A 288,358-nucleotide genomic window follows, 5' to 3' on the forward strand; every position below is an offset into this window, starting at 1 on the left:
AATGCTTGGTGATTACAGACAGTTTTTTCAACTGCCCGTTGCCAAGGCAATCAGTGTGCAGACAGACAGGTGTTACCTGCCAGGTCTCAGAATATACAAATCACCAAAAAAAAACAACAAACAAAAAAAAAAACAGAGATAGAGAGGTAGAAACATAGAAAAGACAGCAACTGACCTGTTATATTAAAAACAGATAACATTTGTTCGCTGGTGGGGTAACGTGTAGCGTGACATGAACCCAAGATCCCGGTTGAGGCCGTCCTCATGGGTGCGGAACTTGGCTATCAATTTCTGCTCGACGATTTTGCGTTGTCGTGTGTCTCGAAGGCCGCCTTGGAGTATGCTTACCCGAAGGTCGGTGGATGAATGTCCATGACTGCTGAAGTGTTCCCCGACTGGGAGGGAACCCTCCTGTTTGGCGATTGTTGCGCGGTGTCCGTTCATCCGTTGTCGCAGCGTCTGCATGGTCTCGCCAATGTACCATGCTCTGGGGCATCCTTTCCTGCAACGTATGAGGTAGACAACGTTGGCCGAGTCACAGGAGTATGAACCATGCACCTGGTGGGTGGTGTCCTCTCGTGTGATGGTGGTATCTGTGTCGATGATCTGGCATGTCTTGCAGAGGTTACCGTGGCAGGGTTGTGTGGTGTCGTGGACGCTGTTCTCTTGAAAGCTAGGTAATTTGCTGCGAACGATGGTCTGTTTGAGGTTGGGTGGCTGTTTAAAGGCGAGTAGTGGAGGTGTGGGGATGGCCATAGCGAGGTGTTTGTCCTCATTGATGACATGTTGAAGACTGCGGAGAACATGGCGTAGTTTCTCCGCTCCGGGGAAGTACTGGACGACAAAGGGTACTCTGTTGGTTGCGTCCCGTGTTAGTCTCCTGAGGAGGTCTATGCGATTTTTTGCTGTGGCCCGTCGGAACTGTCGATCGACGAGTCGAGCGTCATATCCCGTTCTTACTAGGGCGTCTTTCAGCGTCTGTAGGTGTCCATCGCGTTCCTCCTCGTCTGAGCAGACCCTGTGTATTCGCAGGGCCTGTCCATAGGGGATGGCCCCTTTGACGTGGTTAGGGTGGAAGCTGGAAAAGTGGAGCATCGTGAGGTTGTCCGTGGGCTTGCGGTAGAGTGAGGTGCTGAGGTGCCCGTCTTTGATGGAGATTCGTGTGTCCAAGAAAGAAACTGATTCTGAGGAGTAGTCCATGGTGAGCTTGATGGTGGGATGGAACTTGTTGATGTTATCGTGTAGTCTCTTTAGTGATTCCTTGCCGTGGGTCCATAGAAAGACAATGTCGTTGATGTATCTGGTGTATAGTGTATCTGGTGTATACTTCTAAACTTAAGTTGAGCTGCATTTTTTTTTAAATGAAGCACTCCAGCATTTTACTTGTGTAACAAAGTACAATTCTCCTGACCATAATTCAGGCTCTATCAAGAATGACCTTACCTGACTGGGTGATGGGGCCCCTCCATAATGTCAGCCATGACTCAGTGGCAATGCTCTTGAGTCAGAAGGTTGTGGGTTCAAGTCCCACTCCAGTGACCTTGAGCACATAATCAGGCTGACATTCCAGGACTGAGTTCTGTACTGTTGGAGGTGCTGTTTTTCAGATGAGATGTTAAACAGAGGCCCATCTGCCCACAGGTGGACATAAGATCCCTTGGCACTATTTTTGAACAGGAGCAGCGGAGTTCTCCCTGGTGTTTTGGCCAATATTTATCTCTCAACCAACATCAGTAAAACACATGATCTGGTCATTATGATCTTGCTGTGTGCAAATTGGCTGCCATGTTTTCTACATTGCAACAGTGACTACACCTCAAAAGTACTTCATTGGCTGTAAAGTGCTTTGGGATGTCCTGAGGTCATAAAGTGCTGTATAAATGCAAGTTCTTTTTTCCTTTTGGACTGTAGCTTTGAGTGGGAGTGTTGGCTTTCTCTTAGCCAAACAGGCTGAGAACAGTCAGATTTTTCACTGTCCATGATCTTGCAATTTTTGTATCCACTTATTTGGGGGAATGAGTGGCCTTTGTTTTACATGGACCACTGGGTCCAGTTGCTGGTTTGTGATCCAGACAGGCAGAGAAGTGTTTGCTGCTAGTGTGGGAAGAATTTGAGCACCGACAACAGTAACTGGCATTTATATAGTGCCTTTTTAACATAGTAAAATGTCACAAGGCACTTCAGAGTGTTATCAACCAAAATTTGTCACTGAACCATGTATAGTGATATTAGGACAGGACAGGTGACCAGAAGCTTGGTCAAAAGTTTTAAGGATCATGTCAGAGGTGGAGGGGTTTAGGAAGGGAATACCAGAGCTTAGGGTCTAGACCACCAATGGTGGAGCAAAGAGAGGAGGGGGGTGGGGGATGAACGAACAAGAGGAGGAGTTGGAGGAGCACAGATCTGAGGGTTGGAGATAGGGAGGGGTGATGTCATGGAGGGGTTTGAAAATGAGGATTAAAATTTTAAAATGGTGTTGCGGGAATGGGAGCCAATGTAGGTCAGTGAGCACATGGATGATGGGTGAATGGGACTTGCTGCGAGTTAGGGATCCGGGTTAGTGGGCTTGGCAAAGCCTAGGAGCAAGTCACCCTGTGCATAGTGAAGGCTGAATGGAGCTCACATGTGTTGCTTTTATAGTCTTCTAGCTGCACTTAAGAAGAGTAGAACTTCATTGCCCACTAGAGGGCTAGTAATGCTACTTCAACAGTTATTGCTTTTGTGATTGTGTTATCATTGCTTTATGGACTAATTTGGTAGTCAATAGTGACTAGTTGTCATGATGGGTCTTGGACCTGTCAGAGATCAATATACAAAGGATGCCCTTAATTCCCATCGATGGTCAGTGGGACTTTGATTCTGGATCAAATCTAATGTGATGGCTTCTCAATCTGGGATAGGGTAGACAGATATTTCCAATTGTGGGGAAGGGAGAGGTGTCAAAAGCTAAAAGCCATAAATATAAGATAGTCACTAATAAATCCAATAGGGAATTCAGGAGAAACTTCTTTCCCCAAAGAGTGGTGAGAATGTGGCACTCGCTACCACAAGGAGTAGTTGAGGCGAATAGCATAAATACATTTAAGGGGAAGCTGCATAAACACATGGAGGAAGGATATGCTGACAGGGCTAGACGAAGAGGGGTGGGAGGAGGTTCTTGTAGAGTATGGGCCAGTTGGACCGAATGGCCTGTTTCTGTGCTGTACATTCTATAATTTTTTGTTTGTCCACCAAGCCAACACAATTGAGACAAACGTTCCTTTCTGCAACCATCCTAATGCACTTCATCCTTGCACCAGTATTGCATGATGCTTTCTCTGAAACCAAGTTGAGTGAGGCCCACTGCATCACAACGGGTATTGTGCATAATTGAGGCACTTCCATTTCTGACTGAGCTGAATAAACTACATGAAAGCTCTAATCTAAGATCAGTTGATCAGAGCTCTTCAAATGGGGGGGGGGGGGGAATGGAAGTGGCAAACCCTAATTGTGCTTGTTTGTAACTACTTCTGGTGTCTCCTTGCATAAGTTAATGCCACATATCTTGTTAATACTAGATTTAGTTTGCAGATGAATATTTGAGATTAAGTAAGCGAGTGTGGGTTTGATTTGCCTATTATTTCAATTCCTACCCAATTAGCAAGCTCGTATCAACATAAATCCAGAGATAACTTGTTACCCCTGCCACTTAGAAGCAATCAACTCATTAGAGGATGGGGGTATACAGTTTACTCCTAATTCAGGCAATTGGTGCTTTTTAAACGAGTTGAGTAGATGTGCAAATATAATTCCAGGTTGGGTAAGCTTTGTATTCTTGTATAACTGGGTAGCTTAGTACATTATGCAATCTTAGTTTTAAAACCAATAAGATCGTGTGCCCCTGCAACCCTTTTTAAGAACTTTTTCGTTCCCACTCTGCTGCAATTTGGTTCTTTCTTGCAAGACTTTTATAGCGCACATGTTGCTAAAACATATATAGCTGACACTTCTGCAAAGTCTTCTGCTTCTCAATACTGGGAAGCTTAATTATAAATACTCTACTTCTCTGATCAATTGGCTTTTTTTTAAAAAGACAACTTTTTAAGCAAGGATTTTATTAACTCCACTGAGTTGAATAGAACCAGCATGCAGTACAGATTTTAAAATCCAGTGAACCATGTAACCTTATATGCTCTCTGGGAGACCACGTGCTCTAGATGTTACTGAAACAGAAAAGGCACAACGGGACTGCTCTGCAAAATGGGTTTCAAATCTTCCACTGTAACAGAGAATGGAATAGGGAGCAGCTCCTGTGATTGGAAGAGGAGCTGTGTCGCACGGGGGTTTCTACAACCTGCTGCCCATTAATGAGGATCACTGTGCCAAGCAGTGCCTTTTTGGGCATTGAGTTTGACCCTAGAGAGGGATGTGGGCCTACAATAATAACTTTGCACAGTGAGGTGCCGATTTTCATTGCGTCGCACTGGGCAGATGCTAAATGTTTTCGCTTCTACATCCAGACAGATAGCCTCATAAGCGTCCCACTGTCTTACTGGAGATGTACAAGGATCATTTTGTTTGTCAATTTAAAAACCATCTTTTGTCAGGTAATATAAAATCAATCTTTTCCCCCATTAAAAACCTGGATAAATTCAGAGAAAATGAGTTGAGCTTTAACTTTGAATATTGCTAAAGCTGAAAATGAGCAAGGGACCAGGGTACAGTTAAGCTGAATAACCACTGATCTGATCTATATGTAGTTCAGAGACCATTTTTATGGTCTTTGAGGACTATGCTGGCAAGACTTTTTCCCATCCCTGAGATGGTGGCAGTAGGTCTTCCCCCTGAACTGCAATCTTTCTGCAGGTGGATGTTCTCATGATGGGTATTGGATAGAAAGTTCCAGATCCTAGTGAAGGAACAGCTCACTGTCCAAGTCAAGATGGAGTGAGTTGGGTGAATGTGTGGCGGTGGTGATGATATTGCTGCTCTTGTCCTTCTTGGTGGTAGAGGTTGCAGGGCTGGGAAGTGAGCTTGGTGAGTTGCCGCAGTGCATCCTGTAACCACAGTGCACCAGTGGTGTAACAAATGGACATTGTTCAGTGGGGGCACTGGTCAAGTGGTCACTTTGGGTGCAGCTGCAACACCGTTTGGACATTCAGGTGAGAATTCCATTACACTCCAGAGTTGAACCCTGTAGATGGCAAGAGGGGCTTTGAGAAATCGGGAGGTGAGTCATTCAGCCTGTGCTCTTCCATCTAGCTTCCTGAATCAGAACATGCATACGAATTAAGAGCAGGAGAAGGTCATGGGTTCAAATCCTACTCCAGAGACTTGAACACATAATCTAAGCTAACGCTCCAGTGCAGTACTGAGGGAGTGCCGCCTTTCAGATGAGATGTTAAACTGAGGCCCCATCTGCTCTCGGGTGCACTATTACATTCACACTGGTGTCCTGGCCAATATTTATCCCTCAACCAACACCTTTAGAGCAAATCATCTGGTCATTCACATTGCTGTTTGTGGGACCTTGCTGTGTGCAAATTGGCTGCTCCATTTCCTACATTAAAACAGTGACTACACTGCAGAAGTACTTGATTGGCTGTAAAGTGCTGTATAAATGCAAGTCTGTCTTTCTTTGTTACAGCTGGTCCAGTTAAGCTTCTGGACAATGGGGACTGTAGATGTTTTTGACTATTCGGGGGAGGTAGTTTGGCCTTGGTCATTGCCCAGTATTTAAATGCCACTTGTTATCCCAAGCCTCATCATAGTTCAGGTCCTGTTGTAGTCCACTCTTTATTTGTTCATGGGATGTGGGTGTCACTAGCGAGGCCGGCATTTATTGCCCATCCTTAGTTGCCCCTTGAGAAGGTGGTGGTGAGCCGCCTTCTTGAACTGCTGCAGTCTGTGTGGTGAAGGTTCTCCCACACTCAATTGTTGGGAGATGGGAACGGAGCTATGTAATTCAGTGAAACAGGCCCACATCCTGAACATGATGGGGAAGGTCATTAACTTAACCAGCTGAAGGTGATTGGGCAACTATCAGATTCTAAAGACATAGTAGAATCTACTCTTATTGTGGTTCCAGCCACTTACTGCCACTATGATGGTGTGAGGATAAAATCTGTTGGGAGATTTATGCATGGGGAACAGTTGTAAGCTTTCTGGTAAACACCACCACCTTGGTGTGGTATCAGTCAGTGTACTGCTGTCCTTGCTCCATACTTAACTAGGAATGAGACACTGATTTTTACAATATAAAGAATATAGTCCTTACGGCAGGGCCTGTAGGTGGATGGTGGGGAAGAGATGCAATCCAAAATGTTCAGTTTGCCTCTTTCCTGTGCATCTCATCATAATGTGAGCATGACCTGCAGTTGAAAATGTGAAGTCTTTCTCATTTTGGGAGGAAATTGGTTTGGACCAGTGATGGCCAACCTTTTGCAAAGGAATGCCATGTTGTGAGACCAGGATGTGCAGATGTGCCACTTGCAATATTGTCACAGATAATTTTTTTAAAACTTGGCAATCTTAGGTGAATAAAACAAAATAAATCAAACAATTGTTAGTCTAATTATGTAATGGTCACTAGGCCTACAAATTAAACATTGTAATCGTACAGACTTAATGTGGCTTCTGAACCTGCTTGCTCCAGATATTTTATTTGGATTGAATTTTGAACATGCCAGCTTCAGAAGATTATTGAGGTGGGTCATCAGTCAGTCTGGAGCAGTAGTTACTTTTGATGAAACTCACGGTAGAAACAGCTTGCTCACAAATGTAGGTTGAGGTGAATCTACATGTATAACGCAGAGCAAGTCTGTGCAAACTAGGAAAGTTATTCTGTGGTACTAACTTCTAAAACTACTTCAAGTCTTGGTGTATTGGTGAATCACACAATTCTTTGAATTTGGCATGCAGCCTGGAATGATTTTTCATTTCTAAAATTTCCATCTGTGGGTCTGGTGAATAACTTTCTCTCCAATCTGAGAGGGTGAATGGGCTGGTGAAGAATATCACATTTTGTTAATCATCACTGAAATCTTGAAACTGTAATTCAAATGAATCTTAGTGAAGAAAGTGTTCTTATCTCTCTATTAGTTAATGTGGAAATTGTCGTCTGTGTTCTGAGTTTAGCTCCAGCAGACATTTGTCATAATCCAGATTTTTTTCAACTGAAAGCACTTAGTTTCAGTTTTTGCCTTGAATGTTGACACAGAATTAAACAATGTTGGGAAAAGGCAGTCCTTCCCCTACAAACTTTTGTTGCGGTTAAGGTGTTTGGTATTACCAATGTGAAAAGCAAGGTCACTAAGCCAGTCTTTATCTTTAAGTAAACTGCTCTCCTCAACAAGTCAAAATTAGACAGTGTTTGCACTGATGGAGCAAATCTTTTGCCAGTCATACAGGGCGCTCCATCAGTGCAAGCACTGTCTAGTTCAACTCCTTCTCTAACACATTTCTTCAGCTCTATAAATATGTCCTCTCCTGTGGCAGAAGTGAGAGGATGTAAAAGGAGATAGTTGAGATCCTGGATGGGCTAAAAATTGAAGAGGTACTTGAAAAGCTGGCTCTACTTAAAGTATAAAAGTCACCTGGTCTGGGATGCATCCTAGGTTGCTGAGGGAAGTAAGGGTGGAAATTGCAGAGGTGCTGGCCATAATCTTCCAATCCTCCTTAGATATGGGGGTGGTGCCAGAGGACTGGAGAGTTGCTAATGTTACACTCTTGTTCAAAAAAGGATGCAAGGATAAACCTGGCAACTACAGGCCAGTCAGTTTAACCTCTGTGGTGGGGAAGCTTTTAGAAATGATAATCCAGGACAGAATTAAGTCACTTGGACAAGTGGATTAATTAAGGAAAGGCAGCATGGATTTGTCAAAGGCCAATCATGTTTAACTAACTTGAGTTTTTTGACAAGGTGACAGAGGATTGATGAGGGCAATGTGGATGATGTGTATATAGACTTCCAAAAGGCATTTGATGAAGTGCCACATAATAGGCTTGTCATCAAAATTGAAGCCCATGGAATTAAGGGGCAGTGCCAGCATGGATATGAAATTGGTTGAGACAGAAAGCCGTAGTGATGAACAGTTGTTTTCAGACTGGAGGGAGGTGTACAGTGGTGTTCCCCAGGGGTCAGTACTAGGACCATTGCTTTTCTATAAATAAAATGACTTGGGTGTACAATTTGCAGATGTCACAAAACTTGGAAGTGTAGTGAACAGTGATAGACTTCAAGAGGATATAGACAGGCTGGTGGAATGGGCAGACATGGGGCAGATGAAATTTAATGCAGAGAAGTGTGAAGTGATACATTTTGTTGGGAAGGACGAGGAGAGGCACTATAAACTAAATGGTACAATTTTTAAAGGGGTGTGGGAACAGCGATCTGGGGGTAAAGTGCACAGGTCATTGAAGGTGGCAGGGCAGGTTGAGAAAGTGGTTAAGAAAGCATACAGGATCCTGGCCTTTATAAATAGGTATAGAGTATAAAAGCAAGGAAGTTATGATAAACCTTTATAAAACACTGGTTCAGTCACAACTGGAGTATTGTCCAATTCTGGGCTCTGCACTTTAGGAAGGTTGTGAAGGCCTTAGAGGGTGCAGAAAAGATTTACTAGAATAATTCCAGAGGTGAAGGACTTCAGTTATGTGGCTAGATTAGAGAAGCTAGGATTTTTCTCCTTAAAGCAGATGGTTAGGAGGAGATTTGATAGGTATTCAAAATCATGAGGGGTCTAGACAGAGAAACATGGTTTTATGAAGGGGAAATTGTGTCTGACAAATTTTAGTTTTTTTGAGGAGGTAACAGGCAGGGTGGATAAAGGGGAACCAATGGATGCAGTATATTTGGATTTCCAAAAGGCATTTGATAAGATGCCACAAGATTACTGAACATAAGAGCTCATGGTGTTGAGGGCAATATACTGACATAGATAGAGGATTGGCTAACTAACAGAAAACAGTCGGGATAAAAGGGTCATTTTCACAATGGCAATCTGTAACTCGTGGGGGCCCGCAGGGCTCTGTGCTGGGGCCTCAACTATTTACAATATATTTCAATGACTTTGCTGAAGGAACAGAGTGTCTTGTGGCCATATTGGCTGATGATACAAAGATAGGTGGAAAAGCAAGTTGCGAGGAGGACACAAAGTGTCTGCAAAGGGATATTGACAGGTTAAGCGAATGGGCAAAAATTTGGCAGATGGAATATAATATGGGGAAAATGTGAAGTCATCCACTTTGGGAGGAAAAATAAAAAAGCAAAATATTATTTGAATGGAGAAATACTACAAAATGCTGCAGTACAGAGGGATCTGGGTGTCCTCGTACATGAAACACAAAAAGTCAACATACAGGTGCAGCAGGTAATCCGGAAGGCAAACGGAATATTGGCCTTTATTTCTAGGGGGATGGAGTATAAAAGCAGGGAAGTCATGCTACAACTGTACAGGGTGCTGGTGAGACCACACCTGGAGTACTGTGTACAGTTCTGGTGCCCTTATTTAAGGAAGGACATACTTGCATTGGAGGCAGTTCAGAGAAGGTTCACTAGGTTAATTCCAGGTATGGAAGGGTTGTCTTATGAGGAAAGATTGAACAGGTTGGGTCTATACTCATTGGCGTTTAGAAGAATGAGAGGCAATCTTATTGAAACATACAAGATTCTGAGGGGACTCTATAGGGTAGATGCTGAGAGGACGTTGCCCCTCATGGTGGAATCTAAAACTAGGGGGCATAGTCTCAGAATAAGGGGCTGCTCATTTAAGACGGAAATGAGGAATTTCTTCTCCCAGAGGGTCGTGAATCTTTGGAATTCTTTGCCCCAAAAAGCTGTGGAGGCTGAGTCAATAAATACGTTCAAGGCTGAGTTAGTCAAATTTTTGATCAGCAAGGGAGTCAAAGGATATGGGGGAAAGTGGAGTTGAGGTAAAAATCAGATCAGCTATGATCTCATTGAATGGCGGAGCAGGCTCGAGGGGCTGAATGGCCTACCCCTGCTCCTATCTCTTATGGTTATGGTTCCTATTGGCAGAAGGGTTGAGAACTGGAGGCCATGGATTTAAGGTGATTGGCAAAAGAATCAAAGGTGACATGAGGAAAAAACTGCTTTTGCAGCAAGTGTTTATGATCTGGAATGCACTGCTTGAAAGGGCGGTGGGAGCAGATTCAATCTTGGCTTTCAAAAGGGAATTGGATAAATACTTGAAGGAAAAAATCTGCAGAGCTACAGTGAAAGGGCTGGGGATTGGGACTAATTGGGTTGCTCTTGCAGAGAGGTGGCACGGGCCAAATGGCCTCCTATGATTGATTCACAAATACTAAGCTGTGCCATATCAGTAGAATCACAGCTTTCATGCATTACTAGTGAAAAATATTTACAAGCAGAAACATGAAATGTCTAGTAACATCACAAATTAAATTTCATCAGTTCTTCTCGTGATGGTGTTCTGGGAATGTGCAATTTAATTTCCCATTGATTTTTTAAAATTTCGGAATCACCAGCAGGCGCAGCGAAAATTTGCAAACCTTCTTTAACGACTTGTTCTCCTTCAATGTAAGGTCACTTCTTCCTGCATAGCAGGAGAGAAATCTCATACAATACTCACCATAGAGAGGAATTGGTGCCTAACACAGAACCTGTGTTGCACTGAGACATGCCCTTTTCTTGGAAATAAAATCTGTGTGCTGTTGAACCAACTGGATATTTTGAGTTGAATTCCCCATGTTTCTGTTTAAAATGCTTTTCCAAATTAATTTTTTTGGGACAGCCACAGTAGCATCAAGTTTTAAAAAAAAATAAAATAATTGGCTTTGCTGTATATTTACCTGGAGTAAATGAGAACAGAAGTTGTTCCCAAGCAGGATTAAACACTCCCAGCTATGTCTTCATACTTTTGTTTGGATGTTCTCGGTTTACTGACACTGTAAGGATGGAAATGAAACACAAACCATACACACCACAAACTAAAAACAGTGCAACGCTGACATCACCACTCAAATATCAACGGCAGTGTGTGTGGCAGTCCCACAGCAAATTAAACCAGGGGCACTCACCCCACGTGATGGAGCCCATGCCATGGTGCTGGGTATTGCCACCACCGCCTGCACTCGACCGACCGGCCCAATGCAGAAAGGCAGGGTACGACCGCTCCCATGGCGTGCCACTGGTGAGAGGTGTGCCTGGGGTTGGCCATCACTGGTTTAGACTCTCCTGCCCCTCCTCCCAATTATCAGTGGAAGTCAATTTTTTATTTAACAAAACTTTTTTAAAATGACTATCCAAGAACATGTAATAAAATCCCTGCTCCAATAACATTCCACTGCCAAGTAATCTAAAATGAAGAGATCAATTTGAAGGGGGAGCAAGTAAGAGGTGAAAGCAGGCTTGTGGAGGGTCACAGGTGACTGGGAGCTCAACTGTAAATGGCTTTAGTGTTACATAGAGTATTGTTCCACTGTGAAAACATTCCAATTAATCCCTTCTAAGTACTTTTGCATGTAATAATGCATGTACTACATATGGGGGTGGTGGATTGAGAAAATGTCCCTCTCTGGACACAACTCATACTAATAGGGATATGGCATTTTTTTGGTGTCAGGGTATTTTGCTATTTTAAGTGAGATCTTATTTAACCAGAGAAGCTGTTATCCTGGGCTCTGATCTTCATGTACAGGTTATCCTATTCCATCTTCTTTTTGAAAGGCCTACACTTTTTTTACACCAGATTACTGGAGAAGGTGCAAAAAAGACTTACAAGGATGATACTGGAACTGAGGGTATAACTATCAGGAAAGACAGGACAAGCTGGGGTCTTTTTCTCTAGAAAAGAGAAGGCTGAGGGGTGATCTGATAGAGGTCTTTAAGATTATGAAGGGGTTTGATAGGGGAGGTGTAAAGAAACTTTCCATTGGGGGAGGGAGGAAAGGAAGAGTCCAGAACTAGGGGGCCACAAATGTAAGGAATCTCAACACCAGGTTATAGTCCAACAATTTTATTTTAAAATCACAAGCTTTCGGAGATTATCTCCTTTGTCAGGAGACGAAGGAGATAATCTCCGAAAGCTTGTGATTTTAAAATAAAATTGTTGGACTATAACCTGGTGAGATTCCTTACATTTGTCCACCCCAGTCCATCACCGGCATCTCCACATCAAATATAAGATAGTCACCAATAGGGAATTCAGGAGAAACTTCTTTACCCAGAGAGTGGCCAGAATGTCGAACTCACTACCACAAGGAGTAGTTGAGGTGAATAGCATGATGCATTTAAGGGGATGCTGGATAAGTAGATGAGAAAGGAATAGAAGGACATGCTGATTGTTGGAGGGTGGGAGGCTCATGTGGAGCATTGACCAGTTGGGCTGGATGGCCTGATTCTTTGCTGTAAATTCTGTGTAATAAGGTTGACTATCAGCATTCTGTGCTTATTTCTCAAACACTCGTCTAATTGTTCACTTCCCTTGCAGCGTGAATGTATCTCTGTTCAGGTTGGCCAGGCTGGTGTCCAGATGGGGAATGCCTGCTGGGAGTTGTACTGTTTGGAGCATGGTATCCAGCCCGATGGATATCGGCCCGATGGCAGAAGCACTGGAGGGGCTGATGATTCCTTCAACACCTTCTTCTGTGAGACAGCAGCTGGGAAGCATGTGCCCAGGACTGTCTTTGTGGACTTGGAACCATCTGTGATTGGTAATAAAAGCACTCCAATCTAGAAATTGTATCTTAATACATTTACAGAAGCTGCTTGGATGTTACCAGGGTTCTTGATTCAAGGCATGTTACAAGACTATCCAACTTGAGTGAAATTCCCCCCCACCCCTGCTGCTCCCCAGAGTGCGGTGGAGGCAGGGTCATTGAATATTTTCAAGGCTGATTTATAGATTCCTGATTAACAAAGAAGTCAAAAGTAGACAGGAAAGTAGGGTTGAGGTCACAATCAGATCAGCCATGCTCTTATCAAATGGCAAAGCAGGCTCGAGGGGCCGAATGGCCTACACCTGCTCTAAATTCATATGTTCGTATGTTGGAACGAAAGGCGACATGAGGAAAAACTTTTTTTAAAATGCAGAATGGTTAGGATCTGGAATGCGGAGCCTGAGGCAGATTCAATCATGGCTTTCAAAAGGGAATTGGATAAGTACTTGAAGGGAAAACATTTTTTGCAGGGTTACAGGGAAAGGGCAGAGGAGTAGGAGAAGCTGGATTGCTCTGAGCCGGCACAGGCTGAATCATCTCCTTCTGTGCTGTAACCATTCTATGCTGCTGAACAGTTGATGAACACAACACTAGGAATATATATGCATTTGAAGACAATGCTCTCCTTTTAGAATTTATCTATAAGTTTCTGGTCAATGGTGACCCCCCACCATCAACATCCTGGGGGTCACCATTGACCAGAAACTTAACTGGACCAGCCATATGAATACTGTGGCTACGAGAGCAGGTCAGAGGCTGGGTATTCTGCGGCGAGTGACTCACCTCCTGACTCCCCAAAGCCTTTCCACCATCTACAAGTCACAAGTCAGGAGTGTGATGGAATACTCTCCACTTGCCTGGATGAGTGCAGCTCCAACAACACAAGAAGCTCGACACCACCCAAGATAAAGCAGCCCGCTTGATTGGCACCCCATCCACCACCCTAAACATTCACTCCCTTCACCACCGGCGCACAGTGGCTGCAGTGTGCACCATCCACAGGATGCACTGCAGCAACTCGCCAAGGCTTCTTCGACAGCACCTCCCAAACCCAAGACCTCTACCACCTAGAAGGACAAGAGCAGCAGGCACATGGGAACAACACCACCTGCATGTTCCCCTCCAAGTCACACACCATCCCGACTTGGAAATATATCGCCGTTCCTTAGTTGTCGCTGGGTCAAAATCCTGGAACTCCCTTCCTAACAGCACTGTGGGAGAACCGTCACCACACGGACTGCAGCGGTTCAAGAAGGCGGCTCACCACCATCTTCTCAAGGGCAATTAGGGATGGGCAATAAATGCCGGCCTTGCCAGCGACGCCCACATCCCATGAACGAATTTAAAAAAAGAACATGACAGTTGCTGGTGGTGAATCCCACCCATACCAGGGACTTTCCCAAATTTATAATTGACTAGTCTGTTTCTACCCCTAAACACATCAAGGTATACTGGCCTTTTTTGGAGGGGGCGCAGTGCAGATTCACCAGAATGATGCTGGGGTTAATGAGGTTACAGGTTGCATAGACTAGGCTTGTATTCCCCTTGAGTATAGAAGATTAAGGGGTGATCTAATTGAGGTGCTTAAGCTGATTAAAGGATTTAATAGGGTAGATAGAAACTATAGGGGAAAATCTAGAACAAAGGGGAATAACCTTAAAATTAGAGTGGGTTGTTCAGGGGTGATGTCAGGAAGCATTCACACAAAGGGTAGTGGAAATGTGGAGCTCCCCCCACCCAAGTTGAGGTTGGGGGGGGGGGTCATTTTAAAAACTGAGACGACTAGATTTTCATTGGGTAAGGGTACAGAGGGATATGAAACCAAGGTGGGTAAATTGATTTGAGATACAGATCAGCTGTGATCTAACTGAATGGTGGGACAGGCTCGAGCAACAGTGCCTTTTAATGTAGTAAAACGTCAAGGTGCTTCACAGGAGCACAATCAGACAAAATTTGACACTGAACCACATGAGATATTAGGACAGGTGACCAAAAACTTGGTCAGAGGTAGGTTTTAAGGAGTTTCTTAAAGGAGGAGGAGAGGGTTAGAGGTTTAGGGAGGGAATTCCACAGCTTAGGGCCTAGGCAGCTGAAGGCACGGCCGCCAATGGTGGAGTGATTAAAATCGGATGCTCGAGAGGCAAGAATTGGAGGAGGGTCGTAGGGATGGAGGTGGTTAGAGATAGGGAGGGGTGAGGCCATGGAGAGATTTGAAAACAAGGATGAGAATTTTAAAATCAAGGCATTCCTGGACCTGGAGCCAATTTTTAGTCAGTGAGCACAGGGGTAATGGGTGAACAGGAGTTGGTGCAAGTTAGGTTTTTGGCAGCAGAATTTTGCGTGAGCTCAAGTTTATGGAGAGTGCAAGGTGGGAGGCCAGCAGGGGGAGCATTGGAATAGTTGAGTCTAGAGGTAACCAAGGCATGGATGAGGGTTTCAGCAGCAGATGAGCTGGGGTGGAGACGGGCAATGCTGTAGAGGTGGAAGTGGGCGGTCTTGGTGATGGAGCGGATATGTGGTTGGAAATCCAACTCAAATAGAAGGGCTGAATGGCCTACACTCTGGTCTTTAATGTAGGAAAGTCATCAACCCTTTTGAGGGTGGTTGAACTAAGAACTCTTTAGCATACCTAGACTTCCATATTGGTGTGGACACACTTACTTTAGTCAATGCAAGATGAACAGTTTGTCCAATTTTCAATGCAACAGTACTGCTAGACTAGTGCTTTGTGTATACATCTAGGGTATGGTCTGTGTAACATGTTGTGCTATTTTTTTTTGCAGATGAGGTCCGTAACGGTACTTATCGCCAGCTGTTCCACCCGGAGCAGCTCATCACCGGGCAGGAAGATGCTGCCAACAACTATGCCCGTGGGCACTACACCATCGGCAAGGAGCTGATTGATCCTGTCTTGGACAGACTTCGCAAACTGGTACGGTTCTTGTGCTGAAAAAGCCTTGCATTGAGAAAGAGATTGATGGATGCTAGAAAGTGCTCATTGAATCTGAAAAATTATTTAGCAAGAGGCAATAACCTTGAAACAAATTGTGTCCAATGGCAGGTCTAATGCTTTGCTACAGGTGGGTTAACATGCCAGCTTGTGCATGCTCTAGGGTGGGTATAAGAAAAGTCCTTTTTTAGTTTTCAAATCCCTCCCTGGCCAGGCCTCGCCCCTCCCTATCTCTGTAACGATGTGGAGATGCCAGTGATGGACTGGGGTTGACAATTGTAAACAATTTTACAACACCAAGTTATAGTCCAGCAATTTTATTTTAAATTCACAAGCTTTCGGAGACTTCCTCCTTCCTCAGGCAAATGTTTCCTGAGGAAGGAGGAAGTCTCCGAAAGCTTGTGAATTTAAAATAAAATTGCTGGACTATAACTTGGTGTTGTAAAATTGTTTACAATTATCTCTGTAACCTCCTACAACCCTCAGATCGCCACACTCCTTCAATTCTGGCCTCTCACGCATCTGATTTTCTCTGCTCCACCATTGGCTGCCTAGGCCTCAAGCTCTGGAATTCCTTTCCTTTTTAAGACGCTCCTTAAAACCTACCTCTTTGACCAAGCTTTGTCACCTGTCCTAATATCTCCTTGTGTGGCTCAGTGTGAAATTTTGTTTGGCAACACTCCTTGGGACGTTTTACTATGTTAAAGGTGCTATATAAATGCAAGTTGTAGTTATCGATCTGACCTAACGTGGATGTGCAATTTAATCCTTGGCACATGACTGCCTTGCATCCTTTTTTATATTGATGGGATGTGGGCATTGCTGGCAAGGCCAGCATTTATTGCCTATCCATAATTGCCCTCAAAGGTGGTGATGAGCCATCTTGAACCACTGCAGTCCGTGTGGTGAAGGTTCTCCCACAGTGCTGTTAAGAAGGGAGTTCCAGGATTTTGACCCAGCGACGATGAAGGAACGGCGATATATTTCCAAGTCGGAATGGTGTGTGACTTGGAGGGGAACGTGCAGGTGTTGTTCCCATGTGCCTGCTGCCCTTGTCCTTCTAGGTGGTAGAGGTCATGGGTATGCTGATCCATAGCAGTTTATCCATGCCAGAGATCCTTTTAATCAATACCATGTCGACTAGCTACCTTATTAAATATTTAAATTTATCTTCCTTGGTCACTGGCTACAGGTCAACATATTGGATCTTGTGACAGGTGGTTTGTGTTAGTAATTAGGAATTCTGCATTAATGACCAGACAGCACCCTACAGCAGGTGGTTAAAATGCATGCAACTCCTAGATTCATGTCAGTTGAGTCACTGACATCTGCTAACAAATTCTGCTAACTTCTGCAAAAAAGTCAGTTGTGGGGGGGGGGGGGAGGATGAGAATTTTTTTACACAGTGAGTTATGATCTGGAATGCGCTGTCTGAAAGGGCAGTGGAAGTGGATTCAATAGGGAATAGGATACATTAAAAAGGGGAAAATCTGCAGGACAATGGGAATGAGCAGGGGAGTAGGTCTCGACCAAAATACTGCAGATTTTGGAAATCAAATAAAAACAGAACTGCTCAGTTCATTGACCTGAAATTTTAACTGTTTGTTTCTCCAAATGTTGCCTGACTTGCTGAGTATTTCCAGCATTTCCTCTTTCTATATTAGGGAAGAGGAACTAATTGGTAGCTCACAGGCATGATGGGCCGAATGGCCGTCTGTGCTGATACTCGAGGGGGAAGGAGAACACCCTTCTTAGTGTTAAGCTGATCAAATGCAGAATCTGTGACTCTAGTTTTGGACTTTGAAACTTTCTGTAAGCTGGAGGGAGTGAATGTGATTCCCAATATTAATTACAAGTGTCTGGGGATCTTGCCCATTCTCTCCAGTGACCCTCTGCTGGATGTGTATGTAGAAACTGCCCTGTTTAAATTTCAGAATCAATGTATGAATGATGACTCCTTGGATAAGATCATGGCACCCACACACTTGGGAGGAGGGAAAATTGACAAAAGAACTAGATGGGAGTGTTAACTTCATGATTGGAAGTAACTGATGCAGTTTGTCTTCTCAGAGTGACCAGTGCACAGGTCTGCAAGGCTTTCTGGTGTTCCATAGTTTTGGTGGAGGCACCGGTTCTGGTTTCACCTCCCTGCTGATGGAACGTCTCTCTGTTGACTACGGCAAGAAGTCCAAGCTGGAGTTCTCCATCTACCCGGCTCCAAGGATCTCCACAGCTGTGGTGGAACCCTACAATGCCATTCTGACCACTCACACCTCACTGGAACATACTGACTGTGCTTTCATGGTAGACAACGAAGCTATCTATGACATCTGCCAAAAACATCTGGACATTGAGCGTCCAGGCTACATCAACCTGAACAGACTGGTTGGCCAAATTGTGTCTTCGATCACAGCATCTCTCCGCTTCGATGGAGCACTGAATGTCGACCTGACTGAATTCCAAACCAACTTGGTGCCTTACCCTCGTATCCATTTCCCTCTGGTGACGTACGCTCCAGTGGTCTCAACTGAGAAGGCTTACCATGAGCAATTTTCTGTGGCTGAGATCACCAACTCCTGTTTTGAAGTAGGCAACCAGATGGTAAAGTGTGACCCTCGCCGTGGCAAGTACATGGCCTGTTGCTTACTGTATCGGGGTGATGTGGTGCCAAAAGACGTCAATGCTGCCATTGCATCCATCAAGACCAGGCGTTCCATCCAGTTTGTGGACTGGTGCCCAACCGGTTTCAAGGTTGGCATCAACTACCAGCCTCCCACTGCAGTGCCTGGTGGGGACCTGGCAAAGGTGCAGCGTGCTGTGTGTATGCTGAGCAACACCACGGCCATCGCTGAAGCCTGGGCTCGCCTCGATCACAAGTTTGATCTGATGTACGCCAAGCGCGCCTTTGTGCATTGGTACGTGGGTGAGGGGATGGAGGAAGGGGAGTTCTCTGAGGCCCGTGAAGACCTGGCGGCCTTGGAGCAAGATTATGAAGAGGTTGGTGCAGATAGTGTAGCAGATGACTGTGATGATGATGAGGAATTCTGAACTCTATCCAACTGTAGGACAGATCTTTTTCCACCCATTTGATGTAAATTTAAAATGATTAAAGATGATCCAATGCAGCAATGACTGTTTGAACATCAAATGTTTACTTGGAAATGCCTGTCCTCCATGTGTTTGAAGAAAATCTCAATAACATAGCACCTAAAATTTTAGTGGCGTCAATTTTTTGGGTGCAGTCTGGATAAGTTGACATGTAGAGACACTAAATGTAATTACACCCACATTACAAAATGCAGAGGCAGCAGATGTAACTTAAACTTGCTTAGATGGTGCTGACAATCGTCCCACATCCACAAGATTAGATAGGAAGATAGTAACAGGAGTAGGCCATTCAGCCCCAGGACCCCATTCTGCCCTTCAATTAGATCATGGCTGATCTGTATCTCAACTCCATTTACCTGCCTTGGTTCCATATCTTAGTAACCTTGCCTAACAAATCTCTTGTTTTGAAATTTTCAATTGTCCCCACCTCTAACAGCTTTTTGGGGGAGAGTTCCAGAATTCCACAATCCTTTGTGGAAAACTGCTTCCTGACATCACCCCTGAATGACCTAGCTCTAATTTTAAGGTCATGCCTCCTTGTTTTAGGCTTTCCCACCAGAGGAAATAGTTTCTCTCTCTCCTCCCCATCAAATCCTTTAATCATCTTAAACACCTCAATTAGATCACCCCTTAATCTTCTATACTCAAGGGAATACAAGCTGAGTCTATGCAACTGGGCCTCATAATTTAACCCTTTTAGCCCTGGTATCATTCTGGTGAATCTGCACTGCATCCCCTCCAAGGTCAATATATCCTTCCTGAGGTGCAGTGCCTAGAACTGGAGACAGCCTCCAGATGGGATCTAACCAGAGCTTTGTACAGCTGTAACATAACTTCCACCCCCTTTACTCCACACACCCCAGCCTGTTACAAAAGTAGTTTAAGCACTTCCTTGATCCTGATTAAAGTTTCTTGATCACTTAAATCCAATAGAGTTTTTGCCTGTGGGCAGTGGGTAAATAGATAATCTGACAGTCCAAGTTAGACTAGGAAAGTACCTGGTCTGGACTGATCACAGTAAAATTGGACACCAGCCCTGTAAATTGGTCAGGGTTCACACATACCCAAAAAAACCCTTCAATTTTGTCCACATAATGGAATCAGTGACTTTCCTGTTGGAGGTTTGCATGTGATGAGGGCTGGGGCATAGGTTGGGCCACACGTTTCAACCTTTCAATGCTCACGATCGAGGCTTCTGTGGCCAGTTGAGCAAAGCCTTAAGCTGCTGCTACCCATCAATCACTGTAGCTCATTGATTTTTTTGGGGGGGAATCCAAGGCTTTGGGGGGAATGGACAGACCCCTCCCACCATCACAAATCATTTAGTAGGAGTCACGTGCATAGCCTGTTTTATATTGACACCAGAAAGTTGAGAAATCTGACCAGAATCACCACCACCCTCTGGCATAGTGCTTCCAGCAGCTCTGTTTTAGAAGGTGCACTCAATTCTGAGGCAGGAAATTGGGAGGAAGAAATCTCCCAGCATAACACTACCACTGGTGTTGAAATACAAACAGAAGTTATAACCTGGAAACAGGCCATTTGGCCCAACCAGTCCATGTCTGCATTTACCCTCCACATGAGCAAATAGTTCTAATTGCATTTATCCACCCTGCTCCTGTATCCCTTTGACCCCTGTTTCCTTCATTCACTTCTCCAATCTAATGTTGACATAGCTTCTGCCTCAACCACTAACCTGGGAAGCGAATTCCACAGCCTCAGAACTCAAGTTTCTCCTGCCTGTTCTAAATCTCTTGCATTAATCTTATCAATGACCCTTCATTCTTAATCATTGGGAATGGCCTGCTTCTATCTATCCTAGCTCATCCTTTTGTAATTTTAAAAACTTCTATCCCCCAGAAATTTTTGTTCTAACAAAAAAAACCTCCAACTTTAGGTGATAGATATCTACCACAAGCCTGTCATAAGTGGACATCTTTCCAATTTTAGATGTTCCCAGTTATTTAAACGCTGCAGTGCCAATGCAGCTACCAGGAGCCTCTATACCCATTACAGGGTGTAGGGAGCGAGATCTGAATTTGGATAAACTTGCCATTTTCTCCAATGGTATCTATAGTAATTTTCATTGTCGGTAAAACATTTTCATTGTAGGCTTTAAGACATTGGTGAGATCTGGAATTACAATTTCAAAATTTGCAGATGACCCCAAATTGTGGGGTGTGGTTAATACAAAGGAAGAATATATTAATAAACTGGCAGAATGAGCAGGTAATTGGCAAATTAATTCCAAGGTGGTGCATTTTGGTAGGAAGAATGAGGCCACATATTGTTTAGATAATAGGAGCTTAAATGGGATAGAGGAGCAAAGGGATCTTTTGGGGGGGGGGGGGTACAGATACACAAATCAGTAAATGTAGTGACTCAGGTTAATAAGGTCATAAAGGCAAATCAAGCACTAGGGTTCATTTCTAGGGGATAGAATTGAAAAGCAGTTATGTTAAACTTGTATAGAACCTTGGTTAGACCACACTGGGAGTACTGTGAACAGTTCTGATCTCTCTAATTATAGAAAGGATATAGAGGCATTGGAGAAGGTGCAAAAAAAATTCACAAGGATGACACACAAACTGAGCATACTCAGAACAGGCTGGGGCTTTTTAGAGAAAACCTGATAGAGGCTGTTCAGATTATGAAAGGGTTTGATAGGGTAGATATAGAGAAAAAATTTCCACTTGTGGGGGAGTCCAAAACTAGAGCTAATAAATCCAATAGGAATTCAGGAGAAACTTCATAAGAACATAAGAAATAGGAGCAGGAGTAGGCCAATCGGCCCCTCGAGCCTGCTCCGCCATTCAATAAGATCATGGCTGATCTGATCCTAACCTCAAATCTAAATTCATGTCCAATTTCCTGCCCGCTCCCCGTAACCCCTAATTCCCTTTACTTCTAGGAAACGGTCTCTTTCTGTTTTAAATTTATTTAATGGTGTAGCTTCCCGGGGCAGCAAATTCCACAGACCTACTACCCTCTGAGTGAAGAAGTTTCTCCTCATCTCAGTTTTGAAAGAGCGGCTCCTTATTCTAAGATGATGCCCCCTCGTTCTAGTTTCACCCATCCTTGGGAACATCCTTACCGCATCCACCCAATCAAGCCCCTTCACAATCTTATATGTTTCAATAAGATCGCTTCTCATTCTTCTGAACTCCAATGAGTAGAGTCCCAATCTACTCAACCTCTCCTCATATGTCCACCCCCTCATCCCCGGGATTAGCCGAGTGAACCTTCTTTGTACTGCCTCGAGAGCAGAGAGTGGTGAGAATGTGGAACTCGCTACCACATGGAGTAGTTGAGGTGATTAAAGGTGACTAACATAGGTGCATTTAAGGGGAAGCTAGATAAGCACATAAGGGAGAAAGGAATAGAAGGATATGCTGATAGGGTGAGATGATGTGGAGCATAAATGCTGGCATAGACCAGTTGGGCTGAATGGCCTGTTTCTGTGCTGTAGTTTCGATGGAAAGCCTTATCAAGGCCACTGATTTTTTGATTTCCATGGAAAAATGGATAACATTACAGAATGTGATTTAATATGGGCAAAAATCTTCAAATCCTATGTAATAAAGAAATTTGAATCATTCAGTGTCAACCATCGGCTCTGATTGTGGGAAATATGAACAAGACCAAGGGGTTTTATCCATCCTGTTAATGAACACCCATGTTCCTTGTGTTAGCCATGGCTTAGTGGTAGCATTCTCCCCTGAGTCAGAAGGTCGTGGGTTGACGTCCCATTTCATCGATGTGAGCAGTGCAGCACTGAGGGAGTGCTATATTGTCAGGAGGTGCAGTCATCTCTGATGAGACGGTAGACTGAAGCCCCCATCTGCCCCCTTATGGTCTAAAAGATCCCATGGGTTTCGAAGAGGAGGAGGAGGAGGAGGAGGGGTGTTCTCCCCGGTCTCCTAGCCAATATTTATCCCTCAGCCGATGTCAGTTTTTAAAAAAAAAAATTATCTGGTCATTTATCATATTGCTGTTTGTGGGATCTTGCTGTGCCCAAATTGGCTGCCATGTTTCCTACATTACCACAGTGACTACACTTCAAAAGTACTTCATTGGCTGTAAAGCGCTTTGGGACATCCTGAGGTCGTGAAAGGTGCTGTAGAAATGCAAGTCTCTTTTGGTGGAGAGCTTTAGGCACCGAACTGACCTGCAGGCTTTCTTTCTCAGCCTGATGTACCTGTATTTCTGTCCCAGTTCCTGACTCTAGTTAAACGTCGTCCTCTCATCCAGTAAGAAATTATAGCAGTTTTTTTTTTGGAGGTGCAAATAATTCCCAGTGTGCCTCCTTGCATTCCTCAAGCTGATTTATCGCAACAGGTCAAGAATGAGACTAGCTGAGATAGCCTTGCACAAACCAATTCCTGAGGGAGCAGCAATATTTCCAAAAGATAAGAGTGGGTAATGAGGAAATCTCATATACAATGGTTTTTTCTTTCCTTCATTGACTGATTCAATTATTCCACCCCCCCCCCCCCCGCCCCCCCCTCAAGTACTAACTCAGGCTGGGTTATAGTTCCGTTGAACTGGTGGGAGGTGCATCAAAACAAGCCCAATTCTGTCATCATTTGATGTTCAAACATATTAATTTTCCTGCTAGTGATCAAGATTGGGAATATTGGTCCTTTCTTCCCCCACCCCCACCTCCCTAGTCAGTGGCTTTAATAGGGCGCATAATGAAAATGAATTCAATAAATGTTGTAATTTTTTGGCTGACTCCAGAACAAAGTCACCATGAAACCTGCCAGGTTGTTGTAAAAACCCAACTGGTTCACCAACATAGGAACAGGAGTAGGCCATTCAGCCCCTCGTGCCTGCTCCGTCATTTGATAAGATCATGTCTGATCTGTGATCTAGCTCCATATACCTGCCTTTGGCCCATATCCCTTAATACCTTTGGTTGCCAAAAAGCTATCTATCTCAGATTTAAATTTAGCAATTGAGCTAGTTTCAGGGGAGGGAATTAACCACTTCCTAACTGCTCTACACTCTGGCCTACGTTGGCTCGAACCCTACATTATGTGGCTGACACAATGCCCTCTGAGTGAGCCAGGAAGCCCTGTTGTATAACAATCACTATGGAGTTCAATAATAAGAGGAAAATCGATGGACCTACCAGTAGGGGTTCCCAACTCTGGTTGGACGTATTCCTGGAGGTTTCATCACATGACCTCCTGCCTCCAACTGCCCCGCCCCATACTCCTCTCCTTCCTTCCCCCCCCAGCCCCAGTTGGTTGCCCAACATGTCCATCCTCAAAGCATTCCCACAGCCAATTGGGAAACAAACTAACTCTTTGTTACCCGATTGGATGATTCTTGACTGTCAAACAGCTGTTTTTTTTAACACATCTCCAATATTTTTATAACTAGTAAGCGAAAGTGTTCAAAGGAAACGGGGGGGAAAAACTTTTAAAATTCCCTGATGATTTTTCTCCTGGGTATTTGCTCGCAGCAGTGTCTTGGAGATTAATCTTCAATTCCTGGAGACACCAGGGCAATCCTGGAGGGTTGGCAACCCCTACATACCAGATATTGTAGCAGGACAACTCTAAGGTAACCTCAGACCTGTCGACATTGCAGAGTTCTCCTTACTAATGTCTGGGGACTGATTCCCCTAGTAAAGCCTGACCTAGTCATACTCACAGAATCATGGGCCAGAAATCGCTCCAGAAATGACGGTGAGCTCAACAGCGCTCTCCGCTTTTAGTGGCGAATTGAAGGAGCAAGTTCCCGCGTTGCGCAGTGAAACGCAGAAATCGTGAACTTGCTCCTACTGGTTCACCGGCGATATGACAGCTTCGAATTAAAGGGCCATCGCACGCTGCAATCAGTTAAATCATTGAAAAAGCGTCAACTTGCTCATCCGCCCAGCTGGAAAGTAACTAATTACGTCACTAAACAGATACAGTTTAAAAATACCAAGTCTAAACTAAGTTTTAACAGTACCGTTAGTCTTAATGACTGTCAAACAACTAAAAATTAACTTTTTAAAAATATGGAGTCTCATATTAGTTTTTGGTCATTATATAAAAAATGTTAAAAATTAAAAAAATAATTTTTTTACTTTTCACTTGTCGCTTTAATTTAATTCAATTATTTCTTTGGCTTTTTATAAAAAATTAAAATTTTTTGTTTACAATGACATCCAGAACACTAACTTTAAATGAATGAAGTCTGCTTGCCTGCTTGAGCAATCTGTGGGCGGGACTTCTCTTCCTGACGTGTCTTCTCCTTAAGGACGTTTCCAGCCGCGCGGCAACTCACGCTGCTCAGAGGTTGAGGCCCTAGCGCGCATTTTGTTTCAAGTGCGAATTCAAGCCAGTGGACGCCACCGAGCCCGCAGTAAGTATTTTCGTTAATTAAATTCGCAGGCGCTGCGGTGAGCGTTGTCTCGCCGCTCGGCGCGATTTCTGGCCCAATGTCTATCAGCCACCATGCCTGGGTATGTCCTGTCACACCGGCAGGATAGATCCACTAGTGGTCACCACAGATGTCCACAATCAATTGAGACTGATCCTGGGAGTCCTCAGCATTAACGGAGATTACGATTGGGATTTTTTTTTTTTACTCAGCGAGTTGCTGTGAACTGGAAGCAAATTCAATAGTAACTTTCAAAAGGGAATTGGGTCTCTACTTAAAAAGGAAAATTTTGCAGGGCCACGGGGAAAGAGCAGGGGGAGTGAAACTAATTGGATAGCTCTTTCGGAGAGCCGGCACAGGCACAATGGGCCGAATGGCCTCCTTCTGTGCTGTATAATTCTATGATTCTATTCTAACTCTCGACTCAATGAAATCTCATGGCTTCCAGTCAAACAAGGCCAAGGAAACTTCCTAATGATCACCACCTACTGAGGGCCTTCCCCCCCCCCAACCCAAAATTGAAAAATCAGTACTCCTCCACGTTAAACACCACTTGGTGGAAGAACTGAGGAAAGCAAAGGTGCAGAATGTAATTGCAGAATGGGGACAGCGATGTCCGCCACCAAAAGTGGCCTGGTAGTACTATCATTGACTCTGGCTGAGTCCCGAAAGACATAGCTGCCAGACTGGCCCATTTCAGCTGGTGAGAGAACCAACGTGAGGGAGTAACCTACTTAATCCAGTCCTCGACAAGCTACACATTGCAGACATATCGGCCCACAGTAGGAGTGGCCACCGCACAGCCTTGTCTCCACAATGAGGAGAGCCTCCATCGTGTAGTGTGATACTGCTGCAGAGCCAAGAGGAATAGATTAAGGACATATCTAGCAACCCAAAACGGGACATCCATGAGGTGCTGTCACCAGCAGCAGCAGAATTGTATGCTGCCACAGTCTGTAACCTCATGGCTCAGTACATCCTTAACTCATCCATCACCAATAAGCCAGGATACCAACTTTGGCTCAATGGGGAGGATAGAAGGGTGTGCCGGGAGCAGTATCAGGCATTCCTTAGAATTAGATAACAAACTAGTGAAGCTGCTATAAACGTCCACCTGCATGCTAAACACCAAAGTCAGCAAGTTTATAGATCCCATAATCAGCAAATAAGTGCTGTAGCCCTACCACACCGAGTCGAGAATGGTGGTGGACAATCGGGCAGCTAACAGGAGCAGGAGGTTCCATGAACATCCCCATTCTTCACCAAAGGAGGAGCCCAGCAGGTGAGTGCAAGAGACGAGGATGAAGTCTTCACAAGTGTCTTTGGCCAAGAGAGCCGAGTGGATGATTCGATTTCACCCCTCCCAAGATCCTACCTTAATAGATGCCAGTGGCCAACCAATTATGTTCACTCCATGTAACATCATGTACAAAGTAAATGGATTAATTGTTAACGTGCGCATTGTCAATGTGATCTCTTGGACTGGTTTCGATTTCCCTGAGGGGGTCGGAGAGGAATTTTCCAGAGTATTTTTTTCCCTCGTTGGCCCTGGAGTTTTCCTCTGTTTATCTGCCTCTCCCAGGTGATCACCTGGTGTTGGGGGGGGGGGCGGTCAGTTAGGAGGGAGGGAAGAAGTGTCTAGTCACGATGCTCTGGCCATCATGGTGTGGGGTGGGCTTGATGGACTAGTCTTTTCCTGCCTCTCATATTTGTACATTCATCATTTTCGTCTGATCGTATGAGTGTGCTGGACACAGTAGTGTAGTGTGGGACTGCGGTCATATGTAAGCCAGACCAGCCAGGGATGGCAGGTTCCCTTGCCCGAAGGACATTAATCAATCAGTTGGGCTTTTATAACAATCTGGCAGCTTTCATGATCATTTTCTGATAACAGCCCTTAAATTAAAAATGAGTTATGGAATTCAATTTCACAACTTTGAACTCATGGCCTCTGGGTTGTTAATCCAGTACTATAACCACTTACACACTCAGTATATGACCTTCATAGGTCAAACCTATCCTTTCAAACAGTCCTTTGCTTTTTGATCTTTTGGCTAATGTCATTAGTTTCACAGGAACATAGGGACATGCTAGATACAAAAAGACCAAGGTCCATCTAGTTCACCTTCTACCGTCCCGGTAATCAAATGAATCGGCAATAATGGAGTTGTTGACTAATTTTGGCAATCAATCTCTATCGCTTAGTCTACAACAGACCCAGACATGAGGTGAGGAAAACGGCCATTGGTGGAGAGCTTTGGGGACCATGTTCCTCCCGAGCCTGTTACACTTACCACATGTAAAGTTTCCTGTCTTTTTGGTCTATTTTGTTCATCCCACCTGTGAGGACATGATTGGGCTTGGCTGCGATGCCCCCTCGTCTTGTTAAAATAGCCGTCTACCCAAACTCTCGCATGAAGAATAGCCACGTGGGTGAGGTACCAGGGCCTAGCAGGAGACAGGAAGGGGAAGAAAACTGAGCAAACACTCATCCTGTTTTGAAAGTCTGCCTGCTTGAGCTCATCTGCTGCCCGTATCCTAACTCGCACTAAGTCCCATTCACCCATCACCCCTGTGCTCACTGCCCTACATTGACTCCCATTCCGGCAACGCCCCGATTTTAAAATTCCCTGTTTTCAAATCCATCCATGGCCTCGTCCCTCCCTATCTCTTTAACCTCTTCCAGCCCTACAACCCTCCGAGATCTCCACGCTACTCCTATTCTGGCCTCTTGCGCATTCCCGATTTTCATCGCTCCACCATTGGCGGCCGTGCCTTCAGCTGCCTTGATCTTAAGCTCTGGAATTCCCTCCCTAAACCTCTTCGCCTCTCTACCTCTCTCTCCACCTTTAAGTCGCTCCTTAAAACCTATTACTTACCTGTCCTAATATAAAATTTTGTTTGGTAATCGCTCCTGTGAAGCACCTTGGGACGTTTCACTATGTTAAAGGTGATATTTAAATGCAAATTGTTGATTGTTGCAAAACGAAGAAAATGAAAATAAGTAAGTCAATGATTTACATCCATGAATGACTACACTCGACCCTCTTTGTTGCCCAGAGCAGTTGTGGGAAAGTTGTGTCAGTCAGTGGTCTAGGGAGTGTGGCTGTGTTGCTCTTGTCAGAGACGAGCCTGTTCTCGACCTTCTCTCCTCTGTTTACTTCCCTGAAATATCTCTAGTTCTGGGTTTTATTTGGTCATTTATCTTCAGTTTTCATTGACAGTACACTGATCCAAAGTGCCTTTTATTGTGGATCATAATTGCAAACCTTCCAACATCAGGAAGACATTAATGAGGACATTAATGAAGACTCGGCCAAGTACCAAAGGTGTGTAGCCATAAACAACAACAATTTGCATTTATATAGCACCTTTAATGCAGTAAAACGTCCCGAGGTGCTTCACAAGAGCGTTATCAGACAAAATTTAATACTGAGCCACATAAGGAGATATTAGGGCAGGTGACCAAAAGTTTGGTTGAAGAGGTAAGTTTTAAGGAGCAACTTGAAAGAGGAGAGAGAGGCAGAGAGCAGAGAGGTTTAGGGGGAGAATTCCAGAACTTAGGACCAAGGCAGCTGAAGGCAGGGCCGCCAATATTGGAGCGAAGGAAACTAGGGATGCGGAAGAGGCCGGAATTTGAGGAGCACAGAGATCTCGGAGGGCTGGAGGAGGTTACAGAGATAGGGAGGGGCGAGGCCATGGAGGGATTTGAAAACAAGGATGAGAATTTTAAAATCGAGGTGTTCCCGGACCGGGAGCCGATGTAGGTCAGCGAGCACGGGGGGCGATGGGTGAACGGGACTTGGTGCGAGTTAGGATACAGGCAGCAGAGCCATATTGGTCAGGGATTGCTAGTCCCTCCTTGAAGCTTTGGCCTATTGCTAATAACGATACAGTAGTGAAGTGGTTGTGTTACTGGACTAGTAATCCAGGGGCCTGGACTAATAATCCAGAGTTTGGGAGTTCAAATCCCACCACGGCAATTTAAGAATTTTAATTCAGTTTTTTAAAAGATTGGAAATTAAATAAAAAGCTGGAATCAGTAAAAGTGACCAAGAATCTGCCGGATTCTCGTGAAAACACAACTGGTTCACTAATGTCCTTCAGGGAAGGAAACCTGCTGTCCTTGCCTAGTCTGGCTTATATGTGACTCCTGTCCCACACTTAAGAGTTAACTGCCCTGTGAAATTGTATCAAACCACTACATCAGGACAATTAAAGATAAGCAGTAAATGTCGGCCTTGCCAGTGGCACCCACATCCTGAGAATGAATATGTGAAGAAGGCTTTATTCTGTTAGATACAAATTATATTAGTAAACAAAGTGAAGAGAAAAAAGTGCATGTACACTTAAAGAAATGGGGAAACTTTTTAGGAGTGTCTCCCTCATTTGGAAGACTTGCAGCAGTTTGTAACCTTCTTGATTGCACTCATTTCCTTTTGACCAATCCCCATCCAGTGAGGTGAACAGCTGTATAAATAGGGCCCTGCAGACAGCTGGTTGCTGTTATTTTTCCCTCCCTCTGTTTTGTTCCTAGTCTGAGGTGGTTGGTTCTGTACAATTTCTTCTCCTGCACTGGCCAGCTTAAAAAGAGAGAGAGAGAGAGAGAGAGAGAGCAAGCAAGCAAGCAAACAAAAAAAAAAAGGGACATTTAAAATGGTAAGTGGGCTGAACTCGGGGCTGTGTAGCCCAGATCTTTAATCTGTTAAAACTGGAAGAGGCCATTTCTTTGTTTTGTTTTAATCCAAAGTTGTGGATCTGAGCCTGTGGTTTGTAGAAACTCATCGCTCCGCCTGAGTGATCTGCCCTGGTCAGAGGGGAGGAATCAGCAGAATCTGGGACTGTCTGGGTAGATTGGGGATAAAGAGAGGTGGGGGGCAATGGAATCTTCAACTTCAACTCCAACTCCATTTAAAATAAGACGCCAGAGTGCATTTCCCCCACTGTGTTGTCCAATTGCTGCAAAGTGGCAATTTCTTTACCCGAAGGGATTGATTTGGGAGAGTTGCTGCTGTTCTCAGTGGGTGATCTCTGAACACAGCGTCTTCAATTCACAAACCTCCCATTTCCTCATTGTACTAAGTTCATTTCAGCCTCACTTTGCCAAAAACTAGATACAGGCAAACTCCATGTGTTCAATTTATTTAAGTGAATGGGACATTGATCATTGGATGATTGATAAGGCCTGTGTCATAGTTCAGCTGTGTCTTGGAGTAATCAATTGATTTTCAAACTTTTCTCTGTAGGATTCCCCCTGGGAATGTTGACAATCCTCCCCCCCCCCCTTCCTCCCCCCCCCCCCCCCCCCCCCACCCCACCCCCTTCCTCCCCCACCCCCCCCCACCCCACCAACCCCACCCCCCCCACCACCCCACCCCCTTCCTTCCTCCCCCCCCACCCCACCCCCTTCCTTCCTCCCCCCCCCACCCCACCCCCTTCCTTTCCTCCCCCCCCCACCCCACCCCCTTCCTTTCCTCCCCCCCCCACCCCACCCCCTTCCTTTCCTCCCCCCCCACCCCACCCCCTTCCTTTCCTCCCCCCCCCACCCCACCCCCTTCCTTTCCTCCCCCCCCCACCCCACCCCCTTCCTTTCCTCCCCCCCCCACCCCACCCCCTTCCTTTCCTCCCCCCCCCACCCCACCCCCTTCCTTTCCTCCCCCCCCCACCCCACCCCCTTCCTTTCTCCCCCCCCACCCCCTTCCTTTCTCCCCCCCCCACCCCCTTCCTTTCTCCCCCCCCCCACCCCCTTCCTTTCTCCCCCCCCCACCCCCTTCCTTTCTCCCCCCCCCACCCCCTTCCTTTCTCCCCCCCCCACCCCCTTCCTTTCTCCCCCCCCCACCCCCTTCCTTTCTCCCCCCCCCACCCCCTTCCTTTCTCCCCCCCCCACCCCCTTCCTTTCTCCCCCCCCCACCCCCTTCCTTTCTCCCCCCCCCCACCCCCTTCCTTTCTCCCCCCCCCACCCCCTTCCTTTCTCCCCCCCCCACCCCCTTCCTTTCTCCCCCCCCCACCCCCTTCCTTTCTCCCCCCCCCACCCCCTTCCTTTCTCCCCCCCCCCACCCCCTTCCTTTCTCCCCCCCCCCACCCCCTTCCTTTCTCCCCCCCCCCACCCCCTTCCTTTCTCCCCCCCCCCACCCCCTTCCTTTCTCCCCCCCCCACCCCCTTCCTTTCTCCCCCCCCCACCCCCTTCCTTTCTCCCCCCCCCACCCCCTTCCTTTCTCCCCCCCCCACCCCCTTCCTTTCTCCCCCCCCACCCCCTTCCTTTCTCCCCCCCCACCCCCTTCCTTTCTCCCCCCCCCCACCCCCTTCCTTTCTCCCCCCCCCCACCCCCTTCCTTTCTCCCCCCCCCCACCCCCTTCCTTTCTCCCCCCCCCCCACCCCCTTCCTTTCTCCCCCCCCCCCACCCCCTTCCTTTCTCCCCCCCCCCCACCCCCCTTCCTTTCTCCCCCCCCCCACCCCCTTCCTTTCTCCCCCCCCCCACCCCCTTCCTTTCTCCCCCCCCCCACCCCCTTCCTTTCTCCCCCCCCCCCACCCCCTTCCTTTCTCCCCCCCCCCCACCCCCTTCCTTTCTCCCCCCCCCACCCCCCCCCCCAGGGGTCAGTGCTGGGACCACTGCTTTTCTTGATATATATTAATGACTTGGACTTGGGTGCACAGGGCACAATTTCCAAATTTGCAGATGACGCAAAAATTGATAGTGAGTGAACAGTGAGGAGGATAGTGATCGACTCCTTGCATAGGTTCTATGCACGAGCAATCCAGCTAGTTCCCCTGCCCTGACCCCATAGCCTTGCAAATTTTTTCCTTTCAAGTGCTTATCCAGCAGATTCCGTGGATTAAGAAGGAAGAAAGGGATAGACCGAGTAATTACAGCCCAGTCAGCCTAACCTTGGTCGTGGGCAAATTATTGGAAAAAATTCTGAGGCATAGTATTAATCGTCATTTAGAAAGGCACGGGTTAATCAAGGACAGTCAGCACAAATTTATTAAGAGAAGGTCGTGTCTGACTAACTTGATTGAATTTTTTGAGGTGACATGGAGGGTCAATGAGGGCAATGCGTTTGATGTAGTCTGTGGATTTTAGCAAGGCTTTTGGCAAATCCCACATGGCAGACTGGTCAAAAAAGTAACAGCCCATGGGATCCAAGGGAAAGTGGCAAGTTGGATCCAAAATTGGCTCAGTGGCAGGAAGCAAAAGGTAATGGTCGACGGCTGTTTTTGTGACTGGAAGGCTGTTTCCAGTGGGGTTCAGCAGGGCTCAGTACTGGGTCCCTTGCTTTTTGTGGTATATATCAATGATTTAGACTTAAATGTAGGGGACATGATTAAGAAGTTTGCAGATGATACAAAAATTGGCTGTATAGTTGATAGTGAGGAGGAAAGCTGCAGACTGCAGGAAGATATCACTGGACTGGTCAGGTGGGCAAAAATTGGCAAATGGAATTCAATCCAGAGAAGTGTGAGGAATGCATTTGGGGAGGGCAAACAAGGCAAGGGAATACACAATAAATGGGAGGATACTGAGAGGTGTAGAGGAATAAGGGACCTTGGAGTGCATGTCCACAGATCCCTGAAGGTAGCAGGACAGGTAGATAAGGTGGTTAAAAAGGCATATGGAATACTTTCCTTTATTAGCCGAGGAATAGACTATAAGAGCAGGGAGGTTATGCTGGAACTGTATAAAACACTAGTTAGGCCACAGCTTGAGTACTGCGTACAGTTCTGGTCACCACATTATAGGAAAGATGTGATTGCACTAGAGAGGGTACAGAGGAGATTTGAGGACGTTGTCAGGACTGGAGAATTTTAGCTATGTGGAAAGATTGGATAGGCTGGGGTTGTTTTCTTTGGAACAGAGGAGGCTGAGGGGTGATTTAATTGAGGTGTATAAAATTATGAGGGGCCTAGATAGTGGATAGGGAGGACCTATTTCCCTTAGCAGAGAGGTCAATAACCAGGATGCATAGATTCAAAGTGATTGGTAGAAGGATTAGACAGGAGCTGAGGAGAATTTTTTTTTTCACCCAGAGGGTGGTGGGGGTCTGGAACTCACTGCCTGAAAGGGTGGTAGAGGCAGAAACCCTCAACGCATCTAAAAAGTACTTGGATGTTCACTTGAAGTGCTGTAACCTACAGGGCTACGGACCAAGAGCTGGAAAGTGGGATTAGGCCGGGTATCTCTTTTTCGGCCAGCACAGACATGATGGGCTGAATGGCCTCCTTCTGTGCTGTAAATTTCTATGATTACCATGTTTGCAAAGTTGCCCTTTTTTTCAGTTTTTATATCTATCATCTAGCAGCAACTGGACTATTAATATAAAACACACCACCTCTTTGATCAGGTAGTAATTTAACTGCTAGTTTGAACAGTTTTGTCTTTGCAGTAGGCCAAATCCACACTCGAGGGTACATCTACAGTGCTCATAGTATGATGCAGCACAGAAGGTGGCTATTCAGCCCATCGTGTCTGTCGGCCCTGCAAATTTTTTCCCTTCAAGTATTTATCCGATTCCCTTTTTGAAAGTTACCACTGAATCTACCTCCACTGCCCTTTCAGGCAGCGCATTCCTGTTCCAAAGTGGTTAAGTTAGCATTATGGAAAGTCAACCCTTCACCTACAAAAAAAAACTGCCTCCTATCTCAAATATTAAAAGGGGGGGGGGGGGAAGGTTTTCCAAGGCATGTTAGCCTAAATTTTGATCATTAGCTGGAATGTCAAGCAACATCTGTTCTTACACAAACCCTTCACCTTCATGCTGGAAGTAATTTAATACTCCTGCAATGATTAGTCTCTAGCCATCTGTTTAAGCTGACCCTTAATGCCCCAGTTAGTATGCTGTTCCATTTGAACTGTAGGCTAGATCAAGAGCGCCAAGCTTTTTGTCCCTCATCACTCAAGTCAGGTTACCCAAGCTCTGCCAAGAAGGAGGGGGTGGTATGTAGGATCTTCTTAAAAATAATTTATTGTATTTTCTTTCTAGGCCACAGGTGTGTACAACAAAACTATATGGGTCACATGTAACGGGTGGGTCCCATTAATTTGCATATACCCCCTTAGTTGCTGATACTAAGGCGTCTGCTATGGCTCAGTGGGTAGCACAATCGCCTGAGTCGGAAACTTCTGGTTTCAAGTCCCGCTCCAGAGACTCGAGCACAAAATCTGGCTGATACTCCAGTGCGGTACCGAGGGAGTTCTGCACTGTCGGAGGTGCCGCCTTTCAAATGAGACATTAAACCCACTCGTCTGCCCTCTTGGGGATGTAAAAATCCCACAGCTACTATTTTGGCGAAGAGCAAGGGGCGTTCTCCCCGATGTCCTGGCCAATATTTATCCCTCAACCAACATCATCTGTTTTGTTTTTAAATATAAAAAAAAATGATCTGGTCATTATCTCATAGCTGTTTGTGGGATCTTGCTGTGCAAATTGGATGCTGCATTTCCTACATTACAACAGTGAAGCGCTTTGGGACGTCTCGAGGTCATGAAAGGCACTCTATATAAATGCCAGTTATTTCTTTCCAACTTTAGCATTGGTCAGTTAAGGGAAGAAACCTGCTGCCCCAGAATTTGATGTCAGAATAACAGTGAGGCTAACCGTGCTGACCGTTATTTATGTGCAAATCACACAGCAACTTCAGGCAAGGGCAGTTAAACATAAAAATCCGAAAGTTGCTCCACTGTTAGCTTCGTGACAACTGCATCTTGTTGTCTGACTCACCATTGAACGGTGTGAGGTTCCTGTACTTGTGCAGTAGATACAAAACTAAACTCCATTTCAGTGCAAGAACTCTTTTTAACGGTGTGATAAGTGTTAATTACTGCCAAACAACCTCTCTGAAAATTAACCATTACAAGAGTGGAGTCTCATTCTTTTTAGGTTTTAATTTTTGGAGATTTAAAAAACAAATTATTTTTAATTTTTTTTTTCTCTCCCTCTTAATCCAATCTTTCTTTCTTTCTTTCCCTCTCTCTTTCTATTTCTGTACCTGATTTGACAGTGAATTCACTATTCCAGCTTACACTTCCAGGTTCAGACCCTGCTGTTTGTTTCACAATCCTTCAATCTGATTGGTTAAGGAGATACCCAGTTGCTTGCCCTGTTCACCCAGATCCCAGATGCCTGTAGGGGGCACCACACTGTTTCCATCTCCAACTTCCAGCACACAATTTCATGGAGATTAAACAGGCAAAGGCAAGTCTAACGGTGGGTGCTGTTTGTTGACCAGATACAGCAAATTCTGGGCCATTATCCTCTCTCTAAACCATCTCAATCACTAATACTCCAGGCTGGGCCCAAGGCAGTGTTCTGTAAAGCTCACCATTAAAGATCTCTCTGGTGACTGCCTTACAGCTGGGTAAATGGCCTGGGGCATTCAAAGAGATAGATTTTTAAAGTAGCTTTTTAAAATGCAAGAGTGGCATAGGGGACACTGCCTGAGATGGGGCTGCATCTATCGTAGTTTAGGGATAGATCACAGGATAGACAGTAGGGTTAGTATTGTCTGAAAAATTCAAATCCTTTTCCTATATGTAACACTTGGGGACATTGCAGTGTTTGTTCATAACTCATTTTGCTCAGTGAAGTTATTAACTTAAAATTTGCATGTGGCACAGCACAAATCAGCTAGGACAAATAGAACCAAGCTACCTAAAGAAGTAAAGATAGGCTTGCATTTATATAGTGCCTTCCACAACCTCGGGACATCCCAAATGCTTTACAGCCGATGAAGTATAGTCACTGTTGTAGTAATCGTAGTAGCCATTTTGTACACAGCCAGTTCCCACAAACAGCAGTGAGATATTGACCAGATAATCACTTTTTTGTGATATTAGTTGAGATAAATATTGTCCAGGGCAATAACTCCCTTACTCATCTTCAAAATCGTCCACCTGAGAGCAGATGGGGCCCTGGTTTAACGTCTCATTCGAAAGACGGCACCTCGGACAGTATGGCACTGGGAGCGTCAGCCTAGATTTTATGCTCCAGTCTCTGGAGTGGGACTTGAACCCACAACCTTCTGACTCTTAACTACTGAAGGAAAGAGAAACACCAATTCGAGGAAGTTTGAACTTTTATACAAAGTAAAGACTAAATGGTGAAAGTGTTGTCTCTTTTCCTGACAACTCCTTTTTAAAATAGAATCTGTAGGATTTGCACACTTTTTATGCAAAGATATTAAATAAATAAATGTTAAAAGAAATGTAATTTGCATAGGACCAGAAGATAAGTTAACAAGGTAGATGACAGGAAGTCAGACAACACAAATCCCATTACATCATAGGCTTTCAAATTGGGCTCTACAATGTCCCTGGGCTTCTATTTGGAACCAAAGGAACAGGAGGAGGCCATTCAGCCCCTTGACCCCGTTCTGCCATTCAATTAGATCATGGCTGATTTGTGCCTCAACTCCATCTACCTGCCTTTGCTCCATATTCCATGATGCCCTTACCCAACAAAAATCTATCCATCTCAGTTTTGAAATTTTCAATTGACCCTCAGCCTCAACAGCTTTTTTTGGGGGGGAAAGAGAGTTCCAGATTTCCACTCCCCTTTGTGTGAAGAAGTGCTTCCTGACATCACCCCTGAACGGCCTGGCTCTAATTTTAAGGTTATGCCCCCCCCCCTTGTTCTGGACTCCCTCCAACAGAGGAAATAGTTTCTCTGCATCTACCCTATCGAATACTTTTAGCATTTCAAATACCTCAATTAGATCAGCCCTCAACCTTCCAAACATGGGAACACAAGCTTAGTCTATGCAACCTGTCTGTGATTTAACCCTTTAAGCCCTGGTATCATTCTGGTGAATCTGTGCTGCACCCCCTCCAAGGCCAATATATCCTTCCTGAAGTGCGGTTTTCAGAACTGAACTCAGTCTCTCCAAATAGGGTCTGACCAAGGCTCTCTACAACTGAAGCATCACATCCTTTACTTTGTATTCCGGCCCCTTTTGAGACAAAGCTTATCCTTCTTTGATTACTTTTTGTACCCATGCACAAGAAAGACTGACTTGCATTTATAAAGTGCCTTTCACGACTTCTGGACGTCCCATAGTGCTTCACAGCCAATAAAATACTTTCTGAAATGGAGTCACTGTTGTAAAACACAGCAGCCAATTTGTGCACAGCAAGGTCCCACAAACAGCAAGGAAATAAATGATCAGGTCATCTGTCTTTAGTCTGCATTTTTTTTAACGTAGCACGTTGTAACAATCTGGAATGCACTGCCAGAAAGGGCGGTGGAAGCAGATTCAGTAGTAACTTTCAAAAGGGAATTAGATAAATACTTGAAGGGGAAAAATTTACAGGGCTCTGGGGAAAGAGCAGGTGAGTGGGACTAATTGGATAGCTCCTTCAAAGAGCAGGCATGATGGGCTGAATGGCCTCCTGGGGTGTACCTATTATTGATATTAAGACCTATTTGTCTTTGTTACATTTTTAGGACTCAATGAGGTACTTCCCTTGTGCTCAGCACCAAAGTCCTCATTAGTGAGCCAGCACTCCCTCCAAACCAGAGTCTGACTTCATACACTCAACATCTGGCAAAGAAGTATTGCTCAGGAGTCAAACTGTAACTAGCTTGACACAAGCCCTCTTGCATTATCTCCAGGTCGTGTACAAACACTCTTAGGCTCTAAACTACAAATTACATAGAATATACAACAGAAACAGGCCATTCGGCTCAACTGGTCCACGGTGTTTATGCTCCACACGAGCCTCCTCCCATCCCTTTTTCATCCCACCCTATCAGCATATCCTTCTGTTCCTTTCTCCCTCATGTTTTATCTAACTTCCCATTAAATGCATCTATGTTAGTTGCCTCAACTACTCCTTGTGGTAGCAAGTTCTGCATTCTCACCACTCTCTGGGTAAAGGCATTTCTCCTGATTTGCCTGTTAGATTTATTAGTGACTATCTTTATAGTTTTGGTCTCCCCAACAAGTAGAAATTCCTTCTCTATGTCAACCCTTTCATAATCTTAAAGACCTCTATCAGGTCACTCCTCAGCCTTTCTTTTTCTACAGAAAAGAGCCCCAGCCTGCTCAATCTTTTTCCTGATAGGGTTTATAAAATCGGGTTTATTCAGTCAAAAGTAAATGGTAGCAGAAAACCAATTCAGTAGCTTTCAAACTATTTTTAACTTGCATCAGCTTAGGTACAAAACTAAGATCTGATGCATTGATAATATATCTTCATTCATTACACAAGTTATCTGTGAGGTTTTATCTGCCAGTAGTCACAAGCCTTTATCTCTAAGCTCGTACTGGGAGAAAGCTGTCACATTTATCCTCTGAATTCACTGCTCCTGGCTACAGAGCTGTCAGTTCAGAGGACGCCGCCACCCTTATAATCTGAAGTGCACCCTTTTTCTGCCCAATAACTAAAGAAATGATAGCGCGACACAGGGATCATAAAACATTTGCTCCAAACGCTCGCTACTGGAATGTTTAATGTGCCATCTCGTGATTCAGAAGGTGGAGTGAATTTGCACTGTTACCAGACCAAGACTCTGAATTTGAACCAACAGATGGCTTATTTTAAATAAGATGGGTAAATGAACATACAATGTAAAAGTGAATCATCCAATTCACTATACTCATTGATAAAATAATAAACACCACGCAATCTCTATACTTTAAAACAAACTCCGTACTTGCGCTATGAAACTTGTTGCAATTTTGTAATTAGTGTCTGGTGCAAATTTTAAAAACAAGACCATTTATGCTGGCTGGAAAACTAACTCACTCTCTGAAACGACCTTCCCACAGAAATACAATTCAAACTCCTTTTGAAGTAATACTGAAGTAAAAGGGCTGTATTTGCCTTTATCAGTATTAAATATGTAGCCCATCTCTTGACGACAACGGCAGCATGCAATGCAAATCTGTAGCCAGATCAGCTCAATTAGCACCTTGAACTTGTCGAGCGTTCCCTAATGTTTTGTATCTAGTCTAGCCTCCCAGTCAGCTTGAGCTTAAGGCTTTTCCCTTTTTGATACGTGCCTGAGCTTCTTAAACACTTTGTGTGTTTGTTTCTAGACATAAGGAACACCATAATTCAATAGCAGCAAAAATCCATTTTTTTGTGCTATCCCTCTAATTTTATATGTATTTTTTTTTAAATTGTTCTTTTACAGCGTGAGTGTATCTCTATCCATATTGGCCAGGCTGGTGCCCAGATGGGTAACGCCTGCTGGGAGTTGTACTGTTTGGAGCATGGTATCCAGCCCGATGGGTGTAGACCTGATGGCAGAAGCACTGGAGGGGCCGATTATTGCTTCAACACCTTCTTCTGTGAGATGGAATCTGGAAAACACGTGCCCAGGGCTGTCTTTGTGGACTTGGAACCATCTGTGATTGGTAATGAAAGCACCTAAATCTACAAATGTTATGAAATGCTTTTCTGGAGCTACTAGAAACTTTGAGTGAAGCATATGCTTCATGGAATGACTGGATTCAATCTGAGCTATAATTTCCCATCCCTTCAACGGTTAACGTTGCCTGATGGACCAAGGGTAGGACTCATGAACTCGATGGTCCTGCTGCTCTTCTCCCTAATGAGATACGAACGTACAAAATTGATGGGCAGGAAAAGACCAGCTGGTCCATTGATCCTTCCCCACACCATGATGGCGGATCATCATGTCTAGACATTTCATCATCCCTTACCACCATGTAATCTCATGGGAGAGGCAAAAAAAAACCCCAGGGCAAATAAGGGGGGGGAAAAAAAAATACTCCTGTAAAATTCCTCTCTGACCCCGTAACCAAACCCCTCTCAGGTGGTCCAGGAGAACACATGGAGTAAGTGTTATCTGTATAAGGACACTTGCATCCTCCATGATCTGATCTCTGCCCCAGTCAGGAACTGGTCCAGTTCCCTCCTGAAGATGAGCAAAGGTTCAGCACCCACCACACCAGCTGGTAATGTTTTTCGACAAGGCAGTTTGTTGGGAGGTGGGTTCCAATCCATGCCAAGGACTTGCCATAAAACTCTGCTCACTTTTCAGATGGTGGCTGCATTTAGGTTAAAGACTCAACTTTGAACTATTGGGAGGGAGATGGTGAAAGGATAAGGCATTAGATAGAGCCTTGGGCCAATTGTATCTGTGTGCCTCGTGCACAATACTTTATAGTTTCTATTATGGACAAACTATACTGCCATTTAATGCACAGCAAGATCCCCCAAACAACAATTGGATGGATGACCAGTTTTATTTTGGTGATGGTTGAGGGACATTAGCTTTTTCTGAATGCCACTGGGTTGTGAACAGGCAAACAAAGTCTTGATTAAAGTCTCAACTAATGAGCAGCACTTGTGACAATGGAACACTTCCCTTGGGTAAGCACTGGCTTTAAGACCCTTTTATATCTCCCTCCCTCTTTCTCTCTTTCTCCCCCCCCCCCCCCCCCCCCACCTTTTTAAGATCTTACCTCTTTGACCAAGCTTTTGGTCTCCTGCGCTAATGTCGCTCTCTCAAAATCATCATCGACAGCACCTCCCAAACCCGCGACCTCTGACAAGGACAAGACACCACCTGCACGTTCCCCTCCAAGTCACACACCATCCCGACTTGGAAATATATCGCCGTTCCTTCATCGTCGCTGGGTCAAAATCCTCGAACTCCCTTCCTAACAGCACTGTGGGAGAACCTTCACCACACGGACTGCAGCGGTTCAAGAAGGCGGCTCACCACCACCTTCTCAAGGGCAACTAGGAATGGGCAATAAATGCTGGCCTCGCCAGCGACGCCCACATCCCATGAACGAATTTTTAAAAGAAGCAAAATACTGCGGATGCTGGAAATCTGAAATAAAAACAGAAAATGCTGGAGAAGCTCAGCAAGTCGGGCAGCCTCTGTGGAGAAAGAAACAGAGTTAATGTTTCAGGTCGAGGGCCTTTTGTTAGAACTGGAAGATGTTAAGAGTTAGTTTTTGAGCAAGTACAGAGCCAGGGAAAGGAGGAGAGGAAAGAAGAAAAGGGAAGGTCTGTGATAGGGTGGAGGGCACGAGTGATTAAATGACAAAAGGGATGATGGTGCAAGGCAAGGAAGTGTTAAGACACCTCGTCTTTTGATTAGGCACTTTACAACCTTCTGGACTTAACACTGATTTCAATAACTTCAGATCATAACCACTGCTCTCATTTTTCGGTCAGCCAGTGCTGGTAATGGTTCTGCTGCTGCCATTTACAGCTCCTCCTGATCAATCTTTTTGTTTCTTAACCTGTCCCATTACCACACTCCTTGCCTTGCACCATCATCCCTTTTGTCATTTAATCACTCATGCCCTCTAGCCTATCAGAGACCTTCCCTTTTTGTTCTTTCCTCCCCTCCTTTCCCTGGCTCTGTACTTGCTTAAAAACTTTTAACATTTTCCAGTTTTGACGCAAGATCTTCGACCTGAAATGTTTACTGTTTCTTTCTCCACTAACGTCTCTTACTTTGGCTCGGTGTCAATTTTTGTCTGATTGTGCTCCTGTGAAGCACCTTGGGATTTTTTTTAATGACGTTAAAGGTGCTGTATAAATATATATATTCAAATCCACAACCTTTTTTAACTTTGGGATGGGTGCTATTAACAGAAGGTGATGCACCTTAATGACTAATCACTAGGATTATGCTAGTGTTTAGGGATGTGTTTGTGCCCAAAATGAGCGGTTTATTAAATTTGCAATATAACGTGTTGCTTACCACCAGTCTCCACGTACATACCTAATGTGTTCTATTTAACTTGCTCTATATATAAACTGAATAATGTTATCCAAGGCCCAGAGGGCTGCACTCTTGCCTCGCAGTCAGAAAGTTGTGGGTTCAAGTCCCACTCCAGGGACTAGAGCATAAAATCTAGGCTGACTCACTTGTGCAGCACTGAGGGAGTCCTGCACTGTTAGAGGTGCCGTCTTTCGGATGAGATGTTAAACCGAGGCCCTGTCTGCTGCCTTGGGTGGATGTAAAAGATCCCATGGCACAATTTGAAGAGGAGGAGGAGGGAGGGGGGGGGGGGGGAGTTCTCCCCGGTGTCCTGGGCCAATATTTATCCCTCAACCAACATCACTAAAACAGATTATCTGGTCATTTTCTCAATGTTTTTGGGATCTTGCTGATTGGCAAATTGGCTGTCATGTTTCGTACATTACAACAGTGACCATACTTCAAAAGTACTTAATTGGCTGTAAGGCGCTTTGGAACGTCCTGTGGTTGTGAAAGGAGCTATATAAATGCAAGGTTTTTTTATGAAAAGGGGCCACTTTGTCTATATATGTATACGTAATCCATATTACTAAGATGCAAGACCAGCTTTTGAATTGAAATGTTCTGCAAGATTTGAGTTGACTTGACCTTTTTGATAACTTTTAACAGTAAAGTGGGTAGAAAAGCATTACAGCGTTGCTCCAATGTCGTCTCTGCAGATGAGATCCGTACTGGTATCTATCGCCAGCTCTTCCACCCGGAGCAGCTCATCTCTGGGAAGGAGGACGCTGCCAACAACTACGCCCGAGGCCGCTGCTCTATTGGCATTCAAGTCATTGACCAAGTCTTGGACAGAATCCGCAAACTGGTAGGCGTCCACGTTCGTGTATATAATCTACATATCTCTAATCATTCCAGGGATATGGGTGTCACCAGCAAGGCTGGCATTTAATTGCCCATCCCTAATTTCCCCTTGAGAAGGTAGTGGTGAGCTGTTGCAGTGCGTGTGGTGAAGGTGCTCCCACAGTGCTGTTGGGGAGGGAGATCCAGGAATTTGACCCAGTGACTATGAAGGAACGGGCGATATATTTCCAAGTCGGGGTGGTGTTCCCATACACCTGCCGTTGTCCTTCAAGGTGGTAGAGGTTGCGGGTTTGGGAGCTGCTGTCGAAGGAAAAAGTATAACTCACCCATTTTTTTAAAATTTAAGCAACAGTACATTAGGGCCTGAGCAAGGGATTTACAAGCTACTCAATATCAAATGTGAGGTTATGAATCATGAGTTAGTAAATTTTTAATAGGATTTCACCAGTGGTGAGGTATCTGTTTCTACAAATACTGTACAGCCAACTAAGGACACCATAAGGGATTATTCACTGAAAATACCATGGATGGGGCAGTAAGGAATTATGATAGCTCCCATTGTGCCTGGGTGAACATTTTCTGATGTGTAGGTGTTGATTGGCTCCTGGAGTACATGACTTCTGCCCCCCCAGGATCCACGTCACACTGAAGGTCCAAAAGCCTACAAAAATCTCTACATTACCAAAAGCCATGCTTATTGCAGTAGGATAACCTGCTGTGTAAGAGTGACAACATTTCTTTGAAGTGTCCATTGATATTGAAGGAGCCTAGCTTATCCAGAGGCACTTTTCAGAACCCACTGAGAATTTCTACCTGCCATTGTGTAACTCCCTTTGTCCTAAACTTCCCCTACCAGTGGAAAAAGTTTCTCTCTGTCTACCCCATCAATTGGCTCTACCAGAGGGATAGGACACCAATATCAGGAAGTGCCGAATGTCCATAGGAGGCAATGGTAGGGCCACATCTAGAGCACTGAAGTCCAGTCGCTGTACTACAAGAATATCTGGACTTTGGAGGCAGTATAGAAATGAGCAACCAAACCACTTGGCTTAAGCTATCTGATGGATGAGGGGATTCATTGCTGGGTTTGCCAACGATTCTTCCAAGAGTTAGGGTCGATGGGTGAATCATCAGAGCAAGGATATCCTGTTTCAGCTTTGCCGTCTGTAGGAATAGTGGTGAGCCCCTCACCCTGGGGGTTGTCAACTCCAGTTGGATGTATTCCTGAGGTTTATCACATGACCCACTGCTTCCAACCTGCACCACCCCCATCCCCCTCCCCCTTGTTAAAAAGCCTTTCTTCCCCCCCCCCCCCCCCCCCCAAATCTCCCAACATTTTTAGAACTAATAAACAAAAGTGTTCACTTTTTAAAAAGATGCCTTTTTAATGCCCCAATAATTTTTTCTTCTGGATTGCTCTCAGCATTGTCCAGGAGATTGATCTTTAATTCCTGGAGACTCCAGGACAATCCTGGAGGGCTGGCGATGCTACCCTCCACCAATGGGACAATGCCATTGAAAGGAGTCAATGTTTGATCTCGTTAAGCAGTGGTCTAATTTTTAGAAATTTTGACTTGTAGAGTCCAAAGCGGATGGGACTGACAGTCTTGTTTGGACCTGTGCAGTTAGTTTCTCATCACCTTGATAGGAGACAAGTTATACACTCGGCATTACTTGCAAACTCTCCAAATGAGCCTCTACTAGGTTGTACTTCTGGTATTTTCTATTAAAATCAAATCTACATCATAGTCTTGTATGGTGTGCATCAGGTGTCACCCTTGATGTGAATTAATTTTTTTAATGGGTGCTTGTGACCTTTTGAGGATTAGATGACTAGCTGAAAATCTGGAGAGATTATTAATTTGTTCTCTAATTGAACCTGTGACCTCTAGGACACAGCCCTATCTTAGCAGAAAATATTGGCCTCTATTTTGCTGGAGCAGGGCATCTCGCGGCTGGTCCCATTAGTTAGACTTATTCCTGCACCCTTCCGCTCAATCTTTTACCCTGTAGGTTGCTGGACGTGGGAGCTGTTAAGGGGGTGAGGGCAACAGGGCATCTGGGAGCTTTGTGAACGAACTATCCTTAATCAATGAGATTTAAGGATAAAGAAACAGGAGCGATGGAAAAGGAAATAAGGTGAATTAGTGTCAAAACAGGTAGAGAGAGAGATGGGGAAAGAAAGATTGGATTAAGAGACAAGAAAATTAAGAAAAAAAAACAAATTCAAATTTTAAAAATCTCCAATTTCCTACCTGTACGAATGTGAGACACCACAGTTTATTGTTCCCTTGTTTTTAGCCAGAGGGGTTGATTGGCATTGCTGGAACATAAATCTGGTCATTATAAAGGTCCTTATGCTGTTAAGTACCAGCCCTAACTTTCTATGGTGAGTTTAACTGGCAATTAATGTGCAAAATGCAGCAATTTCATGAGGTTGAGGGCACGCTGCTGTTTTCACAAGGCTAACTGCTATGAGAAATGTTCATTGCAGGCTTCGCTGACACACCATGGGAATTTACAGGAGATTACGTGGCTTTCACACGGGTTGGGTAGGTATATATTGTGATGAATTAGGGACGGGCTGGGCTGGGTGGACAGTCATTTCCTGTCTGTCATTGTTTGTATAAATCCTATCTTGTAGGGATTTCTTTCCCCCCTTTTTCTCCCCCCTCCACCCACAAACTCATCTAAAGTTTGAGAAAGTTCTCCAAGCTCCCAGTCTCACTTTTGAGACTGTGTTTGTGATAACAACTTGCATTTTTATACAGCACATTTAACATCGTAAAATGTCCCGAGGCGCTTCACAGGAGAGATTATCAAACAAAATTTGACACTGAGCCACATAAGGAGATATTGGGACAGGTGACCAAAAGCTTGGTCAATGTTAGGTTTTTTAAGGAATGTCTTAAAGGAGGGGAAACAGGTTTAAGGAGGGAATCCCAAGTACTTAATTATTACTCCTGTGTACTTGTAACTTTTTAAAACTTTTTTTAAATTCCTTGGATGAGTCTAACAGGGGACCCAATAACTACTCAGATTCTAAGACTCTAGGCTTTTCTGAAAAAGTTGCCCAATCTCAGCAAAAGTCAAGTGTGAGGTCATTGTACAGCCTCTTCTATAAGAAGCAATAATGCCAGAGATTCATGGCACTCCAATTGATATGGAAAGGAGACACAGCACCATGCAGAGAAGTGGCTTGTGGATAGTGTTTTATGGTGGGTAAATGTCCAAGTTAAAGACCATTCTTATCCCACACCTACTTCCCTGGGCTTCTTGGCCATGTATCTGTAAGGCAGCTGTATGGCATACTCCTTACACATGTACCAGACAATTGTAAACAATTTTACAACACCAAGTTATAGTCCAGCAATTTTATTTTAAATTCACAAGCTTTCGGAGATTTCCTCCTTGTGAATCTCCGAAATCTCCGAAAGCTTGTGAATTTAAAATAAAATTGCTGGACTATAACTTGGTGTTGTAAAATTGTTTACAATTGTCAACCCCAGTCCATCACCGGCATCTCCACATCATGTACCAGACAAGACTGTGCTTCGTTTTTGGTCAACCCCCATAGCCATGTTTTCAAGCCGAGCTGATGGCAGCAGGGTTTGAGGCACTGTTCTCCCTACAGCAGAGAAGATTAAGGGGAGATTTGATAGAGGCTGTCAAAATCATGAGTTTTGATAGAGTAAGTAAGGAGAAACTGTTTCCAGCAGCAGAAGGGTCTGTAATCAGAGGACACCGATTTTAAGGTAATTGGCAAAAGAACCAGAGCAGGAGATGAGGAGAAATCTTTTTATGCAGTGAGTTGTTATGATCTGGAATGCGCTGCCTGAAAGGGTGGTGGAAGCAGATTTAATAGTAACTTTCAAAAGGGAATTGGATAAATAGTTTGCAGGGCTATGGGGAAAGGGGAGGCGAGTGGGACTAATTGGGTAGCTCTTTCAAAGAGCTAGCACAGGTATGATAGGCTGAAGGGCCTCCTTCTGTGCTGTAAGAATCTGATACAGCTCAGACCTTCCTCCTAAATTAACCCACTTTGGTACAACTGCAATGTGAGGGAAGGTTGAATGACTTAAGAAAATGAAGATTATCTTCCTTGTCAGGCCTTTGGCGTTCCACACCCTCCAGAATCCCCTCGGGGCCCTATTTGATGGCTTTATAGTTCAGGGAGATTTGACGGGTGTCAGTTTTACGGTTGTGCAGATCAAAATCAGATGAGCTGTGATGTGGGTCTTGTGGGGGCCTTTATACAGGGTGCGCAGAGGGCCACATGGGGCATTGATTCATTGTTTTGGTGGCCTGGCAATCGTGTGCAAGGGATGCAATGACGAAGACCCTATCGAGGACTGCTTGGGTCTGTCTGAAATCTCCTTCCTGAAAGTAGGGAAGATTTAAAACTTGTGCATAGATACATTGCTACATCTTTCCCATTATAGCAAACCTTGTTGCTTATTAGGTAGTGTTTTTTTTTAAAAAAAGCATATGGGATCCTTGGCTTTATAAAAGGCATAGAGTAAACAAGCTAGAAAGTTATGATAAACCTTTTTATGAATCATTGGTTAGACCTCAGCTAGAGTACTGTGTCCCCCATTCTGGGCACCACACTTTAGGAAGGATGTCAAGGCTTTGGAGAGGGTGCAGAGGAGATTTACTAGAATGGTCCCAGGGATGAGGGACTCCAGTTATCTGGAGAGACTGGAGAAACCGGGGTTGTTCTCCTTGGAGCAGAGAAGGTTGAGGGGAGGTTTTGATAGAGGTGTTCAAAATCATGAAGTGTTTTGATAGGGTAGATAAGGAGAAACTTTTTCCACTGGCAGGAGGGTCGGTAACCAGAGGACACAGATTTAAAATAATTGGCAAAAAAGCCAGAGGGGTGATGAGAATTTTTTTTTTTACTGAGTTATGATCTGGAATGTGCTGCCTGAAAGGGTGGTGAAAGTAGATTCAGAAGTAACTTCTAAAAGGGAATTGGATAAATACTTGCATTTATAGGTCTATGGGGAAAGAGCAAGGGGAGTGGGACTAATTGGATAGCTCTGAGAGCCTGCACAGGCACAATGGGCTGAATGGCTGCCTTCTGTGCTGTGTGATTCTGATTCTATGATTCATAATGGGAAATGACTCTGGAAACTAGTGATGTATTGACTAAGTTGGTAATGCCTTTCTGCTTTTTTTGTTTATTTTCTTTCTTCCCTGTTGCCCCCGGCCCTCAGAGTGACCAGTGCACAGGTCTGCAAGGCTTCCTTGTGTTCCATAGTTTTGGTGGAGGCACCGGCTCTGGTTTCACCTCTCTGTTGATGGAACGTCTCTCCACTGATTATGTCAAGAAGTCTAAGCTGGAGTTCGCGGTCTACCCGGCACCAAGGATCTCCACAGCTGTGGTGGAACCCTACAATTCCATTCTAACCACCCACACCACACTAGAACATACTGACTGTACCTTCATGGTAGACAATGAAGCTATCTACGACATCTGCCAAAAACATCTGGACATTGAGCGTCCAGGCTACGTCAACCTGAACAGACTGATTGGCCAAATTGTGTCTTCGATCACAGCATCTCTCCGCTTCGATGGAGCACTGAATGTGGACTTGGCAGAATTCCAAACTAACTTGGTGCCTTACCCTCGTATCCATTTCCCTCTGGTGACGTACGCTCCAGTGATCTCGGCTGAGAAGGCTTACCATGAGCAATTGTCTGTGGCTGAGATCACCAACTCGTGTTTTGAGCCAGGCAACCAGATGGTAAAGTGTGACCCTCGCCGTGGCAAGTACATGGCCTGTTGCTTACTGTATCGGGGTGATGTGGTTTCAAAAGACGTCAATGCTGCCATTGCATCCATCAAGACCAGGCGTTCCATCCAGTTTGTGGACTGGTGCCCAACCGGTTTCAAGGTTGGCATCAACTACCAGCCTCCCACTGCAGTGCCCGGTGGGGACCTGGCCAAGGTGCAGCGTGCTGTGTGTATGCTGAGCAACACCACGGCCATCGCTGAAGCCTGGGCTCGCCTTGATCACAAGTTTGATCTGATGTACGCCAAGCGCGCCTTTGTGCATTGGTACGTGGGTGAGGGGATGGAGGAAGGGGAGTTCTCTGAGGCCCGTGAAGACCTGGCGGCCTTGGAGAAAGATTATGAAGAGGTTGGTGCAGATAGTGTAGCAGATGAGGATGAAAGTGGTGATGAGTATTAAACTGTTAAAACTATGGCATGTTTTGTTTCCACTCTTGATTTAAATGTGATACCAATTTTGTTTAGAACTAAAGCTAAAACTAATAATAAAGTTTAAATATTACACATTGACCTCTGATTTGTATTAATCCTCATCCTAAAGAGCAGCTGAACATTTAAATGGATTTGGACTTCAATTGTCTACTCGCACTAGCCTCCAATATGATCTACTTTGCGGTGTTGTAAGTGGACCCTCTTAATATTTGATCGAGGAATGCTTGTTAATGGCAAGCAGGGCGGAGTAACTCTGGGCCTGTTGATCTGTCATTTAATCTACTGCAAATATTGGAAGTTATGGCATCAGTGTAATGTCCACTGTAAGCATCTTTAGAAAGTAGAGATTAGGCACCACCTGCCATGCTTCCCCTGGGGGTGGGGAACAAAGATAAGAGTTCTTTATCACAGCTGTTCTGAGGAACCCTTCCATTTGAGTTACATCATGTCTACAGCACAGAAACAGGCCATTCGGTCCAACTGGTCTATGCCGATGTTTATGGTCCATGCGCCTCCTCTCTCCCTACTTAATCAACCCGTATCAGCATATCCTTCTATTCCTTTCTCCCTCATGTGTTTATCTAGCTTCCTCTTAAATACATCAATATTATTTGCCTCAACTACTCCTGTGGTAGTGAGTTCCACATTCTCACCACTCTTTGGGTAAAGAAGTTTCTCCTGAATTCTCTATTGGATCTGCTCCTCTATCCCGTTTAGACTCTTATTTTCCAAGCAGTATGTGGTGCCCTTATTAATCCTACCAAAATGCACCACTTCAAACTTATCTGTATTGAAATTCATTTGCCAATCACACGCCCATTCTGCAAATTTATTAGTCGTCTCGCATCTTAACGCACTCTTTGTATTAACACCACCCAATTTCGAGTCGTCTGCAATTTTTAAAAATGTACTTCCGATTCTCGAGTCCAAATAGTTTATGTAAATAGTGAAGTGTTTCCAGCACCGATCCCTGTGGAACACCACTTCCCACCTTTGCCGATCTGAGTAGCTACCCTTAACCCCCTACTCTCTGTTTTCCGTTTTGTAGCCAGCTTGCTATCTATTCCGCTACCTGACTCCGCACGCTCTGAACTTAGTCATGGGTCTACAACCTTATCGAAGGCTTTTAGAAAATCCTAGTTACATCTACTGCATTACCCATGTCTACTTTGTTACTACTTCAAAGAATTCAATAAGGTTGGTCAAGCATGGCTTTCCCTTTTGAAATCCGTGCTGGCTATTCTTTATTATATTTTCATTTTCTAGATTTTTTCATTACATCTTTGAGTAAAAATTCCAGTATCTTCCCTACCACTGATGTTAAGCTAACTGGTCTATAGTTCCCTGGACTTGTCTTATCTCCCTTTTTAAATATAATTGTAAACAATTTTACAACACCAAGTTATAGTCCAGCAATTTTATTTTAAATTCACAAGCTTTCGGAGACTTCCTCCTTCCTCAAGTAAATATATTAAATATAGGAATCATATTAGCTGTCTGTCAGTCCTCTGGCACTATTCACTTTTCTAATGAATTTTTAACAGTATGTAACAGTGCCTCTGCTATCTCATCCCTAACTTTTAACATATATGGGTTCAATCCATCTGGACAGGGGGTTTTATCGCCTCTAAGTTTGATTAGTTTATCAATTATCTCCCCCTTTTCTATCTTAAATGTCTTTTTTTGATCTCCTCTTCTAATGTAACGCCCACTTTATTAATCTCTTTGGTAAATACCAAGGCAAAGTAACTATTTAACTATGGATTAAATGAAGACAATTAAGGAATGATTTCTGCAAAAAGAAAATTGGGCAATGCCTTGTAATTATTATCGGGGGGGGGGAGTTGCCATTAAGGACCAGGAAAGGTGTAAACCATTCTGAGCTGTGACGTTCCTCCCCCTTCCCTTATCCTTTCCTGTACCCAGCACAATAAAAGGACATTCATTTTGCCTGAAGCCACCTCTCGATTGTTCCATTATAGCACAAGTCCAGCTGGTTAGAGATGTAGTGGGTTTTCTTTTCATTGGGGGGAGATTGTCTTGTCCTTCTCAATGATTTCTGCAAGCAATGCATTAGTATCGGGGAGCCCTGTATTGAGAAGAATGCAGGTGGGATTTTTTCCCCCCCCCCCCCCCCTAACTTATAGCACCTTGTACAGTTCTGGATTTTAATTTCCAATGTGGGTGGGAGATGTAAACATAGAATCATAGGTTACAGCATGGGAGGAGGCTATTCGGCCCATCGAGTCCATGCCGGCTCTACGCTAGAGCAATCCAGCTAGTCCCTTTCCCTATAGCCCTGCAATTTTTTTCCTTTTTAAATACTTATCCAGTTCCCTTTTGAAAGCCATGATTGAATCTGCCTCCACCTCCCCCTCAGGCAGTGCATTCCAGATCCTAACCACTCACTTTTTAAAAAAAAAATGTAGTTTTTCCTCTGTCACCTTTTGGGTCTTTTGCCAATCACCTTTAAATCTATGTCTTATGGTTCTTGAACCTTCTGCCAATGGGAACAGTTTCTCTCTCTCTACTGTCTAGATGCTTCATGATTTTGTGTACCTCTATGTAGGGCTATAAACCTACGTCTGGCTTTAAAAGAAAGAAAGAAATAACTTGCATTTAGAAAACGCCTTTCACAACCACAGCCAACCAATGAAGTACTTTTGAAGTGTAGTCACTTTTTTATAATGTAGGAAATGCAACAGCAATGAAATAAATGATCAAATCGTGTTTTAATGTTGGAAATAGTGCTGTGGGATCTTTGAGGCCAGATGGGGCCTCGGTTTAACATCTCATCTGAAAGACGGCACTCCCTCGTTACTGCACTGGAGTGTCAGCTGAGATTATGTGTTCCAGCCTCGAGTGGTGGTTGAACCTACGACCTTCTGACTTGGGGGGGTGGCGGAAAGAAGAGAGGGAGACAGGCTGGAAAAGGGAGACAGGCTGGAAAAGGGGCACAGGCTGAACGACTCACCTCCTGACCCCTCAAAGCCCCCCTCGCCATCTACAGGGTTCAACTCGAGTGTAATGGAATTCTCACCTGAAGGTGTTGCAACTGCAATGCCATTTGGACAAAGTGACCACTTGACCAGTGCCCCCATTGAACAATGTCCATTTGTTCTACCACTGGTGCACTGTGGTTACAGGATGCACTGCAGCAACTCGCCAAGCTCACTTCCCAGCCCTGCAACCTCTGCCACCAAGAAAGACATGAGCAGCAATATCATCATCACCACCACCACACATTCTCCCAACTCACTCCATCCTGACTTTGGACAGTGAGCTGTTCCTTCATTAGCACTACGTCCACCCGAGAGGGCCGATTGGGGCTTCTGTGTAATGTCTCATCCGAAAGGCGGCACCTCTCGATAGTGCAGAACTCACTGAGATTTGCCCTGGGAATGTCATGACTAGACTTTGTGCTCGTGTCGCTGAAATGCGACTTGAACTCAGCACCTTCTGACTCAGAGGGCAGGGCGCTACCCACTGAACCACAGCGGACACCGGACATGGGACAATGGTGCTTGAGGCCAGTTCAAATACAACTCCCCTTCATCCTCATTACTTCAGGTGCCCTCGGCCTTCATTGATATCTCCTTTTGGAGCATGATGGACTATTTTGATCAAAATGATCCAATTATGTATAGAGGTGATGGCAAACTGGACAAATTGTTTTGCCAAGTAACCTGGTATTGCAGATGCTTTAATAGAGACCCAGAGCATCCAACCAGTAGCGTCTTGTAACTGGCTGAATCAGATAGGCTTGTGAGCGTCTTGCGATTGTAATCTACGTGAGAGCATCAGTGATTTCATGCTCTTTAGCGGGGTTACTGAAAGTATTGTACTTGGGCCTTTTGTGTTTCTAGACTTTGGAGGGGGAAGTAGAGTTGGCAACTCTGGTTGGAAGTATTCCTGGAGGTCTCATCACAGAGACAGAGAAAACAGGAGCAGGAGTAGGCCCTTCGAGCCTGCTCCGCCACTCAATATGATCATGGCTGATCCTCTATCTCAATACAATATTCCAGCTCTCTCCCCACACCCCATGATGCCTTTTGTGTGTGTTTGAATAAAACCGGACGGACCACCCAGCATTGGACCACTAGGCACCGGACACAACAACGGCAAAACACCAAGCCCAGTCGACCCTGCAAGGTCCTCCTTACTAACATCTGGGGACTTGTGCCAAAATTGGGAGAGCTGTCCCACAGACTAGTCAAGCAACAGCCTGACATAGCCATACTGACAGAATCATACCTTTCAGCCAACGTCCCAGACTCTTCCATCACCATCCCTGGGTATGTCCTGTCCCACCGGCAGGACAGACCCACCAGAGGTGGCGGTACAGTGATATACAGTCAGGAGGGAGTGGCCCTGGGAATCCTCAACATTGACTCTGGACCCCATGAAATCTCATGGCATCAGGTCAAACATGGGCAAGGAAACCTCCTGCTGATTACCACCTACCGTCCTCCCTCAGCTGATGAATCAGTCCTCCTCCATGTTGAACATCACTTGGAGGAAGCACTGAGGGTAGCAAGGGCACAAAATGTACTCTGGGTGGGGGACTTCAATGTCCATCACCAAGAGTGGCTCGGTAGCACCACTACTGACCGAGCTGGCCGAGTCCTGAAGGACATAGCTGCTAGACTGGGCCTGCGGCAGGTGGTGAGCGAACCAACACGAGGGAAGAACTTAATTGACCTCGTCCTCACCAATCGACCTGTCGCAAATGCATCTGTCCGTGACAGTATTGGTAGGAGTGACCACCGCACAGTCCTCGTGGAGATGAAGTCCCGTCTTCGCACTGAGGACACCATCCAACGTGTTGTGTGGCACTACCACCGTGCTAAATGGGATAGATTCAGAACGGATCTAACAGCTCAAAATTGGGCATCCATGAGGCACTGTGGGCCATCAGCAGCAGCAGAATTGTATTCCAGCACAATCTGTAACCTCATGGCCCGGCATATTCCTCACTCTACCATTGCCAACAAGCCAGGGGATCAACCCTGGTTCAATGAGGAGTGTAGAAGAGCATGCCAGGAGCAGCACCAGGCGTACCTAAAAATGAGGTACCAACCTGGTGAAGCTACAACTCAGGACTACATGCATGCCAAACGGCGGAAGCAACATGCTATAGACAGAGCTAAGCGATTCCACAACCAACGGATCAGATCAAAGCTCTGCAGTCCTGCCACATCCAGTCGTGAATGGTGGTGGACAATTAAACAACTAACGGGAGGAGGAGGCTCTGCAAACATCCCCATTCTCAATGATGGCGGAGTCCAGCACGTGAGTGCAAAAGACAAGGCTGAAGCGTTTGCAACCATCTTCAGCCAGAAGTGCCGAGTGGATGATCCATCTCAGCCTCCTCCCGATATCCCCACCATCACGGAAGCCAGTCTTCGGCCAATTCGATTCACTCCACGTGATATCAAGAAATGGCTGAGTGCACTGGATACAGCAAAGGCTATGGGCCCCGACAACATCCCAGCTGTAGTGCTGAAGACTTGTGCTCCAGAACTAGCTGCGCCTCTCGCCAAGCTGTTCCAGTACAGCTACAACACTGGCATCTACCCGACAATGTGGAAAATTGCCCAGGTATGTCCTGTCCACAAAAAGCAGGACAAATCCAATCCGGCCAATTACCGCCCCATCAGTCTACTGTCAATCATCAGCAAAGTGATGGAAGGTGTCGATGACAGTGCTATCAAGCAGCACTTACTCACCAATAACCTGCTCACCGATGCCCAGTTTGGGTTCCGCCAGGACCACTTGGCTCCAGACCTCATTACAGCCTTGGTCCAAACATGGACAAAAGAGCTGAATTCCAGAGGTGAGGTGAGAGTGACTGCCCTTGACATCAAGGCAGTATTTGACCGAGTGTGGCACCAAGGAGCCCTAGTAAAATTGAAGTCCATGGGAATCAGGGGGAAAACTCTCGAGTGGCTGGAGTCATACCTAGCACAAAGGAAGATGGCAGTGGTTGTTGGAGGCCAATCATCTCAGCCCCAGGACATTGCTGCAGGAGTTCCTCAGTGCAGTGTCCTAGGCCCAACCATCTTCAGCTGCTTCATCAATGACCTTCCCTCCATCATAAGTTCAGAAATGGGGATGTTTGCTGATGACTGCACAGTGTTCAGTTCCATTCGCAACCCCTCAGATAATGAAGCAGTCCGAGCCCGCATGCAGCAAGACCTGGACAACATCCAGGCTTGGTCTCATAAGTGGCAAGTAACATTCGCGCCAGATAAGTGCCAGGCAATGACCATCTCCAACAAGAGAGAGTCAACCATCTCCCCTTGACATTCAACGGCATTACCATCGCCGAATCCCCCACCATCAACATCATGGGGGTCACCATTGACCAGAAACTGAACTGGACCAGCCATATAAATACTGTGGCTACGAGAGCAGGTCAGAGGCTGGGTATTCTGCGGCGAGTGACTCACCTCCTGACTCCCCAAAGCCTTTCCACCATCTACAAGGCACAAGTCAGGAGTGTGATGGAATACTCTCCACTTGCCTGGATGAGTGCAGCTCCAACAACACTCAAGAAGCTCGACACCATCCAAGATAAAGCAGCCCGCTTGATTGGCACCCCATCCACCACCCTAAACATTCACTCCCTTCACCACCGGCGCACTGTGGCTGCAGTGTGCACCATCCACAGGATGCACTGCAGCAACTCGCCAAGGCTTCTTCAACAGCACCTCCCAAACCCGCGACCTCTACCACCTAGAAGGACAAGGGCAGCAGGCGCATGGGAACAACACCACCTGCACGTTCCCCTCCAAGTCACACACCATCCCGACTTGGAAATATATCGCCGTTCCTTCATCGTCGCTGGGTCAAAATCCTGGAACTCCCTTCCTAACACCACTGTGGGAGAACCGTCACCACACGGACTGCAGCGGTTCAAGAAGGTGGCTCACCACCACCTTCTCGAGGGCAATTAGGGATGGGCAATAAATGCCGGCCTCGCCAGCGACGCCCACATCCCGTGAACGAATAAAAAAAAATCTATCCAGCTCCTTCTTAAATATATTCAGTGACTTGGCCTCCACAGCCTTCTGCGGTAGAGAATTCCACAGGTTCACCACCCTCTGAGTGAAGAAATTTCTCCTCACCTCAGTCCTCAATGTCCTACACCCGTATCCTGAGACTGTGACCCTTCGTTCTAGACCCCTCCCAGCCAGGGGAAACATCCTCCCTGCATCCAGTCTGTCTAACCCTGTCAGAATTGTATACGTTTCGATGAGATCCCCTCTCATTTTTCTAAACTCGAGTGAGTACAGGCTGAGTCGACCCAATCTCTCCTCATACGACAGTCCTGCCATCCCAGGAATCAGTCTGGTGAACCTTTGCTGCACTCCCTCTATGGCAAGTATATCCTTTCTTAGGTAAGGAGACCAAAACTGCACACAATACTCCAGGTGTAGTCTCACCAAGGCCCTGTATAACTGCAGTAAGACATCCCTGCTCCTGTACTCAAATCCTCTTGCAATGAAGGCCAACATACCATTTGCCTTCCTAACTGTTTGCTGCACCTGCATGTTTGCTTTCAGTGACTGGTGTACAAGGACACCCAGGTCCCTTTGTACATCAACATTTCCCAATCTATCACCATTTAAATAATACTCCTGACCACTTGCTTCGAACTGCCCCATCCCCCACGCTCCCGCCATTGGTCACCCAATATGTCCAACCTTGCAGAGCCCCGCCTTCCCGCGGCCAATCGGAAAGCGAATAGACTCTTCATTACCTGATTGGATGATTCTTGACTGTCAATCAAACTGTTTTCCCCATGTCCGATATTTTTACAGCTAAAAAAGAAACAACTTGCATCTATACAGTGCCTTTCACAAATTCAGGACATCCCAAAGCACCTTAGAACCAATGAAGTACTTTTGAAGTGTAGTCACCGTTGTAATGTAGGAAACCCAGCAGCCAATTTGCGCGCAGCAAGATCCCACAAACAGCAATGAGATAATAACCAGATAATCTGTTTTTGGTGATAAGAACATAAGAAATAGGAGCAGGAGCAGGAGCAGGCCATAGACCCCTTGAGCCTGCTCTGCCATTCAATAAGATCATGGCTGATCTACATCAACTCCACTTTTCCGACCGATCCCCAAATCCCTTGATTCCCTCAGAGTCCGAAAATCTATTGATCTCAGTCTTGAATATATTCAACAACTGAGCCCCTATAGCCCTCTGGGGTAGAGAATTCCAAAGATTCACAACCCTCTGAGTGAAGAAATTTCTCCTCGTCTCAGTCCTAAATGGCCAACCCCTCATCCTGATGTTTGTTGAGGGATAAATATTGGCCAGGACACCGGAGAGAACTCCCCAGCTCTTTTTCAAATGGTGCCGTGGGATCTTTTACGTGCACCCGAGAGGGCATACGGGGCCTCGGTTTATCATCTCATCTGAAAGCCAGCGCCTCCAACAGTGCAGCACTCCCTCAGTACTGCACAAATCGTTCAAAGAAAATGAAGAAAACACAACTTTTTAAAAAAATGCCACTATGATTTTTTCTCGTGGGTTTTGCTCACAGCAGTGTCCTGGAGATTAATCTTTAATTCCTGGAGACTCTAGGCCAATCCTGGAGGGTTCAGAATCCTAGGGGGAAGACATTGAGTTTGTACAGCCGGTCTTGATTGCTATCAAGTAAATTCTGCTGTGTGCGTTACAAAGCAAGGGCTGGGTTTAGCTATTGTGGGGTCACAGCTAAAGAGGTGTCCAGGCTTTTTTTTATTCGTTGATGGGATATGGGTGTCGCTGGTGAGGCCGGCATTTATTGCCCATCCCTAATTGCCCTCGAGAAGGTGGTGGTGAGCCGCCTTCTTGAACCGCTGCAGTCCGTGTGGTGAAGGTTCTCCCACAGTGCTGTTAGGAAGGGAGTTCCAGGATTTTGACCCAGCGACGATGAAGGAACGGCGATATATTTCCAAGTCGGGATGGTGTGTGACCTGGAGGGGAACGTGCAGGTGGTGTCGTTCCCGTGTACCTGCTGCCCTTGTCCTTCTAGGTGGTAGAGGTCGTGGTTTTGGGAGGTGCTGTCAAAGAAGCCTTGGCGAGTTGCTGCAGTACATCCTGTGGATGGTACACACTGCAACCACTGTGCGCCAGTGATGAAGGGAGTGAATGTTTAGGGTGGTGGATGGGGTGCCAATCAAGCGGGCTGCTTTGTCCTGGATGGTGTCGAGCTTCTTGAGTGTTGTTGGAGCTGCATTCATCCAGGCAAGTGGAGAGTATTCCATCACACTCCTGACTTGTGCCTTGTAGATGGTCGAAAGGCTTTGGGGAGTCAGGAGGTGAGTCACTCGCCGCAGAATACCCAGCCTCTGACCTGCTCTTGTATGTGAAGAATGGGGCTCCTCGGCAGAAATCACTGCCTCCCATTGACTTTTTTTCCCCTTTTCCTTCTCCTCCCCCCTGGCTAGTGTAGCATAGACCAAATCACTTTGTGCAATGTTACAACAGTTATTTTCATCAGATGAGTGTTTCCAAATAAATACTTCAAATCCAAAAGCCTGTCATGGTTAAAATGTTCAGCTTCGTACACAATGAAGATGAATTCAAGTCAAAACACATTTATGCCTCATTATTAATGCAATTTTATTCACATCTATATTTACGTCAAGTGAAAAGATTTGTCCCAGGGTTAAATGGAATTTAAGATTCATCCTCGTCCTCGTCATCTGCTATACTATCTGCACCAACTTCTTCATAATCTTTCTCCAAGGCGGCCAGGTCTTCACGGGCCTCAGAGAACTCCCCTTCCTCCATCCCCTCACCCACGTACCAATGGACAAAGGCGCGCTTGGCGTACATCAGATCAAACTTGTGATCAAGGCGAGCCCAGGCTTCAGCGATGGCCGTGGTGTTGCTCAGCATACACACAGCACGCTGCACCTTGGCCAGGTCCCCACCCACTATTACAGTCGGAGGCTGGTAGTTGATGCCAACCTTGAAACCAGTTGGGCACCAGTCCACAAACTGGATGGAACGCCTGGTCTTGATGGCTGCAATGGCGGCATTGACGTCTTTTGGCACCACGTCACCCCGATACAGTAAGCAACAGGCCATGTACTTGCCACGGCGAGGGTCACACTTTACCATCTGGTTGCCTGGCTCAAAACACGAGTTGGTGATCTCAGCCACAGACAATTGCTCATGGTAAGCCTTCTCAGCCGAGATGGCTGGGGCGTACGTCACCAGAGGGAAATGGATACGAGGGTAAGGCACCAAGTTGGTTTGGAATTCAGTCAGGTCGACATTCAGTGCTCCATCGAAGCGGAGAGATGCTGTGATCGACGACACAATTTGGCCAATCAGCCTGTTCAGGTTGACGTAGCCTGGACGCTCAATGTCCAGGTTTCGGTGGCAAATATCGTAGATGGCTTCGTTGTCTACCATGAAGGTACAATCTGTGTGCTCAAGAGTAGTGTGAGTGGTCAGAATGGCATTGTAGGGTTCAACCACAGCTGTGGAGATCCTTGGAGCCGGGTAGATGGAGAACTCCAGCTTGGACTTCTTGCCGTAGTCAACAGAGAGACGTTCCATCAGCAGGGAGGTGAAACCAGAGCCGGTGCCTCCACCAAAACTATGGAACACAAAGAAGCCTTGCAGACCTGTGCACTGGTCAGCCTGGGAGGGGAAAAGAGGAAGACAAAAAAAAAAACAAAGGTCACTTCCTAAAAAGAAGCAAAGCTACATTATCTGGTTCCCAACCTTTGGGTGTCAATAAAGCTACAAACACCACAGGAACGCTTCCTGTCAATACAAACAGACAGGAAAAGACATGCTGGTCCATCGAGCCAGCCCCACACCATGATGGCCAGAGCATCGTGATTAAACCTTCTTTCCTCCCCCTCCACCCCACTTCCCCCTCTCCCCCCGCAGCCATGTAATCTCCTGGGAGTGGCAAAAAAAACCGAGAACAAAACCCATGGTTAATAAGGGAAACATTATTCTGGAAGTCCTCTCCGACCCACGTCAGGCGATCGAAATGAGTCCAGGAGATCACACGGAAGGGTGTTAGAAACTGCGGAAAGGTTTGTAAATGAGAATGAGGTTTGAGTTCAGTGTGTTTGGGGAAGAGGGGGGAGAAAATAACACAGGGAGCCAAATGGAGGTTGGCAGGAATGGGAGTGAAGAGGAACAGGATAGGAGGTGAGTGATGGAGTTTTGGACAAAGCTGGGAGTTTATGCAGAGTGGAGCATGGGAGTTTCCCGAGAAGAGGGGGATGTTTCAGCACAGCTGACGGTCTTGGTGATAAATGGTTCAAGTCTTCAACGGGTCGGCTGGTTGAATGGGACACCAAAAAAACCAGAAGGCATCATAGAGTAAATATCAACTTGAACCACATTAGAAAGTGATGTTTGATCAATAGAGTGAAGCCATTTCAGAAAAACACTGGTCTAAGTTTGCTTGGTCTCAGGTTTAAGAACCTGATATTTTTGGAGTTGGGGTGGGGTGGGGGGTGCATGTTGGGAATGAGAGAGAAAAATTGTCCTCTTGGCAATATTACCCACCATGATTTCCTAAAAAAAGGCTTTAAAACTGAGTGATAAAGAAAGAAAGGAAGAATGAAAGCAAGACTTGTATTTATATAGCGCCTTTCACGACCTCAGGACGTCTCAAAGTGCTTTACAACCAATCACTGTTGTAATGTAGGGAAACGCGGCAGCCGATTTGCGCACAGCAAGATCCCACAAACCGCAATGTGATAAATGACCCGACAATCTGTTTTAGTGATTGAGGGATAAATATTGGCCCAGGACACCGGGGAGAACTCCCCTTCTCTTCTTCGAAAAAGTGCCCGTGGGGTCTTTTACGTCCACCTGGGAAGTGTCTGGTCAGGACGCTCCGGCCACCATGAGTGTGGGGCAGGCTTTATGGACCAGCTGGTCTTTTGCTGCAAGTCAATTTCATGTCCTCGTATGTAGTGGTGGATTCCTTGGTTGGTTGCACCAGGACACTGTTGCCCCACCAAACCAGCACTGACGTATTGGCCCGATGGGAAAACCTCATTAGGCTTGCCAGTGGATGCAAGGTCTCTTGTTTGAGGTTGCTGCTGAAACATTTCCTAGCTCCTCAAGTCAAGACCCCCAGGTGCTTCTTACAGCAGACAAGACATCCCCAATACACGTCAAACACACCCCATTCTGCAACTGAGCTTGACGTCATCAATATCCATACCAGTTTGCGAAGTCTGTCCACGACGGGGTCAATCAGCTCCTTGCCAATGGTGTAGTGCCCACGGGCGTAATTGTTGGCAGCGTCTTCCTTCCCGGTGATGAGCTGCTCCGGGTGGAACAGCTGGCGATAGGTACCAGTACGGATCTCATCTGCAAGACAAGTTACACTGACCACATTAGGCGTATACTCAGATCGATACGTGGAGAGACTGGAGAAGCTGGGATTGTTTTCTTTAAAGCAGAGAAGGTTAATGACAGGTTTAGTAGAGGTGTTCAAAACCATGAAGGGTTTTTGATAGAAGAAATGAGGAGAAACTGTTTCCACTGGCAGGAGGGTCGGTAACCAGAGGACACAGATTTAAGATAATTGGCAAAAGAACCAGAGGGGGGAGATGAGGAGCAATTTTGTTTTTACACAGCGAGTTGTTATGATCTGGAATACGCTGCCTGAAAGGGCGGTGGAAGCAGATTCAATAATAACTTTCAAAAGGGAATTGGATAAATACTTGAAGGGGGAAAATTTGCAGGGCTACAGGGAAAGAGCAGGGGAGTGGAACTAATTAGATAGATCATTCAAACAGCTAGCACAGGCACAATGGGCTGAATGGCCTCCTTCTGTGCTCTATGATTCACTACTAGCATTTTGCTGCATTTCATTTCAACATTAACCCCGAAGTAGATGTAGTTACACGGTGGGAGAATTTAAGTCGATCAAAACCATCCCCATCTCCAAACTCTTCCCCACCCTCCCTCCCTCCTCCCCCACCTCGACCAGTTTCAACATTTGTTTTTTTAATCTCAATGCAGAGGGGGCAAAACATACTGATCAGGTTTAGTACTGGGCCATGCATCGTGGCATGCCCTTGGTGATAGTTGGCATCAGTCTCCACCGCTGCCTTGCAGAGAGAGATAAGCAGTTCCCATCAGAAGTTGCTACTCTCGAGGACTGCACGTCCTGCGCCCTGTGGGAACTCCAGAACGCTTTGTGCGCCCTGGGAAACCACGTGTGCAGGAAGTGCCGCCAACTGCTCGAGCTCGGGCTCAGAGATCCTGAGCTTGAGGGGCGGCTGATGCCACTACGGTGCTATGGGCCAGCTGAGAGTTGCGTGGAAAGCACGTCTCAGGAGGTGGTCACCCCACACACAGCTACAGAGAGTTCAGGCGGGGAGGGAGTGGGTGACCACCAGGCAGACTAGGAGGAAGAGGAAGAGGCAGGCAGTGCTGGAATCCCCTGGGACTGTGGCACTCACAAACCTTGTTGAACACCAGTGAGGGTGTTGACACCTCGGGGAAGTGCAGTCAGGAGCAAATCCGCGGCACCGTGGGAGACTCGGCTGCACAGGGGGGCACAAGAAATGCAGATGTTTTAGGGATCCGATAGACAGGCGTTCCTGCAACTGCCAACATGAGTCCCACATGGTGTGTTGCCTCTCTGGTGCCAGCGTAAAGGACATCACTGAGAGGGGGCAGAACATTTTGAGGGGGGAAGGGGAACAGCCAGAAGTCGTGGTCCATGTGGGAACCAATGACAGAGGAAGGAAAAGGGATGAGGTCCTGCAGTCAGAGTGTCAGGAGATGGGGAGGGAGTTAAAAAGCAGGACCTTTTATTTTCATTCGTTCATGGGATGTGGGCGTCGCTGGCGAGGCCGGCATTTATTGCCCATCCCTAATTGCCCTTGAGAAGGTGGTGGTGAGCCGCCTTCTTGAACCGCTGCAGTCCGTGTGGTGAAGATTCTCCCACAGTGCTGTTAGGGAGGGAGTTCCAGGATTTTGACCCAGCGACGATGAAGGAACGGTGATATATTTCCAAGTCAGGATGGTGTGTGACTTGGAGGGGAACGTGCAGGTGGTGTTGTTCCCATGTGCCTGCTGCCCTTGTCCTTCTAGGTGGTAGAGGTCGCGGGTTTGGGAGGAGCTGTTGAAGAAGCCTTGGCGAGTTGCTACAGTGCATCCTGTGGATGGTGCACACTGCAGCCACAGTGCGCCGGTGGTGAAGGAAGTGAATGTTTAGGGTGGCGGATGGGGTGCCAATCAAGCGGGATGGTGTCGAGCTTCTTGAATGTTGTTGGAGCTGCACTCATCCAGGCAAGTGGAGAGTATTCCATCACACTCCTGACTTGTGCCTTGTAGATGGTGAAAAGGCTTTGGGGAGTCAGGAGGTGAGTCACTCGCCGCAGAATACCCAGCCTCTGACCTGCTCTTATAGCCACAGTATTTATATGGCTGGTCCAGTTAAGTTTCTGGTCAATGGTGACCCCCAGGATGTTGATGGTGGGGGATTTGGCAATGGTAATGCCGTTGAATGTCAAGGGGAGGTGGTTAGACTCTCTCTTGTTGGAGATGGTCATTGCCTGGCACTTATCTGGCGCGAATGTTACTTGCCACTTATGAGCCCAAGCCTGGATGTTGTCCAGGTCTTGCTGCATGCGGGCTCGGACTGCTTCATTATTTGAGGGGTTGCGAATGGAACTGAACACTGTGCAATCATCAGCGAACACCCCCATTTCTGACCTTATGATGGAGAGAAGGTTATTGATGAAGCAGCTGAAGATGGTTGGGCCTCGGACACTGCCCTGAGGAACTCCTGCAGCAATGTCCTCAAAGGTAGTAATCTCTGGATTACTCCCAGTGCCATGTGCTATTGAGTATAGGAATAGTAGGATAAGACAGGTTAATGCGTGGCTGGAGAAATGGTGCAGGAGGGAGAGCTTCAGATTCCTGGAGCATTGGGACCGGTTCTGGGGCAGGAGGGATCTGTTCAAGGTGGACGGGTTGCACCTCAATAGGGCTGGGACCAATGCCCTCGCGGGGAGGTTAATTAGTGCTGTAGGGGAGGGTTTAAACTAATTTGGCAGAGGAATGGGCATCAGGATGACGCATTAGAGAGGAGAAACACGGTGCAGGCACAAGTATGGCACAGGCATGATGGGCTGAATGGTCTCCTCCTGTGCTGTATCTACTATGATATTACGATACCTGGTGATTCAAACACAACCGACTGTTCAAGGGAGGGAGGCTCCTATTCGAGACTCAAGAGTATCTTGAACAAAGGGTTAGAATCATAGAATGATACAGCACAGAAGGAGGCCATTCGGCCCATCGTGCCTGTGCCGGCTCTTTGAAAGAGTTATCCAATTAGTCCCACTCCCCCTGCTCCTTCCCCAAGTCGCCCTGCAAATTTTTCTTCCCCTTCAAGTATTTATCCAATTCCCTTTTGAAAGTTACTACTGAATGTGTTCCCACACTCCAGATGTATGGCAGTGCATTCCAGATCACAACAACCCGCTGCGTAAAAGTTCCAGTACAGTGTTTTATCGACGATTATATCCATTACCAATCACAGATGGTTCCAGGTCCACAAAGATAGCCCTGGGCACATGTTTTCCAGTTCCCGTCTCAGAGAAGAAGGTGTCAAAGGAATCGTCTGCCCCTCCAGCGCTTCTGCCTTTGGGCCGATGTCCATCGGGCTGGATACCATGCTCCAAACAGTACAGCTCCCAGCAGGCATTGCCCATTTGGGCGCCAGCCTGGCCAACATGGATGGAGATACACTCACGCTGCAAGGGAAGTGAACAATTAGTGGGATCTTCGAGAGGAATAGGTACTGAATGTTTACAGCCAGCTCCAGGTATATTGGAACAGGCTACGTGCATGCAATGTAGGTTTTGTACAACGAGCATTTAGAATTGGACAACTAAAACAGGAGAGGCCTTAAATCAAATGCTTAATAAAGTAGTTAATAGTTTTGAGTAATTAGTGCTCACATGAACTTTGTAATAAGACGTCCAGCCACTATAGAGATTTAACTTAGATAGCAGATATTCGAGAGTCAGAAAGGGTACAAGAAACTTATGACAAACCCAATGGAATTAAGAGGAATATGGACCTGAATTCCCTTTGGATTTATTAGTGATTATCTTATATTTATGGGCCCTAGTTTTGGTCTCCCCCACAAGTGGAAACATCTTCTCTGTGTCTACCCTATCAAACCCTTTCATAATCTGAAAGACCTCTATCAGGTCACCCCTCAGCCGTCTCCTTTCTAGAGAAAAGAGACCCAGCCTGTTCAGTCTTTCCTGATAGTTATAAAGCACCTTTAACCTAGCAAAATGTTGTGAGGCGTTTCACAGGAGCGTAATCAGACATAAAATTGGTACACGCCCAAAGAAGGAGGGGTGACTAAAAGCTTGCTTAAAGATGTAGGGGGACAAATCGGATAAGGGCTGTTTTTGGGTGGGGGTAGCGTGATGCCTTATTACCCCACGCCCAATGGCCCCTGCGCAGGCAGGACGAGACTTTCGTCAGGCCTGAGGACTTAACCTGCAATCTGCGCTGGAAATCAGCGTTGAACGAGGATTCCGTGCAACTTGCTCTTTCCACCAGCAGAGGGAGCGCCAATCTTTTAAAGGCAGGCTGTCCGTTAGAAATCTCTTAAAGGTAGCTGGTACCTGTTATCTGCTGAATATAACAGTGTGCTGTCTGCACGGAGTCTGAATTGGAGATCAGACATCGCACACGTAAAACACAGATGCAGATCCCATCCCTCTGTTTACACACTGATGAGTTATGCTAAAAACATTGAATAAAGGTTGTGCACTATTAAATCCCACATCCTCCAATCTGCACGCCAGACCTCACCAGTCTGTTGATCTGAGTTTGTACCAGGCCTGCGAGAGTGCGTGCACCAAGGTTCTCTGCTGATGCACTAGAGGCCTTGGTGCAAGAGGTGGACAGAAGGAGGGACATCCTATATCTGCAGGGGCGGGGAGGTGGGGGGGGGGTGTGGGGGGTGCAAGAGGCCCTCCAGACATATACCCAAAAGGCAGTGGGAGACAGTAGGGGATGAAGTCAATGCCAGGCGCACAGCATCATGAACATGGATGCAGTGCAGGAAGAAGTTCAGTGTTTTGATATGAGTGGTCAAGGTGAGTGAGGTCAACTCTCAGGTGGCGTCTCCTACCAACTGCACCACGCACTACACCCCCCATCACCCACATACCAACAAACTCTTTCCATCAGTACTCAACTCTTCCAATCAGATGCTTCCTCTCACCCTTACACATTACCACTGTTGCAAGCCGCCCGCCCACAACTCACAGGTCACACACACTGGCAGCTATTCAACCATGACAGGCACATCACCCAGACACACGACCCGCTTTCATGCAGGAGAAGATGGCGCATATCAGGAGGCAGCAAGTGGCAGTGGCATTTAGCCCCTCCAGCCTGTTCCACCATTCAATGAGATCATGGTGGAGCTGTGACCTGGCTCCATATCCCTTAATACCCTTGATTCACAGAAATCTATCAATCTCAGATTTAGAATTCACAAGTGAGCTAGCATCAACTGCCGTCTGCAGAAGAGAGTTCCAAATGTCTCCCACCCTTTGCGTGTAGAAGCATTTCCTAACTTCACTCTTGCACTTCCTGGCTCTAAATGTTAGGCTATGTCCCTGCATCCTGGTATTTAAGTACAGGAGGCCTCCAAAAACAGTTACAAATATCTCGGCAGCCAGAAGCAATGATCCAGCCACTAACCTGTAAATCCTGCATGGTCCCTTTGAATAGCGCTGGTGGGGGGTCCTCCAGGCACTTTAAGACATGTCCAGGTGGCTGGGGTTAACACTGTGCGTTGAGTTGAGCGTTAAGTCCCAAAATGGTGTCTATCACTTTATATCAGCGCTGCACACTGATTGTTTCCATTTTCTCCTTACTTTACATACAGCCAGGGTACATATCTGCGCCTGCGCGAACTCCTATACCAAGATGGCGTTCGGCACACGTCACGCTGGAAACGTGCGTGCGCAACCAAGGCGCCATCTTGGATGTTGGAGAGGCCGCGTAGCACCGAAACAACGGGCGCTACACGGCCCAATTTAGCGCCCGTAGTTTTTAAGGAGGGTCTTAAAAGGAGGAGAGAGTGGTGAAGAGGTTTAGGGAGGGAATATCAGAACTGAGGGCCGAGACGGCTCCAATTAGCGTTTGAAATTCAGGGACTCCACAGCATGTTCCAGGCAAACATAAAAACGCATATTGATTGCATAATATCTCCTCTTCATTTTCAGTTTGAATGGAGGGAGTTATTTTCACTTCCCAAATTATGTCTTAGAAACATAGGAACAGGAGTAGGCCATTCAATTAGATCATGGCTGACCTGTATCTTAACTCCATTTACCCACCTTGGTTCCATATCCCTTATTACCCTTGCCTAACAAAAATCGATCAATCTCAGTTTTGAAATTTTCAATTGACCCCCAGCCTCAACAGCTTTTTGGGGGAGAGAGTTCCAGATTTCCACTCCCCTTTGTGTGAAGAAGTGCTTCCTGACATCACCCCTGAACGGCCTGGCTCTAATTTTAAGGTTATGCCCCCTTGTTCTGGACTCCTCCAATAATTTCTCTCTATCTACCCTATCAAATCCTTTAATCATCTTAAACGCCTCAATTAGATCACTCCTTAATCTTCTATACTCGAGGGAATACAAGCCTAGTCTATGCAACCTGCCCTCGTAATTTAACCCTTTTGGCCCCGGTATCATTCTTTCTGTCTTAATTAAGGCACAACATTGGTCAGTAGCAGAAGACAAAAGCCACTTTCCAGAAACTAAAGCTGAAAGGTCTTAAACCTTCCCCACCCTTAGCCTTACATCTATACAGAGCACAGTGTATTTGTCCATGGCTGGTTCTGCCCCTAAACCAATACCATGGAATAGGTCCCCACTTCCAAAAACATAAGAACATAAGAAATAGGAGCAGGACTAAGCCGCACGGCCCCTCGAGCCTGCTCCGCCATTCAATCAGATCATGGCTGATCTTCAACCTCAACTCCACTTTCCCGCCCGATCCCCATATCCCTCGATTCCCCGAGAGTCCAAAAATCTATCGATCTCAGCCTTGAATATATTCAACGACTCAGCATCCACAGCCCTCTGGGGTAGAGAATTCCAAAGATTCACAACCCTCTGAGTGAAGAAATTCCTCCTCATCTCAGTCTTGAATGGCTGCTACCCTATTAGTTTCCAAATAAAATATAACATTTTTAAAAATTAGAACACCACTTCCTACAATACAAACTTGAGGGCCTCGCCTGACAAGGAGTCCGAACTTGCACAAAAAAAAGTGCAAGTCAGTCTCAGCGCCAGCCGTATACAATGACACTGAAGATAGTATCAGCTTGGCTCAGTTGGTGACACTTTTGCCTCTGAGTCAGAAGGTCGTGGATTCAAGCTCCAGAGACTTGAGCACATAATCAAGGCTGATTCTCCAGTGTGTTATTGAGGGAGTGCTGCACTGTCGGAGGTACCGTCTTTCGGATGAGACGTTAAACCAAAGTCCCATCTGCCCTCTCTACCTTAATTCCCTGTAGGAAGGAGGAGCACTTTCTCCCTTTGTTGCTGCTCCGGATCGAATTTTCGGATGAATTTGGAAGCGAGAGAGTCACAAAGTGACCAGGCGTAATTAGTCACAGGGCGGCGTCTGGAACGCGACCCGTGCTGGGCTCAGACGCCTGCCTGCCCGGGTGCTCCCTTGGGGTGGGGCGGGGGTTGGGGGGGTGGTCACGGTTACTGTACGTTGCGATTAATATATTTTAATCGCAATGTGGACATAAAAAAAATCCCACAGCACTATTTTGAAGAAGAACAGGAGAGTTCTCCCCCGTGTCCTGGGCCAATATTTATCCCTCAACCAACATCACTAGCAAACAGTCTGGTCATTATCACATTGTTGTTTGTGGGATCTTGCTGTGTGTAAACTGGCTGCCCTGTTTCCTACATTACAACAGTGACTACACTTCAAAAGTACTTAATTGGCTATAAAACGCTTTGGGACATCATGAGGTCATGAAAGGTGCGATCTAAATGCAAATTTTTTCCCCCTTTCTTCTCCCCACCACCCAAAAAGTCCAAATCATCTCAAGCCATTCTTGCAGTAGAGGTCTGGATGATCAGCCTCTCTCAGGTGGGTGAGTTCAAGAGTTCAAAGAACTAACTCTGGGCACCTCACCTTAGGATGGATGTCAGGGCCTTGGAGAGGGTGCAGAGGAGATTTAATAGAACGGTACCAGGGATGAGGGACTTCAGTGCTGAGGAGAGACTGGGATTGTTCTCCTTAGAGCAGAGAAGGTTACGGGGAGATGCTCAAAATCACAAAGGGCTTTGATAGAGGAAACTGTTTCCACCACTAGGAGGGTCAGTGACCAGAGGACACACATTTAAGGCCAGGACACCAGGGAGAACTCCCCTGCTCTTCTTTGGAATAGTGGCTATGGGATCTTTTACATCCACCTGAGGCCTTAGTGTAACATCTCATCTGACTGACAGCACACCTCCAACAGTGCAGCATTCCCTTAATATTGCACTGGGAGTATCAGCCTGGATTTTATGCTTAAGTCTCTGGAGTGGGATTTGAACCCACAACCTTCGGACTTAGGAGGTGAGAGCACTACCCACTGAGCCACAGCCAACATCTATATGAGGGACACTATTGAAATCCAAGTGCTTGGAAAATATTTCTTTTCAGATGATTAGCTCAGATGGCTGTTCCAGTCTCTGGTCAGATCATATTTGCATTGAGCACAGTCCCGTTTCCCAACACGAATTCAGCTGAGACGAACGTGGAACCGAACTGCGGACAGGGAAGAGAAAGAAACTTAATTCTCTCAGAGGTGGGTGGTGGAGGCAGATTCAATCGTGGCTTTCAAAAGGGAACTGGATAAGTACTTGAAAGGAAAAAAAATTCCAGGGCTACGGGGAAAGGGCGGGGGAGTGGGACTAGCTGGATTGCTCTTGCAGAGAGCCAGCGCGAACTTGATGGGCCAAATGGCCTCCTTCCTTGCCGTAACCTTTCTTCAATTGTAAATAATTACTCCTGAGTGGCGGAGGTAAACTGCAAAGACAAAGCCATTCCAACAAGACAGGAGGGGAAAAATAACCCTTTAAAAAAGGTGGTTGTGCATATTCTCATTAAGCAAAATATACTAAACAAAGGTGTATTAACAAGGTGGTTTGTACATGCCGATGAGGTAGATCAGCCTCTTCAGTGACTCAAACGGAACAAATGGTTTACGGTGCGATTCATACTGTCGCTGTTCTATTTGCGTTTCAGACACGCAAAAGTGAAGAAAGAAAGAGAGAAGGAGAGAAGGAGAGAGAGAGAAGGAAAGAGACAGAGAAAGAGAGATGGAAAGGAAGAGAGAAAGAAAGAGAAAGAGAGAAAGAAAGAAAATGAAAATAAAGAACATTTAAAGAAAAGAAAGAAAATTTTAAAAAAAGAACATTTTAAAAAAAGAACGAAAATAAAAAAAGAGAGAAACTAGGCAGAAATGGAACATATTTGCATTGTTTTTTTTAGTTGGAGTCCCATAGGTCCTCTTGATAATACACACACATGCACACACACACATACACACACGCACATACACACACGCACATGCGTACACATGCACACACGCACACACACACGCGCGCACATGCACATGCGTGCACACACGCGCACACACACGCACACGCGCACGCACGCACACACTTGCACATGCATACACACACACGCACACACACTTGCACATGCATACACACACGCACACACACACTTGCACACGCACACACACACGCACACTCACTCACGCACACACACGCACACACACACACGCACACTCACTCACGCACACACACACGCACACTCACTCACGCACACACACACGCACACTCACTCACGCACACACACACGCACACTCACTCACGCACACACACGCACACACACACACGCACACTCACTCACGCACACACACGCGCACACACACACGCACACACACACGCACACTCACTCACGCACACACACGCGCACACACACACGCACACACACACACACACGCACACTCACTCACGCACACACACGCGCACACACACACGCGCGCGCCCAGCACACGATTCCGGCCAGAGGTGGGTCACAATACAACACAGGTGTTACCAGCTGCAAGTTAGTATAACTACAGCCCAAATTCCACAGAAACCAGAGGACTGCTGAATGGAAACAGAAGCTGACTTATTACAGCGCTGCCAGGAAATGGGACAGAGATTGGCACAATGCCAAGAAAAAGGGCAAAAAAATGCGTTTTGCAAAAAAAGCTTTAATTTCATGGCGAGCTGCCGTCACACAATCGGAATGTGGGTTTAGGATCAATGCAATGCACTGATCTAAACCAAAACCTGTTAGATTAGATTAATAGAAATCATTTGCCTCTTCCCAATAAAGCAATATTAACCTAGTCAAACAATGTACCATTTGCAGGGTTATAAATGCCACACGGGGGTCTCAGATTAACTTTCTACTCACCCAAGTTTAGGGTCCCCTCCCGCTCGCCCCTTCTTAAATCAGATTCTTCCCAGTCCAGAAAAGGCCCCTTTGCAGCAATAAAGAAATCGAGAGAAAAAAATACACATACACACACACACCGACTCATGCACTGGGGAGAATGCACCCATTAAACGTTTGCAGCCTTATTATTAATGGGATGTTGGCGGTGGGGGCGGGGGTTAGGGGTTTAATTCCCTATGCACGGCAGGGGTTTTGACAGTTGTCAGCCTGGACTCCCGGGGAGAGGGGCAGTAGGAGCGGTCAGTGAGGATACCCAGTCTCGGGGAGAGGAGGGGGCAATAGAAGCGGTCAGTGAGGATACCCAGCCCCAGGGAGAGGAGGGGTAATAGGAGCGGTCAGTGAGGATACCCAGCCTCGGGGAGAGGAGGGGTAATAGGAGCGGTCAGTGAGGATACCCAGCCCCAGGGAGAGGAGGGGTAATAGGAGCGGTCAGTGAGAACACCCAGCCTCAGGGAGAGGAGGGGGGCAATAGAAGCGGTCAGTGAGGATTCCCAGAACCAGGGAGAGGAGGGGGGCAATAGGAGCGGTCAGTGAGGATACTCAGCCTCGGGGAGAGGAGGGGGCAATAGGAGCGGTCAGTGAGGATACCCAGTCGCGGGGAGAGGAGGGGGCAATAGGAGCGGTCAGTGAGGATACTCAGCCTCGGGGAGAGGAGGGGGCAATAGGAGCGGTCAGTGAGGATACCCAGTCGCGGGGAGAGGAGGGGGCAATAGGAGCGGTCAGTGAGGATACCCAGTCGCGGGGAGAGGAGGGGGCAATAGGAGCGGTCAGTGAGGATACACAGCCTCAGGGAGAGGAGGGGGCAATAGGAGCGGTCAGTGAGGATACCCAGTCGCGGGGAGAGGAGGGGGCAATAGGAGCGGTCAGTGAGGATACCCAGCCCCAGGGAGAGGAGGGGGCAATAGGAGCGGTCAGTGAGGATACCCAGCCTCGGGGAGAGGAGGGGTAATAGGAGCGGTCAGTGAGGATACCCAGCCCCAGGGAGAGGAGGGGTAATAGGAGCGGTCAGTGAGAACACCCAGCCTCAGGGAGAGGAGGGGGGCAATAGAAGCGGTCAGTGAGGATTCCCAGAACCAGGGAGAGGAGGGGGGCAATAGGAGCGGTCAGTGAGGATACTCAGCCTCGGGGAGAGGAGGGGGCAATAGGAGCGGTCAGTGAGGATACCCAGTCGCGGGGAGAGGAGGGGGCAATAGGAGCGGTCAGTGAGGATACCCAGTCGCGGGGAGAGGAGGGGGCAATAGGAGCGGTCAGTGAGGATACACAGCCTCAGGGAGAGGAGGGGGCAATAGGAGCGGTCAGTGAGGATACCCAGTCGCGGGGAGAGGAGGGGGCAATAGGAGCGGTCAGTGAGGATTCCCAGCCCCAGGGAGAGGAGGGGGCAATAGGAGCGGTCAGTGAGGATACCCAGTCGCGGGGAGAGGAGGGGGCAATAGGAGCGGTCAGTGAGGATACACAGCCTCAGGGAGAGGAGGGGGCAATAGGAGCGGTCAGTGAGGATACCCAGCCCCAGGGAGAGGAGGGGGCAATAGGAGCGGTCAGTGAGGATACCCAGCCCCAGGGAGAGGAGGGGGCAATAGGAGCGGTCAGTGAGGATACCCAGCCCCAGGGAGAGGAGGGGGCAATAGGAGCGGTCAGTGAGGATACCCAGCCCCAGGGAGAGGAGGGGGCAATAGGAGCGGTCAGTGAGGATACCCAGCCCCAGGGAGAGGAGGGGGCAATAGGAGCGGTCAGTGAGGATACCCAGCCCCAGGGAGAGGAGGGGGCAATAGGAGCGGTCAGTGAGAACACCCAGCCCCAGGGAGAGGAGGGGGGCAATAGGAGCGGTCAGTGAGGATACCCAGTCGCGGGGAGAGGAGGGGGCAATAGGAGCGGTCAGTGAGGATACCCAGTCGCGGGGAGAGGAGGGGGCAATAGGAGCGGTCAGTGAGGATACCCAGCCTCGGGGAGAGGAGGGGTAATAGGAGCGGTCAGTGAGGATACCAAGCCCCAGGGAGAGGAGGGGTAATAGGAGCGGTCAGTGAGAACACCCAGCCTCAGGGAGAGGAGGGGGGCAATAGAAGCGGTCAGTGAGGATTCCCAGAACCAGGGAGAGGAGGGGGGCAATAGGAGCGGTCAGTGAGGATACTCAGCCTCGGGGAGAGGAGGGGGCAATAGGAGCGGTCAGTGAGGATACCCAGTCGCGGGGAGAGGAGGGGGCAATAGGAGCGGTCAGTGAGGATACCCAGTCGCGGGGAGAGGAGGGGGCAATAGGAGCGGTCAGTGAGGATACCCAGTCGCGGGGAGAGGAGGGGGCAATAGGAGCGGTCAGTGAGGATTCCCAGTCGCGGGGAGAGGAGGGGGCAATAGGAGCGGTCAGTGAGGATACACAGCCTCAGGGAGAGGAGGGGGCAATAGGAGCGGTCAGTGAGGATACCCAGTCGCGGGGAGAGGAGGGGGCAATAGGAGCGGTCAGTGAGGATACACAGCCTCAGGGAGAGGAGGGGGCAATAGGAGCGGTCAGTGAGGATACCCAGCCCCAGGGAGAGGAGGGGGCAATAGGAGCGGTCAGTGAGGATACCCAGCCCCAGGGAGAGGAGGGGGCAATAGGAGCGGTCAGTGAGGATACCCAGCCCCAGGGAGAGGAGGGGGCAATAGGAGCGGTCAGTGAGGATACCCAGCCCCAGGGAGAGGAGGGGGCAATAGGAGCGGTCAGTGAGGATACCCAGCCCCAGGGAGAGGAGGGGGCAATAGGAGCGGTCAGTGAGGATACCCAGCCCCAGGGAGAGGAGGGGGCAATAGGAGCGGTCAGTGAGAACACCCAGCCCCAGGGAGAGGAGGGGGGCAATAGGAGCGGTCAGTGAGGATACCCAGTCGCGGGGAGAGGAGGGGGCAATAGGAGCGGTCAGTGAGGATACCCAGTCGCGGGGAGAGGAGGGGGCAATAGGAGCGGTCAGTGAGGATTCCCAGCCCCAGGGAGAGGAGGGGGGCAATAGGAGTGGTCAGTGACGATACCCTGCCCCAGGGAGAGGAGGGGGCAATAGGAGCGGTCAGTGAGGATACCCTGCCCCAGGGAGAGGAGGGGGTCAGTAGGAGCGGTCAGTGAGGATATCCAACGTCGGGGAGAGGAGGGGGGCAAAGTCAGCCCCCGTCTGGACACCAAGACCCTCTCCTTTTCCTCAATGGGATTCCCCCTCCATCTGCAGGGGGGGGCTAATTTCAAACAGATTTTTTTGGGAACATTTCCCCACTAGGATCAGTTCGACTTAAAGAGATTCCATTGCCCCCTCTCCTCAGCCTCCAATTTAACCCCAATCCGCTGCTCCCCGATTTACCCGGACTCTGCGCCCTGCACCCTCCCCACTCCCCACAATCCCAATTACAAAGTGATCCATCCCCTCTGACCAGGACTGATCGCTCAGGCTGAGCTGCGAGTCCCCACAAACCACAGGCTCAGATCCACAACTTTAAATCAAAACAAAACAAAGAAATTTCCTCTCCCAGTTTCAACAGATTGAAGGTCTGGGCCACACAGCCCGAGTTCAGCCCACTTACCATTTTAAATGTCTTTATTCTCTCTCTCCGAGCTGGTCGGTGTAGGATGAGAGACTGTACAGAACCAACCACTTCAAACTAGGAACAATAGGGAACGAGGCACAGGGAGAAACAACGGAATCCAGCTGTCCCGGGACCCTATTTATACAGCTGTTCACGTCACAGGATGGGGATTGCTTTAAAAAATATTACAGCAATCAAAATGACTAAATGCTGCAAGTATATGAGCGAGGTTAGTGGGAACGTGAATAGCAAAGCCATTCCACTGTGACAAGAGGGAGGGGGGGGAAAAGCAGCCCTTGCAAAAAGGTGGTTGTGCGTATTCTCATTATGCAAAAGATACTAAACAAAGGTGTATTAACAAGGTGGTTTGCACATGCCAATGAGGTAGATTAGCCTCTCCTGTGACTCAAACGGAACAATTGGTTTACGGGTGCAATTCATACTTTGTTTTTTCAGACAGGCAAAAATGTTGAAAGATAGGAAAAGAAGAGGGAAAGAGAGTGAATGAAAGAAAGACAGAACGAGTGAGAAAGAAAAATAGAACGGAAGAGTGAGAGAATGAAAGACAGAAAGAGAGAAAGGAAACGAGAAAGATAGAAAGAGAGAAAGACAGAAAGAAAATTGAGAGAGAAAGACAGAAAGAAAGAGAGAAAGGACAAGAGAAAGCTTGAGAGAATGAAAGACAGAAAGATAGAAAGAGAGAAAGAAAGAGAGAGGAAGAAAGAAAGATTGAGAGAATGAAAGAGAGAAAGATAGAAAGAGAGAAAGAAAGAGAGAGGAAGAAAGAAAGAAAGATGGTGGAGTTATATGAGAGGAATAGGGACATCTTAGTGAAACAAGAATAAAGGAAGGACTTTAATGGAACTGTAAATATATAAATATACATACATACATTTCAGAACTGGGACCCTCTGGAGTGGTAGTGAGATTGAGAGGGAGAGGCAGGTCAAAAACAGGAACACTTACCAACTCAAACCCATCAGCACAGGCAGACCCTTCCTCCCCAGGGAGAGCAGCTCACTTCCACCTCCAAACCCAGGCACAACACAGGGCTCGTCACAGTCATCCGATTGGCAAATTATTTACTTTCCCCCGCACTTAAAATGTACTTTCCTCCCATGTTTTTTCCATTAAGTCCCCCCTTTCCCTCCTGAAGATGCCCACTCCTTTGGCATACAGTTCCACACGGACCTTCCAGTACCCCCTCTCCTGAAGGTGCTGACTCCTTTTGGGGTACAGTTCCACAGGCACTAGACATCCTCCAGTACCCCCTCTCCTACCACTGCCACTCCGGTTGAGATCAACTAATACAGCACAGACTCGGGACTGAACCTAGGAACATCCTTGTCTGTGTTACTCAGTCACTCATTGTCTCAACCAACTGAACATACAACTCCCCCCCCCACAGCTAAACTTCTGTTTGTCTCCCGTTCCCCCTCCTCTCTTTTCCGGACTGAGTGAGTTGTGCCAGGGTTCAGTTCCATAGGCACTAACAGCCTTCCTGTACCTCGCCCATATGGCCATTAATCAAATATGCATTTAGGTGTCAGCCATGACTCAATGGGTAGCACTCTCACCTACAGAGTCAAGAAGGTAGTGGGTTCAAGTCCCACTCCAGAGACCTTGAGCACATAATCTAGGCTAACACTGCAATCAGTGCAGTACTGAGGGAGTGCTGTGCTGCCGAAGGTGCTGCCTTTCAGACGAGATGTTAAACTGAGGCTCCGTCCGCCCTCTTAGGTGGACGTAAAAGATCCCATGGCACTATTTCGAAGAGGAGTGGGGGAGTTCTCCCTGGTGTCTGGTCAATTTTTATCCCTCAACCAAAATCACTAAAAAACAGATTATCTGGTCGTTATCACTTTGTTGTTTGTGGAGCTTGCTGTGCGCAAATTGGCTGCTGTGTTTCCTACATTACAAAAGTACACCATTGGCTGGAAAGCGCTTTGGGACGTCCTGAGGTCTTGAATAGGCGCTATATAAATGCAAGTTCTTTCTTTCTTTAGACGGTGTGTGTTGGCAAGCTATTACGTTGTGGAAAGCATTAATTCCCAGTCCTATACCATCCTCGCCCAACATCCACCCAGATGCATTTTTGGCCAACTTCTCCCTAGTCCAGATTTCCATTGGCATCCCAGCTGAGGTCTGCTCAGGCAGTGTAGGCCAGAGATTGAACCCAGGCCCTTCCTTTATCCATATGGTTGAAAGAAAAAGCCTTGCATTTATACAGTGCCTTTCAACAAGCTCAGGACATCCCAAAGTGCCTTACAGCCAATGAAATACTTTTGAAGTGTAATCACTGTTGTAATGTAGGAAACACAGCAGCCAATTTGCACACGGCAAGATCCCACAAACAGCAGTGATAACAACTAGATAATCTGATTTTAGTGAAGGGATAAATATTGGCCCAGGACACCTCCACTGCTCTTCTATCAAGATAGTGCCATGGGATCTTTTACATCCACCTGAAAGGGCAGATGGGGCCTTGAGTTTAACATCTCATCTGAAAGAACACACCTACTACCAGTGCAGCACTCCCTCCATACTGCACTGGGAGTGTCAGCCCAGATTTTATGCTCAAGTCTCTGGAGTGGGACTTGAACCCACAACCTTCTGATTCAAAGGTAAGAGTGTGGGCCACTGAGCCACATCTGGCACCTGATACTGGTTGAGTATCACACCAGTGAATATATTGACCCACTGAGCCATCCAGCTGCCCAGATTATCCCTGTCAGTTGACACCTACAGTTTTACCCTGTACTTTCCCGTGTTCCTCGACAGCCAACAACCGTGTGTTTGGTGAGTAACTCCATAAGGGCTGGAATCAAAAAAAGGGACAATTGTGTTTAAGATGTCTTGCAGTTGCAAAAGCAGATGACAAGCCCATCGTCCCCCAGAGCATTGACCTCACCCTCCTCTACAAATCCCGTCACGGCCTGTCTCCATCCTACCTCCACTCTTCCACCCACCCCATCTACATCCCCCACTCACTCCCATCGCTGGTCCGCTGAAGGCTTCACTCTTTCCCAGGTTGCTTAGCCGCAGTGCCCTCATTCACCTCGCCCCACACTCAGGAACTCTGCACCGCCACCTCTCTCCCCACCTTCAAAAGGCCTCCTTAAAACCTACTTCTTTGATAGGGCTTTCCAGTCAACACCCCCCTGACTGCTTACTCCTGCTTCGGTCTGACCCACACCCATGAAGTGCAGTGGGACCTGTCGCAACGTTATAGAAATGCAAGTCATTGATATTGAAAATCTGACATCTAGGAGTTGTCCAATGTTGACAGCTCTGGATTCAAAGTGCTCTCAACGCTCGCCCGGTTGAAAGAAATTAATTTTCTTTTACACCTCTTTTCCCCATTCACACCACATTGTTCAGCTCATACAAAACTCTGCTGCCCGTATCCTAACTCACGCCAAGTCCCGTTCACCCCCTGTGCTCGCTGACCTACATCGGCTCCCTGTCCGGCAACGCCTCGATTTTAAAATTCTCATCCTTGTTTCCAAATCCCTCCGTGGCCCTCGCCCCCTCCCTATCTCTGTGACCTCCTCCAGCCCTACAACCCTCAGCGATCTCTGCGCTCCTCCAGTTTTGGACTCTTGCGCATCCCTGAGTTCCATCGCTCCACCGTTGGCGGCCGTGCCTTCAGCTGTCAAGGCCCTAAGCTCTGGAAATCCCCCCATAAACCTCTCTACCTCTCCACCTCCCCCTCCTCCTTTAAGACCCTTCTTAAAACCTGTCTCTTTGACCAAGCTTTTGGTCACCTGTCCTAACATCTCCTCATGTGGCTCAGTATCAAATTTTGTCTGATAACACTCTCGTGAAGCGCTTTGGGATGTTATAGGCGCTATATAAATGCAAGTTGTTGTTGAGTCCTTTCTCCCCTCGCATCAGAGTGCACTTTCACAATGGCAGCATCGACAGACACTCTGCTTTTGGTATCATCAGCCACAGAAACCTTGAAATCTCTCTCACTGTCGGGAGCCTTCTGGCACTGCCTCTCCCTGCTCCCTCCACCCCCTCCCCCCAACCCCCTCACTCCCTCACCAGAGGGCTTAACGTTCCTGGAACGTGTCCAGCTATAAATGCCTTTCGTTTCCCCGCCCTTCCCCACGTTGTATTCCATTGGCATCAGCCCCTGCTCTCTCCCGACCCCCCCCCACCTCTCCTCCCCCCGCTCACCAGACCAGCTCTTTGCACCTCTCGGAGGCTTTGCATATATCACAATCGGATTTGCAAATGATTTTAATCTTTCGTAGAAATGGAAAATGCAAAACTATTTGGGGAAATGAAAACAATGTATCCCAGTGGCTCAACTAGCAAAGATGTGGACAAATAAATGTGTGCTGTATGCCGAATATGGCCACCAAAGCAGTCAGCCTTAGTCATAGAATACTGCACAGAATGAGGTCATTCGGCCCATCGTGTCTGTGCCGGCTCTTTGAAAGAGCTATTCAATTAGTCCCACTCCCCCTGGCCTTTTCCTCATAGCCCTGCAAATTTTTTGGAAGCTTGAAAGCTCAGACTGCAGCTATCGTGGGTCTGGGGACCACTGTGGAACGGGGCTTCCAGGGCGTCACAGCACTCCGGCAATCCGTTCTCCAGCCGATCACCAGGAGTGCTGAGGCACCGCCCCGGGAGAGCGTCAGTGGCGCCATGGCAGTCGGGCCTGCTGTCCTCTCTCAGGACGACAGCCTTCCTGCTCCCACCCCCTGCCACTCCGCCAGTGCCCCCTTGTTGTTGCCTGTCAGCCAGCCAGGCCGGGCTGCTGCAGCCCAGGCTGCGATGGTGCAGTCTGAAGCCGGGCCCTGCCGGCCCAGAGCTGCTCGAGGTCGTCCTCCAAGGCCATCTGCGCGCTCCTCCATTGAAGGCCAGGAGCCCCCCCCCACCACCCATGCTCCAGCCACTGGGGAAGCACCTCGTAGGAGCACCAGGATAGGGTAAAGACACACGGACAACAGGCACTAAGGGAATGAGCAAAGGTGAATAGTTCTGTTACGTTTGCATAATTTCCTTTATTAATCCATAAATGAGACTTTGAATTTGCAATTGGTGGTGGTTTTTATTTATGCAATGAGCTAAGGTGGACACCAATGTGTAATCAGATGGAGGACGATTTGTCTAATGGAAGCAGAAAGGTGGGGAGTGTAGGACTGTTGGTGAGTTGGGGGATGTAGTTGACATTATTGATAGCGGGCACGGATCAGGCGAGCACGCAGAGCCCTTGCAGACAAGGCGTGTGGTTCCTGTTGCACCCTCGCGTCTTCCTCCTCTTCCTCTTCCGGCTCCACCCCCTCCTCCTCCTCCTCACCCACCACCTCTTGCTCAGGTTCTTCTCCAATCATTGGTGGCAAAGGCTGGTCCCTCATGATGGCGAGGTTGTGCAGCATGCAGCAGACCACCACGAGTCTGCCCACCCGCTCAGGGGAGTACTGCAGGGCTCCTCCAGACCGGTCCAGGCAGCGGAAGCGTTGTTTGCGGAGGCCTATGGTGTGCTCCACGATGTTGCGTGTGGCAGCGTGGCTCTCACTATAGGCCTGCTGTGCACGTGAGCGTGAGTTTCTGACCGGAGTCATGAGCCACGGCATGAGGGGATAGCCCTTGTCGCCCAGTAGCCAGCCTTTGACTAGCTGAGGTGGGTGAAAGATAGCTGGCACGTTGGACTGCCACATAACGAAGGCGTCGTGACACCTCCATGATTTGATGCGTGTGATCGCACACCGGCTGCACATTGAGGGAGTGGAGGCCCTTTCAGTTGACGAAGACGGCCGAGTTGAAATGCGGAACACGCAGGGCAATGTGCACGCAGTCAATGGCACCCTGCACCATGGGGAAGCCCAGCAATGCGGGCGAACCCCCGTGCTCGCTCGTTCTGCTTGTCTCTGTGGAGAGGGAAGGTGATGAACCTGTTCCTCATGTGGTACAGTGTGTCTGTGACCCCCCTTATGCAGCAGTGCACTGCATACCGCAAGATGTTGCACATGTCGCTGGCAGAGGCCTGAAAAGACCCTGAACCGTAGAAATTCAGCACCACGGTGGCCTTCACAGCCACCGGCAATGCTGAATGAGGGAGATGAATGCGTGGCTCAAAGATTGGTGTGGGAGAAGTGGGTTTCGATTCATGGGGCACTGGTACCAGAACTGGGGAAAGAGAGAGCTGTTCCATTGGGACGGACTACACCTGGACCATGCTGGGACCAGAGTTCTAGCAAATCGAATAACTAGGGATGTAGATAGGACTTTAAACTAAATAAGGGGGGGGGAGGGTCCCGGTGGAGAGAAATCTAGAATGCTAAAGAGAAAAGACAAGGAAGCAGCGCAGGAAAGTGATTGGGGTAAGGATAACCAGATTGTGTCAGGAAGGGACAGAGCGTACAAACAAAAGAGTGCACTAACAAATAGGGTCCGGGTAAGAAAAAATAGTAAGACAAATAGGGCCAGAGTACATAAAAATGTTAAGATGTCTAAAAATATTAAAAAGGCAAATCTTTCTGGCGCAAAAACACAAAAGGAAAAACGCCCCAACCATGGCTAACAAAAGAAATTAAGGATAGAATTAGATCCAAAGAGGAGTCAAATAAAGTTGCCAGAAAAAGTAGCAAGCCTGAGGACTGGGAGCAGTTTAGAATTCAGCAAAAAAGGACCAAGAGGTTGATTAAGAGGGGAAAAATAGAGTATGAGAGTAAACTTGCACGGAATATAAAAGTGGACTGTAAAAGCTTCTACATGTATGTAAAAAGAAAAAGATTAGTGAAGACAAATGTAGGTCCCTTACAGTCATAAACGGGAGAATTTATAATGGGGAACAAGGAAATGGCAGAGCAATTAAACAAATACTTTGGTTCTGTCTTCACAGAAGAGGACACAAATAACTTCCCAGAAATACGAGGGAACCAAGGGTCTAGTGAGAAGGAGGAATTAAAGGAAATTAGTATTAGTAAAAAAATAGTGCTGGAGAAATTAATGGGACTGAAAGCCGATAAATCCCCAGGACCTGATAATCTGCATCCCAGAGTATTAAAAGAGGTAGCCATGGAAATAGTGGATGCATTGGTGATCATCTTCCAAAATTCTATAGTTTATAGAACAGTTCCTGCAGATTGGAGGGTGTCAAATGTAACCCCACTATTTAAAAAAGGAGGGAGAGAGAAAACAGGGAACCACAGACCGGTTAGCCTAACATCAGTAGTAGGGAAAATGCTAGAGTCTATTATAAAGGATGTGATAACAGGACACTTAGAAAATATCAACAGGATTAGACAAAGTCAACATCGATTTATGAAAGGGAAATCATGTTTGACAAACCTACTAGAGTTTTTTGAGGATGTAACTGGTAGGATAGATAAGGGAGAACCAGTGGATGTGGTGTATTTGGATTTTCAGAAGGCCTTTGATAAAGTCCCACATATGAGGTTAGTGTGCAAAATTAAAGCACATGGGATTGGGGGGAATATACTGGCATGGATTGAAAATTGGTTAACAGACAGGAAACAGAGAGTAGGAATAAATAGGTCTTTTTCGGGTAGCAGGCAGTGACTAGTGGGGTACCGTAGGGATCAGTGCTTGGGCCCCAGCTATTCACAATCTATATCAATGATTTGGATGAGGGAACCAAATGTAATATTTCCAAGTTTGCTGACGACACAAAACTAGGTGGGATCGTGAGTTGTGAGGAGGATGCAAAGAGGCTTCAAGGCGATTTAGACAAGTTGAGTGAGTGGGCAAATACATGGCAGATGCAGTATAACGTGGATAAATGTGAAGTTATCCACTTCGAAAGGAAAAACAAAAAGGCAGAGTATTATTTAAATGGTGATAGATTGGGAAATGTTGATGTACAAAGGGACCTGGGTGTCCTTGTGCACCAGTCACTGAAAGCAAATATGCAAATGCAGCAAGCAGTTGGGAAGGCAAATGGTATGTTGGCCTTCATTGCAAGAGGATTTGAGTACAGGAGCAAGGATGTCTTACTGCAGTTATACAGGGCCTCGGTGAGACCACACCTGGAGTGTTGCGTGCAGTTTTGGTCTCCTTAGCTAAGAAAGGATAAATTTGCCATGGAGGGAATGCAGCGAAGGTTCACCAGACTGATTCCTGGGATGGCAGGCCTGTCATATGAGGAGAGATTGGGTCGACTCGGCCTGTATTCACTAGAGAATAAGAGGGGATCGCATCGAAATGTATAAAATTCTGACAGATGTTTCCCCTGGCTGGGGGCTCTAGAACGAGGGGTCACAGTCTCAGGATATGGGGTAGGACATTTAGGACTAAGATGAGGAGAAATTTCTTCACTCAGAGGGTGGTGAACCTGTGGAATTCCCTACACAGAAGGCTGTGGAGGCCAAGTCACTGAATATATCTAAGAAGGAGCTAGATAGGTTTCTAGACACAAAAGGCATCAAGGGGTGTGGGGAGAGAGCGAGAATGTGGTATTGAGATAGAGGATCAGCCATGATCATATTGAATGGCGGAGCAGGCTCGAGGGGCCGAATGGCCTCCTCCTGCTCCTATTTTCTGTTTCCTATGTTTCCCATGTCCTTGCCCTGCTCTGAGGCTGCAGTTGTGGCCGCACCAGTTGACAGATTTTGGTCACGGCTCCCTTGGTGAACCTCAGGCGTCAGATGCAATCCTCCTCAGTCATATTGAGGTAAGAGAATTGGTCTTGGAAGGCCCTCATTGGGTAGGGCCTCCTGCTCAGTGCCCTGGGCCTCCTCGTCCTCCATCTCCTCGCAGCTTGACCTGCTGGGCGTGGCCTCTCTGCCTGCTCCCAGTCCTGCTCAATGCCCAGTGGGAGCCCGAGCAGACATAAGAACATAAGAAATAGGAGCAGGAGTAGGCCAATCGGCCCCTCGAGCCTGCTCCGCCATTCAATAAGATCATGGCTGATCTGATCCTAACCTCAAATCTAAATTCATGTCCAATTTCCTGCCCGCTCCCCGTAACCCCTAATTCCCTTTACTTCTAGGAAACTGTCTATTTCTGTTTTAAATTTATTTAATGATGTAGCTTCCACAGCTTCCTGGGGCAGCAAATTCCACAGACCTACTACCCTCTGAGTGAAGAAGTTTCTCCTCATCTCAGTTTTGAAAGAGCAGCCCCTTATTCTAAGATTATGCCCCCTAGTTCCAGTTTCACCCATCCTTGGGAACATCCTTACCGCATCCACCCGATCAAGCCCCTTCACAATCTTATATGTTTCAATAAGATCGCCTCTCATTCTTCTGAACTCCAATGAGTAGAGTCCCAATCTACTCAACCTCTCCTCATATGTCCACCCCCTCATCCCCGGGATTAACCGAGTGAACCTTCTTTGTACTGCCTCGAGAGCAAGTATGTCTTTTCTTAAGTATGGACACCAAAACTGTATGCAGTATTCCAGGTGCGGTCTCACCAATACCTTATATAACTGCAGCAATATCTCCCTGTTTTTATATTCTATCCCCCTAGCAATAAAAGCCAACATTCCGTTGGCTTTCTTGATCACCTGCTGTACCTGCATACTAACTTTTTGATTTTCTTGCACTAGGACCCCCAGATCCCTTTGTACTGCAGTACTTTCCAGTTTCTCGCCATTAAGATAATAACTTGCTCTCTGATTTTTCCTGCCAAAGTGCATAACCTCACATTTTCCAATATTGTATTGCATCTGCCAAATCTCCACCCACTCACCCAGCCTGTCTATATCCCCTTGTAGGTTTTTTATGTCCTCTTCACTCTCTACTTTCCCTCCCATGTTTGTATCATCTGCAAACTTTGATATGTTACACTCGGTCCCCTCCTCCAAATCGTTAATATAGATTGTAAAGAGTTGGGGACCCAGCACCAACCCCTGCGGAACACCACTGGCTACTGGTTGCCAGTCCGAGAATGAACCATTTACCCCAACTCTCTGCTTCCTGTTAGATAACCAATCCTCCACCCATGCCAGAATATTACCCCCAATCCAGTGATTCTTTATCTTGAGCAATAATCTTTTATGTGGCACCTTGTCAAATGCCTTCTGGAAGTCTAAATACACTATGTCCACTGGTTCCCCTTTATCCACCCTGCACGTTATGTCCTCAAAGAACTCTAGCAAATTTGTCAGACATGACTTCCCTTTCGTAAAGCCATGCTGACTTTGTCCTGTTAAATTATGTTTATCTAAATGTTCTGCTACTGTCTCCTTAATAATAGACTCCAAAATTTTACCCACCACAGATGTTAGGCTAACTGGTCTATAATTTCCAGCCTTCTGCCTACTACCCTTTTTAAATAAGGGTGTTACATTAGCAGTTTTCCAATCTGCCGGGACCTTTGCCGAGTCCAGAGAATTTTGGAAAATTATTACCAAAGCATCCACAATCCCTACTGCCACTTCCCTCAAGACCCTAGGATGTAAGCCATCAGGTCCAGGGGATTTATCTGCCTTGAGTCCCATTAATTTACTGAGTACCAATTCCTTAGTGATTTTAATCATATTTAGCTCCTCCCCCCCTAGAGCCCCCTGTTTGTCCAGTGTTGGGATATTCTTAGTATCCTCTACTGTAAAGACTGAAACAAAATATTTGATCAGCATTTTTGCCATCTCCATGTTTCCCACCATTAATTTCCCGGTCTCATCCTCTAAGGGACCTACGTTTGCCTTAGCCACCCTTTTTCTTTTTATATAACTGTAGAAACTCTTGCTATCTGTTTTTATATTTTTGGCTAATTTATTTTCATAATCTATCTTCCCTTTCTTAATCAATCCTTTAGTTACTTTTTGCTGTCTTTTGAAGGCTTCCCAATCTTCTATCCTCCCACTAAGTTTGGCTACCTTATATGTCCTTGTTTTTAGTCGGATACGATCTTAAATTTCTTTACTTAGCCACGGATGGCTGTCATTTCTTTTACACCCTTTTTTCCTCAGTGGAATATATATTTTTTGAAAGTTGTAAAATAACTCCTTAAATGAACTCCACTGCTCATGTACCGTCTTACCCGTCTTACCGCCCATGGTTGCCAGGAATGTTGTTCAACCACAGTTGTAACTTTCCGAACTGTAAAGCAGTACCTGCCAAACCACTCTCAAATGTAGTCTAGAAACTCTCAGTAAGTGTAGGGAGCTTCAAAAAACACTTCCTATTCCACCAGCAGCCAGAAGCAATAATCCAGCAACTAACCTGCAACACCTGCATGGTCCCTTTTATCTAGCGCTGGTGGGGGGTCCACCAGGCACTGTAAGACATGTTCAGATGGTTGGGATTAAGACTGTGCGTTGAGTTGAGCGTTAAGGTCCAAAATGGTGTCTATCACTTTAAATCAGCATTGCACACTGATTGCACGCATTTTCTCCCTACTTTACACGCATCCAGCGTTCGGTAGGTGTGCCTGCGCTAACTCCTATACCAAGATGGCGTCCGGCGCACGTCACGCTGGAAACGTGCGTACGCATCCAAGACGCCATCTTGGATGTCAGAGAGAACGTGTAGCGCCGAAACAACGGGCGCTACATGGGCCAATTTAGCGCCCACTGTACCATAAGGTTTAGATTAGCTATGGAAAAGGACAAGGAGCAATCCAGAGTAAAAATACTTGATTGGAGGAGAGCCAATTTCAGTGGGTTGAGAACGGATCTGGCCCGGGTAAATTGGAATCAAAGATTGGCAGGCAAAACTGTAATCGAACAATTGTAATTGAGCAATGGGCGGCCTTTAAAGAGGAGATGGTTCGGGTACAGTCTAGGTACATTCCCACGACGGGGAAAGGTAGGGCAACTAAAGCCAGAACTCCTTGGATGACAAAAGAGATAGAGAGTAAGATGAAGCAGAAAAAGGGGGCGCATAACAGATGTCAGGTTGACAATACAAGTGAGAACTAGGCTGAATATTGAAAGTGAGGTGAGAGTGACTGCCCTCGACATCAAGGCACCAAAGGCTATGGGCCCCGACAACATCCCGGCTGTAGTGCTGAAGACTTGTGCTCCAGAACTAGCTGCGCCTCTAGCCAAGCTGTTCCATTACAGCTACAATACTGGCATCTACCTGACAATGTGGAAAGTTGCCCAGGTATGTCCTGTCCACAAGAAGCAGGACACATCCAATCCGGCCAATTACCACCCCATCAGTCTACTCTCAATCATCAGCAAAGTGATGGAAGGTGTCGTCGACAGTGCTATCAAGCGGCACTTACTCACCAAAAACCTGCTCACCGATGCTCAGTTTGGGTTCCGCCAGGACCATTTGGCTCCAGACCTCATTACAGACTTGGTCCAAATATGGACAAAAGAGCTGAATTCCAGAGGTGAGGTGAGAGTGACTGCCCTTGATATCAAGGTAGCATTTGACCGAGTGCGGCACCAAGGAGTCCGAGTAAAATTGAAGTCAATGGGAATCAGGGGGAAAACTCTCCAGTGGCTGGAGTCATACCTAGCGCAAAGGAAGATGGTAGTGGTTGTTGGAGGCCCCAGGACATTGCTGCAGGAGTTCCTCAGGGCAGTGTCCTAGGCCCAACCATCTTCAGCTGCTTCATCAATGACCTTCCCTCCATCATAAGGTCAGAAATGGGGATGTTCGCTGATGATTGCACAGTGTTCAGTTCCATTCACAACCCCTCAGATAATGAAGCAGTCTGTGCAGCAAGACCTGGACAACATCCAGGCTTGGGCCGATAAGCGGCAAGTAACATTCGTGCCAGACAAGTGCCAGGCAATGACCATCTCCAACACGAGAGAGTCTAATCACCTCCCCTTGACATTCAATGGCATTACCATCGCCAAATCCCCCACCATCAACATCCTGGGGGTCGCCATTGACCAGAAACTTAACTGGACCAGCCATATAAATACTGTGGCTACGAGAGCAGGTCAGAGGCTGGGTATTTCTGTGGCGAGTGACTCACCTCCTGACTCCCCAAAGCCTTTCCACCATCTACAAGGCACAAGTCAGGAGTGTGATGGAATACTCTCCACTTGCCTGGATGAGTGCAGCTCCAACAACACTCAAGAAGCTCGACACCATCCAGGACAAAGTAGCCTGCTTGATTGGCACCTCATACACCACCCTAAACGTTCACTCCCTACACCACCAGCGCACAGTGACTGCAGTGTGTACCATCCACAGGACGCACTGCAGCAATTCGCCAAGGCTTCTTCAACAGCACTTCCCAAACCCGCGACCTCTACCACCTAGAAGGACAAGAGCAGCAGGCACATGGGAACAACACCACCTGCACGCTCCCCTCCAAGTCACACACCATCCCGACTTGGAAATATATCGCCGTTCCTTCATCGTCGCTGGTTCAAAATCCTGGAACTCCCTTCCTAACAGCACTGTGGGAGAACCGTCACCACACGGACTGCAGCCGTTCAAGAAGGCGGCTCATCACCACCTTCTCAAGGGCAATTAGGGATGGGCAATAAATGCCGGCCTCGATAGCAACGCCCACGTCCCATGAACAAATAAAAAAAAAGAAAAAGAAAATAAGAGGGGCAAAGGGAAAGTATGAGAATAGACTGGCGGCCAACATAAAAGGGAATCCAAAAATATTCCATGTAAATAGTAAACGGGTAGTATGAGGAGGATTGGGACCAATTCGGGACCAAAAAGGAGATCTATGCTTGGAGGCAGAGGGCATGGCCGAGGTACTAAATGAATACTTTGCAACTGTCTTTACCAAGGAAGAAGATGCTGCCAGAGTCTCAGTAAAAGAAGATGTAGTTGAGATACTGGATGGGCTAAAAATTGATAAAGATGAGGTACCAGAAAGGCTAGCTGTACTTAAAGTAAATATCTCACCTGGTCCGGATGAGATGCATCCTAGGTTGCTGAGGGAAGTAAGGGTGGAAATTGCAGAGGTGCTGGCCATAATCTTCCAAACATCCTTAGATACAGGGGTGGTGCAAGAGAACTGGAGAATTGCAAATGTTACACCCTTATTCAAAAAAGGGTGTAAGGATAAACCCAGTAACTACAGGCCAGTCAGTTTAACCTCGGTGGTGGGGAAACTTTTAGAAACGATAATCTGGGACAGAATTAACAGTCACTTGGACAAGTGTGGATTAATTAGGGAAAGCCAGTACGGATTTGTTAAAGGCAAATCGTATTTAACTAACTTGATTGAGTTTTTTGAGGCGGTAACAGAGAGGGTCGATGAGGGCAATGCGGTTGATGTGGTGTATATGGACTTTCAAAAGATGTTTGTTAAAATGCCGCATAATAGGCTTGTCATCAAAGTTGAAGCCCATGGAATAAAAGGGGCAGCGGCAGCATGGATACGAAATTGGCTAAGTGTCAGGAAACAGAGAGTAGTGGTGAACGGTTGTTTTTCAGACTGGAGGGAGGTGTACAGTGGTGTTCCCCAGGGGTCGGTACTAGGACCACTGCTTTTCTTGATATATATTAATGACTTGGACTTGGGTGTACAGGGCACAATTTCAAAATTTGCAGATGACACAAAACTTGGAAGTGTAGTGAACAATTAGGAAGGTGAAGAGAAACTACGAAATTAAATTTCAAGGAATATAAAAAGAAAAAGTAAAATATTCTACAGACACATAAATAACAAAAGAAAAATCAGGATAGGGATAGGGCCACTGAGGGATAAACACAATAAACTCACAGGTAATGACAGCAAAATGGCAGAAATATTAAATAATTACTTTGCCTCAGTATTTACCAGAGAGACTAACATGGTGGGCAGGACATTAGAAGAAGAGATCAAAAAAGGTATAAAGACATTTAAGATAGAAAGGGGGGAGATAATTGATAAACTAATCAAACTTAGAGAGGATAAAACCCCTGATCCGGATGGATTGCATCCACGCATATTAAAAGAAGTTAGGGAAGAGATAGCAGAGGCACTATTACATATATATAAACATTCATTAGAAAAGGGAATAGTGCCAGAGGACTGGCGGACAGATAATGTTATTCCTGTATTTACAAAGGGACATAGAACCAGTCCAGGCCAATATCGACCGGTTAGCTTAACGTCGGTGGTAGGAAAGATAATGGAATCTTTACTCAAAGATGTAATGGAAAAACATCTAGAAACCGAAAATATAATAAAGAATAGTCAGCATGGATTTCAGAAGGGAAGGTCATGCTTGACCAACCTTATTGAATTCTTTGAAGAAGTAATAGAAGGAATAGGCAGTAGATGTAATATATTTGGATTTTCAAAAGGTCTTCGATAAGATACCGCATTGTAGACTCATGACTAAGGTCAGAGCATGTGGAGTCAGGGGACAAGTAGCAGAATGGATAGCAAGCTGGCTATAAAACAGAAAACAGAGAGTAGGGGGTTAAAGGCAGTTACTCAGACTGGCAAAAGGTGGGAAGTGGTGTTCCCCAAGGATTGGTGCTGGGACCACTGTTGTTTACCATATAGATAAATGATTTGGACTCGGGAATCGGAAGTACAATTTCAAAATTTGCGGTCAACACCAAATTGGGGGGTGTAGTTAATACTGAGAAGGACTGCGACAAAATACAGGAAAACATTAATAAACTTGCAGAATGGGCGTGTAATTGGCAAATGAATTTCAATATAGATAAGTGTGAGGTGGTACATTTTGGTAGGAAGAATAAGGAGGCCACATACTGCTTGGATAATAAGAGTCTAAATGTGGTAGAGGAACAGAGGGATCTGGGGGTACAGATACACAAATCACTAAAAGTAGCGACGCAGGTTAATAAGGCCATAAAAAAAGCAAACCAATCACTGGGGTTCATTTCTAGAGGGATAGAATTGAAAAGCAGAGAAGTTATGTTAAACTTGTATAGAACCTTGGTTAGACCACACTTGGAGTACGGTGAACAGTTCTGGTCTCCATATTATAGAAAGGATATAGAGGCACTGGAGAAGGTGCAAAACAAATTTAATAGGATGATAACAGAACTGAGAGGTTATACCTTTCAGGAAAGATGGAGCAGGCTGGGGCTCCTTTCTCTAGAAAAGTTAAGACTGAGGGGTGACCTGATAGAGGTCTTTAAGATTATGAAAGGGTTTGATAGGGTAGACGTAGAGAAGATGTTTCCACTTGTGGGGGAGACCAGAACTAGGGGCCATAAATATAAGATAGTCACTAATAAATCCAATAGGGAATTCAGGAGAAACTTCTTTACCCAGAGAGTGGTGAGAATGTGGAACTCGCTACCACAAGGAGTAGTTGAGGTGAATAACATAGATACATTTAAGGGGAAGCTAGATAAACACATGAGGGAGAAAGGAATAGAAGGGGATATGTTGATAGGGTGAGATGAAGTGGGGAGGGAGGAGGTGCATGTGGAGTATAAACACCGGCATGGACCAGTCCCGTTTCTGTGCTGTACATTCTATGTAATTCTGTGTAAAACCACCCATGGCGCTTCACAGGAGCGTTGTCGGACAAAATTTGACACTGACCCACATAAGGAGATATTAGGACAGGAGACCAAAAGCTTGGTCAAAGAGGTAGGTTTTAAGTTGGGTCTTAAAGGAGGAGAGAGAGGCGGAGAGGTTTAGGGAGGGAATTCCAGAGCTTGGGACCTAGGCACCTGAAGGCACGGCCGCCAACGGTGGAGCAATGAAAATCGGGGATGTGCAAGAGACCAGAATTGGAGGAGTGCAGAGATCTCGTTGGGTTGTAGGGTTGGAGGAGGAAACAGAAATAGGAAGGAGTGAGGCCATAGAGAGATTTAAGAAACAATCATGAGTATTTTAAAATCGAGGCGCTGCCAGACCGTGATCCAATGTAGTTCAGCAAGCACAGGGGTGATGGGTGATCGGGACTTGGTGTGAGTTAAAATATGGTCAGCAGAGTTTTGTGTGAGTTCAAGTTTACAGAGGGTACAAGATGGGAGGCCGGCCAGGAGAGCATTGGAATTGTCAAGTCTAGAGGTAACAAAGGCACGGATGAGGGTTTCAGCAGCAGATGAGCTGAGGCAGGGGCAGGGATGGATGATGTTACGGAGGTGGAAGCAGGCGGTCTTGGTGATGGAGAGGAACTGCAGGAGAATTATAATCTCTAGCTTGCCCATTATAGCTTCTGCACGGAACCAATTAACTGGCGGGGAAGGTCTTATGTAGAAGACTCTCAATTCAAGGTTCATGCATCATATTTGGGGAGTTGACTTTCTGCCTGATGTGGAATGAGACACACAGACCAGGGAAAGCTCCTGGTTCACTATGCTGAGTTAGCTGAGCTCAGTTATAGTAAAGCCACGATAAGTAGCCTCAAAACCACCAGAGCCTTGGGGAGGGGAAGTAATCAGCGAGGTTCCTGCTCCCATTTGCTATCCAAGGGCCTCTGCCGCGATTCCTTCCACAGTCGAATAGCCCGACAACACTCAAGTGTCCAGACTCAAACGTGAAGAACGTCCACTTGCATGAGGTGAATGGACGGTGGCCGGCTGGAGCCCATGACCAGCTGCTCCCCTTCGATAGGGCCATGGGGGGGGGGGGGGGCCTTTCACATCGGCCGGAACCCCTGGACTATGCAGGTGGGGCATCACTTTAAGCACTTGCTTGGAGAATTTCAGGGTGTTCTGCCTTTCCTTAATGGTTGGGTGAGGTGTGTATACAGGCCGGTGATAAAGAAAACCCCCTCAGCTGAGATGGTGGGCAATGAATATGTCTCCTGAACAGTCATTGTAAGACCTGAGGGGCAAAAAATAGAGGGTTTCTTCGCAATGGAAAGCTCCGCAACTGTTGTAGTGCCTTATAGTTGCCACAGTGGGGCGCTGTAACAGGCAGTTGTAGTACCTGATGCCAGCCACTAGGCGGTACCGTGCTGAAAAGTCACCATGGTAACTGCACTGCGCCGCCATGTGGCCAGAGTGGGTATTACATCACACCTCAGTATTCCAGTCGACGAGCAGGGAACATAGGAAAGAGGAGCAGGAGTAGGCCATCCGGCCCCTCGAGCCTGCTCCGCCGTTCAATAAGATCGTGGCTGATCTACGACCTCAACTCCACTTTCCTGCCCGATCCCCGTATCCCTTGATTCCCCTGGAGTCCAAAAATCTATCCATCTCAGCCTTGAATATACTCAGTTATAGTCCAGCAATTTTATTTTAAATTCACAAGCTTTCGGAGGCTTCCTCAGGTGAACGCTGTTGGAACGTTGTTGTTCACCTGAGGAAGGAGGAAGCCTCCGAAAGCTTGTGAATTTAAAATAAAATTGCTGGACTATAACTTGGTGTTGTAAAATTGTTTACAATTGTCAACCCCAGTCCATCACCGGCATCTCCACATCTTGAATATACTCAATGACTCAGCATCCACAGCCCGCTGGGTTAGAGAATTCCAAAGATTCACAACCCTCTGAGTGAAGAAATTCCTCCTCATCTCAGTCTTAAATGGCCGACCCCTTGTCCTGAGACTATGCCCCCTAGTTCTAGACTCTCCAGCCATGGGAAACAACCTCTCAGCATTCACCCTGTCAAGCCCCCTCAGAATCTTGTATGTTTCAATGAGATCACCTCTCATTCTTCTAAACACCAGCGAGTATAGGCCCATTCTACTCAACCTGTCCTCATAGGACAACCCTCTCAGCCCAGGAATTAATCTAGTGAACCTTCATTGCACCACCTCCAAAGCAAGTCTATCCTTCCTTTGGTAAGGAGACCAAAACTCGCACACAGTACTCTAGATGAGGTCTCACCAAAGCCCTGTACAATTGTAGTAAGACTTCCTTACTCTTGTACTCCAACCCCCCTTGAGGGGATAGGGAACTATGGTAGTAAGAAAGTGCTTGAATATTGAAGATATCAAGGGAAGTGGAAGTAATAGCTCTGTTGACAATCATTCTACTTTGCAGAATCAGACAAGCTCAATGGATCTAGCATTGCAAGGCAATGGGGCTTCTTAATATGGGCACGATTGGGCCTCATCACCAAGGTCAAAGTTCTTGTAGTGGGCACAATACGCAGCAGCTGAACACAATCGCAAGTCCCCAAGTTATTGTGTTGATCTTTTGTGCAATAACACCAAAATAAAGGCCAGGACGGGACGGGATCAGAAGTGTGTTTAGCCGCATTCACACAGTCGAAAGCTGAATGCTGTCTTTCCCGCTCTGCTGCAAAGTGCAATCAAATACAACAAAAAGAGCAGCAAATTCAGAAGTCTCCAGAATAAAAAAATAAGAAAAATCCTGCGGAAGCTGGAAATCTGAAATAAAAACAGAAAATGCTGGAAAACACTCAGCAGGTCAGACAGCATCTGTGGAGAGAGAAACACAGTCAACATTTCAGGACAGACACAAAAAATCCCCCAGAAATACTAGAGAACCAAGGGTCTGGCGAGAATGAGGAACTGAAAAAAATTAGTATTAGTAAAAAAATAGAACTAGAGAAATTAATGGGACTGAAAGTCGATAAATCCCAAGGACCTGATGATCTACATCCCAGGGTTTTGGAAGAGGTGGCTATAGAGATAGTGGATGCATTGGTTGTCATCTTCCAAAATTCTATAGATTCTGGAACGGTTCCTGCAGATTGGAGGGTGGCAAATGTAACCCCCACTATTTAAGAAAGGAGGGAGAGAAAAGAGGGAATTACAGACCAGTTAACCTGACATCAGTAGTAGGGAAAATGCTAGAATCTATTATAAAGGATGTGATAACAGGACACTTAGAAAATAATAATAGGATTTGACAGAGTCAACATGGATTTATGAAAGGAAAATCATGTTTGACGATCCTATTGGAGTTCTTTGAGGATATAACTAGTAGAATAGATAAGGGGGAACCAGTGGATGTGGTGTATTTGGATTTTCAGAAGGCTTTCGATAAGGTCCCACATAAGAGGTTGGTGAACAAAGTTAGAGCACATGGAATTGGGGGTAATATACTGGCATGGATTGAGAATTGGTTAACAGACAGAAAACAGAGAGTAGGAATAAACAGGTCTTTTTCAGGTTGGCAGACTGTGACTAGTGGGGTACCGCAGGGATCGGTGCTTGGGCCCCAGCTATTCACAATCTATATCAATGATTTGGATGAGGGGACCAAATGTAATATTTCCAAGTTTGCTGATGACACAAAACTGGGTGGGAATGTGAGTTGTGAGGAGAATGCGAAGAGGCTTCAAGGGGATATAGACAGGCTAAGTGAGTGGGCAAGAACATGGCAGATGGAATATAATGTGGAAAAATGTGAAGTTTTCCACTTTGGTAGGAAAAACAGAAATGCAGAGTATTTTCTAAATGGTGAGAGATTGGGAAATGTTGATGTTCAAAGGGACCTGGGTGTACATGAGTCACTGAAAGCTAACATGCAGGTGCAGCAAGTAATTAGGATGGCAAATGGTATGTTGGCCTTTATTACAAGAGGATCTGAGTACAGGAGTAAAGATGTCTCACTGCAATTATACAGGGCCTTGGTGAGACCGCATCTGGAGTATTGTGTACAATTTTGGTCTCCTTACCTAAGAAAGGATACACTTGCCATAGAGGGAGTGCAACAAAGGTTCACCAGACTGATTCCTGGGATGGTGGGATTGTCATATGAGGAGAGACTACATAGAAAAAAAAACATAGAACATAGAACATAGAAAATAGGAGCAAGAGGAGGCCATTTGGCCCTTCGGGCCTGCTCCGCCATTCAAAATGATCATGGCTGATCGTCTAACTCAGTACCCTGTTCCCGCTTTTTCCTCATATCCCTTGATCCCTTTAGCATTAAGAAATATATCTATCTCCTTCTTGAATACATCTAATGACTTGGCCTCCACTGCCTTCTGTGGGAGAGAATTTCACAGGTTCACCACCCTCTGAGTGAAGAAATTTCTCCTCATCTCGATTCCAAGTGGCATACCCCGTATCCTGAGACTGTGACCCCTGGTTCTGGACTCCCCAGCCATCGGGAACAACCTCCCTGCATCTAGTCTGTCTAGTCCTGTTAGAATTTTATATGTTTTGATGAGATCACCTCTCATTCTTCTAAACTCTAGTGAATATAGTAAACAATTTTACAACACCAAGTTATAGTCCAGCAATTTTATTTTAAATTCACAAGCTTTCGGAGACTTCCTCCTTCCTCAGGTAAATGTTCAGGATCTCCTTGAAGCCTACGCATTTATACATATAGAACAATATATGGTGTTTACAGACTGCCCCTGCAACTGCCCGTTGCCAAGGCAATCACCGTGTTCAGACAGAGAGGTGTCACCTGCAGAACCCCCGAATACACATTCAACAAAAAAACAAACAGGAAAAAAAAACAGAGAAGAAAAACAGAGAGGCAGAAACATCCGGAAGGCAGAGAGAGCCAGCAAATGACCCATTATATTAAAAACAGATAACATTTGTTCGCTGGTGGGGTAACGTGTAGCGTGACATGAACCCAAGATCCCGGTTGAGGCCGTCCTCATGGGTGCGGAACTTGGCTATCAATTTCTGCTCGACGATTTTGCGTTGTCGTGTGTCTCGAAGGCCGCCTTGGAGTACGCTTACCCGAAGGTCGGTGGATGAATGTCCATGACTGCTGAAGTGTTCCCCGACTGGGAGGGAACCCTCCTGTTTGGCGATTGTTGCGCGGTGTCCGTTCATCCGTTGTCGCAGCGTCTGCATGGTCTCGCCAATGTACCATGCTCTGGGGCATCCTTTCCTGCAACGTATGAGGTAGACAACGTTGGCCGAGTCACAGGAGTATGAACCATGCACCTGGTGGGTGGTGTCCTCTCGTGTGATGGTGGTATCTGTGTCGATGATCTGGCATGTCTTGCAGAGGTTACCGTGGCAGGGTTGTGTGGCGTCGTGGACGCTGTTCTCTTGAAAGCTAGGTAATTTGCTGCGAACGATGGTCTGTTTGAGGTTGGGTGGCTGTTTAAAGGCGAGTAGTGGAGGTGTGGGGATGGCCATAGCGAGGTGTTTGTCCTCATTGATGACATGTTGAAGGCTGCGGAGAACATGGCGTAGTTTCTCCGCTCCGGGGAAGTACTGGACGACAAAGGGTACTCTGTTGGTTGCGTCCCGTGTTAGTCTCCTGAGGAGGTCTATGCGATTTTTTGCTGTGGCCCGTCGGAACTGTCGATCGATGAGTCGAGCGTCATATCCCGTTCTTACTAGTGAATATAGGCCTAGTCGACCCAATCTCTCCCCATTCGTCAGTCCTGCCATCCCAGGAATCAGTCTGGTAAACCTTCATTGCACTCCCTCCATGGCAAGGACATCCTTCCTCAGATAAGGAGACCAAAACTGCACACAATACTCCAGATGTGGTCTCACCAAGGCCCTATATAACTGCAGAAAGACATCCCTGCTCCTGTACTCAAATCCTCTTGCAATGAAGGCCAACATACCATTCGCCTTCCTAACTGCTTGCTGCACCTGAATGCTCGCTTTCAGCGACTGGTGTACAAGGACACCCAGGACTCGTTGCACCTCCCCTTTTCCCAATCTATCACCATTCAGATAATAATCCGTCTTTCTGTTTTTACAACCAAAGTGGATAACCTCACATTTATCCACGTTATACTGCATCTGCCATGTTCTTGCCCACTCACCCAACTTGTCTAAATCACATTGGAGCCTCTTTGCATTCTCCTCACAGCTCACATTCCACCCCAGCTTTGTGTCGTCTGCAAACTTGGAAATGTTACATTTAGTTCCCTCATCCAAATCATTGATATATATTGTGAATAGCTGGGGCCCAACCACTGATCCCTGCAGTACCCCACTAGTCACTGCCTGCCACCCGAAAAAGACCCGTTTATTCCTACTCTCTGTTTCCTGTCTGTCAACCAATTCTCATTCCATGCCAGTATATTCCCCCAATCCCATGTGCTTTAAATTTGCATACTGACCTCTTGTGTGGGACCTTATCAAAAGCCTTCTGAAAATCCAAATACACCACATCCACTGGTTCTCCCCTATCTATTCCACTAGTTACATCCTCAAAAAACTCCAGTAGATTTGTTAAGCATGATTTCCCTTTCATAAACCCATGCTGACTTTGTCCAATCCCGCTAATGCCCTCCAAATGTTCTGTTATCACATCTTTTATAATAGACTCTAGCATTTTCCCCACTACTGATGTTAGGCTAACTGGTCTGTAATTCCCTGTTTTTTTTCTCCCTCCTTTTTAAATAGTGGGGTTACATTTGCCACCCTCCAATCTGTAGGAACTGTTCCAGTCTGTAGAATTTTGGAAGATGATCACCAATGCATCCACTATTTCCAGGGCCACTTCCTTTTATACTTTGGGGTGTAGATTATCAGGCCCTGGGGATTTGTCAGCCTTTAGCCCCATTAATTTCCCTAGCACTATTTTTTTACTAATACTGGTTTCCTTCAGTTCCTCCCTCTCACTGGACCCTTGGTCCCGAACATTTCCGGGAGGTTATTTGTGTCCTCCTTTGTGAAGACAGAACCAAAGTATGTGTTTAATTGTTCTGCCATTTCTTTGTTCCCCATTATAATTTCCCCCATTTCTGACTGTAAGGGACCTACATTTGTCTTCACTAATCTTTTTGTCTTGACATATTTATTGAAGCTTTTACAGTCAGTTTTTATGTTTCCTGCTAGTTTACTTCCATACTCTATTTTTCCCCTCTTAATCAATCTCTTTGTCCTCCTTTGCTGAATTCGGAACTGCTCCCAATCCTCTGGCTTGCCGCTTTTTCTGGCAATTTTATATTTTTCCTCTGTGGATCTAATACTATCCCTAATTTCTTTTGTAAGCCACGGTTGAGCCACCTTTCCTGTTTTATTTTTGCACCAGACAGGAATGAATAATTATTGTAATTCCTGCACACGTTCTTTAAATATTAGCCATTGCCTATCCACCGTCATCCCTTTTAGTAAAGTTCCCCAATCTATCATAGCCAACTCGCACCTCATACTTTTGTAATTTTCTTTATTTAGATTCAGGACCCTAGTTTCGGATTCAACTACTTCACTCTCCATTTTAATGAGGATTTCTATCATGTTATGGTCGCTCTTCCCTAAGGGACCCCGCACAACAAGATTGTTAATTAATCCTTTCTCATTGCACAATACACAGTCTAGGATCGCCTGTTCTCTAGTTGGTCTAGAAATCCATCACGTACACACTTCAGGAATTCCTCCCCCACAGTATTATTGCTAATTTGGTTTGACCAATCTATATGTAGATTAAAGTCACCCACGATTATAATTGTACCCCTCTTGCATGCGTCTCTAATTTCCTGTTTAATGCCCTCCACTACATCTCCACTACTGTTTGGGGGCCTACAGAAAACCCCCACCAACGTTTTCTGCCCCTTGGTGTTTCTTAGCTCCACCCATACAGATTCCACATGGTGATTTTCCGAGCCAATATCCTTCCTCACTATTGCATTGATTTCCTCCTTTACTAACAATGCTACCCCCACCTCCTTTCCCTTTTTGCCTGTCCTTCCTAAATATTGAATGCCCCTGGATGTTCAGTTCCCATCCTTGGTCACCCTGCAGCCATGTCTCCGTAATCGCAACTATATCATAACCGTTAATATCTATCTGCGCTGTTAATTCATCTAGCTTATTGCGAATGCTCCATGCATTAAGACACAATGGAGGGAGAATTGGATAGGGCCTGTTTTTGGGCGGGAGCAGCACGATCCGCTATTACTCCCTGTGCAATGGTCCCTGCGCAGGCAGGACGAGATTTTCATCAGGCCTGAGGACTTACCTGCAATCTGCGTTGGAAATCATGCAATCTGCACTTTCCACCAGCAGGTGGAGCTCCAATCTCTTAAAGGCAGGCTGTCTGTTAGAAATCTCTTAAAGGTAGCTGATACCTGTTATTTGCTGAATATAACAGCCTGCTGTCTGCATGGAGTCTGAACGGAGATCAGACATTGCACACGTAAAGCACAGATGCAGATCCCTTCCCTATGTTTACATATGTAAGGAGTCTTACAACACCAGGTTATAGTCCAACAGTTTTATTTAAAATCACAAGCTTTCGGAGGCTTTCTCCTTCGTCAGGTGAGTGTGGGATTCCATGAAAGTTACCGCATATATAGTCAGAGAACAATGCCTGGTGATTGGTCTCTGACTATATATGCGGTACCTTTCATGGAATCCCACACTCACCTGACAAAGGAGAAAGCCTCCGAATGCTTGTGATTTTAAATAAAGCTGTTGGACTATAACCTGGTGTTGTAAGACTCCTTACATTTGTCCACCCCAGTCCATCACCGGCATCTCCACATTATGTTTACATACTGATGAGTTATGTTAAAACATTGAATAAAGGTTGTGCATCACAAAATCCCACATCCAACAATCTGCATGCCAGACCTCACCAATCTGCTGATCTGAGAGTCTGGACAGCAAGGTTCTCTGCTGATGCACCAGAGATCTTGGTGCAAGAGGTGGACAGAAGGAGGGACATCCTATTTCCGCAGGGTTGTGGGGGGAGCAAGAGGCCCTCCAGATATACACCCAAAAGGCAGTGGGAGGCAGTAGGGGATGAAGTGAATGCCAGGCGCACAGCATCATGAACATGAATGCAGTACAGGAAGAAGTTCAATGCTTTGACATGAGTGGTCAAGGTGAGTGAGGTCAACTGTCAAGTGGCGTCTCCTACCAACTGCACCACTAGCCACATCCACTGCTCTTCGCACTAAACCCCCCAACACCCACCAACCAACAAACTCTTTCCATCAGCACTCAACTCTTCAAATCAGATGCTTCCTCTCACCCTCACACATTGCTACTGTTGCAAGCCGCCGAATCACAACTCACAGGCCACACACACTGGCAGCTATTCATAAATGACAGGCACATTGCCCAGACCCACGTCCCGCTCTCTTGCAGGAGAAGGTGGCGTGTATCAGTAGGCAGCAAGTGGCAGCGGCATTCAGCCCCTCGAGCCTGTTCCGCCATTCAATGAGATCATGGTGGATCTGTGACCAAACTCCATATTCCCGCCTTAGCCCCATATCCCTTAATATCCTTGGTTCACAGAAATCTATCAATCTCAGATTTAGAATTTACAATTGAGCTAGCATCAACTGTCGTTTGCAGAAGAGTTTCCCAAACTTCTCCCAACCTTTTCATGTAGAAGCATTTCCTAACTTCACTCTTGCACGTCCTGGCTCTAAATATGAGGCTATGTCCCTGCGTCCTCATATTCAAGTGCAGGAGACCTCCAAAAACAGTTGTAAATGTGTGGCCAGCCAGAAGTAATATTCCAGCCACTAACCTGTAAATCCTGCATAGTCCCTCTAAATGGCGCTGGTGGGGGGTCCTCCAGGCACTCTAAGACATGTTCAGATGGTCGGGGTTAAGATTGTGCATTGAGTTGAGCACTAAGTCCCAAAATCGTGTGTATCACTTTAAATCAGCATTGCTCACTGATTGAAGCCATTTTCTCCCCACTTTACATGATTCCAGCGTTCGTTATCTGCGCCTGCGCTAACTCCTATACCAAGATGGCGTCTGGCGCACATCACGCTGGAAACGTGCGTGCACATCCAAGATGCCATCTTTGATGTCGCAGAGGCCTTGTAGCGCTGAAATAACAGGCGTTACACGGCTCAATTTCGCACCCAATGCCTTTAGACTTGTCTTTTTAAGATTGCGAGTCATTTTAGTTTTATTTTGCACTGTGGCCCTATTTGTTTTTTGCCCTTGTTTTCTCTCCCTTCCACTATTGCTTCTTTCTGCCTTTTGTTTCTAACCTTGTTTCCCTTTCCTCTGTCTCCCTGCTCAGGTTCCCACCCCCTGCCATTCTAGTTTAAACCTTCCCCAACAGCACTAGCAAACACCCCCACGAGGACATTGGTCCCGGTCCTGCTCGGGTGTAACCCGTCCCGCTTGTACAGGTCCCACCTTCCCCAGAACCGGTCCCAATGTCCCAGGAATCTGAATCCCTCCCTCCTACACCATCCCTGCAGCCACGCATTCATCCTGTCTATTCTCCTGTTCCTATACTCACTAGCACGTGGCACTGGTAGTAATCCTGAGATCACTACCTTTTGAGGTCCTGCTTTTTAATTTATCTCCTAACTCCTTAAATTCACCTTGCAGGACCTCATCACTTTTTTTACCTATGTCGTTGGTACCGATATGGACCACGACTACTGGCTGTTCACCCTCCCCCTCCAGAATGCCCTGCAGCCACTCCGTGACATCCTTGACCCCAGCACCAGGGAGGCAACATACCATCCTGGAGTCACGTTTGCGGCCGCAGAAATGCCTATCTGTTCCCCTTACAATGGAATCCCAATCAATGTAGCCCTGCCACTCTTCTTCCTCCCCTCCTGTGCAGCAGAGCCACCCGTGGTGCCACAAACTTGGCTCTTGTTGCTTTTCCCCTGATAAGCCATCTCCTTCGTATCCAAAGTGGAATATCTGTTTGAGAGGGAGATGGCTCCAGGGAACTCCTGCACTACCTGCCTAGTCCTTTTACTCTGCCTGGCTGTCACCCATTTCCTTTCTGCCTGCGTAATCTTTACCTGCGGTGTGACCACCTCACTGAATGTGCTATCCGCGATAGTCTCAGCATCGCGGATGCTCCACAGTGAATCAACCCGCAGCTCCAGCTCTGAAATACGGTTAGCCAGTAGCTGCAGCGGGACACACTTCCTGCACACATGGTCGCCAGGGACACCGGTAGTGTCCCTGACTTCCCACATAGTGCAGGAGGAGCATCTCACGGGTGCGAGCTCTGCTGCCATGACTTGCCTTAGATTAAGCTCGTTAGTTACTCCCTTAAGGAGTTTACTCCTTTAAATTATTCTTAATTTAGAGAATGTTAACTACACCAGGGACCTTGATTCACTAAAAAACGCTACTTGCTATAAGACCTGCAGACCTTCCCTTTCTTAGTTACTGCACTGTAGAATAGTAAAAATTGAGTAGAGTAGGCCTGTATTCTCTAGAGTTTAGAAGAATGAGAGGTGATCTCATTGAAACATACAAAATTCTTACAGGGCTTGACAGGGTAGATGCAGGGAGGATGTTTCCCCTGGCTGAGGGGTCTAGAACCAGGGGTCACAGTCTCAGAATAAGGGGTAGGCCATTTAGGACTGAGATGAGGAGAAATTTCTTCACTCAGAGGGTGGTGAATCTTTGGAATTCTCTACCCCAGACGGCTGTGGAGGCTCAGTCATTGAGTACATTCGAAACAGAGATCGATAGATTTCTAGATTTAAAGGCATCAAGGGATATGGGAATGGTGCAGGAAAATGGCGTTGAGGTAGAAGATCAGCCATGATCTTATTGAATGGCGGAGCAGGCTCGAGGGGCCGGATGGCCTACTCCTGCTCCTATTTCCTATGTTCTTATGTAGGTCGATGACCTGTCATCAGAACTAGAAGATGTTAGAGATTAACAGTTCTTAAGCGAGTAGAGAGCCAAGGAGGAGGGGGAGGAAGAAAGATCAGAGGGGAATAAAGCTCCAGAATAAAGCTCCCTCTCCTCAGCCACAACTTCAAAAGAGCACCCCTGTTGGACCAGTGGGACATTTCCATTTCACACCCTGGACCATATTGACAGCTTGCATTAACCCACTGCAGTTTGGAATAACACAATACAAAGTCGGAAATAACATAGGGGAGTCTCCTCTTTTCTCAATCGGGTTATCACAACTCCCTCAATGTTACGCTTGTGGAAATTTAAAACAGAGCTTAAAAATGGGGCTGTTGGGGGGAGGGGGTTGTTGAGGGGGGTGGTGGTGGGATGGATAAAAGCCAATTCAAGTAAGTATGAATCATTACATTCATCTTTAGTGAGGCCCAAGTCCTTTTATTAATGGGACAAGCCCAGTAGTACACATGGGGATTCCATGGGGAGAAAAAGATTTGGGGCAAGTGGAGAATGGTTATCAATTCAGCTCAACTCAACTCAGCTCAACTCAACTCAACTCAACTCAACTCAGCTCAACTCAACTCAACTCAACTCAGCTCAACTCAACTCAGCTCAACTCAACTCAACTCAGCTCAACTCAACTCAACTCAACTCAACTCAGCTCAAACTGAGCTCAACTGAGCTCAACTCAACTCAACTTAACTCAACTCAGCTCAACTCAACTCAACTCAACTCAGCTCAAACTGAGCTCAACTGAGCTCAACTCAACTCAACTTAACTCAACTCAGCTCAACTCAACTCAACTCAACAGAACTCAACTCAACAGAGCTCAACTCAATTCAGCTCAGCTCAACTCAACTCAGCTCAGCTCAAACTCAGCTCAACTCAGCTCAACTCAATTCAACTCAGCTCAACTCAATTCCACTCAGCTCAACTCTTCTACAGGCATTTAAACAGTAGATGGGTAGTAAGAGGAGGGGTGGGGCCGATTAGGTGCCATAAAGGAGATCTGCTCATGCAGGCAGAGGGCATGGCCGAGGTACTAAATGAGTACTTTGCATCTGTCTTTACCAAGGAAGAAGATGCTGCCAGAGTCTCAGTAAAGGAAGATATAGTTGAGATACTGGATGGGCTAAATATTGATAAAGAAGAGGTATTTGAAAGGCTAGCTGTACTTAAAGTAGATAAGTCACCTGGTCCAGATGGGATTCATCCTAGGTTGCTGAGGGAAGTAAGGGTGGAAAGTGCGGAGGTACTGGCCATAATCTTCCAAACATCCGTAAATACACGGGTGGTGCCAGAGGACTGGAGAATTGCAAATGTTACAACCTTGTTCAAAAAAGGGTGTAAGGATAAACCCAGCAACTACAGGCCAGTCAGTTTAACCTCAGCGGTGGGGAAACTTTTAGAAACGATAATCCGGGACAGAATTAACAGTCACTTGGACGAGGGTGGTTTGATTAGGGAAAGCCAATATAGATTTGTTAAAGGCAAATCGTGTTTAACTAACCTGATAGAGTTTTTTGATGAGGTAACAGGGAGGGTTGATGAGGGCAATGTAGTTGATGTGATGTACATGGACTTTCAAAAGGCATTTGATAAAGTGCCGCACGGTAGGCTTATCATCAAAATTGTGGCCTATGGAATAAAGGGGGCAGTAGCAACATGGATACAGAATTGGCTAAGGGACAGGAAACAGAGTAGTGGGGAACGGCTGTTTTTCGGACTGGAGGGAGGTATACAGTGGTGTTCCCCAGGGGTTAGTGCTGGGACCACTGCTTTTCTTGATATATATTAATGACTTGGACTTGGGTGTACAGGGCACAATTTCCAAATTTGCAGATGACACAAAACTTGGAAGGATAGTAAACAGTGAGGAGGATAGTGATAGACTTCAAGAGGATATCGACAGGCTGGTGGCATGGACGGACATGTGGCAGATGAAATTTAACGCAGAAAAATGCGAAGTGATACATTTCGGTGGGAAGAACGAGGAGAAGCAATATCAGCTAGTGGGCACAACTCTAAAATGGATAGAGGAACATAGAGATCTGGATATATGTGTACAAATCGTTGCAGGTGGCAGGACAAGTTGAGTAAGTGGTTAAAAAAGCATAGGGATCCTGGGCATTATAAATAGAGGCATAGAGTACAAAAGTATGGAAGTCATGATGAACCTTTATAAAACATTGGTTCGGCAACAAGTGGAGTATTGTGTCCAGTTCTGGGCACCACACTTTTGGAAAGATGTGAAGGCCTTCGAAAGGGTTCTGAAGAGATTTACCAGAATGAATCCAGGGATGAGGAACTTTAGTTACGTGGATAGACCGGAGAAGCTGGGGTTGTTCTCCTTGGATCAAAGATGGTTGCAAGGAGATTTGATAGAGGTATTCAAAATCATGAAGGGTCTAGACAGAGTAGATAGAGAGAAACTGTTCCCAATGGTGGAAGGATCAAGAACCAGAGGACATAGATTTAAGGTGATTGGCAAAAGAACCAAAGGTGACATGAGGAAAAACTTTTTTACACAGCGAGTGGTTAGGATCTGGAATGCACTGTCCAAGGGGGTGGTGAAGGCAGATTCAATCATGGCCTTCAAAAGTACTTGAAAGGAAAAATTTTGCAGGGCTACGGGGAAAGGGTGGGGAAGTGGGACTAGCTGGATTGCTCGTGCATAGAGCTGGCGGGGACTCGATGGGCCGAATGGCCTCCTTCCGTGCTGTAACCTTTCTATGATTCTATGACTTTAACTCAACTCAACTCAGCTCAACTCAACCCAGTTCAACACAACTCAATTCAGTTCAACTCAACTCAACTCAGAACAGCTCAACTCAACTAAACTCAGCTCAACCCAACTCAACTCATCTCAACTCAACTCAACTCAACTCAGCTCAACCCAACTCAACTCAGCTCAACTCAACACAACTCAATTCAACTCAACTCAGCTCAACTCAACTCAAGTCAACTCAATTCAACTCAGCTCAACTCAACTCAATTCAGCTCAGCTCAACTCAACTCAGCTCAACTCAACACAACTCAATTCAACTCAACTCAGCTCAACTCAACCCAGTTCAACACAACTCAATTCAGTTCAACTCAACTCAACTCAGAACAGCTCAACTCAACTAAACTCAGCTCAACCCAACTCAACTCAACTCAGCTCAACTCAGCTCACCTCAACTCAATTCAACTCAACTCATCTCAACTCAAAAACAACTTCAGGCTTCTTTGACAGCACCTCCAAAACCCGCGACCTCTACCACATAGAAGGACAAGGGCAGCAGGCACATGGGAACAACACCACCTGCACGTTCCACCTCCAAGTCACACACCATCCCGACTTGGAAATATATCGCCGTTCCTTCATCGTCGCTGGGTCAAAATCCTGGAACTCCCTACCCAACAGCACTGTGGGAGAACCTTCACCACACAGACTGCAGTGGTTCAAGAAGGCGGCTCACCACCACCTTCTCAAGGGCAATTAGGGATGGGCAATAAATGCTGGCCGTGCCAGTGACGCCCACATCCTATGAATGAATAAAAAAACTCAACTCAACTCAGTTCAACTCAACTCGACTCAGCTCAACTCAACCCAGCTCAATTCAACTCAACTCAACCCAGCTCAACTCAACTCAACTCAGCTCAACTCAACTCAACTCAGCTCAACCAAACTCAACTCAGTTCTACTCAACTCAGCTCAGCTCAACTGAACTCAACTCAGCTCAACTGAACTGAACTCAGCTCAGCTCAGCTCAACTCAACTCAACTCAATTCAACTCACCTCAGATCAACTCAGCTTAACTCAACTCAACATAACTCAACTTAGCTCAACTCAACTCAATTCAGCTCAACTCAGCTCAACTCAACTCAATTCAACTCAACTCAGCTAAATTCAGCTCATCCACAGGATGCATTGCAGCAACTCGCCAAGGCTTCTTCGACAGCACCTCCCAAACCCGCAACCTCTATCACCTAGAAGGACATTAGCGGCAGGCACATGGGAACAACACCACCTGCACATTCCCCTCCAAGTCACACACCATCCCGACTTGGAAATATATCGCCGTTCCTTCATCGTCACTGGGTCAAAATGCTGGAACTCCCTTCCTAACAGCACAGTGGGAGAACCTTTGTCGAAACTTAACACTATACCAATGCACTAACACACTCAGACCAGTATCACAAAGGGAAAACTTTTACTTTAATTGACTTGTATACAAGGGAAGCTGTATTCTGAACAACGGTCAGAATAACCTCTTCACTGAACAAAGGACACAGTTCACATTTATACAGTTTAATTAGCAATGCCACCTGTCATAGAATATGGGCGTACATGTACATTCTTTATTGGTTCAGGTAGTTGGTCAATCAAGTAGTGAGCCTGCCTCCTGTGGACATCCATAGCTCATTCCTGTTTTGGCACGTAGGCCTCGTAGGCATGAGAACACTACCCTCCTTAAATTCTGAAGCTGGCTTATCAGCAGGGCTGAAGTCAGTCTCAAGGCCACATGGCCTCTCAAGAACTGTATTCTCATTATATTTTATAGTCAGCAATACCCTTATCTGCTCAGGGGGGAGGGGGGCCAGACAGTAACAAGCACCTGCACAGCCAACTTAATTATCAACATACCAAGGCTTAAACGTAATTACACAATTGTGTCTTTCTGTGTGTTTGTGCTGTAGCTACCCCATTATGTGAGCCAAGGAGTTAACATTGGTTAAATATCCATCATGCATTTCTTCTTTACTATGGTCAAGTAACTGTTCATGCATTTCTATATTAACATGGTCAAATAACTCTTTATGCATTTCTACACCTTCACCACACGGACTGCAGTGGTTCAAGAAGGCGGCTCACCACCACCTTCTCAAGAGCAATTAGGGATGGGCAATATATGCCGGCCTTGCCAGCGATGCCCACATCCCATGAACGAATATAAAAAAATTTCAGCTCAATTCAACTCAACTCAACTCAGTTCAATTTAACTCAGCTCAACTCAACTCAACCCAACTCAATTCAACTCAGTTCACCTCAACTCACTTCAACTCAACTCAGTTCAACCCAACTCAACTCGACTCAACTCAACTCAGTTCAACTCAACTCACTTCAACTCAACTCAACTCAGCTCAACTCAACTCAGCTCAGTTCAACTCAGCTTAACACAACTCAGCTCAACTCAACTCAGCTCAACTCAACTGAACTCAACTCAACCAAACTCAACTCAGTTCAACTCCACTCAGCTCAACTCAACTCAGCTCAGCTCAACTCAGCTCAACTGAACTCAACTCAGCTCAGCTCAACTCAAGTCAACTCAATTCAACTCACCTCAGATCAACTCAGCTTAACTCAACTCAACATAACTCAACTTAGCTCAACTCAACTCAATTCAGCTCAGCTCAACTCAACTCAATTTAGCTCAGCTCAACTCAACTCAGCTCAACTCAACTCAACTCAATTCAGCTCAACTCAGCTCAACTCAGCTCAGCTAAATTCAGCTCATCCACTGGATGCACTGCCACAACTCGCCAAGGCTTCTTCGACAGCACCTCCCAAACCCGCGACCTCTACCATTTAGAAGGACAAGAGCAGCAGGCACATGGGAACAAAACTACCTGCACGTTCCCCTCCAAGTCACACACCATCCCGACTTGGAAATATATCGGCCGTTCCTTCATCGTCACTGGGTCAAAATCCTGGAACTCCCTTCCTAACCGCACAGTGGGAGAACCTTCACCACAGTGGTTCAAGAAGGTGACTCACCACCACCTTCTCAAGGGCAATTAGGGATGGACAATAAATGCCGGCCTTGCCAGCGATGCCCACATCCCATGAACGAATATTAAAAAAATTCAGCTCAATTCAACTCAACTCAGCTCAACTCAACTCAACTGAGCTCAATTCAACTCAATTCAGTTCAATTCAATTCAGCTCAACTCAACTCAGCTCAATTCAACTCAACTCAGTTCAACTCAACTCAGTTCAACTCAACTCAACCCAGCTCAATTCAACTCAACTCAGCTCAACTCAACTCAACCGAGCTCAATTCAACTCAATTCAGTTCAATTCAATTCAGCTCAACTCAACTCAACTCAGCTCAATTCAACTCAACTCAGTTCAACTCAACTCAACCCTTCAGCTCAACTCAACTCAGTTCAACTCAACTCAGCTCAGCTCAACTCAACTCAGTTCAACTCAACTCAACTCACTTCAACTCAACTCAGCTCAACTCAGTTCAAGTCAACTTAGCTCAACTCAACCCAGCTCAACTCAGCTCAACTCAACCCAGCTCAACTCAGGTCAACTCAACCCAGCTCAATTCAGCTCAACTCAACTCAGCTTAACTCAACTCAACTCAGTTCAGCTCAACTCAGCTCAGCTCAACCAAACTCAACTCAACTCACCTCAGATCAACTCAGATCAACTCAGCTTAACTCAACTCAACACAGCTTAGCTCAACTCAACTCAATTCAGCTCAGCTCAGCTCAACTCAACTCAACTCAGTTCAACTCAACTCAGTTCAACTCAACACACTTCAACTCAACTAAACTCACTTCAACTCAACTCAACTCACTTCAACTCAACTCAGTTTAACTCAACTCACTTCAACTCAACTCAACTCAACTCAACCCAGCTCAATTCAACTCAACTCAAATCAACTCAACTCAGCTCAGCTCAACCAAACTCAACTCAACTCACCTCAGCTTAACTCAACTCAACTCACCTCAGCTTAACTCAACTCAACACATCTCAACTCAATTCAATTCAGCTCAGCTCAACTCAACTCAATTCAACACAACTCAACTCAACTCAACGGGTACGGTAGCATAGTGGTTATGTTACTGGACTAGTAATCCAGAGGCCTGGACTGATAATCTGGAGTTATGAGTTCAAATCCTACCACTAGCAGCTGGGGAATTTAAATTCAATTAATTAAAATAAAATCTGGAATTTAAAAAAAACTAGTATCAGTAATGGTGGCCATGAAACTATCGGACAGTTGTAAAAACCCATCTGGTTCACTAATCTTCTTTAGGGAAGAAACCTGCCATCCTTACCTGGTCTGGGCCTATATGTGACTCCAGACGCATAGCAATGTGGTTGATTCTAAATTGCCCTCTGAAATGGTCCAGCAAGCCATTCAGTTGTAAAATCTTGCAAAAAAAAGTCATAATAAGAATAAAATCGGACGGACTACTAGCACCGGACACGACAAAGGCAAACCAAGCCCAGTTGACCCTGCAAAGTCCTCCTCACTAACATCTGCGGACTTGTGCCAAAATTGGAGAAAGCTGTCCCACAGTACTAGTCAAGCAACAGCCTGACATAGCCATATCCACAGAATCATACCTTTCAGCCAATGTCCCAGACTCTTCCAACAACAAGGTATGTCCTGTCCCACCAGCAGGACAGACCAACCAGAGGTGGCGGTACAGTGATATACAGCCAGGATGGAGTGGCCCTGGGAGTCCTCAACATTGACTCCGGACCCCTTGAAATCTCATGGCATCAGGTCAAACATGGGCAAGGAAACCTCCTGCTGATTACCACCTACCGCCCTCCCTCAGCTGATGAATCAGTCCTCCTCCATGTTGAGCACCATCTTGGAGGAAGCACTGAGGGTAGCAAGGGCACAGAATGTACTCTGGGTGGGGGACTTCAATGTCCATCACCAAGAGTGGCTCGGTAGCACCACTACTGACCGAGCTGGCCGAGTCCCGAAGGACATAGCTGCTAGACTGGGCCTGCGGGAGGTAGTGAGCAAACCAACACGAGGGAAAAACATACTTGACCTTGTCCTCACCAATCTACCTGTCACGGAGGCATCTGTCCATAACAGTATTGGTAGGAGTGACCATCGTGGAGACGAAGTCCCATCTTCGCACTGAGGACACCATCCAACGTGTTTTGTGGCACTATCACCATGCTAAATGGGCTAGATTCAGAACAGATCTAGCAGCTCAAAACTGGGCATCCATGAGGCGCTGTGGGCCATCAGCAGTAGAATTGTATCCCAGCACAATCTGTAACCTCATGACCCGGCATATTCCTCACTCTACCATTATCTACAAGCCAGGGGATCAACCCTGGTTCAATGAGGAGTGTAGAAGAGCATGCCAGGAGCAGCATCAGGCATACCTAAAAATGAGGTGCCAACCTGGTGAAGCTACAACTCAGGACTACATGCATGCTAAACAGTGGAAGCAACATCCTATAGACAGAGCTAAGCGATTCCACAACCAACGGATCAGATCAAAGCTCTGCAGTCCTGCCACATCCAATCGTGAATGGTGGTGGACAATTAAACAACTAACGGGAGGAGGAGGCTCTGTAAACATCCCCATCCTCAATGATGGCGGAATCCAGCATGAGTGCAAAAGACAAGGCTGAAGCGTTTGTAACCATCTTCAGCCAGAAGTGCCGAGTGGATGATACATCTCGGCCTCCTCTCGATATCCCCACCATCAGAGAAGCCAGTCTTCAGCCAATTCGATTCACTCCACGTGATATCAAGAAACGGCTGAGTGCACTGGATACAGCAAAGGCTATGGGCCCCGACAACAGTCCGGCTGTAGTGCTGAAGACTTGTGCTCCAGAACTAGCTGCGTCTCTAGCCAAGCTGTTCCAGTACAGCTACAACACTGACATCTACCCGACAATGTGGAAAATTGCCCAGGTATGACCTGTCCACAAAAAGCAGGACAAATCCAATCCGGCCAATTACCGCCCCATCGGCCTAATCTCAATCATGAGCAAAGTGATGGAAGGTTTTGTCGACAGTGCTATCAACCGGCACTTACTCACCAATAACCTGCTCACCGATGCTCAGATTGGGTTCCGCCAGGACCACACGGCTCCAGACCTCATTACAGCCTTGGTCCAAACATGGACGAAAGAGCTGAATTCCAGAGGTGAGGTGAGAGTGACTGCCCTTGACATCAAGGCAGCATTTGACCGAGTGTGGCACCAAGGAGCCCTAGTAAAATTGAAGTCCATGGGAATCAGGGGGAAAACTCTTGAGTGGCTGGAGTCATACCTAGCACAAAGGAAGATGGTAGTGGTTGTTGGAGGCCAATCATCTCAGCCCCAGGACATTGCTGCAGTAGTTCCTCAGGGCTGTGTCCGAGGCCCAACCATCTTCAGCTGCTTCATCAATGACCTTCCCTCCATCATAAGGTCAGAAATGGAAATGTTCGCTGATGATTGTACAGTGTTCAGTTCCATTCGCTACCCCTCAGATAATGAAGCAGTCCGAGCCCGCATGCAGCATGACCTGGACAACATCCAGGCTTGGGCTGATAAGTGGCAAGTAACATTTGCGCCAGATAAGTGCCAGGCAATGACCATCTCCAACAAGTGAGAGTCTAACCACCTCCCCTTGACATTCAACAGCATTACCATCACTGAATCCCCCACAATCAACATCCTTAGGGTCACCATTGACCAGAAACTTAACTGGACCAGCCATATAAATACTGTGCCTACAAGAGCAGGTCAGCGGCTGGGTATTCTGCGGCGAGTGACTCACCTCCTGACTCCCCAAAGCTTTTCCACCATCTACAAGGCACAAGTCAGGAGTGTGATGGAATACTCTCCACTTGCCTGGATGAGCGCAGCTCCAACAACACTCAAGAAGCTCAACACCATCCAGGACAAAGCAGCCCGCTGGATTGGCATCCCATCCACCACCCTAAACATTCACTCCCTTCACCACCGGCGCACTGTGGCTGCAGTGTGTACCATCCACAGGATGCACTGCAGCAACTCGCCAAGGCTTCTTCGACAGCTCCTCCCAAACCCGCAACCTCTACCACCCAGAAGGACAAGAGCAGCAGGCACATGGGAATAACACCGCCTGCACGTTCCCTTCCAAGTCACACACCATCCCGACTTAGAAATATATCGGCCGTTCCTTCATCGTCGCTGGGTCAAAATCCTGGAACTCCCTTTCTAACAGCACAGTGGGAGAACCTTCACCACACGGACTGCAGCGGTTCAAGAAGGTGGCTCACCACCACCTTCTCAAGGGCAATTAGGAATGGGCAATAAATGCTGGCCTCGCCAGCGACGCCCACATCCCATGAACGAATAAAAATAAAACAAAAACTCAACTCAGCTCAACTCATCTCAACTCAACTCAACTCAACTCAGCTCAATTCAACTCAACTCAGTTCAACTCAACTCAACTCAGCTTAACTGAACTCAGCGCAGCTCAGCACAGCTGAATTCAACTCAACTCAGCTCAACTCAGCTCAACTCAACTCAGCTCAACTCAACTCAACTCAGCTCAACTCAGTACCATTGGGACCATCCCCCAAGTACCTGTGGGATCATTACCCCAATTCCTGTGGCATCATTACCCCAGTACCTGTAGGACCATCACCCCAGTACCTGTAGGACCATTACACCAGCATCCCAGGGACCATTACCCCAGCATCTTTTTGACCATTACACCAGTACCTGTGGGACCGTTACCCCAGTATGAGTCAGTACGTGTGGGACCATTACCCCAGTACCTGTGGGAGCATTAATCACTGGGACCATTACCCCAGTATGAGTCAGTACTTGTCGGACCATTAGCCCAATATCTGTAGGACCATTACCCCAGTACCTGTGGGACCATTACCCCAATATCTGTAGGACCATTACCCCAGTACCTGTAGGACCATTACCCCAATATCTGTAGGACCATTACCCCAGTACCTGTGGGACCATTACCCCAGTACCTGTGGGACCATTACCCCAATATCTGTAGGACCATTACCCCAGTACCTGTAGGACCATTACCCCAATATCTGTAGGACCATTACCCCAGTACCTGTGGGACCATTACCCCAATATCTGTAGGACCATTACCCCAGTACCTGTGGGACCATTACCCCAATACCTGTGGGACCATTACCCCAATATCTCGTTGGACCATTTTCCAATACCTGTAGGACCATTACCCCAGTACCTATGGGACCATTATCCCAGTACCCATGAGACCATTACCCCAGCACCTGTTGGACCATTACCCCAGTACCTGTGGGACTATTACCCCAATATCTGTGGGACCATTACATGAGTACCTATGGGACCATTACCCCAGTACCTGTGGGACCATTACCCCAGTATGAGTCAGTACGTGTGGGACCATTACCCCAGTATGAGTCAGTATATGTGGGACCATTACCCCAGTATGAGCCAGTACCTGTGGGACTATTACCCCAGTATGAGCCAGTACCTGTGGGACCATTACACCAGTATGAGCCAGTACCTGTGGGACCATTACACCAGTATGAGCCAGTACCTGTGGGACCATTACCCCAGTATGAGCCAGTACCTGTGGGACCATTACACCAGTATGAGCCAGTAACTGTGGGATCATTACCCCAGTGTGAGCCAGTAACTGTGGGATCATTACCCCAGTATGAGCCAGTACCTGTGGGACCATTACACCAGTATGAGCCAGTAACTGTGGGATCATTACCCCAGTGTGAGCCAGTAACTGTGGGACCATTATTCCAGTATTTTAGATGAGATGTTAAACAGAGGCCCTGTCTGCCCTCTCAGGTGCACGTAAAAGATCCCAAGGCACTATTTCGAAGAAGAGCAGGAGAGTTCTCCCTGTGTCAGGACCAATATTTATCCCTCAACCAACATCAGAAAAACAGATGATCTGGTCATTATCTCATTTGTGCGAACTTTCTCTACACAAATTGGCTGCCACGTTTCCCTATATGACAACAGTGACTACACTTCAAAAAGTACTTCATTGGCTGTGAAACACTTTTGGGACATCCTGAAGTCATGAATGGTGCAATGACAACAACTTGCATTTATATAGTGCGTTTAATGTAGTAAAATGTCTCAAGGCGCTTCACAGGAGCAGTTATCATAGAATCATAGAATCATAGAAGTTTACAACATGGAAACAGGCCCTTCGGCCCAACATGTCCATGTCACCCAGTTTATACCGCTAAGCTAGTCCCAATTGCCTGCACTTGGCCCATATCCCTCTATACCCATCTTACCCATGTAACTGTCCAAATGCTTTTTAAAAGACAAAATTGTACCCGCCTCTACTACTGCCTCTGGCAGCTCGTTCCAGACACTCACCACCCTTTGAGTGAAAAAATTGCCCCTCTGGACCCTTTTGTATCTCTCCCCTCTCACCTTAAATCTATGCCCCCTCGTTATAGACTCCCCTACCTTTGGGAAAAGATTTTGACTATCTACCTTATCTACGCCCCTCATTATTTTATAGACTTCTATAAGATCACCCCTAAACCTCCTACTCTCCAGGGAAAAAAGTCCCAGTCTATCTAACCTCTCCCTATAAGTCAAACCATCAAGTCCCGGTAGCATCCTAGTAAATCTTTTCTGCACTCTTTCTAGTTTAATAATATCCTTTCTATAGTAGGGTGACCAGAACTGTACACAGTATTCCAAGTGTGGCCTTACTAATGTCTTGTACAACTTCAACAAGACATCCCAACTCCTGTATTCAATGTTCTGACAAATGAAACCAAGCATGCCGAATGCCTTCTTCACCACCCTATCCACCTGTGACTCCACTTTCAAGGAGCTATGAACCTGTACTCCTAGATCTCTTTGTTCTATAACTCTCCCCAACGCCCTACCATTAACGGAGTAGGTCCTGGCCCGATTCGATCTACCAAAATGCATCACCTCACATTTATCTAAATTAAACTCCATCTGCCATTCATCGGCCCACTGGCCCAATTTATCAAGATCCCGTTGCAATCCTAGATAACCTTCTTCACTGTCCACAATGCCACCAATCTTGGTGTCATCTGCAAACTTACTAACCATGCCTCCTAAATTCTCATCCAAATCATTAATATAAATAACAAATAACAACGGACCCAGCACCGATCCCTGAGGCACACCGCTGGTCACAGGCCTCCAGTCTGAAAAACAACCCTCTACAACCACCCTCTGTCTTCTGTCGTCAAGCCAATTTTGTATCCAATTGGCTACCTCACCTTGGATCCCGTGAGATTTAACCTTATGTAACAACCTACCATGCGGTACCTTGTCAAAGGCTTTGCTAAAGTCCATGTAGACCACGTCTACTGCACAGCCCTCATCTATCTTCTTGGTTACCCCTTCAAAAAACTCAATCAAATTCGTGAGACATGATTTTCCTCTCACAAAACCATGCTGACTGTTCCTAATCAGTCCCTGCCTCTCCAAATGCCCGTAGATCCTGTCTTTCAGAATACCCTCTAACAACTTACCCACTACAGATGTCAGGCTCAACGGTCTGTAGTTCCCAGGCTTTTCCCTGCCGCCCTTCTTAAACAAAGGCACAACATTTGCTACCCTCCAATCTTCAGGCACCTCACCTGCAGCTGTCGATGATTCAAATATCTCTGCTAGGGGACCTGTAATTTCCTCCCTAACCTCCCATAACGTTCTGGGATACATTTCATCAGGTCCCGGAGATTTATCTACCTTGATGCACGTTAAGACTTCCAGCACCTCCCTCTCTGTTATATGTACACTCCTCAAGACATCACTATTTATTTCCCCAAGTTCCCTAACTTCCATGCCTTTCTCAACCATAAATACCGATGTGAAATATTCATTCAGGATCTCACCCATCTCTTGTGATTCCGCACATAGATGACCTTGTTGATCCTTAAGAGGCCCTACTCTCTCCCTAGTTACTCTTTTGCCCTTTATGTACTTGTAGAAGCTCTTTGGATTCTCCTTTGCCTTATCGGCCAAAGCAATCTCTTGTCCCCTTTTTGCCCTCCTGGTTTCTCTCTTAACTCTACTCCGGCAATCTCTATACTCTTCAAGGGATCCACTTGATCCCAGCTGCCTATGCATGTCATATGCCTCCTTCTTCTTTTTGACTAGGGCCTCAATCTCCCGAGTCATCCAAGGTTCCCTACTTCTACCAGCCTTGCCCTTCACTTTATAAGGAATGTGCTTACCCTGAACCCTGGTTAACACACTTTTGAAAGCCTCCCACTTACCAGACGTCCCTTTGCCTGCCAACAGACTCTCCCAATCAACTTCTGAAAGTTCCTGTCTAATACCATCAAAATTGGCCTTTCCCCAATTTAGAATTTTAACTTTTGGGCCAGACCTATCATTCTCCATAGCTATCTTAAAACTAATGGAATTATGATCACTGGTCCCAAAGTGATCCCTCACTAACACTTCTGTCACCTGCCCTTCCTTATTTCCCAAGAGGAGGTCAAGTTTTGCCCCCTCTCTAGTCGGGCCATCCACATAATGAATGAGAAATTCCTCCTGAATACACTCAACAAATTTCTCTCCATCCAAGCCCCTAATGCTATGGCTGTCCCAGTCAATTTTGGGAAAGTTAAAGTCCCCTACTATTACCACCCTATTTTTCTTGCAGCTGTCTGTAATCTCCTTACATATTTGCTCCTCAATTTCCCATTGACTATTTGGCGGTCTGTAGTACAATCCTATCAAAGTGATCTCTCCCTTCTTATTTTTCAGTTCTACCCATATAGACTCAGTGGGCGAACCCTCGGATATATCCCCTCTCACTACTGCCGTGATGTTCTCCCTAATCAAGAATGCAACTCCCCCTCCTCTCTTACCTCCTGCTCTATCTTTCCTATAGCATCTGTACCCTGGAACATTGAGCTGCCAGTCCAGCCCCTCTCTTAGCCATGTTTCAGTAATAGCTATAACATCCCAGTCCCGTGTACCCATCCATGCTCTGAGTTCATCTGCCTTGCCCATCAGACTTCTTGCATTGAAATAAATGCAGTTTAATCTAGACTTCCCTTGGTCTTTGCCCTGCTTTCTCAGACCATCTGTCCGGTCATGTTTTGTACACTCTCCCTTACTGCCTTTTGTTTCTGTCACCACTTTACTTCCCACTGACTTCCTGCATCGGTTCCCATCCCCCTGCCACATTAGTTTAAACCCTCCCCAACAGCACTAGCAAACACTCCCCCTAGGACATTGGTTCCAGTCCTGCCCAGATGCAGACCGTCCAATTTGTACTGGTCCCACCTCCCCCAGAACCGGTTCCAATGGCCCAGGAATTTGAATCCCTCCCTCTTGCACCATCTCTCAAGCCACGTATTCATCCTAGCTATCCTGTCATTCCTACTCTGACTAGCCCGTGGCACTGGTAGCAATCCTGAGATTACTACCTTTGAGGTCCTACTTTTTAGTTTAACTCCTAACTCCCTAAATTCAGCTTGTAGGACCTCATCCCGTTTTTCACCTATATCGTTGGTGCCTATATGCACCACGACAACTGGCTGTTCACCCTCCCCCTCCAGAATGTCCTGCAGCCGCTCCGAGACATCCCTGACCCTTGCACCAGGGAGGCAACATAAAATTTGACACCGAGCCACTTATGGAGATATTAGAACAGGTGACCAAAAGCTTGGTCAAAGAGCTAGGTTTTAAGGAGTGTCTTAAAGGAGGAGAGGTGGAGAGGCAGAGACGTTTAGGGAGGGAATTCCAGAGCTTTGGGCCTAGGCAGCTGAAGGCCTGGCAGCCAATGGTGGAGTGGTTAAAATTGGGGATGCGCAAGAGGCCAGAATTGGAGAAGCGCAGAAATCTCGGAGGGTTGTAGGGCTGGAGGAGGTTACAGAGATGGGGGGGGGGGGGGCGGGGGGGGGCGGCGGTGGCGAGGCCATGGGGGATTTGAAATTAAGGATGAGCATTTAAGAATTGAGGCGTTCCTGGACCGGGAGCCAATGTAGGTCAATGAGCACAGGGGGTGATGGGTGAACAGGACTTGGTGCGAGTTAGGATACGGGCAGCAGAGTTTTGGATGAGCTCAACTTTATGGAGGGTGGGAGATGGGAGGCTGGCCAGGAGAGCATTGGAATAGTCGAGTCTAGAGGTAACAAAGGCATGGATGATGGTTTCAGCAGCAGATGGGCTGAGGCGGGGGCGGAGACGGGCGATGTTACAGAGGGGGAAGTGTAAATGCAAATCTTCTTTTCCTTTAACGAGTGAGCCCAAGTTGGAAAAAGCACTTATGTGGCCTTCGGGTGAGATGGGGATTGGCTGTGAAGAGCCCCTCCCTTCCCACTGTTGTCAAATAATCCTGCTGATGCTCACTGTCTAGGCTCACACATTGCCCCTCCAGTAAAGTACTGGTGGGTAACCATCGGATGTGGAAGAGTACCCTGTCAAGAGGCTGTAGGGGAGAGGGTAGGGGGAGATTGAGAAAAGGGAATGGACGAAACAAGTACAGTGCGAGTCCCTTTCAGGCCGTTCGGGGGTAATGTCAGGAAACACTCTTCACCTACATAAAGCTCTGGTTAGACTGCATCAGTTCTGGGCACCGCACCTCAGGAAGGATATATTGGCCTTGGAGGGGGTGCAACGCAGATTCACCAGAATGATACTGGGGCTAAAAGGGTTAAATTATGAGGGCAGGTTGCATAGACTAGACTTGTATTCCTTTGAGTATAGATGATTAAGGGGTGATCTAATTGAGGTGATTTAGATGATTAAAGGAATTGATAGGGTCGATAGAGAGAAACTATTTCCTCTGGTCGGGGGGAGTCCAGAACAAGGGGGCAGAACCTTAAAACTAGAGCCAGGCCGTTTGGGGGTGATGTCAGGAAGCACTTCACACAAAGGGGAGTGGAAATCTGGAACTCTCTCCCCCAAAAAGCTGTTGAGGCCGGGGGTCGGTTGAAAATGTCAAAACTGAGCTTGATAGATTTTTGTTGGGCAAGGGGATTAACGGTCACGGAACCAAGGCGGGTAAATGGAGTTAAGAGACAGATCAGCCGTGACCTAATTGAATGGTGGAACAGGCTCGAGGGGCTGAATGGCCTAATCCTGTTCCTATTTTCCTATGTTCCTATGTCTTTTTCAAATACAAATAAAGAGAGGGATAGCAACATACTCATCCTAAAGTTCCACTGAGAAAAAAGCACGGTTTATATTTATTGTCCTGTACACTCAGCTCGATGGTGGAGGAATCTATTTGCAGCACATTCTCCCGGACAAAATCGAGGATTCCTGACTCCTATTATATTTGGACGTGAGGCATGTGCATGAGTGATTTGCCCAAAGTGTTGAAATTTTGACAACTTGGTATGTGGTGAAGGACGGCTCGTAAACAGCTGCCTGAGAGCCAGTCTGTGTAAACAAATCCCCGCATGACCACTGGTGCACGCAGCCCAGTGTAGGACTGTTGCTGGGGCTGGGCTTGAGAAACAAGTGGTCTCCAACTGCAAGTTCAAGTCCAAGTCAATCATTGGGTGTTGGGGCCGATGGTGGTCGCCTTTATTTTTCCCTCCCATTTTCTCCACTCCACTGCTCCCCCCTCACCCCCCCTACCCCACCCCCCTCCTCCCACGCACCCTCTTCTTCCTGAAGCCACTGACTCATCCCTGAGCGAGAATCCACGGCGATACCTGATGAGGGCTCATTCTCGCCTCTGAGTCAGAGGGTCGTGGGGTCATGGACCCGCTCCAGAGTTTTGAGCACATAATCTAGGCTGACACTCCCGGTGCCAGTACCGAGGGAGTGAGTTGAACAAGTTCCTGGGAGCATTACCTTCCGTGGGTTTACCCACGATTTTGCTGCTTGTGAGCAAGAACCGTGTGAAGTCTCTCCCACGCAGAGGGGGAGCTATTGAGAAGGGGACGAAAGGCTCTAAGTCGGCAGATAAGTGCAACTTGGAGCCAGTTAAGCAGTGGGAGGGCAAAGCTAGTCATTCACCAAGTTGCTGTAGATTTGGGCATTGCTGATTGAGAAAAGCCACTTTGATCCTCCAGCAGTCCTTCTACCCAGGCAGAGAGGGCAGTGCTTGAAGGGGCAAATGCTCCCTTTCTCCCCTCACCCCTCCTAGATAGTGCCTGCTGCATCAGTTATGGGAGGAGGTAGCTTAAAGCAGGTTACAGCCAATAAAGAAAGACTTGCATTTATACAGCGCCTTTCATAACCTCGGGACGTCCCAAAGGGCTTCACAGCCAATGAAGTACTTTTAAAGTGTAGTCACTGTTGTAATGTAGGAAACCATAGTCACCACAGTCACACGCAGACCTCTTGTGGGTGCATAGCCCAGGGAGGTCTAGAGCCACCAGAATCCTAGCAGGCATGTCAAAGCACTTGCACGGGAGTTGTTTGGAAGGAATGGGTAGGTTAAGTACCTCACGTCTGAAACAAACACGACCTCCAGGGGGAAGTGATGCACCAATTCAAGCTGCCAACATTCACATGCTACGCAGCCGAGTAAATGAACGCCCTTCCATTGAGTTTGACCGTTGCGCTGAGTATTTACTTGTCATTGGAGTTCCAATTTAGTAGAAGCCCAGCATTGGATAGCAATAGTTGGCATTTGACGAACTTAAGAAAAGACATACCCATACTAATGAAAAGACATACTTGCTCTCGAGGCAGTACAAAGAAGGTTCACTCGGTTAATCCCGGGGATGAGGGGGCGGACATATGAGGAGAGGTTGAGTAGATTGGGACTCTACTCATTGGAGTTCAGAAGAATGAGAGGCGATCTTATTGAAACATATAAGATTGTGAAGGGGCTTGATCGGGTGGATGCGGTAAGGATGTTCCCAAGGATGGGTGAAACTAGAACTAGGGGGCATAATCTTAGAATAAGGGGCTGCTCTTTCAAAACTGAGATGAGGAGAAACTTCTTCACTCAGAGGGTAGTAGGTCTGTGGAATTTGCTGCCCCAGGAAGCTGTGGAAGCTACATCATTAAATAAATTTAAAACAGAAATAGACAGTTTCCTCGAAGTAAAGGGAATTAGGGGTTACGGGGAGCGGGCAGGAAATTGGACATGAATTTAGATTTGAGGTTAGGATCAGATCAGCCATGATCTTATTGAATGGCGGAGCAGGCTCGAGGGGCCGATTGGCCTACTCCTACTCCTATTTCTTATGTTTATGTTCTTATGAACCAAATATGAAAACATGGGACAAGATGTACAATTCTGGACAACACACTTTCAGAAGGAGGTCAAGGTCTTGGAGAGGGTCCAGAGGCGGATTACCAGGACGACACCAGTGATGAGGGACTTCAGTTGTGTGGAGAGACTGGAGAAGCTGGGATTGTTCTCTTTAGAGCGGAGAAGGTTAAGGGGAGACCTAATAGAGGTGTTCAAAATTATGGGGGGTTTTGATAGAGCAAATGGGGGAACTGTTTCCTCTGGCCAGTGGGTCAGTAACCAGAGGTCATAGATTTAAAATAATTGGTAAAAGAACTGGAGGGGAAATTAGGAGAATTTTTTTCACGCAGAGAGTTGTTAAGATCTGGAACACACCACCTGAAAGGGTGGTGGAAGCAGATTCCATGGGAACGTTCAAAAGGCAATTGGACACGTACTTGAAGAGGACTAATTTGCAGGTGTATGGAGAAAAAGCTGGGTTTTGGGACTAAATTGGACAGCTCTTTCAAAGAGCCAGCACAGGCACGATGGGCCGAATGGCCTCCTCTGCGCTGTAAGATTCTATGACGATCAGTTGGCAGATATGGCCTGCCCCTTTAAGAAAGGGTGTGCCTGCGACAGTCCTTGGAAGGCCTCGGAATTAGTTCCAGCCGTACCAGTCTCAGGGCATCGCAGTTAATTCCTCATTGGCTGTGTTATCTTTTTGCACTGCCATGGCATCATCTCATAGAATTTTTTTTAATTATTCGTTCATGGGATGTGGGCGTCGCTGGCGAGGCCGGCATTTATTGCCCATCCCTAATTGCCCTTGAGAAGGTGGTGGTGAGCCGCCTTCTTGAACCACTGCAGTCCATGTGGTGAAGGTTCTCCCACAGTGCTGTTAGGGAGGGAGTTCCAGGATTTTGACTCGGTGACGATGAAGGAACGGCGATATATTTCCAAGTTGGGATGGTGTGTGACTTGGAGGGGAACGTGCAGGTGGTGTTGTTCTCATGTGCCTGCTGCTCTTGTCCTTCTAGGTGGTAGAGGTCGCGGGGTTGGGAGGTGCTGTCGAAGAAGCCTTGGCGAGTTGCTGCAGTGCATCCTGTGGATGGTACACACTGCAGCCACAGTGCGCCGGTGTTGAAGGGAGTGAATGTTTAGGGTGGTGGATGGGGTTCCAATCAAGTGGGCTGTTTTGTCCTGGATGGTGTCGAGCTTCTTGAGTGTTATTGGAGCTGCACTCATCCAGGCAAGTGGAGAGAATTCCATCACACTCCTGACTTGTGCCTTGTAGATGGTGGAAAGGCTTTGGGGAGTCAGGAGGTGAGTCACTTGCCGCAGAATACCCAGCCTCTGACCTGCTCTTGCAGCCACAGTATTTATATGGCTGGTCCAGTTAAGTTTTTGGTCAATGGCGACACCCAGGATGTTGATGGTGGGGGATTCGACGATGGTAATGCCATTGAATGTCAAGGGGAGGTGGTTAGACTCTCTCTTGTTGGAGATGGTCATTGCCTGGCACTTGTCTGACGCAAATGTTACTTGCCACTTATGAGCCCAAGCCTGGATGTTGTCCAGGTCTTGCTGCATGCGGGCTCGGACTGCTTCATTATTTGAGGGGTTGCGAATGGAACTGAACACTGTGCACTCATCAGCGAACATCCCCATTTCTGACCTTATGATGGAGGGAAGGTCATTGATGAAGCAGCTGAAGATGGTTGGGCCTAGGATACTGCCCTGAGGAACTCCTGCAGCAATGTCCCGGGGCTGAATGATTGGCCTCCAACAACCACTACCATCTTCCTTTGTGCTAGGTATGATTCCAGCCACTCGAGAGTTTTCCCCCTGATTCCCATTTACTTCAATTTTACCAGGGCTCCTTGGTGCCACACTTGGTCAAATACTGCCTTGATGTCAAGGGCAGTCACTCTCACCTCACCTCTGGAATTCAGCTCTTTTGTTCATGTTTGGACCAAGGCTGTAATGAGGTCTGGAGCCGAGTGGTCCTGGCGGAACCCAAACTGAGCATCGGTGAGTAGGTTATTGGTGAGTAAGTGCCGCTTGATAGCACTGTCGACGACACCTTCCATCACTTTGCTGATGATTGAGAGTAGACTGATGGGGTGGTAATTGGCCGGATTGGATTTGTCCTGCTTCTTGTGGACAGGACATACCTGGGCAACTTTCCACATTGTCGGGTAGATGCCAGTATTGTAGCTGTACTGGAACAGTTTGGCTAGAGGTGCAGCTAGTTCTGGAGCACAAGTCTTCAGCACTACAGCTGGGATGTTTTCGGAGCCCATAGCCTTTGCTGTATCCAGTGCACTCAGCCGTTTCTTGATATCACGTGGAGTGAATCGAATTGGCTGAAGACCGGCTTCTGTGATGGTGGGGATATCGGGAGGAGGCAGAGATGGATCATCCATTCGGCACTTCTGGCTGAAGATGGTTGCAAACGCTTCAGCCTTGTCTTTTGCACTCACATGCTGGACTCTGCCATCATTGAGGATGGGGATGTTTACAGAGCCTCCTCCTCCCGTTAGTTGTTTAATTGTCCACCACCATTCACGACTGGATGTGGTAGGACTGCAGAGCTTTGATCTGATCCGTTGGTTGTGGAATCGCTTAGCTCTATTTATAGCATGTTGCTTCCGCTGTTTAGCATGCATGTAGTCCTGAGTTGTAGCTTCACCAGGTTGGCACCTCATTTTTAGGTACGCCTGGCTGCTCCTGGCATGCTCTTCTACACTCCTCATTGAACCAGGGTTGATCCCCTGGCTTGTTGGTAATGGTAGAGTGAGGAATATGCCAGGCCATGAGGTTACAGATTGTGCTGGAATACAATTCTGCTGCTGCTGATGGCCCACAGCGCCTCATGGATGCCCAGTTTTGAGCTGCTAGATCTGTTCTGAATCTATCCCATTTAGCACGGTGGTAGTACCACACAACACGTCGGATGGAAACCTCAGTGTGAAGACGGGACTTCATCTCCACGAGGTCACTTCTACCAATACTGTCATGGACAGATACATGCTGAATAGTCAAGGCCAGGGGTTATGCAGCAGATGGCTAATAATCCAGTAGAACGTGAGTTCAATTTCCACCACAGGCAGGCAATGGAAATTAAAAAGCTGTTATCAGTAAAAGTGATCATGAAGCTGTTGGATTGTCATTAAAAAAAACAACTTCTTCACTAGTGTCCCTTTAGGGAAGGAAACCTGCCGTCCTTACCTGGTCTGGTCTACTTGTGACTCCAGTCCCACACCCATGTCTCTTAATTGTCTTCTGAAGTGGCCTAGCAAGCCACTCAGTTCAGGGCGTCTAGGGATGGGCAATAAATGCTGGCCTTGCCAGTGACACCCACATCCCACGAATGAATAAATAAAAATAATTCTGAGTGTTTTTTTTTTATTCGGTCATGGGATGTGGGCGTCGCTGGCAAGGCCAGCATTTATTGCCCATCCCTAATTGCCCCTTGAGAAGGTGGTGGTGAGCCGCCTTCTTGAACCGCTGCAGTCCGTGTGGTGAAGGTTCTCCCACAGTGCTGTTAGGAAGGGAGTTCCAGGATTTTGACCCAGTGACGATGAAGGAACGGCGATATATTTCCAAGTCGGGATGGTGTGTGACTTGGAGGGGAACACGAGCTTCATTGCACTTGCTCTCTGCTTCTATCTGTGGTCAGTACATAGGAATCATGAGGTGAACTTGGTCTCCCTGTTACCATCCCTTCATCCTCCTTTAAATAGTTAGGGCACGGATGATAGCCTTAAGATGAAGACCTCGCTGACCTGCATGATTCAGTGTTGCTGGTCACATACTGATATAAATAAATCCCTTTGTGGTTTTACAAGGGTCCGATGGTGGCAAGGTAACAGTTTTAGGCAGGAGGAGACCTTTGGCCCATCTAGCCCACCTATCCCCAATATTTCCTTGGTGCATTTCTAATAACCTGAATCCCATTTGTTGACAGGAGCTTGAAACCCATTAAGGTTACTTGTTCCACCACCCATGCCAGTAATCTGTTCCACATACTCACCACCTTTTAGTAAAAAAGTTCCTCCTGTGTTTCCAATTTTCTTTTGTTGACCTTAATGTCTATAGTTACCTGCTTTCTGTCTCATTCCCTTCTTGAATAGGGGTGTTATGTTTGGGGTTTTCCAATCCGCTGGGACCTTTCCAGAATCTAGTGAATTCTGGCTGTTGGGGAGGGTTTAAACTAATGTGGCAGGGGGATGGGAACCGAAGCAGGAAGTCAGTGGGAAGTAAAGTGGTGACAGAAACAAAAGGCAGTAAGGGAGAGTGTACAAAACATGACCGGACAGATGGTCTGAGAAAGCAGGGCAAAGGCCAAGGGAAGTCTAGATTAAACTGCATTTATTTCAATGCAAGAAGTCTGATGGGCAAGGCAGATGAACTCAGGGCATGGATGGGTACATGGGACTGGGATGTTATAGCTATTACTGAAACATGGCTAAGGGAGGGGCAGGACTGGCAGCTCAATGTTCCAGGGTACAGATGCTATAGGAAAGATAGAGCAGGAGGTAAGAGAGGAGGGGGAGTTGCATTCTTGATTAGGGAGAACATCACGGCAGTAGTGAGAGGGGATATATCCGAGGGTTCGCCCGCTGAGTCTATATGGGTAGAACTGAAAAATAAGAAGGGAGAGATCACTTTGATAGGATTGTAATACAGACCCCCAAATAGTCAACGGGAAATTGAGGAGCAAATATGTAAGGAGATTACAGACAGCTGCAAGAAAAATAGGGTGGTAATAGTAGGGGACTTTAACTTTCCCAACATTGACTGGGACAGCCATAGCATTAGGGGCTTGGATGGAGAGAAATTTGTTGAGTGTATTCAGGAGGAATTTCTCATTCATTATGTGGATGGCCCGACTAGAGAGGGGGCAAAACTTGACCTCCTCTTGGGAAATAAGGAAGGGCAGGTGACAGAAGTGTTATCATAGAATCATAGAATCATAGAAGTTACAACATGGAAACAGGCCCTTCGGCCCAACATTTCCATGTCGCCCAGTTTATACCACTAAGCTAGTCCCAATTGCCTGCCCATATCCCTGTATACCCATCTTACCCATGTAACTGTCCAAATGCTTTTTAAAAGACAAAATTGTACCCGCCTCTACTACTGCCTCTGGCAGCTCGTTCCAGACACTCACCACCCTTTGAGTGAAAAAATTGCCCCTCTGGGCCCTTTTGTATCTCTCCCCTCTCACCTTAAATCTATGTCCCCTCATTATAGACTCCCCTACCTTTGGGAAAACATTTTGACTATCTACTTATCTATGCCCCTCATTATTTTATAGACTTCTATAAGATCACCCCTTAACCAACTACTCTCCAGGGAAAAAAGTCCTAGTCTATCTAACCTCTCCCTATAAGTCAAACCATCAAGTCCCGGTAGCATCCTAGTAAATCTTTTCTGCACTCTTTCCAGTTTAATAATATCCTTTCTATAATAGGGTGACCAGAACTGTACACAGTACTCCAAGTGTGGCCTTACTAATGTCTTGTGCAACTTCAACAAGACATCCCAACTCCTGTATTCAATGTTCTGACCAATGAAACCAAGCACGCCGAATGCCTTCTTCACCACCCTATCCACCTGTGACTCCACTTTCAAGGGGCTATGAACCTGTACTCCTAGATCTCTTTGTTCTATAACTCTCCCCAACGCCCTACCATTAACGGAGTAGGTCCTGGCCCGATTCGATCTACCAAAATGCATCACCTCACATTGATCTAAATTAAACTCCATCTGCCATTCATCGGCCCACTGGCCCAATTTATCAAGATCCCGTTGCAATCCTAGATAACCTTCTTCACTGTCCACAATGCCACAAATCTTGGTGTCATCTGCAAACTTACTAACCATGCCTCCTAAATTCTCATCCAAATCATTAATATAAATAACAAATAACAGCGGACACAGCACCGATCCCTGAGGCACACCGCTGGTCACAGGCCTCCAGTTTGAAAAACAACCCTCTACAACCACCCTCTGTCTTCTGTCGTCAAGCCAATTTTGTATCCAATTGGCTACCTCACCTTGGATCCCGTGAGATTTAACCTTATGTAACAACCTACCATGCGGTACCTTGTCAAAGGCTTTGCTGAAGTCCATGTAGACCATGTCTACTGCACAGCCCTCATCTATCTTCTTGATTACCCCTTCAAAAAACTCAATCAAATTTGTGAGACATGATTTTCCTCTCACAAAACCATGCTGACTGTTCCTAATCAGTCCCTGCCTCTCCAAATGCCTGTAGATCCTGTCCCTCAGAATACCCTCTAACAACTTACCCACTACAGATGTCAGGCTCACCGGTCTGTAGTTCCCAGGCTTTTCCCTGCCACCCTTCTTAAACAAAGGCACAACATTTGCTACCCTCCAATCTTCAGGCACCTCACCTGTAGCGGTGGATGATTCAAATATCTCTGCTAGGGGACCCGCAATTTCCTCCATAACCTCCCATAACGTCCTGGGATACATTTCATCAGGTCCCGGAGATTTATCTACCTTGATGCGCGTTAAGACTTCCAGCACCTCCCTCCCTGTAATATGTACACTCTTCAAGACATCACTATTTATTTCCCCAAGTTCCCTAACATCCATGCCTTTCTCAACCATAAATACCGATGTGAAATATTCATTCAGGATCTCACCCATCTCTTGTGATTCCGCACATAGATGACCTTGTTGATCCTTAAGAGGCCCTACTCTCTCCCTAGTTACTCTTTTGCCCTTTATGTATTTGTAGAAGCTCTTTGGATTCTCCTTTGCCTTATCTGCCAAAGCAATCTCATGTCCCCTTTTTGCCCTCCTGATTTCTCTCTTAACTCTACTCCGGCAATCTCTATACTCTTCAAGGGATCCACTTGATCCCAGCTGCCTATGCATGTCATATGCCTCCTTCTTCTTTTTGACTAGGGCCACAATCTCCCGAGTCATCCAAGGTTCCCAGCCTTGCCCTTCAGTTTATAAGGAATGTGCTTACCCTGAACCCTGGTTAACACACTTTTGAAAGCCTCCCACTTACCAGACGTCCCTTTGCCTGCCAACAGACTCTCCCAATCAACTTTTGAAAGTTCCTGTCTAATACCATCAAAATTGGCCTTTCCCCAATTTAGAATTTTAACTTTTGGGCCAGACCTATCATTCTCCATAGCTATCTTAAAACTAATGGAATTATGATCACTGGTCCCAAAGTGATCCCTCACTAACACTTCTGTCACCTGCCCTTCCTTATTTCCCTCATTCCTTTGTGATTGGCCTTATTTAAGTTTAATACAGTAGTTTCAGACCCAAGATCCTCGCTCTCAAACTGGATGTGAAATTCTATCATGTTATGATCACTGTTTCCTAAGGGATCCTTTACTTTGAGATCATTAATTAATCCTGTTTCGTTACCCATTACCAAATCCAAAATGGCCTGTTGCCTGGTTGGTTCCCCGACTAATTGGTCTAAGAACCAATCCCAAATACACTCTATGAACTCCTCCTCAGGGCTATGTTTGCCAATTTGATTTGTCCAATCTATGTGAAAGTTAAGATCGCCTCTCAATCTTCTCTTTTCAAGGGAGAAAAGATCCAGGATAGAGTCACCCTTTGCTGATACTGCCTGAATGGAGTCGATGAATCTCTGCATTGTGGGAAAGCCAGTGTCGTGTTTTCCTCTGATGTTGCTGTTCTTGGCCACTGACCAGCGTGATCAAGCTGTTGGCCAGGAATTGCTTTCCAGTTCTATCATGTGTTATTTCTTGTCCAACATTCTGTCCTGGATGTGCCGAAATTTCCTCCATTGCGAAGACCCAAGCCATTGTCTTCGATCCTCATCACAAGCTCCGTTCCCTCGCCACCGACTCCATCCCTCTCCCTGGCCACTGACTGAGGCTGGACCAGACCGTTCGCAACCTTGGCGTCCTATTTGACCCTGAGCTGAGCTTCCGACCACATATACGCTCCGTCGCCAAGACCGCCTACTTCCACCTCTGTAATATTACCCGTCTTCACCCCTGCCTCAGCTCATCTGCTGTTCAAACCCTCATCCATGCTTTTATTACCTCTAGACTCAGCTATTCCAATGCTCTCCTGGCCGACCTCCCATCTTCCACCCTCCATAAATTTAAGCTCGTCCAAAACTCCGCTATCAAGTCCCGTTCGCCCACCACCTCTGTGCTCGCTGACCGATATTGGTTCCCAATCCACCAAAACCTCAAATTTAAAATTCTCAACCTCGTGTTCAAATCCCTCTATGGCCTCGCCCCTCCCTATCTCTGAAACCTCCTCCAGCCCTACAACCCTCCGAGATCTCGGCACTCCTCCAATTCTGGACTGTGAGGCCTCCTCCCCCGCACCCTTTACCCCACCATTGGCAGAGGTGCCTTCAGCTGTCTAGGCGCTAAGCTTTGGAATTCCCTTCATAAACCTCTCTGCCTCTCCACTTCTCTCTCCTCCTTTATGATGCTCCTCCTTAAAGCCTAACTCTTTGACCCAGCTTTTGGCATCCTGTCCTAATATCTCCTTCTTTGGCTCAGTGTGAGTATTTGTTTGATTACGCACCTGTGAAACGCCTTGGGCTGTTTTACTATGTTAAAGGCGCTATGTAAATGCAAGTTGTTGCTCATTTGTGCATTAAACAAAAAACTCCAGAGAAACCAGTGTGCCTCGGCAAAGTTGCTTAACATCTCATCTGGAATACATATTTGATGAGAGAGGTTAAATGACTCTCCCAAGCTGAGTTTACTCTTCTGTTTTCTTCATTTAACTTTGCAAATCCAAGAACTGGAAAAGAACCTGAACATTCCCAGGACTTCAGCCAAAGGGGAAGCTGTTCTATCACCGAGACAGATTATAAAAAATGTAAATCTTCAATAAAGTCTGCCATTAAACTTTAAATAGTTAACTATTGTAATTTTTTTTTATTCGTTCATGGGATGTGGGCGTCGCTGGCGAGGCCAGCATTTATTGCCCATCCCTAATTGCCCTCGAGAAGGTGGTGGTGAGCCGCCTTCTTGAACCGCTGCAGTCCGTGTGGTGACGGTTCTCCAACAGTGCTGTTAGGAAGGGAGTTCCAGGATTTTGACCCAGCGACGATGAAGGAACGGCGATATATTTCCAAGTCGGGATGGTGTGTGACTTGGAGGGGAATGTGCAGGCGGTGTTGTTCCCATGTACCTGCTGCCCTTGTCCTTTGAGGTGGTAGAGGTCGCGGGTTTGGGAGGTGCTGTCGAAGAAGCCTTGGCGAGTTCCTGTGGATGGTACACACTGCAGCCACAGTGCGCTGGTGGTGAAGGGAGTGAATGTTTAGGGTGGTGGATGGGGTGCCAATCAAGCGGGCTGCTTTGTCCAGGATGGTGTCGAGCTTCTTGAGTGTTATTGGAGCTGCACTCATCCAGGCAAGTGGAGAGTATTCCATCACACTCCTGACTTGTGCCTTGTAGATGGTGGAAAGGCTTTGGGGAGTCAGGAGGTGAGTCACTCGATGCAGAATACCCAGCCTCTGACCTGCTCTTGTAACCACAGTATTTTTGTGGCTGGTCTAGTTAAGTTTCTGGTCAATGGTGACCCCCAGGATGTTGATGGTGGGGGATTCGGCGATGGTAATGCCGTTGAATGTCAAGGGGAGGTGGTTAGACTTTCTCTTGTTGGAGATAGTCATTGCCGGGCACTTGTCTGGCGCGAATGTTAATTTGCCACTTATGAGCCCAAGCCGGGATGTTGTCCAGGTCTTGCTGCATGCGGGCTCGGACTGCTTCTTTATTTGAGGCGTTGCAAATGGAACTGAACACTGTGCAATCATCAGCGAACATCCCCATATCTGACCTTATGATGGAGGGAAGGTCATTGATGAAGCAGCTGAAGATGGTTGGGCCTAGGACACTGCCCTGAGGAACTCCTGCAGCAATGCCCTGGGGCTGAGATGATTGGCTTCCAACAACCACTACCATCGATCTTTGTGCTAGTTATGACTCCAGCCACTCAAGAGTTTTCCCCCTGATTCCCATTGACTTCAATTTTACTAAGGCTCCTTGGTGCCACATTCGGTGAAATGCTGCCTTTATGTCAAGGGCAGTCACTCTCACCTCACCTCTGGAATTCAGCTCTTTTGTCCATGTTTGGACCAAGGCTGTAATGAGGTCTGGAGCCGAGTGGTCCTGGCGGAACCTAAACCGAGCATCGGTGCGCAGGTTATTGGTGAGTAAGTGCCGCTTGATAGCACTGTGGACGACACCTTCCATCACTTTGCTGATGATTGAGAGTAGGCTGATGGGGCGGTAATTGGCCGGATTGGATTTGTCCTGCTTTTTGTGGACAGGACATACCTGGGCAATTTTCCACATTGTCAGGTAGATGCCAATGTTGTAGCTGTACTGGAACAGCTTGGCTAGAGGCGTGGCTAGTTCTGGAGCACAAGTCTTCAGCACTACAGCTGGGATGCTGTCGGGGCCCATAGCCTTTGCTGTATCCAGTGCACTCAGCCGTTTCTTGATATCACGTGGAGTGAATCGAATTGGCCGAAGACTGACTTCTGTGATGGTGGGGATATCGGGAGGAGGCCGAGATGGATCATCCACTCGGCACTTTTGGCTGAAGATGGTTGCAAACACTTCAGCCTTGTCTTTTGCACTCACGTGCTGGACTCCACCATCATTGAGGATGGGGATGTTTACAGTGCCTCCTCCTCCTGTTAGTTGTTTAATTGTCCACCACCATTCACGACTGGATGTGGCAGGACTGCAGAGCTTTGGTCTGATCCGTTGGTTGTGGAATCGCTTAGCTCTGTCTATAGCATGTTGCTTCCGCTGTTTAGCATGTATGTAGTCCTGAGTTGTAGCTTCACCAGGTTGGCACCTCATTTTTAGGTATGCCTGGTGCTGCTCCTGGCATGCACTTCTACACTCCTCATTGAACCAGGGTTGATCCCCTGGCTTGTTGGTAATGGTAGAGTGAGGAATATGCCGGGCCATGAGGCTACAGATTGTGCTGGAATACAATTCTGCTGCTGCTGATGACCCACAGCGCCTCATGGATGCCCAGTTTTGAGCTGCTAGATCTGTTCTGAATCTATCCCATTTAGCACAGTGGTAGTGCCACACAACACATCGGATGGTGTCCTCAGTGTGAAGACGGGACTTCATCTCCAAAGGGGCTGTGCGGTGGTCACTCCTACCAATACTGTCATGGACAGATGCATCTGCAACAGGTACATTGCAGCTGCTTTGCTCTCTCTATAATGTTAGACTTTACATATAAACATGTGGATTCAGCTGGTGTAATAAGAAAGAAATTTAATTTATATAACGCCTTTCATGTCCTCAGAACATCCCAAAGTGCCTCACAATCAATGAATTACTTTTGAAGTGTAGTCACTGTTGTGATGTAGGCAAGTGTGGCAGCTGATTTGTGCACAGCAAAGAGGAATGATCAGACGCATGGAGCCTCGGTTTAACATCTCAACCGAAAGATGGCACCTCCAACAGGGCAGCACTCCCTCAGTACTGGCACTGGGAGTGTCGGCCTGGATTAATGTGTTCAAGTCTCTGAAATGGGGCTTGAACCCACGACCTTCTGACTCAGAGGGGAGAGCGCTGCCAACTGAGTCAATTGAAACAACGGTGACATCGAGACATGAAAGTGAAACATGCTTATGGTCAGCAAATAAAAAACGAGAAACGCTCCCACATCATCTCTCTCCTGAACCGAGGATGCAGCCCCTGAACTGTGAACCAGCAACAGTTCCGGATGCAGCAACTGCCGTCATTCCCGACGTGCGTAAACCCAGAATGCCCACAACACCCACCATTGACGCATCGTGGGAGCGCAGCAATACAGCAGGCCAGACTTGCGTCTTAAATCCTTATCAAAGCACATTCTGGTGAGAGAAACCGTTCAGCCCGTCGGGAAACTCTGCAGCAGTATTGAAAGCTACACCCAGTGGGCAGGAAGTAGGCAGGCTCAGGAATGGTAGCTTTGCCCTCCCCATCTGCTCAACTCCCACTGACGTAAGCAAATTATACCAAGGAGATCAACATCACGGGAACGCCACCACCTCCGAGTTCCCCTCCAAGTCACACGCCATTCCGACTTGGACGTATATCGGCCGTTCCTTCATCGTCGCTGGGTCAAAATCCTGGAACTCCCTACTTAACAGTGCTGTGGGAGCATCATCATCACAAGGGCAGCAGTAGTTCAAGAAGGCGGCTCACCACCACCTTCTCAGGGTAACTAAGGATGGGCAATAAATACTGGCCTTGACAGCAACTCCCGTATCCTGAGAACAATTTTTTAAAAAATGGTAATTTCCATTCTATCTCTGGATGGTGGGGGGGAGGGGGGAGGGGGTGTAAGATTTCCACACATCACTAGTTCGAACAAAATTTAATGGTGTTTTAAAACATCCCTTAAGAAGCGCAAACTTAGAGAATCTTCCCTCCCTTCCCTCCCTGGGGAACTGATTGTGTTGTAGTCTCGTGAAAATCTGAATCTACAAATGCGCCATTGAGTTAAATCAGTAAACTAAACATGTACAAGTATCTAACAGGAGGTTAGTAGGTTAGCAGTTAATGTACGCCTGGGCCATGTGATCTCCTGGACTGGTTTCGATCACCTGAGGGGGTCGGGGAGGAATTTACAAACATACGAAATTGATGGGCAGGAAAAGGCCAGTTGGTCCATCAAGCTAGCCCCACACCGTGATGACCATAAGACCATAAGAGATAGGAGCAGGAGTAGGCCATTCGGCCCCTCGAACCTGCTCCACCATGTAATGAGATCATGGCTGATCTGATTTTTACCTCAACTCCACTTTCCCGCCCTTTCCCCATATCCTTTGACTCCCTTGCTGATCAAAAATTTGTCTAACTCAGCCTTGAATGTGTTCAATGACTCAGCCGCCACAGCTTTTTGGGGTAAAGAATTCCAAAGATTCACGACTTTCAGGGAGAAGAAATTCCTCCTCATTTCCGTCTTAAAGGAGCGGCCCCTTATTCTGAGACTATGCCCCCTAGTTTTAGATTCCCCCATGAGGGGTAACATCCTCTCAGCATCTACCCTATCGAGTCCCCTCAGAATCTTGTATGTTTCAATAAGATCTCCTCTCATTCTTCTAAACTCCAATGAGTATAGACCCAACCTGTTCAATCTTTCCTCATAAGACAACCCTTCCATACCCGGAATCAACCTAGTGAACCTTCTTTGAACTTCCTCCAATGCAAGTATATCCTTCCTTAAATAAGGGCACCAGTACTGTACGTAGTACTCCAGGTGTGGTCTCACCAGCACCCTGTACAGTTGTAGCATGACTTCCTTACATTTATACTCCATCCCCCTAGAAATAAAGGCCAATATTCCGTTTGCCTTCCGGATTACCTGCTGCACCTGTATGTTGACTTTTTGTGTTTCATGTACGAGGACACCCAGATCCCTCTATACCGCAGCATTTTGTAGTATTTCTCCATTCAAATAATATTTTGCTTTTTTATTTTTCCTCCCAAAGTGGATGACTTCACATTTTCCCACATTATATTCCATCTGTCAAATTTTTGCCCATTCGCTTAACCAGACCATGACCAGGCCATTGTGGCTAAACACTTCTTCTCTCCCCTGTACCTACCCCCCCTCATACCCACCCCCGGCAGCTATGTAATCTCCTGGGAGAGCCAACAAAAACAGAAAAACCCGGGGCCAATAAGGGAAAAAATACTCTGTAGAATTCCTCTCCGACCCCCCTCAGGTGATGGAAACTAGTCCAGGAGATCACCCGGACCAAGTGTTATCTATAAAGACACTTCACTTCTATATGACCGTCCGCTGAATTTATGGCAGCCGATTGGGAGAACCCTTGAGGAAATTCTGGACATCATATTCAAAAGAATATTGTCATTGGAAATGGAACTGGCCATCTTATGTGGGCTCCAGCAGGCTCAGTGACTCAGTCAACCTTGCAGCATAAGCAATCTCAACCGCTGGACCCTGCATTGGAAAAAATAAATGAAACTCTATCAATCCTTACCTGGCGAGTATATCACATTGAATTCACCACATCTGGTGAATAGTTTTCTTAGTTATTCATACCTAGTGACTAATTCTCATTGGATTATCCACACCCAGTGAGTAGATGTCGTTGAGTTATCCATAACTGGTCAATAGATCTCATTGAGTTAACTGTACGCTGTGAATAGATCTCATTGAGTTATCCATACTTGGTGAGTAATTCTTATTGAAATATCCTTTCCTAGTGAGTCGATTTCATTGAGTTATCCATACCTGGTGAACAGATCTCGAGTTATCCATAACTAGTGAGTAGGTTTCATTGAATTAGCCTGGTGAGTAGTTCTAATTGAATTAGCCATAACTGTTGAGTAAATCTAACCGAACTAGCCATACCTGGTGAGCAGATCACATTGAATCAGCCAAAATCTGGTGAGTGCATCTAATTGAGTAGATTGAGTTATCCATACCTGGTGAGTAGATTGCATTGAGTTATCCATACCTGGTGAATAGATTGCATTGAGTTATCCATACCTGGTGAATAGATCTAATTTTTTTATCCATACCTTGGGAATAGATCTCATTGCGTTATCCATACCAACTGAATAGACCTTGTTCAGTTATTCATACCTGGTGAATAGATCTCATTGAATTATCCATACCTGGTGAGTAGATTACGTTGCGTATCCATACCCGTTGAGTAGATCTAATTGAATTACCTATACCTAGTGAGTAGATCTAATTGAACTAGCCAAATCTGATGAGTAGATAAGAACTTAAGAACATAAGAAAAAGGAACAGGAGTAGGCCATACAGCCCCTCGAGCCTGCTCCGCCATTCACTAAGATGATGGCTGATCTTCGACCTCAACTCCACCTACCCGCCCGATCCCCATATCCCTTGATTCCCCTTTGTGTCCAAAAATCTATCGATATCAGTCTTGAATATACTCAACGCCTGAGCATCCACAGCCCAATGAGTGAAGAATTTTTTTTCACCTCGGTCCTAAATGGCCCTTATCTTGAGACTATGACCCATAGTTCTAGACTCTCCAGCCAGGGAAACAGCCTCTCAGCATCTACCCTGTCAAGCCCTCTCAGAATTTTATACGTTTCAGTGAGATCACCTCTCATTCTTCTAAACTCCAGCATATGGGCCCATTCAACTCAATCTCTCCTCATAGGACAACCCTCTCATCCCGGGTATCAATCTAGTGAACCTTCGTTGCACCGCCTCTAAGGCAAGTATATCCTTCCTTAGGTAAGGAGACCAAAACTGTACACAGTGCTCCAGGTGTGGTCTCACCAGAGCCCTATATAATTGCAGCAAGACTTCTTTACTCTTATACTCCAACCCTTTGCGATAAAAGCTAACATTCCATTTGCCTTCCTAATTGCTTGCTGTACCTGCATGTTAACTTTTTGTGATTCATGTACAAGGATACCCAAATCCCTCTGACTACCAACATTTCTTAGTCTCTCGCCTTTTAAAAAAATTTCTGCTTTTCTATTCTTCCTATCAAATTTCATATTTCCCCACATTATACTCCATCTGCCACCTTCTCGCCCACTCACTTAACCTGTCGATATCCCTCTGCCGACTCTATGTGTCCTCCTCACAGCTTACTTTCCTAAATAGCTTTGTATCATCAGCAAACTTGGATACAGTACACTCGGTCCCCTCATCTAAGTCATTGATATATCTTGTAAACAGCTGAGATCCTTGCAGCACCCCACTTGTTAGAAACTGACAACCCGAAAATGACCCGTTTATTCCTACTCTCTGTTTTCTGTGTTAATCAATCCTCTATCCATGCTAATATATTACCCCTAGTCCGATGATCCTTAATCTTGTGTAACAATCTCTTGTGTGGCACCTTATTGAATGCCTTTTGAAAATCCAAATATATGGCATCCATTGATTCCCCCTTATCTACCTTGCTAGTTACACCCTCAAAAAATTCTGATAGATTTGTCAAACACGATTTCCCTTTCATAAAATCCTGTTGACTCTGCCTAATCATATTATGATTTTCTAAGTGCCCTGTTACTAAATCCTTAATAATAGATCCTAGCATTTTCCCTACTACTGATGGCAGGCTAACTGGCCTATGATTCCCTGTTTTCTCTCTCCCTCCTTTCTTGAATAGCGGGGTAACATTTGCTACCTTCCAATCCACAGGAACCATTCTGGAATCTAGGGAATGCTGGAAGATCAAAACCAATGCATCCACTATATCCGTTGCAACCTCTTTTAAAACCCTAGGATGTAGGCCAACAGGCCCAGGGAATTTGGCGGCTTTTAATCCCATTAATTTCTCCAGTACTTTTCCTTTACTAATCTTAATTACTTTAAGTTCCTCACTCTCATTAGGCCCTTAGTTCCCCACTATTTCCGGTATGTTTTTTGTGTCTTCTACTGTGAAGACAGATACAAAATATTTGTTTAACATCTCTGCCATTTCCTTATTCTCCATTATAATTTCACCTGTCTCTGTCTCAGGGACCCATGTTTGCTTTCGCTAATCTCTTCCTTTTTACATATTTGTAGAAGCTCTTACAATCTCATTTTATATTTCTTGCTAATTCACTTTCATATTCTATTTTCTCCTTCTTTATCCATTTCTTGGACATCTTTTGCTGATTTCTAAAACCCTCCCAGTCCTCGGGTTTACTACTCTTTTTGGCAACATTGTAAGCCCCTTCTTTTAACCTAATACTCTCCTTAACTTCTCTAGTTAGCCACAGTTGGATCACTTTTCCCATGGAGTTTTTATTTCTCAAGGAAATGTATATTCGTTGAGAATTATGAATTATTTCTTTAAATGTTCGCCATTGTTTATCTACCATCATACCCTTTAATCTACTTTCCCAATCTACCCAATCTATAGCCAACTTACCCCTCATACCTATGTAATTGGCTTTGTTTAAGTTTAAGACTCTAGTTTTGGACTTAACTACATCACTCTCAAACTCAATATGAAATTCTATCATATTATGATCAATCCACCCCAGAGGATCCTTAACTATGAAATTACTAATTAACCCGGTCTCATTACACAATACTGGATCTAAATTACCCTGTTCCTTAGTTGGTTCCTCACCATATTGTTCTAGAAAACTGTCTCGAATGCATTCCATGAACTCATCCTCCAAACTACTTTTGCCAATTTGGTTTGCCCAGTCTATATTAGGATTAAAGTCCCCTACGCTTACTGCATTATGCTTGTTACATGCTTCTCTAATTTCCTCATTTATACTCTAACCAACACTATAACTATTATTAGGGGGCCTATAAGCTACTCCCACCAATATTTTCTGCCCCTAATCTAATTGAATTAGCCATACCTGGTGAGTAGATCAAATTGAGTTATCCTTACCTGTTGAATAGGTCTCATTGAGGTATCCACAGTTGGTGACTAGATTTCATTAAATTATCTATACCTGGTGAGTAGATCTCATTGAATTATCCCTACTTGGTGAATAGATCTCACTGAACTATCCCTACCTGGTGAATAGATCTCATTGAATTATCAATACCCGGTGAATAGATCTCATTGAGTTATCCATACCTGGTGAGTAGATCTCATTGAATTATCCATACCTGGTGAGTAGATCTCATTGAATTATCCATACCTGGTGAGTAGATCTCATTGAATTATCCATACCTGGTGAGTAGATTTCATTGAATTATCCATATTTGGTGAATAGATCTCATTGAGTTATCCATACCTGGTGAATAGATCTCATTGAATTATCCATACCTGGTGAGTAGATCTCATTGAATTATCCATACCTGGTGAATAGATCTCATTGAATTATCCATACCTGGTGAGTAGATCTCATTGAATTATCCATACCTGGTGAGTAGATTTCATTGAATTATCCATATTTGGTGAATAGATCTCATTGAGTTATCCATACCTGGTGAATAGATCTCATTGAATTATCCATACCTGGTGAGTAGATCTCATTGAATTATCCCTACTTGGTGAATAGATCTCACTGAACTATCCCTACCTGGTGAATAGATCTCATTGAATTATCAATACCCGGTGAATAGATCTCATTGAGTTATCCATACCTGGTGAGTAGATCTCATTGAATTATCCATACCTGGTGAGTAGATCTCATTGAATTATCCATACCTGGTGAGTAGATCTCATTGAATTATCCATACCTGGTGAGTAGATTTCATTGAATTATCCATATTTGGTGAATAGATCTCATTGAGTTATCCATACCTGGTGAATAGATCTCATTGAATTATCCATACCTGGTGAGTAGATCTCATTGAATTATCCATACCTGGTGAATAGATCTCATTGAATTATCCATACCTGGTGAGTAGATCTCATTGAATTATCCATACCTGGTGAGTAGATTTCATTGAATTATCCATACCTGGTGAGTAGATTTCATTGAATTATCCATATTTGGTGAATAGATCTCATTGAGTTATCCATACCTGGTGAATAGATCTCATTGAATTATCCATACCTGGTGAGTAGATCTCATTGAATTATCCATACCTGGTGAATAGATCTCATTGAATTATCAATACCCGGTGAATAGATCTCATTGAGTTATCCATACCTGGTGAGTAGATCTCATTGAATTATCCATACCTGGTGAATAGATCTCATTGAGTTATCCATACCTGGTGAGTAGATCTCATTGAATTATCCATACCTGGTGAGTAGATCTCATTGAATTATCCATACCTGGTGAATAGATCTCATTGAGTTATCCATACCTGGTGAGTAGATCTCATTGAATTATCCATACCTGGTGAGTAGATCTCATTGAATTATCCATACCTGGTGAGTAGATCTCACTGAATTATCCAAACCTGGTGAATAGATCTCACTGAATTATCCATACCTGGTGAATAGATCTCATTGAATTATCCAAACCTGGTGAATAGATCTCACTGAATTATCCAAACCTGGTGAATAGATCTCATTGAATTATCCAAACCTGGTGAATAGATCTCATTGAGTTATCCAGACCTGGTGAGTAGATCTCATTGAGTTATCCATACCTGGTGAGTAGATCTCATTCAGTATTCCATATCTGGTGAATAGATCTCACTGAATTATCCCTACCTGGTGAATAGATCTCATTGAATTATCAATACCCGGTGAATAGATCTCATTGAATTATCCATACCTGGTGAGTAGATCTCATTGAGTTATCCATACCCGGTGAATAGATCTAATTGAATTATCCATATCTGGTGAATAGATCTCATTGAGTTATCCATACCTGGTGAATAGATCTCACTGAATTATCCATACCCGGTGAATAGATCTCATTGAATTATCCATATCTGGTGAATAGATCTCACTGAATTATCCATATCTGGTGAATAGATCTCATTGAGTTATCCATACCTGGTGAATAGATCTCACTGAATTATCCATATCTGGTGAATAGATCTAATTGAATTATCCATACCTGGTGAATAGATCTCATTGAGTTATCCATACCTGGTGAATAGATTTCATTGAGTTATCCATACCTGGTGAATAGATCTAATTGAATAATCCATACCTGGTGAATAGATCTAATTGAATTATCCATATCTGGTGAATAGATCTCATTGAGTTATCCCTACCTGGTGAATAGATTTCATTGAGTTATCCATACCTGGTGAATAGATCTAATTGAATTATCCATATCTGGTGAATAGATCTAATTGAATTATCAATATCTGGTGAATAGATCTCATTGAGTTATCCCTACCTGGTGAATAGATCTCATTGAGTTATCCATATTTGGTGAATAGATCTCATTGAATTATCTATACCCAGTGAATAGATCTCATTGAGTTATCCATACCTGGTGAATAGATCTCATTGAGTTATCCATATTTGGTGAATAGATCTCATTGAATTATCTATACCTGGTGAATAGATCTCATTGAATTATCCATACCCAGTGAATAGATCTCATTGAGTTATCCATATTTGGTGAATAGATCTCATTGAATTATCTATACCTGGTGAATAGATCTCATTGAATTATCCATACCTGGTGAGTAGATCTCATTGAATTATCCATACCCGGTGAACAGATCTCATTGAGTTATCCATGCCTGGTGAGATGATCCCATTGAGTTATGTATACCTGGTGAGATGATCCCATTGAGTTATGTATACCTTGTGAGATGATCCCATTGAGTTATGTATACCTGGTGAGATGATCCCATTGAGTTATCCATACCTGGTGAGATGATCCCATTGAGTTATGTATACCTGGTGAGATGATCCCATTGAGTTATGTATACCTGGTGAGATGATCCCATTGAGTTATCCATACCCTGTGAGATGATCCCATTGAGTTATCCATTCCTGGTGAGATGATCCCATTAAACTAACCATACCTGGTTAATAGATCTCATTGACTGGGCCATACCTGGTGAGATGATCCCATTAAATTAACCATACCTGGTTAATAGATCTCATTGACTGGGCCATACCTGGTGAGATGATCCCATTAAATTAGCCATACCTGGTTAATAGATCTCATTGAATTGGCCATACCTTGTGGGTTATCATACGTGATTCAAATAGGAGGCCTTTCAGCTAATTCACCAGCATTTCCCACCTCTTTATCGCAGCACAGGCCGAGTCGGATTACATCTAACCGCTGGGTGCGATCACATCTGATTGAGAGATCCGTACCTGGCGAGCGTGGGCGAGGGCGGGCGGTGCGAGAGCAAAGCTCAGGCTCCTCCTCTTCCTCAGGGCGGCTCGGAAGGTTAAAGAGGAGATCGGAGAAGCTGTGCTTTATAACCCAGCGCACACAAGAGACCCTTCATCGGCTCAGGGTGTGAGACCAGGGGGCAGCAGCAGCCTTGATCCAAAAAATAAACCCAAAAAACAAATCAAAAACTTGGAAACAGAGTAAACATCTCGACTTGACCATGGTAAGTCAGTCTGAATATCACAACAATTTTGTAAAAAAAAAATCCACTGTAATCGACAATTTAAAAAAAAATCTCCTGCTAATAACTTGGGCAACAGAGTGGAAAATTCGACACAAATGAAGACTTTTGAATTTCCGTTCGTAGATCGTCTTCAATAGTTTAGTTAAGACATTGAGTCGGGATTGTGGTCAGACGCGGGCGGGAAAAAAAATAAACTTTGTACTTTTCCACGAGTTGATGATTGTGGAAAATGTGACCGTCGAATTAATTTCCCTTTTATTTTAAAACAAAAAAATTAAAAAATTCTAATTAAGTGTTTTTGGTTTGAGCGGAGGGAAAACTATTACAGCTTGAATATATATATAGAGAGAGAGAGAGAGGAAGAAATTAACATGCTGGGGTTGGGGATTGAGCGAAATTGACACGTAATCAACTCGGTCTGTGACTGTTTATATATTTACACTTGCGCCAATTCGCCTGGGACACCTGCAGGGCTGTTGGTGCCGGAGGGTAAGGGGGGTAAGTCCCCAGAAGTACAGTAATAATAACTGCACTAGTCATGCGGTCCCTATCCGGTATCAGGAGTTGGTTAACTCACTACCTGATTCCCCCCAACGACCCACCCCGCCTCTCTCTCTCTCTCCTCCCCCAAAATAGTCAGTTACCAAAATAGGTAATCGTTTTCATCTGAAACTCAAAGCCAGAGAGATATCATCGAGAGAGTAATCCCTCTTAACATACAGTCTGACACACACACACACAGTGTACAGCCTTCTTTAAATATAGTCACTCCACGGACTTGACCCTGAAAGGGGGCGGGTTGGACTCCCTTGATGACACTGGCCAGTGAAGATGACACTGTAATTCAAACCCAGAGTGATTGAAAGATGGTCAGATTAGCCGGACCAGGCGGTGAGATGCTGTAAAACGGGATCCATTTCACCATAAATGTGTTTCTGCTATAATTCCATGCCTCCCCCCCTCCAATTGGGGCAAGCATTCCTCTGGGCGCTAGATGTAGCGAAGTAATTGCGCTGGTGGAAATTTCCTCTGTTCGGGCGTCTGTAGTTTGGCGGGGGAGAGGGGTTGTTGCGCAAACGTACAAGGTCCATTATCGTGCGAATCGTAAATGGGCTCTCTTAGAACAAGGCGACAGCCCTTCCCGAAAGTACGGTACAGAGGAAATCTTTCACAAAACCCATTTACGATGCAGCTACGCCCAAGAGAGTCCTTACCCCCAGCGTTACTTGCCAGCTGGACAGGAATGAACACTTACATACTTGAAAAGGAGAAATTTGCAGGGCTATAGGGAAAGAGCTGGGGAGTGGGACTGATTGGTTGCATCTTTTAAAGAGCTGGCACAGATACGATAGGCCGAATGGCCTCCTTCTATGCTGTACCATTCTATGACCTTCCTTTCCAGGAACCTGGAGAACCCTTTTTGGAAAAACCTGTCTAGAATGGGGTGTGTTCACGTTGAGGAACATGTAATCCAATGTCACACTGTCAATATATATATTTATAACAAGTTATGTAAAGTGTTGTTGATTCCAACAACAACTTGCATTTATATAGCGCCGCCTTTAACGTAGTAAAACGTCCCAAGGTGCTTCATAGCAGCGATTATCAAACACAATTTGACACTGAGCCAAATAAGGCATTATCAGGACAGGTAACCAAAAGCTTGGCCAAAGATGTAGGTTTTAAGGCGTGTTTTAAAGGAGGAGAGAGAGGCGGAGAGGTTTAGGGAGGGAATTCCAGAGCTTAGGGCCCTGGGCAGCTGAAGGCACGGCCGCCAATGGTGGAGCGATGAAAATCGAGGACGCGCAAGAGACCAGAATTGGAGGAGCGCAGACATCTCGGAGGGTCGTAGGGCTGGAGGAGGTTACAGAGATAGGGAGGGGGCGAGGCCATGGAGGGATTTGAAAACAAGGATGAGAATTTTAAAATTGAGGTGTTCCTGGACCGGGATCCAATGAGGGTCAGCGAGCACAGGGGTGATGGGTGATTGGAACTTGGTGCAAGTTAGGATACAGACAGCAGAATTTTGAATGAGCTCAAGTTTATGGAGGGTGGAAGATGGGAGGCTGGCCAGGAGAGCATTGTTCAGTTGGGGTAAGGCTTCCAGTTTTCAATGAAGGGAACTCGGGAAGTTGGTTCCATGAGGCTGGTCCCTGCACAGACCGGCTCCTGAAATGCACACAGAGGTCACTCCTCTGACCGTTGATTATATATGTCTAAGTCAGGATGGTGTGTGACTTGGAGGGGAACATGGACGGTCCTGTCCTCAGTGATAGAGGTCGCAGGACTAGGAGATGCTCTTGGTAACTGACTGAGTACAGGGCATTCCAACTGAGTTATTATACAGCATATACAGATTGAGATATTATAGAGCTACTGTATTGTTGTCTCCGGATTTGTTCTGCAACTGTGAGTGTTGCTGCAGTGACGCACTCTGCACCGTGACGCTGTAAACCTTTGCATTTTAGCATGAGAATATGGGAAAAGGCCACTTGGTCCATCGAAGCCCATCCCTCCAGTACATTAACTCTCCCATCGAAGCCCATCCCTCCAGTACATTAACTCTCCCATCGAAGCCCATCCCACCAGTACATTAATTTTTTTTTATTCGTTCGTGGGATGTGGGCGTCGCTGGCGAGGCCAGCATTTATTGCCCATCCCTAATTGCCCTTGAGAAGGTGGTGGTGAGCCGCCTTGAACCAATGCAGTCCGTGTGGTGAAGGTTCTTCCGCAGTGCTGTTAGGAAGGGAGTTCCAGGATTTTGACCCAGCGACGATGAAGGAACGGCATCGAAGTCCATCCCTCCAGTACATTAATTCTCCCATTGTGGTTTCTCCTCATTGGTTTTGCCTCCATCCCTTGCTTGGTAGATTGTTCCAAACATTTCACACTCTTTTAGTAATGGAGTGATATCTTGGAAAATTTACCCCATAATAATGTGATGTAACAAACTACTGGGAAAATTAGACAAGTTTACATAAAATAAAACTACTTATATTGATGACAACATAAAGTTCTACTTCTTATACCCATCTTTCAGACTATTTCTCATCTACATGGTGCCCCTCGATGACATCATCCGAAAACATGTCAGGTTCCACATGTATACTGAGGACACCCTGCTCTACCTCACCAACACCTCTCTCAACCTCTCCACTGTCTCTCATTTGTCACATTGCTTGTCCGACATCCAGTACTGGATGAGCAAAAATTTCCTCTAACTAAATATTTGGAAGACCGAAGCCATTGTCTTCGGTCCCCGCTAAAAACTCCCTTCCCTAGCCACTGACACCATCCTTCTCCCTGGCCACTGTCTGAGGCTGACCCAGACTATTCACAACCTTGGTGTCCTATTTGACCCTGAAATGAGCTTCCAACTCCATATCCGCTTCATCACCAAGGCCGCCTACTTCCACCTCCTAAACATCGCCCGTCTACGCCCCTTCCTCAGCTCATCTGCTGCTGAAACCCTCATCATGACTTTATTACCTCTAGAATCGACTATCCCATGCTCCCCTGACCGGCCTCCCATCTTCCACCCTCCATAAACTTGAGCTCATCCAAAACTTTGTTGCCCGTATCCTAACTCGCACCAAGTCCCGTTCACCCATCATCCCTGTGCTCGCCGACCTACATAGACTCTCGGTCCGGCAATGCCTCAATTTTAAAATTCTCATCCTTGTCTTCAAATCCATCCATGGCCTCGCCCCTCCCTATCTCCATAACCTCCTCCAGCCCTACAACCCTCCGAGATCTCTGCGCTCCTCCAATTCTGGCGTCTTGCGCAGCCCCCATTTTAACCGTTCCACCATTGGCGGCCGTGCCTTCAGCTGCCTAGGGCCCTAAGCTCTGGAATTCCCTCCCTAAACCTCTCCGCCTCTCTCTCCTCCTTTAAGACGCTCCTTAAAACCTACCCCTTTGACCGAGCTTTTTGGTCACCTGTCCTAATATCTCCTTGTGTGGCTCCCTGTCAATTTTGTTTGATAATCGCTCCTGTGAAGCACCTTGGGACATTTCACTACATTAGAGGTGCTGTGTAAATGCAGGTTGTTGTTTGTGGTAGCTAGACATCTCACAAGTAGGGAATTGGATGACTCGTTGCATTAAGATACTTTAATTTTCACCTTGGGATAAATCCAGTCCAGACTGCCGGGATGAAATCTTCCCTATTCTGTAGGGTCCTGTGTGGAATGAGCATAGTGTATGTAGCCTCACTGAAGTTACTACTGGGTCTGATCCCAACTGCAAACAACTACCCTCAAACGGTACTAAATCGCTGGTGTCACTCGGGTAAACTCGATAGGTGCTGTTCTGGGGCTGGAGTTAGTGCAGGGAGCTTTAGTCTGCATCTGTCTCTCAACATCAAAAGCTCGTGGCAAGAATGTTAAATTCCTCACTACTGACATCCCCTAAAATCACCAATATATATTTTCAAAGAAATGAAAGACTTGTATTTGTACAGCACCTTATCACATCACTCAGAAACATAGGAACAGGAGGAGGCCATTCAGCCCCTCGAGCATGTTCCGCCCCTTCATCGTGTATGTAGCCTCACTGAATCATGGCTGCGCTGTAACTTAACTCCATTTACCCGCCTTGTATCCCTGTTTACTCTTGCCTAACAAAAATCTATTAATCACAGTTTTGAAATTTTCAATTGACCCCCATCCTCAACAGCTTTTTGAGGGAGAGAGTTCCAGATTTCCACTCCCCTTTGTGTGAAGAAGTGCTTCCTGACATCACCCCTGAACGGCCTGGCTCTAATTTTAAGATTATGCCCCCTTGTTCTGGACTCCCCCCGACCAGAGGAAATAGTTTCTTTCTATCTACCCTATCAAATCCTTTAATTATCTTAAACACCTCACCTTAATCTTCTCTACTCAAGCACTTCACGTCCTGGAGTTTCCTCCTTGGGCATAACCAAGAAGTTAGACCCGAAAATGCGCCCAATGTCACGTCCATTTTGCCGATGTCAAGTTCCGCCCAAATATCCTCCCAATATTATTAGAATGCGCTCAAACTTAAAATGGGCATAAATCAGCGTAAACATTCGGGGCCCGAGGAAACTCCGAACTTACACCAGTACATTCTTCATTATTAAAATTTGACGTTTCAACTCTATTCATCATACAGGCATGTTTAAGAACCCACAATTGGGGAATTGTTTCAATTTTAATGTGACTTGTACTTCAGCCATAAAATACATTAAAATAAACAGAAAATACAGAGCAGGTGTTAGTGAGGATCAATTTTTAAAAAACGTTCAAAATTACAATCAAAAGATCAGAAAAATCAGTTTCCTGGTGATCTGGTCGCAATATTGAGACACCCCCTCACCACCCCTTCCCCGATCAAGCCCAATTTGGAGGATCCACGCATTTGAGAGTCGGGGGGGGGGGGGGTGGGGGGCGTGACCAGTCTTGTGGGCAGAGATTTGTTTGGGCGGATGATTGGATGGACGGACGAAGGTGGAGGGGACTCGGGTATATTGTAGTTACATGTGTAACTCGCGCCCAAACTTCCGCGACCTTTTAAGCCACTTCATTTGTTTGCGCCCAAATTATGGGTGTATCTGGACGCGAAAGCGGAGGAAATTCCAGGCCCGTATGCATTAAATCACTTTGAATTACAGTGACTTGTTGTATACGTAATCTGGGCTGACGCTCTATTGCAGTACTGAGGGAGTGCTGCACTGTTGGAGGTGCCGTCTTTTTCGGATGAGACGTTAAACCGATGCCCCCGTCTGCCCTCTCAGGTGCGTAAAAGATCCCACGACCACTATTTCGAAGAAGAGAAGGGGAGTTCTCCCAGTGTCCTGGCCGATATTTATCCCTCAACCAAAATCACTTCTTGAAAAAACTAAAAAAAATATCTGGTCATTTATTTCATTGCTGTTTGTGGGATCTTGCTGTGCGCAAATTGGCTGCCAAGATTCCTACATTACAACAGTGACTACAAGTACTTCACTGGCTGTAAAGCATCCTGAAGTCGTGAAAGACGCTATATAAATGTAAGTTCTTCTTTCTTTTAGGCAAATTCACAGCAGCCCACTTACCCTCCTTATAATGTAACCCCTGAGAGTGTGTATTTTGCTGCGATAAAGTCTGTACTATAGGGACAATCTAACTCAAAAAATAATTAGGAAATACTTGAGCAACAAATACATTCCATTGCAGTGTTGTAACCACAAGCCCCGGTGAGTTTGGATATTCCTGATGTCTGTTTATATCTCTATGCAAGCAAAAGGCTTGTGTAAACGTGTATATTTGAGTTTGCATCTGCACTAAGATGCAAGAACATTGATTCATTCCAGTGTGGTATAATTTTCATTGTTCTTATGACCATTCTCGAAATTCCAATATTTTAGGTTGAGTGCTTCCTGACTTCCATCTGTCACATTCTGTAGCAACAGTTCTTGTCTGTCATAATTTGCTGAGGAAAATGGGATCCAGCACAAATAACTAGAGGCTAGCAAAATGAATGACCTATAATGAGTACTCATTGAGTTACTACACAACATATACTGATTTGAGTTACTGTAGAGCGTACATTGATCGAGTTACCACACAGCATATACCGATTGTTCAACTTGCTGGCAAGGCCGGCCTTTATTGCCCATCCTCGATTGCCCCGAGAAGGCGGTGGTGAGCCGCCTTCTTGAACCACTGCTGCCTTTGTGGTGATGGGGCTCCCACAATGGTGTTAGTTAGGGAATTCCAGGGTATTGACCCAGTGCCAATGATGTAACGCTGATTATATATGTCTCAGTCAGGATGGTGTGTGACTTGGAGGGGAACATGGATGGAGGTGACGGTCCTGACCTCAGTGATAGAGGTCACAGGGCTGGGAGATGCTCTTGGTAACTGACTGAGTACAGGGCATTCCAACTGAGTTATTACACAGCATATACCGATTGAGATATTATAGAGCTATTCTATTGTTGTCTCCGGGTTTGTTCTGCAACTGTGAGTGTTGCTGCAGTGACGCACTCTGCACCGTGACGCTATAAACCTTTGCATTTTAGCATGAGAATATGGGAAAAGACCACTTGGTCCATCGAAGCCCATCCCTCCAGTACATTAACTCTCCCATCGAAGCCCATCCCTCCAGTACATTAACTCTCCCATCGAAGCCCATCCCTCCAGTACATTAACTCTCCCATCGAAGCCCATCCCTCCAGTACATTAACTCTCCCATCGAAGCCCATCCCTCCAGTACATTAACTCTCCCATCGAAGCCCATCCCTCCAGTACATTAACTCTCCCATCGAAGCCCATCCCTCCAGTACATTAACTCTCCCATCGAAGCCCATCCCTCCAGTACATTAACTCTCCCATCGATGCCCATCCCTCTAATACATTGACTCTCCCATCGAAGCCCATCCCTCTAATACATTAATTCTCCCATCGAAGCCCATCCCTCCAGTACATTAACTCTCCCATCGAAGCCCATCCCTCCAGTACATTAACTCTCCCATCGAAGCCCATCCCTCTAATACATTGACTCTCCCATCGAAGCCCATCCCTCTAATACATTAATTCTCCCATCGAAGCCCATCCCTCCAGTACATTAACTCTCCCATCGAAGCCCATCCCTCCAGTACATTAACTCTCCCATCGAAGCCCATCCCTCCAGTACATTAACTCTCCCATCGAAGCCCATCCCTCTAATACATTGACTCTCCCATCGAAGCCCATCCCTCTAGTACATTAATTCTCCCATCGAAGCCCATCCCTCCAGTACATTAATTCTCCCATCGAAGCCCATCCCTCCAGTATATTAACTCTCCCATCGAAGCCCATCCCTCCAGTACATTAATTCTCCCATCGAAGCCCATCCCTCCAGTACATTAATTCTCCCATTATGGTTTCTCCCCAGTGGTTTTGTATCCATCCCTTGCTTGGTAGATTATTCCAAACATTTCACACTCTTTTAGTAATGAAGCGATATCTTGGAAAATTTGCCCCATAATACTGTGATGTAACAAACTACTGGGAAAATTAGACCAGTTTACATAAAATAAAACTACTTATGTTGACAACATAAAGTTGTATTTCTTATATCCATCTTTCAGACTATAGGAACAGGAGTAGGCCATTCAGCCCCTCAAACCTGTTTTGCCACTCAGTTAGATTATGGCTGATCTGTACCTCAACTCTATTTAACCCCCTTTGCTCCATATCCCTTGCTACCCTTACCCAACAAAAATCTATCGATCTCAGTCTTCAACATTTCAATTGAGCCCCAGCATCCACAGCCCTTTGGGGGAGAGAGTTCCACATTTCCACTACACTTTGTGAAAAAGTGCTTCCTGATTTCACTCCTGAATGACTCAGTTCTAATTTTAAGATTACGCCTCTTTGTTCTGGACTCAACCACCAGAGGAAATAGCTGCTCTTGTATGTACCTTAGCGAATCCTTTTACCATTTTAAACACTTTGATTGAGATCACCCCTCAACCTTCTCAAGGGAACACAAGCCTAGTTTACGCAACCTGGCCTCATAATCTAACCCTTTGAGCCGAGGTATCACCACTGTTTGAATGCGCTGCACTCACCTTCCTCTGTGAGATTGCTCAGGTGAATGGGTTCATTTGCTGTATTTTATATACATTTGGCTATTAGAATTCTAAGGTGAGAACTTGCATTCTGCAAGTTTGGGTTGAATGTGTCTTGGGATGACCGTAAAATAAAATGTACCCCCGGGTGTATCTGTGATGGCTTTTGCCTTCATTGTGCTGCCTGATACTACGCGATACTGTGTGGGCTTTGAGGCTGGCCTCCGAGTACCCTAGGGGATCCACAAGGAGACGTTGTCGGGGGGGGGGGGCAATTTACTGAGCATGTAGTGCCAGTGTGGGGCTGCACACACTGGGTGCTCGCCCTACAATCTCCTGATTGGATTTTAAGACTCTTTGCTAGCTTTCTGCGCTTGGAAATTTGGCCCGAGTATCTCAAGAATTCTGTGCTTTTTCTTGTATTTCCCCATATTTTTTCTGACTTGCTGGCCCGAAACCCAGCCGCCTGTATCCTGTCCCACACTAGGTGCCACTCGATCACCATCCCCGTCCTCGTTGATCTATCCCTAGCTCTCCGTCCCCCAACACATCAAATTCAAAATCCTCATCCCCCTCCCTCCACCACTTCTTCAAATGCCTCCATGGTCTTGCCCCATCCTATTTCTGCAGCCTTCTACCCCTTTCAACATCCTTTGGTGCCTTAACTCTGGCCTTTGGTCCATTCCCTCCACCGTTGCCTCATCAGTGGTGGTAGAGTCTTCATCCGCCTCGGCCCTACACTCTGCAACTCCCTCCCTAGATCCACCCCTCTCTCTCTCCGCCTTTTAAAAACCCTCCCAAAACTCATCTTTTTGACCAAGCTTTGTGTGTGTGTGTGTGTCTCTTTTTCTCTCTCTCTGTCTATCTCTCTCTCTCACTGTCTCTTTCTATGTGTCTCCCTTTCTCTTTCATTGTGTGTGTCGCTCCCCCCTCTCATTTCCCCTCCCCCACCCCCCCTCGTCTCGCCGTCCCTCTATCTATGGTTTGGCATCCATTGCCTATATATTAATGTGCCTTGGGACATTTTCTATATTAAACATGCTACATAAATGCAAGCTGCTGCATTACCACATTATTCTTGTTGCTGCCTGGAAATGAAATATATTTTTGCAGTGATTGCACTGTTTAGGGGTCAAAGTGGAATCTTCGAGATTTTTTTCCCTAATTGGCCTGGGTATTTATCTGGTTTCTCGCCTCTCCCCGGAGATCACATGGCCCCCGGGTGGAGTGTATTTATTGTGATGAGCAAGACATCGCGTCAGTGAGGGACAGGCTGGATGGACCATTACGACTTTTCCCGTCTGTCAGTTTTTGTATGTTCGTGTGTTCCTTTCCTAGCTGATACTTGTCTTTTGGAAGTTAGGACAGGATCCCCAGGAGTTACAGGGGGTCCCCGGGAGTGCGTCGGTACTTACAGGGGGTCCCCGGGAGTGCGTCGGTACTTACAGGGGGTCCCCGGGAGTGCGTCGGTACTTACAGGGGGTCCCCGGGAGTGTGTCGGTATTTACAGGGGGTCCCGGGGAGTGCGTCGGTACTTACAGGGGGTCCCGGGGAGTGTGTCGGTATTTACAGGGGGTCCCCGGGAGTGTGTCAGTATTTATAGGGGCCCCCCGAGAGTGTGTCAGTAATTATAGGGGCGTCCCTGGGAGTGTGTCAGTAATTATAGGGGCGTCCCTGGGAGTGTGTCAATAATTACAGGGGTCCCAGGGAGTGTGTCGGTAATTACAGGGGTCCCAGTGAGTGTGTCAATAATTACAGGGGGTCCCAGGGAGTGTGTCAATAATTACAGGGCGTCCCCGGGAGTGTGTCAATAATTACAGGGGGTCCCCGGGAGTGTGTCAATAATTACAGGGGGTCCCAGGGAGTGTGTCGGTAATTACAGGGGTCCCAGGGAGTGTGTCGGTAATTACAGGGGTCCCAGTGCGTGTGTCAATAATTACAGGGGGTCCCAGGGAGTGTGTCAATAATTACAGGGGGTCCCAGGGAGTGTGTCAATAATTACAGGGGGTCCCCGGGAGTGTGTCAATAATTACAGGGGGTCCCAGGGAGTGTGTCAATAATTACAGGCGGTCCCAGGGAGTGTGTCGGTAATTACAGGGGTCCCAGGGAGTGTGTCGGTAATTACAGGGGTCCCAGTGCGTGTGTCAATAATTACAGGGGGTCCCAGGGAGTGTGTCAATAATTACAGGGGGTCCCAGGGAGTGTGTCAATAATTACAGGGGGTCCCCGGGAGTGTGTCAATAATTACAGGGGGTCCCAGGGAGTGTGTCAATAATTACAGGGGGTCCCAGGGAGTGTGTCAGTAATTACAGGGGGTCCCAGGGAGTGTGTCAGTAATTACAGGGGGTCCCAGGGAGTGTGTCAGTAATTACAGGGGGTCCCAGGGAGTGTGTCAATAATTACAGGGTGTCCCCGGGAGTGTGTCAGTAATTACAGAGGGTCCCAGGGAGTGTGTCAATAATTACAGGGGGTCCCAGGGAGTGTGTCAGTAATTACAGGGGGTCCCAGGGAGTGTGTCAGTAATTACAGGGGGTCCCCGGGAGTGTGTCAATAATTACAGGGGGTCCCAGGGAGTGTGTCAATAATTACAGGGGGTCCCAGGGAGTGTGTCAGTAATTACAGGGGGTCCCAGGGAGTGTGTCAGTAATTACAGGGGGTCCCCCGGAGTGTGTCAGTAATTACAGGGGGTCCCCCGGAGTGTGTCAGTAATTACAGGGGGTCCCAGGGAGTGTGTCGGTATTTACAGGGGGTCCCGGGGAGTGTGTCAATAATTACAGGGGGTCCCAGGGAGTGTGTCAGTAATTACAGGGGGTCCCAGGGAGTGTGTCAGTAATTACAGGGGGTCCCAGGGAGTGTGTCAATAATTACAGGGGGTCCCCGGGAGTGTGTCAGTAATTACAGGGGCTCCCAGGGAGTGTGTCAGTAATTACAGGGGGTCCCCGGGAGTGTGTCAATAATTACAGGGGGTCCCCGGGAGTGTGTCAATAATTACAGGGGGTCCCCGGGAGTGTGTCAGTAATTACAGGGGGTCCCAGGGAGTGTGTCAATAATTACAGGGGGTCCCAGGGAGTGTGTCAGTAATTACAGGGGGTCCCAGGGAGTGTGTCAGTAATTACAGGGGGTCCCCGGGAGTGTGTCAATAATTACAGGGGGTCCCAGGGAGTGTGTCAGTAATTACAGGGGGTCCCAGGGAGTGTGTCAGTAATTACAGGGGGTCCCCGGGAGTGTGTCAGTAATTACAGGGGGTCCCCGGGAGTGTGTCAATAATTACAGGGGGTCCCCGGGAGTGTGTCAATAATTACAGGGGGTCCCAGGGAGTGTGTCAGTATTTACAGGGGGTCCCCCGGAGTGTGTCAGTATTTACAGGGGGTCCCCGGGAGTGTGTCAGTATTTACAGGGGGTCCCAGGGAGTGTGTCAATAATTACAGGGTCCTTAATATAGAAAAGTTTGAAAACAACTAGCTCATAAGGTCAGTGCTGTACATGTGATACATACTGGGCTCTGCAGAATATAATCCCTCAGCACTGCAGCTGTTTGTGTCATTCACTAGTTACCCACCAGTCCCAAGGTCGTTCCTCTTTTATATTGCTCTGCCCCTCCACCATTGCTTAGAATGAAACGCTACTGTTCAATTATGATTGACTTTAAAAAGCCAAATCTCCCAATGTTGCAAATTCCCTTTATTCTTATCAGGGCAGGAGATGAGGATAATGCTAGATGTATACCCTGAATAAATAAATCATCCTCATCCGCTGGACCTCATTAGTAAGGTTTATTTTTTTTTAAATTGAAAGGATGAGGTTGCATTTATATAGCGCCTTTCACCGCCTCAGGGCGTCCCTCTAATACATGCTGCCGGTAAGCTGCGAGCGCAGTGTGGGCAGTCCGAGGCACCTCTCCCGTCGGGGAGGGTGTGAATTCGACCAGCCGACAGTACGCACCTGGAGCAGCAGCGGGGGGGTGGGGGGGTGCCGGAGTATTTTTCTCGTGGGGGTCAGGAGGACCACTGCTTCGGCCGCTCCGGGCCAGGGGCCGATGGGCGGGGATTGTGCAGTCTGGGCGTCACGCCCATTGCCCCACCAGGAATCGCGTCGGCGTCACGCAGTGGACGTTGGACCTGATTTTAAATGAGGCTTCCGCCTGTTTTTCGGGCGGGAAAAACTGGACGCCTGTTTTTTTTTTTGAGGCCCGCCCAAAAACTGGCATCGGGCGTGCCCCTCGCCAGACCTCAGAAGGATGCGAGTCTCGGCAATTTACGTGCCCCTGGCGCCCTGTTCTCGCCAGGATGTGGGGCGGACGGCAGGCGGAAATCGGCCCCAAAGGAGTTTTGGAGGTGACTCAATTCACAACCTCACAAGATACTTAGAATTTGTAGAACCTTAGGAGGCCATTCAGCCCATTCTGCCTGTGCCGGCTCTTTTGAAAGAGCTATCCAATTGGTCCCACTCCCCCTGCTCTTTTCCCCATAGCCCTGCAAACTTTTCCTTTTCAAGTATTTATCCAATTCCCTTTTGAAAGTTACTATTGAATCTGCTTCCACCGCCCTTTCAGGCAGTGCATTCCAGACAATGAAGGCCATTCGGGCTATCATAATTCACCCATCCAGTAAAAAGACCCTCTGCTCCCTCCATTGCCGCATCTAGTCGTTTCCTTAACTGAAATAGAGGCATAGAGTACAAAAGCAAGGAAGTTATGATGAACCTTTATAAAACACTGGTTTGGTCACAGCTGGAGTATTGTGTCCAGTTCTGGGCACCGCACTTTAGGAAGGATGTGAAGGCCATAGAGAGGGTGAAGATAAGATTTACTAGAATGGTTCCAGGGATGAGGGACTTCAGTTACGTGGATAGACTGGAGAAGTTCTCCTTAGAGCAGAGAAGGTTAAGGGGAGATTTGAAAGAAGCGTTCAAAATCACGAAGGGTCTAAATAAAGAGAAACTTTTTTACGCAGCGAGTAGTTATGATCTGGAATGCGCTGCCTGAAAGGGCGGTGGAAGCAGATTCAATTGTGGATTTCAAAAAGGAATTGGATAAATACTTGAAGGGAAAAAATTTGCAGGTCTACGGGGAAAAAGTGGGGGAATGGGACTAACTGGATTGCTCTTACAAAGAGCAGGCACGGGCTGAATGGCCTCCTTCCATGCTATGATTGCAAGGTTCTTGACTCTGCCATTCAGAGCAGCGACGTCATACGGGTTTATTTAAGCACCCTGACTCACAGGAAACCTTGAAAACTGACTGGTTGGCATGGCAACTGGCGTGGGCAGGGCACACAGCCCAAACGTATCTCTGTAGAGAATCTTGTTTTGCAGAAGCTGCTGACATTGTGCAAGAAGAGAGGGGGTGGGGAGGGGGGAAGAAAAAGTGAAACCAGAAAAATGTACATTTCCGGTTTGTTTTGAGTGGGGCGATTACATAGAATGTACAGCACAGACACAGGCCATTCGGCCCAACTGGTCCATGCTAGTATTCATGCTCCACAAGAGCCTCCTCCCACCCCTCTTCATTTAACCCTATCAGCATATCCTTCTATTCCTTTCTCCCTCACGTGTTTATCTAGTTTCCTCTTAAATGCATCTATGCTATTCACCTCAACCACTCCATGTGGTAGCAAGTTCCACTCTCTGGGTAAAGAAATTTCTCTTGAATTCCCTATTGGATTTATTAGTGACTATCTTATATTTATGGCCCCTAGTTTTGGTCTCCCCCGCAAGTGGAAACATCTTTTCTGCATCTACCCAATCAAACCCCTTCAAAATTTTAAAGACCTCTATCTGGTCACCCTTCTCTTTTTTTCCAGAGAAAAGAGCCCCAACCTGTTCAATCTTTCCTGATAGGTATAACCTCTCAGTTTGCAGACGACACAAAGCTGGGGTGGAATGTGAGCTGTGAGGAGGATGCAAAGAGGCTCCAATGTGATTTAGACAAGTTGGGTGAGTGGGCAAGAACATGGCAGATGCAGTATAATGTGGATAAATGTGAGGTTATCCACTTTGGTTGTAAAAACAGAAAGGCAGATTATTATCTGAATGGTGATAGATTGGGAAAAGGGGAGGTGCAACGAGACCTGGGTGTCCTTGTACACCAGTCGCTGAAAGCGAGCATTCAGGTGCAGCAAACAGTTAGGAAGGCGAATGGTATGTTGGCCTTCATTGCAAGAGGATTTGAGTACAGGAGCAGGGATGTCTTACTGCAGTTATACAGGGCCTTGGTGAGACCACATCTAGAGTATTGTGTGCAGTTTTGGTCTCCTTATCTGAGGAAGGATGTCCTTGCCATGGACAGAGTGCAACGAAGGTTTACCAGACTGATTCCTGGGATGGCAGGACTGACGTATGAGGAGAGATTGGGTCGACTAGGCCTATATTCACTAGAGTTTAGAAGAATGAGAGGTGATCTCATCGAAACATATAAAATTCGAACAGGACTAGACAGACTAGATGCAGGGAGGATGTTCCTGATGGCTGGGGAGTCCAGAACCAGGGGTCACAGTCTCAGGATACGGGGTATGCCATTTAGAACCGAGATGAGGAGAAATTTCTTCACTCAGAGGGTGGTGAACCTGTGGAATTCTCTACCACAGAAGGCAGTGGAGGCCAAGTTATTAGATGTATTCAAGAAGGAGATAGATATATTTCTTAATGCTAAAGGGATCAAGGGATATGGGGAAAAAGCGGGAACAGGTTAATGAGTTAGACGATCAGCCATGATCATTTTGAATGGCGAAGCAGGCCCGAAGGGCTGAATGGCCTACTCTTGCTCCTAGTTTATATGTTTCTATGTTTGTGATATCATTCTAGTAAATCTTTTTTGCAGCTTCTCCAGTGCCTCTATATCCTCTTTTTATAATATGGAGACCGGAACTGTGCACTGGTTTTCCTGCTGATTACCAACTACCATACCTAAACTTAACACTTGATTGTTCACACGCTGCCCATTTACACCTTTGCTTTTGATTCTAATATTCCATTTATTGTGATACAGCCCCCCCAACCCACCACTCACACCTTCTGCACTTATCACGGGCAGCTGTCTACAGGAACATAGGAACAGGAGGAGGACATTCAGCCCGTCGAGCCCGTTCCACCGTTTGATTAGATCATGGCTGGGATGTATCTTAACTCCATCTACCCTCCTTGGTTCCATAACCCTTAATACCCTTTGCCTAACAAAAATCTAACGATCTCAGTTTTGAAATTTTCAATTGACCCCCAGCCTCAACAGCTTCTTGGGGAACAGAGTTCCAGATTTCCACTCCCCTTTGTGTGAAGAAGTTCTTCCTGACATCACCCCTGAACGGCCTGGCTCTAATTCTAAGGTTATGCCCCCTTGTTCTGGACTCCCCCCACCAGAGGAAATAGTCTCTCTCTATCCACCCTATCAAATCCTTTGATCATCTCACACACCTCAATTAGATCACCCCTTAATCTTCTATACTCGAGGGAATACAAGCCTAGTCTATGCAACCTGTCCTCATAATTTAACCCTTTTGGCCCCGGTAATCATTCTGGTGAATTTGAGCTGCACCCCCTCCAAGGCCAATATATCCTTCCTGAGGTGCGGTGCCCAGAACTGGACGCAGTCTCCAGATGCAGTCTGACCAGAGTTTTATATAACTGTAATATAACTTCCACCCCTTTGTATTCCAGCCCCCTTTTAGACAAAGGCCGACGTTCCATTAGCCTGTTAAAATTATTTTTATACTTGTCCACTAGCTTTATGTGATTTCTGTACTTGGAACTCTATATTGGGCAAATGACGCTGACCATTTCTCATGACCATGGGTGGTAATTACAAAGGCGCCACTTATAACGGTTTTAAGCGCTCCGACTGTTTCGGGCAGTCTGGAACTTTACCGGTTTTAAAAGCCCCTCTGATTTCGGGCTCAGTTGGGTGTTCAGGCAGCTTCAATCAGCTGTTCGCACTGTTAACAACTGGGGGAGGCAGCTGGAAAGCGGAGACTCTGGGCAGCCTCAAATGGATGGTTTCACCGTCAGCAACAACAACTTGCATTGATATAGCGCCTTTAACGTAGTAAACCGCCCCAAGGTGCTTCACGGGAGCGTAATCAGACAAAAATTGACACCGAGCCAAAGGGGAAAGCATTAGGACAGGCGACCGAACGTTTGGTCAAAGAGGTAGGTTTTAAGCTGAGTCTTAAAGGAGGAGAGAGAGGTGGAGAGGGAGGTTTAGGGAGGGTCTAGAAGGCTGAAGGCACGGTCACCAATGGTGGTGCAAAGGAAGTAGGGGATGCACAAGAGGCCCAAGTTGGAGGAACGCAGAGTTCTCGGAGGGTTGTCGGGCTGGAGTCGAGTTAGCACGAACGAGCCTGGTATATGCGGCGGAGACCCTACGCTGAAATTAACTCCTCTTGTGGGCTTATTACACTGGTTTTACAGAAAGAAAGACTTGTGTTTTACAGAACGCCTGATCACATCTCTCAGGGAAAAGAAACTCAAAAATTTCATCATATACAAGGAACTATTTTGAAGCGCAGTCACTGTTATTGTGTAGGCAAACATTTGGTGCACAGCAGGATCCCAGAAAAAGCAATGAAATGACTGACTAGTCCTTTGCTTTTTTTATTTGGTGGTGTTGGTAGTGGGCAGAGCGTTGTTCAGGACATCAAGTGAACTTTCCGAACTTCTTCAAATAGTGTCGGGGGATCTTTTCATTCATTCAAAGTACCAGAATAGACAGACAGAGGCTCGGTTTAATGCCTCGCTGGAAGACAGCATCTCCGACAAAGCGGCACTCCCTCAATACTGCACTGGAGTCTCAGATCAGATAATGTGTTGAAATCCTGGAGTGGGACTTGAACCTGCAACCATCCTAACCCAGAATGAAGGTACCATGCAGGCCTTGGAGAGGGTGCAGAGGAGATTTACTATAGTGGTACCAGGGATGAGGGACTTCAGTTGTGTGGGGAGACTGGAGAAGCTGGGGTTGATCTCCCTAGAGCTGGTTGGGGAGTCTAGGATTAGGGGACATAGCCTAAAAATTAGAGCCAGACCTTTCAGGAGTGAAGTTAGGAAACACTTCTACACACAAAGGGTGGTAGAAGTTTGGAACTCCCTTGCGCAAATGGCAGTTGATGCTAGCTCAATTGTTAATTTAAAATCTGAGATTGATAGATTTTTGTTAACCAAAGGTATTAAGGGATATGGGGCTAAGGCGGGTATATGGAGTTAGGTCACAGATCATCCATGATCTCATTGAATGGCGGAACAGGCTCCAGGGGCTAAATGGCCTACTCCTGTTCCTATGTTCTTAAGGTTAAGGAGAGATTTAATAGAGGTGTTCAAAAATATGAAGGGGTTTTGATAGAGTAACTAGGGAGAAACTGTTTCCACTGGCAGGAGGGTCGGTAACCAGAGGACACAGATTTAAGATAATCGGCAAAAGAACCAGAGGGGAGATGAGGAGAATTTTTTTTTACGCAGCGAATTGTTATAATCTAGAATGCACGGCCTGAAGGGGTGGTGGAAACAGATTCAGTTGTAACATTCAAAAGGGGAATTGGTATATAGTTGAAAAGGAAATATTTGCAGGGCTATGGGGAAAGAGCAGGGGGGAGTGGGACTAAGAACATAAGAACATAAGAAATTGGAGCAGGAGTAGGCCAATCGGCCCCTCGAGCCTGCTCCGCCATTCAATAAGATCATGGCTGATCTGATCCCAACCACAAATCTAAAGAACACAAGAAGTCGGAGCAGGACCCGGCCACATAGCCCCTGGGCCCTCTCCGCCACCCACAGGGCATTGACCGATCCGAACTCAGCTTCATGTCCAATTTCCTGCCCGCTCCCCATAACCCCTAATTCCCTTTACTTCTAGGAAACTGTCTATTTCTGTTTTAAATTTATCTAATGATGTAGCTTCCACAGCTTCCTGGGGCAGCAAATTCCACAGACCTACCACCCTCTGAGTGAAGAAGTTTCTCCTCATCTCAGTTTTGAAAGAGCAGCCCCTTATTCAAAGAGCCGGCACAGGCACAATGGGGCGAATGGCCTCCTCCTGTGCTGTACGATTCTAACTGAGCCAGACTGACACTTTTTTTAGGTACCTGAGAGATGACTAGGGTGGGGGGAGCGGAAGACAGAAAGGAATAGGAACTCCACCAGGAATAATGAAAGAGCTGAAACAAAAACTGCACAGCTTGCAGCAGGGACGCCTGAAGCCAAAGATCGTAAGTGTGACGACCGTGTAGTTTTTTTTTTAGTGAGTGTTTTAAAGGTCAACAGCATCATTAGCAGCCTTTAAATCAGTGAGGTATGAGGAACCAAGTTTTCAAGTCCACAAGGGGGATCGGTGAAGCAGCTACGGAGAAAAGTTCCCTGTGCAGAACTGGGAGAAGAGGACTAGGGGGGCTTCGATTGCAAAATCGAATAGGCCACGAGTGGCGAGCATACTAAATAGTGTACACCTTATTTATACTGCCTCGGGGTGTGGGTGCTTATAATCTGGGTTTGTCCCAGTTCCACCCAAAATGAATTCTGCAAACGCACCGGTTGTGCTCAAACCTGCTTCGCGATGAGTTGGTAGATGTGTCATTTGGAAACGAGGTTGCATTAACAATGGGAACCGATCTGGTTTCTAACTGAAGAGTATAAACAGGGGATTAGAGGTCACAAGGTAAATACAGGTAAAGGAGGCCATTCCACCAGCGAACTCCCATCACAGTATCCAGTCGGATCTTGGTTGTCTTAAGGTTTTTCCCTCCGCTTCCCACATGCAGAAGACTATTGCAAGCCTTGATTACTGTTTGTCTGAAGAAATTCTTCCTGACGTTAGTCCTAAATTCACCTTTCACCTTGACCTAGTATCGTGGCTTACCTTGAACGAGTGCTTTCTACACTGTTCAATATACTTCTAAAAAAGTTCCCTCTTAGTCGCCTTGTTGACTGGAATACTGTACACTGCCACCTAGCTCTGCAAATGCAGACTTTGTTGATGCTTCCAGGGGGAAAAAAAAGACAGAATCCTGATGCAAGAAGGGGATATAGGCTTGAAGCAGAGAGTTGAGAATTTATTGAGCTAGCAGTGAACACTGGACTAAATGAGAGGGTGTTTTGTTTGGGGGCATCTCAACAACCTTTTTTTAATTCCACTTTATATCCCCTTCTTATGAAACCGTCCTTTGTCTTCTGTTAGTACAGAGAAACAGGAGTAGGCCATTCAGCCCCTCGAGCCTGTTCTGTCATTCTATTAATCAGGGCTGATCAGTACCTCAACTCCATTGCTCCCTATCCCTCTATCCCCTTGCCCAACAAAAATCAATCGACCTTGATCTTAAAAATTTTCCATTGACCCCCCCCAGCCATTTGGGGGCAGAATGTTGCAGATTTTCACTACCTTTAGCATGGAAAAGGGGCTTCCCGATTTCACTCCTAATTAGCCTAGCTCTCATTTTAAGATTATGCCCTCATGTTTTGGATTCCCCCGGGGTGGGGGGGTGGGAGGGGCAGCTACCTATTGAAGGTTCAATGATAAGCAACACCTGACCTCGATACTAATCGAAGAGTGTTGGAGAGAGTGATTTCATGATCTGTTGTGGACCGAGGACATCATATATTAAATTTAGTAAGTGAATCATTGGCACGTGGATCTGATGTGATCCAGCGAGACAGCTCCCTGTCGAAGATTCAGTATGACGTAGCGCATTTCCCGCTCCTTTTCAAGTTCCTACTCCAGAGTCAAGAACACATAATCCAGGCCGACATTCCCAGTGCTGTAAACGATCCCACGGCCACTATTTCGAAGAAGAGCAGGGGGAGTTCTCCCCGGTGTCCTGGACCAATATTTATCCCTCAACCAACATCACTTAAAAAAACAGATGATCTGATCATTATCACATTGCTGTTTGTGGGATCTTGCTGTGCACAAATTGGCTGTTGTCTTTCCCCTACATTACAACAGTGACTACACTTCAAAAGTACTTAATTGGCTGTAAAGCGCTTTGGGACATCCTGAGGTTGTGAAAGGCCCTATATAGATGCAAGTCCTTTCATTTTCCTCCTGTTAGCTGTACATATGTATTTTGAAGGCCGTGTTAAGAGGAAGGAAAGCCCGTCCCTCCTAGAGAAGGGACGGAAACCTGTTGTGCAGTTCAGCAGGGGACTGCCCTCATTCACCGCCAGACACAAGCTACGCTGACGAAGGCCTGGGAGCAGAATGCCTGCCTACCTTCTTGAACTGAGAGTGTCAAACCGTAGAGATGAAGGAACGTGGAGGCTCCCCTCATGGCTCAGTTGGTTGGAGCAATGGGTAATTAAGCACTACAGTTCAGGGCAATCACAGGTTTAGTCCTTGTCAAGAAAAAGTAAGAAAGAACTTGCATTTATATAGCGCCTTTCATGACCTCTGGACCTCCCCAAAGCGCTTTACTTTTGAAGTGTAGTCACTGTTGTAATAGAGGAAACACGGCAGCCAACTTGCGCACAGCAAGATCCCACAAACAGCAAGGAGAAAATGACCAGATCATCTGTTTTTTAGTGATGTTGGTTGAGGGATAAATATTGGTCCAGGACACCGGGGAGAACTCCCTTGCTCCATTTCAAAATAGTGCCCTGGGATCTTTTACATCCACCCAGGGAGGCAGACGGGGCCTCGGTTTAACGTCTCATCCAAAAGACGGCACCACCAACAGTGCAGCGCTCCCTCAGTGCTGCACTGGGGGGGCGTCGGCTCGGATGACGTGCTCGAGTCTCTGGAGTGGGGCTTGAACCCAGAACTTTTCTGACTTTAGAGGCAAGAGTGCCACCCACTGAGTCACTGCTGACAGTCTTGTGGCCTGGGATACCACTTGTCCACTGAGCACCCAGTTGCGGAGCCAAATTGTCAGAGGCTGGGGTGCTTGGCCCTGCGTGGAACTTTGCCAAGTCTAAGGTCAGGAGAGGGGAGGGGGGAGTGCACAGAGTGGAGGGAGGGATTGTGAGTTAAGTTCGGAGGTGACGCAAATGCCTCGGAAACCTAAACAACAAATAACTCCGCATGATAAGACGGGGGGGGGGGGGGTGAAATTCACCTTCCGTGGGGATGCAAAACGGCAGGTACGGATCGGCTGCCTGTTATACACCCCCCACCCTGATTTTCTTTTCCATTGCCCCCACCAAAGTTGAATTTCACCCCCAGAGTTAAAGAGGAACTTCCATTATTCACCATAAGGGAAGAGACCCTTAATGGTAATTGGTAGACCCCATATTTCAGTCTTGCACTTAGAGTTCAGCAATGCCCCCCAGGAACGAGAATGGGATTAAGTATGATACAAACAACATCATCGTCTCTCTCGGGCCGTGAGGTTGGTTAATGTGAGACAGGAAGAGGTCAGTGTTTGGGTCTGTGGAATGAGGTGACGTCTCACACGAGATCGTCCTGTGAAGATTCTTAGAATCGCAGAATGTTACAGCACAGAAGGAGGCCATTCGGCCCATCGTGCCTGTGCCGGCTCTTTGAAGGAGCTATCCAATTAGTCCCATTCCCCTGCTCTTTCTCCATAGCCCTGTACATTTTTCCCCTTCAAGTATTTATCCAATTCCCTTTTGAAAGTTACTATTGAATCTGCTTCCACCGCCCTTTCAGTCAGCACATTCCAGATCAGAACAACTCACTGCGTAAAAAAAAAAATCTCCTCATCTACCGCCGGTTCTTTTGCCAATTATTTACTCTATCAAAACCCCATATAATTTTGAACACTTCTATTAAATCTCCCCTTAATTTTCTCTGCTCGAAGGAGAGCTTCTCCAGTCTCTCCACATAACTGAAGTCCCTCATCCCTGGTACCATTCTAGTAAATCTCCTCTGCACCCTCTCCAAAGCCTTGACATCCTTCTTAAAATCTGGAGCCCAGAATTGGACACAATACTGCAGCTGAGGCTTAAATAGTGATTTATTAAGGTTTAGCAAAGCTTCCTTGCTTTTACACTCTATGCCTCTATTTATAAAGCCAAGCATCCTGTGTGCCTTTTTAACAGCCTTCTCAATTGTCCTGCTACCTTCAAAGATTTGTGTCCGTAAACCCCCCAGGTCTCTCTGTTCCTGCAGCCCCTTTAAAACTGTACCATTTAGTTTATTTTGCCTCCCCCCTAATCCTTTCTTCCAAAACGCATCACTTTTAAATGCATAGAATTTACAGCACAGAAACAGGCCATTCGGCCCAACTGGTCCGTGCCAGTATTTATGCTCCACAAGAGCTTCCTCCCATCTTATTTCATCTCGCCCTATCAGCGTACCCTTCCATTCCTTTCTCCCTCATGGTACTTATCCAGCTTCCCCTTAAATGCTTCTATGATTCTGGCAGGTGATCGGGAGGAATGATACTAGGAGTGCGGTTAATGGAGCCTCCGCCGCGGGCAGGGGTTAAGACGCTGGACTAGATTTTAAAAGTCGGACCTTACTTGTCCGATTTCCGGGGCTGCCTGCCCGTTGCTGAAAACCCCACGCTGGGAGAAAGTAACTAAAAGGCCAAGGAGCGTCTCACTCTCCCAAAATAACGATTAGGAACCAGCACAGGGAGGGGGAAGGGAGGGAGGCAGCGAGCTCATGTGAGACTCTGTACAGCCAGAATTTTTTGTTTATTATCTCGTGAGTAGCAGCTGATGGAACAGGTTTCCCAAGGAGTGTCGTTGGCCTGTTGCTGCAGCTGCTCTGGGTCCAGTTACGCCCAGTGCTTTGCATTCCCTCTGATATACTGCGATTGTATTTTCTTTTTCTGGATTAGGGGACGGGGGTGGGGGGTGGGATGAATAAGGGAGTCAAATGATTATGAGGGGTTCGGGCGGGGCATAGTGTTGGCACATGGTAGGGTGACGGCAAATTCTCGTGATCAGCGTGTCAGAGGTCAAACTGCTGCAGGAACTTTCCAGAAGCTGGTCTCTCCAAGCCTGTATTTTCGCTCCCAGACGGCCCTTCCTGTGAAGCTTTACTTGTTTTGAATGGCACTGTGCGGGTCTGTCAACGTGAGCAAGTGTTTTTAATGAGGGCGAAGGTTTGACCCCAGTGCTGAAGGTTTGAGCTGTAGCCACATGGGTTTCAGTCATGGCTCAGTGGGTAACACTTGAACCTAGAAGGTCGTGGGTTCGAGTCCCACTCCAGAGACTTGAGACCATAATCCAGGCTGACACTCCCAGTGCAGTACTGAGGGAGAGCTGCATTGTCAGAGGTGCCGTCTTTTGGATGGGATGTTAAACCGAGGCCCCGTCTGCCCTCTCAGGTGGACGTAAAAGATCCCACGGCCACTATTTCGAAGAAGAGCAGGGGGAGTTGTCCTCGGCGTCCTGGACCAATATTTATCCCTCAACCAACATCACTAAAAAGCAAGATTATCACATTGCTGTTTGTGGGATCTTGCTGTGTGCAAATTGGATGCTGCGTTTCCTACGTTACAACAGCGACTGCGCTTCAAAAAGTACTTAATTGGCTGTAAAGCGCTTTGGGACATCTTGAGGTCTTGAAAAGCGCTTTATAAATGCAAGTTCTTTCAAGCTGAAATCCACTTGGATATGAGCTGTCGAAAGTACGTTTCTTACCTGTTTTATGGGCCTTTTGACCTTTTTAAAAATATTTTTAATTTAATTTCCCCCCCCCCACTTTCCAGCTTATTGAAGCAGGTTGCCAGCAAGGACACCGCATGCCCTGCAGAGCTGGCTGTCCAGGAGCTAGTTACTCCAGTCGTTTGTTAATGATTTAACTGGTTGCAGCACACATCCTTTCCGGGTTGGTTAATCATTAAACTAATTGCGCTAACCCAAAAAGGTAAACAAAGTATTGGGCCTTGGGGGAGTTGGAATGCATTGGCTCAGTGTGACTGCGTGTTGATAAGAGGTTGCCGACTATGGTTGGACGTATTCTAGGAGGTTTCCTTACATGACCAATCGCAGCCCCCACCCCCCCCTCCAAACTCCCGCCATTGGTTGCCAGACCCGTCCATCCTCGCAACGCCCCGCCTTCTCACGGGTTTGGAGAGCTAAGCCTCTTCGTTATCCGATTGGATGATTCTTGACTGTCCATCAAATGGCCGTTTCTCCCTCCGCACCCCCACCCCCCCTCCCCAACGCCCATCTCTGATATTTTTACGACCAATAAAATGAAAGTGTTCAAAGAAAATGGAAAATAAAAACACACCATTTTTTTTTAATGATCCCATGATTTTTCTCCCAGGTTTTGCTCGCAGTAGTGGCCTGGAGATTAATCTTTAATGCCTGGAGACTCCAGGACGGTCGGCAACCTTATGATTTGTATGACGTTTACATAGAATGTACAGCACAGAAACAGGCCATTTGGCCCAACTGGTCCATGCCGGTGTTTATGCTCCACACGAGCCTCCTCCCTCCCTACTTCATCTCACCCTATCAGCATATCCTTCTATTCCTTTGTCCCCCATATGTTTATCCAGCTTCCCCTTAAATGGATCTGTAGTGTTCAGCTGGTGACTGAGTGGATAACAGGGGCTGGTGACTGCCCCCTTTTTGCCCCATCTCACCTGATCCCCACCCTCCGATAGCATGGCTAGGATCCGTGTGACGGAAGGGTTCAGCCACGATTTAAAAATCCTTGCTCTGGTCTACATATCCCTCCCCGGCCAAGGCCTTCCCTACCTCAGCGACATCCTTCAGCTCTACATTCCCATACGTTCCCTACCCTCTTCTCTTTGCTTCATTTCCAGCTGCAGGGCCTTCAGACGTTTCACCCCCACCAAACCCCCCTCACACCAGTCTAGGGTTGGCAGCCCTCTCTGATTAGGAACAGGAGGAGGCCGTTCAGCCCCTCAAGCCTGTTCCGCCATTTTATTAGATCATGGCCGATCTGTATCTCAACTCCATCTACCCGCCTTGGTTCCATAATCCTTTGGTACGCCCACCCAACAAAAGTCTATCGATCTCTGTTTTGAAATTTTCAATTGGGATGTCCTGAGGTCGTGGAAGGCGCTGTGTAGCTCAAGTCTTTCTTTCCCAAGCTCATTGATTCGCCTCGTGCTCAGAAAGCAGTACGAGCGGTTGCACCTGCAGCCTTCCTACCCACACTCCGGGACATCTCTTCCCTCCCGTCAAAGCCTCCTCGTAAACCTACCTCTCGTTTTGCTTTCAGTCACCTCCCCCCCACCCCCCCCCCCCCGCCCTTTTCCCTCCATTTCTCCATCTCCAGTTGTTTCTGGCTTTTGTGAAGCACTTTATAACATTTCTATTATTACGTTAAAGGTACTGCCTAAGTCATCGTTGTAAGGCGGCTTGTGATGCGACAGGTTCATTCACTGCTCGAGCTCAGCCACAAAAAGAAGATTCCATAGAATTTTCTGGAGTGCTGCGCCTGCGTGTCCCTGACCCGTGAACGGAAAGGAACGGGGGGGGGGGGGGAGTGTGATAATTGCAGAAATATTATCAATCATACAACACAGGAGGAGGCCATTTGGCCCATCATGCCTGTGCCAGCTCTTTGAAAGAGCTGTCCAATTAGTCCCCACTCCCCTGCTCTTTCCTGCAACTTTTTTTTTTTTTTATTCGTTCACGGGATGTGGGCGTCGCTGGCGAGGCCGGCATTTATTGCCCATCCCTAATTGCCCTCGAGAAGGTGGTGGTGAGCCGCCTTCTTGAACCGCTGCAGTCCGTGTGGTGACGGTTCTCCCACAGTGCTGTTAGGAAGGGAGTTCCAGGATTTTGACCCAGCGACAATGAAGGAACGGCGATATATTTCCAATTGGGATGGTGTGTGACTTGGAGGGGAACGTGCAGGTGGTGTTGTTCCCATGCGCCTGCTGCCCTTGTCCTTCTATATATCCAATTGTAACATTTCTGCAATTATCATAAGGGATGGGGCAAGGCGGAGTCTGCAATTTATGAAAAGAAAGAAGTTTAATTTATATAGTGCCTTTCACATCCTCTGGATGTCCCAAAGGGCTTCACAGCCAATTGATTATTGTTGAAGTGTAGTCACTCTTGTTTTGTAGGGAAATGTGGCACAGCAAGATCCCACAAACAGCAAACAAGACAAATGACCATTTAATCTGTTTTTGTTGAAGTTGGCTGCACCTGTCGCTGTGGGAGACCAGAGTTCGGCTCTGACTGGGGGGGGGGGGGGGGAGAAGGCAGGAACAGAGAGAAACAGAACTTCTTAAGTCGAGCAGACAGAACAGTACATAGGGCTCCAATAGCTTGTAAAGACGAGAGATGTAACGATGGTGAGTGAAGAGTAGACTGATCAGACATTTTGAGTAAAATGGCTGACATAATTTCAGAGGCAAGATTGTTCTGTTCATTTTTTTTTTGTTCTTTGGTCAGTATTTCTAATTGGAAGGTGGTGTTGCCTGTTTATTCCCAGCGTGAATGTATCTCGATCCATGTTGGCCAGGCCGGTGTCCAGATGGGCAATGCCTGTTGGGAGCTGTACTGTTTGGAGCACGGTATCCAGCCCGATGGACAGATGATGGGCGACAAGACCGTTGGAGGAGGGGATGACTCCTACACAACGTTCTTCAGCCAGACGGGAGCTGGCAAACATGTACCCAGGGCTATGTTTGTGGATCTGGAGCCCACTGTGATCGGTTAGTATGGAATTCATTTGAGTTTTGTTCATCTTGCGGTGTTTTCTTTTCATTTTTTTTCCCCCCTTGCCCCACCATCAGTTACCATTCCTTTGCCAGACGTGCGGATCTGCTTCTAGGCGTCTGCCGCTACCGTGTTTGAACCAGTCACTACAAGAGGCCTCGCTCGGATTTAGCCTAAGCTTAGGAGAGTCCTGAGCTGAACAGAATGGGGCTCTTTTTTCTAGAAAAGAGAAGACTTGAGAGGTGACCTGATGGAGGTCTTTTAAAATTATGAAGGGGTTCGATAGGTAAGGCTTAGAGAAGATGTTTCCACTTGTGGGGGGAGACCAAAACTGGGGGCCATAAATATAAGATAGTCACTAATAAATCCAAAAGGGAATTCAGGAGAAACTTCTTCACTCATGAGTGATTGAGGTGAATAGCTTGGATGCATTTAAGGGGAAGCGAGATAAGTACATGAGGGAGAAAGGAGAAGGATTTATTGATGGGGCGAGACGAAGTAAGGTGGGAGGAGGCTCATGTGGAGCGTAAATTCCGGTGTGGACCTGTTGGGCAAAATGGCCTGTTTCTGTGCTGTAAAATTCTATGTAAGGTCTGTGCATTTTCAAGCTGTGGATCTTCCCAAATAAATGCAGCAAACCTTGCATGTCCCTTACCCACCTTTGGTGCTTATCTGGTATAAATTCCTTTTTTTGGATCATATTGTGTATGTGTAAAATTTAATATGAGACATCGGGGGGGGGGGTTGAATTTCTGCAACAGTTCTCCCGATTGTCCACCGTTTCTCCGACGATCTTCTGACGCAGTTACGGCAGATGATTGGGAGAAAGAACCTCCTTGGTACTTAACTGGAGTGGGTAATAAACGTGGCTTTGGTGAAGGTACAAGGCATCACGTAACTCAGGCACCAGCTGGGTGAGACTGGGGCATCATCTACAAAGGCTTAAGAAAACCCAGAGTGTGAAAAGACCATCGAGCTCATCAAGCCTGCTCCATCCAGTGTCTTGTGTATAATTATGCTGTCATGGATTTTACCCACCATCTGTTGAACTGAGAGGACATACTTATCAGGAAAGGCTGAAGAGACTGGGGCTCTTTTCTATAGAAAAGAGAAGGCTGAGGGGTGACGTGATAGAAGTCTTTAAGATTATGAAAGGGTTTGATCGGGTAGACGTAGAGAAAATGTTTCCACTTGTGGGAGAGACCAGAACTAGGGGTCATAAATATAAGCAGGTCGCCAATAAATCCAATAGGGAATTCAGGAGAAACTTCTTTACCCTAAGAGTGGAAAGATTGTGGAACTCGCTACCACAAGGAGTAGTCGAGGCAAATAGCATAGATGCATTTAAGGGGAAGCTGGATAAACACATGAGGGAGAAAGGAATAGAAGGATATGCTGATAGGGTGAGACGAAGAGGGGAGGGAGGAGGCTCATGTGGAGCATAAACACTGGCATGGACCAATTCTGTGCGACAGACTTTAAGTAACACTAAGTTCCTTCCCCTACCTCCGAGAGAAAATAAAATCGAACAGGGCTAACTAACTCTCAATCACCTTCCTTAACAGCTCCTTTTAAGAGTGTTAGTTAACCTTGTGTCAACTACTTACTCTGAGAGTCTATTCCCCATGCCGACTATGCTATGGGATGGGGGGAGGGGGAGGGGGAGGGGGAGGGAATATTTTTTCAAATCCCTAACTTTGCTCAAGCCCTGTCACTTTTGTGAATTATTTTTTATTCATCCTCAGGATGTGGGCGTTTATTGCCCATCCCCAGTTGCCCTGAGAAGGTGGCGGTGGTGGGCCTTTTTGAACCACTGGTAGAGGTTTCATACAACTGAGTGGCTTGCTAGGCCACTTCGTTGGGCAGTTAAGAGTTAACCACATTGGTGTGGGACTGGAGGCACACGTCGGCCTAGACCGGGTCAGGACGGCAGGTTTCCTTCCTGAAAGGACATTAGTGAAACAGTTGGGTTTTTACGACAATCCAATCGCTTCATGGTCACTTTTACTGGTATCGGCTTTTTATTTCCAGAATTATTTTTTTAAACTGAATTCAAACTGCCCATGGTGGGAAATGAACCTGGGTTCTACTGGATTATTAGTCCAGGCCTCTGGATTACCAGCCCAGTAACTTAACCACTATGTTACTTTTTTAACTTGTTATCTAGTCCATTGCTCATTGTCCAAGTTAAATAGTTTACCTACTTCAACCTCATCTATACCTTTCCGTTACTTTTGAAGACCTATATATCGTCTCCCTTCAGTCCTTTTTTTTTCACCGGTGAAAATATGGTTAGCTGTTCAAGGTTAATGCATCCTATTGGATTATAACCTGACCTCGGTCTGCCGTTCTGAATTCCAGATGAGGTCCGTACTGGTATCTATCGCCAGCTGTTCCACCCCGAGCAGCTCATCACCGGGAAGGAAGATGCTGCCAACAATTATGCCCGTGGGCACTACACCATCGGCAAGGAGCTGATTGATTCAGTTCTGGACCGGATCCGTAAACTGGTGAGTGAGCACTTCCTGCGGTAACTACAAGTATGTCAACGATCTGTAATTACAGTTCCTTGCTATGAAGGATTCTACTGCCATTTATGATCTCTTCCACAGGCTGACCAGTGCACAGGACTCCAGGGTTTCCTTGTGTTCCACAGCTTTGGTGGAGGCACTGGCTCTGGTTTCACCTCCCTGCTGATGGAACGTCTCTCTGTCGATTTTGGCAAGAAGTCTAAGCTGGAATTTTCCATCTACCCGGCTCCGCAGGTCTCCACAGCTGTAGTTGAACCCTACAACTCCATACTGACCACCCACACCACCCTCGAGCACTCGGACTGTGCCTTCATGGTAGACAATGAAGCCATCTATGATATCTGTCGCAGAAACCTGGACATTGAGCGCCCAACCTACACCAACCTTAACCGGCTCATTAGTCAGATTGTATCCTCCATCACAGCCTCCCTTCGCTTTGACGGTGCCTTGAATGTTGATCTGACAGAATTCCAGACCAATTTAGTTCCTTACCCACGTATCCACTTCCCTCTGGCTACCTACGCTCCTGTGATCTCGGCTGAGAAGGCTTACCATGAGCAACTGTCTGTGGCTGAGATCACCAATGCCTGCTTTGAGCCAGCCAACCAGATGGTCAAGTGTGACCCTCGCCATGGCAAGTACATGGCCTGCTGTCTGCTCTATCGAGGTGATGTGGTGCCAAAAGACGTCAATGTTGCCATTGGTGCCATCAAGACCAAACGTAGCATCCAGTTTGTGGACTGGTGCCCAACTGGTTTCAAGGTTGGCATCAACTACCAGCCTCCCACTGCAGTGCCCGGTGGGGACCTGGCCAAGGTGCAGCGTGCTGTGTGTATGCTGAGCAACACCACGGCCATCGCTGAAGCCTGGGCTCGCCTTGATCACAAGTTTGATCTGATGTACGCCAAGCGCGCCTTTGTCCATTGGTACGTGGGTGAGGGGATGGAGGAAGGGGAGTTCTCTGAGGCCCGTGAAGACATGGCGGCCTTGGAGAAAGATTATGAAGAGGTTGGCATTGACTCCTTCGAGGGTGATGAAGAGGGGGAGGAGGAGTATTAACCTACTCTTCATACTTAACCAATGATGTACAATCTTTGAAAAATAGGCTCAGTTTTATGTTCTAACTTTGTTAAAGCTAGTATGATGTACCGGACTGATTTAATTACTGACTTCTAATGTCCCTTTATTTTCTGTTATTTAGTAAAATATATTTTGAGCCAACATTTGTTGCAAATTTTCGTGGTCTCATTTTGAATTATCGCAGTCCTGCTGTTCTGAGGTAAGTTGGAAAAAGTTCTTTTAAAAAAAGAAAAAAAAAAGTAAGGGCTCCTCTTCTGAATCAAGAGTTGAGACACATTGTTGAGGGAGTTTCATTCTGCATTTAACCTGTGCTGTGCCAAACCTGGAAGTGCTTTGATGATTCAATTCCCCAACCACCGGCTTAGTTAGTAGCACGCTTGCTTCTGAGGCAGAAGGTTGTGGGTTTAAGCCTCCCTCCAGAGACTTGAGCACACAATCTAGGCTGACACTTCTGTACAGTACTGAGGGAGTGCTGCACTGTCGGCGGTGCCGTCTTTCGGATGAGATGTTAAACCGAGGCCCTCCTTGCCCTGTCAGGTGGAAGTAAAAGATCCCATGGTACTTTTTGAAGAAGAGCAAGGGAATTTTCCTGGTGCCCCAATAAGATTTATCCATCAACCAACACCACCAAAAGCTGATTATCTGGTTACTTGCGTCATTGCTGTTTGTGGGACCTTGCTTGTGCGCAAATTGGCTGCCAGGTTTGCTTATTTTTTTACAACAGTGACTACACTTCAAAAGTACTTCATTGGCTGTGAATCACTTTGGGACGTCATGAGGGTGCTATATAAATGGAAGTTTCTCGATAACAGGCAGGAAAAAATCTCCACCAAAACAAATTGGAACGTGCCCTTTGGAAGCTATGTATATATTTACACTGTTCGCTCAGTGGGTGTGACAGTCTAGTTCATTTGGTAGCACCGGGTCAGAAATTGTGGGTTTGATCTCTACATCAAAACACGAGCACATAATCCAAGACTGTCACTCCACTGCAGTACTGAGGGACTGGTGTATTGTCTGGTGTACTGACCTTTGCTTAAGACATTAAAAGCAAGGCTCTGTCTACCTATTCCTGTGGTTCAGGTGTACATTAAAAGTCCCACAGCACTATTCGATGAAGAGTAGAAGTTTTCTTAATTTCCTGGACAAATTTCGTCCTTCACAAAATGATGAGATGTTAAACTGATGTCTGCCTTTTCAGGTGCATGTTTTTTTTTATATATAAAAGGTTTTAATTAGGAGTCACTAGGGTTGGGATTCTGGAAGGATGAGATCAAAATGGCCGCAGGGGCTACCCCATCCAAAACGGTCTAATTAAAAGGCCACAGCTTCTCCATATCACTTGAACTGAAAGGGCCACTTACAGCGATTCACTCTACCATATGTTGCTTGGATAGATGGAGGTGAGGCTGCAGATGGCAATCAATGCAGAGCCCCGTCTGCCGTCTCAGGTGAACGTAAAAGATCCCACAGCACTATTTTGAGTAAGAGCAGGGGAGTTCTCCCTGATGTCCTGGACAATATTTAATTCCTCAACCTGCATCACTTAAAAAAAAAGATTATCTGGTCATTATCTCATTTCTGTTTGTGGCATCTTGCTGTGCGTAAATTGGCTGCTGTGTTTCTTACATCACAACAGTGACTGCATTTCAAAAGTACTTACTTGGCTATAAAGTGTTTTTGGGACAGCTTGAGGGTGTGAAGGGCACTATATAAATGAAAGTCTTTCTTTCACGTATGATTTGCCCCCCACCTTGCTGAGTTTCTGACCTCAAGGCATGTTGTCGTGGAAAGAGCTGAGCAAAGACCCATAGGGGGGCGCTCTTTTGAGCTTGAGGCACGTTGAGGGTAGGGTCGTCAACCCTCCAGGATTGTCCTGGAGTCTCCACGAATTAAAGATTAATCTCCAGGAGAAAAATCATAGGGGTAGTAAAAACAAAATGCGTGTTTTTCCATTTTCTTTGCATGCTTTTCTTTATTAGTTATAAAAATGTTGGCGATGGTGGGGGAGGGGTGGAAAAAGGGCTGTTTGGATGATTCTTGACTGTCAGTCAACCAGGTAACAAAGAGTCTGTTCGCTTTCCAATTGGCGTGGGGAGGCGGTGCACGGTGAGGATGGATGTTTCGGGCGACCAATGGCGTGAGTGTGGCAGCGGGAGGTGAAATGGCGAAACCTCCTGGAATATCTCCAACCAGAGGTGGCAGAGTTGAGGGAGCTTTACTCCAAACACTTAACTCTTCGCTGTACTCGACCCAAGAAGATGTTTTCAGGTTGGGAGAGGTCTGTAACCGGGCAGTGGCTCTGCAATACCTACCAGTTGACCAACAGCTGTCTCCTACCAGAAATCCCCTTTCCCCCACCCCCCCCCGACCCAAGACGGGCACGGCCTGGGGAGGCCAGCAGGAGAGAGAAATATTTCATTCTTACCATTTTCTTTAAGAAAGGGACTGGTGTTTATCCTTAGCACTCTGACCCATCAGCCTCTTGTGCTTTCCTTTTGTGTTCACGGTGAGGGTTTGTACTGGGGAACAGGAACCCCCTTCTCCAAAGGCTTGGGTACAGTAAGATTTGCATTTATATGGCGCCTTTCACCATCCCGGGACATCCACAATGCGCTTTACAGCTGATGAAGTACTTTTGAAGTGTAGTCACTGTTGTAATGTAGGAAACGCACAATTTGTGCACAGCAAGATCCCACAAACAGCAACGTGATGATGACCAAGTGGTGTTGATTGAGGGATAAATATTGGTCAGGCCACCATGGAGAACTCTCTTCTTCGAAATAGTGGCTGTGGGATCTTTTACGTCCAGCTGAGAGGGCAGACGTAAAAGATCCCTCTGTTTAACTTCTCATCCGAAAGATGGCACCTCCGACTGTGCAGCACTCCCTCAATACTGGCACTGGAGTGTCAGCCTGGATTTTGTAAATGTTTTGTGTGGCAGGTACTGAGCCACATAGACAGGAATTTGCCACATTCGATGTTTAGTCTCCATTGGGTTACAAGTGGTCTTACCCTCCCCCCACCCCCGGTCCAGAGGAAGGGGAGGGTCATGAACACTAACCTCAAATATTTCCAACATTTCTGTTGGGGAATCCCTGTTTTTGTACGAGTGTAAGAGCATGCATCTTTGAAGGTAAAATCTGGAGTGAATTCACTGAAACCTGAGCAGAAATTATTTACTCTCTCCCAAGGGTACCTGTTCAACCTTCAAATTACCGTGGAAACAACTCCCTCTGCTCTGCTGCTTTTATACGTGTTCAGCTCATGCACTGTCACACTGAAACAAAAAAACTAACATTACAGGCATAAACCTACCCAACTGTAAAGAGGGCTTTACTACAGTGATATCAGCGCTAAAACCAGCACTTAAATAATCCATCCGAACCCCTCGATTAGATTCGAGCCCGTGAGTCACTCCCAGGTGTCTGTTATTCTACATGTAAACCACCTGAACCCCCCCCAATTAGATTCGAGCCTGCAACTCACACTTGTAAATGCAGCTTTACATATTCAAGTGCTGTTATCACAGATTTGTTTGTCAATAAAATGTAAAATAAATGTAGGACCTGGACCGTAAACATAATCAATTTACTCAGCCTGACATTAGTTACTCAGGAAAGCAGATGGAGTTGAATAGTTGCTTGATAAAAAATATTTAAAAAAATTATTTAAGAAGCTCCTCCCAAAACGTAGATGACTGAGGTCATTGGGGGGTTAGTGGACGGGAGCAGTATCCTACTCCTCTCTGATTTGGTCAACTCATTGACAAATCTTCACTGCTTGTGGACTTTAATCCCTCATTCAAAACCGTACAAACAGACAAACCCTTGGTGCCCTGATGCAGTCTCTGTGGGCTTGTCTCCTCAGCCCTGCTGCTGCACATATATTCTCAGACCATCAGTGAAAAGCTTTCTAAAATCTGAAACACAGCTGTTGTCTCAAAGACCAGGGTGTGGGGAGTATCAGAATGGAAGTGGTTCAAGACCCTCCTTAAAATTTACCTGTTTGACCAAGCTTTTAGTCACCCATCTTAGAGCAGAGAAGCTTAAGGAGAGATTTAATAGAGGTGTTCCTGGAGCAATACGTCATGGAACCAACCAGAGAACAAGCTATTTTTGATCTTGTATTGTGAATTGAGACAAGGTTAATTAGTAATCTCACTGTAAAGGATCCTCTGGGGAAGAGCAATCATAATATGATAGAATTTCACATTGAGTTTGAGAGTGACATACTTAAGTCCGAAACTAGAGTCTTAAACTTAAATAAAGCCAACTATATAGGTATGAGGGACGAGTTGGCAAAGGTAGAATGGGAAAATAAATTAAAGGGTATGATGGTTGAAAAGCAATGGCAAACATTTAAAGAAAATTTCAATATTCTCAACAAATATACATTCCATTGAGAAATAAAAGCTCCATGGGAAAAGTGATTCATCTGTGGCTAACTAAAGAAATTAAGGATAGTATTAGATTAAAAGAAGAGGCCTATAATGTTGCCAAGAAGACTAAGCCTGAGGATTGGGAGAGTTTCAGAAACCAGCAAAGGGTGACCGAGAAATGGATAAAAAGGGAGAAAATAGAATATGAAAGTAAACGAGCAACAAATATAAAAACGGATTAAGAGCTTCTACAAGTATGTAAAAAGGAAGGGAGTAGCAAAAGTAAATGTTGGTCCCCTAGAGGCTGAGACAGGAGAAATTATAATGGGGAATCAGGAAATGGCAGATGCGTTAAACAAATATTTCGTATCTGTCTTCACAGTAGAAGACACAAAAAGCATACCAAAAATAGTGGGGAACCGAGGGACTAATGAGAGTGAGGAACTTAAGGTAATTATTATCAGTAGAGAAAAAGTACTTGAGAAACTAATGGGACTAAAAGCCGATAAATCCCCTGGACCTGATGGCCTACGTCTGAGGGTTCTAAAAGAGGTGGCTGCAGAGATAGCGGATTAATTGGTTATGATCTTCCAAAAGTCCCTAGATTCTAGAACGGTCTCAGCGGATTGGAAGGTAGCAAATGTAACCCCGCTATTCAAGAAAGGAGGGAGAGAGAAAGCAGGGAAGTACAGGCCAGTTAGCCTGACATCAGTTGTCAGGAAAATGTTGGAATCCATTATTAAGGAAGTGGTAAAAGAGCACTTAGAAAATCATATGATTAGGCAGAGTCAACATGATTTTATGAAAGGGAAATTGTGTTTGGCAAATTTATTAGAGTTTTTTTGAGGATGTAATTAGCAGGGTAGATAAAGGAGAACCAATGGATGTAGTATATTTGGAATTTCAAAAGGCTTTCAATAAGGTGCCACATAAAAGGTTGTTACAGAAGATAAGGGCTCATGGGGTTGGGGTAACATATTAGCATAAATAGAGGATTGGTTAATGGACAGAAAACAGAGAGTAGGGTTAAACGGGTCATTTTCAGGTTGGCAGGCTGTAACTAGTGGGGTACCGCAAGGATCAGTGCTTGGGCCTCAGCTATTTACAATCTATATTAATGACTTGGATGAAGGGACTGAATGTATTTTATCCAAGTTTGCTGACAATACAAAGCTAGGTGGGAAAGTAAGCTGTGAGGAGGACACAAGGAGTCTGCAAAGGGATACATACAGGTTAAGTGAATGGGCAAGAAGGCGGCAGATGGAGTATAATGTGAGGAAATGTGAGGTTATTTACTTTGGTAGGAAGAATAGAAAAACATAATATTTTTTAAATGGTGAGAAACTATTAAATGTTGGTGTCCAGAGAGACTTGGGTGTCCTGGTACAAGAAACACAAAAAGTCAGCATGCAGGTGCAGCAGGCAATTAGGAAGGCAAATGGCACGTTGGCCTTTATTGCAAGGGGGTTGGAGTACAAGAGTAAGGAAGTCTTACTACAATTTTCAGGGCTTTGGTGAGATACTGGAGTACTGCATACAGTTTTGGTCTCCTTATCTAAGGAAGACTATATTTGCCTTAGAGGCTGTGCAACAAAGGTTCACTAGATTAATTCCTGAGCTAAGAGGGTTGTCCTATGAGGAGAGGTTGAGTAGAATGGGCCTATACTCTCTGGAGTTTATAACAATGAGAGGAGATCTCATTAAAACATATAAGATTCTGAGAGGGCTTGACAGGGTAGAGGCTGAGAGGTTATTGCCCCTGACTGGAGAGTTTAGAAGTAGAGGGCATAAACGCAGGATAAGGGGTCAGCCATTTAAGACTCAGATGAGGAGCAATTTCTTCACTCGGGAGGGGCAGGAGGGAGGGAGGGGGGGGGGCGGGCAGGAGAGGGCGCACAGGAGGGAGGGAGGGAGGAGAGCGCTTGGGAGGGAGGGAGGAGAGCAGGCAGCTCCCAAGTCACAACCTGCCTGATACAAATAAACAGGACACAGGGCTACTCCCTGTCAGTGACACCACCAGAGCAGCCTAGAAGCAAGGAGGCCATGGAATAGCAGGGCCTTTTAAAACAAATAACATCATGGAATTAATTTACCAGTGGGTCTCCCATGGTGCTGCTCACAGCAAGTCTGAGGACAGGCGTAGCTCTTACCTGTGTGGGTGTCACATTTTTCTCTCCGTCTCCTCTTTTTGCATTTTCTCTTCTCTCCTTTTGAGTGGGGATGTGGAGTGGTGGGGAAGGGAGTCGCTGAGGTTGGAGGCTGCGGGGAACAGGGGTGGTGGGGAGGGGAAATCGCTGAGGTTGGAAGCTACGGGGGAAAGGGGTGGGTTGCATTGCCTGATGGCTGCCATCGCATAGCCTCCTGCCCTCGCTCCCATGCCCGGTCACTTTCGGTTCCTTGCACCTCCGCCGTTCTGAGTACGTCCTCCCGTTCTGATCATCATCCTGGGCTCTCCTGTCACCTCTTAAATCAGTGAGGGATCTGCTTGCCTGCTGAATTACTGCTCGTCAGTGACCCACCATGAGGCACACTTTGCTTCCCCCATGATCTCTGCTCCCCCCCCCAATCCATCTGTCTGTCTGTTGATTGGTCCCCAATGCCTTGCTATCGGTCTCTCTCCTACATTGCTCTCTCTGTTCTCTCAAACTCCCTCTCCACTGTTTACATTACCTTTTCGTTGCTAATGGATACATTCTGTACGCCTGCCAAATTAATGTTGACATCTGGCCCCCTAAGGCGTGCTCTGCTTATCCTGTGAACTATCTTTCTCTGCCGTTCACTATCTCTCCCTGATGCCTTACTATATCCAAAATCACTCTCTTTTTCTCTCTGATCTCCCTTTCCTTGCCCTGAAGTCTCTCTCTCTCCCCCCACCCTGTCTTTGGCCCATCTGTCTACACCTGGGAGTTATTACTCCTATGTCTAGCCCTCTATTTTTTCTTTCCACTCTTTCTCTCTCCTCTATCTTCCCATTAGGCCTTACACACGTGCGGTCCTGGGAGCGGATCCGGGAAGGCCAGAACAGTAGGAGGGTCTGGGAAATGGCTGGTCATAGGCCCAGGAAAAAGAACTTGCCTTTATAAAGCGCCTTTCACAACCTGAGGGTGTCCCAAAGCGCTTTACAGCCAATTAAGTACTTTTTGAAGTGCAATCACTGATGTAATGTAGAAAGCTCACAGCAAGGTCCCACAAACAGTAATGGGATAATGTCCAGATAAACTGTTTTTGAGTGAAATAAAAACAGAAAATGCCACAGAAGCTCAGCAAGTCAGGCAGCATCTGTGGAGAAAGAAAGAGTTAACGTTTCAGGTCAAAGACCTATCGTCAGAACTCTGACGAAAGATCATCGACCTGAAACATTAAATCTGTTTCCTTCTCCACAGAAGCTGCCTGACTTGCTGAGCTTCTCCGGCATTTTCTGTTTTTATTTCAGATTTCCAGCATCCGCAGTTTTGCTTTTGATTTACTGTTTTTTTTAAAGTGATGTTGGTTGGGGAATAAATACTGGCCTGGACACGGGGAGACTTCTCCTGTTCTTCTTCAAAATAGTACCATAGGATCTTTTGCATCAACCTGAGAGGGCAGACGCGGCCTCAGTTTAGCCTTTCATCCGAAAGACGGCACCTCTGGCAGTGCAGCACTCCCTCCCTACTGGGAGTGTCAGCCTGGGTTATGTGCTTAAGTTTCTGGAGTGGGACTTGAACGCACAACCTTCTGACTCACCCGAGGAGAGAGTGCAACCTAATGAGCCACAGCAGAGGCCCAGGGCACGGCCGAAACACAGAAGCAGGGCCGACGGCATCAGAGCAGAAGGCCCGGGAACGACTGCAGTGCAGCTGCGGGTTGGTGCATAACAACAGGCCTGGGGACAACTGTGGAAAATGGGGGAGGGGGAAACCCAGCAGGAGGCAGGGGTATTAGCCAGGCCACAAGAGCAGAGGTGCAGATGGCCGAAGCACGGGAGCTGGGCTGCAGCAGGAAATCGACCGTGGGGGGCCCAGGAGCGGCTGAAGGAGGCCTGAGAGACGGCTGAAAGAGGGCACAGACGTGGGAACGTGTGGTGAGGGAGAGGGAAGGAGAAACATGAGCGGCGCAGGTGGGAGAAATATTTTAAAATAGACACAACTATTATAGAGTAGGCGGGCAACAGAAAGGGGGCGGAGACACAGCGTCAAGATTCTCCGCCCCTTTCCCCCCTGCTTTGCGCCTGGCAAATAAGCTTTCTCCCATACAGAGGGAAAATCGGCAGTGTAGTGCCACCTGCTAGCTTCAATAATTTTGAGATTCTGAAGGCAGTTTCAGGCCCTGGGAGGCGGGCATGGTGTTGACATGCGAGAGGAAGCCAACAGCTGCATCCTGCTCGATATTTCTTCCAACGGTCCTGGCATCACCATCACAGTGCTTTCAATAGACACCCTTCTGTGTTACCGATCTCGGAGGAAATGGAGGCTAATCTGCAGCCTGCGATTCAGCTTTCAGGTTTGAAGCTCCCCAGTGGGTGGGTGGGGGCGTTTTTCTAGCTCTCAAGGAAGCAGGTTGCTGATCTCTTGTGCATCTCCCCACTTCCTTCGCCCTGCTTTTGGCAGCTGTAGCTTCAGCTGGCTAGGCCCTAAACTCTGGAATTCCCTCCCTAAACCTCTCCGCCTCTCTACCTTTCTCTCCTCCTTTAAGACGCCGCTTAAAACCTACCTCCCTGTCCTAATATCTCCTTACGTGGCTCGGTGTCAAATTTTGTCACAAAAGTGGCAGTATACCTGCAGCCTTTTTATCTATGTTACATTAAAGCCTGTGATTTAAATATGTAAGGAACATATGAACAGGAGGAGGCCATTCAGCCCCTCGAGCCTGTTCAGTCATTCAATTAGATCATGGCTGATCTGTATCTTAACTCCATTTACCCGCCTTGGTTCCATAACCCTTAATATCCTTGCCTAACAAACACCTATCAATCTCACTACCCTTTGTGTGAAGAAGTGCTTCCTGACATCACCCCTGAATGGCCCAGCTCTAATTTTAAGTTTATGCACCCTTGTTCTGGACTCCCCCACCAGAGGAAATAGTTTCTCTCTACCTACCCTATCAAATCTTTTAATCATCTTAAACACTTCAATTATGCCACTTTATCAGGTTTAATGAATGGTTTCACATTGTGAAACAGGAAGCAGCATTTTACACGGATGTAAACAGACGGTTTCTCTCCTTAATAATGGCATTGCTTTCACTGGATTAAAAAAGAGATGCACAGTACTAAGTAAAGTGCAAAATCAACACTTTTAAAAAAAATTCTCCATATCTCTAGAATTAAATAAAGGAGCAATGATTAAAATAAACTTTGAAGGACTAGAACAGACTTTCGAAGAAATTGGTCACATTCCACTCTGGAATGCAATCACCTACAGTACCATGAGTTAAAGTTAATGGTAGGTCGGTACAGATACTAAACTCACTCTGGTCCGTACCGGAGGCAGAGCGGTTTCAAGGGTGCAGAGAGTTGCTCGAGTTATTCCAGGAAACATGCGCGCGCACACACACACACACACACACACACACAGAGCAAAAAGGAAACCACAGTCTAATCCACCCTTTCAATTGCAAGGATTGCATAATTGGCCCTCTGTGCACTGAAGCAGGTGTTGATCAGGGAATGGTATGAAGGCTTCCAGGCGTGCTCCTTAATCAACGAGTTAAGGCCAGTCCCACCACATGCCTCACTTCTGGCAGCTGTACGGAAAATGCAACGTCCTTGTAAAAGGAGAAAAGTGTTTTCTTTTGTGTTTGATGTTCTGGTTTGCTGCTGCCCCACCTCGGCACAGCTGGGAAGGGATTGGGGAACGCGAGCTCAAACACACGTCGTATCACTTCACGGTGCTGGACCTGATGCCATGCCACCAACCCATTTCACAACAAACGCACTTTACAGCGGCAGTGACAGCGTAATCGGTGAGGGAGGATTTCCTCTGGTCGCTATACATTTCAATTCAGTTTAAAATAAAAATCTGGAAATAAAAATCCAGTCAGCAGATGTGACCATGAAGCTGTCAGAATGTCGTAAAAACCCAACTGGTTCACTAATGTCCCTTTAGGGAAGGAAACCTGCCGCCTTTACCCGGTCCGGCCTATATGTGACTCCAGTCCCACACCAACATGGTTGGCTCTTTGAAGTGGCCTAGCAAGTCCCTCAGTTGTACTAAACTGCACAAAGTGATTCAAGAAGGTGGCCCACCACCATCTTCTCAAAGGCAACTAGGGATGGCCAATAAATGCCGGCCTTGCCAGCGACGCCCTCATCCTGAGTAATATACTTTTAAAACAAAGAGTGACACTGTAAATAATAGCTCAATATTACGAACAAAATCACATGGGTACAATTTTTCAGAATTGGTTATGCTAATATTAAATATAAGAAATCTTCCCGCTAGGTTTATGATGTCACTAACACAATAGCAACCAGAGGAAACCTTCCCCTAAAGGGCTGACTGCTCTTGCCCTGTATGTGGTTTCATTGGGTTTGAATTAGGAGGTAACGGTGAGGACAGTATAAAAGGAAGGGGACGCTGCGTGCAACTAGTCACGACCTTCCCTAAGGTCTGGGAGGAAAAACTGATCACTGAATCACTATCAAACTACCAAGGCAGGAAGGGCAATTCTCAGAGCTCCATCTCAGCAAGACCCCTTGTGGTATCGATCTACCATGAATGAGATATTTATAATCTCAGATCCAGAAAGACCCGAGGGTTGTGTGAACATTCATGATAGATCAGTTTAAGCTTTCAATACAATCGGTTAAAAAAAAAAATCACACAGCACTTGTAACAGAAGAGGCATCAATAAATTCAAAATCTACATGCCCAACCTTGGGATGCAGTCCTTCATTTCCCAAATTGAGGTAAAACTTAAAAATGTTTAGTAATCCACAGTAAAGCTAAATGGCCCGAAATTATGGGATGCCAGGGTACAAATGTCTATCGTGCTTGTTCTCTCTCCGCTCTTTAAATGAGTTAACACCCAAGGAGAAATTAATTCTAGACAAACGCAGTGAGTGCCCATATACCAGTAACCTGCCTCGTAACTTCACTGAAATGCACAGCAAATCTATCAAGCATATAAAAAGAGAAAAGACAGGTTAACATTTCGGGAGACCGACCCTCGGTCAGAGTGTTCCGGCATACAGTCCACCCCTAAAACACTGAGGTTTCTTTCCTCCTTTTCAGGTGCTGACTGGCCTGCTGCACATTTCAAACGTTTTTCACTTTTTATTTCGGATTTACAGTTTATTTTATTTTCATCACACCTCGCTTCCCCCGCAGTTAGCCAATAACACGGCTCACACTTCAAAATGTGCAAATAAACAAAATCTCAAATGGGGAAAGGGACGAAAGAGGGTTTCTCAATGTCAGATTGACACACCACATGGGGGATCAAAACGGCACACACAGAGTTAAACAGGCAATTTAAAACCATTCATTGTATCTTAAAAAACATGCAAATAACCCGGTAGCTGGATCGCAGACAGAGTACAATGATTATATACACAAGGATACAACATAGAAGGAACTATGAAACACAAGCACGAGGGGTGTGTGTGTGTGTGTGCGTGCGTGCGAGGTGGGAAGTATATAAGTCACAGAATGGGACCAAAACCCAGCTCCATCACCTGCCGCTTATCGATATCCCATCAAGTTTAAGGAAAGTCAAGGCTGTGACTATGGGATCTAATCAGATGCAAACTGACATAGGTAACTTATGATAATCAAACCTGCTGCCAAAGAGTAGGTACACAAGAGGCTTTATATCAAGTCTGATCATGTCTCAAGTGTTTGACACGATGAATTACAGTCAGTGTTGCAGAGGCAAATGTGGTGGTCATTTTGTGCACAGCAAAATCAGACAAACAGCAAACAAATGGGACAAGACTGTTGGGTCGCGCTTCACTTGATGTACGACAGCATGTTTAAAAAAATATATATTCTTGATAAATAATTGCACTGTACGATGCAATATTGGACAGGCTTGCATTTTTTTTTTTGGTATGGTTTAATTCTCCCCTTCCAAAGGAAAAGTAGGTTAAAGTGAAGAAAAAGCAATTTGACAATCGACATACGCGCGCTCTCTCTCTACTCCTTCACCTTGTGATAATTCTACCCAATTCACAGGTGTTTTGATTCACGGATAATACAAGGTTTTTTTTTAATATATAACCCATCGTAATATCACTAAACGACCACAAACGTATTTACCACCTTGCTGCATCTAAAAGCACTTCACATAGAATCATACACCACAGCAGGCCACTCTGCCAATCGTGCTTAGCAAAAGAACCAAAGGCAACACGAGGAAACATTTTTTTACGCAGCGAGTTGTTATGATCTGGAATGCGCCGCCTGAAAGGGCGGTGGAAGCAGATTCAATAATAACTTTCAACAGGGAATTGGATAAATACTTGAAAGGAAAAAATTTACAGGGCTGTGGGGAAAGAGCAGGGGAATGAGATTAATTGGATTGCTCTTTTCAAAGAGCTGGCACAGACATGTGGGCCGAATGGCCTTCTCCTGTGCTGTAAGATACTATGATACTTGGAGATGCAATCACTGTTGCTATGCGGGCAAACACGGTAGCCATTTTGAGATGAACGACCAGTTGGCGATGTTGGCTGTGGGGAGAACATTGGCCCGGGACATCAGGAGAATATCCCGTTCTTGAAATAGTGCCACGGGGATCTTTAACACCCATTTGAACAGGCAGACTGGACCTCGGTTTAATGTTTCATCTGGAGGACGACCCATCCATGACAATGCAGTGACTCCTTGGAGTGCCAGCCTAGACTACATGCTTAAGTTTATTGGGACGAGAACATGAACCTACAACCTGCTGACTCATGAGTTGGGAGTGCTCCCAAATCAGAAAAGCTGACAGATAAGATATGGAGAAGGCCGTTTATAGCCTATTTCAGCTCATTCATTCAAGGAAAAAACTGCAGTTCCCACTCACTACGTCCCAATTGTTTCTTAAGTCCTAGGGCTCTAGCCTCCACTGAAAGTCCATTCCACACGCTGAGTGTCTCTTTTATGCAAAGAACTTCCTGACATTAGTCCTAAATCTCACTCTCCCCAGAGCGAACTTGAGTCCTTTTTGTACGGTCATGACTTATTAACCTGTAGCAGAGTTCCCCGTTTACCATTCTCTATACCTCTCTCAGGGTGCTTCCTGTCGAGGACAAAGAGCCCACGTTTCTCCCAACTTGCAGCGATTATGTCGCATCCATTAATCCTTCAGCGAAGATGTCATTGCACGTCCTTAAATGTCCTGGGGAGAAAATAAAACAAAATACAGAATAAAACCACCCCTCCCCCTCCCCTACTCAACAGCATAGATCAATAAAGACTGATAAATTGGGTGGGACTCGCTTGTCGGTTCTAATGGGGGTTCATACCCCAAATACTGACCTGTCTTTTCATTCAGGCGCTGACAGCCTTGCTGTGCACTTCCAGCATTCTCCTGTTTTGATTTCAGATTTCCAGCAATCAAGTTTTCCCTTTTTAATCTTCACAATGCAGGTTATAAACAATATCCACCCTTTCTCTTTTGTTCTTTCCCTGCACCGCCCCCCCCCCCCTGTTCCCTGGCTGTGTACTTGCTTAAGAGCTGTTCATCTCTAACATCTTCCAGTTCTGATGAAAGGTCATCGACCTGAAACGCTAACACTGTTTCTCTCTCCACTCTGTTTCCAGCATTTTCTGTTTTTTTAAATTTCAGATTTCCAGCATCTGCAGTATTTTGCTTTAGTTATAAATAATAACAACGGAGAACTGCAAGTGACCAACGCCTGAACAATATTCCTACCTGGTGAACAATGCTAGTATTTTTTTTAAAAATAGCACTGGGGGTTAGGGGAGAGAAGGAGAAAAAAACAAATTAATTCTCCAGCTCTAGTGCAGTTATACTAGTCAGAAAAACTAAAAAAAAAATGCAAGCCCAGCAATCAATCCAGCCTCTTTCCCCTTTTTAAAATAATTTCTGACGCCATTTTCTGTAGATCCACCTTGAACTACCACAGCTGCTGGGGGGGGCGGGGGAGGGGGAGTTTAAGCAAGACGTTCGTTATCTTTTGATGCTCACGTGCATACAAATGTGCAAGACTAGCGTTCCGCCAAGGAACTGAAACATCTCTGCGACAAAAAGATTTACCATAAAATATCGACTGAAGCTGCCTCGTGGTTTCACGTTTCTGCTTGCGGAAATGACTCAGATGCTTCACGTGACAAGCTCACGGTTGGACATTTTGTTTTTAAAAAGAAAAAAAGATTGTCCATTTTGAGGAGGCACAGTCAGGTGCTTGCAAATAACAGGGAAAGGTTCTAAATAAAGTGGTGCCCGAAAGGAGCAGCCAAAGAGACGGAGCAGCCAAAGAGACGGAGCAGGAAACGCTAAATCCTGAAAGGATGATGGGGCACTGAGGAAAACATTAGTTTGGTTTGGCTCGGATCTGCTGCTTTCCTGTTTGGTTGCGGGGGGGTGGTGGGGGGGGCGGGGAGGCCCAGGGTTGCTTAGGAGATTGCAGGCTCGAGGTAGTTCGAACTTGCTTACTCATTTCCAAAGCTGTGACTTCCATTGGCCACACACAAACCACTCAATAGAAGTAAGGTTTTTTTTGGTGGGGGGGGGGGGGGTGCGAAGAGAGGAAGAGGACCAGACCCCATTTGGAATTCCCCAGTACTCAACCGTGACTCCCGCCGGACTGTGTTCCAGGAAGAGGTCGTAGAGACGGTCCCCGCCTCCTCCATGATCCCAAACAGAGCACTTGCGAAATAAAAACTTTAAATTAAAAAACGATCCCCTCCCCACAACATGCAGTATTGACTGCATATTTTAAAGGCTTTGCAAGCTGGAGGTGGGGGGGGGGGGGGGGGGAAGAGAGGGGGCGGTAGAGCTGCTGTGCACGGGAGAGGTTAAAAGGTTTCTACATGCGCTGCTGAAACTTATAACGATTGTCAAGGTAGTTCTCTCAGTTGCATACATGGAAATGGCAGACCAGCAGGCTGCATGGGCTGCCTTCTTTCTAAATGCAATGTTTTAAAATGTGCCCTTTGTGCAGTCAATGCGCAGGGTGAGCAGTACAAGATTACCTCTTCATTGGTGCTTTCTGTCAATTCAGCAGCCGTACATAAGCACAGCTGGAGTTGATGCAGGACAAAAGATCATGCAGAGTAAATATTGACACCACTGCATCAGCCAACGAGTTGAAGGCAGGGCAGGATTTTGAGAATCTCCGAACCCATGACCGAAACTACAGCAAGCAGAGTCTCCCAAGTACAGCAGGATTATTTCTCCAGCAAAATGCAGTGAGCAGAGGATAGTTACATAATACAAATTACGTGCTTAAAATCGATCCCAGTCACTTACAGCAGTGCTGTCTCCGGGCATGACTGAAGGGGGAATTACCCAATCATCGCCATTCTGGCCGGGACTTGTGGTGTCACTATATGCGGTGTCACTATATGCGGCCTACTCCTGTGGAGGCACCTTAACACCTGGCCACTGAGGTTTTGGATCAGGCTTCCTTATGCAAGCTGGTGATTGACAAGACATTTCCCATCAGATCGAAGGCAGTAGGAGGGACATTCATCGTTTAGGCGCCTGCACTCACTACTCCCTTTAAAGTACGATCATTGCACTGCCCAGGAATGATTTAACGCCCCCCGCCCACACCCTCAACCCCGGCACCCCTGTCCCCCAAAAAGTAAAAACTATCCAGGATTCTCCAAGGCTCCTTAAAGAGTACAACCCAGCAAGTAGGTACCTCTGGGCTTGGTGGGGAGGAGAAGTCAGGTTGATTCAAATACAAGAGCGCGAAGGCATAGGAAAAGATAATGGAGCCAATTTGCGCACAGCAAGGTCCCACAAACAGCAATCAGATAAATGAGCAGCTCATCTGTTTTAGTGCTGTTGGTTGAGGGATAAATATTGGAGAGGACACTGGGAAGAACTCCCCTGCTCTTCTTCAAGTAGTGGCCATGGGATCTATTACGTTCACCTGAGAAGGCAAACGGGGCCTCGGTTTAACATCTCATCCGAAAGACGGCACCTCCAACACTGCAGCACTCCCTCAGTACTGGCACTGGGAGTGGTCAGCCTGGATTATGTGCTCAAGTCTCTGGAGTGGGGCTTGAACCCACAACCTTTTGACTCAGAGGCGAGAGTGCAGCCCACTGAGCCACGGCTGACATGAAGAGATAATGGAGCAAAACAAGCCTTTGGAAAGGAGAAAAATGTGCAATTTTGTTTTCTACTCCCACCCCTCTCCCAACTCTAAACATTAAAAGCGTCGAGCCCATAAGGTCCAGGAACAAAACGATCACGTGACGTCCTGTCCCGTCGCCAGAATTACTGACGGCAGGATTTTATATGTTTTTTTGTGCCGCAGATAACAGGTTCTGACGGCCAATTAACTCAAAGTGCCCCCAGGGATGGATCGGACCCGCTCGTGTCTGCGCCGCCGAGATCAGATCATTTTGGTCTCCTGGACGGCTCCTAACGGCTGCAACTGTTCAGTCTGATTCAATACCCAGGTGATGTTTGGTCTCTCTTGGGGGTTAACAACCATCATAGAGGTTAGCAGATGTTGCAGGGCCTGCGTGTACCTACAATAAAAAGGGGCAGAGGAGAATTGAATTCAACATGACAGAAATGACACACAAAGATATACTTTACATAGAATTTACTACATAGAAAGAGGCCATTCTGCCCAACAGGACCATGCTGGTGTTTATGCTCTACACGAGCCTCCTCCCTCCCTACTTCATCCAACCCTATCAGCATAACGTTCTATTCCTTCTGTTGGCCAGGGGCTGCAGAAACTACTACGGTCACCTCCGGTCAACACTTCCTCCCTCATGTGCTTATCTAGTGTCCCCTTAAATGTATCTATGCTATTCGCCTCAACTACTCCACTTGGCAGCGAGTTCCACATTCTCATCACTCTGAATAAAGAAGTTTCTCCTGAATTCCCCATTTGATTTATTAGTCACTAGATTATATTTATGAGCCCTAGTTTTGGACTCCCCCCCCCCCCCCCCCCCCCACCCCACCAGAAGCGGAAACATCTTCTCCACGTCTACCCCATTGAACCCCTTCATAATTTTAAACACCTCTACCAGGTCACCCCAATGTAAAAATACTTTATAGAGGAACAGATGAATGTACAGGACTGGGAAACATCATTACAGTCATCTGTCCTGTACTCAAATTCAAAAAGATACCACACTATTAATCATCAATCACTTCTTTCACCAAAAGTGTGCCCAACCTTCTGTTAAATATGTTTGCCCACCATTAGTGACAGATCTGTAACCACCAGTATTTCTGCGGTATAGTTAACTACGCCTAACAGTCAATCAAAAGTAACAACAACTTGCATTTATAAAGCGCCTTTAACGTAGTAAAACATCCCAAGGCACTTCACAGGAGTGTTATCAGACAAAAGGTGACACAGAGCCACATAGAGAGGTTTAGGGAGGGAATTCCATAGCTTAGGGCCTAGGCAGCTGAAGGCACAGCCGCCAATGGTGGGGGGATGGAAATCGCGGATGTGCAAGAGGCCAGAATTGGAGAAAAGCAAAGATCTTGTAGGGCTGTAGGGCTGTAGGAGGTTACAGAGATAGGGAGGGGAGAGGCCATGGAGGGATTTGAAAACAAGGATAAGAATTTTAAAATCGAACCGTTGCCGGACCGGGAGCCATGGTCTCCTGGAGTCAGCTCGACTGCCTGTGTGGGTTGGGGTGAAGTTTCCCAGTACTTTGCCTGAAATTTTTGTCTCCCCCTCCAGGAGTTAGCATAAATGGCGGGTGGGGAGGGAGCTGCACAGGTTTGCACCATCTAAATGGATAGGGTGACTTTGCAAGGTCACTGCCAGTGACTGCCCTTGACATCAAGGCAGCATTTGACCGAGTGTGGCACCAAGGAGCCCTAGTAAAATTGAAGTCAATGGGAATCGGGGGAAACTCTCCAGTGGCTGGAGTCATACCTAGTGCAAAGGAAGATGTTAGTGGTTGTTGGAGGCCCCAGGACATTGCTGCAGGAGTTCCTCAGGGCAGTGTCCTAGGCCCAACCATCTTCAGCTGCTTCATCAATGACCTTCCCTCCATCATAAGGTCAGAAATGGGGATGTTCGCTGATGATTGCACAGTGTTCAGTTCCACTCACAACCCCTCAGATAATGAAGCAGTCTGTGCAGCAAGACCTGGACAACATCCAGGCTTGGGCCGATAAGCGGCAAGTAACATTCGTGCCAGACAAGTGCCAGGCAATGACCATCTCCAACACGAGAGAGTCTAATCACCTCCCCTTGACATTCAATGGCATTACCATCGCCAAATCCCCCACCATCAACATCCTGGGGGTCGCCATTGACCAGAAACTTAACTGGACCAGCCACATAAATATTGTGGCTACAAGAGCAGGTCAGAGGCTGGGTATTCTGCAGCGAGTGACTCACCTCCTGTCTCCCCAAAGCCTTTCCACCATCTACAAGGCACAAGTCAGGAGTGTGATGGAATACTCTCCACTTGCCTGGATGAGTGCAGCTCCAACAACACTCAAGAAGCTCGACACCATCCAGGACAAAGTAGCCTGCTTGATTGGCACCTCATGCACCACCCTAAACGTTCACTCCCTACACCACCAGCGCACAGTGACTGCAGTGTGTACCATCCACAGGATGGACTGCAGCAATTCGCCAAGGTTTCTTCGACAGCACTTCCCAAACCCGCGACCTCTACCACCTAGAGGGACGAGGGCAGCAAGCACATGGGAACAACACCACCTGTATGTTCCCCTCCAAGTCACACACCATCCCGGCTTGGAAATATAATCGCCATTCCTTCATCGTCGCTGGGTCAAAATCCTGGAACTCCCTAACTAACAGCACTATGGGAGAACCTTCCCCAAACGGGCTGTATCGGTTCACCACCATCTTCTCAAGGGCAATAAGGGATGGGCAATAAATGCTGGCCTTGCCAGCGACGCTTATATCCCATGAACGAATTAAAAAAAGGTCTGTTCTTGGTCTTCTTTTCATATCATTGCTTGTGCTTGACCCAACCCCAGTTTGGGAGAAGATAACTGATCATTGTTATTCACTGTCCAAGTGGATACTGTATAGATATTTCATACTACTCCCATTATGCTTTTCCTGAAATTCGAGTGACAACATTGGAAAAAGGTAGCTGCAAAGTGCAGTCAGGGTCGGATAATGCATACTGGTGCACTGTGCCACAGTCACACCGTGGTAGAAAGTAAGTTTGTGTCTGTGATGCTCCAACCTTCAGCTGGGATGTTTGGCAGAAGACACCCCCCAACACAGAAGAGATTAAAATAAACTGGTGTAAGGTGCCTCCACAGGAGTAGGCCAGTAAGCCCATCGAGCCAGTTCCGCCATTCAATTAGATCATGGCTGATTTGTACCAGATGCGAATGGGGGTGAGGGGTGAACAGGACTTTGAGCGAGTTAAGATAAATTAGTCAAATTAATCAAATTCTCCCACATAACTGGACATTAGGGAACTCCAGAACCATTTATTTTAACTGATACTGAAAATAACTCCATGTGAACCTATATCACAAAATATTAACTTTGTGCAAAGAGAAGAAAGAAAGAATGAACTCGCATTGTTACAGTGCCTTTCACGACCTCAGAACATCCCAAAGTGCTTTACAGCCAATGCAGTACTTTTGAAGTGTAGTCACTGCTGTACTGTGGAAACACGGCAGCCAATTTGCGCACAGCAAGATCCCACAAACAGCAATGTGATAATGACCAGATAATCTGTTTTAGTGATGTTGGTTGAGGGATAAATATTGGTCAGGACGCCAGGGACAACTTCCCTGCTCTTCTTTGAAATAGTGCCCGTGGGATTATTTATGTTCACTTGAGGGGGCAGACAGGGCCACGGTTTAACGTCTCACTGAGAGCGTCAGCCTGAAATTTGTGCTCAAGTCTCTGAAGTGAGAATTGAACCCACGACCTTCTGACTCAGAAGCGACAGCCCAAGAAAATTAGACAAAAAATATTAAAATACAGCTTGTAAAAGGTCCCACTGGCTCAGTTTGTAAATATCCTGATTGTTGCAGAACTCAGCCAAATAGCTCAGGAAAATAAGCTGATCTTAGCTGGGGGTTGGGGGGTTGCGGCATTGACAGTAGGGAATTCAATATATCTGGTGGTTTCTGGGCTGACATCAGAAAAGCTGCTGTAATGTCATAAAAACAAGTTCACTAATGTCCCTCAGGGGACGTAACCTGCCATCCCTGCCCGTTCTAGCCTACGAGTGGCTCAAGTCCCACACTATGCGATTGACTCTTAATGCCCTCCTAAGTTGCCCAGGAAGGCACTCAGTTGTAAAACAATTACTATGAATCTATAGCACCCATAGACCCATCAACCCAACAGAAGTCAATGGGCTTCAGGATAGGAGGGGGGAAACCTCGAGGGGAGGGCAATTCAAAGTAGTTAAGAATTCAATGGCACTACCATCACTGAATCCCCCATCATCAACATCCTGGGGTCGCCACTGACCAGAACGTCAACTGGATCGGCCACATAAATGCTGTGGCTTCTAGAACAGGTCAGAGGCCGGGTATTCTGTGGTGAGTAGCTCACCTTCTAACTCCACAAAGCCTCTCCACCATTCAGGAGTGTGATGGAACACTCTCCACTTGCCTGTATGGGTGCAGCTGGGGTAACACTCAAGAAGCTCGACATCATCTAGGATAAAGCAGTCCACTTGATCGGCAGCCCATCTACCACCTTGAACATCCATGGGCAATAAATACTGGCCTTGCTAGCGACGCCCATATCCCCAGAATGAATATTTTTTTAAAAATTACTTCAGTCTTTCAAGCTGTACTGTCCAAAATCTTTATAACGAATGTAATAATTTCTGTCTACATTCTGCCCACCTCTGAAACCTGTGACAAAGCCATGTCTGCAAAAGCGAACAGAAAAATTTCCAACTGGTCCTTACCTGCAGTTTTCTGGAATGGTTATTGCATTCTGTACGGCCAACGCAACAGAGTCTCCCTTGTGAAAGATGCCATCATACGGCCCTTCCAAGAACATCATAGCATACAGCACGCAGCCTAGGGACTGAAAATAAATCACAGTCACTGCAGCACAGTGCAAGATACCAGGAACTGAAACCAACGTACATACATCATAGCACACTCACTCAACACAGGGACTGCAAACAAACAAGCTGGCGAATGAAACCAACTCATGTACCTCATAGCGCAATCAGGGACTGAAAACAAACCAGTCATTAACAGTAAGGAACTCAGGGACTGAAACCAACCCATATGCATTGTAGAATATAGGCCAAACGACCCTGCAACCTCACATTCAGGTGATGCGACTGGTTTTGGCGAACTGTGGGAGTTTGGGTGATGCATTTGCGGAGGCATATTTCTCCAGGGAGAGGGAGTGGAGACAATGCCAGGAGGCCAGAGCTGCATACTTTTCATACCTTACATCAGCCACCATCTAGTGTTTGCCTTTGTGGAGAGGCAGAGCTGAAAGAAGCCCAGTACTCTCTGCAAACAAATTGTGGCCTGGGCTTTTGATCAGCTCTGGCCACCCGTAATTCAGTATTGGTTGTATGCATCTGTGTAAACAATTTGGAATTGCGTATTCCTCGGCCTTATCTGCTATTCCCTTCAGCTCCTATGCCACCATATCTTATCCAGGGGCGGGTTTTCACACCATTAATTGGTCGCTTTATCAGTGCACTCATTGATCAGTTTTGGATAGCAAAGAGGCCATTACAGACACAATAAGCTGAACAACCTCCTCCTGTGCTGTAAATCCTATGGTTTTAACCCATTTTGAATGAGCTCATAGGAACACGAGGAGGCCATTCAGCCCCCGAGTCTGTTCCGCCATTCAATTAGATCATGGCTGATCTGTATCTTAACCCTGTTTACCTGCCTTGGTTCTGTAACCCTTAATCCCCTTACCCAACAAAAATCTATCAATCTCAGTTTTGAAATTACCAAATGACCCTCAGCCTCAACAGCTTTTTGGGAGAGAGGGTTCCAGATTTCCACTCCCCTTTGTGCGATGAAGTGCTTCCTGACATCACCCCCTGAACGGCCTGGCTCTAATTTTAAGGTAATGCCCCCCTGTTCTGGATTCCCTCACCAGAGGAAATAGTTTCTCTCTATCCGACCAAATCCTTTAATCATCTTAAACAACTCAATTAGGCCAATCCCTTAATCTTCTATACTCAAGGGAATACAAGATCCGTGGTGACTCAGTTCTGGAGCGGCGGTTTGCGATCCACAGCGTTTGAACAAGAGCGCGGCAGCTTTGCTACGTACCCATATGTCAGTGCGCTCGTCTATGATGCAGTGACTCTCCACACTGAAGAGCTCGGGAGCTCGGTACGATATGGTGCAACGCTGAGCCGCCCAGTCCTGGAACAGAATAACAAACGACCGTCAACACAACAGGGAGTTACATAGAACGTACAGCACAGAAACAGGCCATTCAGCCCAACTGGTCCATGCCGGTACTTATGCTTCAAACGAGCCTCCTCCCAGCCCTCTACATCTCACCCTATCAGCATATCCTTTTATTCCTCTCTCCCTCATGTGTTTTATCTAGCTTCCCTTTAAATGTATCTATGCTATTCTCAACCACTCCATGCGGTAGCGAGTTCCACAATCTAACCACTCTCTGAGTACAGAAGTTTCTCCTGAATTCCCTATTGGATCTATTAGTGACAATCTTTTATTTATGACCCCTAGTTCTGGTCAGCCCCTCAACGTCTACCCTATCAAACTCTTTCATAATCTTACAGACCTCTATCAGATCACCTCTCAGCCTTCTCTTTTCTAGAGAAAACAGCCCCAGGCTGTTCAGTCTTTCCTGATAGGTATAATCTCTCAGTTCTGGTATCATCCTGGTAAATCTTTTTTTGCACCTTCTTCAGTGCCTCTATATCCTTTTAGACCAGAACTGTGCTTGATTTGCTTTTTTAAAAAAATGGCCTTATTAACCTGCGTTGCTACTTTTAGTGATTTGTGTATCTGTACCCCTAGATCCCTTTGCGCCTCTATCACATTTAGACTCTTATTTTCCAAGGAGTATGTGGCCTCCTTATTCCTCCTACCAAAATGTACCACCTCACACTTACCTATATTGAAATTCATTTGCCAATTACACGCCCATTCTGCAAGTTTAGTAATGTCTTCTTGTATTTTGACGCAGTCTTCCTCGGTATTAACTATACCCCCCCCCCAATTTGGTGTCATCTGCAAATTTTAAGAGAAGGTGGCTGCCGTGACGGGATCCACTAATATCCCGGATAGCTCTGTCGATTGGGTGCTGCTCTGGGCACCAGAAGCCCCTGCGTTCAAATCCCGGCAACATTCATTCAGCTACAAATCCTTCGCAGGTGTAATAAAATGATTCCGCATCTTAGGGGATGTGAGGAGACTGCAGGGACTTGTGTGCACTGTCACAGTACAGGCTTTGGATGCTCAAGGCTGCTGGCAATAGAAACCATTTGGTGGGGTCGAGACTCCTCTCTCACAACATGCTCAGCCAACAATGCTAGTTTCACGCAGCATACTTCAGAAATTCTGCTAATTTTACGCAAGATGGTTTTTTTTTGTTCTGTATTGTTTGCCTTCAAAGTTGATCATTTTTGGCTCCAGTTTATGGGATTCGAACATATACACGGAAAGGAAAAATTTGCATGGCTATGGGGAAAGAGCAGGGGAGTGGGATTAATTGGATAGCTCTTTCAGAGAGCCGGCACAGGCATGATAGGCCGAATGGTCTCTTTCTGTGGTATATGATTCTATGAAATCAAATAGTTACCATTTATAAGGACTGGACTATACAATACAACGCAAAATAAATGATTATCGTGGGAAAGGCAGGGAACAAACAGAAAATAAAAAGAATCCATTTCCTTCACCACGGTCTCCTTTACCTGGATTGTCATGGCTTCCCGCGACCCTTTGACTTCGATTCTTGCCTTATTCATCGATCCCAGGTCCATCAGCACAGGTTGGTGATTGTCATCTAGGAGAACGTTGGTGGGTTTCAAGTCCCTGAGAGAACGTAAACAATCGATGAAAGAAAGAGCTTGCATTTATATCGTGCCTTTCACAACCTCGGTACTTCCCAAAGCGTTTACAGCCAATTAAGTAGTTTTGAAGCGTAGTCATTGTTGTAATGTAAGAAACACGGCAGCTAATTTGCGCACAGCAAGTTCCCACAAACAGCAATGAGATGATGACCAGAACATCTGTTTTTTTTTAAGTGATGTTGGTTTTGGGATAAATATTGGCCAGGACGCCGGGGAGAACTCCCCTGCTCTTCTTCGAAATAGTGCCATGGGATCTTTTACATCCACCCGAGAGGGTAGACGAGGCTTTGGTTCAAGGTCTCATCCGAAAGATGGCACCTCTGACAGTGCAGCACTCCCTCAGTACCGCACTGAGAGTGTCAGCCTGGATTATGGGCTTAATGCCTTCTGACTCAGAGGCGAGAGTGCAGACCACTGAGCCATGGCTGACACACATATGCATCTCTCTCACATGCACAGGCCACCAATATTATGAGGATTAGATTTACCTGTGTGCGTAGCTCTTGTCATGGATGGCCTTCAGTCCCCCGCAGAGCCCGTGGAAGATGTTCAGTATTCGTTCCTCAGACATGAAATTATTAGCGTCTCTCAGCTTCTCCAGCTCAGCCCACAGTGAGCCATTCTGTGAGGGGAAAATCGGAAACTGTATTACTCCTCAATATTAAAACAACTCCAGGACTTGGGCGCATAATCTAGGCTGATTGTCGTGCCTCAGTGGGTAGCACTCTTGCCTCTGAGTCAGAAGGTTGTAGGTTCAAGTCCCACTCCGGAGACTTGAGCACGTAATTGACACTTCAGTGAAGTACAGTTGGAGGCGCCATCTTCCAGATGGGACGTTAAACCGAGGACCCATCTGCCTTCTTAGGTGGACGTAAAAGATCGCATGGCACTATTTGAAAAAGTGCAGCGAGTTCTCCAGGTGCCCTGGCCAATACTTATCCCTCGACCAACATCACCAAAACAGTTTAATTGGTCATTATCACGTTGCTGTTTGTGGGACCTTGCTGTGCGCAAAATTGGCTGCTGTGTTTCCTTCATTACAACAGTGACTACACTTCAAAAGTACTTAATTGGCTGTAAAGCGCTTTGGGATGTCTGAGGTTGTGAAATGCGCTATATAAATGCAAGTTTATATCCTGAGAGGTCATACTTATTAGGAAAGGCTGAACAGGCTGGGGCTCTTCTCTCTAGAAGAGAAGGCTGAGGGGTGACCTGATAGAGGTCTTTAAGATAATGAAAGAGTTTGATAGGGTAGATGTAGAGAAAATGTTTCCAATTGTGGGGGAGTCCAAAACTAGAGGTCATAAAGATAAAATAGTCGCCAATAAATCCAATAGGGAATTCAGGAGAAGCTTCTTTATCCAGAGAGTGGTTAGAATGTGGAACTCACTACCACAAGGAGTAGTTGAGGTAAATAGCGTAGATACATTTAAGGGGAAACTGGATAAGCACATGAGGGAAAAAGGAATAGAAGGATATGCTGATAGGGTTAGATGAAGTAAGCGATTTGGGATGTACTGAGGATACGATCAGATGCTATATAAATCCAAGCCCATTCTTCGTTGATTTACCCTCTTCAAGCGTTCTTTTTTCGAGCAGTTCTGACGAAGGGTCATCGACCTGAAACGTTAACTCTGTTTCTCTCTCCACAGATGGTGCCCGACCTGCTGATTGTTTTCCAGCGTTTTCTGTTTTAATTTTAGATTTCTAGCATCTGAAGTATTTTGCTTTTATTCTTTTTTCTATCTTTTATGTTTTTCTTTTCTTCTTGCTAGTGTAGAAAAAAATCCTCCCATTTCTCAATAATTGCTGTAAAACTCAAAAACGCATTTGGTCACGGCTCCTGGTTTGGGTACTAGGTGTCACTGTGTAATGTTAGCTGCACGCAAGTCTTTGTTTGCACAGCACCACCAACTGTTTGAAACCGGTCACTTCAAAAATGTAACGGATGTGGGAGATTAAAAAGAGAAACTTCAGAGTGTTGGAAATCTGAAATAAAACTAAAAAAATAAAGGTCTGGAAACACACCGCAGGTCTGTCAGCGTCTGGTTGTTTTTTCAGGAAGAGATCCTGGCGAGTCCCACCAGAGATGTTGCCCTGTCTTTTCTGAAGTGCTGTGCAACTTCAATGTGTAAAATGAAAGACCGAACTTGCCTTTATACAGCGCCCTTCACGGCCTCAGGATGACCCGAAGCGCTACCCAAAGGGCATACTAGGCCTCATCCGAAAGACAGCAGTTCCGACAGTGCAGCACTGCCTCAGTATACAATGCCACATATTAGCAAAAACCCAGGTATTACCGCACGCGCGTGTGTATTAACATTAAGAACTTCCATTTATATAGCGCCTTTAACGTAGTAAAACGTCCCAAGATGCTTAACGGGAGCGTAGCAGACTAAAAGTTGACGCGAGCCAAGGAAGGAGAGATTAGGACAGGTGGCCAAAAGTTTGGTCGAAGAGGTAGGTTTTAAGGAGGAGCATCTTAAACTAAGGAATCACTTTTTTTTCCAAGTTCGGTCGTTGTTATTGTGCAGGTAAATATTCACAGGAAGGTCACACGCTGAGGTGAACGAACAGTTATTTTGCTTTTGGAGTTGTTGGTTGAGGACGGAATGTTGACCAGGACTGGAAGAACACCCCTTCTCTTCTATGAATAGTGCCAAGAGATCTTTAAAATCCACTTGAACAGGCAGATGGGGGCCTCTGTTTTATGTCTTATCTGAAAGACAATTCAGCACCCCCTCAGTACTGCACCGTGTGTAAGCGTAGACTAGAAGGACCTGATCTCGTGGCCGACAACTGAAAACATCACTCGTTACGTGGAGCCATGCGTATATGCAGCAATATTATTCTTGAGGTTTATTAGTTGTGCAAGGAAAGTACTGAGCATGCCAGTATTTTCAGTGTGTCATTTGTTGTAAACTAGTTTCAAATTTGTGGAAATATTACCCTGTATTTGCGCTGCCTCCTGTTTTCTACCGTTTTGGTCTCTCCTGGGCCATGCAGCGTGCCCCTCCTCCCCGTGGTTGGCAGGGCAAGGTGGCTGACCTGTTTCCAGGGCACAAGCAATAGTGCTTCTCCTGGATGCTGAGGGGGGGTGGGGGGGGAAGAACAAAGAGCGAGAGTGGCTCGATAACTCCCACTCCTAATTTTCATCCCTACCGGAAGAAAGTCTCAGGCCCCAGCCAGCAATGCTGGACGTCCCAAAGTGCTTCACAGCCAATTCATTTCTTTTGAAATGCAGCAGCCAGTTTGTGCACAGCAAGGTCCCACAAATAGCAATTTAGTGATATTGCTTGGGGGATAAAACATTAGTCAGGGCATCAGGGAGACCTTGCCCTGCTCTTCTTCGAATAGTGCCATGGGATCTTTTACACCCACCTGAGCGCGCAGACGGGGCCTCGGTTTAACATCTCATCTGAAAAACGGCACCCCCGACAGTGCAGGACTCCCTCAGTACTGTGCTGAAGTGTCAGCCTAGATTATGTGCTCAGGTCTCTGGAGTGGGGCTTGAACCCATGACTTGGATGCAAGTGTGTTACCAACTGAACCAAGGTTGGCACGTATGCATTAAGGTGTAATTCCATGATGTGAGGGAGAACAATGCTTGCAGGAAAAGTGGTTTGGAGAATTAAAGACTATAATGGGCCTGAACTTGCTCCGACCAGCGTGGCAAGGCTCTCCGCACCTCCTGTGGATAAAAAGTACGAATGTACTTACTGCGTGGTCCACAACGTAAATTGGTTGGATTCTGAGATCTTCCTCAGTGGTGCGTTCTCATACTTACGCATGGAAACACTGTGGGACTGCAAGCCCCGCCCACAAGCAGGCAAGTTAAACTCATAAATTTAAAGTGACATTCCCTATGTTAGTCTAAATAAAAATTTAACTTACCTTATTATAAAGGTAATGTTTTTAATGATCAAAAAATATTATAAATATAATTAGTCATTCCACTTTTTTAAATTTAATTTTTTATTGTTTTGTAGTCATTATAAGTCATCGCGCTTTTATAAAGTAGTGTAGGGCTGGTATTTTCAAGCATACCTTCTCGTGGTATAAGTATCGCGTTCCAGCTGGGCAGATGGGTAAGTTTACGATTGGTGATTGTGTTTGATTGTATATGACTGTGGGATAGTTCGCTCTTTAATACGAGACTGTCCAAACGCCATTGAACCAATCGGAGCAAGTTCGTGATTTCCGGGTTTTAATGCGCATGTGTGCATTCGCGAACTTGCTCTGATGGATTCAACGTCGGCTGGGATGGACGCCATTATGGAGCGACGTCCAATGTAAGTAAGTTCTGGGCCAATGTTGTAGCTCTATCTCTAGGCTCCTTGCTGGAGGTGCAGAGTCATCCTTACATAGGATTTGTTCTCTAAATGGCCAGACAGCCAGACCTACCTTAATATAAGGCAGGAGCAGCCAGGCCTCACACTTTGGACTCTTGTCCATGATGCAGTATGCTTCCAGACGCAGGATGTTCGGGTGGTTGAACATCCGATGCATCTCCACCTCGTTAAGCGCGTTCTTGCGGTCTTCTTTGTCATGGCAGATGATTCGCTTCAAGGCGTAGAACTGGCCGTTCTGAGCGCTCTCCACCAGGTCCACGTAGCTGAAACCCCTGGGACAGAAAGGGAGAAAACAGATAGTAAGAGCTACAAAAAGGGAGTATGAAAAGAAACTTGCAAGGGATATCAAAATCAACAAAACATTTTTTTTACAATTTTATTAGGAAAAAGAGGATGGTCAAGAGCAATGTGATCCCCTTAAAAACTCATAATGATGATATTGTAAATGAAATTAAGGAAATGGCGGACATGTTAAATAATTACTTTGCGTCAGTATTTACAGTAGAGGAAGAGAATAGCATGCCTGACACCCCAAGGAAACAAATTTTGAATCAGGGAAGGTGACTCTCCATAGTTAACGTAAGGGAATTAACAGTAATGAAGAAAATAATGGCACTAAAGAGTGACAAATCCCCTGGACCAAATGGTTTCCATCCCAGGGTTTTAAAGGAAGTAGGTGAGAACATTGCAGATGCCCTAACTATAATCTTCCAAAGTTCTCTCGATTCAGGAACTGTTCCTTTAGATTGGAAAATTGTACATGTCACTCCACTATTTAAGAAAGGTGAGAGAGGGAAACCAGGGAATTTTTGACCAGTTAGCCTAACATCTGTTGTTGGGAAATTACTAGAGTCTATAATTAAGGATAGAGTGACAGATGACCATGAAAATTTTCAGCTGATCAGAGAGAGCCAGCATGGATTTGTAAAGGGTAGGTCATGCCTGATGAACCTGATTGGAATTTTTGAAGAGGTGACTAAAGTAGTGGATAGGGGAATGTCTATGGATGTTGTTTATATGGACTTCCAGAAGGCATTTGATAAAATCTCTAATAAGAGAGCCACATGTCCAAGTTTGCCGCTGACACAAAGATAGGCAACAATGTATGCAGTGTAGATGAAAGCATAAAATTGCAGAGAGATATTAATAGATTAAGTGAATGGGCAAAACTGTGGCAAATGGATTTCAATGTAGGCACCCTCAAATCTTTTTTTGTCCCCCATCTCTTCTAAATTCTCAAACAAAATAGTTCTTCAGGTGCCGGCAGCCACCCAGTACCCCATTCAAGATCAGCCTTGGCTCAGTGGGTAGCACTCTCACCTCTGAGTTAGAAGGTCGTGGGTTCAAGTCCCCTCCGAGGACACGAGCAGAAAATCTAGGCCAACTGAGGGAGTGCTGCCCTGTTGGAGGTGCCGACTTTCGGATGCAACGTTAAACTGAGGCCCCGTCTGCTCTATTCAGGGGTGGACGTAAAAGATCCCATGGCATTATTTTGAAGAAGAGCAGGGGTGTTCTCCCCAGTGTCCTGGTTGAGGGATAAATATTGACCAACATAACTAAAAAAACAAATTAACTGGTCATAATCTCATTGCTGTTTGTGGGACCTTGCTGTGCGCAAGTTCGCTGCCATGTTTCCTAAGTTACAACAGTGACTATGCTCCAAAGGTACTGCTGGCTGTAAAATGCTTTGGGACATCCTCAGGTTGTGAAAGGCGCTAAATAAATGCAATTCTTTCTTTTCTTTCATCCTCTCTGTGTGAGATCGGGAGGAGGGGGAGAAGGCATCACAGTTGAATCTGATCCTGCCCTCAACAGATAGCCACAATGCATTCTCTCCAGCAGTCGTCATTGGATGGCAATCAGGAGCTGAAATCATCCTGATTTTTCTCTGCCCTGGCACTGAGCAAATTGTAATGTCCCAATTGTTGCTCTGGGTGACTCATTGCGGTCCAGGGATTTTTTTTTTATTATTCGTTCATGGGATCTGGGCGTCGCTGGCGAGGCCGGCATTTATTGCCCATCCCTAATTGCCCTTGAGAAGGTGGTGGTGAGCCGCCTTCTTGAACCGCTGCAGTCCGTGTGGTGAAGGTTCTCCCACAGTGCTGCTAGGAAGGGAGTTCCAGGATTTTGACCCAGTGACGATGAAGGAACAGCGATATATTTCCAAGTCGGGATGGTGTGTGACTTGGAGGGGAACGTGCAGGTGGTGGTGGTGTTCCCTTGTGCCTAATGCTCTTGTCCTTCTAGATGGTAGAGGTCGTGGGTTTGGGAGGTGCCGTCAAAGAAGCCTTGGCGAGTTGCTGCAGTGAATCCTGTGGATGGTACACACTGCAGCCACTGTGCGCTGGTGGTGAAGGGAGTGAATGCTGGGAGTGAAGGTAGTGGATGGGGTGCCAATCAAGCGGGCTGCTTTGTCCTGGATGGTGTCAAGTGTTGTTGGAGCTGCACTCATCCAAGCAAGTGGAGAGTATTCCATCACACTCGTGACTTGTGCCTTGTGGATGGTGGAAAGGCTTTGGGGAGTCAGGAGGTGAGTCACTCGCCGCAGAATACCCAGCCTCTGACCTGCTCTCGTAGCCACAGTATTTATATGGCTGGTCCAGTTAAGTTTCTGGTCAATGGTGACCCCCAGGATGTTGATGGTAGGGGATTCGGTGATGGTAATGCCGTTGAATGTCAAGGGGAGGTGGTTAGACTCTCTCTTGTTGGAGATGGTCATTGTCTGGCACGAATGTTACTTGCCACTTATGAGCCCAAGCCTGGATGTTGTCCAGGTCTTGCTGCATACGGGCTCGGACTGCTTCATTATTTGAGGGGTTGTGAATGGAACTGAACACTGTGCAATCATCAGTGAACATCCCCATTTCTGACCTTACGATGGAGGGAAGGTCATTGATGAAGCAGCTGAAGATGGTTGGGCCCAGGACATTGCCCTGAGGAACTCCTGCAAGAATGTCCTGGGGCTGAGATGATTGGCCTCCAACAACCACTACCAACTTCCTTTGTGCTAGGTATGACTCCAGCCACTGGAGAGTTTTCCCCTGATTCCCATTGACTTCAGTTTTACTAGGGCTCCTTGGTGCCAAACTCGGTCAAATGCTGCCTTGATGTCAAGGGCAGTCACTCTCACCTCACTTCTGGAATTCAGCTCTTTTGTCCATGTTTGGACCAAGGCTGTAATGAGGTCTGGAGCCGAGTGGTCCTGGCGGAACCCAAACTGAGCATTGGTGAGTAAGTGCCGCTTGATAGCACTGTGGACGACACCTTCCATCACTTTGCTGATGATTGAGAGTAGACTGATGGGGCGGGAATTGGTCGGATTGGATTTGTCCTGCTTTTTGTGGACAGGATAAACCTGGGCAATTTTTCACATTGTCGGGTAGATGCCAGTGTTGTAGCTGTACTAGAACAGCTTGGCTAGATGCGCAGCTAGTTCTGGAGCACAAGTCTTCAGCACTACAGCTGGGATGTTGTCGGGGCCCATAGCCTTTGCTGTATCCAGTGCACTCAGCCGTTTCTTGATATCGTGTGGAGTGAATCGAATTGGCTGAAGACTGGCTTCTGTGATGGTGGTGATATCGGGAGGAGGCCAAGATGGATCATCCACTCGGCACTTCTGGCTGAAGATGGTTGCAAATGCTTCAGCCTTGTCTTTTGCACTCACGTGCTGGACTCCGCCATCATTGAGGATGGGGATGTTTGCAGAGCCTTCTCCTCCCGTTAGTTGTTTAATTGTCCGCCACCAGTCACGACTGGATGTGGCAGGACTGCAGAGCTTTGTCTGATCCGTTGGTTGTGGAATCACTTAGCTGTCTATAGCATGTTGCTTCCGCTGTTTAGCATGCATGTAGTCCTGAGTTGTAGCTTCACCAGGTTGGCACCTCATTTTTAGGTACGCCTGATGCTGTTCCTGGCATGCTCTTCCACACTCCTCATTGAACCAGGGTTGATCCCCTGGCTTGTTGGTAATGGTAGAGTGAGGAATATGCCAGGCCATGAGGTTACAGATTGTGTTGTAATACAATTCTGCTGCTGCTGATGGCCCACAGCGCCTCATGGATGCCCAGTTTTGAGCTGCTAGATCTATTCTGAATCTATCCCATTTAGCACGGTGGTAGTGCCACACAACACGTTAGATGGTGTCCTCAGTGCGAAGACGGGACTTTGTCTCCACGAGGACTGTGCGGTGGTCACTCCTACCAATACTGTTATGGACAGATGCATTTGTGACAGGTAGATTGGTGAGGACAAGGTCAAGTAAGTTTTTCCCCCATGTTGGTTCGCTCACCACCTGCGCAGGCTCAGTCTGGCAGCTATGTCCTTCAGGACTCGGCCAGCTCGGTCAGTAGTGGTGCTACCGAGTCACTCTTGGTGATGGACATTGAAGTTCCCCATCCAAAATACATTCTGTGCCCTTGCTACCCTCAGTGCTTCCTTCAAGTGGTATTCAACATGGAGGAGGACTGATTCATCAGCTGAGGGAGGGCGGTAGGTGGTAATCAGCAGGAGGTTTCCTTGCCCATGTTTGACCTGATGCCATAAGATTTCATGGGATCCAGAGTCAATGTTGAGGACTCCCAGGGCCACTCCCTCCTGACTGTATATCATTGTACCGCCACCTCTGGTCGGTCTGTCCTGTCGGTGGGACAGGACATACCCAGGGATGGTGATGGAAGAGTCTGGGACGTTGGCTGAAAGGTATGATTCTGTGAGTATGGCTATGTCAGGCTGTTGCTTGACTGGTCTGTGGGACAGCTCTCCCAATTTTGGCACAAGTCCCCAGATGTTAGTGAGGACTTTGAAGGGTTAACTGGGCTTTGTTTGCCGTTGTCGTATCCGGTGCCTTGTGGTCCGATGCCAGGTGGTCCGTCTGGTTTTATTGTTATTATGACTTTTTTTAAGCGAGATTTTACAACTGAGTGGCTTGCTGGACCATTTCAGAGGGCAATTAAGAATCAACCACATTGCTGTGGGTCTGGAGTCACATATAGGCCAGACCGGGTAAGGACGGCAGGTTTCCTTCCCTAAAGGACATTAGTGAACCAGATGGGTTTTTACGACAATCCGGTAGTTTCATGGCCACCATTACTGATACTAGTATTTTAATTCCAGATTTTATTTAATTAATTGAATTTAAATTCCCCAGCTGACATGGTGGGATTTGAACTCATGACTCCGGATTATTAGTCAAGGCCTCTGGATTACTAGTCCAGTAACATATCCACTATGCTACCGTACCTCTGGACCCCGCTGATCTTTTTGGCTGAAAAAGGTTATTTTAAACATAAAATTCTAAGTGCAGAGCGAGCCATTACTCCTTCACAACAAGGAAACAAGACGAAACAGCATCAGTGATCACATACCCTTCATCCAGCTTTTGGTGAAAGAAGTAACGCTTATTATCGACGGTGATTATCCCACGAGAGCAGATGCAGAGAGTTTGGCCCATGGTCCAAAGGACATCCTTTAGGGTGCTAAAGAAATGAAAAAAAGAATCATTTTCAAATGTACTGAAATCTAAAGGTTTACAGATCACATTTTCTCCCTCACCTGGTAGGATCCCAAATCACCTTAGTTATCTCCTGATGTGGCAGGGTAACCTCCTGACTGTACTGCTGTAACAGGGGAATTAGGAGGATTTCCTGCAGCAGCATAAGGAGTTGGCACAGGTGATCCATATCTTCCTGGACAGATCAAATAAAGTATAATATAGGAACAGGATTGGCCATTCAGCCCCTCGAGCTTGTACCGGCATTCAACTAGATCATGGCTGATTTACAGCCCAACTCCATTTACCCACCTTGGCTCCATATCCCTTGATACCCTTACCCAACAAATATCTATCGATCTCAGTCTTGAAAATTTCATGATGTGGAGATGCCGGTGATGGACTGGGGTTGACAATTGTAAACAATTTTACAACACCAAGTTATAGTCCAGCAATTTTATTTTAAATTCACAAGCTTTCGGAGATTTTCTCCTTCCTCAGGCAAACATTTGCCTGAGGAAGGAGAAAATCTCCGAAAGCTTGTGAATTTAAAATAAAATTGCTGGACTATAACTTGGTGTTGTAAAATTGTTTACAATTGAAAATTTCAATTAACCTGTCATCTACAGCCTTTTGGTGGAGAGTGTTCCAGATTTCTACTACCCTTTGTGTGGAAAAAATGTTTCCTGATTTCACTGACATGGTTCTAATTGTATGATTACGCCCCCTTGTACTGGATTCCCCCACCAGAGGAAATAGTTTCCTTGGATCTATCCTTTCAAATCCCTCTGACATTTTAAAGACCTCGATCTGATCACCCCTCAACCTCAAGAGAATACAAACCAAGTTTATGCAACCTGTCCTCATGTCAGTGTTATAAATCAGGTGTGTCCAAGCTATCTGTCTTCATTGATTGCAGAAATGTGTACCATAGAGCTTTGGGCATCACATATAGAGTTTGAATCAGGTTGCCATTAATTTGAACATCCCTCAAGTTGCTGATACTAACAGATCTTGGTGTTTTGATTTAGGATTTACCCATTCAGCCAGCATCACTAAAAATAGCCCTTTCTAAACTCCCAAGTTAATGTGATACTTATATTTAAAAAGTGAGGTAGAACCTGTCCAAGGAACTATAGGCCAATTAGTTTAATGTCAATAGCAGGAAAGATAATGGAATCTTTACTCAAAGATGCAATAGAAAAACATTTAGAAACCAAAAATATAATAAAGAATAGTCAGCATGGATTTCAGAAGGGAAGGTCATGCTTGACCAACCTTATTGAACTCTTTGAAGAAGTAACAGAAAGGGTAATGCAGTAGATTTTCAAAAGGCCTTAGATAAGGTACCGCAATAATAGACTCATGACTAAGGTCAGAGCATGTGGAGTCAGGGGACAAGTAGCAGAATAGATAGCAAGCTGGCTACAAAACAGAAAACAGGGAGTAGTTAAAGGTAGTTAGTTAATCAGACTGGCAAAAGGTTGGAAGTGGTGTTCCACAAGGATCGGTGCTGGGACCACTGTTGTTCACCTTTTACATAAACGATTTGGACTCGGGAATCAGAAGTATAATTTCAAAATTTGTGGACGACACCAAATTGGGGGGTGTAGTTAATACCGAGGAGGACTGTGACAAAATACAGTAAATATTAATAAGCTTGCAGAATGGGCATTTAATTGGCAAATTAATTTCAATATAGAGAAGTGTGAAGTATTACATTTTGGTAGGAAAAATAAGGGGGCCATGTACTACTTGGGTGATAAGTCTAAGTGGGGTAGAGGAACAGAGCGAACTGGGGGTACAGATACACAAATCACTAAACGTAGTTAATAAGGCCATAAAAAAAAGCAAAGCACTGGAGTTCATTTCCAGAGGGATAGAATTGAAAAGCAGAGAAGTTGTATAGAACCTTGGTTAGACCACACTTGGGAGTAATGTGAACAGTTATGAACTCCATATTATAAAAAGGATATAGAGGCACTGGAAAAGGTGCAAAAAAGGTTTACTAGGATGATACCAGAACTGAGAGGTTATACTTATCGGGAAAGATTGTGCAGGGTGTGGCTCTTTTCTCTAGAAAAGAGAAGACTGAGAGGTGACCTGATAGAGATCTTTACGTCTACCCTATCAAACCCTTTCATGATCTTAAAGAAGATGTTTCCACTTGAGGGGGAGACCAGAACTAGGGGCCATAAATATAAGATAGTCACTAATAAATTGATCGATTAACAGATTGATTCCTGGGATGAGAGGGTTGTCCTATGAGAAGAGAATGAGTAGAATGGGCCTATATTCTCTGGAGTTTAGAAGAATGAGAGGTGAGCTCATTGAAATGTATAGAATTCTTAAGAGGGCTTGATAGGGTAGAACTGAGAGGCTGTTTCCCCGGGCTGGAGTGTCTAGGATTAGGGGGTCATGGTCTCAAGAAAAGGGGTCGGCCATTTAGGACCGAGATGAGGAAACATTTCCTCAGAGGGTTTTGAATCTTTGGAATTCTCCACCCCAGTGGGTTGTGGATGCTCAGTCATTGAGTACATTCAGACTGAGATCAGTAAATTTTTGGAGGCTTAAGGGAATCAAGGGATATGGGGATCGGGCGGGAAAGTGGAGTTGAGGTAGAAGATCAGCCATGATCTTATTGAATAGCGGAGCAGGCTCAAGGGGCCAAATGGCCTACTCCTGCTCCTATTTCTTATGTTCTAATGTAAATCTGATACGGAATTCAGGAGAAACTTCTTTACCCAGGGAGTGGTTAGAATGTGGAACTCGCTACAAGGAGTAGTTGAGGCGTTTAGCATAGATGCATTTAAGGGGAAGTTAGATAAACACATGAGGGAGAAAGAAATAAAGAACTTGCTGATAGGGTCAAATGGGGGGAGGAGGCTCGTGTGGAGCATAAACACTGGCATGGACCTGTTGGGCTGAATGGCATGTTTCTGTGCTGTAATTCAAACAGGACACACCAGCGATAATACGTAGGACTGAATTACCTAGGACCCACAGTATGCAAATCCCACTATAAGTTACCTCAGGGTTCAGATGCTAGGTTTAAACTGAAGTTTTAAAACAGTGTGCCATGGAATAGGATGTAATTTTATTCTTGTGTTCACTCAGGTGGCAATATCTATATCTGAACTGTGTCAGGTCTGGTGAACTGGGCACTTCTCGAATGGGATGGAGCATGTCAGAGTCACTCTAGACTTGCATCCTAGGAATGAGTTTGACAGAGGGAGGTGTGGATGTAGATCAACTTTTCAGTCACAAATCATAGAAAGGTTATAGCACAGGAGGCTACCATTTGGCCCATCGAGTCTGTGCCGGCTCTCTGCAAGAGCAATCCAGCTAGTCCCATTCCCCCAGCCCTTTCCCCATAGCCCTGCAATTTTTTTTCCTTCAAGTACCTATCCAGTTCCCTTTTGAAGGCCACAATTGAATCTACCTTTACCACCCCCTCAGGCAGTGCATTCCAGATCATAATCCCTCGCTGTGTAAAAAAGTTTTTCCTCATGTCGCCTTTGCTTCTTTTGCCAAATCACCTTAAATCTATGTCCTCTGGTTCTTGACCCTTCAGCCAATGGGAACGGCTTCTCTCTATCTACTCTGTCTCGACCCCTCATGATTTTGAATACCTCTATCAAATCTCCTCTCAACCTTCTGTTCAAAGAACAACCCCAGCTTCTCCAGTCTATCCAAGTAACTGAAGTCTCTCATCGCGGGAACCATTCTAGTAAATCTTTTCTGCACCCTCTCTAAGGCTTTCACATCCTTCCTAAAGTGCGGTGCCCAGAATTGGACACAATACTGCAGTTGTGGCCGAACCAGTATTTTATAAAGGTTCATCATAACATCCTTGCTTTTGTACTCTATGCCTCTTATTTATAAAGCCCAGGATCCCATATGCTTTTTTAACCGCTTTCTCAACCTGCCCTGCCATCTTCAGCAATTTGCGCACATATACCCCCAGGTCTCTCTGTTCCTGCTCCACTTTTAGAATTGTACCCTTTAGTTTATATTGCCTCTCCTCATTCTTCTTACCGAAATGTATCATTTTGCACTTCTCTGCGTTAAATTTCATCTGCCATATGTCCACCCATTCCACCAGCCCGTCTATATCCTCTTGAAGTCTATCAGTATCCTCCTCACTGTTCACTACACTTCCAAGTTTTGTGTCATCTGCAAATTTTGCAATTGTGCCCTGTACACCCAAGTGCAAGTCATTAATATATATCAAGAAAAGCAGTGGATCTAGTACCGACCCCCGGGGAACACCACTCTATACTTTCCTCCAGTCCGAAAAACAACCGTTCACCACTACAAATAGCACAACTTGCATTTATAAAGCACCTTTCATGTCCTCAACATGTCCCAAAGCGCTTCACAGCCATTGAAATATATTTCTGAAGCGTAGTCACTGTTATAATGTAGGAAACGCAGCAGCCAAATTGCACACAGCAAGGTCCCAGAAACAGCAACATGAAAACGAGCAGATAATCTGTTTTAGTGATGATGTTTGAGGGATATTTATTATCTAGGACACTGGGGAGAACTCTCCTGCTCTTCTTCGAAATAGAGCCATGTTTGAGGGATATTTATTATCTAGGACACTGGGGAGAACTCTCCTGCTCTTCTTCGAAATAGAGCCATAGGATCTTTAGCATCCACCTGAGAGGGCAGACAGAGCCTCGGTTTAACATCTCATCCGAAGGACGGCACCTCCGACAGTACAGCACTCAAGAGGACAACAGGGGATAGAATACCAAATGAGAGTTCAGCCTCGAAATACAAAATACAAGTCAACATTGGGGAAATGAGGAGTGAACCATGTTAAAAGGTTACATGGATTGCCTACGTAACAAGTCATTACACTTTTCACAGGGTAAACCACTTTGAGAAGCAACCAAGCACAAAACGAATGACATTATTACACATCCAACAAGACCTTGCATATATATGTAAGCGTCTTTAATGTAGAAAAATGCCCCAAGGCACTTCGCAGAAGTATAGTCAGGAAAAAAATAGGGCACCGAGCCAAAGATGTGCTCAAAAACTTGACCAAACACGTGTGTTTTAAGGAGGACCTTAAATCCAAATAAACATATAGAATCATAGAAAGGTTACAGCACGGAAGTAGGCCATTCGGCCCCTCGAGTCCGTGCACGAGCAATCCAGCTAGTCCCACTCCCCCGTCCTATCCCCGTAGCCCTGCAATTTTTTTTTTCCTTTCAAGTATTTATCCAGTTCCCTTTCGAAAGCCTTGATTGAATCTGCCTCCACCACCCGCTCGGGCGGTGCATAAAAAAAAAAGTTTTTCCTCATGTCGCCTTTGGTTCTTTTGCCAAATCACCTTAAATCTGTGCCCTCTGGTTCTTGACCCTTCTGCCAAGGGGAACAGTTTCTCTCTCTCTCTCTATCTATTCTGTCTGGACCCCTCATGATTTTGAATACCTCCTCCCAACCCTCTCTGTCCCAAGGAAAACAACCCTAGCTTCTCCAGTCTTGCCACACAACCCTGGAATCATACAGATCTGCATTTTAAAATTTACCCGTGGCAGAATAAATTAGATCTCATCTATTGGAACCTGAACCAGTGCAACTGCCTCACTTCCCTCCCCTGGAGATGGGCAATGGTGGGGGGTGGGGGCGCAACAACGCAACTGCGCATGTCTTAGTTGCCACGCTGTGCGCATGGCACAGCCGAGCCGGGTTCGTTGTGCGCACGCGCGGCCGCCCAGTGCTAGCTGGGAGTTGTAGTTCCCCTCCTCCTCCTCCTCCTCCAATATCCCGAACTGTTGTCAAGAGAGTCGACGCCGCCTCTTGGTGGTTGGCCGGGTGGAATCCGGCTTCCCTCACCGAGGACCGACTCGACCATTCGTTCGCTCCCTTTAGAATTTCCCCTCCCTGCTTATCATTATCGCCGTGCGTGACAAGTCGTTCGGGCCTACCGCCGCCAACGCCGCCGCCGACCGGTCCACCTCAGCAAACCTACCGGACGCCCCGCCGCTCTGCCGCCCGCTGGACACTCCGATCTCGCGAGAGCTCCCGAGCCGAGGAACGGGATTTCTTTTCCACCCGGGGCCGGCCGATCGCCTTTCGGATCTCGCGAGACGCGGGGAACCCCTGGAGCGCGAGCGGGCTGGCGGCAAAGAGGCATCTTAGAAACCGGGTACGGTAGCGTAGTGGTTATGTGACTGGGCTAGTAATCCAGAGGCCTGGACTAAAATCCAGAGTCATGAGTTCAAATCCCGCCACGGCAGCTGGCGAATTAAAAAATTCAATTAATTAATTAAATTCAATTAATTAAATAAAAATCTGGAATTAAAATACTAGTATCAGTAATGGTGGCCGTGAAACTACCGGATTGTCGTAAAAACCCATCTGGTTCACTAATGCCCTTCAGGGAAAGAAGCCTGCCGCCCTTACCCGGTCTGGCCTATATGTGACTCCAGACCCACAGCAATGTGGTTGATTCTTAATTGCCCTCTGAAATGGCCTAGCGAGCCACTCAGTTGTAAAATCTGGCTACGAAAAGTCAAGAAGGCGGCTCACCACCACCTTCTCGAGGGCAATTAGGGATGGGCAATAAATGCCGGCCTTGCCAGTGACGCCCACATCCCATGAACGAATAAAAAAAGAACCACTGGGGAGCAGCGCAGCTCGCCACTGACTGCACTGTAGGTTTGCAGGGCAAAGCAGCCCCGCTTGATTGGCACCCCATCCGCCACCCTAAACATTCACTCCCTTCACCACCGGCGCACCGTGCACCATCCGCAGGATGCACTGCAGCAACTCGCCAAGGCTTCTTCGACAGCACCTCCCAAACCCGCGACCTCTACCACCTAGAAGGGCGAGGGCAGCAGGCACATGGGAACAACGCCGCCTGCACGTTCCCCTCCAAGTCACGCACCGTCCCGACTTGGAAATATATCGGCCGTTCCTTCATCGTCGCTGGGTCAAAATCCTGGAACTCCCTCCCTGACAGCACTGTGGGAGAACCTTCACCACACGGACTGCAGCGGTTCAAGAAGGCGGCTCACCACCACCTTCTCAAGGGGCAATTAGGGATGGGCAATAAATGCCAGCCTCGCCAGCGATGCCCACATCCCATGGACGAATATTAAAAAAAACTAACATAGAAAGTAGGAGCAGGAGTAGGCCATTCGGCCCTTCGAGCCTGCTCTGCCATTCAGTATGATCATGGCTGATCCTCTATCTCAACCCCTTAACTTACTTTGGGCGGGCCTTCGGATAGCAAGCGGGGAGGAGCCCACCTTCAGTTCAACCGCAGCTAGGACCCGCGGGAGAAGCGAGTGGATCACTCTGTCCCCTCGGACAATCAGATCGCAGCTTTTTTTTTGACAAGCTGCGTTAACTCTCTCTGCCGGCTTCCAGCATTAAAAACCAGGAAATGAAAGGTGCAACATTAAAATCATTGTAAAAACAGTTATAGTCGGCGGGGTGGTGGGGGCTGGGGGAAGAGAAGGTAAGAAATAATTGAATTAAATAAAAGAGACAGAAGGAAAAGTTTAAAAAAAAAACATTTTTTAATGATGAAAAACTATTAAAATAAGGAGGAATGAGACTCAACATTTTTAAAAGTTAATTTTTAGTTGTTTGGTAGTCATTAAGACTTTTAAAACTTAGGTTAGACCTGGTATTTTTATGCGTACCTGTTCAGTGGTGATATTAGTAACTTTCCAGCTGGGCAGATGAGCGAGTTGGGGCTTTTTCAATGATTTCATTGATTGCAGCGTGCGATGGTCCTTTACTTCAAAGCTGTAGAAGAGAGGGAGCATGGAGTAGCAGTTATTGATGGAGTCTGGTTTCGACAGAGTCTGTAATTGGGAATTTGGTGGGTGAGGGGATTCGGTGCAGTAAGGGGTGAGGTGCATTTGTTTAGACAGCGGAGAGGGGCGTACCGAGAGCGGAGAGGGGCGTCCCGAGAGCGGGGGGGGGGGCGTACCGAGAGCGGAGAGGGGCGTACCGAGAGCGGAGAGGGGCGTACCGAGAGCGGGGGGGGGGGCGTACCGAGAGCGGAGAGGGGCGTACCGAGAGCGGGAGAGGGGCGTCCCGAGAGCGGAGAGGGGCGTCCCGAGAGCGGGGGGAGGGGCGTCCCGAGAGCGGGAGAGGGGCGTCCCGAGAGCGGAGAGGGGCGTACCGAGAGCGGGGGGGGGGGGCGTACCGAGAGCGGGGGAGGGGCGTACCGAGAGCGGGAGAGGGGCGTCCCGAGAGCGGAGAGGGGCGTCCCGAGAGCGGGGGAGGGGCGTCCCGAGAGCGGGGGGGGGGGGGCGTACCGAGAGCGGAGAGGGGCGTACCGAGAGCGGGGGAGGGGCGTCCCGAGAGCGGGGGGGGGGCGTCCCGAGAGCGGGGGGGGGGGGGCGTACCGAGAGCGGAGAGGGGCGTCCCGAGAGCGGGGGAGGGGCGTCCCGAGAGCGGGGGAGGGGCGTCCCGAGAGCGGGGGGGGGGGGGGCGTACCGAGAGCGGAGAGGGGCGTCCCGAGAGCGGGGGAGGGGCGTCCCGAGAGCGGGGGGGGGGGGCGTACCGAGAGCGGGAGAGGGGCGTCCCGAGAGCGGAGAGGGGCGTCCCGAGAGCGGGGGGGGGGGGGGGCGTACCGAGAGCGGAGAGGGGCGTACCGAGAGCGGGGGGGGGGGGCGTACCGAGAGCGGGGGAGGGGCGTACCGAGAGCGGGAGAGGGGCGTCCCGAGAGCGGAGAGGGGCGTCCCGAGAGCGGGGGAGGGGCGTCCCGAGAGCGGGGGAGGGGCGTCCCGAGAGCGGGGGAGGGGCGTACCGAGAGCGGGGGAGGGGCGTACCGAGAGCGGGGGAGGGGCGTACCGAGAGCGGGGGAGGGGCGTACCGAGAGCGGGGAGGGGCGTACCGAGAGCGGAGGGGGGCGTACCGAGAGCGGAGGGGGGCGTACCGAGAGCGGAGAGGGGCGTACCGAGAGCGGGGGGGGGGGGGCGTCCCGAGAGCGGGGGGTGGGGGGGGGGGCGTACCGAGAGCGGGGGAGGGGCGCACCGAGAGCGGGGGAGGGGCGCACCGAGAGCGGGGGAGGGGCGCACCGAGAGCGGGGGAGGGGCGTACCGAGAGCGGGGGAGGGGCGTACCGAGAGCGGGGGAGGGGCGTACCGAGAGCGGGGGAGGGGCGTACCGAGAGCGGGGGAGGGGCGTACCGAGAGCGGGGGAGGGGCGTACCGAGAGCGGGGGAGGGGCGTACCGAGAGCGGGGGAGGGGCGTACCGAGAGCGGGGGAGGGGCGTACCGAGAGCGGGGGAGGGGCGTACCGAGAGCGGGGGAGGGGCGTACCGAGAGCGGGGAGGGGCGTACCGAGAGCGGGTCACAGCAACAACAAAACAAAACTGCAGTGTGACGTCACAGGTAAGGCAGGTAGGTGGTTGGTGGTGAGTATCTCTTCTGTTTTCTTCTTTCTTAGGACTGTGGGCTCAGTAACTTATAGCATAAACTAATTTTTTTTTTTAAAAACTAAACTTAATTTAATAAATTAAACAAGGCCAGTACTTGGTTCAACCTAAAAATAATTTGATTGGCATTGAAGTAATCAATTAAATAAATAAAATAGTTATGACAGGGCAGGAGATGTGTTGCAGCTGCAATATGTGGGAGCTACTGGACAGTTTTGTCCAGGGCACTACATCTGCAGTAATTGTCTGCGGCTCGAGGAACTTCGGCTCCGAGTTGAGGAGCTGGAGTCCGAGCTGCAGACATTGCGAGGTATCAGGGAGGGAGAAAGTTACCTGGACACTTTGATCCAGGAGGCAGTCACGCCCCTTAGACTAAATACTGTAGAATTGGCATGTGGTCAGGGACAGGAGGGTGTGACTGCGAGTGAGGCAGGTACGGGGATCCAGGAGGGAGCACTGCCTCTGCACTTGTCCAATAGATACGAGGTTTTTGCAGCCCTTGTGGATGAGTGCAGGGAGGATGAGCAAACTGGCTGTGGTTCAGGGGGCCATTCAAGTGGAGGGAGTAAAAAGGATTGTAGCTGTAGTAGGCGACAGTATAATTAGAGAGATAGATACTGTTCTCTGCAGCCAAGAGCGAGAGTCCCGAAGGCTGTGTTGCCTACCCGGTGCCAGGGTTAAGGATATCTCAGGGCTGGAGAGAAACTTGGAGTGGTCCACGTAGGTACCAATGACATAGGTAGGACTAGGAAAGAGGATCTGCTGAGGGAGTTTGAGCAGCTAGGGACTAAATTAAAAAGCAGAACCACAAAGGTGATAATCTCCAGATTATTACCTGAGCCACGAGCAAATTGGCACAGGTTAAATCAGATCAGAGAGATGAATGCGTGGCTCAAAGATTGGTGTGGGAGAAGTGGGTTTCGATTCATGGGGCACTGGCACCAGTACTGGGGAAAGAGGGAGCTGTTCTGTTGGGACGGGCTTCACCTGAACCATGCTGGGACCAGTGTTCTGGCAAACCGAATAACTAGGGTGGTAGAGAAGTCTTTAAACTAAATAGAGGGGGAGGTGGGGGGGAGGGCTCAGGTGGGGCGAAGTTTAGATTGATAAAGAAAAAAGACAAGGAAGTAGTATGGGAAAGTGATGGGGGTAATGATAAACAGAGTGTGTCAGGAAGTCCCCTTGCTGCAGTGCATCCTGTATATCGTACACACTGCAGCCACTGCGCACCAGTAGTGAAGTGAGTGGGTATTGATTCCACTGGCAGGGGCACCAAACAAATGGACTGCTGTGTCCTGGATGGTATTGAGGCTGCACCTATCCAGGCAAGTGGTGAATGATCCATTGCACTCCTGATTTGAGCTTTGTAGATGGTGGCGAGGCTTTGAGGGATCAGGGGGTGAGCCGCTCTGCCTGCTTTTCTAGCCATGGCGTTAATGTGACTGGTCCGGTTAAGTTTTTGGTCAGTGGTGACCCCCAAGATGTTAGAAGAAAGAAAGAAGAAAGACTTGCATTTATATAGCGCCTTTCACAACATCAGGACGTCCCCAAGTGTTTCACAACCAATTAAATAATTTTGAAGTTGTTGTAACGTAGGAAACGTGGCAGCCAATTTGTGTACAGCAAGATCCCACAAACAGCAGTGTGATAATGGCCAGATAATCTGTTTTTAGTGATGTTGGTTATTGCCAACCAGCGCTGGCTCTATATATCCAGCTGTACGGATTTTCCAACAGCGTGGTTTGGAGATGCTTGCGGACTGATTCTATCTTTATTGTTTTAAGTGTTGTACTTTCAGTAACTTGCTGTGTTTCACTGCTTTTATGTATTATCCTACCTGTAAATAAATCTGACTGTTGGTTTTAGCCTGAACACCTTGGTCTGGTTATTTACCGAGAAGGCAGGAGACGCTGGTGGGCATCCAAGTAATCTCCAGTTCTTAAGAGGTCAGAATACTCTTCTTAGAACAGGTTTCTTACACAGCTTAACGAAGGCCCGGATGCTTGGATGAAACAGTCTTTTGTGGACCTTCACGATGCAGATTTCCAATCCATGGAGTTTAGCTCTCTAGACAGAACCGGAGCTGTGATTTGGTGCCATGGGAATCCCGTCGAGTTACAGTCTTGCCTTTGGAGTCACTATATACTGGAGCTAAAGGCAATAGTCATTCCCCCAGCATTTTAACCACTCACAGTGCAGATAAGGACGTAGCTTTCAGTTGGTAGGGGAGAGTCTGCTTACGGAAAGCACTTCCTTACTGTGACCACAAAACAAGGTACAACAGGTGGCTTTCCACATGTGTTGGGAAACACAGCCAACCAAAAAAAAAAAATGAAACAAAAAACAGAACATGCTGGAAACACTCAGCAGGTCAGGCAGCATCTGTTGAGACAAGAAGTCAATGTTTCGGGTGTGGAACCTTTCCAAGAACAGGATTTAAAAAGGAGAGGAACAGAGGGGAAAGGGGACAAACAATGACCACACACACAGGGGAGAAGAAATAGAACTGAACTGTAAAGTGCTGGAGGAGGAGAACAGGAGGAGGTTAAATGGTGTGAGACAAAAGGAGGCACAATGAGAGAAATAAAAGATAAGTACAAGCAAGAACTTGCATTTATGCAGCACCTTACACAACTTCAGGAAATCCCAAAGCCCTTTACAGCCAATGAAGTACTTTTGAAGTGTAGTCACTGTTGGAATATAGGAAATACAGCAGCCAGTTTGCACACAGCAAGATCCCACAAACAGCAATGATCAGATAATCTGTTTTAGTGATAAATATTGGGCAGGACACCGGGGGGGGGAACTCCCCTGCCCTTCTTCAAAATAGTGGCCTTGGGATCTTTCATATACACCTGATAGGACAGCCAGGGACTCGGTTTAATGTCTCAACTGAGTCAACGACGGCACCTCTGACTCGGCACTGGCACTGGGAGTGTTAGCCAAGATTATGGTGCTCAAGTCTCTGGAGTGGGACTTGAACCCACGACCTGTCTGACAAGAGGTGAGACTGCTACCCACTGAGCCACGGCTGGCGCAAGACACGGTGACTGCGTGAATAGCTAAAGGGGGGTGGGTAAGTAGAAAGGGGAGCAGGTTCCAGTGGCCCAGGAGTCTGGTGGAAGAGAAAAGCAGGTCGACACCCAAAGGGTGCAGACCCCCCCCCCCCCCCCCCCCCCACTCCACGCCATCAATGAGGAGACGGTCCCCACCCCAAGCAGCCAACCTGCTGCCCTCCCTCCATCCCCAGAAACTCCGGCACGCCCGTCCCACATTCCCAGCACCTACTGCCAGGGAGAAAATGGGAGCGCTAGTTAGGGTCGGAAATCAATATTACTGCCAGAGGGCTGCAGGGTCTGTGGTAGGAAGATGAGGTGCCATGCCTCGAGCTTCATCAGAACAGTGTGGAAAGCCACAGACGGAGAGGTCAGAGTGGGAGTGCGGTGAAGAATTGAAGTGGCAAAGCGACAGGAGGCTTGGGGGAGGGTGGGGGTGGTCACACTTGCAGAAAGAAGCCGTTCGGCGAAGCGTCCCCTTAATCTCTGCGTTTGGTCCCATCGTTGATCAAAGACCGAACCAGTTGGAGCAGTGAAACTGCTCTGCAGAGGTTGACCACGAGATGGAGCAAGCACACTGAGTTCTGACCGCCGTTAAAATTGTGTAATGGAACGGTTGCTTCAACAGATAGAGAATATGTGAAGACAAGAACGACAGCAACTTGCATTTATTCAGTGCCTTTAATGTAGTAAGACGTCCCAAGGTGCTTCACAGGAGCGTAATCAAACAAAATTTGACACCAATCCACATAAGGAGATATTAGGACAGGTGGCAAAAGCCTGGTCAAAGATATAGGCCCCGATATTAGTGGGGAGGCGGGATGGCAGCGGGGGGTGGGGGCGATTGGGCCCGTGGCAAACCCGCATGAACCAAACTTACCATTTCCGACGCGATCGGACGTTGGTTGATAGTGGTTAACGTCCTCTCCGGGTTTCGCGTCCAGGCAGCTAGCGTGATTGACAGGCTGGCTGCCGTCAGGAGCTGCAACACGAGGGGGGGGGGGCAGGAAAGAGAGAGAGAGAGAGCCAGACGTCATCCGGCGCTGTAACGGAAGACCAGGGGTGGGGAGAGGGGAAGACCGGGGGTGGGGGGGGAGGGGGGTGGAGGGGGAGAGGGGAAGATCGGGGGGAAGATCGGGAGGGTGAGATTGGGGGGACATCGGGAGGGTGAAGAGGGTGACATCGGAGCGGGAGACGTCGGAGCAGGTTTCAAAGGTAGGTGCGTTTAGCGTTTTCACTTAATTGCATGGTTTTTTATTTAATTTATTTAATTTCTTTTTCCCTGATCCGACCCTTCAGGCCTGGTTTCACCAGGTGTGAATCAGAAGCGTTGGGCAGGCCACCCAGGTAAGTTAAAAAATCTTTCTAATCCCTTCATCTGTCACAGGTAAAGTGCCTTGAGTACCTCAATGAGGCACATTTGACTCTTTGACTGTCATCCTGCCGGCTTTAATTGCTGGTGGGACTTCCGTTTTCGGGTCACCCGCGCGCACACTGGGAAACTCGGAAACCGGTGGGTTGGAGCCGGCTTCCGAACCCAGACGGGATTTGCGTGATTTTCGGAGCCCCTCCACCCACCCCCAATGTACCCGCATTTGCCTCCTAAAATCACCCCCACAGGTTTTAAGGAGCATCTTAAAGGAGGAGAGAGAGGAGGAGAGGTTTAGGGAGCGAATTCCAGAGCTTAGGGCCTGGGCAGCTGAAGGCACGGCCACCAATGGTGGGGCGATTAAAATGGGGGATGTGCAAGAGGCCAGAATCAGAGGAGCGCGGAGATCTCGGAGGGTTGTAGGGCTGGAGGAGGTTACAGAGATAGGGAGGGGGCGAGACCAAAGGGGAGATTTAATAGAGGCGTTCAAAATTATGAAGGGTATTGATAGAGTATATGGGGAGAAACTGTTTTCACTGGTGTGGGAGGGTCGGTAACCAGAGGACACGGATTTAAGATAATTGGCAAAAGAACCAGAGGGAAAATGAAAATAATTTTTTTTACGCAGCGAGTTGTTATGATCTGGAATGTGCTGCCTGAAAGGGCGGTGGAAGCAGATTCAATAATAACTTTCAAAAGGGGAATTGGATAAATACTTGAAAAGGAAAAATTTGCAGGGCTATGGGGAAAGAGCGGGGGGAGTGGGACTAATTGGATAGCTCTCTCACAGAGCCGGCACAGGCACGATCGTTACTGACCCTCCCGCCATTGGAAACAGTTCCTCTCCATATATTATCAAAGCCCCTCATACAGGTAGTAACGCTGCACTTCATTGCTACCCTGCCTTTGAGTTCTGTCTATAGAATTGGTAAAATTAAAATCACCATAGAAACATAGAAATTACAGCACAGAACGGTCCAAATTATATTCCCACGGAGGTAAATGCAAAGAATTATGCTTCCATGTGACTTCAACTGATTCCACTCCCCCCCCCCGCCCCCCCCCCCCCCCCCCCCCCGCCATGATCATACCGAGCCCTGAGATTCAATTCCATGGGTGGCAGTCGCTCTCCTCTACCTCGTCCAAATGGCTGTCCTTCATTGTGTAAGGTGAGACAAAGTGCGTCAGCTGGATAGTGAACCATGGGGGGAATCACATCTCAGGGGGGGAAATCGCTGGATAGGAGGGGGCGAGTGCTGGCCGATTCCCCCCCCCCCGCCGACGCCCCATCCCTTTCCGTACATCAGTGGGCGTTGACCACAGTTGTACCTCACCCGTCCGTCACCACCCTGGCACCCCTGATCAGCAAGAGCCTGGCGATTAAACTCGCGCCCCCTCGCCGCATAAACTCGCTGGGGCAGCGGAGAAGCTGAGAGCACGCTCCAATAACTGGCAGGGCTCCTAATGAATCCCATCTGTAATTAAGGAGAGTGCATTCTTACGTCGCGTGTCACTGTAACAAATGGATTAAACAGCCACCAGGTGTCCTATAAACGCTGTTTAGTAATTGGATATCAGATTCACGCTGTTCGAAAGAGCTTAGGCAGACTTAAAAAACACTTTCGCACAATCAGACTACTCTTGCTTTCTTGCGAAGAAAACTCCAAGCTCCCATTGATGTTGACGTGGGCAAGGCATGTCTCAGGCACTACCTTCACAGGGCACAAGGAAAAGCCATTTTCATCGCTCCACCATTGGCGGCCGTGCTCTAGAATAGTCTAAATCTCTCCACCTCTCTTTCCCCCCATAAGACGCTCCTTAAAACCTACCTCTTTGAGCAAGCTTTCGGTCACCTGTCTTAGTATGTCTCGGTATCAAATTTCATTTGACTTTACGCTCCTGTGGAGTGCCTTGGGGACGTTTTACCATGTTGAAGGCGCTCTTAAAAATGCAAGTTGTTGTTTTGTGTCGTGGCTGATCTCACTCTCGCTGTTGATCAATACGCTAGAGAGACAAGCTCGGAGCTGCTGTCTCTGAGCCGGGGACGAGAGTCTTTCACTTCTAGTTTTATTAGAGAAATTGATACTCAGAGATAACACACGCAGCGATGCAAAAGTCTGCGGGAGACCTCGCCTTAGAGTGTGATCGGTCCCGGGGTCTTCCGTTACAATGGTCTCGCTTTTTATCCTACAGCTGAAGTGCCGTCACGTCGTGTCCTGCATTCCACAGATTTGGCATCAGCTCCCTAACATCGCCCATCCCTGCCCCTGCCTCAGCCCATCTCCTGCTGAAACCCTCATCCACCATAGATGGATGGATGAATCTATTAGAAGGTCGGAACTACTTACCCCTACAGTGAAGGACTGAGAATGGAGTGATTACTCACCATTCCTTGTACTTAGCCCTTTGGTGAAGGACTGACTACCCACATGTCTTGTACTCACCCCTACAGTGACGGACTGACACTGGGCTGCCTGCCCATCATGTCTTGTACTCACCCCTACAGTGACGGACTGGCACTGGGCTGCCTGCCCACCATGTCTTGTACTTACCCCTACAGTGACGGACTGGCACTGGGCTGCCTGCCCATCATGTCTTGTACTTACCCCTACAGTGACGGACTGGCACTGGGCTGTCTACCCACATGTCTTGTACTCACCCCTACAGTGACGGACTGGCACTGGGCTGTCTACCCATCATGTCTTGTACTCACCCCTACAGTGACGGACTGGCACTGGGCTGTCTACCCACATGTCTTGTACTCACCCCTACAGTGACGGACTGGCACTGGGCTGCCTGCCCATCATGTCTTGTACTTACCCTACAGTGACAGACTGGCACTGGGCTGTCTACCCATCATGTCTTGTACTTACCCTACAGTGACGGACTGGCACTGGGCTGTCTACCCATCATGACTTGTACTCACCCCTACGGTGACGGACTGGTACTGGGCTGACTACCCACCATGTCTTGTACTCACCCCTACGGTGACGGACTGGTACTGGGCTGCCTGCCCATCATGTCTTGTACTCACCCCTACACTAAAGGGCTGATCTTGTTCTAGTTGCCCATTATTCACTGCTCTTGTCTGATGGAAATCAATTGTGCCAAGCCGGTTATAACCGTAAAATCATTCATTTTAGGTTTTTTGGGGGTATTTTTGGCGCACGGCTTTACCTTTTGCCCCCTGATACGCAGCTACGACCAGCCCCCCCTCCCCTTGCTTCTTACCAAGCCTGTTCTGCGGTGAGTGTTGAGCAAGCCCTCAACAGCGTTATGGCAGGTCAGTGTGTTGTAATAAGGCTACGGGCCCTGCGAGGACAGGCATCTCCAGATTAATCCAATCCGTCGAGATTTGTTGTTAATTGAAACCTGTTTGGGGAGTGACTGGGTATAAATTATCTCAGCCTCTCACCTCTCCAGTCAGGATGAAGAATTAGTTTCAATTCCTGAGCTCGGTTTAATCTGAGAAGCTAATTTGGGAGCCCAGGAGAATGGGGAGCAGCAATAACCCTTGTATTAAACCTGACACAACTTCACTCCTTATAAATTTCACTTTAATTAAACAGTTTACAAATCAAAACTGCCAATGATTAAACCATGGGAATCAGCCCCCCTGCCCCCCTTCCTCCCCTCCATCCGCCCAGTTCAGTTGGAAAGAGGTCTGTACTTAAAATAACCTTTCATATTGTAATTTGTCATCCAAAACTCTGCTGCCGGTATCCTAAAGCGCACCATGTCCCGTTCCCCCATCACCCCCTGTGCTCGCTGACCTACGTTAGCTCCCGGTCCAGCAACGCCTCGATTTTAAAATTCTCATCCTTGTTTTCAAATCCCTCCATGGCCCTCGCCCCCCTTCTTATCTCTGTGACCTCCTCCAGCCCTGCAACCCTCCGAGATCTCTGCGCTCCTCCAATTCTGGCCTTTTGCGCATCCCCGATTTGCATCCCCCCCCCCCCCACACCATTGGCGGCCGTGCCTTCAGCTGCCTCGGCCCCAAGCTCTGGAATTCCCTCCCTGAACCTCTCCGCCTCTCTCTCCTCCTTTAAGACGCTCCTAAAAGCCTACCTCGTTGACTAAGCTTTTAGTCACCTGTCCTAATATCTCCTTGTGTGGTTCGGTGTCAAATTTTGTCTGATAATCGCTGCAGTGAGGTGCCTTGGGACGTTTTACTACGATAAAGGCGCTATATCAATGCAGGTGGTGGTGGTGGTGGTGGTGGTTGTTGGTGTTGTTGTTGTTGTAATATAGGCTCCTTCAATTCACACTGAAAGAAACCCCTTCCGCTTTTATTCGGGACGTTTCACCTCCCTCCCTATCCCGAGACATCCGAATCACGGTGCGCTAAGGTTTCACGCTCTTAGATGGCGAGTGGAGGCCAGCTATTCTTCCACGGGAGGCATCGCGCCAGATTCTGACCCTGGTGCCCACTCACTTGCACTTTCCGAACAAGAAGCGTGTAGGTCGAAGCTCTGTCTGATTTTTATTTATTTTATTTGATTCCCCCTTTTTTTCCAGTTTCTCCTCAGCCCCTGCAGTTCCCACCGCCACGGTCTTCAGCGAACACCGAGGTGAAGTTTTGGGTACGGCTTCACAGGGTGACACTCGTCTCCGTTGGCTAACCCAAGATCAGCCATGGCTCAGTGGGTACCACTCTTTACCCCTGAGTCACAGAAGGTCATGGGTTCAAGTCCTACTCCAGGAGGCTTGAGCACATAACCCAGGCTAACCCTCCCATTGGAGCACTGAGGGAGTGCTGCACTGTCAGGAGGTGCCGTCTTTTGGATTAGACGTTAAACTGAGATCTGCCTTTTATGTCCACCTGAGATCTGCCCTCTCAGGTGGACATAAAAAGTCCCACGGCCACGATTTGAAGAAGGGTTGAGGAGGTCTCCCCGGTGTCCTGGCCAATATTTATCCCTCGACCGACATCACAGATTATCTGATCATTATCACATTGCAGTTTTGCCCATTGATTTAGTGGGTATGTGCATTGCCCAGCGTGTACTAAGCCATACAGGCAGGAAGATTTGCTTTCTGGCCTGCCGTGAGGCAGCAGCAGGGGGTTCTTCAAGTGGCCTCAGGGCTGGGATGCGCTCTAATGCCTAGGCTCGCACGTGAGCGCCTGCTTTAGGCAAGAAACTGGAGTTTTGCCGACAGCGTGGAACCGTATCCCGTCGCAACGAGGGGTGAGAAATAGGAACAAATGGGAAAGAAAAGAAAGTGAGGAACAGTAACTGGGGAGCGGGCTTGATTGGAAGCCCGTCCTGTAATCGAAGGGCTGACCTAACTTTACGCAACTACAAGCTTTCAATTACAGACAAGTCCATGCTCGGCAACTGGGCCTCAGTAAGAGGTGATTTACGGGTGGATTTTTTTCAATCAGCTGTCTCCTTAAACTCTCCGCCTTTGCTTTTCCTCATTAAGCTGTGATGGGTTAATAGATTTCGGTAATGAAGTGGTGATGTTATTGGCTCTCCCCAGGGGTGCGACCCCAGAGAACAGGGAGAACCGACCGTTTCCCTCCCCCTACCCCCCACCCCCCCCCCCCACCCCATTTTATTTACACAGCAGGGTGGCACTAATCCATCCAGCCTCGTAAAACCAGACGTGAATGTGCCGAGCGCAGTAAAAGATAAACACACATCGTACGTTCAGAGATAAACTGGGCATGAGGAGGCATCAGCAAAAAAAAAAAAAATAAAGACACTCGGAGGGTGAGATTGGACCTGCGCGTGTTTCTGTCTGTGCGCTGGTTAACGGTTCCCTCTGTGTACCACTTAACATGTCTCCTCTGCGCACCGGTTAACGTCTTCCCCTCTGCGCACCGGTTAAAGTCTTCCCCTCTGCGCACCGGTTAATGCGTTGTCCTCTGCGCACAGGTCAACTTGTTGTCCTCTGCGCGCTGATTAATGTTGTCTCAGCTATGCCCTAAGCTCCGGAATTCCCTCCCTAAACCTTTCCGTCTCTCTGCCTCTCTCTCCTCCTTTAAGATGCTCCTTGAAACCTACCTCAGTGGTCCCACCTATCCTAATATCTCCTTATGTGGCTCGCTGTCAAATTTTGTTTTATAATCGCTCCTGTGAAGCTCCTTGGGACGTTTTACTACGTTAAAGGCTCTTTATAAATCAAGTAGTTGCTGTTAACGTTCCTTTCTGGGCTCTGGTTAAGGTGTTCCTGTCTGCATATTGGTTAAAGTCATTCCACCTGCACACTGGTTTACACTTTCCCCCCTCTATGCTAGTTCAGTGGCTAACTGTTTGTGGGATCTTGCTGTGTACAGATCGGCTACCATGTTTTCCTACAGTACAACAGTGACTGCATTTGTAAAGTACTTCTTTGGCTGTGAAGCAATTTGAGATGTCCTGAGATTGTGAAAGGCAATATAGAAATGCAAATTCTTTCTTTCCACACTGTAACCTCCTCCAGCCCTACAACCTTCCTTCTTGAACTCTCCGTTCCCCTTGGACTCTTGTACTCTCCCCCCCCGAACTCTGTTTGCCCGTGCCTTCAACCGTCTAGGTTCCACACTCTGGAATTCCCTTCCTAAATGCCTTTGCTTCTCCATTTCCCTCTCCTCCTTTAAGACCCTCCTTAAAATTCATCTCTTTGACCAAGCTTCACAGTCCCCCTGCCTAATCTTCCCTTCTTTGGCTCAGCCTCCCAGGCCGATGACCTCCACCACCTAGAAGGACAAGGGCAGCAGGTACATGGGAACAACACCACCTGCACGTTCCCCTCCAAGTCACACACCGTCCCGACTTGGAAATATATCGCCGTTCCTTCATCGTCGCTGGGTCAAAATCCTGGATCTCCCTACCTAACAGCACTGTGGGAGAACCTTCACCACACGGACTGCAGCGGTTCAAGAAGGCGGCTCACCACCACCTTCTCAAGGGCAATTAGGGATGGGCAATAAATGCCGGCCTCGCCAGCGACACCCATATCCTGAGAATGAATAAAAAGAAAAAAAACTACGTTAAAGATGCCATATAAATGCGATTTGTTGTTGCACATGGGCCTTTTTATTGTGCTAAAGATAGTGATCAATGGAAAACACTGTGGAAGTGCTGCACTGTCGGAGGTGCCGTCTTTCAGATGAGACATTAAACCGAGGCCCCGTCTGCCCTCTCAGGTGGATGTGAAAGATCCCGCTATTTTGAAGTAGAGCAGAGGAGTTCTGCCTGGTGTCCTGATCAAAATTTTTATCCCTCAACCAACATAATTTAAAAAAAAACAGGTGATCTGTTCATTTATTTCATTGCTGTTTGTGGGATCTTGCTGTGCGCAAATTGGCTGCCGCGTTTCCTACGTTACAACATTGACTACACTTAAATACTCCATTGGCTGTAAAGCGCTTTGGGACCTCCTGAGATCGTGAAAGACGTGATATAATTCCAAGTCTTTCTTTTTTCATATTAGTAAATTGCATTTATGTATCATTTGCCTACGGCTCTCTAAGATGGATCAACTACACTGACGTGAGCTATAATAATGCTTGTGCTCCCCTTTATTGAAGGACAACGCCAAGAATCGCTTTGGTCAGATTGTTCCTCCGAGGTTAGTTGGCGGAGGCTCTGCTAATGAGAGCACTCAGATACCTTGTTTGTTAAATTAGGTTTATTTTTATTATGTGGTGATGTTAATGGGATAAATTGAGACACGACAGGTCCCAGGTGCCTCCCCTGACTCTCTCCCGGGGATCTCAGACTGACAGATGGGACTGGACTTGGGCTGTTCAGTCCGGCCCAGCTCTTTAATGAATCCATTGTGGTGAAGTGACAGGCAGTAAAGGTGCACTCAGTCACCGAGAAAGGCTACAACACAGAGACTGATGCTCAACGCCGTGTAAAAGCAACCCTGTATTCAGCATTCCGTTTCAATTAACCCAACTTTCTTTGGCTTTCTTTTCTTTCCAAATTCCTCCTTCCTATTGTATTTTTTAAAAATTTGCTCTTGGGGTGTGGTGAACAGTATTTATTGCCCCAACCCTAGCTGCGTTGGGGCCATTAAGAGTCAACCTCGTAGTAGCTCAGTGGGTAGCACTCTCGCCTCTGAGTTATGAAGGTTATGGGTTCAAGTCCCACTCCGTAAGACTTGAGTACATAATCCAAGGCTGACACTCTAGTGCAGTACCGAGGGAGCGCTGCACTGTTGGAGGTGCCGTCTTTCGGATGAGACATTCAACTGAGGCCCCATCAGCCCTCTCAGGTGGACGTAGGAGATTCCATGACAATATTTGAAGTTTTCCCAGGTGTCCTGGCCGATTTTTATCTCGCCAACCAACACCTCTTAAAAAAACTTGTCATTATCTCATTGCCGTTTGTGGGATCTTGCTGTGTGCCAATTGGCTGCCGCGTTTTCTACATTACAACAATGACTACAGTTCAAAAAATACTTAATTGCTCTAAGGCGCTTTGGGACATCCTGAGGTCACGAAAGACGCTTGTATGAATGCAAGTTCTTTCTTTCTTGTGTGGGACTGGAGTCGTGTGTAGGCCAGTTCGAGTATTGGTGGCAGGGTCCTTTGCCTAAAGGGTGTTAGTGAATCAGTTGGGCTTTTACAACAATCTGGCAGTTTTCATGGTCATTTTCTGGTGCCAGCCCACAAGTTACCAGATTTATTAAATTCAATTTCATAACTTGCCATGATTGGATTTGAACTCACGACCATAACCACTAGGCTACTGTGCCCAGGCAATACCCGTACCCTGATAGCAGTGACTTAAGCTCGGTTACCAGCAGCAGTTGGCTGCCCTCGTCGGCAAGTGATGTGGGGGACATTACAGCCAAGCCTGATTCTACCCTCACCTGGTGTCCACGTAAGATGCATGTACACGCACAAACACTTCCCAGGTGGGTTACTGGTACAGGACTGGGAACCCTGGCTGATTCTCCCCCCTGCATAGTCAAGGGTTACTGAGGTTAAAAGCAGTGTCCCACAGGAATCAGGCCTTCCTGATTTACCTGGCTCAGAATCACATGAGGCCATTCCTTGTCATCCAGCTTTCTTTTTTTCTTTCTTCCTCTTTTTTTCTTTCTTTCCATTTCTTTCCCTTTCTTTCTTTCTCTTTCTCTCTTTCTCTTTCTTTGTTTCTTTCTTTCTTCTCACCCTGTTCCCTGTATGTTTTTTTTATTCGTTCATGGGATGTGGCATCCCATTCGTTCATGGCAATTAGGGATGGGCAATAAATGCCGGCCTCGCTGGCGAGGCCGGCATTTATTGCCCATCCCTAATTGCCCTTGAGAAGGTGGTGGTGAGCCGCCTTCTTGAACCGCTGCAGTCCGTGTGGTGAAGGTTCTCCCACAGTGCTGTTAGGTAGGGAGTTCCAGGATTTTGACCCAGTGACAACTATTCCCTTAACCTCAGCATCAAACCCCTTAGCATCAAACCTCCCCTTAAATGCATCAACACCATCTGCTTCAACTACTCCACGTGGCAGAGAGTTCCACATTCTCACCACTCCCTGTGCAAAGAAATTCCTCCTAAATTCATTATTCAATCCGTTAGTGGCCATCTTATATTTATCCCCCCTTGAACTGGACTCACCCCACAAGATCCCGTGTATGAAAGTGCCTAATGCCCAGCTTCTAAGGGTAGTTCGAGATTTTCTATCTGAACTGTTTCTCTCGCCTCTGCTTTAATGCAACTCCCCGCGACACCATTAAACCTTCCTGTACTTTACAATACTGGGCATTTATTTTTCATCTGTGTTTCAATTTGCTCTTAAATATCCTTTAATAAACAGAGCTGCCTCTTTGACAGTCGAGTCCGCCTGTACTTCTGTAATAAAAAAAAAACCCCAAGCTGTAAAGTGGACATAATGAATCAATTAGTTAATTGATTAAATGAGCGAATAGCTTTATAGTTGATGGATGGGACAGCTTCTGGGTGGCTGACATTAGCTTGTGGCATTCTGCGCGTGACACACAAGAGGTCTTCATCAATTTGTTCCAATTTACATCTCAATGGAGGTGCACAAAGAGGATATCTGTACTGAAACGACCGACCCCACCACCGCCCCCCCCGCACCCCTTCACCCCCTCTTTCTTATCTCACAGTTCACAGCTGCGTCCCCATCTGGAAGGGATTATAAACTCCCTTGTTTGTTACGTACATTTACGTCTCCATTAGAGTTTAAAGTCTGCGGGGAGAAAATTGCCCGGCACCTCCGCACTCCCCTCCCCAGATTAGATAAGAAAAAGATGGGGTAGGAATATTTGAGGACAAAAAACAAGTGGATTCCCCGCACCCCCAAAATCACATTATCTTCTGTCCAAACTGAATTAGAATCATACAGCACAGAAGGAGGCCATTCAGCCCATCGTGCCTGTGCCGGCTCTTTGAAAGAGCTATCCAATTAATGCCACTCCCCTCCTGCTTTTGCATTTATTCCCCATTGTTCTCCTTTAAAAAAAATTACTCTTTGATTAAAATACATCCCGTACAATATATTCACAGTACACGGTCTCAACATACTGTGCAATTCCTTTCCTTCCTCCTACAATCCAAAGATTTCCATTTATATTGTGCCTTGCCACCTCTCTCAGCCATGCCTCAAAGTGCAGTGACTGTCCTGCAGGCAAGTGTGACGGGACTTTTGCGCACAGCAAGATCCCACAAGCAGCAGCCTGACGAATGGCCAGGTAATCAGCGCCGGCGATGTTGCGTGAGGGTGGAATGTTGGTCAGGGACACCGGGAGAACTCCTTGTTCCCGTTCGAGCAGCGGCGTGGGATCTTTAGAGCCTGCCCGAACCACTTAAAGGGGGCAGGGCGGGGCCTCGGTGTCACCGAATTGCATCTCTCGTGTTTTCTTCTACCCTTTCCAACCCCTTTGCTGCCTTCCTGCGCTTAAAGCTCTCACTAAACTGGAGCTCGTTCAGAACTCTGCCTCCCGTTCCCCACCTCGCAACCAAGTCCCGTTTCACTAACGCTCGTTACGCGCTGCCGCCGATGACCAGTTTCAGATCCATTGAATGGGTGGGGGAGCTCGGCAGTATGTGGCAACACAGTGTCCACTCTCCAGAACCAGTCCCAGGAGCTAGGCCGCAACGTATGGCTGACATTCAGCGAATTGTACTTTGTATTTTTTTAATCATTGAGAGGAAACAACAACAACAACAACAACAACAACAACAACAACAACAACAACAGCCATGTGTTTACACAGCGCCTTTAATGTAGAGAAACGTCCCAAGGCGCTTCACAGGAGCGTTATTGTACAAAATTTGACACCGAGCCACATAAAGTGTATTAGGAGAGGTGACCAAAAGTTTGGTCGAAGAGGTAGGTTTTAAGAAGTGTCTTAAAGGAGGAGAGAGAGAGGTGGGGAGGGGCTGATCTCGTCCAAAAGACTTTTTTTTTCAAAAAATATACTTTATTCATAAAATTTGCAGCAGTACATACAAAACAGTTGTCATATCACTTTCCAAACGTACACAATACAGATTATACAATTTGCAGGTTACGTTAAGTGCAGTACAATGAACACATTGGACATCATTGCAGTTCATGACACTCTAGGGTGTCTCATTGCATCATACTCAACACAGATTATTGCTTACAGATTCATTTCTGGTCCATTTCAGATTCATTACAGGTACATTACAGCAATTTGAATTTTACATTCTGCCCGAGGGGGTTTTTCCCTGATTGCAGCCCCTCGGTATACAATGGCGGGAAGGCTCTAAACGGTTGCCTTTCCCCACAGGGCCTTTGCGGCGGCCGCACCCATCCTCAGTGCGTCCCTCAGCACGTAGTCCTGGACCTTGGAATGTGCCAGTCTGCAACACTCGGTCGAGGACAGCTCCTTGTGCTGGAAGACCAGCAAGTTTCGGGCAGACCAAAGGGCGTCTTTCACCGAGTTGATGGTCTTCCAGCAGCAGCCGATGTCCGTCTCAGTGTGCGTCCCCGGGAACAGCCCGTAGAGCACAGAAACCTGTGTTACGGAACTGCTCGGGACGAACCTGGACAGATACCACTGCATCTCTCTCCAGACCTTCTTTGCAAAGGCACATTCCATAAGGAGATGGGTGACGGTCTCGTCTCCACCGCAGCCTCCTCTGGGACAGCGCGCGGTGGCTCTGAGAGCCCGGGAGTGCATGAAGGATCTGACGGGAAGGGCCCTTCTCACCACCAGCCAAGCTAGGTCTTGGTGCTTGTTTGAAAGCTCTGGCGATGAGGCGTTCTGCCAAATGACATTGACAGTCTGCTCGGGGAACCAACCGACAGGATCCACCATCTCCTTTTCCCGCAGGGTCTCGAGGACGTTACGTGCGGACCACTTGCTGATCGCCTTGTGGTCAAAGGTGTTTTCCTGCACAAACCTTTCCACGAAGGACAGGTGGGGCGGAACGGTCCAACTGGACGGAGCGTTCCGTGGCAGCGTGGCCAGGCCCATCCTTCTCAACACCGGGGACAGGTAGAACCTCAGCACATAGTGACACTTTGTGTTTGCGTACTGAGGGTCTATGCACAGCTTGATGCAGCCGCACACAAAGGTGGCCATCAGGATGAGGGCCACGTTGGGCACGCCTTCCCCCCTTTCTCTGGAGATTTGTACATCGTGACCCTGCGGACACGGTCCATTTTTGATCTCCAGACAAAGTGGAAGATGGCTGATCTCGTCCAAAAGACGGTGAGTCCAACAATGTAGCACCCCCACAGTACCGTATCGGATGGTCAGGTTACATTCGTCTACCCAATGTTGTATTCACCCTTGAGTCAGTAAGAGTGGCTCCAAGCAAGCCAAATTTATTGAAAGAAATAATAATATTTCTGTTTTTGTTTCCAAAATCTGGGCTGAGGATTTGTCGTTTTTTTAAAAAATTAAATTAACTTTCTTTCTTTCTCGGGTTGGCTGTGGGGCTCATTTGCATGCGCATGTCTCAAGTAGAATTTGGCGTGTTTTTTTGTAACCATCTAATCCGTAAGTGGCCCGCAGATGTCTTGGCTTTCTGGAGTGTGTCAAGTCTCTGAATATTCACGGGGCTCCTCCTCCTACTGTTGTTCTGAGTTTGTTTTTGACAATGCACATGACATCCAACGAGAGGCCAGCAGACCTCCTGCCCCCCACCCCCCCCCCGAGCCACAGATGGAGCCTGCTGAATGAATGGACTGTGCTGATTACTTTACCCTTTCCAGCAGGGCCCCGAGTGCAGGTTGAGAGCCACGTGTGTGTGTGTGTTCACATGAGGACAAGCACAGTACAATGGAATGCTTTGATCTTAGAGGGATTGGAGAGGGGTGATGAGGAAGGGGCTAAACCACTCCCGGCAGCAGGGGACATTGGAAGCGGAGTAAAATCACAGACAGCTGTCAGGGCAAGGGTGACAGACATGGTACGGCAGGTTGGTGTCCCATCTTCCACCTTCAAAAAAATTTGAGCTCATCCAAAACTCTGCTGCTCGTATCCCAACTCCCACCGAGTCCCGTTCACCCATCACCCCTTGTGCTCACTGACCTACATTGGCTCCCGGTCCGGCAATGCCTCGATTTTAAAATTCTCATCCTCGTGTTCAAACCCCTCCATGACCTCACCCGCTCCCTACCTCTGTAACCTCCTCCAGCCCTCCGTGATCTCTGTGCTCCTCCAATTCTGGCCTCCCCGATATCCTTTGCCCCACCATTGGCGGCCGTGCCTTCAGCTACCTGGGCCCTAAGCTCCGGAATTCCCTCCATAAACCTCTCCGCCTCTCTCTCCTCCTTCAAGATCTTCCTTAAAACACACCTCTTTGACCTGTCCTAATGTCTCCTTCTTTGGCCCTGTGTCGATTTGTGCCTGATTACGCTCCTGTGAAGTACCTGATCTCTCCAATAGGCAGGTATATAATTCAGGCTAAATTACGATTTATTATGAGAAAGAAGTGTATACAGAACCAAGTTAACCCAAAGGACTGAACTCTCTCAGACACTTTAAATCATCTTTTGAAACCAAAATAACAAAGTCTTTCAAGATTCTTAGCATAATTTGTTTAGTCTTTTGACCGAGGTTTGGCTTGACATAAATATGGGAACCGTGGAGTTCCATTTATGACCTGGAGTAAACCGGCTGATGCATGTGAAGCATAGATGAGCAGCTACCTCAAGGTCTTTATGTCAAAATAATGCCATAGGCGTACCTCCTATTTGGACAACCATAACAGCTAGCCTACTTCTCACAATGACCCACTTTCCCGCCCGATCCCCATATCCCTTGATTCCCTTAGAGTCCAAAAATCTATCGATCTCAGTCTTGAATATACTCAACGACTGAGCATCCACAGCCCTCTGGGGTAGAGAATTCCAAAGATTCACAACCCTCTGAGTGAAGAAATTCCTCCTCACCTCAGTCCTAAATGGCTGACCCCTTATCCTGAGACTAATTGTGTGAGGAACTAATCAAACGTTGTGTCCTGATAGCGGTCTTTCTGGAATAATACAAACAGTGGTAAGTGGTGAGCATTCAATCACATTTCTGACATGTTCTTTGTAGGTGATCAAAAGGATTTGAGGGCTCAAGAGATGAAGCCTTGATGTAGAGTAGATGCTGAGAGGCTGCTTCCCCCGACTGGAGAGTCTAGAACTAGGGGGCATAGTCTCAGGATAAGGGGTCGGCCATTTAGGACTGAGGTGAGGAGGAATTTCTTCACTCAGAGGGTTGTGAATCATTGGAATTCTCCACCCTGGAGGGCTGTGGATGCTCAGTCATTGAGTATATTCAAGACTGAGATCGATAGATTTTTGGACTCTAAGGGAATCAAGGGATATGGGGATCGGGCGGGAAAGTGGAGTTGAGGTTAAAGATCAGCCATGATCTGATTGAATGGCGGAGCAGGCTCGAGGGGCTGTATGGCCTACTCCTGCTCCTATTTCTTATGTTCTTATCTTCTTAGAACCCAGTCTCTACCCTGCTGTTGTGGTCACGTTGGTGATATGGATGGTCCAGTTAAGCTTCTGGCCAAAAATGAGCCTCTAGATGGTGGGGAACCTGATAAGTTCAGGGGAAGATGGTTAGGCCTTTTCTTGTTGGAGACGGCCATTGTCCAGCACTTATGTGGTGCAAATGTTACCTACCAAATCAGCCCAAGCCTGGATGTTGACCAGGTCCTGCAGTAGTCTGGCATGGGCTGCTCCATTATTCGAGGAGTTGTGGATGGAGCTAAACGCTGTGGAATCATCAGTAAACAGCCCTACTCCTGACCTGAAGACAGAAGGAAGGTCTCAATGAAACAGCTGAAGATGGCTGGGCCAAGGCCGCTGCTCTGAGGAACTTGTGCCGCGATATCCTGGGGCAACGATGATTGGCCTCCGAAAACTATGACCATCTTTTGTGTGTTATGCATGAGTCCAGCAAGTGGAAGGCTTACCCTTTGACCCTCATTGACCTCAGTTTCGCTGGGGCTCCATGGTGCCATACGCTCTCGAACGCTGCTTTGATGTCAAGGGCAGCTACTGTCACCTTTCCTCTGACATTCAACTCTTGCATCCAGGTCTGGTTCAAAGTTGTGATGAGATATGGGGCCAGGAGTCTCCTCCCATTGCTGGGGTAGGGGGGGGGGCAGACTTCTGCTGGGATTGTTTCCCTTAGAGCAGAGAAGGTTAAGTGAAGGATTTAATAGAGGTGTTCAAAATTATGAGGGGTTTTGATAGAGTAGATGGGGAGAAACTGCTTCCCACTTGAAGGAGGGTCGGTAACCAGAGGACACAGATTTAAAATAATTGACAAAAGAACCAGAGGGGAGATGAGGAGAATTTTTTTTTAACAGCGCGAGTTGTTATGATCTGGAATGCGCCACCTGAAAGGGCGGTGGAAGCAGATTCAAAGGTAACTTTCAAAAGGGAACTGGATAAATACTTGAAGGGAAAAGATTTACAGGGCTATGGGGAAAGAGCAGGGGAGTGGGACTGATTGGATAGCTCTTTCACAGAGCCGGCACAGGCTCGATGGGAATGTGCTGTACTAATTCTAAAATAATAGAGTTTTTACAAAAGGGCTTTTAATTTTTATTTAACTAGAGTTGACAAATCTATGGACTTAACTTTATCAAACCCCAGCGGGACCCACTATTTCCCTGTCCAAATTAGACATAATGGCGGTTCCCTTTTTGAGCAATGTGGGAGTCTGGATTCAGAAACTAACAGACAGGAGACTTTATTCCCTTTGTTTTTGAAACCTGGGTCAAGAATGTCCCCTACTCGAGCCCACCTAAGACACCCCCACTCTCCCCTCCAGCCTGGAACTAATTTCCCAGCTGTGTTTAAATTCCCCACCCCCTTTAAAACACCTGATCCAATGCCCGCACGCACTCACAATACAGAGAGTAATTAGCCTGCGGGAGATAAAACCCCTCCGTTCACTCACTCTATTAGTGACAAAATGATTTACGCTGCCAATTAACTCGTACAAATATTTAAGGATCTTCCCAATCACAATTATTGCTCGGTTAATGGATGGGGATGACCCTTCCTGCTACAATCAGAGGATGAAAAGTATATTAACAGCAAGTGGAACTGCATTAGTATCTGTTGGCAAAATTAACCTGCAAAGAAAATTCAGAGCAGATTTTTTTTTTTTTGCTTGGAGATACTTGCATCTATATCACACCTTATCAACAGCAACCACTTGCATTTATATAGCGCCTTTAACGTAGTAAAACGTCCCAAGGCGCTCCCAGGAGAGTTATCAGACAAAATTTGACACCGAGCCACAAAAGGAGATATTAGGACAGGTGACCAAAAGCTTGGTCAAAGAGGTAGGTTTTAAGGACGGTCTTAAAGGAGGAGAGAGAGGCGGAGAGGTAGAGGGGTTTAGGGAGGGAATTCTAGAGCTTAGGGGCCTAGGCAGCTGAAGGCACGGCCGCCAATGGTGGAGCGATGGAAATCGGGGATGCGCAAGAGGCCAGAATTGCCAGGGATGAGGGACTTCAGCCATGATCATTTTGAATGGCGGAGCAGGCCCGAATGGCCTACTCTTGCTCCTGTTTTCTATGTTTCTATGTTTCAGCTATGTATAGAGACTGGAGAAGCTGGGATTGTTCTCCTTAGAGCAGAGAAGGTTAAGGGGAGATTTGATAGAGGTGTTCAAGATCATGAATAGTTTTGATAGGGTAAATAAGGAGAAACTGTTTCCAGTGGCAGAAGGGTTGATAACCAGAGGACACAGATTTAAGGTGATCGACAAAGAAGTCAGAGGCGACATGAGGAAACATATCTTTTACACAACGAGTTGTTATGATCTGGAATGCACTGCCTGAAAGGGTGGTGGAAGCAGATTCAATAGTAACTTTCAAAAGGGAATTGGATAAATACAATATGAGGGAAAATATTTAGAGGGCTATGGGGAAAGGGCAGGGGAATAGGACTAATTGCGTTGCTCTATCAATGAGTCGGCACAGGCACGATGGGCCGAATGGCCTCCTCCTGTGCTGTACCTATTTCGATGTGATGCTGTGATATGGTAATTGGAGGAGTGCAGTGATCCCGGAAGGTTTTTTGGGTGAGGGTGTTACCATTGAAGAATGGATGTACTGGATGGTGGGAGTAGGGATCCTGTCTTGTTTAATGCTGCAGGATTGCTACAAACAAGTCACTAACACACGTGGAATCGGATTCTCTCCTCCACAATTCTGCCCAAGGTGGGATGGGATTGCAGCAGATAACCAGGCGAAATCTGGCCTCACCGCCCCAACCTGGATAGGGTAGATAGAAACTATTTCCTCTGGTGGGGGGAGTCCAGAAACAAGGGGGCATAACCTTAAAATTAGAGCTAGGCCGTTCAGGGGTGATGTCAGGAAGCACTTCTTCACACAAAGGTGGAGTGGAAATCTGGAACTCTCTTCCCCCCAAAAAGCTGTTGAGGCTGGGGGTCGGTTGAAAATGTCAAAACTGAGATTGATCGATTTTTTTTGTTAGGTGAGGGGATTAAGAGTTAGGCAACCAAGGTGGGTAAATGGAGTTAAGATACAGATCAGCCAATTGAATGGAGGAACAGGTTTGAGGGGCTGAATGGCCTCCCCCTGTTCCTATGTTCCTATATCCTGGTTTTCTCTGCCTCCGCCCCTGCCGGGATTTCCACTGGCCACCCCTTTACCTGCCTGCTGCATGCCAAATGGTGGTGGGAGACGAGTGCGGGCCGATTTCTGGGTACCTGGAGGGCTTTCCTGGTGCCCACCCCAGTTGCCGCTGCTTTGTGGGAACATGGGGCAAGGCCCCAGGAAATGGGGGTAATGAACCTTCAGGCCCCTGTAGTGGTCTCTCTCTCCCTGCAGTCTGACCCCCCCCCCCCACCACCACCCCCGCCATATGTCTTCTTGCGTGCTCCTTTCGTCTCTGCTGAGCCTACGAGGTTGCTGATTCTCTGATATTCGGGGTTCATCCGCGCCCCCCCCCCCCCCCTTCAAATGCCCAGCCGCTGAGATTTGAGGCTGGGCACTGTCGTGCTCCCTCTTGGTGGCAGAAATCCCACTGGGGACCTGCCGTGCATCTCCGATTACCACCCGCCCCCCCCCGCGACCCAGGAAATTGGAAGCGGTTGGAAGTCCAGCCCCACACAAACTCTGCCCCAAAGAAGAGAATCTTTCAATCTTCCGCTGTCTTTCTGTTTTATGCTTTAAAACTGCCATCTGGTCAGAGGAAGCCCTGTGATGGCCATTTTGTGTCGAATACTTTCTGTGGCGACATCATGAAGTTCCTTCCTAGTGATGTCGTGAATGAAGGACGAAGGACGTCGGACAGCACTTGATGTCACTGAAGAAGGAATCCTACAGAAAATGGCTGCTCGCTGAGCTGAGAGAAAGAAAGACTTGTATTTATGTAGCGCCTTTCACAACCAGAAGCGTCTTACAGCCAATTAAGTACTTTATGAAGTGTAGTCACTGTTGTAATGTAGGAAACCTGGCAGCCAATTTGCGCACAGCAAGCTCCCACATACAGCAATGTGATAACGACCAGATAATCTGTTTTAGTGATGTTGGGTTGAGGGATAAATATTGGCCAGGAGAACTCCCCTGCTGTTGTTCAAAATAATGCCTTGGGATCTTTTACATCCACCTGAGAGAGTATAGAATCATAGAATCATAGAAGTTACAACATGGAAACAGGCCCTTCGGCCCAACATGTCCATGTCGCCCAGTTTATACCACTAAACTAGTCCCAATTGCCTGCACTTGGCCCATATCCCTCTATACCCATCTTACCCATGTAACTGTCCAAATGCTTTTTAAAAGACAAAATTGTACCCGCCTCTACTACTGCCTCTGGCAGCTCATTCCAGACACTCACCACCCTTTGAGTGAAAAAATTGCCCCTCTGGACCCTTTTGTATCTCTCCCCTCTCACCTTAAATCTATGCCCCCTCGTTATAGACTCCCCTACCTTTGGGAAAAGATTTTGACTATCTACCTTATCTATGCCCCTCATTATTTTATAGACTTCTATAAGATCACCCCTTAACCTCCTAATCGCCAGGGAAAAAAGTCCCAGTCTATCTAACCTCTCCCTATAAGTCAAACCATCAAGTCCCGGTAGCATCCTAGTAAATCTTTTCTGCACTCTTTCTAGTTTAATAATATCCTTTCTATAATAGAAAGACAGGGTCTTCATCAGAAAGACAGCATCTCCGACAGTGCAGTACTCCCTCAGTAGTGCAGTGGGAGTGTCAGTCTAAATTAAACATTCAAGTCTCTAGAGTGGGGCTTGAGCCCACAACCTTCTGACTCAGAGGTAAGAATGATAACCCTCTGAGCCACCACAAGGCCCCTACGATAGCTTCAGATGGAGGTACTTCTCCCAAATGATCTCTTCCTTCCAGAATACCAACCCAACCGTCTTCCCATTACAGCATCCAGCCATCTCCTAAATCAGTCCAGTGTCCCGGCCTCTGCCGCCCATCCTGGCAGCCTGTTTCAGACCACTCCCTGTCCCAAGCAGTACGATCCTAAACCTGCCCTTCACAGAGCTGACCTCGGCCTTCTTGTTCTTTTTGCCCTGGATTACTTGAGTTCACTTTCTCTATCTCGTTAAGTATCTTAGATAAGGCTCCCTCTGATGCACCTCTTCTCAAAACTATAAAGTCCTATCTTATCAGGTCATAACACTCTAATTATCCTCTGATGTATTGCAACCGTTTAGTAAACTAGTCAATCTGGTTTATGATTGTTGTCAAGAGAATATTTTCCACCTACTAGATTTGACACAAAACTCGAGAGTTGATGCTAAGGGTTTAACAGATAAACATTGCACAGGGATTGTACACAGTCACTTGGTTAGTGGGAAGTCCACTCTGGGAACATATCTCCCTCCGTGAGAACCAAAGGGTATCTTCAAGTGGAACAGAAATAACACACAAAAAGAAGACTTTTCTAAATGTAAAGTACCCGTGTGAGAATGGGATGGATGGTTCTAGGTATTGGTGTAAACTGAGATGATCAAATACTCCATGGGATAGGAACGTAGGAATAGTAGTAGTGGACTCTCCCACCAGAGGAAATAGTTTCTCTATCGACCCTATCAACTCCTTTGATCATCTTAAACACATCAATTAGATCACCCCTTAATCTTCAATACTCGAGGGAATACAAATGTGCTACAGGGCAGGGAGAGAATGGTGTGCACAGAACAGCAGACTAGGGTTGATTGGTGGAGATGAATGGATATTCTTTGGGGAATGATTTCCTTCGGGGATCAGAGAGTATTTTGTACAAGGCACAAGTGTGATGGAATACTGTCTACTTGTCGGGATGAGTGCAGCTGCAACAACACTCAAGGAGCTTGACACCATCCAGGACAAAGCAGCCCGCTTGATTGGCACCCCATCTACCACCCTAAACATTCACTCCCTTCACCACCGGCGCACCGTGGCTGCAGTGTGTACCATCCACAGGATGCACTGCAGCAACTCGCCAAGGCTTCTTTGGCAGCACCTCCCAAACACATGGCTTCCACCACCTAAAAGGACAAGGGTAGCAGTTGCATGGGAACACAATCACCTCCAAGTCACACACCATCCGTGCTTGGACTTATATCGGATGTCCCTTCACCATCGCTGGGTCAAAATCCTGGAACTCCCTACCTAACAGCACTGTGGGAGAACCTTCACCACACGGACTAACAACAATTCAAGAAGGTCCATCATCACCTTCTCAAGGGCAACTAGGAATGGGCAATAAACACCAGCCTTGCCAATGTCCCAGAATAACTTTCTCTCAGGAGATTAAATGGGAAGGGTAAATTATACCAATTTTGCTCATTCATAGATAGACCTTGGTTTAATGTCTCAGCTGAATGACAGCACACTCCAATGTGCAGCACTCCCTCAATACCGCATTGGGAGTATCAGCCTGGATTATGTTTTCAAGTCTCATGGAGTGGGGACTTGAACCCACAACCTTCATGAGTCAGAGGTAAGGCATGCTACCCACTGAGCCACAGCTGACATTAATCCCCAATGTAATGGGGCTCGATTGTGAGGAAGGATTAGGAAAATTTAAACTCTACAGTGTGGAGGGAAAGTTGTTTGGTGGTCCTGATCGAGCAATATCAAATATTAAATGGGATAGAGAAGGTCAGCCCAGAATATCATCTCAAATCAAACCAGGATAAAAATTTAAACCAATCAAAAGTAGAATTTAAAACAGATGTAAATAAGGATGAAATTCTTTCTTCAAAGACTGGTAATTGTTTGGAATAAACTGGCAGAGGTAAAATACTAGGGAATTTAAAATTTAAGGAGTTTAAAATTTTGCTTCAATGCTGCATTGAGAGAGCTCTCCAATGTCTCTTCAATCTCCACCTTTCATAAACTCCAACTCCTGCATCCTAACCCTCAGGGCCCATCACTCCTATCCTCGCTGACCTACATTGGCTCCTTATCCCCCCACTGGATTGAATTTAAAATTCTCCTGCTCATCTATAAGTCCCTCCACAGGTGGTGATGTTCCCATGCACCTGCATGCCTTGTCCTTCTAGATGGTGGAGGTCACGGGTTTGGGAAGTGCTGTCAAAGAAGCCTTGGCGAGTTGCTGCAGTGCATCCTCCGTATAGTACAGACTGCAGCCACGGTGCGCCGGTGGTGGAGGGAGTGGATGTTTTAAGCCAGTGGATGATGCCTTCTGACATTCTGTCGATTCTTGGAAGATTTTATTCATTTGATTAACTCTGCAATAATTATAATAGTTTAAATGTTATTGGCAGATCTGATGACAGGTATGACAAATGTAGTTTAATGGCATCCTTGTTCCTGATGGGGGAGTCATTCATTATGAAGCATTAAGGATTGGATATTCCGAGTTTGAGGAATTTGTTCAATGTTGTTATCATTTGGCTTTTTGTAATTCAGCTAATTGCTGAGCACGAGGTGTGTTTGTACTGCGGCAATCAATACTGGAGGAATAGAAACGTACTCTGTGCTATTAGTTTAATGCCCTCGGACTTTCACTCAAACGCTGTGAAATTCAGCTTTGTTGGCCCTCATCAGCCCATCAGAGTTGAGAGCCCGGTGAAGGCGGCTGAGTTTATGCCCACAAATCAGATAGAATCATAGAAATTTCAGCACGGACGGAGGCCACCTGGCTCACCTTCCTGTGCCAACGCTAGCTCCACGTCGGAGCTGACTATTCGAATCCCATTTCCCTGCTCTTTCTCCATCGTCTTTTAATATTTTTTCTTCTTCGAGACTTTATCTAATTCCCAAAAAGTAAGCGACTCAGCTCCAGTCACTCGCGTGATCCGTTCCAATAACACTCTGTATGAAACTAATTGTTCTGACCTCCCCCTTTAGACATTAAATATATAGCCCTTTGTTACTGATCCATCGATCAGTGGATATAATCTTGCACTGTTTGGTCTCGCAAATCTTTTTATCATATTGAAAACTTCTATTAGATCCTCCCTTAACCTTCGCTGCTCCAGTGAATACAGCTCTAGTTTTTTAAGTCTCTCATTACAACTATATTAAGATGTCAGCCGTGGCTCAGTTGGTAGCACTCTTGGCTCTTAGGCATCAAAGTTGTGGGTTGAAGTCCCATGGCAGAGACCTGAGCGCAAAATCTAGGCTGACGTCCCAGTGCAGTGCTGAGGGAGTGCTGCAGTGTCAGAGGTGCCGTCTTTCGGGTGAGGCATTAAACTGAGGTCCTCTCAGGTTGATGTAAAGGATCCCATGACACTATTTTGAAGAAGAGCAGGGGAGTTCTCCCCGGTGTCCTGGCCAATATTTATCCCTCAACCAACATCATTTAAACAGATTATCTGGTCAATAACTCACTGCTGTTTGTGGGATCTTGCTGTGCACAAATTGGCCGCCGCGTTTCCTACATTACAACAGCGACTACACTTCAAAAAGTACTTATTTGGCTGTAAAGTGCTTTGGAGCATCCTTAAGTCATGAAATATGCTACATAAGTGCAAGTCCTTTTTTTACATAGTTTGCAAGACATTCACTGTACTCTGTGTGGGCAGATTCTACACTAGCCCTGTGTTCTGTGTTATTCCTACCCAGCTCTATAGTTCAAAAGCTGACTCCTAATCTAAAATCTATAAACTTATCAGTCACTTTTCATGAGTTTCTGATAAGTTTATGGGACTAATAATCATTAAGAGGATGTTTATTTCGACATATCGGGCCGTCCTTCCATAGTCAAAATGGTCAGGAATATAATCATCTATCTTCTTCATTATGGTCTAATCTTCATTGTACACTAGGGTCGGAAAGGTAATGAGTACAGGCAATTAAAAGCAAACAAGCAGATAAGGACTCTAAATTACAGCATAAGCTTCTATAGAACTGTAATTACTTGGCAATCCGGTGATACAGTAGGTTGTCAAAACAAGCTGTATAAACACGGCAACGGAGGTCAAAAGTACAGCAGAGTGTTGGGGGTATGTTTTGATGGGAAAAAGGCGCCATTCATCTCAATTGAACCTGCTATCAGTTGTGGCGGAGAGTTTGATACAGGGTTGACTGCCCCTATTATTTACCTCGTTCTTCTTGCTCTTGGTTTCTGGGAGAAATGTTCTGTGGACCAGTTGCATTTGGAAGACATTTTGCTGTAATTGGTTTCTTTGCGCATGTTCATTTAGTTCAGAGGTTGTTTTGGCTATCCCATTGACTGAGGTGGGGGTAGCTTTCACCTCTTGTTCTCGCCGTCACAATCCACTTTATCTTTCAGTCCTGCTATGGTCGTTGCTCCTCTGAACTTTCCTCCCTTGTCCCCCTTTAACGTCCTGATGTGGTTTTTGGACCTGCTCTTCCTCCACCCATCGTCCTCGCTTGGTTAAAATTGAAGACTCACCACACCGCCTCCTACTCGGTAAAATTGTGGAGGGCTCCTTATTTCCCATAGTATTCCCTTCCTTCGGCGGCCCACGGGCTTTAAAACCCAAGCTTGGTGTCACCAGACTTATACCAGAAGAAGAAGAAGAAGAGCCAACGGGCAGAACTTTCACCTTCGATGGGTTGGAAGACGAGCGATATTGGATCACCAGTCCGTTATACACACTGCTCGATTTTCCTTACCCTTGCGGTCAATGGAAAGGACACGGCAGGTGAGGCGTACAACGGGCGGCCGATCCGAGATTGCCCGTTTTACGCACCCCCGCACCCCCCCCCAGCCGAAGATGAAAGCTCTGGCGGGCAAGTCTTGATTTCAACATGAGGTGGATGAAGGGAGGAGGATGAACACTTAGTGTTTAGGAGGAGGAAGCTCCGAGGGATAACCACTCTAATAGCACAAATAAAAAGAGTGAAAGATAAGTAAGGTTGTGACAAAACGAGAGAGGGAGGGAGAAATGAGGAGCTACAAGTGTGAGAATGATTGACTATTAGATGACCAGCTGGTTCCAGAGTACGAGAGAGTTAGGGGGAAATCCTTCCCAGATATGTACTTGGCTTTACAGAGTAAATAATAAAAAGGATATTAAATACTTTTGAACACCAGACTGACTAGGTTCTTTGCTGGTTTAGTGTTTCTATTTTTCTTGGTGCTTCTTATAACTACGTAGCCTGCAGCACTGACCGTGGAATAGGCTTTTATTTAATGACCATGTGTGGATAATCCATTTAGGTGTCAGGTTACACGTAACGATCCCGGGGCACATTGATCACAAGCCTGTATTATACAGTATTGTTTCAATTATAATAGAGGAGGGTTCATGAGGAATCGTAAAATACTGGCCCAGAACTTGCTGGGAAAATAACGGCGAGTTTAATGGCGCTCGCCGTTATTAGTGAGTAAGAAAAAAAACAGAAACTTGTGGTGAGGGAGAGATACGGCGTGAGTTGCGAATGGTCACAAATGGCCGCCCCCCCCCCGATTTGCACCGCTCCGCCGTTAGCGTCGCGAAAACAGCAGCTCGCCCTCAACTCCTCGTGAGCGTCAAGAAATTCGCTGCATTTGCGCTGTTAAAATGAATTAAAGTCGCCGCAGTAAGTTAGGGCAGGTACCTCAATGGACCCACCAGCACCACACACACCAAACAACGCAGTCACTGAGGGTGCTGTGATCTTGGGTCCGCCCACTGGGTAAATGCAAGATGCGCCCACCCTCCTTTCTGATGATAGCGTAGATACGAAGTCACTAGCGCCTGTGATATTGGATCGGTGCTACGGTCAACAAACGTGGCAGGTTCTGCTTGTGAGGTCTTCAGGCTATGTGCTCCGCACCCTGATACAGTTACTGCCTGGTTTTCCATTTGCCTTTTACTTGCTGCTCATTGGGCCTGTTCTGGGGGAACTGTTTTCCCATTGGCATTCATGGCGTTTGTAATGGGGATTTTTTACGCAGAGGAAGATCCCAGGCCATTGGGCCAGGCAACGTTAAGCTTGGAAGAGGAAGGTGGAGTCAATCATGGCAGTCTTGGGTTGTAAAAGCCTTTAGATTGTAAGAGAGGAAGGGAAGGCTGAGGGAAGTACAGTTTTTTACTGGAGCAAAGGAACAGCAGTAGGCCATTCATCCCTCGAGCCTGTACCACCATTCATTTAGATCATGGCTAATCCGTATCTTAACTCCATTTACCTGCCTTGGTTCCGTAACCTTTAATACCCTCACTCAACAAAAAATCTATCAATCTCAGTTTTGAAATTTTCAATTGACCCCCAGCTTTTTGGGGGAGAGAGTTTCAGATTTCCACTCCCCTTTGTGTGAAGAAGTGCTTCCTGACATTACCCCTGAACGACCTAGCTCTAATTTTAAGGTTATGCCTCCTTGTTCTGCACTCCCCCCCCACCAGAGGTAATAGTTTCTCTCTATCCGGTCTATCAAGTCCTTTAATCATCTTAAACACCTCAATTAGATCACCCCTGAATCTTCTATACTCGGGGGAATACAAGCCTAGTCTAAGCAATATGTCCTCATCCTAATTTAACTCTGTATCCTTCTGGTGAATCCCCCTGCAAGGCCAATATATCCTTCCTGAGGTGCAGTGCCCAGAACTGAACGCAGTCTCCAGATGCAGTCTGACCAGAGCTTTATACAACTGTAGCATAACTTCTACCCCTTTGTATTCCAGCCCCCTTGAGATAAACGAGACTTCTTCAGGATGTTTTCAATCTATCCCATGCTGAGCTGGAGAGCTGGGTTTCACACCTTCACCCTTTACTGAACACTGCTCGTTGGGAAAGTGCCAGAAGTTTCTTATACATTTGGAATCAAAAAAATAGAGCGTAAACTCCTTCAATCAAAAAATAAATTCAAAGCGATGGTTAAACCTATAGATCGGAGAAATCGATTGGCCTCATAAATCGGGATTTTACGATTAGTGTTCTTTTGATGCTGATGGTACAACCCATTTTTTAATAAATAAATAAACGTTTCAAATTATTGGTTTACCACCGGTGTTAAAATAATGTTGATCAGAAAATCCGGGCTATGCTGTCATAAAAAGTGAATTAATCATTGCAACCTCAGCTTGTTAATTGATACCAAATCTGCCTGTATCGTTCTAATAAATCAAGGATCAAACAGGTTGCCTGGCAGAATGCCCTAGAAACGCAGCAATTTATAATGGTTCAATTGGTACTGAGCCTATGGATGGGGAAAGGTCCCCGGGTTGGATCCCTCGTTAGCTGGCCTCAGCTGGAATGGTATTTGGAACGCAGCAAATGGCTTCAAGCGCAAAAGAAAAAAGAAAGAACTTGCATTTATATAGCGTCTTTAACAACCTCAGGACGTTCCAAAGTACTCCACAGCCAGTGAAGTTCTTTTGAAGTGTAGTCACTGTTGTAATGTAGGAAACAGCGAGGTCACACAAACACTAATGAGATAATGACCGGATAATCTGTTTTTTTAATGATGTTGGTTGAGGGATAAATATTGGCCCAGGATACCGGGGAGAACTCTCCTGCTCTTCTTCGAAATAGTGGCCGTGGGATCTTTTTGCATCCTCCTGAGAGGGCAGACGGGGCCCTTGGTTTAACGTCTCGTCCGCTCCAGAGACTTGAGCACAAAATCTAAGCTGACGCTCCAGTGCCAATACTAAGGGAGTGCTGCACTGCCCGAGGTGCCGTCTTTCGGATGAGACATTAAACCAAGGCTCTGTCTGCCCTCTCACGTGGACCTAAAAAGATGCCATGGCACTATTTTGGAGAAGAGCAGGGGGAGTTCTCCCTGGTGTCCTGAGCCAATATTGATCCCTCAACCAACATCACTAAAAAAAACAGATTATCTGGCTATTATCACTTTGCTGTTTGTGGGAGCTTGCTAGGAGCAAATTGGCTGCCGCGATTCCTACATTAAAACAGCGACTATATTTCAAAAATTACTTAATTGGCTGTAAAGTGCGTTGGGATGGCCTGGGGTGGTGAAAGGTGCTATATAAATGCCAATCCTTTTTTCCACCAATTAATGCTGAGAAGTGTGGAGAGAGGACGATCGGGATCTGTCTTTTCCGAAGAGAGTCCTGGTGGAAGATTCTCTCCTTGAGGACAATATTCAGTCAACGGTGATAAGACAATCGCAAATAAAGTGAGCCACCTGTTACGGCTCCTGGCCCCTGCTCCATGCGTGTGGTGCACGGATCGGAAATGAAAAGCGAGAGACCCAGGACGCGAAAAAAAAAGCAGATGGAAACTGATCATTATCTGCTCTGTCAACAAATGGATCATCTCGATGGACTTTGCTCAGGGCATTTTATGGGACTGTCTTCTCGTATTATAGAATCATAGAATCGTAGAAAGGTTACAGCACGGAAGGAGGCCATTCGGCCCATCGGGTCCGCGCCGGCTCTATGCACAAGCAATCCAGCTAGTCCCACTCCCCCGCCCTATCCCCGTAGCCCTGCACATTTTTTCGTTTCAAGTACTTGTCCAGTTCCCTTTTAAAGGCCATGATTGAATCTGCCTCCACCACCCCCTCGGGCAGTGCATTCCAGATCCTAACCACTGTACAGGGCTAGTTGACCCATTTGTGGTGTTATTTAAGCGTTAAGGCAGACCGTTCCTCTGGTGTTACTGTAACACTTGGGAGCTGGAGCTGGAAACCATTGGGGTGAGAGTTTCAGTGTGCTGAGCCCGGGCGTTAGACTGGCGGAACTGGTTGACCGCCCGTTATAGAAACCACCATGGTGTCAGCCATGGCTCAGTGAGTAGAGCTCTTGCCTCTAAGTCAGAAGATTATGGGTTTATAGCCCCACTCCAGAGACTTGAGCACATAATCTAGGTTGACACTCCCAGCGCTGCCACTGTCAGGGATGCTCTTTAAACCGAGGTCCCCTTCTGCCCTCTCAGGTGGGCGTAAAAGATCCCATGGCTCTATTTCGAAGAAGAGCAGTGGTGTCCTGGCCAATATTTATCCCTCGACCGAACGTCACTAAAAACAGGTGATTTGATCATTTACCTCATTGCTGTTTGTGGGAGGGATTTGAAAACAAGGATGAGAATTTTAAAATCAAGGCATTACTGGACTGGGAGCCAATGTAGGCCAGGGAGCACAGGAGGTGATGGGTGAACGGGACTTGGTGTGAGTTAGGATACGGGCAGCAGAGTTTTGAAAGAGCTCAAAACACAACTAACTCCGCACCTGCTCCAGATTGTTTGGCTTTGGTCCTGACAAGGCCCAGAATAGTACTGTAAATCCAGGCGCAGGAGGAGACAGGAATTGTGTTGGACGGATTTCCTCCTGATGTGCAATGGAAAAACACAACTAACGAGTTAATGCCCGTAGCAAGTGTTGATATATTGACCGTCTGAAAGTCGGCCACGGGTAAGCCCAGACTAGCAGATGACGGAAGTATTAGCACCTGATTTAAGAAGGGCGCTGTGTAACATGCGTGTTGTGCGTTTGAAGTAAATGGGACACGTATGTTGCAGAGATATGAAGAACGCTACGAATGCTGAAAATCGAAATTAAAATTCAGGCAATGCACAGCTGATCCGACCGTGCCTGAGACAGGAGAGCATCGGGTTAAAGTTTTGAGCCTTGTTGAAAGGTCCCACCTGAAAATTTTGCCTGCTTTCTCGCTCTAACTTTCTAGATTATTTATGAGAGGCATGTTGATTAAGTTGAATACACGCGGTGTGCGTTGGCGTCACATGCAGCACGCATGTTGCATCCTTAAAACCTACCGCTTTGACCAAGCTTTCGGTCACCTGTCCTAATAATCTCCTTATGTGGTTCCGTGTCAAAATTTTGTCTGATTTACACTTCTGTGAAGCGCCTTGGGATGTTTTCACTACGTTAAAGGCGCTATATAAATGCAAATTGTTGTTGTTGTGCCTCAGACACTGGGGTATTCCCTAAACCTGGTTTATGAGCTCAAGTTTGGTGTGGGGCTCAAACCCACAATTTTTGAGGCTATCCACCGCCAAACTTACCTCTCACTCTCGGACACGATGGTGGACCTGTCTGCCCCTCAACCACCTTCATTTTGCCCGTTCTCGAGAAACGCCTGCCCCATATTCCCCACCCTGGTCATGCACTGTTCCCCTCCCTCTTCATGCACTATTCCATCCCTCATCATGCACTATTCCCCTCCCTCATCATGCACTATTCCCCTCCTTGGTCATGCACTATTCCGCTCCCTGGTCATGCACAATTCCCCTCCCTCATCATGCACTATACCCCACCCTCATCATGCACTATACCCCACCCTCATCATGCACTATTTCCCGCTCTCATCATGCACTATTCCCCTCCCTCATCATGCACTATTTCCCTCTCTCATCATGGACTATTCCCCTCCCTCATCATGCACTATTCCCCTCCCTCATCATGCACTATTCCCCTCCCTCATCATGCACTATTCCATCCCTCATCATGCACTATTCCCCTCCCTCATCATGCACTATTCCATCCCTCATCATGCACTATTCCCCTCTCTCGTCATGCACTATTCCATCCCTCATCATGCACTATTCCCCTCTCTCGTCATGCACTATTCCATCCCTCATCATGCACTATTCCCCACCCTCATCATGCACTATTCCCCTCCCTCATCATGCACTATTCCCCTCCCTCATCATGCACTATTCCCCTCCCTCATCATGCACTATTCCCCTCCCTCATCAGGCACTATTCCCCTCTCTCGTCATGCACTATTCCATCCCTCATCATGCACTATTCCCCACCCTCATCATGCACTATTCCCCTCCCTCATCATGCACTATTCCCCTCCCTCATCAGGCACTATTCCCCTCTCTCGTCATGCACTATTCCCTTCCCTCATCATGTACTATTACCCCTCTCTCGTCTTACACAATTCCCCACCCTCGTCATGCACTATTCCCCACCCTCATCATGCACTATTCCCCTCCCTCATCATGCACTATTCCCCTCCCTCATCATGCACTATTCCCCTCCCTCATCATGCACTATTCCCCTCCATCATCATGCACTATTCCCTACCCTCGTCATGCACTATTCCCCACCCTTGTCATGCACTATTTACCTCCCTCATCATGCACTATTTCCCTCCCTCATCATGCCCTATTCCCCACCCTCATCATGCACTATTCCCCTCCCTCATCATGCACTATTCCCCTCCCTCATCATGCACTATTCCCCTCCATCATCATGCACTATTCCCTACCCTCGTCATGCACTATTCCCCACCCTTGTCATGCACTATTTACCTCCCTCATCATGCACTATTTCCCTCCCTCGTCATGCACTATTTCCCTCCCTCATCATGCCCTATTCCCCACCCTCGTCATGCACTATTCCCCACCCTTGTCATGCACTATTTCCCTCCCTCATCATGCACTATTTACCTCCCTCATCATGCACTATTACCCCCCTCTCGTCTTACACAATTCCCCACCCTCGTCATGCACTATTCCCCACCCTCATCATGCACTATTCCCCACCCTCATCATGCACTATTCCCCTCCCTCATCATGCACTATTCCCCTCCCTCATCATGCACTATTCCCCTCCCTCATCATGCACTATTCCCCTCCATCATCATGCACTATTCCCTACCCTCGTCATGCACTATTTACCTCCCTCATCATGCACTATTTCCCTCCCTCGTCATGCAATATTTCCCTCCCTCATCATGCCCTATTCCCCACCCTCATCATGCACTATTCCCCTCCCTCATCATGCACTATTACCCCCCTCTCGTCTTACACTATTCCCCACCCTCGTCATGCCCTATTCCCCACCCTCATCATGCACTATTCCCCTCCCTCATCATGCACTATTCCCCTCCATCATCATGCTCTATTCCCTACCCTCGTCATGCACTATTCCCCTCCCTCATCATGCACTATTCCCCTCCATCATCATGCACTATTCCCTACCCTCGTCATGCACTATTCCCCTCCCTCATCATGCACTATTCCCCTCCCTCATCATGCACTATTCCCCTCCATCATCATGCACTATTCCCCTCCCTCATCATGCACTATTCCCCTCCATCATCATGCACTATTCCCTACCCTCGTCATGCACTATTCCCCTCCCTCATCATGCACTATTCCCCTCCCTCATCATGCACTATTCCCCTCCATCATCATGCACTATTCCCCTCCCTCATCATGCCCTATTCCCCTCTATCATCATGCACTATTCCCTACCCTCGTCATGCACTATTCCCTACCCTCGTCATGCACTATTCCCTACCCTCGTCATGCACTATTCCCCTCCCTCATCATGCACTATTCCCCTCCCTCATCATGCACTATTCCCTTCCCTCATCATGCACTATTCCCCTCCATCATCATGCACTATTCCCCTCCCTCATCATGCACTATTCCCCTCCATCATCATGCACTATTCCCTACCCTCGTCATGCACTATTCCCCTCCCTCATCATGCACTATTCCCCTCTCTCATCATGCACTATACCCCTCTCTCATCATGCACTATTCCCTCCCTCATCATGCACTATTCCACTCTCTCGTCATGCACTATTCCCCACCCTCATCATGCACTATTCTCCACCCTGGTCATGCACTATTTCCCTCCCTCACCATGCACTATTCCCCTTCCTCGTCATGCACTATTCCCTTCCCTCATCATGCACTATTCCCTTCCCTCATCATGCACTATTCCCCTCCCTCGTCATGCACTATTTCCCTCTCTCATCATGCACTATACCCCTCTCTCGTCATGCACTATTCCCCTCCCTCGTCATGCACTATTTCCCTCCCTCATCATGCACTATTCCCTTCCCTTGTCCTGCACTCTTCCCCTCCCTCATCATGCACTATACCCCTCTCTCATCATGCACTATTCCACTCTCTCATCATGCACTATTCCCCTCTCTCGTCATGCACTATTCCCCACCCTCATCATGCACTATTCTCCACCCTGGTCATGCACTATACCCCTCTCTCGTCATGCACTATTCCCCTCTCTCGTCATGCACTATTTCCCTTCCTCGTCATGCACTATTCCCTTCCCTCATCATGCACTATTCCCCTCCCTCGTCATGCACTATTTCCCTCCCTCATCATGCACTATTCCCTTCCCTCGTCCTGCACTCTTCCCCTCCCTCATCATGCACTATACCCCTCTCTCGTCATGCACTATTCCCCTCCCTCATCATGCACTATTCCCTTCCCTCGTCCTGCACTCTTCCCCTCCCTCATCATGCACTATACCCCTCTCTCGTCATGCACTATTTCCCTCCCTCACCATGCACTATTCCCCTTCCTCGTCATGCACTATTCCCTTCCCTCATCATGCACTATTCCCCTCCCTCGTCATGCACTATTTCCCTCCCTCATCATGCACTATTCCCTTCCCTCATCCTGTACTCTTCCCCTCCCTCATCATGCACTATTCCCCTCCCTCGTCATGCACTATTTCCCTCCCTCATCATGCACTATTCCCTTCCCTCGTCCTGCACTCTTCCCCTCCCTCATCATGCACTATACCCCTCTCTCGTCCTGCACTCTTCCCCACCCTCATCATGCACTATTCCCCCCTCTCATCATGCAATATTCCCCTCCCTCGTCGTGTACTATTCCCCTCCCTCATCATGCTCTATTCCCCTACCTCACCATGCACTATTCCCTTCCCTCGTCCTGCACTATTCCCCTCTCTCATCATGCACTATTCCCCTCCCTCATCATGCACTATTCCCCTACCTCATCATGCACTATTCCCTTCCCTCGTCCTGCACTATTCCCCTCTCTCATCATGCACTATTCCCCTCCCTCATCATGCTCTATTCCCCTCCCTCATCATGCACTATTCCCTTCCCTCGTCATGCACTACTCCCCTCCCTCATCATGCACTATTCCCTACCCTCGTCATGCACTATTCCCCACCCTTGTCATGCACTATTTACCTCCCTCATCATGCACTATTTCCCTCCCTCGTCATGCACTATTTCCCTCCCTCGTCATGCACTATTTCCCTCCCTCATCATGCACTATTTCCCTCCCTCGTCATGCACGAGTCCCCTCCCTCGTCATGCACTATTCCCCACCTTGATCATGCATTATTCCCCTCCCTTGTCATGCTCTATTCCCCTCCCTCGTCATGCTCTATTCCCCTCCCTCGTCATGCTCTATTCCGCTCCCTCGTCATGCACTATTCCCCACCTTGATCATGCATTATTCCCCTCCCTCGTCATGTTCTATTCCCCTCCCTCGTCATGCTCTATTCCCCTCCCTCGTCATGCTCTATTCCCCACCTTGATCATGCATTATTCCCCTCCCTCGTCATGTTCTATTCCCCTCCCTCGTCATGCTCTATTCCCCTCCCTCATCGTGCACTATTCCCCACCTTGATCATGCATTATTCCCCTCCCTCGTCATGTTCTATTCCCCTCCCTCGTCATGTTCTATTCCCCTCCCTCGTCATGCTCTATTCCCCTCCCTCGTCATGTTCTATTCCCCTCCCTCGTCATGCTCTATTCCCCTCCCTCGTCATGTTCTATTCCCCTCCCTCGTCATGCTCTATTCCCCTCCCTCGTCATGCTCTATTCCCCTCCCTAGTCATGATCTATTCCCCTCCCTCGTCATGCTCTATTCCCCACCTTGATCATGAATTATTCCCCTCCCTCGTCATGTTCTATTCCCCTCCCTCGTCATGCTCTATTCCCCTCCCTCGTCATGCTCTATTCCCCACCTTGATCATGAATTATTCCCCTCCCTCGTCATGTTCTATTCCCCTCCCTCGTCATGCTCTATTCCCCTCCCTCGTCATGCTCTATTCCCCTCCCTCGTCATGCTCTATTCTGCTCCCTCGTCATGCACTATTCCCCACCTTGATCATGCACTATTCCCCACCTTGATCATGCACGATTCCCCACCTTGATCATGCACTATTCCCCACCTTGATCATGCTCTATTCCCCTCCCTCGTCATGCACTATTCCCCACCTTGATCATGCACTATTCCCCACCTTGATCATGCTCTATTCCCCACCTTGATCATGCACTATTCCCCACCTTGATCATGCTCTATTCCCCACCTTGATCATGCTCTATTCCCCTCCCTCATCATGCACTATTCCCCACCTTGATCATGCTCTATTCCCCTCCCTCGTCATGCTCTATTCCCCTCCCTCATCATGCACTATTCCCCACCTTGATCATGCTCTATTCCCCACCTTGATCATGCACTATTCCCCACCTTGATCATGCACTATTCCCCACCTTGATCATGCTCTATTCCCCTCCCTCGTCATGCACTATTCCCCACCTTGATCATGCTCTATTCCCCTCCCTCGTCATGCACTATTCCCCACCTTGATCATGCTCTATTCCCCTCCCTCGTCATGCACTATTCCCCACCTTGATCATGCTCTATTCCCCTCCCTCGTCATGCACTATTCCCCACCTTGATCATGCACTATTCCCCTCCCTCATCATGCACTATTCCCCACCTTGATCATGCTCTATTCCCCTCCCTCGTCATGCACTATTCCCCACCTTGATCATGCTCTATTCCCCTCCCTCGTCATGCACTATTCCCCACCTTGATCATGCACTATTCCCCACCTTGATCATGCACTATTCCCCACCTTGATCATGCTCTATTCCCCACCTTGATCATGCTCTATTCCCCTCCCTCATCATGCACTATTCTCCACCTTGATCATGCTCTATTCCCCTCCCTCATCATGCTCTATTCCCCTCCCTCATCATGCACTATTCCCCCACTGACATGGTGGACAGGCCTGATTTGTTACGTTAAAGGCGCTGTATAAATGGAGGCTTTTTAAAAATTTGTTCATGGGATGTGGGCGTCGCTGGCGAGGCCGGCATTTATTGCCCATCCCTAATTGCCCTTGAGAAGGTGGTGATGAGCCGCCTTCTTGAACCGCTGCAGTCCGTGTTGTGAAGGTTCTCCCACAGTGCTGTTAGGTAGGGAGTTCCAGGATTTTGACCCAGCGACGATGAAGGAACGGCCGATATATTTCCAAGTCAGGATGGTGTGTGATTTGCGCCTGCTGCCCTTGTCCTTCTAGGTGGTAGAGGTCGCGGGTTTGGGAGGTGCTGTCGAAGAGGCCTTGGCGAGTTGCTGCAGTGCATCCTGTGGATGGTACACACTGCAGCCACAGTGCGCCAGTGGTGAAGGGAGTGAATGTTTAGGGTGGTGGATGGGGTGTCAATCAACCGGGCTGCTTTGTCCTGGATGGTGTCGAGTTTCTTGAGTGTTGTTGGAGCTGCACTCATCCAGGCAAGTGGAGAGTATTCCATCACACTCCTGACTTGTGCCTTGTCGATGGTGGAAAGGCTGTCCTTGATGAATGGAAAGTGCAATTGCGCATTTTCCCTAAAGGCCAGGGAACGTGTTCACTCATTCACGCCGGGGGTACTTGTCGGTGTTTGGATTGCACGGCAATGTGAGGAGACCGTCACGGATGAGAACCAGGAATTGGCTTCAGCTCAGGTCCACATTAGTGACTGAGCCTGTTAAAGACAGAGCACGTTAGTGACTGAGCCTGTTAAAGACAGAGCACGTTAGTGACTGAACCTGTTAAAGACAGAGCACATTAGTGACTGAACCTGTTAAAAGACAGAGCACGTTAGTGACTGAGCCTGTTAAAGACAGAGCACGTTAGTGACTGAACCTGTTAAAGACAGAGCACATTAGTGACTGAACCTGTTAAAGACAGAGCACATTAGTGACTGAACCTGTTAAAGACAGAGCACGTTAGTGACTGAGCCTGTTAAAGACAGAGCACGTTAGTGACTGAACCTGTTAAAGGCAGAGCACGTTAGTGACTGAACCTGTTAAAGACAGAGCACATTAGTGACTGAACCTGTTAAAGACAGAGCACGTTAGTGACTGAACCTGTTAAAGACAGAGCATGTTAGTGACTGAACCTGTTAAAGGAAGAGCACGTTAGTGACTGAGCCTGTTAAAGACAGAGCACGTTAGTGACTGAACCTGTTAAAGACAGAGGATGTTAGTGACTGAACCTGTTAAAGACAGAGCACGTTAGTGACTGAACCTGTTAAAGACAGAGCACGTTAGTGACTGAACCTGTTAAAGACAGAGGACGTTAGTGACTGAACCTGTTAAAGACAGAGCACGTTAGTGACTGAACCTGTTAAAGACAGAGCACATTAGTGACTGAACCTGTTAAAGACAGAGCACAGTAGTGACTGAAGCTGTTAAAGACAGAGCACATTAGTGACTGAACCTGTTAAAGACAGAGCACGTTAGTGACTGAACCTGTTAAAGACAGAGCACATTAGTGACTGAACCTGTTAAAGACAGAGGACGTTAGTGACTGACCCTGTTAAAGACAGAGCACATTAGTGACTGAGCCTGTTAAAGGCAGAGCACGTTAGTGACTGAGCCTGTTAAAGGCAGAGCACGTTAGTGACTGAACCTGTTAAAGACAGAGCACATTAGTGACTGAAGCTGTTAAAGACAGAGCACATTAGTGACTGAACCTGTTAAAGGCAGAGCACGTTAGTGACTGAACCTGTTAAAGACAGAGCACGTTAGTGACTGAACCTGTTAAAGACAGAGGACGTTAGTGACTGAACCTGTTAAAGACAGAGCACGTTAGTGACTGAACCTGTTAAAGACAGAGCACCTCTTCAAATACAAGAGTCTAAGTCATTAATGTGCCCCTTCAGCCTGGCACTAAATAGTTGCCACTTTGTGCCTGTTCAAGAAAAGAAAGACTTGCATTTATATTGTGCCTTTCGTGACCTCAGGACATCGCAAAAGTGCTTTCCAGCCCATGAAGTAGTTTTGAAGTGTAGTCACTGTTGTGATGTAGGAAACGCAGCAGCCAATTTGCGCACAGCAAGATCCCACAAACAGCAATGTGACAATGACCAGATAATGTGTTTTTTAGTGCTGTTGTTTGAAGGGTAAATATTGGCTCAGGAGGTCCTGGCCTGGTCGGGGAGAACTCCCCAGCTATTCTTCAAAATAGTGCCATGGGATCAAGAAATACTTCAATGGCTGTGAAGCACTTTGGGACATCCTGAGGTTGTGAAAAGCACTGTATAAATGCAAGTTCTTTATATAAATGTAAGTTGTTATTGTTAATATTGCATTGTTGGTCCATTATGGCTCTCCAGTCAACGCTCAGGTGCAAAGCAGAGGAAGAAAGGGGTTGCAGACCTGTGAGGTTGGGTCTCCATCCCTTTTGCCTTTGCTCTGGGATTTCCGGGCCTACCCCCCCCCCCCACCCCCCACGCCCCCCCCCCCCCGCCTCACGCCTCCCCCCCACAGAGGGGGTCGGATTGCCTGTGCTGATAACAGTCAATGGGCAGGCGGGTAACTGAGGCGAGAGGCGCCTTGCTCGCCCACCAGCCCCATTCTCCTGAGGGTTCGCCACAAGGATGCCCAGTCACAGGGAGCGTCAAAAGACACTGCCACTAGCCCCTTGTGCCTGCTCCCGCACCCCCATCAGTGGGCTTGAGGGAGGCAGGCAGAAATAAGGCCAACAAGGCTTAAAAAAGGTAACCGAGCCATCGGATCCTCGGGGCTGAATGTTTTACAGCCATCAGTTTTTGGACAGCAGGCCCAAGGGCCCCAGTTGATGGCCATCAACACTGTTACAAGTCCCGTTCACCCAACACCCCTCAGCCCTGTGCTTGCTGACCTACATTGGCTCCCGGTCCAGCATTGTCTCGATTTTAAAATTCTCATTCTTGTTTTCAAACCCCTCCATGACCTCCCCTCTTTCCCTATCTCTGTAACCTCCTCCAGCCCTACAACCCTCTGAGATCTCTGCGCTCCTCCAATTCCAGCCTCTTGCGCATCCCCCATTTCCATCGCTCCACCATTGGCGGCCGTGTCTTCAGCTGCCCTGGGCCCTAAGCTCTGGAATTCCCTCCATAAACCTCTCCGACTCATTACCTCTCTCTCTTCTCTTTCAGACGCACCTTAAAACCTATCTCTTTCCTGTCCTAATAACTCCTTTTGTGGCTCGGTGTCAATTTTTGTTTGATACGCTCCTGTGAAGCACATTGAGATGTTTTGCAACATTAAAGGTGCTATATAAATGCAAATGTAAGGAATCTTACAACACTTGTCAACCCCAGTCCATCACCGGCATCTCCACATCATATAAATGCACGTCATTGTTGTTGTTTGTTTCAGGCATCTCAGGCCAGCGTCAGGTTACGATCAGGACACGATGGGAAGGCAGTGGGAACAGAGGGGGTAACTCGCTGCCCTCGATTTAACTGCCCCACCACCGCCCAGTTTCCACCAGGCAAGGGAGGGGAGTTACAATTGGGGCCGACGGGTCCTACGAATAATGAATGTTTTGCACGTTTTATCTTGCGCCTTTGCTAAACGCTCGATGCAGGTGATGCCGGAACACTGTGAAAGTGTCGCATTTCTTGTGCACAGCGCTGGCAAAATAAAAATTCAGGTGCTCCCATTCTGGATCTTCCAACCGCTCGCCGTCGAGGCTCTTCGAATGATTGATGTGATCTTTCTACCCCCGCCCCCCGCAGCAATTATACGTTAGGCTGGAAACCCACGGATAGAAACTGTGCCTTCGAGACCCAATCCTACAAGGTCCGCATTGCGGGGGTTTATTCAGGGGCCAATAATGGGCTCTGTGCGCGTTGCCCTGCCGAGGGGAGGAGAGCCTTCGCGATTGATTGGATTGTCCTTCACTCCCCTCCCTCAATCCCCCAGTCTATCCTCCGTTTGGCGACAGAGTCCACACAAAGTCCATTATTCAATCACGCTTTAAAGATTATTTCTTTTCCCCCACTTAATCTCCACGGCCACAATCGCCCTGCTGCTTGTGTTCCTGTTTCCACTCAGTTAATATTTGTAAGAGGAACGTTCTTTTTAAGATACTCTATTTTTGCCACAATCTTTCTTTCCGATCTTTGCTTTCTAAATTTTCCTCTCTTGCTCCCCCTAAACTCCAAATACATCATTCTGCTCACCAATATCCTCGCTTTGCTGTTAGCAAGAATCCTCGTATGCTCTCCTCTCCTTTCTCAGTGCCTCAAAACTGTCGAGCTTCTTACCTCCCTGAGATTTCCCTTCCTCCTCTAGCTTACAGGCGTCAGCTGTGGCTCAGTGGGTTGCACTCTCATCTACTGAGTCAGAACGGTCATGGGTTCAACCCCCCCCCCCACTCCATAGACTTGAGCCCATAATCCAGGCTGACACTCCCGGTGCAGTACCGAGGGAGGGCTGCACTGTCGGCGGTGCCGCCTTTTGGATGAGACGTTAAACAACCGAGGCCCCGTCTGCCCTCTCAGGTAAAAGATCCCATGGCACTATTTCGAAGAAGAGCAGTGGAGTTTTCCCCTAGTGTCCTGGGCCAACATTCATCCCTCAACCAACATCACCTAAAACAGATTATGTGCAGTCGTTTATCTAATCACTGCTTGTGGGATCTTGCTGTGCGCAACTTGGCTATCGCGTTTCCCTACATTACAACAGCGCTTTGGGACGTCCTGAGGATGTGAAAGGAGCGATATAATATGCGGGTCCTTTCTTTGCAGCCTTCTCCAAAACGTGAGCTTGGAGTCACCTAATCATTATTTCCTGGTTTACCCTTTCTCAACCTGCGTAGTGGACTTTGACCCTTCACCATGGTTTCTCAGGCAGGGGGTTCCACAGTTGTGAGGGTCCCGTGAGAGGTTGAGTTGGAGTCAGAGATGCTGCAGCGAATTTTTGATTTCAGCTGGCCGAAGATGCCAGAAGGAGGAAACGTGCGTAGGACGGAGTATTTTGGACTTGCTAAATTGAACTGTGTGACAATTACACAGTGTTTGTTTTTTCAATGACACACTCTGTTGATGTTGCATTCATATCCTTTTCACTGTGTGCCTTTCTTTTATTAGTCTTGATTGTTCCCTATCTGCAACATTTTCTAAATCAACAGTTTTTTAAAACAAATAATGGCCCCACCGACAGTGCCTCGGTGAATTCATCCGGTGACGAGCTGAGCCGTACCGTACTGGAAGATGCCGGTGTAGATTCTCCCGGGTCTGTGTTGCATCAGCTGGTCAATTGGTCCCAATTGGTGCCAGCGGGTGTTGGGTTAAGATGGACCTGCCTCCCGCTCCTCCAATGCCACCCGGCAACCCCTGCTGGATGGGGAGGAAATGATGAGACACGGATGTGATGCCACACACGTTCGAACGGCCTGCCAACAGAAACCAGCTGCTGAAATAACTGAGAAAAACAACCAAAGTACGCCCCCAAGGTGCCATTTTTTTTGCATTGTGAGCTGGACGTGATGCGCTTTAAATCATATTTAAATGCCGCTCACTATCTGACCATCCTCATAAATCTGCCGCAAATAGGGACAGATTTTCCTTTTAGTTGCACATAGGTGTGAAGGATAGGTGGGGGTTGGGTGGGCCGGATTCCATGCCCATAACAGAGCCCACCCAATTTTCCTCCGTGCACTGCAAACAAATGATAATTTACACCCATGCTAAACCTTTATAAAACACTGGTTAGGCCTCAGCTGGAGTATTGTGTCCAATTCTGGGCACCACACTTTAGGAAGGATGTCAAGGCCTTGGAGACGGTACAGAGGAGATTTACTAGAATGGTGCCAGGGATGAGCGACTTCAGTTACATGGCAAGACTGGAGAATCTGGGTTTGTTCTCCTTCGAGCAGGGAAGGTTAAGGGGAGATTTGATAGAGGCTTTCAAAATCATGAAGGGTTTTGATAGACTAAATAAGGAGAAACTGTTTCCAGTAGCAGGAGCGTCAGTAACCAGAGGACACAGATTTAAGGTAATTGGAAAAAGAGCCAGAGGTGAGATGAGGAGAATTTTATTTTACGCAGCGAGTTGTTATGATCTGGAACGCACTGCTTGAAATGGCGGTGGAAGCAGATTCTATAATAACTTTCAAAAGGGACTTGGATAAATACTTGAAAAGGAAAAAATTTGCAGGGCTATGGAGAAAGAGCAGGGGAATGGGACTAATTGGATAGCTCTTTCAAAGAGCCGGCATTGGCACGATGGGCCGAATGGCCTCCTCCTGTGCTATAAGATTCTATGATTCTAGGTGCAGCGAGATTAAAATCTGCTGTAATTGTTTTACACGTGTAGCATGCACGGCGCATGCTGTGATCCAGTTTTGCAAAGGAGGCCTCAAACAGGCTTCAAGGCTTCTATTTGCAAATGCAAAAGGCCTAACGCCTTTGAACATCTATGGAGCATCGTTTACCAACACGGCGGACGGCACACTTCTGGCATGCAAGCCTCCCACCGGACGAGAAAGAAAGCAAGGACTTGCATTCATTTTGCTCCTTTCACAACCTCAGGACGTCCCAAAACGCTCACAGCCAATTAAGTACTTTTGAAGTGTAGTCACTGTTGTAATGTAGTAAATTTTGGGCACAGCAAGATCCAACAAACAGCAATGCGGTAATGACCAGATATTCTGTTTTTTTAGTGATGTTGGTTGAGGGATAAATATTGGCCCAGGACACCGGGGAGAACCCCCCCTGCTCTTCTTCGTAATAGTGGCCGTGGGATCTTTTACATCCACCCGAGAGGGCAGACAGGGCCCCCGGTTTAACGTCTCCTCCAATAGACGGCACCTCCGACAGTGCAGCACTCCCTCAGAACTGGCACTGGGAGTGTCAGCCTGGATTTTGTGCTCAAGGGCACGATTTTAAAAGGAAAGTGCGGGTGCATTGGGGCCGGGTGGGGGGGCGAAGAAAATCGAGATTTTTTGGAGCGGGCAGGAATCGCGGCTCCAACCCGCCGAAGAACGTGCACGGCCCCAGAGTCTGCTGGGCGCGCGGCCCATTCCCGAATCTGGAAGTCCCGCCGGCAATTAAAGCCAGCGGGACGATATTTAAAGCAGTAAATCAATTACTTAAAGTACTTGCAATGTCCATAAATCCAATTAAGAATGAAGGCAAGTGATTTCAACGCAGCCTCAACGTATTTCCTGTGCTGTGTGAAACACGCTATGGGAAAGGGTTTCAGCCGGCAGCCTTTTGGCCATTTAAATCCCTGTTTGACAGATGGGGATAAAAGGTGAGTTATTGCAGCAAGGCACTCAGTTCTCTCAGACAAACTTTTGGCTGGGAGATCTTTGTGTTTAGACTGAAAATTCTTGGTTCACACTCAGAATTGTTCCATTTACACATATTTACTTACTTTTCGGACCCGCTCAAGCTGACAATATCAGGATGGGGGGGTGGGGGGGCGCGATGGCTGCATTCACCAGTACGTCCGAGGACGAGCAACATCACCATCCTCGTCAGGCACGGCGTGCACTTCCGCCACTTGGAGCTCCACAACACAGAGATGCGCCACAGGCACCTGCACAAGAGCAGAGAGGGCAACAACAGAGGGAGCGACGTCGCAGAGGGTCAACCGAGGCTGAGCTTCCTGGACCTCTCTGAGGAGCAGTGCCTACGAAGGCTCAGAGTGAGTCGGCAGGTGGTCGTAGATATCTTCAGCCTCCTGCCGAGCTGCTCCCGGCTGGGCCTGGTGGCATCGCATTGCCCGTGGCAGTTAAAGTCACCACTGCCCTCAACTTCTTCGCCTCCGGATCATTCCAGGGTGCCACCGGTGACAGCGCCGGGGTCTCTCAGTCGTCTGCACACAAGTGCATAAGACAGGTCACCAATGGATTGTTCCACAGGCCGTCCCACTACGTCAACTTCCCCATGGACGACCTCAGCCAGACGGAGAGGGCAGTGGGATTCCACTCTGTGGCTGGCTTCCCACGGGTGCGGGGTGCAATCGATTGCACACGTAGCAAACCGAGCACCTCCACACGATCCAGGACTGTTCATCAACAGAAAGGGATATCACTCCATCAACGCGCAGCTCGTTTACGACCGCAGGAAAAGATTCCTTCACGTGTACGCCAGATTCCCTGGCAGCTGCCACGATTCGTTCATTCTGAGGGAATCCAACATCCCGCCACTTTTCCACACACCAAACAGCCTTAATGGCTGGCTCCTCGGAGACAAGGGGCACCCCCTGCACGCACGGCTCATGACGCCTCTGAGGCACCCCATCAGCGAGCAATAGCGTCGATGCGACAGTCATATTGCCACCAGGTCATAAGAACATAAGAACATAAGAAATAGGAGCAGGAGTAGGCCAATCGGCCCCTCGAGCCTGCTCCACCATTCAGTAAGATCATGGCTGATCTGATCCTAACCTCAAATCTAAATTCATGTCCAATTTCCTGCCCGCTCCCCGTAACCCCTAATTCCCTTTACTTCTAGGATACTGTCTATTTCTGTTTTAAATTTATCTAATGATGTAGCTTCCACAGCTTCCTGGGGCAGCAAATTCCACAGACCTACTACCCTCTGAGTGAAGAAGTTTCTCCTCATCTCAGTTTTGAAAGAGCAGCCCCTTATTCTAAGATTATGCCCCCCAGTTCTAGTTTCACCCATCCTTGGGAACATCCTTACCGCATCCACCCGATCAAGCCCCTTGTCGGTCATCGAACATGCGATAGGACTGCTGAAGATGTGATTTTGGTGCCTGAGTCGGTCTGCGGGAGCATTTCAATACACACCAGCGAGAGTGGGTCGAATTATCGTTGTCTGTTGTTTCCTGCACAACATGGCGCAACAGAGAGGGTTACCGGTGGATGAGGCCCCGTGCCCTCATCCATCATCCACATCTGCCATCAACATTGAAGAGGACGAGGAGGAGGAGGAGGAGGAGGAGGAGGAGGAGGAGGAACCCATCGGCCAAACAGCGGCTCACCTGGCTGCTCGTGAGGCCAGGGAATCACTAATATTTGTACGATTCTCATAAGGACATCTGCAAAGTGAGGATAGTCCAGTCCTCAGACCACCTGGAAAGAGCAACACCAAAACCAGCAGCCCCCCACCCCACCACCCCTGCACAAAACGGTCCTACAACTGCACATACACCCACTGTAAATGCACCCACTGGGTGTCTTCAAGTCTTGCCGTTCATAATGAGGCACATGAAAGGGCACTATCACAAAAGGCAGTCAAGAATGGGCAAGCCGTGACAGTAGTGGCGAGAATGGTAACATTTAATGTGAATATATCCAAAAATCAAATATAAGTGAAAAACGTGACCATCTGTCAGACACCCTTGTGCTACCCTTCGTGATCACAAATCCTTAGCCTGTCTCTTTCTACCGCTTCTACATGGTGCATCCCCTGTGGCTGCAGCAGAGGTAGTGGCAGGTTGCTCATGTTCATGCTCTGACTGCTGAGATGCTTTCGGCCCACGCCCTCTGGGTTCTGGAGCCCTTGAGGGCCCCTCCAAAGACTGTAGCTATGCAAGGACAGACTCGGCCACCTGGAGAGGAGGCACCATTGTGGATACTGGTTGAGAGGGGGGGCAACGGGTGAGACATGGGAGCGCTTTGAGTGGCGTCCCCACTTCCATGTCCTCTTTATAAAATCATCTCTCTCCTGGAACAGGCCCACATCACTCCTACCACCCTGCTGGACAACAGTTTGGAGGACATGTGTGATGCCTTGGAAGCCAAGTTATAAAGTATCTGTCAGCCTGTTTATAGCGGCAGAATGTTGTTCATCCTGAGTCCGAACGGCCTCGTTGCGAGGGCCCGAATGGACTCATTTGTGAGCCGTGCTTGAAGCTCAATGGAGGCGAGCCTTCTCTCCATCGCAGACATTCCCGCACTTACCTCTGCCACCATTCCACTCATACAGGTGTTGGACTCCTCCATCCTCTGCGCTATTGTGGAGAGTGTTCCAGCACCTCACAAATGTGTTGCTGTCCCTCGATCGTTCTCCTTTTAAAGGATGGCCCCCAGGGTTCAGCATCTGCGTCCAGCTGAGCAGAGCCTGGACAGGAGTGCTCCCACCGACACGGACTCTCCACAACTGCCCCTGCCACCAGTGTCTGCTCGTGCTCACTTGTGCGTGGTGGCTCACCAGGTGCCAATCCAACTAACTGACTGCTAGGACTGGGATACTCAGAGTGTAAAAGGCTTAGAGGGTACAAAATTCTTAACGTGCATCCAGGAGAGCTTTTTGAGCCAGCATGTAGAAAGTCCTACAAGAGAGGGGGCGGTACTGGACCTAATTCTAGGGAATGTGGCCGGCCAAGTGGAAGAAGTGCTAGTAGGTGAGCACTTTGGTGAGAGTGACCATAATTCGGTGAGATTTAAGGTGGTCATGGAAAAGGACAGGGAGGGGCCGGAAATAAAGGTTCTAAATTGGGGGAAGGCCGATTTTAATAGGATAAGGCAGGATCTGGCCAAAATGGACTGGGATCAGCAGCTTGTAGGAAAATCCGCATCGGAGCAATGGGAGTCTTTCAGAAGGGAGATTGAGACCATACAATGGCAACATGTTCCCGTAAAGGTCAAGGGTGGTTCCAAGAACTCCAGGGAACCTTGGATGTCAGGGGATATACGAGAATGGATTAGGAAAAAAAGGAGGGCTTTTGGCAGATACAAAAGGCTAAAGACGGAGGAAGCCCTAGAGGAGTACAAAAAGTGCAGGGGGATACTTAAAAAAGAAATTAGGAGATCAAGGAGGGGCCATGAAATAACACTGGCGAGCAAAATAAAGGAAAATCCTAAGATGTTTTATAAGTATATTAAGGGTAAGAGGATGACTAGGGAAAAAATAGGGCCCATTAGGGACAAAAATGGCAATCTGTGTGTGGAGCCGGCAGATGTAGGAGGGGTTCTAAATGAATTTTTTGCATCTGTTTTCACTATGGAGAAGGACGATGTAGACATAGAAATACGGCAGGGGGACTGTGATATACTCGAACATATTAACATCGAGCGGGAGGAGGTATTGGCGGTTTTAGCAGGCCTAAAAATGGATAAATCCCCAGGCCCGGACGAAATGTATCCCAGCCTACTGTGTAAGGCAAAGGAGGAGATTGCGGGGGCTCTGACACATATATTCAGAACCTCTCTGGCCACAGGGGATGTGCCAGAGGACTGGAGAACCGCTAATGTAGTACCATTATTTAAGAAGGGGAGTAGGGAAAAACCGGGGAACTACAGGCCAGTGAGCCTAACATCAGTGGTAGGAAAATTATTGGAAAAAATTCTGAAGGACAAAATTAGTCTCCACTTGGAGAAGCAAGGATTAATCAGGGATAGTCAACATGGCTTTGTCAAGGGAAGATCATGTCTGACTAATTTGATTGAATTTTTTGAGGGGGTGACTAGGCGTGTGGATGAGGGTAACGCAGTGGATGTGGTATACATGGATTTCAGTAAGGCCTTCGATAAAGTCCCCCACAGGAGACTGGTCAAGAAGGTACGAGCCCATGGAATCCAGGGTGCCTTGGCACTTTGGATACAAAACTGGCTTAGTGGCAGAAGGCAGAGGGTGATGGTCGAAAGTTGTTTTTGTGACTGGAAGCCTGTGGCCAGTGGGGTACCACAGGGATCGGTGCTGGGTCCCTTGCTGTTTGTGGTCTACATTAATGACTTGGATATGAATGTAAAAGGTATGATCAGTAAGTTCGCTGATGATACAAAAATTGGTAGGGTGGTAAATAGCGAGGAGGATAGCCTCAGTCTGCAGGACGATATAGATGGGTTGGTCAGATGGGCGGAACAGTGGCAAATGGAATTTAACCCGGAAAAGTGCGAGGTGATGCACTTTGGAGGGACTAACAAGGCAAGGGAATACACAATGAATGGGAGGACCCTAGGCAAGACAGAGGGTCAGAGGGATCTTGGTGTGCAAGTTCACAGATCCCTGAAGGCGGCGGAACAGGTAGATAAGGTGGTAAAGAAGGCATATGGGATACTTGCCTTTATTAGCCGAGGCATAGAATATAAGAGCAAGGAGGTTATGATGGAGCTGTATAAAACACTGGTTAGGCCACAGCTGGAGTACTGTGTGCAGTTCTGGTCGCCAAACTACAGGAAGGATGTGATCGCTTTGGAGAGGGTGCAGAGGAGATTCACCAGGATGTTACCAGGGCTGGAGCGCTTCAGCTATGAAGAGAGAATGGGAAGATTGGGTTTGTTTTCCTTGGAGCAGAGGAGGCTGAGGGGGGACATGATTGAGGTGTACAAAATTATGAGGGGCACAGATAGGATGGATACTAAGGAGCTTTTTCCCTTCGTTGAGGGTTCTCTAACAAGGGGACATAGATTCAAGGTAAAAGGCGGGAGGTTTAGAGGGGATTTGAGAAAGAACTTTTTCACCCAGAGGGTGGTTGGAGTCTGGAACTCACTGCCTGAAAGGGTTGTGGAGGCAGGAACCCTCACAACATTCAAGAAGCATTTGGATGAGCACTTGAAATGCCATAGCATACAAGGCTACGGACCAAATGCTGGAATATGGGATTAGAGTAGACAGGGCTTGATGGCCGGCGCGGACACGATGGGCCGAAGGGCCTCTATCCGTGCTGTATAACTCTATGACTCTATGACTCTATGACCCACCGAGGTGTGAGTATCTGCGCTGGTGGATGGCTCACTAAGATGTGACGGTGCTCACTAAGATGTGACGGTGCGCCCTCAGAGGCCGGGAGCTCCTCTGAGGAATCGCCCTCTCCCGTTGCTGCGGTCATTGAAGGGCCTGGAAGAGAACAGAAGGTAATATTAAGCATCATTTCAGATGTGTCATGTTGCGATGAGCATACTGAGGTGTTCAACATGCCAATCATTGTTAACATCAATTCATGTTTTGTGTGTTGAATGTTAAAGTTGTGTCACCAGACGTTTGTGAGTTGCCAGTCTCGGCGTCTCCGACGGACAGGCACTCGAGGGTGCGGCTGATCTCCAGGGCCACCTCTGTGAGGACCACTATTTGTTGTGGCCCCCCTCCAGTCCTCGGCCTCACGTGTGCATTTTGGGCTCTCTTCTCCTAGAAGGGGAGAAAGTACAGACGTGTGAGTGAGTGATGGTGAAGTGGTCAGCCGATGAATGCATTGCTTTGGGTGAGGCTGACCATGAAAGAGGTGCATCAGAGTGTGAATATGAGACAGAGACATCACATTGGATCACGATTGGGGTGAGTGGTAGTGGTGGGGTCACAATGGGGAGGTGAGGAAGTGCTCAGGAAGTGAAGGTAAGTTGAGGATGAGGCTTAAGTGGGTGTGAGGTGTGATGGGATGGGGTACTCTTGGCAGTGCAGAATGATGTGGGGGGGTTGGTGGGAGGTGATGTGGAACACAGAATGCAGGAGGATCAGAAAGTGCACTCACTTTTGCAGATCTGGTTAGGTCATTGAAACGCTTCCTGCACTGGTCCCAAGTGTGGGAGGTGCTACTCCTGCTGCTGACCTCCTCTGCCACCTCGAGCCAAGCCTTCTTAGTGACAGAGGCAGGGCGCTTGCTCCTGTTGGCAAGGTAAAATAGTCCCCTCCTCCTCCTCACCCCGGCCAGCAGCACCTGAAGTGAGGCATCAGTGAATCGTGGAGCTGTCTGGTCCCTCTGCTGCTCCATTGTGCCTCCTTGCTTCTTGCTTTAACTAAAGCCATTGGTGTAATGGCTCTTTAAATCCAAACGTTCCAGCTGACAGCAGGTCATGTGGGTACGCTGTCCGCCCGCTGCGCAGCTGCATAGCCCCAATTTTCATCATTCCACCATTGGCAGCCGTGCCTTCAGCTGTCGTCAACAACAACAACAACACCACCAACAACACCTTGCATTTATATAGCGCCTTTAACATAGTAAAACGTCCCAAGGCGCTTCACAGGAACGATTTTCAAACAAAATTGGACACTGAGCCACATTAGGAGATATTAGGACAGGTGACCAAAAGGTTGGTCAAAGAGGTAGGTTTTAAGGAGCATCTTAAAGGAGGAGAGAGAAGCGGAGAGGTTTAGGGAGGGAATTCCAGAGCTTAGGGCCGAGGCAGCTGAAGGCACGGCTGCCATTGGTGGAGCGATTAAAATCAGGAATATGCAAGAGACCGAAACTGGAGGAGAGCAGAGATCTCGGAGGGTTGTAGGGCTGGAGGAGGTTACAGAGGTAGGGAGGGATTTGAAAACAAGGATGATAATTTTAAAATCGAGGCGTTCCCGGACCGGGAGCCAATGTAGGTTTAGGCCCTAAGCTCTGGAATTCCCTCCATAAACTTCTCCGCCTCTCTCTCCTCCTTTAAGACGCTCCTTAAAACCTACCTCTTTGACCGAGCTTTTGGTCACCTGTCCTAATATCTCCTTATGTAGCTCGGTGTCAAATTTTGTTTGATAATCGCTCCCTTGAAGTGCCTCGGGAAGTTTTACTACATTAAAGGTGCTGTATAAATGCAAGTTGTTGATGTTGTTGATGATTACATCTGCATTCAGCAAATAGAGTGCTGAAAGTTGAATCAAATATGCAATATAGATATGTAATGAAAAGAAACAGCAATAGCGAGGATCGAATACAAGGCAGCAATCTAATCTCGGGGTGCAGATGCTGGCAATAAACTACTCGAGCTTTGCTCTCCTGCTTTATAACATCATCTGAACCTCTTGAGTAAATTACCGACTGGTAGTTACTCCCACATAGCTATTATTCTCCATTTAACTCAAACTTATTGTGAGATTTGCACTTGATGTGCCAAATGATCAATGCTGCCGACTTTCACCACGCTTGGTTTCGATGGAGACGCCTGTTCTGTCAACAGTGCGGGAACTGTCCCCACTTCAGAGTAGGGTAGGGTCGTGGGAAAGGCAGACACACACAATGCAGCAGTGTCGCCTTGGATCACTTTGTGTACTCGCTGAACATTTTTTTTGCGGTTGAGTTCCTTCAACCCAACACGGGACAAGGTCGGGAAACAAATCTATTTGGCAGAGGACCAATGGCTGTCTTTAAAAAACCCTTTGCACAAAGCATGAGAAGTTATGTGTCAGCTTTGGCTCAGTCGGTAGCACTCGTGTCACCAAGTCATGAAGGTTGTATGTTCAAATCCACTCCACATAATCCAGGCTGACACTCCCAGTGCAGTGCTGAGGGAGGGCTGCACTTTTGGAAGGTGCCGTCTTTCGGATGAGACGTTAAACCGAGGCCCCGCCTGCCCTCTCAGGTGGATGTAAAAGATCTCAAAGAAGAGCGGGGAAGTTCCCCGGTGTCCTGGGCCAACATTTATCCCTCAACCAATATCACTAAAGCAGTTTAATTGGTCGTTTATCTCATCGTTGTTTGTGGGACCTTGCTGTGCGCAAATTGGCTGCCACATTTCCCTATAATATAACAGTGACTACACTTCAAAAGTAATTAATTGGCTGTGAAATGCATTGGGACATTGTGAGGTCATGATAGGTGCTATAGAAATGTAGGTTCTTTCTCTTTCTTGTATTCTGTCCTCTGTGATTGGAAATATCAGTGTAGTTGATATCATGTAAGGTCGTGTCTAGGAACCCATGTTTTACACGGTATGTTTGGATTACCAGGTTCAGGCTCAGCTCCAGACGTTCCCTCTCCAGTCTGTTCCCATCTCTTTCTCTTCCAAAGATATTGACCTCCTTGCCGGGGCACATTGCCATGGGCAAAACGCCCCACCAAAGTGGCCACAGCCTCGACAGTGAGTGAGACCGGGTCATTCGACTGTGGAGTGTTTCACATTCGCCCGTTGTCCACACACACACGCCCACACACACACCCCCCCCAACAAACACACACACCCACACACACACACCCCCACACACCCCCATACACACACACACACGCACGCACACACACACACACACACACACACACGTAGGTCCAATAAGGGTGACTGGAGAGCAATGTCCCAAGGAGCGATTATCAAACAAAATTTGACACCGAACCACATAAGGAGATATCAGGACAGGTGACCAAAAGCTTGGTCAAAGAGTTGGTTTTAAGGACCGTCTTAAAGGAGGAGACAGAGTTGGAGAAGTTTAGGGAGGAAATTCCAGAGCTTAGGGCCTAGACAGCTGAAGGCACGCCCACCAATGGTGGGACGATTAATATTGAGGATGCGCAGGAGGCCAGAATTGGAGGAGCGCAGTGATCTCGGAGGGTTGTAGGGCTGGAGGAGGTTAGAGAGATAGGGAGGGGCGAGGCCATGGAGGGATTTTTAAGGATGAGAATTTTAAAATCGAGGCGTTACCGGACAGGGAGCCAATGTCGGTCAGCGAGCACAGGTGGACGAACGAGACTTGGTGCGAGTTAGGATACGGGCAGCAGAGTTTTGGACGAGCTCAACTTTAAGGAGGGAGCAAGGTGGGAGGCTGGCTAGGAGGAAGGGTCAGTACTGAAAAATGAGTTGGATGAGTATAATGTTAATTAAGGGAACTGACTCTGGAGAATGTAGCGGAGTTATAATGTGTCAATGTCCTGCTTTGTTTTTTGTCCTTTCTCCAACCTTTGATAGATGTGCATTGATCCTCTGCTTTATCAGTCCGGGTCAGAGAGCATGAATGGCATTAACCTTTAAATGGCCACCTTCTTGCCATCACTTAAGGTGGAGAAACCCCTTTTCTGACAATCAACTCATCAGAGATGGATCACAAACCGCACTCAAGTCAACCCCTGATCCCTGAGATATCGCACTGATTTAGGAGCAGTCCTTTCACTAAATGGGTCGCTGCAAATAATAACAGATAAGATATCCAGAAAAAAATAATGGATACCCGGGAGTGAGTTACAGGCTGGAATCTAATCGAGGGGTTCAGATGGTTTATATATAGAATAATGGATACCCGGGAGTGAGTTACAGGCTGGAATCTAATCGAGGGGTTCAGATGGTTTATATATAGAATAATGGATACCCGGGAGTGAGTTACTGGCCGGAATGTAATCAGGTGGTTCAAATGGCTTATATAGAGAATAATGGATACCCGGGAGTGAGTTACAAGCTGGAATCTAATCGAAGGGTTCAGATGGTTTATATATAGAACAATGAATACCTGGCAGTGAGGTACAGACTGTAATTTTTTTGAGGGCTGTAGGTAGTTTATATATAGAATAATGGATAGAAGGGAGTGAGTTACTGGCTGGAATCTAATCGAGGGGTTCAGGTGGTTTATATATAGAATAATGGATACAAGGGAGTGAGTTACTGGCTGGAATCTAATCGAAGGGTTCAGGTGCTTTATATATAGAATAATGGATACCCGGGAGTGAGGTACAGACTGTAATTTTTTTGAGGGCTATAGGTAGTTTATATATAGAATAATGGATACCTGGGAGTAAGTTACAGGCTGCAATCTAATGGAAGGGTTCAGGTGGTTTATATATAGAGCTTAATAATGCGATACCATCTGTGCCCATTGCTCTGACGCACATTGTTGCAGGTGACCCATACAATCACTGTGCACCTGTTTCACATAATGCAGTACAAATAGGCCTTGAACACCCTGTGCACCAACTTCATTAAGTCCACGAGGAACCATAATGCTGTCTCTGTGCCTGAACAGCCTTTCAGTCACTTGGTGCCCAATGGAAATGGGCACTGAATGGATGGGCCTGAAGCCAGGAATATTGGAGCCTTTTCTTAAAGGGATGTCTGAAGGAAAGACTTCCATTTATACAGCGTCTTTCACAACCTCAGGATGTCCCAAAGTGCTTTACAGCCACTTAAGTACTTTTGAAGTGTAGTCACTGTTGTGATAAAGGAAACGCGGCAGTCAATTTGTGCACAGCAAGATCCCACAAACAGCAACATGATAATGACCAGATAATCTGTTTTTTTTTAGTGATGTAGGCTGAGGGATAAATATTGGCCCAGGACACCAGAGAGAAGTCCCCTGCTCCTCTTCGAAATATTGGCCGTGGGATCTTATACGTCCAACTGAGAGGACAGACGGGGCCTCGGTTTAACGCCTCATCCGAAAGACAGCACCAACTGCCTGGCAGTTTTGGAAGTAGCAGTGATTTTTTTGCTTCTTAGCACACCCTGCCATTCACCACTGAAATAATGCCACCTCCTTAAAGCTGAACTCCCCCCCCACCTCTTCCCCACCATCTGCGGGTTTACGTTGGGCCTGCGGCTATCTCACTGGGCATCCCGCTCTATCTGAAGTGCAGGGAAGACCAATGGAGCCATGCAAGGCCGTCACCCCTTGTGTACTCAAGATGCAACAGGCTTGTGTTCAAGATATTCATAACTGCACATGTCTGACAAGATCAGGGTGCAGAGACAGTCATTTACCCGAGAGGTCAAGACAGAACTGTGCAGCCCCCTACAGACCATACCTTGAAATGAATTCAAGGGCAGGAACGTCCAAGGTGACTATCGCTGTGGAAATTTATGCCGCTGGGTCATTCCAAGCAAAGGTTGGGAGATATTTAACGAATCTCCCAACCTTCAGTGGACAGCCGCATTATTGATCCAGACATGAACTGCTTTTTTCTATTTTTTTCCCTTTCTCTCTTTCTCTTTCTTTGTTTCTTTCTTTCTTCTCACCCTGTCCCCTGTATTTTTTTTATTCGTTCATGGGATGTGGGCGTCGCTGGCAAGGCCAGCATTTATTGCCCATCCCTAATTGCCCTTGAGAAGGTGGTGGTGAGCCGCCTTCTTGAACCGCTGCAGTCCGTGTGGTGAAGGTTCTCCCACAGTGCTGTTAGGAAGGGAGTTCCAGGATATTGACCCAGCGACGATGAAGGAACGGCCGATATATTTCTAAGTTGGGATGGTGTGTCCCGGGCTTGTCTGGGTCAATAATTTACTTTCCCCATTGAAAGTTGCTAGAGGACCCAGGCTATCCATTAGAGTCCTGCTCATGGCCCCTTTCGGCACGCCCAGGGACCGGACTGTAGGAGGGGTACATTGAGGCTCCTGCGATTACTAGAGGGTTGGAGCAGGAGATCACCAGGATAGCTGAAACAAAGGTTCAAATTGCCTTCCCCATCAGGGAAGGTCTCGCTGTACAGCCCAGCCAAGGTATCCCCGATCATTGCAGTTGCACCTTATACATCTTCACCCTGCAAAGGACCGTGAAGAAAACGAGAAGCACCTTTAAACACTGGCAGAAGGGAAAAGAAGAAAGAACATGCATTTATATAGTGCATTTTATGACCTCAGGGTGTCCCAAAGTGCTTTACAGCCAATGAAGTACTTTTGAAGTGTAGTCACTGTTGTAATGTAGGAAATGTGGCAGCCAATTTGCGCACAGCAAGATCCCACAATGACCTGATAATCTGCTTTAGTGATGTTGGTTGAGGGATAATTATTGGCCATGACACCAAGGAGAACTCCTCTGCTCTTCTTCAAAATAGTCCCGTGGCATAGTTTACGTCCACCTGAGAGAATAGACAAGGCCCCGACTTAACGTCTCATCCGAAAGACGGCACCTCTGACAGTGCAGCACTCACTCAAAGACCTAGCTGTGTAATAGTAACTGCTTAAAAATTGAACTATCAAATTAGACTTGGCGTACTGTGCACAGTTCTGGTCTTCATATTGCAAAAGGGATCTGGAAGCACTGGAGAAAGTACAAAAAAGATTTACAAGGATGATAGCAGAATTGAGAGGGTTCAGCTGTCAGCAAAGGCTGAACAGGCGAAAGCTTTCTTCTCTAGAAAAGAGGTGAACTGAATGAGGTCTTTAAAATTATGAAGGGTTTAATAGGGTGGACATAGAGAAGATGTTTCCACTTGTGGGGGAGTCCAGAGCTAGGGGTCATAAATATAAGATGATCACCAACAAATCCAATAAGGAATTCAGGAGAAACTTCTTTACCCAGAGAGTGGTGAGAATGTGGAACTCGCTACCACAAGGAGTAGTTGAGGTAAATAGCAAAGATGCATTTAAGGGGAAGCTAGATAAGTACACGAGGGTGAAAGGAATAGAAGGATATGCTGATAGGGTGAGATGAAGAAGGGTGGAAGGAGGCTCATGTGGAGCATAAACACCGGCATAGACCTGTTGGGCCGAATGGCCTGTTTCTGTACTGTAAAATTCTATGTAATTCTATGTGTTTGAATTAAGCATCTTTGAATTAAAAGGAGTAGACTGTCATTCATTGCATGTGAATTGCTTTGGGATATTTCAGAGAGATGTGATTAGCACAAGCTCCTTCTTTCTTTTAACAGAGAGAGGGCCTGTCATTTCAAGCACGCTGTACAATCCAAACTTTTAACAGGGTAATCCCCTAAACACAATGGAAACACAATCAAATAAAAATTACAGATAATGTTTTTTTTTATTCTCCCAGAAAAGGGAGTTGACCTGTGGCTTAATGACATTTTCTTTGTATACATTGGTGTGCGGCAGTTATATATTGTTCCGATTGTTTATTCTAACTTGTTTGTGCTGAAGTTATACTCGAGGTGGAATCCAATCGGGCCTTTGAAGACGCAGGCTCCTGGCCAACCATTCCCAAAGGACCTCTTCAGAAATACATCAATTTGCTCAAACAGTTCAGGCTCGTTTAGCACCTTAAAAGTCTCCGACCGCAACTGGGGCTCAGTGGCCCCAGAGTGTGTTTGCCTTTGTAATACCTGAATACAGTCTTGCCTGTACGCCTTCCGATATTCTAGCCTGGCACCAGCGATTGGCTTATATATCAAATGGTTATGGGTTTGAGCCATGGAGCTGACTGGTGCTTAAATCATGTTTATTTTCAGTCTGGTACCTCTGGTGCAATCACAGTTGGGAATTTATTTTGTTTTTCTTTCTGGTTCTTTACTTGTTTCTGTTTCTTTGCTATCTTCTCAGGGCTCTGCTGGCTTGCTGCCTGCTCTCTGGTCCTTTGCCTTTTCTCTGCCTCTCTGCCATCTCTGGTTCCTTGCCTACTCCCTGTCAGCTCTGTGACTCTGTGATGATTCTCTGGCCCTCTGCTGTTTACTTTTGCATAGAATTACAGAAACAGGCCATTTGGCCCAACTGGTCCATGCTGGTGTATAAGTTCCACACGAGCCTCCTCCCTCCCTACTTCAACTAACCCTACCAGCTTATCCTTCTATTCCTTTCTCCCCCATGTGTTTATCTAGCTTCCCCTTAAATGCATCTATGCCAGTCGCCTCAATTACTCCATGTGGTAGCAAGTTCCACATTCTCACCACTCTCTGGATAAAGAAGTTTCTCTTGAATTCCCTATTCACTATTCACTATTTATCACCCCTAGTTTTGGACTCCCTCACAAGTGGAAATATCTTCTCTACGTCTACCATATTGAACCCCATCATAATTTTGAAGACCTCTATCAGGTCACCTCTCAGCCTTCTCTTTTCTAGAGAAAAAAGCCCCAGCCTGTTCAGTCTTTCCTGATAGTTACAACCTCTCAGTTCTGGTATCATCCTTGTAAATCTTTTTTGCGCCTTCTCCAGCACCTCTATATCCTTTTTATAAAATGGAGACCAAAATTGTGTATAGCATCATAAGTGTGGTCTATCACAGATTATATAAAAGTTTAACATAACTCCTCTGCTTTTCAATTCTATTCCTCTAGAAATGAATCCCAGTTCTTTGCTTTTTTATGGTCTTATTAACCTGCATTGCTGCTTTTAGTGATTTGTGTATCTGTACCCCATTTAGACTCTTACTTTCCAAGCAGTATGTGGCCTCCTAATGTGGCCTCAAAATGCACCACCTCACACTTATTTATATTGAAATTCATTTGCCAATTACACGCCCATTCTGCAAGTTTATTGATGTCTTCTTGTATTTTGCCATAGTCTTCCTCAGTATTAACTGTACCTCCCAATTTGGTGTCGTCCGCTAATTTTGAAATTGTACTTCTGATTCCCGAGTCGAAATCGTTTATGTAAATGGTGAAAACAGTGGTCCCAGCCCTGATTCTTGTGGAACACCACTTCCCATCTTTTGCCAGTCTGAGTAACAACCCTTAGCTCTTATTCTCTGTGTTCTGTTTTGTAGCCAGCTTGCTACCCATTCTGCTACCTGTTCCCTGACTTTACCTTAGTCGTGAGTCTATTATGCGGTACCTTGTCGAAGGTCTTTTGAAAATCCAAATATATTACATCTACTGCATTACCCTTGTCTAGTCTTTCTGTTACTTCTTCAAAAAATTCAATAAGATTGCTCAAGCATGACCTTCCCTTTTGAAATCGGACCCTCTGGCCCTCTGCTGTTTCTCTGGCTCTGTTGTCTCTCTGATTCTCTGCTTCTCTGGTTCTCTGATGTCTCTCTGGTCCTCTGTTGTCTCTCTGGGTCTCTGTTGTCTCTCTGGTCCTCTGTTGTCTCTCTGGGTCTCTGCCCTCTCTTTGGTTCTTTGTTGTCTCTCTGGGTCTCTGTTGTCTCTCTGGTCCTCTGTTGTCTCTCTGGGTCTCTGTTGTCTCTCTGGTCCTCTGTTGTCTCTCTGGGTCTCTGCCCTCTCTTTGGTTCTTTGTTGTCTCTCTGGGTCTCTGTTGTCTCTCTGGTCCTCTGTTGTCTCTCCGGGTCTCTGCCCTCTCTTTGGCTCTCTGTTGTCTCTCTGGGTCTCTGTTGTCTCTCTGGGTCTCTGCCCTCTCTTTGGTTCTCTGTTGTCTCTCTGGGTCTCTGTTGTCTCTCTGGGTCTCTGTTGTCTCTCCGGGTCTCTGCCCTCTCTTTGGCTCTCTGTTGTCTCTCTGGGTCTCTGTTGTCTCTCTGGGTCTCTGCCCTCTCTTTGGTTCTCTGTTGTCTCTCTGGGTCTCTGCCCTCTCTTTGGTTCTCTGTTGTCTCTCTGGGTCTCTGCCCTCTCTTTGGTTCTTTGTTGCCTCTCTGGGTCTCTGTTGTCTCTCTGGGTCTCTGCCCTCTCTTTGGTTCTCTGTTGTCTCTCTGGGTCTCTGCCCTCTCTTTGGTTCTTTGTTGCCTCTCTGGGTCTCTGTTGTCTCTCTGGGTCTCTGTTGTCTCTCTGGGTCTCTGCCCTCTCTTTGGCTCTCTGTTGTCTCTCTGGGTCTCTGTTGTCTCTCTGGGTCTCTGCCCTCTCTTTGGTTCTCTGTTGTCTCCCTGGGTCTCTGTTGTCTCTCTGGTCCTCTGTTGTCTCTCTGGGTCTCTGCCCTCTCTTTAGTTCTCTGTTGTCTCTCTGGGTCTCTGTTGTCTCTCTGGGTCTCTGCCCTCTCTTTAGTTCTCTGTTGTCTCTCTGGGTCTCTGCCCTCTCTTTGGTTCTCTGTTGTCTCTATGATTCTCTGCCCTCTCTTTGGTTCTCTGTTTTCTCTCTGAGTCTCTGCCCTCTCTCTGATTCTCTGTTATCTCTCTGGTTCCTTACATTCTCTGCTGTCTCTCTGGTTCTTTGCTGTCTATTTACAACATTGTTCTAAATGTTTGAGTGACATGTTGTGCTCAAGGTGAGAGATGTTAATACGAGGGAACATTCTTGTTTTGGCATACTGTGTCAGCATTAAGCACTCCCAGGCTGTTACAGTTAGGTACAGAGTAAAGCTTTCTACAAAATGATTCAATGATGTGCTTCAATCACTGAAGGCTCCGTTCACTACATTGATGTGACATTTCTATTCCCAACACCAGTCTTCATCATGACCTCTCTTCATTAGGTTGTCAATTCAGTGCCAATCTGAAGTGAATTATAGGCAACCTTGTCTGTCATCTCTTGCCAGGAATTATTTAAAATGACGCCAAGCTCACTTCATGTTGGACCATTCAGCCAGCAGAGAAAGCAAATCTTTCATCAGTCTGGGTTGGTTTTCCAACCCAGGTCTCGAATGACAGGGCAGTATTCCAACCCATTGGATCATCCCAAGTCAGTCAGTTCCATATAAACACAGGCACAATCTAAGCACACTCCTGAGCCAGGCATCTAATTCCAAATGTCCGAGCTCCTTCCCATTGAAGAAAGAAAGACTTGCATTTATACAGCGCCTTTCACAGCCTCAGAATGTTCCAAAGCGCTTTGCAGCCAATGAAGTACTTTTTGAAGTGTAGGCACTATTGCAATGTAGGGAAACGTGGCAGCCAATTTGTGCACAGCAAGATCCCACAAACAGCAATATGATAATGACCAGATAATCTGTTTTAGTGATGTTGTTTGAGGGATAAATATTGGCCCAGGACACCAGGGAGAACTCCCCTGCTCTTCTTCGAATAGTACCATGGGATCTTTTACATCCACCTGAGAGGGCAGATGGGGCCTCGGTTTAATGTCTCATCCGAAACACGGCCCCTCAGACAGTGCAGCGCTCCCTGGGAGTGGGAGGAAGGGGTTTTGATTCATGGGGCACTGGCACCAGTACTGGGGAAAGAGGGAGCTGTTCCAATGGGACGGGCTCTTAAACCGGGCTGGGACCAGCGTCCTGGCGAATCGAATAACTAGGGCTGTAGATAGGGCTTTAAACTAAATAGTGGGGGGGGGGGGGGGGGTGGGGGGGTGAGGGTGGGGGGGTGAGTCAGGTAAGGGGAAATTTAGAAATCTAATGAGAAAAGTAAAGACAACAGAACAGTGTAGTGATTTGGGTAAAGATAAGCAGAGTGTGGCAGGAAGGGACAGAGAGTTTACCAATAATAGTGCAACAACAAGTAAGGTCAAAGCAAGAAAAAATGGTAAAAAGTCAAAATTAAAGGCTCTTTATCTGAATGCACAGTGTATTCGTAATAAGATAGATGAATTAATTGCACAAATAGAGATAAATGGGTTTGACCTAATAGCCATTACAGATACATGGATGCTAAATGACCAAGGCTGGGAACTAAATATTCCAGTGTACATGACATTTAGAAAAGACAGACAGAATGGAAAAGGAGGGGGTTAAGCCCCAATAATGAAGGATGACATAAGGACAGTGGTGAGAAAGGATCTTGGCTCAGATGATCAGGAAGTAGAATCAGTGTGGGTGGAGATAAGAAATAACAAGGGGCAGAAAACACTGGTGGGAGTAGTTTATAGGCTGCCTACATAGTAGCTATACCATTGGATAGAGTATAAATCAAGAAATAATAGGATCTTGTAACAAAGGTACTTTAATCTTCATATAGACTGGGCAAATCAAATTAGCAAAGGTAGATTGGAGGACGAGTTCATGGAATGTATTTGAGATGGTTTCCCAGAGCAGTACATCATGGAACCAACCAGGGAACAGGCTATTTTAGATCTTGTATTATGTAATGAGATAGGGTTAATTAGTAATCTCACAGTAAAAGAACCTCTGGGGAAGAGCGATCATAATATGATAGAATTTCACATTGAGTTTGAAAGTAACGTACTTAAGTCAGAAACTAGAGTCTTAAACTTAAATAAAGCCAATTACATAGGTATGTGGGGGGGAGTTGTCAAAGGCAGATTGGGAAATTAAATTAAAGGGTTTGACAGTTGAAAAGCAATGGCAAACATTTAAAGAAATATTTCAATATTCTCAACAAATGTACATTCCATTGAAAAATAAAAACTCCAAGGGAAGAGTAATCCACCCGTGGCTAACTAAAGAAGCTAAGAAGAGTATTAAATTGAAAGAAGAGGCCTATAATGTTGCCAAGAAAAGAATAAATATTAATGATAGTATCAAATCAAAGAAAGAGGCATATAAATTTGCCAGAAAAAGCAGTAAGCCTGAGGATTGGGAGCATTTCAGAATTCAGCAAAGGAGGACCAAGAAATTGATAAAGAGGGAAAATAGAATATGAGAGTAAACTAGCGGGAAACATAAAAACGGACTGTAAAAGCTTCTATAGGTATGTAAAAAGGAAAAGACTGGCGAAGGCAAATGTGGGTCCCTTACAGACAGAGTCGGGAGAATTTATAATGGGGAATACGGAAATGGCAGAGAAATTAAACAAATACTTTGTATCTGTCTTCATGGAAGAAGACACAAAAAACCTCCCAGAAATACTAGAGAATCAAGGGTCTGGCGAGAATGAGGAACTGTATAAAATGCTGGTAAGGCCACAGCTGGAGTATTGTGCACAGTTCTGGTCATCACATTACAGGAAGGACGTAATTGCTCTGGAGAGAGTGCAGAGAAGATTTACAAGAATGTTGCCAGGGCTTGAAAATTGCAGCTACAAGGAGAGATTGGATAGGCTGGGGTTGTTTTCCTTGGAGCAGAGGAGGCTGAGGGGAGACTTGATTGAGGTGTACAAAATTATGAGGGGGCCAGATAGAGTAGACAGGAAGTACCTGTTTCCACTAGCGGAGAGTTCAAGAACTAGAGGACATAGATTTAAGCTGATTGGCGGAAGGATTAGAGGGGACATGAGGAAAAACTTTTTTACCCAGAGGGTGGTGGGTGTATGGAATTTGCTGCCCGAATTGGTGGTAGAGTCAGGGACCCTCAACTCTTTTAAAAAGTACCTGGACCTGCACCTAAAGTGCTGTAAGCTGCAGGGCTACGGACCGGGTGCTGGAAGGTGGGATTAGAATGGGCATCTGGTTGTTCTTCGAGCCGGTGCGGACACGATGGGCCGAATGGCCCCCTTCTGTGTTGTATCTTTTCTATGGGTCTATGGAAAGAAATTAGTATTAGTAAAAAAAATAGTACTAGAGAAATTAATGGGACTGAAAGTCGATAAATCCCAAGGACCTGATGATCTACATCCCAGGGTTTTGAAAGAGGTGGCTATAGAGATAGTGGATGCATTGGTTGTCATCTTCCAAAATTCTATAGATTCTGGAACGGTTCCTGCAGATTGGATGGAGGCAAATGTAACCCCACTATTTAAGAAAGGAGGGAGAGAGAAAACAGGGAACTACAGACCTGTTAACCTGACATCAGTAGCAGGGAAAATGCTAGAATCTATTATAAAGGATGTGATAACAGGACACTTAGAAAATAATAATAGGATTTGGCAGCGTCAACATGGATTTATGAAAGGAAAATCATGTTTGACAAACCTATTGGAGTTCTTTGAGGATATAACTAGTAGAATAGATAAGGGGGAACCAGTGGATGTGGTGTATTTGGATTTTCAGAAGGCTTTCGATAAGGTCCCACACAGGAGGTTGGTGAACAAAGTTAGAGCTCATGGAATTGGGGGTAATATACTGGCATGGATTGAGAATTGGTTAACAGACAGAAAACAGAGAGTAGGAATGAACAGGTCTTTTTCAGGTTGGCAGACTATGACTAGTGGGGTACCGCAGGGATCAGTGCTTGGGCCCCAACTATTCACAATATATATCAATGATTTGGATGAGGGGACCAAATGTAATATTTCCAAGTTTGCTGATGACACAAAACTAGGTGGGAATGTGAGTTGTGAGGAGGATGCAAAGAGACTTCAAGGGGATACAGACAGGCTAAGTGAGTGGGCAAAAACATGGTAGATGGAATATAATGTGGAAAAATGTGAAGTTATCCACTTTGGTAGGAAAAACACAAATGCAGAGTATTTTTAAAATGGTGAGAGATTGGGAAATGTTGATGTTCAAAGGGACCTGGGTGTCCTTGTACATGAGTCACTGAAAACTAACATGCAGGTGCAGCAAGCAATTAGGATGGCAAATGGTATGTTGGCATTTATTACAATAGGATTTGAGTGCAGGAGTAAAGATGTCTCACTGCAATTATATAGGTCCTTGGTGAGGCTGCACCTGGGGTATTGTGTACAATTTTGGTCTTCTTACCTAAGAAATGATATACTTGCCATAGAGGGAGTGCAGCGAAGGTTCACCAGACTGATTTCTGGGATGGCGGGATTGTCATATGAGGAGAGATTGAGTAGACTAGGCCTGTATTCTCTAGAGTTTAGAAGAATGAGAGGTGATCTCGTTGAAACATACAAAATTCTTACAGGGCTCGACAGGGTAGATGCAAGGAGGATGTTTCCTCTGGCTGGGGAGTCTAGAACCAGGGGTCACAGTCTCAGAATAAGGGGTAGGCCATTTAGGAGTGAGATGAGGAGAAATTTCTTCACTCAGAGGGTGGTGAATTCTCTACCCCAGAGGGCTGTGGAGGCTCAGTCAATGAGTACATTCAAAACAGAGATCGATAGATTTCTAGACATTAAAGACATCAAGAGATATGGGGATAGTGCAGGAAAATGGCGTTGAGGTAGAAGATCAGCCATGATCTTATTGAATGGCGGAGCAGGCCCAAGGGGCCGTATTGCCTACTCCTGCTCCTATTTCTTATGTTCATATGTTCTTATGTCCCTCAGTACTGGCACTGGAAGTGTCAGCCTGGATTTTGTGCTCAAGTCTATGCGGTGGGACTTAGAACCCACGACCTTCTGACTCAGAGATGAGAGTGCTACCCACTGAGCCACAACTGACACCAATACATCCAGGTGTTCATATATCCAGGGCTCAGTATCTATCTGATTGGGCTGCAAGAGGCAGGCAATAGCTGCTTCACCTTTAACTGATTAATCATGAGATATGATGCTTGCCCGTACTGAGGTCAGGAAGATAGCCATAAAGCATTTTATGATGAGTTGAGTTGGTCACCATGCTGCTTCGATGAGTTGAGCTCTCCACCCAGCAAGGCTTCAAACCCATGACCACAAGTCACTATCCCCCTTAGGGTGGAAGTAACCAGGGTCCTTTTGGGGTTGAAGTGGCTCCAAGTGACACCCCTGATGATGCGAATTTGAAACAAAGTCAATTCTCTTGCAGACTTGGTAATCCTGAGAGATAGGATTGTTTTCCTTAGAGCAGAGAGGGTTAAGTGGAGATTTAATAGAGGTGTTCAAAATCATGAGGGGTTTTGATAGAGTAAATAAGGAGAAACTGTTTCCACTGGCAGGAGGGTCGGTAACCAGAGGACACAGATTTCAGATAATTGGCAAAAGAACCGGGGGGAGATGAGTGTAATTTATTTTACGCAGCAAGTTGTTATGATCTGGAATACTCTGCCTGAAAGGGTGCTGGAAGCAGATTCAATAGTAACTTTCAAAAGGGAATTGGATAAATACTTGAAAAGGAAAAATTTGTAGAGCAATGGGGAAAGAGCAGGAGGAGTGGGACCAATGGGCTAGCTCTTTGGACAGCACGATGGGCCGACTGGCCTCCTTCTGTGCTGTGAGGTCCTACGATTCGATAAAGAACCCATGGCACAATTTGGAGGAAGCCAGGGAGTTTCTCGGTGTCCTGGCCAACATTCCTCCCTCAGCCAACACCACCAAAAACAGATAAATTGGTCAATCATATTGCTGTGCGTGGGATGTTGCTTTGCGCAAAATGGGCCGCCGAGTCACTGAATTACGTTGTCTGTGAGGCACCTTGAGACGCGATATGGTGTGATATAAATGCCAGTCTATAATTTAGCGCCTAACATTTTATTCCAGACCTAATATTTTTTGCTCGAGTACCTGGCTATATTGCTCAGCGCACAGGACGCAGTCAACTCATTGTCAAATGTCTCCTCGACAGACCGACACACGTTTTAGAAATCCAATCACTCTCTGTGTGGAATGGATGCTTCGGTTAAGTGTTTTCTGTGATTATAATTGTGTGTGATTGAATTGCTGAATGACTGATTACATGCAGTGTGAGACAGAGATTAGCGAACCTGCTATTTTTATCCACGGTCCAGTCCCAATAAAAACCCCGATTCAAACATGGAATTTCTTTGCCATTCGCACTCCTTTCTTCGATCAGGAGTCAAGAGTTATTATGAGTTGCGATTCCACACTCACCTACAACAATTTACATTTCTGAAGTGCTCCTCACACATCGTAAGACATATGATCATAGAATGATACAGCACGGACGGAGGCCATTCGGCCCATCGTGCCTGTGCCGGCTCTTTGAAAGAGCTATCCAATTAGTCCCACTCCCCCTGCTCTTTCCCCATAGCCCTGAAAAATTTTTCCACTTCAAGTATTTATCCAATTTCCTTTTGAAAGTTATTATTGAATCTGCTTCCACCGCCCTTTCAGGCAGTGCATTCCAGATCATAACAACTCGCCGTGTAAAAAAAATCTCCTCATCTCCCTCCCCGGCTTATTTTGCCAATTATCTTAAATCTGTGTCCTCTGGTTACCGACCCTCCTGACAGTGGAAACAGTTTCTCCCTGTCTGTTCTATCAAAACCCCTCATTACTTTGAACACCTCTATTAAATCTTCCCTTAACCTTCTCTGCTCTAAGGAGAACAATCCCAGCTTCTCCAGTCTCTCCAAAGATCTGAAGTCCCTCATCTCTGGTACTCATTCTAGTAAATCTACTCCGCACCCTCTCCAAGACCTTATCCTGGAAGGCTTTACAGAGCGGAGCTAAAGAGTTATCTGGAGAGAGAAAAGTGAAATAGAAAAGCGAGGGGATAGAATGATACAGCACAGAAGGAGGCCATTCAGTCCATCATACCTGCATGGGCTGGTCGATCTGAGCCGCCAAGTTGGGGTGCGAGAATTCGTCCCAGCACTCCTGGGTTGGAGGAGAGGAAGACCAGCCCGAGCCCATCCCTGCCGGATTGGTGCACATGCGCGGACGTTGAGTGAGGCCAGAATGAGGCTCAGCTGCGATTACCCTCCCATGGTTGAACAGTCCGCCAACGCTCACTGCCCAAGCTCAGATATAAGCACATCAGGGTGAGGTATCGGAGGGTGCCTGAGGAACTATACCCCGGCAAGAGTCGGTGCCGTCCGGAGAGCAGGGGAGAAAATAGATGGGGAAATTACCGGCACGGACCAGTTGGGCCGAATGGCCTGTTTCTGTGCTGTAAAATTCTATGTATTTAAAGAAAAGATAAACTAGATCTTCACTGAATGCGTATTTCACCGAAAATCCGTCTACTGTTTATAGATGAAAGGATCCAGGATTGATTCCTGACCCCACTGACATCGGACCATTGAGAGCTAGACAGTTCCAGGTTTTATCCCTAGTTAAACGACTTAAT

General features: G+C 46.8%; 5 protein-coding genes across 10 annotated transcripts in view; 3 read left to right on the plus strand and 2 right to left on the minus strand.

Moving 5' to 3' along the window:
* Positions 1-18,844, plus strand: part of LOC137323497 (tubulin alpha-4A chain-like) — a 33,855-nt gene extending 15,011 nt beyond the window's left edge. For 2 of the 3 annotated variants that reach the window (XM_067987017.1, XM_067987016.1), the window contains exons 2-4: positions 12,453-12,675; positions 15,465-15,613; positions 17,702-18,844. In XM_067987017.1, the coding sequence (XP_067843118.1) occupies positions 12,495-12,675; positions 15,465-15,613; positions 17,702-18,679 (1,308 nt within the window). In that variant the 5' untranslated portion in view covers positions 12,453-12,494 and the 3' untranslated portion in view covers positions 18,680-18,844. Of the gene's footprint in view, positions 1-4,301; positions 4,587-12,452; positions 12,676-15,464; positions 15,614-17,701 lie in introns of those variants that run through there. The other variant, XM_067987015.1, reaches the window with a different exon arrangement.
* A 10,799-nt stretch (positions 18,845-29,643) lies between these two features.
* On the plus strand, positions 29,644-48,968 carry LOC137323257 (tubulin alpha chain-like). Its single transcript, XM_067986750.1, has 4 exons — positions 29,644-29,776; positions 39,250-39,472; positions 42,525-42,673; positions 47,889-48,968. Exons 1-4 carry the CDS (start codon positions 29,774-29,776, stop codon positions 48,864-48,866), a joined length of 1,353 nt encoding a protein of 450 aa, XP_067842851.1. The 5' UTR covers positions 29,644-29,773; the 3' UTR covers positions 48,867-48,968.
* A 9,529-nt stretch (positions 48,969-58,497) lies between these two features.
* LOC137323499 (tubulin alpha chain-like) lies at positions 58,498-180,741 on the minus strand. Of its 3 annotated transcripts, none has more exons than XM_067987019.1 (4): positions 180,315-180,741; positions 64,443-64,665; positions 61,110-61,258; positions 58,498-59,554 (listed from the first exon to the last, which is right to left on the minus strand). In XM_067987019.1, the coding sequence occupies exons 1-4, from the start codon at positions 180,495-180,497 to the stop codon at positions 58,580-58,582; spliced, it is 1,530 nt and encodes a 509-aa protein (XP_067843120.1). In that variant the 5' UTR covers positions 180,498-180,741; the 3' UTR covers positions 58,498-58,579. The 3 variants fall into 3 exon arrangements, with proteins under 3 accessions (XP_067843120.1, XP_067843123.1, XP_067843121.1); XM_067987022.1 differs by lacking the exon at positions 180,315-180,741 and adding an exon at positions 135,925-136,006; XM_067987020.1 differs by lacking the exon at positions 180,315-180,741 and adding an exon at positions 75,013-75,148.
* Positions 142,862-173,926, plus strand: LOC137323498 (tubulin alpha chain). Its single transcript, XM_067987018.1, has 4 exons — positions 142,862-143,054; positions 169,946-170,168; positions 172,534-172,682; positions 172,785-173,926. Exons 1-4 carry the CDS (start codon positions 143,052-143,054, stop codon positions 173,760-173,762), a joined length of 1,353 nt encoding a protein of 450 aa, XP_067843119.1. The 5' UTR covers positions 142,862-143,051; the 3' UTR covers positions 173,763-173,926.
* A 9,780-nt stretch (positions 180,742-190,521) lies between the features above and the next one.
* Positions 190,522-214,226, minus strand: stk16 (serine/threonine kinase 16). 2 transcript variants are annotated; one of them, XM_067987023.1, is made up of 8 exons: positions 214,144-214,226; positions 208,030-208,140; positions 202,719-202,938; positions 198,803-198,936; positions 198,156-198,276; positions 196,534-196,629; positions 195,183-195,304; positions 190,522-190,802 (listed from the first exon to the last, which is right to left on the minus strand). In XM_067987023.1, exons 2-8 carry the CDS (start codon positions 208,113-208,115, stop codon positions 190,664-190,666), a joined length of 918 nt encoding a protein of 305 aa, XP_067843124.1. In that variant the 5' UTR covers positions 208,116-208,140; positions 214,144-214,226; the 3' UTR covers positions 190,522-190,663. The 2 variants fall into 2 exon arrangements, with proteins under 2 accessions (XP_067843124.1, XP_067843125.1); XM_067987024.1 differs by having other exon boundaries at positions 214,100-214,166.
* Positions 214,227-288,358: the final 74,132 nt, after the last annotated feature.

Source organism: Heptranchias perlo, chromosome 7, assembly GCF_035084215.1.
Source record: "Heptranchias perlo isolate sHepPer1 chromosome 7, sHepPer1.hap1, whole genome shotgun sequence".
Lineage (NCBI taxonomy): Eukaryota > Metazoa > Chordata > Chondrichthyes > Hexanchiformes > Hexanchidae > Heptranchias > Heptranchias perlo.

What these genes read in the sequence shown, in the direction of transcription:
- LOC137323257 (XM_067986750.1), top strand. An exon ending in CTTGGAACCATCTGTGATTG is followed by an intron (nt 39,473 to 42,524) that starts GTAATGAAAGCA and finishes TCGTCTCTGCAG; the next exon opens with ATGAGATCCGTACTGGTATC. An exon ending in TGGACAGAATCCGCAAACTG is followed by an intron (nt 42,674 to 47,888) that starts GTAGGCGTCCAC and finishes CCCGGCCCTCAG; the next exon opens with AGTGACCAGTGCACAGGTCT.
- LOC137323498 (XM_067987018.1), top strand. An exon ending in TCTGGAGCCCACTGTGATCG is followed by an intron (nt 170,169 to 172,533) that starts GTTAGTATGGAA and finishes TCTGAATTCCAG; the next exon opens with ATGAGGTCCGTACTGGTATC. An exon ending in TGGACCGGATCCGTAAACTG is followed by an intron (nt 172,683 to 172,784) that starts GTGAGTGAGCAC and finishes TCTCTTCCACAG; the next exon opens with GCTGACCAGTGCACAGGACT.
- LOC137323499 (XM_067987019.1), bottom strand. Translation starts at nt 180,497, where the DNA reads ATGCAACCCACCCCTTTCCCCCGTAGCTTCCAACCTCAGCGATTTCCC. An exon ending in CCTGGAACCATCTGTGATTG is followed by an intron (nt 61,259 to 64,442) that starts GTAATGGATATA and finishes CTTGTCTTGCAG; the next exon opens with ATGAGATCCGTACTGGTACC. An exon ending in TGGACAGACTTCGCAAACTG is followed by an intron (nt 59,555 to 61,109) that starts GTATGGATATTG and finishes TTCCCCTCCCAG; the next exon opens with GCTGACCAGTGCACAGGTCT.
- stk16 (XM_067987023.1), bottom strand. Translation starts at nt 208,115, where the DNA reads ATGGGCCAAACTCTCTGCATCTGCTCTCGTGGGATAATCACCGTCGAT. An exon ending in GACAAGAGCTACGCACACAG is followed by an intron (nt 198,277 to 198,802) that starts GTAAATCTAATC and finishes ACGTTCTCTCAG; the next exon opens with GGACTTGAAACCCACCAACG. An exon ending in GGGAAGCCATGACAATCCAG is followed by an intron (nt 196,630 to 198,155) that starts GTAAAGGAGACC and finishes ATTCTGTTCCAG; the next exon opens with GACTGGGCGGCTCAGCGTTG.